This window comes from Culex quinquefasciatus, chromosome 3 (genome assembly GCF_015732765.1).
Source record: "Culex quinquefasciatus strain JHB chromosome 3, VPISU_Cqui_1.0_pri_paternal, whole genome shotgun sequence".
Lineage (NCBI taxonomy): Eukaryota > Metazoa > Arthropoda > Insecta > Diptera > Culicidae > Culex > Culex quinquefasciatus.
Window position 1 is genome coordinate 167955810 of NC_051863.1, and position 257255 is coordinate 168213064.

At 35.3% G+C, this 257255-nt stretch overlaps 4 protein-coding genes across 5 annotated transcripts; 1 reads left to right on the forward strand and 3 right to left on the reverse strand.

Moving 5' to 3' along the window:
* The first annotated feature begins 68866 nt into the window (after window positions 1–68866).
* On the forward strand, window positions 68867–221561 carry LOC6042011. 2 transcript variants are annotated; one of them, XM_038259484.1, is made up of 9 exons: window positions 68867–69544; window positions 90025–91127; window positions 179836–180024; window positions 180093–180841; window positions 180907–181039; window positions 184379–184612; window positions 215034–215161; window positions 219678–219852; window positions 219935–221561. In XM_038259484.1, exons 2-9 carry the CDS (start codon window positions 90512–90514, stop codon window positions 219994–219996), a joined length of 2286 nt encoding a protein of 761 aa, XP_038115412.1. In that variant the 5' UTR covers window positions 68867–69544; window positions 90025–90511; the 3' UTR covers window positions 219997–221561. The 2 variants fall into 2 exon arrangements, with proteins under 2 accessions (XP_038115412.1, XP_038115413.1); XM_038259485.1 differs by having other exon boundaries at window positions 68867–69427.
* On the reverse strand, window positions 221524–231718 carry LOC119769327. The gene is made up of 10 exons (XM_038261338.1): window positions 230776–231718; window positions 230646–230719; window positions 230500–230591; window positions 229809–230445; window positions 229301–229758; window positions 224924–226691; window positions 223139–224144; window positions 223008–223081; window positions 222865–222953; window positions 221524–222810 (listed from the first exon to the last, which is right to left on the reverse strand). Exons 1-10 carry the CDS (start codon window positions 231683–231685, stop codon window positions 221592–221594), a joined length of 6327 nt encoding a protein of 2108 aa, XP_038117266.1. The 5' UTR covers window positions 231686–231718; the 3' UTR covers window positions 221524–221591.
* Window positions 231719–232795: 1077 nt separating this feature from the next.
* On the reverse strand, window positions 232796–240134 carry LOC6040578. The gene is made up of 4 exons (XM_038263220.1): window positions 239812–240134; window positions 234046–234223; window positions 233808–233979; window positions 232796–233748 (listed from the first exon to the last, which is right to left on the reverse strand). Exons 1-4 carry the CDS (start codon window positions 239893–239895, stop codon window positions 232848–232850), a joined length of 1335 nt encoding a protein of 444 aa, XP_038119148.1. The 5' UTR covers window positions 239896–240134; the 3' UTR covers window positions 232796–232847.
* A 6556-nt stretch (window positions 240135–246690) lies between these two features.
* Window positions 246691–247532, reverse strand: LOC6052976 (cuticle protein 8). The gene is made up of 3 exons (XM_001869108.2): window positions 247412–247532; window positions 246908–247259; window positions 246691–246847 (listed from the first exon to the last, which is right to left on the reverse strand). The coding sequence occupies exons 1-3, from the start codon at window positions 247415–247417 to the stop codon at window positions 246771–246773; spliced, it is 435 nt and encodes a 144-aa protein (XP_001869143.1). The 5' UTR covers window positions 247418–247532; the 3' UTR covers window positions 246691–246770.
* Between the last annotated feature and the right edge of the window lie 9723 nt (window positions 247533–257255).

Consider the following 257255-nt stretch of genomic DNA (forward strand, 5'->3'; position numbering starts at 1 on the left):
TCTGCTCCCAACGAGAAAGTTGTAAAATGTAAAAAATAGCCTGGGTGACATGGAGAATTCGTCCAATAAGAGAAAAGAAGAATTTAAAGTGTCGTTAAAACTCGCCTAGGGTGGCATCTTAGACCATCCACCTTCCCAAAAAACTGTTCAACTCCATGCGAAACCTACTTGAGGATACCGTGGAGATTTTCCCTTATTCTGTATAAAAAGTCGAACATCAATTTCCGTCTTCTATATCCCCTCTCCTTGTGGTGGTGTGCGGTGGAGATGGTAGAGGCTGGTTGTCATGGTGTTGAGAATCTAGACCAGGTGGAGTTGGTTCTTTTCCCAATTATCATCTCCAAACCGAACATGGATAACTATCGCATATACATGACGAAATCCAGTATGCAATCTGCTAAAATCACCGTCTTCAAGCGATGCTAGTGAATGTTGAAGGTGGTTGAAGGCATAGTTATAAATAACAAAATGAAAATAAAGGAAGCAAAATATAAATTAAAATACATACAAAGTGAAGTTTTCGATAATTTTGGTTTTTCTGAAAGAGCACACGATTTTGAACCAAGGTTATAAACGGTAAAATTATCGAGGCTCGATAACGATCCAGTATAATAGTTCTATCGTTATCGTCAGGACGATAACGATAATCTATCGTTATCGTTATTTCGATAATTTTATTGCCGATAATGGGCGATAATTCATTTTTTAAATCTTTCTAAATCGACTTAATTTAACCATATCATGTTAAATTTTCAATTCTAACCAAATATATTTTATGAAAATCTAGGGAGTTTCAAAGTAAAATATGGATTCAAAATTGTGCACAAAATACCGTATTTTTTCGAAATTACTAAAATTTTCATAAATTGCAATATGGGTATCAAACGAAGTGAAATTTGGATTGCTTTTTCACATTAATATAGTTTTTTTTTTGTAAAATACTAAAATTTTCACAAAATACTGTATTTTTTTTTAGAAAATACTTAAATTTTCATAATTTGCAATATCCCGGGCAGACGGTAATAACAGAATTCATGCCATTTCAATAACAAATACTGTTAAAATAACAGAAAGTGTTATGGAATCTTCTTGAAAATCCAATTTTTGCATAAGAGTTTAATAACAGTTTATGTTATCATAACAAAATTTGTTATTGGTCTGATATTGGTTGAAATCCAAAACAACTTGGAAATAACATTTTTTGTTATGGAAGAATACCGCCAATTGTTATTGTGATGATCGGATTAGTTGTTAAAATAACAAAAAATAATAACAGAGATTTTTTCGAAGAATAACTAAAAATTACAATAATTACAAATTACAAATTACAATAACAATCCAATAACAAAAAAATCATAACGACGAATAACAAATCTTGTTATAAATAACAAAATATGTTATTGACCTAGTATTTTCAAACATCAAAAAATGTTATTCCCAAGTTATTTCCGTCTGCTCGGGATGGGTATCAAACGAAGCGATGTTTTATTTACTTTTTCACTTTATATAAGATTTTTTTTAAATAAAAAAATTACAACTACCGTATTTTACGAAAAAACTCAAATTGTCAACATAAGCAATATGGGTAGCAAACGAATCGTTTTTTGCTGTTTAAAATTATCAAAGCTTTTTTTGTAAAATGCTTACATTTTCTTAAAATACCGTATTTTTTTTTGAAAATACTGTTTTTAAATTTGCGATATGTGTATCAAACTACGCAATAATGGTATGGAGCATACAAAATTTTTATGTTTGCATGAAGCATGCAATTTTTTTCTATTTAATACCCATATAGCATTATTTTTTTTTATTTGAGTACTTTCGAAAAAATATGGTAAATTGTAAAAATTTTAGTATTTTCCTTCCATAAAACTGTAATTCATTGAAAAAGCATACAAAATTTCACTTCGTTTGATACCCACATTGCAAGTTTTAAAAATATGAGTATTTTCGAAAAAATAAGGTAATTTGTGAAAATTTTAGTATCTTCAAAAAAAAAAAAACTCTAATAAATTGAAAAAAATACGAAATTTCATTTAGATTGATACACATATTGCAAATTATGAAAATTTGAGTATTTTCGAAAAAATACGGGATTTTGAGAAAATTTTAGTATTTAGTCTTATACCCTGTTGCAAATTATTTTTTTTGCATTTTGTAAATTTTTGAGTACTCTAATAAATTTAAAAAGATGCAAAATTTCAACTCGTTTGATACCCATACCACACATTTTGAAAATTTTAGTATTTTAGAAAAAATACGGTATTTTGAGAATGTTTTTTAAGGAGCGGCCGTGGCTGACTGGTTACGGTGTTCGCTTTGTAAGCGAATAGTTCTGGGTTCGATGCCCATCTGCTCCCAACGAGAAAGTTAAGAACACATGAATTTGAAATGATAAATATGAACGAAAAATCAAAGTCGCTCGAGGCGGGGTTCGATCCCCCGTCCTTTGGATTGGTAAGCAAAAATGCTAACCACTAGGCCATGACGACTTGGTGAGCTTTGTTTGGAATTAGGAATACTGTTACAGAGAGCGAGTTGTGGCGCTATAACCACGGCAAATAGAGTGTCCAGGGCATTCGTGGAAATACAATGTCCCATCCCAGAGGGTCCCGGAGTACCACCAAACCTTCTTAGCATGGTGCTCCCAACGAATACAACCAAAATCTCGGAGCGTATGGTGGTGTGTCCCCACGCTTCTTCCTCCCCTGTCGATTCAGAATTGTGTTGTTGTTCGAACACTCTGTGCTCAAACTCAACCCAATTACGAGTCATCTCTGCGATACGACTTTACGTAGTAGACCTGGCCACTTTAACGCTTGTGATGTCTCAATGCATTTCAATGCAATGGCGCACTACAAATGTTAATAAATGACAAGAAGAGTGCTAGGCGTCATCTAACCTAAGGCACTCTCCAGGATCCCTTCGAAAGATTGGCTGCGCTAGGGTCTGATTAGATTAGATTAGATTAGAAATACGGTATTTTGAGAATGTTTTAGTATTTTACAAAAATACTTTAATAAAGTGAAGAAACAGTCAAAGTTTCACTTCGTTCAGTACCCATTTTGCATATTATAAAAAATTGAGTATTTTACAAAAATACGGTAGTTTGTGAAAATTTAAGTATTTTACAAAAAAATCTTCTAATGTGAAAAAGCTTTCAACATTTTACTTCGTGTGATACTCATATTACAAATTATGAAATTTTGAGTACTTTCGAAAAATAAGGTATTTTGTGAACAATTTTGAGCACATATTTCTACTTGAAAACCATATTTAAAAAAAAGTCTCATGAAAGTATTGAATATTTAACATGAATTATTTGATTTTAGAAAGATTAAAAATATAGTTATTGTCCACTATCCCTCTACTGCCCAAATTTTTTTTTCGAATATTTTTATTTTTCCCGTGACCTCCTAACATGTTGAGCAACTTCTTTTCAACGAAAAACTTTACTTCTCTTGTTTTATGTTTTTCTTGTTTAATTTTTAATATTTTAATTTGCATTTATCTTGTTTCATTTATGTTTGTTTTTGGTAGTATTTGGCATATTCTACCACCTCCTATCATTACATTTTGCCTATCTAATTTCACTTTTTTCAAATTTTTGGTTGTTTTTCATATATTCTACTATAAAATGGCATCATTATCATTTAAATTGTAAAAAAATGCGTAGAAGCATAGCCTGGGACACTACAAAAATCACTGCATACTTCTTTTTACTTAAAATATAGGAAATGTTAGCAAAAAACACAGCGAAAGTTGACCCCTTAAAAAATAACATTTTTAAAATCATTGGCAAAGTCACATAAAACAAGTAAAACTTCCAACTCATATATTTTCTAAAGTTTTAAGAGTTCTTCTTTCCAATTTCTTAAGAGATCAAAAATTGGTTAAAAATGGATTTTTGACGATTTTTTTTTAATTGTAGCCCGTCTAAAGGCGGGGTTGGATTGTAAAGGGTTAAGATTATCGCCGATAAAATTATCGAAATAACGACAACCATTATCTTTTTAGTCAGACGATAATATTATCGATGATAATTTTATCGATTAACAACCTTGCGAAACTGAAGAAAATGCATATGGAACATTTGTGCGAACAAGAACAGTAAAGGGATTTGGAATTTGCCTCTTGTAATTTAAAAGGCAATTCCACCCAAACCATTCCAATTTGTCTCACAGAACTTTAATTTGATGTTAAAAGAAGAAAATAAAGAAATGCAAAAAACTGAGCGCTAAATAAAGAATGGTTAAATTTTATCAAATATTCTAAATTTTACCGAAAAAAAAGTTTTAAAGAAGAAGTCTGGATTTTTTCAAAGGTCTATGAACAAAATTTAATTTAATCTTTTGATAGTCTTTTAATACCTGACTCAAGGCTGTTAACAAAAAACCTCTCCAGAAGTATAGTAAATTTCTTACTGATTTTTTGTTAAATTTTCCTGAAATCTTGAATGAAAGAAAGAAAAACATGGGGAAATGTGTTGGCCCTGATTTTGCATATAGTTTGTATTTTCTGAGTGCAGTTTGAATGAGTAAGATATGTAAAATGTGTACAGCTATTTATGGTCACACTTAGCTACTGGATTAGACTCGGATTGTTTCATGAACAAAAATAGGAAAAGCAGCATATGATATAAAAAAAATGCCGGGTTGAAGCATTTTAAATAATTCATAAACAACGAAACTATTGGCACTACGCCCCCCGGGGCATGGCCTTCCTCTAACGTGGGATTTCTGCTCCAGCGCCTCTGACGAGACAGGAGAAACCGGGACCGACGTTTTACTTCACCATCCGATAGAAGCTAAGTGGATAAGGCGGGAATCGAACCCGCGTCTCATAGCATCATCGGGATCGGCAGCCGAAGCCGCTACCCCTGCGCCACGAGACCCACATTCATAAACAAATATCTTCCTAATACGCCTTAACTCATATGAATATCATCCCCCAACTAAGGACAACCTGTTGCAGCCGTCCACCCGACCGGATCATCGGAACAGGTCCTCACCGTAGAGTCCCCCTCGAAAAAATCTCAACAAGAGGGGGCTAACGACCCTTCGTTCCAGCAGAAGCACCAAGGATCCATGAACTCTCTCCCTGGCAGCCCATCAGTGCCATTTCTTGAGACAGCCTTCGGTATCATGGTCCCCCTCCTGGGCCGTCCTGCGAGAGGATTGGAGTGGCCACTCCGTTTCTCCGGCAGAGATTATCATTAACATAAGTTTATATACTTCATTGGAGCTCTAAAAAAACGAAACAACATCAACCAAAAAAAAAGAAGTAAGTTGAACTTAAAACCGCACATTCGTCGTCGTCAACGTTGAGTTCAACAAGTTTTCGGTCATCTGTCTGAGCTGTGGTGTGGGTGGAATTACATGTACCCCAGGTTCATGGTATTTTTTGTTGCTGCTGCTTTCTCGGGTGCATTCTTATTACTTTTTGAAGGGAACGTGAGCTTGGGCAAAAACTTGAAAGATGAGCAGCTTTTGAGCATCCCCGAGCCAGCCCTACCCCGAAATTCCCTCTGGTTTGACAAACATTTCGTTCCCTCAAACGAGTTTTGACGTTATTCCTGCAGGACGACTGCCGGCGAAAAAAAAAGGGATTCTCCCTGTTGAAAAAGTTTACGCGCTTAAGTTTTCTGCTGGAGAGCTGTCTGTCTGGCGGTTGCCAGTGGATACACGGTGTCTTCCCAAAGTTGTGGTTCAAGAGATTCCTGCCAAGCCAAGCCAAGAAGAGGTTCACGACGAAACAACATATTCGGGGGTTGCTCATCATCGTAAGTATAGGAATACCATCAGGGCTCGCGAGACGACTTAACTAACCGACAAAGCAGCGCAACCTCTTTGGCAGAAGTAGCAGCGAGGAGGTTCTCTGAAAAATTTGAGATTTGTTTTACTAAAATATATATTTTTTTGAAAAAGTGATTATTAGAAGACATCGAAATGAATAAATACAATAAGGGCAGATAAAAATGAGTTTTGCAACTAGTTTAAGGGTTTACGTACTTTTTAGTCGAAAAAAATGTCAGAAGTTTGTATGAGCACACACATATTTTGTAAATCTGTTTTCAGGACAAAAAAAATACATTTTCATCTGTTAAAAAGATAATTTGAAGACATTTGGTTATAAAATTGCCGAGTTTTATATTTTTGAAGTTAGCAGTTTAAAAAAACGGGTGCCATGATATCTTAACACTGCTTTGAACAAATCGCCTCAAAATTTTGATGAAAACTCATTAAACCGGGTATGTGTGCATGACGAAGGCCAAATTTTAAAAAGCTTATCAATTTCATATTATCATAAAATATTCTTTAGTTTTTGATTTTTCATTAAAAAAAGCATAATTTAAAAAACGGACTTTGTCTTACCCACGGAATATGTCTTGAGAGTCTTCACCTCAAATTTCAGACAATTTGGTCTAAAACATTCCATTACTATTTAGTTTTCTAATATCCAACTAAACATACTAAAATCTGATTTCAGTTCTAAGCAATATAACTAAGCTTATATCTGAGCAATTCCATGCCAAATAGGGAATCGGTTGTACCCGACCCTCTCCGATTTCAATGAAACTTTGTAGACATGTTATCCTACGCTTATATAAGCCATTTTTATGTATTTGGAGCCAGTTCCACACGATAATGACATTTGAGAAGGGCGTAAGTGTTTTAAATATTTTTGTAATTCGGAATATAAATATTTCTGTATCTCGAAGCCGTTGCATCGTATCAAAAAGTGGTCAAAGACAAACTTTTTGGAAATTTTACGGGCTTTTCGATAAAAATACACTGAAAGAAAAAAACACTAAACTTTAATGAGATTTTTTGATTTTTAGGCTAATTACATTGCTCATAACTGAAAACATCATATTTTTTCAGTGTAGTATAGTAACCTGGATAGTAAATTAGCTTCTATCTGTAAGCCCCATCCAATTGAAATGTGGTCAAAGACAAACTTATGGGAAATTGGACGAGCTTTCCGGTAAAAATATTTACGAGACTGAAAAATCAAGTATGTCATATAGAAATTGCCAAAAACCATCAAAAAACCTATTTTTTCAACATTTTTATTTTTTAAAACCGCTATAACTTCAAAAGGATAGGACTTAGGACAGTAGTCAATATGGAGACTTTTATGTAAAATTGTCTGGAGAATCAATTCCCGTATTCGGTTTTTGAAAATTTTGACGTTTTGAACACTTTTCAAAAAAACAGTTTCAGTAAATGATTTTTGTATTTTTTTAGGTGAGATGCTCCATCCTGCATTTTTCGTGAGTCTTTTTGTTATATCTTAGGCTATCTTCACAAAAATTTTGAACGAAAAAAAATCGTGGGCTCTTCCTCAAATTTGACTTTTAAACTTAAAAATCAAAAAAATCTCATTAAAGTTCAGTGTTTTTTTTCTTTCAGTGTATTTTTATCGAAAAGCCCGTAAAATTTCCTATAAGTTTGTCTTTGACCACTTTTTGATACGATGCAACGGCTTCGAGATACAGAAATATTTATATTCCGAATTACAAAAATATTTAAAACACTTACGCCCTTCTCAAGTGTCATTATCGTGTGGAACTGGATCCATATACATAAAAATGGCTTATATAAGCGTAGGATAACATGTCTACAAAGTTTCATTGAAATCGGAGAGGGTCGAGAAAAAAGTACCAGAAAAATTCCTGTTTTGGGCTGGAATTGCTCATCTGTAATACTTTACTTCCGAGGAAATGCTGTCAAAGGCAAATTAATTGGAAATTGGACGATGAAATTGTTCTCTAGACTGAAAAATCAAATGGCCAAAATCGACAAAAAATGGCGAAAATCCATTTTTCCAACATTTTTATTTTTTCAACCACAGACTTTAATGAAAAATTTTCTGGAGAATTGATTCTCGCTATCGTTTTTTTCAATTTTTACGTTTAGACCGCTTTTCAAAAATACAGTTTCAATAATTGATGCTCCGGCATTTTTCATGAGACTTTTTGCAACATGAAGTTTTTTGCAACATCAGGCTTTCTCCACAAAAAATGAACGAAAAAAAATCGTGGGCTCACCTTCCAATTTGAGCCATAAACTGAAAAATCGAAAAATCTCGTAGAAGTGGTGTGTATTTTTGGTTCAGTGTATTATTTTTTTCAGAAAGCTCGTAAAATTTCCTTCAAGTTTGTATTTGACCAGTCATTGATCCGCAACGGCTTCGAGATACTAAAACCAAGAAATTAAGAAATACAAAAAAAAAACTTACGCCCTTCTGGAATATCATTCTTGAGTGAAACAGGCTTCATGTATATAAAAATGGCTTGCATAAACACAGGATAACTAAAAAATTTCATTGATATCGGGGAGGGTTGAGTAAAATAGTACCTAAAAATGTCCTGTTTTGGGCTGGAATTTCTAGATGTTTCAATGAGCAAACAATTTCTCGATTTTGACAAATTTTGATCAGCTGACCTCGAATTTGATCTTAATAATTCAATTTTTCGAAGTTTCTTAGAAGACAATCGGAATGTCGAATCATAGTCACTGGATTGTATAGATTAATAGTTGATTTTGTTGGGGTTCCTCAGCAAAATAAGAAGTTTCCTAATGGAATCCACTAAAAATGCGAAAAAATCAGGAATTTGTTCTGACAATTTGATAAAGATTTTTGTAAAAATCAGTTAAAAGGGCAATTTTATCCGACATTATTATTCTTGTATAAGTTGTTTTGTATCCAGATCTTAAGGTAAGATGGCGTTCGAAGCAGGCCTGCAAAATGTTTCCAACCCAGCGTACACATGAAGCAAACCAAAATGTCAGTTTACTGCTAGCATGTGACTGTAAGCCTACTGTGTCCGTTCAACCACTGCCGCCTGACTCGTGACGGTCGGCTGCTGGAGAATGAGAGACGTGAAAAAATGAGCTACACTCACTCAATTCGTGTCGTATGACTGACTCGCAAAATCTTTTCTTAACACTATTTTGACTATTTTTAACAATTGAATGGTTCTAGACTATGCAAAACACTTAAAACAACCATAACTTATATTCAAAATTACATTTCCACGCATAAATACCAACTTTTTGTGTAAAAACTTGGTTCTTTATGTGTGTGCGTGCAACGTCGAATGAGCGTTGGTCGACTACTACTTCGCATTGCAGCTGCTCAGTGAGCTAGGGCACTCACGACTGAGTCGGGTTTGTTTATGTCACGGTTTTGCGGTTCAGTGAATGGATCTGAAAAAATCGTGTATGCGTCGCCGATTTTCGCGTCAGGACGCCTGACATTTTCAGCTCTGGTTCGAAGTGTTAACGCCCGAAATGTCAAAATCTCCAGCACCAACATTAGACATTAAAAAAAATGTGGCTGTCATGCCATGGCACAGTTTTTTCGCAATGTTGTTACCACTGCGTGATTTTGACATTTCGGGCGTTCACCATTCGATCGCCATTTAGCTTAAAAATCTGGATAAAACTTAATTCATGTTTTTTTTATGTCATCATGTTTTATTTTTGCATTATTAGTAGGTCTTCCATACAAGTCTCCATACAATTTTGCGGGTGATGGGTATATTCGAAAATATATATCTGGCTAATCATATCATTTTCAGAAAAAAACATGTTCATGAAAAGAATGCGATTTTTATCTTAATCTTTTAGCACTAAAGGATACATTTTCACGAAAAGGGCTCATTATTTTTATTTGTTCATACTTTACTGCCGTTCTACGCATAATTTTTGGTTTAGTTTGTCGTATTCTTTAAGAAAAAACACATAAAATCTGGTACTTTGTTCGGAAACGCATTAAAAAGAACATCAAGTCTGTTTGTCCCACCAAGTATTTTCTTAAACGGAATCATTAGTTTTATGTAGCATTCTGTCGTGTTTACCTGTTGTTTAGCAAGAGGATCGCAAATAAGAGTGATACACTGCTAACTGGGGCTATTAGAGACACATAAGGCGAATAGGAACCCACGGGACAATTATGCGTAGAAACACAGAAATCGATCGAAATATTTCAATCGCTTTTTTCTCAGTTGCACTTTTTCGAACATGGGGCAGTTATGCGTAGAACGGCAGTTTAGGTGACAAAAAAAGCTTAAAAAATAAAATTTGTTTACAAATTTTCAAAATAGCATGCAGTCGAATTATTTTTACATTAAAAAAATTAAAGTTAAAAAAATGCTGGTAACTTTTAAACGGTGTCTTTGTTGAAAATATATAATGTCGTTTTAGAGTACATATGAAATTTTAATTTTATAGTTTTGTTTTACCCTTTGTTTGGTATTTTCCTAAAGTTTTATTTGTTAAAAATAAATGCTTAACTCATAAATTTAAAATTTAAAAGTCTAAGAGACTTCTCTAATGTTAAACAATAATATTAATTGAAAATTTTAACTAAGCCATTTAGCTAAGCCGTTTTGTACGTTTTGCCGTTTTTATTTTGAACGCCAAAGATTAGGGGTTCAATCCCAAGGTTGTACTCAAATTCGATTCACCTGATAATGGAAAGAAATGTAGGGGAGAGTGGGGAGACTTGATCCCCTTTTTTTGTATCGCACATAACTCTGTCAATTTCTCACAAAACTATGAACTTTTTGCATGAATTGAAAGCTTACACATTCAAGTATGTTTGGCTGATAAGGATATTTCATCAGATAAACTCTTCGAATCATGCCAAGCGTTTTAAAAAAATATTTTAAACCGGCATTTTCAAAATGTTGGGGGTAATTTGATCCCCCTTTCAACATTTTGAAGAAATCTTAAGCAAAATGTTTCTTATTCATCCAAACTTTTAATTTTCTATAAGTTACAGCAATTTTACATTAAACCTGTACGTTTGTATTCAAAATATAACAAGTTTAGCATGCAAAATATTCAAAAACATAAAATTTTCTTTTTAAGACCAAAATTGAGCATGTTTGCAAAAGCTGGTAATTTTTGTTTACAAAACTTTTGAAATATGGTTCAAACTGCAGTAAGTTATTTACAACTATACTAAAGGAAACTATGTACGAAAACCCAGCTCAATTATATAATCTTGAGGCTGATTCCAGTGACTGTAAAAATGCAGGGATCAAGTCTCCCTAAACGCAATTTTTAAACAATTGATTGTAAAAATAGTATGACGATAAATTTAATGTCAAATGCGTAAGGGTTTTGGAGTTGATATGTTTATCAAACAATTCATGTATAAAAAATATTTTTTTGAATAATTTTTGAGTGTTTTCTATACTTATCAAAATAAAGAAAAAAGATCTCTAGGATGTTTTTTGCAGCACTGCTTAGAAAAATGTGTGTAACTCAATCTAAACATTTTTTAATTTTTTTCTTTGTTTTCTACAATGAGTTTTAGTCAATTTCGCACAACTTTCTAGAACAAAGATAATTGTTTTACCCACATGCTGACGAGATACAGGCTTGGGATCAAGTGTCCCCGGGGATCAAGTCTCCCCACTCTCCCCTACTTAACCAAGCTGGACCTTATTTGAACTAATTAGGGAAAATGTTTAAATGAGATGTAATTAATGAAAAATACGTCGAAATTTTAATAAATAATTCTTTTAAAACAAAATCATTGATTAAACATTCTAAAAAATGTGAACATTATTTGAAAAATAGGTTTTAAATATGTGTATTTAATAAAATTGAATGAGTATTTTATTGCATAGTTTCCAGAGAACTGCTCCACCAAACTTCGTTTGGTTGTGGGATGTTTATTGCTGGAGATTCATAGAAAAAAGGAATCAACTTTCGAGACTTGTTAATGAAGCTCTATATATGAGATTAAGATTTACCTTTTTGACCTATTACCGGTCAACATTTGAAGGAAACGGGTATTTATGATCTAATCAAATCTTTCAAATCAATCAAAATGAAGGCCTGAAGTAAATGTTTTTGGAGTGATTTATAGCTCTCCCAAGATTTTGAATCTAACTTGCAACAATGTAGATTGAAAAGAAGCAACTCTTTAGAATAGGAGAGTAACATTTTGTTAAATGGGTTGCAAATTTCAGTCTTCTCACCCAGTTCTTAATCTCATCATAAGAAGCATACAGAGTTGGAAAACAACTATCACTAATGGAATTTGTTTGTAAATACAACTGAACATGACTCCCTGTCCCGTGTACAAATTGGCGGTGCTAAATTACGCCACCGAAGGAACTTATAAATCTAAACACACGTTACCAATCAAAGCCTCCAGCCCGTCACCTTCCTCTCATAAATCACCACTCGAGCCTATGGTTTCCCATAAACATTTAGCTTTATTATAACTGAACCTCGTTAAATCTATTTTCCAGCCTGCGGCGCCACCGTGCACCATGTGTTCCTTTCGAGATGCGAAAAAAGGGTTTTCGGAACGGTGCGGTACCGTAGGGTGGCGCTAGAGACTACAAAACCTCGAAATTCATAAAAACTTATGATGAATCTTTCAAAATCAAATTCATATTTGGTTAAAATGCAAAACAATAAATTCTGAATTTAAAATAAAAAACAGCTTTTAATAGTAGAAAATTCCAACCTTTTAACGACATTAAAGTTCTGACCAGTGCTCGCTGGGTTGGCAAAGATAGCCGAAACAAGAAAACTTTGCTTTCGGGTAGTCGCACGTGGTATGAAGAATTATTAAGATTTATCTTTCATCGCCAGCCGGCCTGAAGCAACCCGGGCAGCGTTGAGTGCATAGTTGCATTGATGTTTATTGGATTTTTATGTTTTCGATTAAAGATTGGCGATTCGATAGAGTAATCGTTATGGACGGAGTTGTTCTATGGCGTACTATTATACGTTGGTGTAACATTAGTTGGATTATAGGTTGTTCTGATTACAGGCTGCTAGAATTTCAGCACGATTTATTAAAGTAAAGTAGTTGAGTATGGCGAGCCTTATAAGTTAAATGATTAAAATATGAAATTATAACGAACGATTAACTCTGTCAAGGGCACAATCTCACTTTTCCCTGATAAAACATGATGCAACCAAGCCACACGATAAAAAAAACCCCAAAATAACAGGAAGAACCTGTCAAAGCGTGAACCAGTTTCAGAACCCCAGAACACCTGCCGGTCCGGGAGTTGCGTGGCATGTCCACATGCGGATACATATACATAATTTCGTTAAATTTTTGCGAGCTCCATTCATGAGACCGGCCAAGAATGTTTCCTTTTGCAGTGCCCCTCCACAACCTTCTACCAGACCGCGGGTGCTATGTCCCATAACCGAAAAACCAACAACCGGCTCGGCTGCATTTTGCAGCAGCAATTGCGCTGCAGCTATTGCAATTGGTCCAGCTCAACAACCCTCAGAAGGCACACACTGAACCAACTCAATGAAGGTGAGATGTACTTTTTGTCTTATTTTTTTGGGTCATAATTTGGTCTCCAGTTCTGACCCATACGTCTTATGTTCTAGGTCAAAATCGGTAATGTAGAGTTATTGGTTACACAGTAAAAAATTGTGTAAATTTTGAGCTGTAATTTCGGAAGGTTGAATATTACCTCTTTTATTATGTAATTTTACCTCAATTCAGACTGAAAAACTGACATTATACCAGAAAAGTGGTGAAATTACACATTTTCATAGGTGGGTAATTCTCTACCAACTCACACGAAATCGGGAAAAGTTGCCCAAACCCCTCTTCGATTTGCGTGAAACTTTGTCCTAAGGGGTAACTTTTGTCCCTGATCACGAATCCGAGGTTCGTTTTTTGATATCTCGTGACGGAGGGGCAGTACGACCCCTTCCATTTTTGAACATGCGAAAAAAGAGGTGTTTTTCAACAATTTGCAGCCTGAAACGGTGATGAGATAGAAATTTGGTGTCAAAGGGACTTTTATGTAAAATTAGACGTCCGATTCGATGGCGTACTCAGAATTCCGAAAAAACGTTATTTTTCATCGAAAAAACACTATTTTTTTTTTAAATCTCCCATTTTCCTTTACTCGACTGTAAAAATTTTTGGAACAAGTCATTTTATGAGAAATTTAATGTACTTTTGGAATCTACATTGACCCAGAAGGGTCATTTTTTCATTTAGAACAAAATTTTTCATTTTAAAATTTCGTGATAACTCGTGATGTTTATAAGCAAACCCCTTATGTCTATATATCAAAATTTTTGTAATTGTCTGCTCTACAACTTTGTAGAACATTGTTACACTCTAAAAAATAACCCTGCAAAGTTAGAAAAAACACGAAATTTAAAAATGAAAAATTTTGTTCTAAATGAAAAAATGACCCTTCTGGGTCAATGTAGATTCGAAAAGAACATTGAATTTCCCATAAAATGACATGTTCCAAAATTTTATACAGTCGAGTAACGGAAAATGGGAGAATTTTTAAAACTTGTTTAATGTTTTTCTCGATGAAAAATACGTTTTTTTAGGAATTCTGAGTACGCCATCAAATCGGGCGTCTAATTTTACATAAAAGTCCCTTTGACACCATATTTCTATCTCATACCCGTTTCAGGCTGCAAATTATTGAAAAACACATCTTTTTTCGCATGTTCAAAAATGGAAGGGGTCGTACTGCCCCTCCGTCATGAGATATCAAAAAACGGACCCCGGATTCGTGATCAGGGACAAAAGTTACCCCTTAGGACAAAGTTTCACGCAAATTGAAGAGGGGTCGGGGCAACTGCTGTGTGAGTTGGTAGAGAATGACCCAGGTAAGATTACACATTTTTTGTGACATAAAAAATATGTTACAGATTACAGATTTTTTTGTAAACTGGGAATGTGTAATTTTGGACGATTGAATATTACCTCTTTTATGATGTAATTTTACCTCAATTTAGACTGAAAAAGCGACATTACTACAGAAAACCCGATTTAATATCACCAGAGGTGAAATAGAGCCTTTCTTACAAAATGATGAAACTCCGAGAAATATATTGGTGCCATTAATTTTTCAGAAACATAATGATACCACCCAGTGAGAATTTAACCTAAAGCTTCGAATCTTTTAAGGCTAAATCTCGAATGCCATTTTTTTAATTTCTGTGGGACATTATTTGTCGCAAAATAATTAAATTTAATTAAGAAAAACATATTCGATTGACATTATTAGAAAAAAAACAAAGGGTACTCAGTCTTTAATGATAGTCTATGATTAACTTAAAAAAATATGTTTCGCTATTGCACTTTGTCGATCAATTATGAGAAGCCAGAAAGAACACTTTCACGCGCAGCGTAAAACGCGCAAGCGTAAAAGCGCTTGCGTTGAAGCTTCGACTTGACGACTTGCCGAGCTTTCGAGCGAGAACGAGCCGGGACTTTGAATGTGATGTACAGTTTATGATTTTGTATAGAACCAAAAATTTAAAAGGAAAAAAATAGGGTTAAAGTAAGACAAAAAACACTAATATGGCTATATCTCTGGAAATACATTTTGGAAAAGCTTCAAATTTTGGGCCCAAGCAGTTTATGGCGCATGTTTTCGAATGGCTTTTTGTTTGAAACTGAATTCGTTTAATTTGACAGTGTTATCTGTAAAATAGTCCAAAAAATACCTCTAAAATGGCTTTGACCACATTTTCTGGTCGAAAATTGTGAATCGAAAAATAAAATGTTCGTCTCCGACCTCACGGCTATAGATCTGAAATATAAAAATTGTGGGTTTTACGAGCGGTCTTCCAGTGATGGAAGACACAAATTTTAAAGAGCGGATACAGACATCGCTCATGTATTTCAGTAAAAGAGTTCTCAATAATTAGACTTTGAGTTCCGGGTTTCGGGCCAAAATTCAATCGAAAGAGCGCATCTAAACCTTCAATTTAGTAATAGGATTTTTTCCTGGGACGAATCCCCGCCGTGTACGATTTTTTAAAGATTTCTGAGAAAACCGTTTTTCCAAAAGCAAACCTTAAACCTTTCTTTTGTAAGAAAGGCGAAAGTGGTACAATTACACATTTTCAAAGGTAAAATTACACATTTTTTCCGACATAAAAGACCTTTCCAGAAGTAATATTACCATGACTTTTTTTCTGTGTACATAGAAACATCATATAACTTGAAATCAATGTTCTTGCCAACAATGAAATTTGCAAAAAATAAATAAACACTTTTTCCCATTTTTTCTTTATGTGGCTGTATTTTGGCTCTTTTTGTTTCATTGACAAACATGGGTACTATTTAAAAAGTTCGAAAAATTCCAAAAATAGATCGAAAATGTCAAACTTAAGTATAAGTACACAGTAAAAAAATGTGTAAGTTTGGAAGGTTGAATATTACCTCTTTTATGATGTAATTTTACCTCAATTGAGATTGAAAACGTTACTTAATCCACCTTTTTGCAATTCCACTGTGAAACTGTCAACTTTTCTTGCCCTTCTGGAGAAACGAAACGGCCTACTTTTCCCTACCAAAAATAACAGAATGGAAAATTAATACCTTTCAATAACAGTGCTGAAAAGTTCTACTTTTCAGCACTGAAATGGGGGCTGAAAAGTTGAACTTTTCAGCACTAGTGTCGAAAAGTAACATTTGTCAATACTGTTTTGTTTTGAACGATGAATTTACTAAACACATGAATGTTTGACATAAAATTCCATTAAATAAGCGTTTTTCGGAATTGCAAAAAAATGTTGTAAGCAACTCGTTGGAAAACTTGATTTTTTCAGCACTCGTCGTATTTATCCAACTCGGTAAACCTCGTTGGATAAATGTACAACTCGTGCTGAAAAAATCTTCTTTTTGCAACTTGTTGCATAAACTACTATTAGGTGGTTGGTGCCCATGGCTTTCTACCTAAGGTACTCGCGATTGATTGTGTAGTAGTGCGGTTGTCAAAATCGTTATCTCTGACTCTCTCACTCCACTGACACTGACATTGTTTATGTTTTGGTTTTCCTGGCACGGTCCATTGTTCGTTTGTTATTGTTTTGGTTTTAGTGGCACGGAGTCATGCACTCACACTAATGCAAAGCAAGATCGCGAGTACTTATGATACACACTAAAAAAATATGAAAATTACACTAGACGTAATTGAAATATTGACAGAAAATCAAAGAACGTATCATAAAAATCTACTGAATTTTACATCTTACCAGACGTAATCACCAAACAAAATAGCAAAAATCAAATCCGTGATCATATGGTCGAAGTTACTGAATATTAGCATTCGTTAAATGTAATTTTAAGTCTCGTATGATGCACATAAATGGAGCATATAATTTGTCTGAATATTCAATCACGTTACATAATTTTACATCAGCTCGCATAGAATTTCACCCATTTTGGCTGCTCCGCATCGCTGCGTGTACGACTGTCAAAGTCAGCCATCTTACACTGTGCGATCACAACAGTCGAGTGGAAGTTCTATTTTGCTGCTAAGGTGGAACTCTTCACAATCTTTTGGCAGTTTTGTGTTTCTTAGAACCGTGCAAATTTGTCAAAAGGTGGAGACTTTGATGTCCGGTTCCCGAAGGCCATTTGCCAGTTCCGGTGCTCAAGCAGAATCCGGAGTCTGTTTGCTAGTTTCAAGGTGATTGAGATTGATCTGAATTTCGTTCATAAGTAAGCATATTATTTTTTTCCTGTCCCCAGAATGCTGCAGTACATTGCGGAAATCCTTAGAAAGCTTGGTCCGGAACCGCCTTCCGAAACTTCGCTACAAGCATCGACCAGCCACCTTTCTCAAGTGGCTGTCCATTCAAGCACGCCACGGAAAATGAATCCGACGAAGATGTTTCGGTGGCCGCATCTGGAGCAAAAACGGCACAGATTCAAGTGTGTGCGACTCGTAGTGTGGTGAATTGAAAAGTTTTCCAAGAAGAAAAGTGAGTGCTATCGGAATCCGCCAAAATATTGAGTTCCGGACCAAAATATTGAAAAATGTTCGCCGTTGATTTCGGACTCCCGACAGAACCGAACCAGCACACTCACACAACGGCTGTTCGTGCCCAAGGTGGAACCTGTTCTAGACGATAACTCGAAGTCACATGATGTCGGAAAATAATGTGGTATATGTGCAAGTGAAAAGTAATCAAATAAACATAATATGTAATTGAGCTGAATAAATATGTTTATTTAAACGTCGAAGATATTTTTTTATTTCCTAACCTAGAAACACCAGCCAAAACTCTCCAAAAGCCACGAGCATCCAGTGATATTAAGTGAATTTGAATTTTACATCAACGTAAGTTCTCTCGTGTAAAATTCAATGCGCATAAATTGCCTAGAAAAGGGTCGTGTAATTTTCTAATCTGATGTAATTTTGCGTCAAAGATGACGCTCCAGTTATGTGCATCGTTTAGACAGAAAATTACACGATTATTTTTTGGTGTGTATACAGCCTTGGTTGGTGCCTTCCTCACATTCATCAAGTTAATACACTACATAGCCTCAAAAAAGTGTATAAATAACGCTAAAGTTCTCATAACTTTTGATAGGATTGTCATATCTTTGAATTTTCGATCCACGTTTTTTCGTCTTCCGAGGATTTCCATCGGAGTCTTATCGGCTAGTTCTGGAGGATCTTGTGAGTGCCAGTGAAAAAGGTGAAGATGATGGATATATTCGGGTTTCGATTCCTTGTGTGGTTTTGACAGAACCAGGTGCCGTTGTCAATCGCGCAAATGGCAAGAAAATCTTCGTTGCAGACGTTGATAAGTACAGTGTATTTACCCAAATCCCGGTGAGAGAATTCCATTTTGAGAATAAAATCATGGCTATCTTGGTTTTTTTCAAACTATCATTTTTGACAAAAATGGTGGTAAAATTTGGCTGCTTTTTAAACATTCGCTTTCATGAACTTTATTTTTGATATATCCAGAGTTTTTTTTTAAAAGGTCCTGTAAACATAGGGAAGATTATAGCAAAAGGAACATTTCCACGTCTTTCAACCTAGGAGCTGACGATTGGGACACCAACCGGTTGTGTCTTTTAAAGATTTGCTGTTTCTTGGTGAGAGCATTCCATCATTATTTACTAGATGATTCCCCTATATTATCATACTATAAATTAAATAACCCTCCTTCCCCTCCCTCACTTTCCCATTCCACAATTCCCGTTTACCAAGTTCCACTTCCTCCCTAAAATTATAATTCTCTGCAAAAATTTACACTAACACACCACACCTAACTGATTCGGAGCGTTTGGTACGGTATGTCCACGCATTCTTCCTCCCCTGTAGATTCTGTTAAATGTGATCCGTTCTCAGAATCCTCTCTGCAGTAAACACTACGCAGTAGGGCTGGCCGTTTTAATTTTTGAAATACATTTTCGGGTGTTCTCAGATGTACTGCAATTATTAATATTGACAAGAAAAGTGCTTGGGGCGTAATCTAATCACAAGACTTTCCAGCATGCTTTCATCGAACTGGCTGCGTTAGTGTTAGATTAGATTAGATTAGATTGATAGGGTTGTCAGATCTTCAACGTTTTGGGCTCGTTTGATAGGTTTTTTTGAATGCCTTTCTGAATATGTTTAGCATGACAGGTTTTCTTACAAAAAACACTCTTTTTACAATCGTTTTTTTAGCATAACTTTTAAAGCACTTTTCTAAACTTCATAACATTAACTAGGGTTTTGTGGGACCCCAAGACGAATCGAATGAGACCAAAACGGTCCAAATCGGTTCAGCCAGTCCGGAGATAATCGTGTGCACATTTTTCGGTGCACGGACCTTTTTTTAGCACCTATTACCAAAACTGTGCAAACTAATTTATTGTTTTTAATAAGGCTGGTACAAATACTTTTAAGTTTAGTTTGAGAGCTATTCTGATACTACGTGGGCTTTTTTGAATCAAAAATGTGAAAAATCCATTCATCAGACCAGGGTTACGCAAGAGGGGTTGTTTTTGTTTTTAAGGTTCAGTGCGTTGCACACACACATTTCTCATTTTCAGAAGAACAAAAAATTTCACGATCAAGATCAGGGACATGGCATGTCCGGTAACAGCGAGAATTTGCGCAATAAGTGGCCATCAGGGCTGCGTCCGGGGAACATGAAAAACAACATCCGAGAGAGAGAGAAAGAGAGATAGAGGCTTCACCGGCTAGGGCAGAGGGGAAGATTTAGCCCAGGAAGACCCCATCGTGACAGTGACACACGCGCGCGCATCTCCTGCCCGTCGAGAAATGCACTCTTTTCCAGCAGGAGTGCCAACGTTGTTGTTTGGATGGATAAGAGCTCTAATTACATGCCTCATGAAGGCGCAAACATGCGCAATGAACTTTCAGTGGTGAGATTGCAATTGCGCACTTGATGCTATGGATTTACGCAGAAAGAGAGCAGGGTTTGAGCATTTTGCAAAACCAAAGCTCTAGGAAAAAGGAAATATGTGAAAATTTATGTTGTATTAAAAAACATTAATATACGTAAATATAATACGATTTCTTTTCATCGAAATGCTTGGTAAAAAATTAATTTGAATTAAATTGTTCGTTCTACAGAATTCAAACTTGCTGTCCGAAGATTTGATACGGTGAGACAATACACACCTCTTTTTACACCTCACCCAAAGTTAAAGAGCGAGGGAATAGTCCTCACGAAAAGAAACGTGAGGAAAGTGCTATTTTGCGAGAGTATAGTCCTCTCGCGTGTTCATTCGTTCATTGGAACAGTTCATCCTATTGAGTGGCTTATATGGACAAATGACCGCCTCTTAGTTATCGAACCATGGTGGTCCATACGGCAAAGGCACGGTTCAATATGCCGAAGGTCTTGGGTTCGAATCTCGGTACCGGTACTTTTTTTTTGATAGATGAACTTTTTTTGAAGATGAACCATGAGTAAAGAACTCTCGGTAATTTCGGGATTTATCCTCTCCGTCCGCACACAGTATCATTTTACTACCGAATCGTGCTCTTTATCCTCTCGTATGCCGATACCCAGTTCTGGGTGTAAGTTCCCATCCACCCCGGGATTCGAACTGAATATCTTTGGATTGTAAGTCCAACTGCCGACCAGTGACTCCACCGATAGAGGACTCAGAGAGACGACTCCTACACCTGGACTGAACTAACGACCTAACCTCTAGGTAAGACATTTACTTCCCCGTCCAACGGAAGGCGTGATCAGACAAATCTCGCCTCGAGAAATGCCACCGGGACCGTCTGGGATCGAACCCAGGCCAACTTATGTCAATTTTGTGCTGTTATATGCCCAAATACAAATAAAAATGCTTCAAAATCCTATTGATTACTAAGCATTCAACTGTTCCACTATTTGTTCATCCAAATCTGAGTTATGATATGATTTTTCTGTGACCAAGATAGGTCTTTTTTTCAATTTTGGGAAATTCCGTTGTCGAGAAATTCCCGGAAACTCGGGATATACGCACTAAAAAAAGTTTGTAATCAGTGTAAAATTTAGATAACTCCGACTCCAACGCCTACTTCAGCTCTTAAATTTTTGAGTTTTGACAACTCTGACCCCGACTTTAGGTCCCCCAAAAATCTCGACTCCTGCTACAAACGCGTTTTCATGTTTGACCTTGAACAAACAAAAACAATACCACGCAAGTAAACAATAACTAACACGTTTTGTTTGGCTGATCGTTCAGAATTTGTTTGTCGAAGTGCCAAGTTGTAATTTCAAATGTTTACGGTAGTCGGACTGGAAGGTACGTCAAACGCGTTCTGACCGGAAATCCCTTTGACCAGTTGTCGCACATACATCAATTTTTAGGCTGTGTCAAGATTGCACGTCAAGATTGAAACTTCTTTCATATGAAAAGTGACAAAAATGCAAGGAGTTTTTTTTCGGATTATATTGAATATTTCAGGTTTGAAATCTAATTGTGGGGATCTGTGACGGTTAAAATTTGAGGCATTGTGAGCTGCACAAAATTGTGTTCTCAACTCCACTAATATTGAATATTTGACCCATTTTGAATGTTAGTCTTGATTCAAAAATTTTGAAAATTTTTTTTCGAAAAGATCGGAAAATTTCACGATTGTTTCATACTTTAACATTGTAATTTTTTTTTACTTTAATATTGTGATTTCTTAGAGACCTGCTCATATGCTGTATTTAGCATTAATTTTTCTCTAATATTTTACTGCAATAAAGTAAGATTTTTGATAGCGGTAATAAACTGCACGCGAAATTTAATTCTAATTTTAATCGACGATTGCATCAACTGCAATAAGCCATAAATTCAATGTTCCTAGCATGAAACGATCTCATGACGCGTCCATAATTAGAATAATTACAAATAGATTTGAAGGGCAAATTCATGAATAATTCAAATGTCGGTTGCATTTTTGTTATCGCTTATCGTTCCCCCTTCAAAAAATAGTACTTGTTGCTCAAGTACATGTTAGCCCTACTTCCAGAAGTTTCCCATTGCCAAAACTCATAATTTTGGCATGCATTAGAGCGCATATCCCGTGCCGAAATTGCACCTCATTTTTATTTTTATTTTTTGTTTGGTTCAGCTGCCCGCCACAACTCAACCGCAAATTATAAATGTCCTAAGCCAGAGTCTGGTACTGAGAGCCCAAGTAACTACCCCGGAAAGCAACACTCCGAAAGTGGGTCCTAAGTTGCACCTTTCGTTTTATTAGCATGATAAGCGCTAATAAATTACCATCACGCAAGGAACCATCCCAAATTAGCAGCAGACCCCCACCAAACAAAAAAAAAAGCTGCAGAAAGCAAAAGTTTCTAATTTCAATTTGAAGCTAATAACCATTGGAATTACCCAAAACGGCCTGCCCTTAACCGCACCGAGTAAACCGCCGAAAAATTGCACATTTCGCGTGACATCATTGGCTCGGAGACCCACAAAAAGAACGCAAAACGGGGCCGGAGTCGTCGCCGGGAACATAAAACTTAATTTTTACTGGAAGATAACCATCAGCGTGTGCAGGCCGCGGGGTCTCTCAATGGTTGGTCGCGAGCTGTTTCGAAAACGAAAGTGACTGCGTGGCAGGGATGCCACATGATTTTTTAAAATGTCTGTGAAAAAGTCTGTGTATGTCTGTGCCTTTGTCTAAAATTCAATTATATCAATTTACAGTCATAGAAATCCATCAAAAAATGTGTTTTTAAGCATTTGAAGACTAACGAAGTAATTTTCGATTGATATTTTTACAAAATAACAATTTAATGAAGTTTTTAAAAAGTCTGTGCACCTCAAAAAATGTCTGACACGAGCTCAAATGTCTGTGAAACACAGACAAATCTGTGTATCTGGCATCCCTGCTGCGTGGAAGGGGGACCGGGATGAGACGGGAAAAGCCAAAAAGTCGATCGGTATCTCCGGGGAGTTGTCTGCAAGGTACCTACCTAGCTGGCAGGACGAAGGACGCATGGGGTGGTGGGGGGTGGGCAATATTTTGGACACTCGGTGAAGTAATGGCTCAAGTCTCCTCGTTTTTCGTGGTCAAATGCAATGGTAGGGCAGTGTTGGCAGAAATTTCAGAAAATATTCAAACTGTAAAACACCAGAAAATGGTAGTTTATGCAACACGTTGTAGAAAGAGGATTTTTTCAGCACGAGTCGTACATTTATCCAACGAGGTTCACCGAGATAAATACGAGGAGTGATGAAAAAATCAAGTTTTGCAAAGAGTTCCATAACATCATGATTAGAAATCCGGACACTTAGTCGCATATCATTTTTGTTATAGCTGACAAAAAATCATGTAACAAGTTTGAAATGTAGAAATATCATCAGGATGTAGAGTAGAGTAAAAATATGTCTTTTCTAACATTTTTTCATCATAACTTTAAAATTAAAATGACGTGTTGTGCTTCGAATCCCGGACACTGATAAAAGCTGATTCAAATTCCGGACACTTTTGCTTCGAATTCCGGACACTCGATTTTGCTTATGAACCGGACAAATTTGGACTGAAATGATAGTGAATGGCATTCTTTAGGTCTCAAATAAGCTGTCAACATCAAACCAATCGATATTTTATATAAAAATTTGCTTGATTTTAAAGAAATCAAAACCATAAATTTTTGCTTTGCCTTCCCGGTGCATCGGACGCCTATGAAATATTTCAGTGAAATGTTTCACATTTTTAATAAACTTATAATTTTATTTTATATAATTTTTTAGGCATAAACTACACCGTTCAAACAAACTTTAATTGAAAGTTGTTGTTAGAATTCATCAAATAACACAGTTTTGACATCCATAATGCGAACTTATAGCCAAATAATCGATAAAACACAATGAGGTGTCCGGGTTTCGAAACGTCCGGGAATTCGAATCATGACGTTACAACGTTTTTTGCAACTTCGAAAACACAGAATTAATAGAATTATAAGACAAATGTCCAAGCATTGAGTCAATGAATCGTTTTAAAAAAAAATATTGAAAAGAACAACTTTTTCAAACAAGTACTGAAAAGTTCAACTTTTCAGCATCCATTTCAGTGCTGAAAAGTAGCACTTTTCAATATTTGTTTTAAAAGGGGTTACTATTTGATTCCGTTATTTTTGGCACAGAAAAGTAGGCTCTTTTGTCGTTCGAGAATGACAGGAAAAGTTTTTTCCCGACAAAATGTGTGACAAAAATAAAAAAAATCAAATTACAGTCATGCCTCGGTTTTGAACGCCTCGGTTTTGCACTGCCCCGGTTTTACACCGTTCAGCTGCCTCGGTTAAGCACGGCCCAGTGCTTAACTGAATCACAGAGCTTATGGGATTTTGGCTATATGGGAGACATTGGCTTTAATCGTATGAAAAATCATGCAAACATCACAATATTATAGTGTTTTGGAATCGGGATGATGTCAGCTATCCATTGAAATTATAATTTCATGAAAATTTTCACAAATATACGTATTTTTCCTGTATTTTGAAAATACAATGTTTCTTGAAAAAATACTCAAAATTATTGTTATTGTAATATGGGTATCAAACGATTGGATTTTTTCATACATTTCGAATGTAAAATATTTTTTTTAGACACTCAAAATTTTCACAAAATTACGTATTTTCGAAAAAAAAATACTCAAAATTTCAGTTTTCATAATATGGGTATCAAAAGATTGGGGTTTTTTATACATTCCGAATGTATAAACAACATATTTTGAAAACACGCAAAATTTTCACAAAACTACGTATTTTTGAAAAAAAATACTCAAAATTTCAGTGTTTACAATTTGAATATCAAACGATCAGGATTTTTTCATTCATTTCGAATGTAATTACAATATTTTTTGAAAATACTCAAAATTTTCACAAAACTACGTATTTTTGTACAACTTTTCCAAATTTCAGTTTTTACAATATGGGTATCAAATAATCAAATCATGTTTTCAAAAACACGTAGTTTTGTGAAAATTTTGAGCATTTTAATTTTTTTCATAACTTTTGAAATGTATGAAAAAATCCCGATCGTTTGATACCCACATTGTAAAAAGGGAAATTTTGAGTATTTTATTCGAAAATACGTAGTTTTGTGAAAATTTGTTATGACATTTGAAATGTATGAAAAAATCCCGATCGTTTGAGTATTTTTTTCGAAAAGACGTAGTTTTCTGAAATTTTTTAGTATTTTCAAAAAATATTGTTATTAAATTCGAAATGTATGAAAAAATCCCGATCGTTTGATACCCACATTGTAAAATGGAAATTTTGAGTATTTTATTCGAGAATACGTAGTTTTGTAAAAATTTGGAGTATTTTCAAAAAAAAATTGTTATTACATTCGAAATGTATGAAAAAATCCCGATCGTTTGATACCAACATTGTAAAAACGGAAATTTTGAGTATTCTTTTTCGGAAATACGTAGTTTTGTGAAAATTTGGAGCATTTTCAAAAATATTGTTATTACATTCGAAATGTATGAAAAAATCCCGATCGTTCGATACCCACATTGTAAAAACGGATATTTTGAGTATTTTATTCGAAAATACGTAGTTTTGTGAAAATTTTGAGTATTTTTTAAAAATGTTGTTATTACATTCGAAATGTATGAAAAAATCCCGATCGTTTGATACCCATATTGTTAAAAATGAAATTTGGAGTTTTTTTTTCAAAAAGACGTAGTTTTGTGAAAATTTTGAGTATTTTCTAAAAATGTTGTTATTACATCCGAAATGTAGGAAAAAAACCTGATCATTTGATACCCATATTCCAATAACAATATATTTTTGGTTTATTTAGAGAAAAAAATGCATTTTCAAAATACAGGAAAAATACGTATTTTTGTGAAAATTTTCATGAAATAATAATTTTAATGGATAGCTGACATCATCCCGATTTCAAAACACTATAATTTTTTGATGTTTGCATGATTTTTTGTACGATTAAAGCCAATGTCTCCCATATAGCCAAAATCCCATAAGCTCTGTGCCTCGGTTATGCACGCCTCGGTTTTGCATCCCCCATATGCGGTGCTAAACCGAGGCATGACTGTATTTACACTTAGAATTTTTTTGCGCCTGCCTCGGGATTCGAACCGGCGACCTCTGGATTGTAAGTCCAGTGCGCGGTCCGATTGATCCACATAGGCAGACATAGACACTTTTTCAACAAACTAAATTTTTGTTAAGGCTGGTACAAATATTTTTAAAAAAATTTCTGCAAAGTTTTTTATTTATTTTTATGCTTCTTCCTGATGTAAGAACAACAGAACAAAATTATACTTTCTGTCATGAAAACTTGATTTTTATTTTTGATTTGTGCAAAACTAATATCATGACATTATTTTTTAACACTTTCTGACATCACCTTTTCACCACAAATGAAAACTGCCATTACCACAAGAAGTCAAACGCAACAGTGCAATGAAACGAGAAAGAAAGAGACACAAAAAAAACAAACAAAAACAAATTGCACTGCCAAAAATTATTCCCGCGTGGTCTGACCAAATAACTGGAAAAAATGTGACCATCAAATATCACGAAGGCAATAAAAATGCCCCGAACCGAAAAACCGCAAGCTTGCGACTGCAAAAGTCAAAAAGAGAGGCTGCTGGTGCATTTTTCTGCCGGCCCCAAAACTGGCCATTGCAATTTTTTTCAACGGATAACGAAGGCTAGGGGAAGTTGGCCGGCTGACTGACTGGCCGGTCGGGAGCCTAGGGGGGAGCGGGCAAAAATGTGGCCTGGCCACAATTCGCGTACGAAGGCAACCTTTTTACTTGGGGTTTTATCATCTCTATACCATCGAAAGATGTCAGCTGCGGGCAAAACTCTTGTTTTTTTTTTAGTTTTTTGTTTTACTCTTCTTTTTTCGTTCCAGTGTTATTTTGGTTTTGTTCTGCGGGGTCTGAGAATGTGCGTGTACTTGTACTTTGAGGTACAAAAAGGCTTACCATTTTCTTCGATGCCGGGGTCCCGGGAGAGGAACGCGAGGGGGGCCAAGTGCGGGCAATTGCATTAAAAATTCAAATTACATACTATTGCACAACCCAGCCTTGCACACACCAACCAACATCCGCAAGGTAATCGGTGCAGATGATCAAATTTCTCGCAGGGCATGTTGCAAAAATACAGCGAGGTGAGTTTGGGGGGAGAAGGCGGGGACGACGGCGTCGAGACCCCGGTGATGGCCAAGGTCCCGGCATAATTTTGGCGAAATTTTGTAACGTTCGTTGAATGCCAGAGGTCGTGGGAAGGATTGCAGTTGCAGTCATCAGAAAACCATAAGATTTACAAAAATACCATTAACATCATTTCATTACTGGAGAAGCAATCAAACAAATTTTTTTTTTATAATTTTCCAATTTAAAAATAAATTTTAGAAAATATATGAAATTAATCGCAAATCCATTAGGCAGCTCAAAATTAAAAATTCGTCAGGGTCAACCATTTTCAAAATCTGGCCAACTGCCAATAAAAATCTGAAAAAAGTTTTGGCATCCTGGATGGGAGAGAGATGGATAGTGTTTATTTTGTTTGAAAAGAATGAGGAATTCGTCTAGTGCAATTTTTAAAAATGGCTTAATCTGGAATTAAACTATATTAAACTAAAAAACTAACTTAATCCACCTATGTGGTTGATGCCTTCCTCACTTTTTACCAACAATGGGTAATATGAGTGGTTTGGACACATATTTCAGCTATTTTTTTTAGATCCAGAAAAATAAGTACACAGATATAACATAAGTTGTCATAACTCGAGACAGGGTTGCCAGATTTTCAATTATGTGGACTCGTTGGAAAGATCTCTTGATAACCTAACCAATGATGGGTCGGATGATGGATCCGGACATCGTTTACATGCATTTAAGTGAGATCCGGCTTCAAAAAAGTACATAAATATCACTTATGTGGTCATAACTCGAGGCAGGGTTGCCAGATCTTCGATGTTGTAGACTCGTTGGAAAGGTCTCTTGATTACCTAACCAACGATGGGTCGGATGATGGATCTGGACATCGTTTACATACATTTAAGTAAGATCCAAAAAAGTACATAAATATCACTTAAGTGGTCATAACTCGAGACAGGGTTGTCAGATCTTCAATTATGTGAACTCGTTGGAAAGGTCTCTCGATAACCTAACCAACGATGGGTCGGATGATGGATCCGGACATCGTTTACATGCATTTAAGTGAGATCCGGCTTCAAAAAAGTACATTTATATCACTTAGGTGGTCATAACTCGCGACAGGGTTGTCAGATTTTCAATTATGTGGACTCGTTGGAAAGGTCTCTCGATTACCTAACTAATGATGGGTCGGATGATGGATCCGGACATCGTTTACATGCATTTAAGTGAGATCCGGCTTCAAAAAAGTACATAAATATCACTTAAGTGGTCATAACTCGAGACAGGGTTGCCAGATCTTCGATGTTGTGGACTTGTTGGAAAGGTCTCTTGATCACCTAACCAACGATGGGTCGGATAATGGTTCCGGACATCGTTTACATACATTTAAGTGAGATCCGGCTTCAAAAAAGCACATAAATATCACTTAAGTGGTCATAACTCGAGATAGGGTTGCCAGATCTTCAATTATGTGGACTCGTTGGAAAGGTCTCTTGATTACCTAACCAATGATGTATCGGATGATGGATCCGGACATCGTTCACATGCATTTTAGTGAGATCCGGCTTCAAAAAAGTACATTAATATCACTTGGGTGGTCATAACTCGCGACAGGGTTGCCAGATTTTCAATTATGTGGACTCGTTGGAAAGGTCTATTGATTACCAAACCAATGATGGGTCGGATGATGGATCTGGACATCGTTTACATGCATTTAAGTGAGATTCGGCTTCAAAAAAGAAAATAAATATCACTTAAGTGGTCATAACTCGAGACAGGGTTGCCAGATCTTCGATGTTGTGGACTCATTGGAAAGGTCTCTCGATAACCTAACCAACGATGGGTCGGATGATGGATCCGGACAAAGTTTACATGCATATAATTGTGATCCGGATATATGTGAAAACACATTTTTATACATAACTTTTGAACTACTTATCGAAACTTCAAACAATTCAATAGCGATGTATGGGACCCTAAACCAAGTCGAATGCAATTGGTTCGATCAAAATCGGTTCAGCCAGTGCTGAGAAAACTTGGCAAGATTTTTGAACACATACATACATACACACACACACACACATACACACACACACACACAGACATTTGTTCAGTTTTCGATTCTGAGTCGATATGTATATTTGAAGGTGGGTCTTCGAGCTTTTAATAAAAAGTTCATTTTTAGAGCAGGATTATAGCCTTACCTCAGTGAGGAAGGCAAAAACAATACTAAAATGAAGGAATATTGTGATTGAAACGCTTGAATATAGCCCAATGCCGCTGTCAGAAATTCGGACACGGCTCAAGAAACTGCAAACCCTGGTGCGTAAAGTGCGGTGAGACCCACTTCACCGAAAGGTGCAGTCTTCCGCGGAAAGACCAACTGGGGGAAAACGCCCAGCAGCACAAAGCACGTGTCAAGTGCGACAATTGTGGTGGAAACCACACGGCGAATTTCCGTGGCTGTGCCGCGCGGAAAAAGTACATCGAGGAGCAGGACAAGAAGAAGAAAGCGCCAGCGTCCCGCCAACCTCCGAAGACTTCGAGCTCGATCGCTGCAGCAGCTGGCGGCGGAGCGGCTCCATCGACCAACCCAGCGTTCCCTCCCGGTTGGGGAGGTTCGTACGCTAGAGTAGCCGCTTCTGGGGGCGGTTCCCCCCCGGGACAAGCTGATGTTACCGGTGATGATCTCTTCACGCTTCCTGAGTTTTTCGCCCTTGCTGGAGATATGCTCACGCGCTTTCGTGCCTGCCGAAACAAGGCAGAACAATTCCAAGCTCTCAGTGAGCTGATGATGAAGTACATCTACAACGGATAAGCTGCCTTGTGCAGCGAAGTTTTTCGACGTCAATAGACAAAATAACTGTGATTTAGTTTTAAGCTTTTCTATTTCTATCCTTTGCCTTAGCAAATCTATAAGGTTTTTTTTCGTTTTTTAATTTTTTTCTTTTCTTGCCATTGTTAGAATATCCAATTACATCAAAATGAATTATAGTTCAAATCATAGTTGAAAGGAACTCCAAAACTCTATTAGGTTATAAGAAATACGGAATTGTAAATTGATTATTTACTAACAAAATAAATTGAATTGAATTGAATTGAACGCTTAGATATTTTGTTGAGATTTGAAAACCTGGCAACCCTGCTGTTCAGGGGCACCGAATCTGGGGGCACGGTATTTTTGGTCCCCCTCTGGAGAAACAAAACGGCCTACTTTTCCCTATCAGAAATAACAGAATGGAAAATTAATACCTTTCCATAACAGTTCTGTTTTTCAGCACTGAAATGGGTGCTGAAAAGTAGAGCTTTTCACTGAAATGGGTGCTGAAAGTAGAACTTTTCAACACTGGTATTTGATAACATTTTTGATTTTTTTTTTTGTTTCGAACGGTGAATTTACTAAACACATGAATGTTTGACATAAAATTCCATTCAAGACGCGTTTGTCAGTTTGTTTCAGCACTCGTTTCAGCGTTTGTCGTTAATTGTTTCAGCACTCGTCGTATTTATCCAACTCGGTAAACCTCGTCAGATAAATGTACGACTCGTGCTGAAAACATCTTTTATTGCAACTTGTTACATAAACTACTATTAAAATATAACTCTAACATAGTTTGTTCATAAACACACAAAAAACTGTAAAAATTGAAGAATCCATGTTTCAGAATCGATGACATTTTTTGAACAAAATCGTTAGCAATTTTCTGGATTTCGATACAAAAGTTATCAAAATCGATAACGTTGTACAGATACATCGGCATTAATTTCAGAGATGACATCAATAGGTCATGATAGGATTTGAAAATATAAATATGAGGGAAAATAATTATACTAAACATAGAAAATTTGCAGGATAAAACTTTTTTTTCATTAGTAGCATTTTTGCGTGCATTTTTAATTGATTTGTTGAATTTTGCATCGTTTTTATTTTTTTCCTAAATTTCTTGATATTTTAAAATTTCTTGAATTTCAGTGGTTTTTAAATTTTATATTTTTTGAGTTTCTTGATTATTTATGTTTCTTTATTTTCTTGACATTTTTTAATTTGAAGAATTTCAATGGTTTTTGAATTCCTTTTTTTTTGAATTTCTTGATTTCCTCAAGCTACTTAAACTTAATTGAATCATTTATTCATTATCTATATTAGCTTTCTTAAATTCTTGGATTTCATTCAAATCCTCATTTTTCATTCATTTTCTATTTCTCAATATCAATAAGTACGCTTGAATTACTTTTTTTATTTATCAAATATTCAAGTTATTTTCACAAATTTCTTGAATTGTGTTGAGTTTGAGCAGTTCTTCGATTTATTTTAGTAAAGTTCTTATTTTGACTTAAATAATCCGTCAAAAAATGATTGGATAGTAAATTCAATCATAAAATATAAATGCAGTATTGTTGTGAAAATGCTAGTGGCCATGGCTGATTTCAGATGTCGAAGTCAAAACACTTATTTTGGTGAAAAGGACAATTATTTAATGTCAGTCAACATTGTTTTAAATGATGCTGAACATGCCAAATAAAAGATTTGCAGACAACAACACGCTTGAAATTGTGATTTTATTGAATTTTTCATCAAAAACCCTTCAGAGAGTCCACTATAGGAAAGGTGTCCATTAATGGATAACGTACCCTATTTGTATTTTATTAAAATATTTAAATTTTACAAATTTCAAATTTCATTAAATTATTTAAATTTCTTTTTTTTAATTTCTTCAATTTAAAAGTTTTTTATGTTCTGTGCCACTGCAAAAATTGATCATTTGGACAAAGTACGCTGGGAATTCTTATTTTTATTAATTTTAATTTCACGGGTTTCTTAAATTTTTAATAATTGCATTATTAATTTCATTAATGTTATTATCTAATTTAAAATTTTCGAATTTTACTAAATCATTCGAATTTCTTATATTTTTTTAACTTAAACTATTTTTAAATTCCATCAATTTGTCATTAATTTTGCATGCATGTCAATTCCTTGATTTTTAAATATTCTTAAATTTTAGAGGGTGTTTGGGCGGGCAGAACTTTTTTTTTAATTTCATATGTTTGATGGAATTTTAAGTGCAATCAAATGAAATCAATTTAAAATGCATTATGTTTGGATAAATAAACATCTTTTGAATTTTGTTTAAGTTTCAATGTACAAAAAGCTTTTTTTAACAATTTTTCTTCTTGGGAAATCTAACATTTTTGAAGACTGATCATTGTATATAAACTGTAAAAGTGTATAATGCATTTTCATTGCATTTTTTTTGCTATAATGTTTAAATTATCTCTTGTATTTTAAATTTTTTTTTCCTTTTTTTTATGAATGCATTTTTAAGCAATATCAGGTAATAAATAGCTTATGGGAAGTGACCAAGCATGTTTTTGGACTAGTTGGCGCCACTGCACTATGGGCCATCTCCATACAAACAGGCGGCCAAATTATTTTTTTGCTTTTTAAATGTTTTTTCATACAAATTTGGGTAATTATATGGTATTGAAATGATATACGTCAATTTTTATGACTTTTCATGTTTTTCAATAGTGGATTGTTTATAATAAATAGTCTTTTCAAACATTTGCAAGTGCAAAAGTATTGCGTATATATTTTATTGCAAGTTTATATTATTAAATTATGGATAAGCTAATACATCCCCACTTTAAGGACACAACCCCTCCCTCCACTTTCTTTCACCCCCTCCCCCTCCCCTATTCCCTACCAACAATATTTTGTTAAGCGTAATAAATCCATTTTAAGTCAAATATTTATTATTTACTGCTGTGTGTTTCTTTTTGTGAGTCCATGCCATATAACTTGAGACCCACCGCCCCCACCCTTACGGACATAAATTGCGAAAATTTTAATTGTTAAATCAAATAACAGAAAAATTAATTTCATTCAAAATATTAATTATGAATTAAAACGATAAAATACAAAACATATTTTTACTAATCCTAATGTTCTTGTTCATGAAAATTCATTTGATTATAGAGGTTCTGACGGCTTCAGGATATGTTAAAGGTACTTTTTATGATGTTTTGTGCTAACCAACATAGAACTTAAATGTGGATCAGTTTCATGGATTGATCGCAGAAATTCATCATGCTGAGTCAATATTTTGCTGAATACTGTTTTCGGTATCAAACCAGTTTCGCTTGAGAAACTTCGGTACGAATACCTTATTTTGACTAAGGTACTTAATTTTAAATGTAGGCAACAGAAAATTCCAATAAAGTCATTTCGAACTTCTTGAAACCAGGTATTGATTTTTGAAGCAACGATGCTTACGAAGTAGGTAGCAAAGCAAGGGAAATAAACGGGCGCATATGTAGATTGCAGCAAATTTTGATAAAACGTAAATGTTCAAAATGGCATATCTCCGAAAACGCAAAAAATCGCAGGCTGGAAATTTCAGCAATGTTAGATTATGATCCAATCTTTCAACTGATCTTAGTTTCATGTTAGCAAAAAAAGTACTCGATTAACAAACACAAAAAAATAAGTTTTGTCAAAAAAATGCTCCAGTTATTCGATGAAAACTTCAGTTTTTGGTTTGGAAACAACATTTTATCTATTAATAGTTTCAAAGCTTATCTCATTACCTTTCCAACGATGTATAATTGTCCTAATAAAATATTTAAAATGGCTGAGCTATGTTAAAATTAAACAATCAGCCTTTTTACGAAAAACGCTAGTTTTTACTCCATTTTGACTTTCAGCTTTCGTATCTCCGTAATGAACAAACTTAGAGCTTTGAAAATTTGGATTTTTCTTAGTTGGAATGTTTACTTTCGAGAAAAAAATACCAAAAAATATTTGGAGAAGGTCACTTTTTTGAAACTTGGCCACCCAATGTACCATAGTGCACTGAAGTGTTGTTTTTTTTTTCAAACGGGCTTCCTGTTCAATGTGGAACTTCTTTTTAATGAATTTGGCAATTTAAAACTTTTAAATTTCGCACTAAATTTATCTCATGTTTCACGTGTGGCCAAATTGCTTATGGTCGCATCACCTACCACAGTGAATCCTGACCTCATACCCATCTTACTAACCCCTCAAAACTCATGTGATACTTTGTCGGAGACGCAGTCGATTTGGCGGTCCCATCACTCAAGTATCGGACTAACATTCCCATCCACTTCCCCGTGTCTTACCACTGGTCGTGGCCGGCGTCGGTATTGATCAGCACGATAGGGACCTTTGAAAATTGCGAAGGTGTGATGATTTGTTCCTACTTTTCATCTGTGGTCCACGGAGCAATGATTGGGGGTCCTGGTCAATAACGAAGTAGCAGCTACGGGTAGACACCAATGCTATGCTATGCTATGTTTCACGTGTGGCCTGTTATGCTAGGGAAACTCTATGAAATGACCTGCAATTTTCATTGGCCTGTTGATCATTTTCTTAAAACCATGAGAACCAAAATTTCAATCGAGTAATTACGTGAATAAATGAAATAGAACTAGTTTTTTTTTTTATTAAAGTGTTCATGTAATCTGCACGTAAAATTGCATTGACCAGTACCAACTTCAAGTCACTCGGGAAAATTCCGCTGCGCACTGAAAAAGAATAGTAGCCTCCAGGCCGACATCCTCCGCCAATGATGATGATGATTCCGATGGTGGCCCTTTCTTTATGGGCCCCCATGACACACAGTAGCTAGGCTAGGCCCGGCCTTATTCCGCAATCCCGGCGCGGTGGTGCAATTATTAGTCTAAATTAGTTTCAATTTCTGCAGTCGCGCGCGGCCTGGCGCACAAATGATTGGCAATTTTATGCGATGTCACGTTTCGTACATAAAAAGCAACGATCGGACTCTTGGGACATGTACCGCATCGCGTCAACCATCACCGGCACGATAGGTCCATATGGGCCTTCAGCGGCAGCCATCTCAGCGGATTAAACTGGCTGTGCCACGCGAGCCCAACGGCGAGACGAAGGGACAGGTTTTTCACTGAGACCTTGAATCTCTAGCATACGCGTGATCTGTTCACTCGCCGAGGTGCCTTCCGAGCTACAATGCTAAGAAGTTTTTTGTCCAGGTGGACTGTTTGCCCAATTTTCAAATTATTAAGAAAAAATCATCCCAAAGGGACACCGTTCCAAGATTAGAGCTACCTCGACTAATCACCCCGGCATCCCCGCTTATGGACAGGCGGAGATAACTCTCTGCCTCTGATGGGTTGTAATTTTCGCGACCCTTCTTCGGAAAAAGGGAAACAAGTGCACAAATCGCCTTGATGCAATCGGGGCTGATAGCAGGTTCCATTGATGACGTTCGATTAGCAATCTTTTCTGCTGCGATTGCCATTTCGTGCCTCCATCCATGGGCGAGATTAGCCCTGCCGTGCTTGCTTGCTGACTTGCTGGATGGTACAGGTAATAATTGAAAATTGAAGTCTAATCCATTTTCTTGCAGCGCATCCACTAGTAAGAGATGCACCACAGGTTTATCTGAGGAACTATGGTCATCACTTGCTTTCTAGATAAGGTATGATGAAAACCCTTGCAATTCAAACAATTTTGCTCGCTTTGCTTTTCTCTGAGTACAACTCAATTGAAGTTGATTTTCTCTCAGGGGTTCTAAAGTGATCTCTTGCAATGTTTCGTAATCATGTTTTATTTTTTTTTTATTTTTTTTTTATTTTATTTTTTTTTTTAAGGACCCTCCATCACACCCCCACACCAAAAAGCTCATAATTGAGCCCCCTGGTAGTGGTCTCCTTAAATGCTCAGCTAACAAAAGTTAATGTAAAGGACGAAAGCAAACTAAATTTATGCTGAGAACATTGTTATACAAAGAAATGCTAATATTGGTGGGCAATGAAGAATAACTACTGCTAATACTAAGGTGAAATCCCAGTGGAAAAAAGATTTCCTTTTAAGGGATCCACGAAACTAAAATAAATGAAAATAGCTCGACTAATAAAGAGAAATATAACCTATTTTATGTAATCGGTGTTAAGTGTATTCTATTGGAACAGTTCGTGTAACTTATGTTTTAAATGCTGTTTTAATCTGATTTTGAAAATGGAGGTGCTAGTGGTTTGTTTCAAATCAATGGGAAGTGTGTTGTATTTAGTAGGACCAATGAATGATATGCGTCTTTGACCAAGGTTGGTTGAAGCTTGCTCACGTCGCAGGTGGTCATTTTGTCTAGTTGAATGAAAATGTGGTGCACTTGGTAAGGTTATGTTATGGTGCATTACAGGATTATTTAGAAGATTGTGCACAAATACTAATGTTTGATAATCCCTTAGGTAATTCAAGGGAAGTATTGTATGAGATAATTCGGAATACAGTTGTAAAGTTGGGTACAGTAATGGTTTGTAAAAAATTGTTTTGAGACAGCGATTTTGGAGTGTACGAATTTTCTTTAATGAAGTACTGGAGGCATAGCCCCATGTTGACACAAGGTGATTCAGTTGGGAATGAAAATACGCAAAATAAAATTTTAATAGAACATGCCGAGGAACAAAATTTCGCACTCGCCAAAGCATGCCACATAAAGGGGCCAATTTCTTTTCAACGTGATTAATTTGGTATGCCCAGGAAAGTGTCGGGTCTAAGTGTATTCTCAAATATTTAAAGCAATTAACTTTTTCAATTTCTTGATTCCCTAGTCTTGGATGTTCGTGTTCTGTTATGACTTTACGAAATGAATGAAATATCATGTACTTGGTTTTACTAAGGTTTAACGACAAAAGATTAGCATCAAAGAAATTTTTGAGTACTCCCAGATCAGCCTCAATTGATTCAATTATTGTGTTAATATTTTTATTTGGATAAAATAGAGCTGTATCGTCGGCAAATAACCTAGGAGTACCGCATAACTGTAGTTTCCCTAAATCATTAATATAAAGAAGAAATAGCAAAGGGCCAATGTTGCTGCCTTGAGGCACACCAACTCCAATTATTTGATTAGAACTGCGGGCGTCATTTATTGCAACAAATTGCTTACGATTTGACAAATAACTTTTAATTAAATCATTGGCAAGGCCTCGGATGCCATACATTTCAAGTTTTTTTTTAAAAGAATGCTGTGATCTAACGTATCGAACGCTTTCTTGAGATCCAAAAATAATGCGCCTACAGATTTTTTTAGAGTCAACTTCTTTAATTATATCATCAACCAATTCAAGTATCGCTGTTTGTGTGCTTGATCCCTGCCTAAATCCGTACTGAAATTTATACAATATTTTTCTTTTTGACAAGTATTTAACTAACCTATTGACAAGAAGTTTTTCAAATATTTTATTAAAAACTGATAAAGTAGAAATTGGACGATAGTTATTACAGTCGTCTGGATCACCAGCTTTAAAAACCGGTATAACTTTGGCAATTTTCAAACATTCTGGATATTCTCCAGTAACCAACATCAATTTAAAACATTGTGAGAGAATTTGAGCGAAAATACCACAATTTCTCTTAAGAATATTCACAGGAAAATTATCAGGCCAGGGGTATTTTAAATTGTTTTATGTCTTTGATTTTGAATTTTCCGTGAAACGGGATCAATATTTTTGGAATCCCGGAAATTCCCGGGATCTCGGGAAATTTTTGAAACAGTACTAAAATCTATGCTTTCTTGATATTTGTTATCTTTTCCATGCTTAAAATCGTATAATTATCTCAATTGATTGATTGTTGATTATCTACACTCCAATCTTAACTAGGAAGACTGTTTTTAAACAGCTGAAAAGATATTGAAAATTTGTTTTTGTATTCTTTTTTGTGCTTTGAATTTTAAATGAAATACATTTATTTATACAATGTGATTAAAATTAAATAAGTCTTTTATTTCTTTTATTTATTTTTTTATATGGCATGACTCAAAAAGTTTGAAACAAATCTTGGATTTTTTTTTTTTGCAAAAAAATAACAAGATGCGACAACAAATAAAATGATACCAGTCAATGACAAATTGTAGAAGAATTTCATGTTTTACATAAAACATTTCCAACAAATTGTTTTAAGGTTACTACCGCCAACCTGGGAAAATCGGGACTACAATCTGTATAGGTACACGAGATGTTCAAGAAATATATTTCGAAATCAGTGTACTAATTGTTTTGTTCTGTTCCTTTTTTTAACTGAAATCATTCAAAACATCATGCGAAAAATTTGGCTAAAAATGCTCTTAATTAATTGTATTTGTCCTGATTTGCCCCAAATTCCGGTGTATAGTAAAAAATAATTTAATGTATTTATTTAAAAAAAAAATCATTATTAAACGTAAATGTAATCCCAATTTTTTTAATATATAAAATACAATAGAAAACATTAAAAGCGCTGGACATTTAACGGATCTGCAAACTCAAATTTAAAAAAATCCTGAAGAAGCCTTATTATTGCAGATATATGCAGAGTACAAATTTTAAATTAATACTGATTACTAAGGCTACCAACTGTACGGATTTTTTCCTTGCCATACGGATTTTCGACGCTCTTCGTGGATTTTTAACAGGTCGGAATTTTTGTAGGGAATTTCACGCATAATACGGATTTGTATGGAATTTCAATAATTTTTGAACATTGAATTGCTTTTTTTGATTTGGTCAAAGCATTTGTTAATTAGACATTTTAATTTACTTTTTAATAATAGGACCTTTAAAAAAACACTGTTGTTCTTTTAGACATTCCTTACAAAATATATTTATGCATTAAAAGATCCAAAGGCTTTCTAAAACTTGTGAAAACCTTTGAACTTTTGAATTAACAAATCTAGAGTTTTTTTAAAGGTCCTATAAACTGTTGTGTTTCACATGTCCATGTTTCACATGTTCTATTTCAATAAAAAAAAACTCTGGAAAAGTGTTCGTGAAAACACTGAGAACGATATCATTCGTTAAAGGAAAATGTACATTTCGTAAAATTTTGAAAGTTTTACAAAAAAAATTAAGACCATAATGATTTGATTCAAATCACGGTTTATTTTATGAATACTTTTAAACGTGCAAGTCACAAGCTCTGATAGCTTTTTGTGAAATTTGTTAGCTATAAAAACGACACGGTTTAATATCTGTAATTCCCCTCGTTATTTTTTGTTCAGCCCAGTTACCGAACAACTACTGTACCATGGTGTCATATCGGCAAAGTGTACGGATTTTTGCTCAGCAAGAGTTGGTAGCCTTATTGATTACTGAGCAATTCTCTACCATAATCGGAAATGGATTTTATTTGTATTTTTTTATTTGGCTCAAACTTTGTGGGGGCCTTCCCTATGACCAAATAAACTATTTTGTGTGATTGGTTCATCCATACAAGTCTCCCTACAATTTTGGCTGCTGCCCATACATAAATGGTTTGTAAATATTCAAACAGCTGTAACTTTTGAGTGAATTTTCTGATCATTTGGTGTCTTCGGAAAAGTTGTAGGTATTGTTGAGGACTTTTGAGAAAAAAAAATAGGTACACGGAAAAAAATTGCTGATTTTTTTATCAACTTTTTTTTTACTATAACTCAATTTCCCAAAAAACGTATTTTTTGATTTTCGAGATATTTTGATATGTTTTAGGAGACAAAAATCCGCATCATTTGAGCCATAGAGAAACATGGTCAAAAAATCTGCCGCCGAGTTATGATTTTTTGAAAAATAGTGATTTTTGAAAAAAAGTCGAAGTTTCATGCAAAAACAAGTTTGACATTTTTTTTAATGCAAAATTGAATTTGCAATCGAAAAGTACTATACAGATTTTTTGATAAAGGGCTCCGTTTTCAAGACATAGCCACCGAAAGTTTGATATTAGCGAAATATTTGCAGTTTTTCAATTTTTAAAAATAGTGACCACGAGTGACCGTTTCTTAAAAATATATTTTTTGAAAAGTTCAGAAAATTTGCTATAAAACTGTCAAAGAGACATTGAAGATTGGACCTCGGGTTGCTGAGATAGAGCCTCTTTAAGAAAAAGAAACACGAAAATTGAAGTTTTCCTAATCTCATCAAAACAACTCACCATTTTCTAATGACCATATCTCAGCAAATAATGGTCCGAATTCAATTTTAATACATAAAAAAATCGTGAAATTTTTCGATCTCTTCGAAAAAAATATTTTGAATTTTTTTAAATCAAGACTAGTGTTAACACGGAGAAAAAAGAGTTGCCAAAAACGTGAACAAGCGTTCATGAAAATGGGAACCCCGAACAAAGTGTTCAAATCCCACGGTACGATTTTGAAAAACGTACTATGGCATTTGAACACTTTGTTCGTGGTTCCCATTTTCATGAACGTTTGTTCACAATTTTGGCAAATATTTTTTCTTCGTGGAAAAAACAACATTTTTTGCATTTCCGAAAAACGAATTTTATGTCAAACAATGATGTGTTAAAATTAACCGTTCAAAACAAAAAAAAGAAATGTTGAAATATGTGACTTTTCGATACTAGTGTTGAAAAGTTCAACTTTTCAGCACCCATTACAGTGCTCAAAAGTAGAGCTTTTCAGCTTTTATTTTGAAAAGTGTCGCTATTCAATTCTGTTATTTTTGGTACAGAACAGAAGGCTATTTCATCGTTCAAGAATGACAGTAAAAGTAAGTAGTTTTTTTTGTTATTTCTGTATGGAATTCAACTCTTATTTTGTGGTTGATGGATTTTTATTTTTGTATGCTCAGTATTTACAAGTATTAAAATTCCCGGGAGTTTCGACCAAATTTCCCGGGATTCGAAAATCTAATAAATGGCAAATTTCTCGGGAATTCTCGCTCGTCACCCTCTAGTTGTATGAAATAGATGACCACATAACTGATATAACAGGAGAAAAGGGCGGATAAGCACTTTGATAGCTGGAATTATTTTGCGAATTCCGAGCCAACAGATGATTTTTTCACAAAACTCAAAATGTAAAACAATTGCTGGCTTTCTCAGCTACCATTTACCACTGCGGGTTTTGATCAGTAGTTACTTGTTTGCTCGAATTTTGCAAAATAGTTCTAGGAGTCAAATGCTTATGCGCCCTTTCCAAATGTTGCTTCAGATAACGTAAGTTTTTTTTCTGGAACTCTGATTTCTATTGTTATTTTTAATTTGAAACCTCTGAACTAAGCTTGTAACTTACAAACGGATTCTTAGATTGAAAACATAGAGCAGGAAAAATCAATTGATCTTTTTGCTGTAACACAAAATTTGTATAGTAGCAAACTCATGGTACCTGTGGTCGATTCCGTTGTACCAAGAAAAGGGTACATCATTATAATAAATGGACCATGTTGGACTCCATGGAGCCTGTCATTGAAGAAAAGCTACGGAGATCTTCGTACCCTCGCCCATATAAACAAGGTAAAAGCCAAGCTGCAGGATGATGAATATGTCTAGTAATTACTAAAATGAGGATAGTTTTTCTCTTCCTTTGTGTCATCAGGAAAATCAATGCAATTCCAGCACTTTTTGCGTGCTGTTTACAAGAAAGAGCAAAAAAGAGGGTGGCTGTGAAATTGTCTTCCCATCCCGCCCCGTCCCTACACGTTGATTGAAGGAGTAAGCGTTCCAAGAAAAGCTCCGGCTCCGCTCACGGAGTGTGGTCATCTACGTTGTACTCATTAAGGGAGGTGATGCGAGTGATTATTTTATGGGCTAATTACGTAATGGCAAATTATGGATTCATTTTGTCACGCTTGTCTTGATTATGGTGCCAGCTCGTTACAGCGCGGGATGTTGCGGTGAGAAATTGATAATTACACGTCTCGGATCCACAAATCTTGGCGGCAGAGTTCCTCTACACAGGTTTCAACCCTGGTCTCGAAGTTAACGACCGATAAATCCATTGTACAAATCATTGGCCCAAGCGGTGGTGGACATTGGTGCTTAACGAAGGACGCTATTGCACGCGACTGCACCTAAGCTCAACTCCATCCTCTTCGAAAGACATGAACTAAGAAGAAGACAGCACACATCCGTGGACTCTGGCTGGAGGTCATAAACCAGACGCCGCGATCGACGCTGGAATGCAAGCCTGAATCTAGCCTAGCCAATCTCGCGACGACGACGTCTGGGGCCGACCATTCTTTGGGATGTTGCAATTTTAACGAGCTGACTCGCGCACGAGAGCTCCAGCCCCAGCTCCAACTCCAGCAGGTATTGTGCCCGGGGTTTTTCGCCAGCATAGATTAGAGTTTATTTTCGTACGGTGCGCTTTACGGTGGAAATTCGTCGGTGACCTGGTGATCACGGTCGTTCGGGATCCAATAGTTGACTGCTGGATTGTTGGTTCTCAGATGTAACAGGGATCAACTTTGAAGGTCTTTGCCGTCTTGTCGCATTTTGCTTCAAGAGGGTTGCAGAAATAGGTTTCCACAAATTTTACCACAGAGCAATTCTGTGTGTGTGTTTTTTTTTAATTTGGCCAAACTTAATGCTCCCACAACCTATGACTCTATGATCAAAGAGGATATTTGGTGTGTTGCCGTTTTCAATTTTATAAATAGTTTTAAAACCCTCAGATTTTTTTTTGAAATTTTGTCTAAAAAACATTGTATACAGCGATTAAAAGAAGATTGAACAGGAAAATTTAAGTTTTTTTTCAAGCCTAAGCCAAATAGCTCCCTCTTTTTTAATGCAAATATCAGCAATCAATGGTTCATTTTTCAATGTTGATAAATGGAACATTTATGAAATTTTCTGATTTTTCAGCAAAAATAAATTGAGAATTTCGAGTCAGATTTTTCTTTTGGGAACTATTTTTGCCGTTGCAAATATTTTTCAATGTTTATGGGGGCGACAAAATGGGTCCGAAAAATCAGGGGGCAATTTTTGTTTTGTTTTTAATCTTCAAAACTTTAATGAAATTAGAAGTTAAATCAACTTAAAACAATCTAAAACGCATTTTTTGCATTTATAATCATATTTAGCATGTTTGGGCTGGATTAAAAGTATTTTGAATTTTTATGAAATTCCAATGTACAGCACCGCAAAAACATTTTTTTGCAAAAAAAAAATCTCGTCAATACTTTGGTATTTTGGAAACTAATGATTGCAAAACAACTGGGCAGGTGTAAAATGTATTTTTAAACACTTTGTTTATTCCAATGTTGAAACCATTGCTCGTTAATTTAATGTTTAACTTTTTTTATTTTTTAACTTTGTAAAATATTTGCAACGGCCTAAACAGCACTCAAAGTTTCTGTCTCGATAAAAAAAAACGGCAAACATTTAGAAAACTAATGACTGCAAATCAACTGATCAGGTGTGTAATGCATTTTAAAACTTTTTCATTGAAATGTTAATACTATGGCTTGTTATTTTTTTTAGTTTCTCATTTTTTTTAAACGGTTGGTTTATGTGTTTTATAGACCAAATAAGGATTTGTTCATCATTAGTTTTTGCCTTAAGCCACGATTATCCGAAGCCTTGAATATGCGAAGTTCTATTTTCCGAAGGACTTTGGATAATCGAATCATAAACAAAAAAAAACACAACCATTTTTGCTGCCATCTTGGATTTAAAAAAAAAACTTTTTTTTGCAATTCCGTCGTGAAACTACATACTTTTCCTGTCATTCTTGAACGACGAAATAGCCTACTTTTCTGTATAAAAAAAAAACAGAATCGAATAGCCACACTTTTAAATACAAATGCCAAAAGTTCTACTTTTCAGCACTGAAACGGATGTTGAAAAGTTGAGCTTTTCAACACTTGTTTGGAAAGGTTATACCTTTTAACATTGTTTTGATTAAAACGGTTCATTGACTAAATATTTGGACATTTGACTTATAATTCTGTTCAAATGGTGTTTTTCGGAATTTCAAAAAAATATTGTATCGAACTCGTTGAATAAATGTACGACTTATGCTGAAAAAATCTCCTCTTTGCAACTTGTTGCATAAACTACTATTAGAGTAGTATTAGGGTCATACATAAGGCTACCAACTGTACGGATTTGTTTCCTTACCATACGGATTTTTGACCCTCTTCGCAGATTTTTAACAGGCCAGAATTTTTGTAGGGAGTTTTCGCATAATACGGATATGTACGGAATTTTAACAACTTTTTAAACATTGAATTGCTTTTTTATTTGGTCAAAGCTTCTGTTAACTAGACATTTTTATTTTTATTTTACTGTGAGTTTGATTTAAAAATGGAGCATTTCCGAGTTTCCTCAATTCAAACTTGATTATCAATAAGTCTAGAGTTTTTTTAAAAGGTCCTATAAACTATTGTCTTTCATATGTTGATAGGACCTTTTAAAAAAAATCGAACTTCTCTTAGAAATTTCTTACTAAATATATTTATCCAATAAAAAATCCAAAGGCCATCTAAAACTTGTGAAAACCTTTGAACATTTGAATTACCAAATCTAGAGTTTTTTTAAAGGTCCTATAAACTGTTGTGTTTCACATGTTATAGAACCTTTATTTATGAATACTTTTAAACGTGCAAGTCATAAACACTCTGATAGCATTTTGTGAATTTTTTTAGCTGTAAAAACGACACAATTTCTCATATTTCTCAAATTTATTTAATTTCATTTATATAAATAATTCCTTGACAGCTTTTGTTATACCATGCTGTCGTACGGATTTTTGCTCAGCAAGAGTTGGTAGTCTTAGTCATACATAAGCTAGACAATCAAAAATTAAAAAAATACGGATAAATAAAAATTTCGTGATTCCATTGTCCGGAATAATTTTTTTCAAGCCTAATAGAGTCAGGACTGTATTCTATAATCTGTATTTGGGAAGTAAATTGCTTAATCGATTTGGTGACTCCAAAAAAATATAGATAATAGTCCGTATTTCAAACTAAAATCTTAACTATAATTTTTTTTTCAAAATTTTCTGATATGTTTGAAGGTAAAATAATTTATACATTTCTAGAGAAATAAATGAATTTTTCCGTCGAGTAATTATTTTTTCAATAAATTTCATTTTTTTAAAACTAAATATGAAAAAATGAATCAGCATAGTATGCTAGTTGTACCCTTCTTGAAGGTGCTGAAGAATTTTTTGTTCTTAACCAAATGTGTCTCAAAATTCATATAATTTTGTGATGCAATAGGGGTCGTGCATAAACCACGTGGCCTTTTTTTGGAGAATTTTTGACCCCCTCCCCTCATGGTTTTCGTGGTTTCACGCCAACCCCTCTATATGACCACGTGGCTTTTTCCTCCCAGGTCAAAAATCTTAAAAAAAAACAAAATAAGTATAGATTTCAAAAATGTTTATCCACAAATCATGTACCGTCAGTGGTGGTGACTTTTGGTCAAAAAACGATATTACTGTTGTTATTTTAACACAATAAAAACATTTCAAATTATATCGAAATAAATATTGTTGGGGAATGCTCCAGAATTAACCAACATTTTCCCAGAATATGGCTAGTATAATCACACCGTTCAAAAATGCCAATCGTTTTAAAATTAACTCAAACTCACCCTTTAGAGGGGGTGACATTGGGTCAAACAGAAAACATTTTAATTTGTGTAGGTGCTGTAACACCATTAAAACCAATTTAATAATATATAAAAAAAAACAGAAATTCACTTAAAAGTGTGAAAAAAGTATGATATCACAATGTTTAAGGTAAATAATAACAGTATAACAATTTATTGAAATGGTACAGAAAGTAAAACATACTCTCAACAAAACAAGCAACTTAGTAAAACATATGTATTCAAAATTATGGAATTGCAGTGCAATAAATTGCATCCAGAATAAATATGCTTTAAGAATTAAAGCTATTTTGATTTATAAACAGCATTCATGATTTAATTTAAATGCGCTTTAAAATATTTTCTTAAATTTGAAATTAATTAAATAGAAAAGTTTTGTTTCAGGAAAAAAATATTTCCATTTTATTTTAAGGAAAATATCTAGTTATGAAAGCTCCTAGTTAATATTAATTTTATTCCTAACATTCATGAAAATCCAAACTAAAGCAACTTTTCTTTTTATTAAGCATGATTGATTCCAATGATTCAGTGTGTCCAAAAAAGTCGAGCTGTTTAATTTTTTCTCCATACAAGAATCAGAGACAGGGACAAACATTAAATATTACGACCTTTTGAAATGCTAGTCTTAATTTTTTTTTGAAAATATTGATTTTGAAAAGATCGGAAAATTTCACTAAAGTTTTATTTATAAACATTGAAAATCGCACCATTAGTTGCTGAGATATCGACATAAGAAAATTATGGGTTGTTTGGGTAGTAAACATCCATTTTTCTGTTTTAAAATCTTTGCATGGCAATATCTTAGAAACAAAGCAACAAAGAATTTTCTCAGCATTTCAATTTTTTTTTTCAAAATTAGGCAAACTTGGGCACTAATTTTTTTAAAATTAATAACTGCAACTAATTTTAAAAAAGTTACCTAAAAATAGCTATAACTTGAAAACGGTGCACTTTATGAAAATTTCACTAATGTACTTTTAGATTGCAAATTTGATTTTACATCGAAAAATAAAATTGAAATTAAGTTGCGGTCAATATTTCGATTTTTTTTAATCAGTATTGATTCAAAAATTCATAACTCAAACAACGATTTTTTGCCCGTTCTGAAAATTTCTGAAAAGTTGGCAAAATTAAAAAAAAAATAAAAATTGTGTTTTTTTGCAAATCATGTTTTAGTGACAAAAAGTGAAATTAAAAATCAGCAAAGTAAATTACCATTTATCATTTTTTCAGTGTAGTTTTTATCCATAACTATAACTTTGCCGAAGACACCAAATCGACCAAAAATTTCTTCAAAAGATACAGATTTTTTAATTTTCATTGCTGCCAAATTTGTATGGAAAACTATATGGACAAACTAATGATGCAAAATGGCTTGGGCACCAAAAAAGGTTTCAGACGGATTAAAAAAATCAAAAAATAAAATTTAAGAATAAAGACCGATTTTGTATAGAATTGCTCGAAAATCGATTTCGTGTCTTTGGAAAAGTTGTAGACAACGCGCTAAAAATCATTATTTTAGTCATGGACATTCAAATTGTTTAAGTCTTACTCTTACTTTAAATTGATTTTGCTATCGACTACGTGTTTTGATAAATTTAAAAAAGATTGAACTGAAATTTGGAATTTATTTTACATTTTTTCAGTTGTTTAAATAGGCAATTATCTACGATTTAAGATTTTTGATCCAACTTTTGGTTGGAGATATTTCCTCAAAATAAATACAAAAAAATATTAAATAAGTTAATTTTTCAATCTTTTCAATATCTTTTAAATTATTAACACTGGGACACCCAACGCATGTCCAATATACACGGATGCCAAAGCCTCCCTGAAACGTTGGAACGGTAACTTCAACTCACAGGCAGAGCTGAAAATGTCAGGGGTCCTGACGCGAAAATCGGCGACGCATACACGATTTTTTCAGATCCATTCACTGAACCGCAAAACCGTGACATAAACAAACCCGACTCAGTCGTGAGTGCCCTAGCTCACTGAGCAGCTGCAATGCGAGGCAATAGTCGACCAACGCTCATTCGACGTTGCATGCACACACATAAAGAAACAAGTTTTTACACAAAAAGTTGGTATTTATGCGTAGAAATGTAATTTTGAATATAAGTTATGGTTGTTTTAAGTGTTTTGCACAGTCTAGAACCATTCAATTGTTTAAAAATAGTTAAAATAGTGTTTAGAGAGGATTTTACGAGTCAGTCATACGACACGAATTGAATGAGTGTAGCTCATTTTTTCACGTCTCCCATTCTCCAGCAGCCGACCGGCACGAGTCAAGCGGCAGTGGTTGAACGGACACAGTAGGCTTACAGTCAGATGCTAGCAGTGAACTGACATTTTGGTTTGCTTCATGTGTACGCTGGGTTGGAAACATTTTGCATGCCTGCTCACAGGTTTTCGGGCTTGTCTCCGCGGATTTTCAGGCGATTTTTTTTACTAGAGCAAACAAAAGTTGGATCGACGTTTTTGATCGCATAAATTACAGATTTGATCATATCGAGTTCTGCAAAGTTTAAGGATCATCTAGACATCCTTATAATTCACTCAAAAAAAATGTCCCGGTTGGTTGAGTTATGCCCGAGAACCAGCGAGTTGAAAGTACCGGTCCATCATTTTAAATAAATTTTATTTATGTTGATCTTGACGGCATTGAATTGAAATTTATTTCACAAATTTATATCGGCATTTGAAAATTAAGTGACTCTTTTAAACTTAAATTATTTTAATTTGTGTTTATATTTGAGTGGTTTTATCTCAAATATGAAGTTGAGGGTATATTATATTTTCTCAGCTTAAAGAAAAACTAATATTTTCAGGAAAGGGCCCCTATTTTTTTAATCTTTAAATTAATTGAGAAACAAAAACAATGTTTGCTTGAAGCTCGTTTTTTTTTCTCTCAAAATCTAAAATGTTTGCCCATGTTTCTCTTTGGCTCAAGAGATGGTCCCTATTAACATAAAAAAAAACTAAAAAAATACCTACAACTTTGACGATGGATAGTAATCGTGTATTTTATGTAATGTTATGTATAACAATCCGAATTGTGTAACCTACGAAATAAGGAATATATTTTAGACCAAAATGTTCATCAAATTTTTTGGTGAATCTTAAAGTATGTATCGTTTGTTTTTTCGTTACTGGTTATTTTTTAATGTTTGACGTTTCTCTTGCAAATGAGGTAGTGAAACTGAAATTTTGCGCAATAATCCTGAAATTGGGGTTTTTAGTTTCTTTGTACTTAAAAAATATTGCATGAGAGAGGAGATACAAGATATCTTGAGTTTGTTTTAAGTGTCAAAAGGAAATCTTTCGATTAAGATTCTTCGATCACTTATAGGACCAGCTACGGTAGTTAGCTAAGATCTGAGATTTTGAAAAAAAAAAATTCGCAGAGAATCATTTTTAGACACTTCATTTATAATACATATTTAGCTTTTTGCCTTGTTACGAAAATCTTATAAAATTGTCAGCAATATTTATTTTTTAAGTTGTTCCAAAATAGAACTATCGAAGACTACATCTACTTTCAATGCAAATTTGCAAGCACATTTTTAGCTACTTGATACCATCAACAAAAAAATGAAATTGTGTTTGCATTTTGGTACGCATTTTTTAGGGTATATTAACTTTGGATACTGTCACTTTATTTTTTAACAGCTTTTAAACTTTTGCAAAACGTAGTTACATGAGTATTAAAAAGTGTACATTCAACTACAGGCTCAAAGTAAAAAAAAAAAAAAAAAAAAAGTATTGATGTGAATCTGCCGAAATATATAATTCAATATTGAATTGGAAAATATTATGACATTGAAATATAAGTAATAATTATATGGTTCAAGTGTAACAAAAAATGTATGCATATAAATAAATTTAAAGCGCGTATTTTTTTGTTTTTTTTTTTATGAAAAGATTTTTTTTAAAGGCCACGTGGTCAGCCGTCGACCCCCCCCTCCCCCCCATGGCTTTTCATGGTTTTTTTCGGTCGGATTTCGGACCCCTCCCCCTAAGGAGACCACGTGGTTTATGCACGACCCCATAATTAAACTTCTGATTGACAATCATTGATTGATGATGATTTTCATAACTTTACAAGGAATGAGAAAATCGTTACCAAAAAGTATCAGCATATCAGCATGTGCAGCGCACTATTTCAAACAAATTGTAGAAGGAGTTTTGTCAAAATATTGTCAGGGAAGCGAAATTTATATCATCGAACGAAAACACATGTCCGTGATGAAAGTCATCACCTTAACATTGTATAATATAATAAAAGTAATGAGTCTGCAGCAAAAGAACATAACTTTGCAAATAAAAACTATACCTTAAAAAAATGTGTAAATTTGAAAGATGTATTTTTGGATGGTTGAATATTACCTCTTTGATGATGTAATTTTTTTTCTCAATTTAGACTAAAAAAATTTAATTGCACCATAAAAATGGTACAATTACATATTTTCAACGGTAAAGTTACACATTTCTTCTGACTTAAAAGATGTACCTCTACCCGGATGTAATTTCACCATGATTTTTTTTACTGTGTACGACATTCATACCGATTTCTTAACGGAAATGAAATGTTCATCTTTGGCAACTAAATTCAAACTGCTGACTTTTTCTAAACAAAATCGTTCCAGTTTGCCCCAAAGAACATCTAGATTCTAGAAGGAAGTGATAACTTTTTGGATTCTTGCTTTCAACTGCTAAAACCGTGAACGTTCTAAGTCCAAGGTAATCTCGGGATAAATTTGTTCGCACAAAAAGCTTCTCGCAGTTGTGTACGGTTGTGTGCGGAGCTTCCGGTTCTGTTCGGAAAAGTTGCTCGCCAGAATGCAACTCTCCTTGCAGAGAAAACATTAAATTTTATTGCACAAGACAATGCAATTGCTGGCGTCGAAGTTATTGTACTAGTTTTTTTTCTTCTTCATGGCAAACATTAGCGAAACTATCATAATGAATCTTTTTTGTTTGGAAAAAGGTTTTAGTTTTGGTTGTTGGAAATCTACCAACAATTGCTGTGCCAGCAAAGTTAAAAGTTGAAATAAATGGGTTTTAAGAAACTGATTTAGTTTAAATCAAAAATATCGAGCAGGACAGAAATTGATCCAATTAAAACATGACCATAAAAGAGCATTACGATGGCGCTTATGGAAAGTTCGCGTTGCAGTTGCATCTTACTTTCCTGGGCCGATAAGCCGTTTTATAGATCCATCAATTCCAATCGAAAATGACAGTTTTGCACACGCACTGAGCAACAGGCTTTCGAAATTGCTCTGCTGTTGCAGCGAAGAAGCTGAAGCTGAACGAGCGTCGTCCACATTCAGTCTGGATTCCTCCAACCAAACCAAAACGGAGATAAATTGCCCCTGCCCGTCTGACTTTCTGAGGTTGCATTCCCCACATCGGCAACTCTGGGCTGGCTGGCTTGGCTGCCTTCCTTCCTACCTGCCAATAATAAAATCAAACGACAGTAATTATCTGCATTTTCACCGCCAGTAATTAACTGCCCCCAGGAGATATGATTATTGCGGGCAACCTGCAACGTTGACTTGGACTTGGGGGGACCTGGACTGTGAAAAGATGACGACGAAGACACCCGTGTGGGGCCACGTGCTACTTTGGACGGGTGATGCTGGTGGTTTGACACGCCAGCCTCTCAGCCCTGTTTTTTTTTTCGCTCCAACATCCCTTCAAATTGGCGACACTTTTGCACCTTGGCTGCAGTTGAGCGGGAGAGTATAGTGATTGCGTCCGTTAAGCACCCTTGTGACGGTGACGGATTCTGGCGGATTCTGAACTGACAGTTTGAGTTCAGCGACTTTGAGTGGAGCTTTCAAAGTGAGTCAATTGGAGTATAAGATTATAATTTGTGGATCAAGTCAAATATTCGCAGTTGTTTGATTTTTGGTTAGCTTCTATAAAAGCATAAATGATAAAAATACTTATATCCGATTAAAAACAAATCTTCATCGTCCTATAATAAACAACAACAAATCTCTGCAAGATTTTTTTTAAGTTTCCCATTACCACAATATTATTGCAAATTGTCACCTATTAACTGTGTTTTACTGAAATAAACCCTCTACAACTAGAGGGTAACGATTCTCGAGATTTTCAATTTCCCGGGAGTCGAGAGTTGAATTTGATAATTTCCCGGGAATTCCCGGGACCCGGGAGTTTTTTATTCTATTCCAATAGTGGCAATAATTTAAAAGGAAATGTAATAATATTGTTTCTTTTCAATCAATTAAGTTACATTTAATTCATACTTATTCTATGAAACGTTAACTTCAGTATCCTTTTTATCCTAGGAACGATATCTACTAGAGTGTTACAAAAATGACTTTTTGGTGGGCATTCAAGGGTTTGTTCCGGTGGGCATACTAAGCCCAAATCCAAAATATGAGCTTGATTGGACGTAACAGGAGCTGGCGCTCCGCCCTTCAATTTTAAATGGGATTTAACCCGTAATAAAAGATTTTTTCAAAAATGTCACTTTTTGAGGCAATTTGACCACCAATGCGTTTACCAAAAACATCACTGGCGTGTAGGCCAGATCCTTGCGCATCTTTTGGTATATATAACATTGACATTTGGAGCACTCTGGAGCTCGGTACAGGCCTTCAAAGTTTGGCATTTTTTCGAAAAATCGGCCCTGGCAAAATCAAATGGCGTCTAGGGCGTCGCGAGGCGCGACGCATATCTTTTTTGCCGGGACCGATTTTTCGAAAAAAATGCCAAACTTTGAAGGCCTGTACCGAGCTCCAGGGTGCTCCAAATGTCAATGTTATATATACCAAAAGATGCGCAAGGATCTGGCCGACACGCCAGTGATGTTTTTGGTAAACGCTTCAGTGGCCAAAATGCCTCAAAAAGTGACATTTTTGAAAAAATCTTTTATTACGGGTTAAATCCCATTTAAAATTGAAGGGCGGAGCGCCAGCTCCTGTTACGTCCAATCAAGCTCATATTTTGGATATGGGCTTAGTATGCCCACCGGAACAAACCCTTGAATGCCCGCCATCCTAATATCTACCTTTTGTTTTTTTTTTTCTGAATCTGCAAATACACGATCATTCCTTGCGCTATTTGGGACTCATAGTTGTAGTTTAAAATGTTAACGAACCTTTATTCGCACTGAGTGATTTTTCAAAAGTTTCACAAGATGATTGCATTAACTACTAATTAGATTTTTGTGAAGTAAAAAAATAGCTAATATATAATTTCCCAGTATTGGGATATTTGCAATATGATAGACAACTACTTAAAACAACAATTTAAACTTTTTTTTTCTTTCAAAGGTCAACTGTAAATATTAATTGAAGCAATATTTACAGTTATCAAGAAAACCCGAATGTTCACAATTAGTGGACCTTAACTTTACTAAGATCGATAGAGTGTTTTTTTTTCCAAAATATTATTGAATATTGAGGTCACGTGAAACATAAAATGACTTATTGACATCATAAAAGGATACAGCGAAATTACCCTAGGGAATTAAAAAAACAGATTATGAGGACTGCTATGCTCGAGAGAGGATATGGAAATTGAAATTATTTTAAAAAAGCTTTTCCGCCAAAAATCCATTTTCAACCAATTTTGGATCTTTAAAATGCATTGGAAAGAAGAACTATTAAAATTTTAGAAAATATATGGGTTGGATGTTTAACTTGTTTTATGTGACTTTGCCAATGTTTTAAAAAATGTCAGTATTTTAGGGGTCAACTTTGGCTGTGTTTTTAACTAACATTTCTTATATTTCAAGTAAAAAGCAGTATGCAGTAATTGCAGACTCCCAGACTATGCCCCTACGCATTTTCAAACAATTTTAATGATAATGGTGCCATTTTATAGCAGAAAATGTGAAAACAAGCAAAAATTGAAAAAGTGACTGTAAAAACATGAAAAAATTAGATAGGCAAAATGTAATGATAAGAAGTGGTAGAACAGGCCAAATACTACCAAAAACAAACATAAACTAAACAAGATAAATGCAAATTAAAAAACTAAAAATTAAACAAGAAAAACATAAAACAAGACAAGACGTAGAACAAAAATTTATTTTACAATTATAGTTATTTAGAATTATCTAAAAATCAATACCTACATTGCAAATTCCAAGCTATTTCAAGTTCAAGAATCTTTGTACATTTGGTTCTTTCAAGTTTAATGTCTATTTATTGGGTAATTCTCCGCCAACTCACACAGCAGTTGCCCCGACCCCTCTTCGATTTGCGTGAAACTTTGTCCTAAGGGGTAACTTTTGTCCCTGATCACGAATCCGAGGTCCGTTTTTTGATATCTCGTGACGGAGGGGTGGTACGACCCCTTCCATTTTTGAACATGCGAAAAAAGAGGTATTTGTCTATAATTTGCAGCCTGAAACGGTGATGAGATAGAAATTTGGTGTCAAAGGGACTTTTATGTAAAATTAGACGCCCGATTTGATGGCGTACTCAGAATTCCGAAAAAAACGTATTTTTCAACGAAAAAAAAAAACACTAAAAACGTTTTAAAAATTCTCCCATTTTCCGTTACTCGACTGTAAAATTTTTTGGAACATGTCATTTTATGGGAAATTTAATGTTCTTTTCGAATCTACATTGACCCAGAAGGGTCATTTTTTCATTTAGAACAAAATTTTTCATTTTAAAATTTCGTGTTTTTTCTAACTTTGCAGGGTTATTTTTTAGAGTGTAACAATGTTCTACAAAGTTGTAAAGCAGACAATAACAAAAATGTTGATATATAGACATAAGGGGTTTGCTTACAAACATCACGAGTTATCGTGATTTTACGAAAAAAAGTTTTCAGCATTTTTACATTTCAATGTCTTGAATAATATAAAACTGATATTTTTCATGGACAAAAGTATGAAAATAAAAAATAAATCAAAAATTGCAGTTTTTATTTTAATTTCATACTTTATTTACACCCAACTGGCAGTCGCATGATTGTGATGCATGGCGGCATGAAAGTATATCAGAATCTGCATGAAATCTGTCCTCATGCATTTTTTGCGATATAGGAGTATGACATTTTTGCCCGTTACCGACAATTATCGACATTACCGACGGCTTTTTGGTTGTATTTCACCAAAAAAACACTTAGCAGAACGAGGATTGAACCACCAACTTCTTGGTTATTGATCCGACACGCTACCACCGCGCCATGGACGCTTGATGAAAAGTGAGTGAAAGAGCACCAACATATGCTTCTCTTTGGAGTGTTGCTCGGGGACGCTTTATATGTGTTGGTGAAAACTGCAGATCGCTGAAATTTTTACACGCGGGCAAAAATGATCTACGGGCTTGCTGCAAAAAATGTTATAAAATATGACATTTTCTGCAGCAAATCCAATGTTGCAGATTTTGAGATATATTTTTCCTTTGGGTGTATAAATGAACACGACTTGTAACGTGTTAAAAATTAGTATTGATTTTTTTTTAAAGATTTTGAGCATCCTCATTTTTTAGTGTTCTTTGCCACTTTATATATTGAAAATAAAAATTGAGAAAGCTCAAAAATGTAACAGATGAGGCCTTTACACTTCTTACCGCATTTTAAAAGTTTCCATGTATTTTTTTTTTTGTATTTTCGTTACGAAAAATTATAATTCAAAATGATCCGGCCCGCCATTGCTTCCGGTAAATAAAATTTTGCCCGCAGGGCCAAAAGGTTGGGCACCCCTGGGTTAAACCATCGAATTTTTTACCTTTTTATTTTTTGTTTCTTTATAACGCTTATTTTAATGATATGATTAATATTCGGATTAATTCAGAATTTCTCAAATTAAGATGTTCTATTTCAAGTAAGGATACTGACTGAAAATTCATTTGAAGCAAAATTGATCAGAGCTGTGTCAAATTACTTTTCGATCCCGTATACCATGAGCAGGTCAGTCAACATTTCACCCAAAAGTCGTGACAGTCTCGAGGCGTCACCAGCCCGGGTAGAGTCCCCGGACAACCACTAACTAAGTGCAACTGTTTGATTTATGCAAATCTGTGCAGCGCACGCAGCCCCCCTGTCTAGGGTCTACGAGATCCATCAGGCCTGTCCAACAGCACACGGCTTCGGACGTTCGTACCAGAACGTTCTTCCTCCCTGGATGCACTTTTTGTTTTCCCTTCTCCATCCACAGTTAAAAGGTACCAATTTTATTTGCAGTTAGAGTCCGGAACGAAGAAAAAGGTGACGAGCGCGCACTGATTGTGGAAACCGTTAGAAAAGTAAGAAAAGAAGGTAAAAAACCGAGGACCGTCCCTTGCCCCGTGGCCAAAGTGGGAAGGGAAAAAGGAAAATTTGGTTCTGCTTTGTTTTGATTTTTCTTTTTTTTTCCATCCACCGGTTCGGTTCGTCTGATGCGACCTGTGACGACGTCGTGGATTAGAGGGGGAGGGGTGGAAATTACGTATTTCTTTAATTTTAGTCGTTTTTTAATATTTAGAGGGATATATTTCTATATATTTGAACGAAGTTTTGTAAATAAAATCACCAATATTTCAATAATTTCGATAATTAGAACTAAACCAACACAGCAAAACATCCGATGGTAAAATCGCCTGTAAGAGCACATCACCATTGTGAAAAAAGTCACTTAATATTACACATTGCATGTACAATTTTTGTAAACACAAAAAAAAAGTTTCAACCGACGGCATTCAAACCCAGCACCAAAAATAAGAACTGGCGCCTCAGCCCGCTCGGTCATCAAACCGATAGAGAATGTTAAGGATAAACGCATATATGAGAATGACATTTCAATCAGGTAGGTTTTTCATACTAATGAGCTACATAATTCAGGGTGTAATATTATATAAAATTTAATAAAATAATGCATATTTATATAAACCTAGACCTTTTAAACGCAGCTAGATAACAACTTTTTTTTGCTGTTAAGCTTGTGTCAAATTATGAAGTCATTTGAGCGCAAAACAATGTTGACAAAAAAATTAGCCGATGTGCGATTTCATGATATCATTTCGACCAGGGCTGCGGAGTCGGGTCATATTTTAAGCGACTCCGACTCCAACTCCGACTCCGGCTTTCTGCGATTAGACGACTCCGACTCCGACTCTGGCTCCAGCTTTCAGATCCAACCGACTCCGACTCCGACTCCAACTCCGGCCCATCAACTCTAGCCGACTCCGACTCCGACTCCGGCTCCGGCTTTCAAAAAATGGTTGGCTCCGACTCCGATTCCGACTCTACATATTTTCAAATATTTCAAAAGTTAGTTTACAATTTTTTCGAAAACATTGATAAAAAGGATTATTTAAAAACTCTTTAAGTGGAAAAAATCCGGAAAAAAGTTTCGAGTTTCACAAGTTTTAGACGTTATTGAAACAGAAATAAAAAACGCCAGTTTTGAAGGCATTTTAAGAAGAACAGTTTGGTAAGTAAATTTGGATTTATTTACTTAACCTCAAATTTTCATCAAATTGATTAAAAGCTGAAATATTAAATTGTTATTTTTTCAATGATCATAAAAAGAAAGCTTTAATTTGACATTTATAAGAAGCACAGTGACTATCATAGTCACCTTGTATTTTTAAATAACAATTTGAAACGAAACAATTTTCTAAATCAGTCGTTGCGAACCCGGATTTTCTAAAGCTTCATTGAAATTTTTAAGACGTACATGGACATCACGCCAAGGCTGAAGAAGTTTATTATTACAAATCAATGTATCTAAGAAAATCTTCGTGGTAAGAAAATATTTTTCCTCAAAATTTTGGATTTATTTGAACTTTTATTTTTTTTTTATATATTTGAAAGGAGGTGCGCGATACTTCTTGCATCTTCTCCTAAAACGAAGCTTTATGAATGGTCATGCGTCTCCATGAAAATATATGAAAAAACTTAGAATTGAATTAAAACAAAAATCCACAGGATGAATAATTTTTAATTAATCTGTATTATAACAAATACTAAAAAATTAAAAATAAACATATTTTTTGTTGAATTTTAAGATAACACCGACTCCGACTCCAACTCCGGGTAATCAGAAATTTTCGGCTCCGACTCTAGCTCATAAAATTTAGCCGACTCCGGCTCCGACTCCGACTCCAGCTGTTCGAGTTTTTACGACTCCGACTCCGACTCCACAGCCCTGATTTCAACAATATCTTACCTAGAAGAACATGAAAGGAAAAATGTTTTATCATCTTTTTATATAATTTGAATCAAGCAATAATATATTATTAAATTATAAGAACATGAACACAGCAAATTAAAGGATTTTTTAAATGAAACATTTTAATCATAAATTTACAATCAGATCATTAACAGTATTTAAAAAAAAACGTCACTGAATTGAAAATTAGTAAGATTTTAGTTACAAAAATTTAATATTCATTAAAAAATCTTTTTTACGCTATTTCATAGTACAACTGCTATAAATTTATTACACACACACACACTGCAAAAACAAAAGGCTTGAAAAAAGTTACGTTGTTTGCTAAAGACATGTCAGGCCGTTGCAAATATTTTTCGAAGTTTGTGCCACCCCTGCTTTAAATTAGGTCCTAAAATCAAGGGCAAAAAAAAAACTTTTTCACGCAGATGTGTTCCAAATTTATTAGACCGTTGTAAACATATTTAAAAGTGTCTGTTGCCCTCACACTTATCTTCAAAATTTACCCAAAAAAATATTTTCACGAAAAACTTCAAAATTTTAATGAAAATTACGTCAAATGTACCTAATGTACTAAGGCTGCTGTTATAGCTTTTTAGAAAAACACTCAATGTTTATATTTAATTAACTAAGTATATAAACTTTCAAATTAAATTTATAAGAAAAATTAGGTAAAATTGTTCAAAAGTCAGAATTTTTCCTAAATTCGTTTAAAATTAGTTTGGTTTGTAAAATTATCGTTTTATATTGCATTTTAAATTCAATTCGAAGGACGAATCAAAAGTTTTCACTTTTAGATGAAATATTCAAAAACACAAATTATTTTTTAATAACAAACTTATTTTACTTTCTCCTAGTGGAAAATTGACCAAAGAATACGATTTCGTTTTCCGATTCAAAACCATGTTCATTGAAAAAATCATGACACTTTTAGAAGATTAAAATAATGCTATTCATCAACATTTTCTTAATTATAGTTAACTAATGTTTTAAACTTTTCAAAATTGTATAAAAAATTCTTATTGAGGTACTTTGCTTTGAACACTTCTCTACCACGGTCAATATGATTCCATACCATTCCGTACGAATTTAATTTGTACTCTTCATTTTGCGGAAAAATCTTTGTCAGGCTATCTAAGTCACCCCTTTTCACGGTACAACGTTCACAAAAATCGTTTAGAACTCGTTATATCATATTTTGTTCTAAAATGCGTTTCATTGATTTGACTTTGTGAATTTTAAGTTAACCGCTTTTAGTACATCAAAATCTCATTTTTTTCAAGATTTTGTTGAAAATTGATTTAGGCCGATGCAAATATTTAAAAAAGGTTTTGTCCCTCGGCCCTGGCCGAGGTCAAGGGGGGGGGGCAAAAAAATAAAAAAATATAAAAATTTAAATAACAAGCCATAGTCTTCACATTTAAATGAAAAAAGTGTTTTAAAATACATTTTACACTAGTTCAGTTGTTTTGCAATCTCTAGTTTTCAAAAAATCTAAGATGTGTGTGTGTGTGCGTGTGTGCAACCAACCAAACGGGACCACGCGGTCGCTTCTTACAAATTGAGTTGTTTCCATGTATTTTTAGATCTTCATTCTATACATACAAATAACTCGCATAGGCATTTGGAAGGTGTTAGCTCTGCCGAGCTTCGGTGACCCATTTCTACGCTGGCTAGCCGAGCGCGAGGTCCCTCAGCTTTATCGACAAGCCCCGCCCTGAAGAACGTTTGCACCAATCGGGTTCAAACGTTATTTAGAACTTCCGAACCCTTGTCAAATGGACAAGGACCCAGCGCGTATATAGTTTGATAGTAACAGTATTCCTAATTCCAGGCGTCGCTCACCAAGCCGTGATGGCCTAGTGGTTAGCATTTTTGCTTACCAATCCAGCGGACGGGGGATTGAACCCCGACTCGGGCGACTTTAATTTTTCGTTCATGTTCAGTGTTTCAAGATTAATATTTCCTATACTTTCTCGTTGGGAGCAGATGGGAATCGAACCCAGGACCATTCGCTTAGAAAGCGAACACCGTAACCAGTCAGCCACGGCCGCTCCTTCAAAAAATCTAAGATCTGACAAAAATAAAAATTGTATCGAAAAAAAAGATTTTGCATCGAAAATTTTCAAAAAAATTTAATATTTTTTAATAAACCCAAACATGCTAAAAATGATTTTAAACGCAGAAGAATGTATTTTAATTTGATTTCAGCTGGTTGCACTTGAATTTTCATTGAAATTTTGAAGTTTATTGTAAAAATATTTTTTTTGCCCCCTGATTTTTCGGGCCAATTTTGAAGGAGGGGGGGGGGGGGGGGTGACAAAAACTTTTAAAAATATTTGTACCAGCCTTATAATGAAAAAAAAAACTTAATACTCGTAGGCTCGTAATTTAAATTTTTATACTTTATTTTATATTGTTCAAAAACTAAATGGTTGTACCACCTTTCCATCACATGATATCGATAAGTGGACCTCGTATTATTGATCAGTTTAATGACATTACACCTCAAGGGGTTTCCAGCATCGTGTCAGACTGGTCACTAATCCGGAATTACTTGGAATTTGAGCAAGTAATTCTGTAATTCCAGATTTACTGAGTAATTCCAGAGTAATCCTGGTAATTCTTAATAATCCCAGTAATCCTGGTAATTCCATCATTCTTTTTTTGGGAAAACATACTTCGGAAAATGAAAAAAAAGAAAACAACTGTTGAAAAATAATTTCGATAAACCTATTGCCTATTAATTTTCATCTAAGAAACCAGCTAGTACGGGATCATTCGGATTTTGAGTAAGTAATTCATTAATTCCAGAATTATTTCGCAATTCTGCAGTAATTCCTGTAATTCTGGAATTACCTAGTAATTCCGTAGTAATTCGTTTAATTCCATAGTTACTCAGTAATTCGTGCATTTCCCATCAATTCAACACAGAAAAAAAGTTGAATTTTGGAATGTTGTAAATTTGGTAGGTTGAATATTACCTCTTTTTTGAGTAATATTACATTAAAAATGTGTAAAAATGTGAACCTGATGAGTATTTCTCAAAACCGATGAAAATTCATCATTTTCTGAGGTAAAATTAATCATTTTTTTATGACACAAGATTTGTCACCATTTCCTGATGAATGTTACAATATTTTTTTTCTGTGAAGTAACTACTAGTAATTCTTTGAAGGTAAATCGGCAGAATGCATTTTGCTTTTCCTTGATGCCTTTTATGGTTGTAAGAAGTACAGAGCGGATTGGGAATGTCCGCAAATTCGGATGTTCTCTAATTCAAATGTATTCGGATGAAAAAGCACTCAAACGTCAAAATAAGTTGTCAAATTAGATAACTTAAACAAATTTTTGTTGTTCTTTGTTGTGCTTTGAATTTTAAATGCACCACATTTCTAATTCAAATTAAATAAGTATCTTATTTTTTTTTATTTATTTATAAATGACATGACTAAAACAGCTTAAAAATTGGTTTAAGATGGCTAAAAAACAAAAATAAAATGAATACCAATTAATGAAAAATTTGAGAAAAGTTTAAACTTTTAAATTGTAATAATAATGTAATTCCCAGATCAAATAATGTTTTTTGTTTGATTATGGTAATTCCCCGCACAACATATAAAAATCCCGGGAATTTTGTGCTGGGAATTCTCGGGTTGGACGCACTATTGCCAAGCACATGGTTTTGTGCGTTTGACAGCTGACATTCGATCCAATTCCAAAGATTTTTCTCAATATGCTGGAAGCTAGGCAATAATTCCAAGTTATTTTTATAAATTTGAGCAATTCTGCGTGGTTTCTGGAAACCCGAAGTAATTCTCGGAAATCATAGTAATTCGTGACATATTGCCAGTAATCCTGGTAATTCCATTTAGACTGGTCAGTAATCCTTGATGCTGGAAACCTCTTGTTACACCTTAGACGAAAATCACGAAAATCGCAGGGGCGCAGTTGGTGCCATTATTTATTTTAAAAGAATAGTTGTAACATGAAGAAAGTACATGCATCGATACGCAGTATGGTAGCTCAAACAAATTCTAAAAAATACAGACCAACTACGTTGAGTACGGCCGACCCCCTGTTTTGTCCAGCCCCACCGCCTCAAGAACATCCAAGTGCTAATCAAATAGACAAATAAATAAAGCCTTGCTAGTCGATTACTCTATGGGCCGACGTCCAACGAGCGAAGGGTGGTGCCCAGAGGACAATCCCTGCAAAACGAGAGGAAGCCAGGGGAGCCAGGGGTGGCCTTTGGAATGGCGTGAAGTCACGAGCTTACCGCGGTCTGTCGGCTCTTCTTCCCGAGGGCCAAGGGCTGCGTCGTGTCTGCGGTGCGGCTCCGGAGGGCTTCGCGGAACTATGACGGTGGCCACCACGCCCCCCCCCCTCCCCTTGTCCAAGTAAGACCTGCCACGGAACGCATGTTTATCCAAATCGCAACGTGAGCGCAACAGGCGTGAAATTACCATTCTTTGGGTGGCTTCCGGGTGTTTAGGGTTGGTGGTGAAAGGAGGGAGGGGGACACAGTGGGGAAGTGGGCCAGTGCGTTACCAGACAGATTGTAGTGCTGGTGTGCGTGTTGATCAAACCAATATTGGTAGGTGAATCGTTTGAAACCATGGAGCAATTCTCTACGAAATCGGTCTTTTTTCTTCAATTTTAATTTTTGTATTTTTTAATCCGACTGAAACTTTTTTGGTGCCTTCGGTATGCCCAAAGAAGCCATTTTGCATCATTAGTTTGTCCATATAATTTTCCATACAAATTTGGCAGCTGTCCATACAAAAATGATGTATGAAAATTCAAAAATCTGTATCTTTTGAAGGAATTTTTTGATCGATTTGGTGTCTTCGGCAAAGTTGTAGGTATGGATACGGACTACACTGGAAAAAAATAATACACGGTAAAAAAAATTTGGTGATTTTTTTATTTAACTTTTTATCACTAAAACTTGATTTACAAAAACACTATTTTTAATTTTTTATTTTTGATATGTTTTAGAGGACATAAAATGCCAACTTTTCAGAAATTTCCAGGTTGTGCAAAAATCATTGACCGAGTTATGAATTTTTAATCAATACTGATTTTTCAAAAATCGAAATTTTGGTCGTAAAATTTTCAACTTCATTTTTCGATGTAAAATCAAATTTGCAATCAAAAAGTACTTTAGTGAAATTTTGATAAAGTGCACCGTTTTCAAGTTATAGCCATATTTAAGTGACTTTTTGAAAATAGTCGCAGTTTTTATTTTTAAAATTAGTGCACATGTTTGCCCAGTTTTGAAAAAATATTTTTGAAAAGCTGAGAAAATTCTCTATATTTTGCTTATTCGGACTTTGTTGATACGACCTTTAGTTGCTGAGATATTGCAATGCAAAGGTTTAAAAACAGGAAAATTGATGTTTTCTAAGTTTCACCCAAACAACCCACCATTTTCTATCGTCAATATCTCAGCAACTAATGGTCCAATTTTCAATGTTAATATATGAAACATTTGTGAAATTTTCCGATCTTTTCGAAAAAAATATTTTCAAAATTTTCAAATCAAGACTAACATTTTAAAAGGGCGTAATATTGAATGTTTGGCCTTTGTGAAATGTTAGTCTTGATTTGAAAATTTTGAAAATATTTTTCGAAAAGATCGGAAAATTTCACAAATGTTTCATATATTAACATTGAAAATCGGACCATTAGTTGCTAAGATATTGACGATAGAAAATGGTGGGTTGTTTGGGTGAGACTTAGAAATCATCAATTTTCCTGTTTTTAAACCTTTGCATTGCAATATCTCAGCAACTAAAGGTCGTATCAACAAAGTCCGAATAAGCAAAATATAGAGAATTTTCTCAGCTTTTCAAAAATATTGTTTTCAAAACTGGGCAAACATGTGCACTAATTTTAAAAAATGAAAAACTGCGACTATTTTCAAAAAAGTCACTTAAATATGGCTATAACTTGAAAACGGTGCACTTTATCAAAATTTCACTAAAGTACTTTTTGATTGCAAATTTAATTTTACATCGAAAAATGAAGTTAAAAATTTTACGACCAAAATTTCGATTTTTGAAAAATCAGTATTGATTAAAAATTCATAACTCGGTCAATGATTTTTGCACAACCTGAAATTTCTGAAAAGTTGGCATTTATGTCTCTAAAACATATCAAAAATAAAAAAATTAAAAATAGTGTTTTTGTAAATCAAGTTTTAGTGATAAAAGTTAAATAAAAAATCACCAAATTTTACCGTGTATTATTTTTTCTAGTGTAGTCCGTATCCATACCTACAACTTTGCCGAAGACACCAAATCGATCAAAAATTCCTTCAAAAGATACAGATTTTGAATTTTCATACATCATTTTTGTATGGACAGCTGCCAAATTTGTATGGAAAATTATATGGACAAACTAATGATGCAAAATGGCTTCTTTGGGCATACCGAAGGCACCAAAAAAGTTTCAGTCGGATTAAAAAATACAAAAAAAATCGAATGACCGAAATCCTAGAGAACTGCTCCATGACGAAAATAGAACAAAGCAATTTCAATATTTTTTTTTGTTAATCGCAATAAAATATGATTCAAAGTTCAGTGTTTTAGTTGTTTACAAATCTAAAGAAACAAACAATACTATGGTGCATCCGACAAACCATGTGCTTTTGAGTTCTGTGTGAGAGTGAGTTACAATTTTGTGGCTCTCATTCTCTTAGTTTTAGGCTTGTCGTAAATATATGATAAATTGATTCGTTAAGATTTTTACAACTGATTTATAAAAAATCGAGTAAAAAAATCTTAATACTTCAAACAGTTCACAAAAAATTAATGAAAAAAAAACCTTTGTCTGTATAAAAACGAGACACTAAGACATTTACAAATTAAAACACTTTAGTTTTAGATCAGTTAACAAGTTGCATAGAATTTCAGCATATTTTTAAAGTGCATTCATATAGTATTACATGTTAATTTTAATGATAAATAAATGAAAGGTTTTTTACATCTGAAGAGTTGTTATCCTATACCTCAATTAGTTTTAGTATTTATTTTTATTTTTTTGAAAATGTATAGAAGCAATTTTAAGTTAAATCTAAATGTACTATTTCTTACGTCTGTTCACTATTTCATAATGTGTTTATTACCGCTCGACTAAACAAAATAAAGTGAGTGACTAAACCTAAACAAAACACAACATCCAACCACTCAGAGAACACCACAACCATGCTTCTCTCACCCTTCAGCTCTCCGTAAAAATATCGCAAAATTACCTCCCGGAGAGTTGTTGCGAATTCTCTCATGTGCCACACTCACAAAAAAACAAAAGAAACAGCAAGATCCCATCGCCGAGACGATGACGATGATAGTGCCGATGATGACGATACCACACGTAAAGCGTATGTTTTCATAATCTGTGACCCCCGCTGGCACCCCCACCTCGTCGTTGGTTCCCTCTCTTCAACCCTTCGGAGGTATGATCAGTGTCTGGTAGCATAAGAAGAGTGTTTGAGCATAGCGCGCGATATGACTTAGATTTTTTTTTGTTTTGACTAACGCTGAGTTTCGACGTTATTTTTCGCTTTTATAGAATTATGGAGTGATTTAAAAAAATCGCAATTGATTCGTTTATTTTCTTATCAATATTGTGTTTGAAAGTTAATAAATAAAATCTCGTTGAAAATAAACGAATAGTACATAACATTTTTGAAAATTTCATAAATTTGATTATTTAATAAATTCAAAATTCATAATTCTTTAAGCAATGACAATATCACTCAGAAAATACGGTGCACGTGAGTGAAAAGTAAGTCAGAAGTTTAAACGATCATTATTGGCATTGTGATGAAATGTTTTGTGAAATCATCAGCAATTTAACTATATTAATATGATGTCATTTATACCAAATGCATATTCTCAATATTCTATCACCATCATTTTGCCATCATCTTGGATTTAAAGCAGGGGTGCCCAACCTTATGGCCCTGCGGGCCAGATCTGATTTTTCTGTGGCGGGCCAGATCTAATGTTTGATAAAAGTGGAAAAAGTAAAACTATATTTTTTTTCATAAAATTAATAAATAAATCATAAAATAAACAAATAAATTAACAAGTGTTGCAAATATGATTAATATATCTTGATTTTAAGAAAGATAAATCCAGTTAATTAAATTTATTTTCAATTTGATTTGTTTTGTATTGTATTGAAATTGTTTTTTTTCGATTGCAATCAAACATCCTCGTATCATTTAGTTGAAAAAGTTCAGATTTTATTGGTCGTGGCAAGTTTTTTAAGCTTAATTTCCTTCACACAAATATTTATTAAATAACACAACTCAACATTTTTGAAGTTTATGTCAGTTTACGCCTCAGTTTCGTCAAGTTATGATAGATTTGGGATCCCTGAACACGCTCCAATCAACAGAATTGAATTTTTGTGAATTTTCTGCAAATAAATAAAATTGTAAATTTGAGTATAAATGCTATGGAATCATTTTGAACACCCATGCGTTCTCTCATATAAGCAACCATGTGCACCCCCTTATTTTTGCTATCCCCATAGATAAACAAGACTAACATTTTAAAAGGGCGTAATATTGAATGTGGTGCCACCAAATCGGCTCAAAATTTTGGTGAAGCCTCGTTAAACCGGTCCTGTGTGCATGACGAAGCCCGATTTTCAAAAAAAAAAATATTTGAAAAAAAGATAACAATATTTCTGTATTTTTCATATAAATAAATCGTCAGTTTTTGATTTTTGTATTTTTTAAAAATGCAAAATTTCAAAATCGGGCTTCGTCATGCACATGAAATATGTCTTGCAAGTCTTCACCTCAAATTTCAGCCAGTTTGGTCCATCCCATCTCGAGATATCATGGCACCCGTAAATCAACTCGGCGTTTAGAGAAAAACGCTCACAAAGTTTGAAAGTTCGCTTTGCGCATGGCAAAATTTTGAGCGTAAATCATCTCTTACTCAGTTTAATCATGAATATCTTCATGAAACTTTTAGGAGTGATTGAAAATCATATTTTAAGTGGATTGAATAAATTTTCTGAAACATGAAATTTTGTGATTTTCTACATACAACCCTTAATCAAAATTTCACTGAAGTACTTTTTGATTGAAAATTTGATTTTACATCGAAAAATGAAGTTGAAAAATTTTTGCGAACAATTTTTCGAGTTTTTGAAAAAAAAATCAGTTTTGATTCAAATATTCATAACTCGCTCAAAGATTTTTGCACAACCTGGAAATTTCTGATAAGTTGGCATTTGATGTCCTCTAAAACATAAAAAAAAAATTAAAAATAGTGTTTTTTGCAAATCAAGTTTTAGTGACAAAAAGTTAAATAAAAAATCACCAAAATTTTTTTTACCGTGTATCATTTGTTTTTCAGTGTAGTCCATATCCATACCTACAACTTTGCCGAAGACACCAAATCATTGAAAAAAAAACTTCAAAAGATACAGATTTTTTAATTTTCATACATCATTTTTGTATGGCCAGCTGCCAAATTTGTATGGAAAATTATATGGACAAACTAATGATGCAAAATGGCTTCTTTGGGCATACTGAAGGCACCAAAAAAATTTCAGTCGGATTAAAAATTACAAAAATTAAAATTTAAGAAAAAATACCGATTTCGTAGAGAATTGCTCAATGGGAATTGAAAAATGATGCTCAACATTTAAATGCGATTTTCTTAAAACGCATGATTTGTACATGATGCTATTTGAAATGTTGGCGTCGAACTGTTCACGTCTTCTTCAAAATAACTCGTCCTCTAAAATTTCGAATAAAAAATGGGTAGAGCACACAAACTTTAACTTAGGATTTTGGTGAAATTAGCATGTAATTTTATGAAATTGCGTTAATTTTCTGCTGAAAATACTCTTTTTTACATTCTGATTTAATTGATAAAATTTATAAATGCCAAAATTGTTTAAATCTAGTGGGCTTTTGAATGGTTTTTTTTTGTGAAATTTTCCAAGTTAAGCATTTTGATATGCTGAAATTTGTAATTTATCTTTACGGTCTGTTTTTTTTAAATTGAGTCAGAAGGGCAAAGAAAGATTTTTCAAATATTTACTTATTGGGTAAATTTAATCATTCCAAAATATCATTCGATTATAACTTCTTATGATGTGGACAGATTAATTGTTGAATAAGTGTGTTTTTTGTACGATTTTGCTTGTTTCACTTTTATATAATTTTTCCATATAAGAAGCAAATTTTCACCTAACAATTCAATATTAATTATTTTCTGCTGTGCATGTACTTCCTAGATTTATTTATAACAAAAATATTCACTTCAATTTGAAAATTTCTGAACCATTCTTTCCCGGCTCACTTGCCACCACAACCGTCATCGTCATCGACGGTAGTCGTCGTCGTAATACTCCTCCCTCCACCCTTCTTCAATCAACCTGCCAGCATCGTCGATCCTTCCGTCCCCAGTGACTCGATCCTTCCGTTTATCCGGCATGTGGCCGCCGTAGTAGTATTTCCAGAGAGAACGAAGAGCGAGAGCGGGAGAAAAAGAGCTAGCACACACGTTAGCGTGAGTATCATCGTCATCGTCATCACCGCCAACCATGTGTACGCCGTCGTCGTCGTCTTCGTAGTAGGGTGGGTGACCCTATTGTTAACTTGGTTGTTTTGTTTGGTCGATGTTTGATTTGTTAGATTTGTGTTTGTATTGACGAAGCTTTGATGACAACGCGAAGAATTCTAGTTTTTCTTTAACATTTTGGACTTTTATGTTGAAAAAAGTCTTGTGTATTCGTATTTTGAACATTTCTTCAAAAATCCAACAATAGAGCCGCTCTCCCGAGGGAATAAACGCCGATTTTCGCACACCGCACTCACTCGCCGCGGCTGAGTCTGAGCTTGAGCCCTGAGACCCCGTCGTCGTCGTCGTCGTCGCGCGCCGGGAGACTTTGCGACTGTTGATTCTTTTTAGCGTGCTGCCAGCCAGTAATCGCACAGTTTTCCTCCGGCCGTTCCGTGGAGCAGAAGCACTTTTTCGTTCGTCGTCGAGCAGAGCGGAATTTGTGTCGATTTCTTGTCTCGTCTGTGTACTGGGGAAGTTCGTCGTGGCGCGAGATTTTTTTTTTGCGGGGAAAAGATTGTGGAAAAACGTTAAACTTTTGAAAGGAAAAGTATAAATAAAACAATTTTAAAATTAAATTGGAAGAAACATATTTTTAAAAAAGCTGAAAACTACAGGAGAAGAAATACTTAACAACAAGTGAAATATTCAAACAGAAGAAACAAAATCAGTGATCGTCTCGCAAAAGAGAGAAGAAGTAAACAAGTGAAGAAGATTAAAAGAAAATAGTGGAAAGAGAAGAAAATACGCTTGGAAAAGATCGCGTGTGGTGAATTTTCCACTCTCGTATTTTTTTTTGTTTTTTTCTGCTTTCGATTTTGGGAAGAAGAAAAACAAACACGTTCGAAAATGTGTGTCTGTAGGATCGTGTGCGTAACGTGAAAAAAAAAAAATACTGATCATCGTCTGTAAAAGTAAGTGAGAACCATCAGATCAAGTGCAGCAGCAGAACGTCAGTAGGGGTGACGGAAAACAAAAAAAAAAAGAAGGTGGCACGAAGGGCCAGGGGTCGGTTGCAAATGTTTACTCAAGTGAGTTGTTTTCGCTGAGAGGCGACAAAAATTTATATATCTGTTTAATATTGAAATGTGTGCACTTTTTGTTTACCTGTTTTGTTTTCTGGGCCGATTTGTGTGTAAGCGTGTGTATGTGTGTATATTCCACGCGTGTTGATAGTAAATTTTGTTACTGTTTTGCTTACGCGAGGATGGTCAATTTCTGTTTGTTTTGTTGTTATGGGGTTGGCAAAAAATAGTAAATGTTTTCACAAGGCGTGATATTTTTCTAGGACGCGTACACGCAACTTGTACTATGTTGTAATAACAAATCGATGCAATTGTAAGCGGAATTCGCTGTTTAAACATCGATCCGATTAGCTACAAATGTGAACAAGTAAATATTGTCTGTTAGCATTTTTTGAACTTGCATTTTGGACCTGCTGTTTGGCTTTAATTATGGCAGCAACGTTTGCAAATAGACTTAAAAGTTAAGGAATTTGTATTTTTTGTAGGTGGTCATTTGGTTAGAATTTCACAAAATTCTGAAGATTTGTGGAAAACCCCAAACATGCTCAAAAGATTCTAAACGCACGGGAAACCATTTTAAATTTATTTCAATTATCGATATGAAAATGATTTCGAATCGGAAAATTTCGGATTCTTGCGACAATTTTCCATTAGAAGATGGTATAATAGGTTTGTTAATAATAAATTTTATGTGTTTTTGAAACATATTTGAAAAAACCCAAATTTATTGGCATTTTCAGAAGAACAAATTTCACATAAAATATAAAAACTTTTGATCCGTACTGGGTAATTCTCTACCAACTCACACGAAATCGGGAAAAGTTGCCCCGACCCCTCTTCGATTTGCGTGAAACTTTGTCCTAAGGGGTAACTTTTGTCCCTGATCACGAATCCGAGGTCCGTTTTTTGATATCTCGTGATGGAGGGCGGTACGACCCTTCCATTTTGAACATGCGAAAAAGAGGTGTTTTTCAATAATTTGCAGCCTGAAACGGTGATGAGATAGAAATTTGGCATCAAAGGGACTTTTATGTAAAATTAGACGCCCGATTTGATGACGTACTCAGAATTCCGAAAAAACGTATTTTTCATCGAAAAAAACAATAAAAAAGTTTTAAAAATTCTCCCATTTTCCGTTACTCGACTGTAAAAAATTTTGGAACATGTCATTTAATGGGAAATTTAATGTACTTTTCGAATCTTTATTGTCCCAGAAGGGTCATTTTTTCATTTAGAACAAAATTTTTCATTTTAAAATTTCGTGTTTTTTCTAACTTTGCAGGGTTATTTTTTAGAGTGTAACAATGTTCTACAAAGTTGTAGAGCAGACAATTACAAAAATTTTGATATATAGACATTAGGGGTTTGCTTATAAACATCACAAGTTATCGCGATTTTACGAAAAAAAGTTTTGAAAAAGTTACTTTTTGCGTTTCTCTTTGTTTCGTCGTCCGTGTCTGTCGCGGGTGACCATGAACGGCCATGATCGATGACGACAAACTTTTTTAAAACTTTTTTTCGTAAAATCGCGATAACTCGTGATGTTTATAAGCAAACCCCTTATGTATATATATCAAAATTTTTGTAATTGTCTGCTCTACAACTTTGTAGAACATTGTTACACTCTAAAAAATAACCCTGCAAAGTTAGAAAAACACGAAATTTTAAAATGAAAAATTTTGTTCTAAATGAAAAATGACCCTTCTGGGACAATGTAGATTCGAAAAGTACATTAAATTTCCCATAAAATGACATGTTCCAAAATTTTTACAGTCGAGTAACGGAAAATGGGAGAATTTTTAAAACTTTTTAGTGTTTTTTCGATGAAAATACGTTTTTCGGAATTCTGATTACGCCATCAAATCGGGCGTCTAATTTTACATAAAAGTCCCTTTGACACCAAATTTCTATCTCATCACCGTTTCAGGCTGCAAATTATTGAAAAACACCTCTTTTTCGCATGTTCAAAAATGGAAGGGTCGTACTGCCCTCCGTCACGAGATATCAAAAAACGGACCTCGGATTCGTGATCAGGGACAAAAGTTACCCCTTAGGACAAAGTTTCACGCAAATCGAAGAGGGGTCGGGGCAACTGCTGTGTGAGTTGGCGGAGAATTACCCTACTTCGAAATCAGTTCAAAATGCATTATGAATAGATAATTTTATAAACAAAACTAGTTTCAACAAATTTCGCGGCAAATTCTGACTGTTTAACCATTTTACCTAAAATTTAAATGTATATTGTCAAAACTTACTCAAATAAGTATAAACATATTTTTTGTATCATCAACCTTATTGCTGGTACATTTGACGTAAAAATAGAATGTGAACGCATCAAATCTGATTTTAACAAAAAAAAAAAAAACTTTTACTGTCAAAGTCACCCCGCGATTCAAAATATGCATTTTCAACGCAACTATTTTTTTAAATACAATTAAACAACTTTTTCTCAAAATTAGTGAATGCTCCTTGTGTGGAGTCAAAAAAAAAACTTGAGAAAACCCTTACTAGTTGGAAAATATTCCAAAAATAAATTGAAACCTATCAATGTCTCCCCGGTTTACGGTACTTGAAATTCAAATAAAAAAAAACTGACAACAACTTTGGAACTTTTATCAAATTGCATTTTTTTTTCAATTTTGAAATTTAAAAAAAAATTAAAATATATAAATAATAAAATATCAAGCCATAGTTTAAGCATTTTTAAAGAAAAAAATTAAATGTATATATATTGTCAAAAACTTACTTAACTAAGTATAAACATATTTTTTGTATCATCAACCTTATTGCTGGTACATTTGACGTAAAACGCATCAAATCTGATTTTAACAAAAAAACTTTCACTGTCAAAGTCACCACGCGATTCAAAATATGCATTTTCAACGCAACTATTTTTTTAAACACTATTGAAAAAGCTTTTTCTCAAAATTAGTGAATGGTCCATGTGTGGAATAAAAAAAACTTGAGAAAACCCTTACTAGATGGAAAATATTCCAAAAATAAATTGAATCCTATCAATGTCTCCCCGGTTTACGGTACATGAAATTCAAATAAAAACAAAATTGCCAACAACTTTGCAACTTTTATAAAATTGTATTTTTTTTTTCATTTTTGAGATAGGTTTTGCTTCAAGGTTCATAAAATTTTCGCATTATTGTGGAGTTGATGACTATCCCTTTTCAAATTTCATTATGGTGAAGGTTTTTTTAGGTTAAACTTTTTTTTTTTATTCAGAAAATTCGGACATCTTGAGAAAAAAAAAATCATTTAGGAGAATTATTAAGCTTACTGGGCCCATTTTTACTATCGGATAACCAGAATTTTGCTCAGAAATTAAATGTTTTCTGAAGCGATTTTTTCCATTAAGGCTGTTGCAAATATTTTTCAAACTTTTTTGTCCCTTGGCTCTAGCTGTGGTCGAGGGGGGAGGGGAGGGGGCTAAGAAAAATTAAAATATATAAATAATAAAATATCAAGCCATAGTTTAAGCATTTTTAAGGAAAAGGTGTTTTTAAATGCATTTTACACTAGTTCAGTTGTTTTGCAAAAATTAATTTTCAAAAAATGTAAAATTTGACGAAAACAAAATATTAGCAAAAAAAACTTTTAGCGATAATAAACATCGAAAATATTAAAAAAAAAATCAACATATTTTTAAATCAACCCATACATGTTAAAAATGATTCTAAACGCGACTTCAGCTGATTGCATTTAAATTTATATTAAAATTTTGAAGTTTTTTGAATAAATATTTTGATTTTTTAAAATCGAATCCACATTTGAATGAAAAAGTGTTTAAAAATGCATTTTACACCTATGGGACCATCCATAAACCACGTGGACACTTTAGGGGGAGGGGGGGGTTTGGCGATTGTCCACGATCCATACAAAACAGTTTTTTTTGTATGGACAATTGTCCACGAAGGGGGGGGGGGTAAGAGATTCCCAAAAAAGTGTCCACGTGGTTTATGGATGGTCCCTATCCAGTTGTTTTAAAATCATTAGTATCCTAAATATCTAAGTTTTGACTTTTTTTTGCAGAAAAAAGGAGTTTTGCTGTGCTGTACGTTAGAATTTCATAAAAATTCAAAATATTTTAAATCCAGCTCAAATATGCTTAATTTGATCATCAATGCAGAAAAATGCGTTTAAGATGATTTTCAGTTGATTTGATTTTATTTTCATTTAAGAGCGAGTCCACGAACAAGGCATACCCCTTTGTATGGGACGTCGTTTGGACCTCACCAATCTGCCTGAAATTTTCAGGGGTTGTTTGAACATATAAAACTAGCATCTGGCCAAAATATGAGCACTCTAGGTCAACGGGAAGTGAGGCAAATCGGGACACAATGTTTGGTGGTTCAAAAACGTCAATTTTTCACCCCATGATTTTTCGTAACCAATTTCGAAAAATATTTGGAACGGCTTAAATGCAAAATTAAAAATGCAAAAAAAAAACCATTAGACTTTTTATCGCAAAAGAACAAAATTCTTAAAGCGAATTCCCTTAAAAATTTGAAGTAATGCAATTTTTTGGTTTTCTTTTTTTGGAAATTTGCTTCAAAACAAAAAATAACAAAATTCAAGTTTGGAAGGTTGAAATTTTGATCGGTTCAATATTACCTCTTTTTGAGTAATATTACTTAGAAAATGTAGAATTCATCAGAAACGGATGAATATTCATCAGTTCCTGATGTAATAATACACATTTTTTGATACAAAATCTGTCACCATTTCCAGATGAATGTTACCATTTTTTCTGTGAAGTTAATTTGAATAACATTTGAAAGATTTTTTACCATCCTAAACTTTGACGCAAAATATACTGTTGAGACGAATTTCGGGCTCTTTTTGAAGAGAGGTTATCCGATTCCCCGCAATAATATACCCTATTGGAAAATCTCTTAAATAAAAAAATATAATAAATAGACGTAAAAATAAGTGTTAATTATAGAATCTAACTTTATTTTTCAAATATTACTTAACCGGTAAGACTCGTCTCAAGATATATATTTTTGAAACATGAACTGGGACAGCTGCCACAAAAAGTTTTTTGTTTTGTTTATAAATGTTACCATGGTGACTTTGCTACAAATTTCAATCAAAACCATTAAAAGGTTATTTTTCAATATTTCACTTGAAAAAATACTAAATTAAAAATAATTATATGCTCTTGCAACAAGGTAAATTTATTAACTTTTAGAAAGATAGCACCCACTCATCTTCCACGGCTCGTGGATGTAACTTCTGGAGGTCCTGGTCAATAACGGAGTAGCAACTGCGGGTGGGCACCTATGCTTATGCTTATGCTTATGCTTAATATTTATATGCTTTTGCAACAATGTATAAAAAATTGTAAAATGTTTCAAACGTGCCAAATTCCAAGCATGAAAAAAATAAATATTGTTTTTTACGAACAAATAATTTTATTTTGCAGCAGGATGCATAAATTTTCCAACTTAACTAGGAAACTTGTACACTGAAAATGCCTGGAAAACGATAATTGGTGTAGAGTAAGCCAAATATTTGGCCAAATACTATCAGAAACAAAAATAAACTTAACAAGATGAAGCAAATTAAAACACTTAAAATGAAACAAGAGCAGTAAAGTTTTTCATAAAACTAAAGTTGCTCAAAATGACCTTTTGAACATAAAAAATCGATTAAAAATTTAGGAGGTGGAGGGTTCATTTTTAATTTTGTAACCATAGATTGTTAACATACTTAATAAAGAAATATTTAATTGAAAAAGCATTTTGTGACATGATTTCTGATTCAAAATGTTGAAAAACTAATCCTGTATTTTTTTTAATAAATTGTTTTTAAATATTGTTGCCCTCCCTCATGATTATGACCACGAATATAGTTCGTAATAGCCTGAACCCATGAGAATAAAATAAAAATATATTTGAGGCAATCTTATGACAAATGTTTATACCACCGGAAAATTATATAAGCAATTCTCGTAATCCCCACTTAAGATTCCTGGAATCTGCCTAGCATCCCATGGAGTGTGGCGAGTGTTGGCCATAACTTTATTTTGCTCCCTCCCATCTGGTGGTGATGGTGGTTGTTTACAAATTTTTCATAACAGCTAATTATACATTCTTAGAGTCGTTCGAATAATCCCTACGACGACAGCGGTAATTATCACACACACACACACACATCACACATGTTCCCGACGGTGGCAAAACCGTGTCAACCCACACACGCATTCTCAGGGAGCGAAGCAGAAAAAAAAATGAAAAAAAAATAATGAAAAGATTTTTCCTATTCTAGTGTTGGTTCCGTCGCCGCCGGTGTCAGACCTGGCCTGGCGCGCGCTACTCAACTATTTAGTCAGCGCAACGAAACGCGCGCGCCACTCGCGCAAAATATTTAGCATTCTTTTCGAATTTATTTATTTAATTTTTGTGCTGATCCGCCCGCGATATATCCTCTGGCTCTTTTACTTCTATAAATACTTCCTTCTTCCACGTTGTCGTCGTCATCGATGTCACGAATGATTTTTTTAGTAATTTTTTTTTAATTTCTGTTAATTCCAGAAAAAATGTTTCTTTTAAAAGTTCATCAATTGTCATTTCACCCATCCTATGTTGTGGTCAAATGTTAATCTAGTGTGTCAGAATCGCTCGTTTTCTCTCTTTTTTAAAATTCTTTATAAGATGAGCAACTATCCGTGACCGCGGCTACATTTCTTCCACCTTCTCTGAGTGATTCATTCTGAATGTTGGCCAAGATCGGTCGGCGGCTCAGACGTTTACTAGGCACATGAAGTAGGAAGCAAGTATAGAATCGAGCGAAACGAAAACGACGACGAAGACGATTCGCGTTTGGCGCGTGGTTCGTTGCTCGTGTGCCAATGGATCTTTCTCTCTTTTTGTTACTTCTGCTGCAGACTAGTAACCGAGGTCAGAACTTGTTTTGGTTGGAATGACCGAGCTGGCAGAACGGCTGTGAAAACGATGGTAATAGGATAGATCTTGACTGCGAAGAAATTGGCAGTTTTTTTTGAGAAAAATAGCAAAAAAAAAAAAAAATCATTATACAGCATTTCCATTTAAAACGAGCCTAAACAAAAAAAAAGTTTTGCGATCGTGCTAAAAGTTTTTGTGAAGGTTGCTTATCCGAAATAATTAGTCCCATATTTTATTGTTTGGCCATTACGGAGCCGGGAACCGTGGTGTAGGGGTAAGCGTGATTGCCTCTCACCCAGTCGGCCTGGGTTCGATCCCAGACGGTCCCGGTGGCATTTTTCGAGACGAGATTTGTCTGATCACGCCTTCCGTCGGACAGGGAAGTAAATGTTGGCCCCGGTCTAACCTAGAGGGTTAGGTCGTTAGCTCAATCCAGGTGTAGGAGTCGTCTCCCTGGGTCCTGCCTCGGTGGAGTCGCTGGTAGGCAGTTGGACTAACAATCCAATGGTCGACAGTTCGAATCCCGGGGTGGATGGAAACTTAGGTGTAAAAAGAGGTTTGCAATTGCCTCAACAACCAAACCTTCGGACACCTAGTTTCGAGTAGGAATCTCGCCATCGAGAACGCCAAGGCAATGCTGTAGAGCGAATAATTTGATTTGATTTTTTCATTACGGTGACCTATACCGTACTAGGGTAGTACCAAAAATGGCAATTTTCGCAAATTTTAGCAAAATTCACTTTCAAAGGTGGTTAGTTTGCCTATCAAGGAAAAATAATGTACCAAATATTCTTAGCATGGAGCTCCCAACGAATACAACCAAATCTCGGAGCGTATTGTAGTGTGTCCCCACGTTTCTTCCTCCCCTGTCGATTCCGAATTGTGTTGTTGTTCGAACACTCAGTGCTCAAACTCAACCCACTTCAAACGAATCATGTCTCTGCGATACGACTTTACGTAGTAGGCCTGGCCGCTTTAACGCTTAAGATGTTTCAATGCATTCTGATGCAATGGCACACTACAAATGTTAATAAATGACAAGATAAGTGCTAGGCGTTATCTAACCTGAGGCACTCTTCAGGATCCCTTCGAAAGATTGGCTGCGCTAGGGTCTGATTAGATTAGATTAAAATGGCGTTTTGACCGTGTCTGACCAAAAAGTCTGTGCCTGGAAATGGATTCATCGATTCACATGACATTTAAAAATATTGCGATGTTGACCCGTACATTTCCGAAATATGATTTTTTTGAAAATGCGATAAATTTAAAATATAAACGATGACCAATACATGTTTGGGTACTCAATTGTTTGCAATTGAAAGATGCAACCTTTTGGTTTAGGCTCTTTTCAGATGAAATTGCTGTATATAGAGCAGATAATTTTCACTACTCTAACAACTATTTTTGCAAAAAAAATTGGTAGAAACTTACTTGCTCACTTCTCATTGAGCTATTTATCACTCGATTTCAGTTGAAAACGTTTTAAATTAGCTGTAATTGAATGTCAAAGTGCTGATATGGTAACATTAGATGCATGCTGGAAGATGCTGTTCCCCTAGTTCTCTACAATTTCGAAAACAAATATCGCGATTATCTATTTGTATTTATTTTTTATTTGGATAAAAATTTGTCAAATCATTCCCAATGTTGCAATTTTGCGTCACTAGTTCTTCCGTACAAATATCCATGCAATTTAATTAAGGTTGCTATACATTTAACGTTTAAAATTAGGTTTTATTAAACAAATGTTACTACCTGCATATTAGCAAAATATGCCATAGAAACCGATTTTGACATTTTTCGAACCACTCACCAATGTTAAATCTTGAAAAATCTTCACAATTTATTTTATTTTAATTTTTAAGTTTTTCCTTAACTTTAAACATATGCTCTTACTTACAATATTTGAGTGAGCTCAAACATGGTTCGAAGAACTGTGCACGAAAAAGTGTAAATTTGAAAATTACCCTCTCCGATCCTGCTTAAATTTGGCAGAGCTGTTGATACTATCAAAACATGCAAGAATCCCGAATTTCATCCAAATCGGACCACCCCCGCCATTTTTGTACCTCCCCAGAAAAATCGACTTTTTGGCAATTTTTGACCAAACCTCCTAGTTTCAAACGGCGATAGCTCAGGAACCACAAATCTTAGAAGGTCTTAGACTCAATTTTGAAGGAAATTGGCATAGAATCCATTTCCGTGATCAAAATGTTGATTAATTTATTTATTCTACCTGTATTGCGCAATTGAAAACTTTAAACGGCCGTATCTCAAAACACCCCAACTTATTTTTTTTTATTTGACCTCACCATCGTGTTCCCCGGCCAATTTTACATAAGAATCACTTATCGACAGAAAGGAATATGTTTCGTTCCAGAGATATCGAATTTTAAAGTTTAGCGTTTTCGAGATTACCTACATCAGCTTCATTTGCCGCATCACAGGCGGGCTGATCAATAACTGCTACCTGTTGTTCTGGGAGATGATTAATTTAATTTATATTTTTTATAATTTTACGCAAATATTTATTCAAATGGCTAATAGGGGAAATTCTCGTATGTTTGGCAGATTAAGTCCTTGCTCCTAGTTTCGTCCAATTTGCTCATTTTCACTATTCAAACAACAAATTTTTGCAAAACTTTTGATAGAAACTTGCTTGTTCACTTCTTATTGAGCTGTTTCTCTCGATTTCAGTTGAAAACGCTTTTAATCAGCTGTAATTGAATGCCAAATCAGCTGTAATTGAATGCTAAAGTTGCTTCGTCGGAATCCAATTCTGCCCTTTACTGTGTGTCGTTAAAGCCTTAAAAAAAACTTAATTAATTTTTTTTGAGCAAATAAACATTCGCGATTAAATTCAAGTTTCCTACAGTGTTATACAGTTATTTTTTACCCAATTTGATGAAGATTATTTATGATGAAATATTATTTCAATAAATGACCAGGTAGCAGTTATTGATCAGCCCGCCTGTGTGCTTCTATCAGATGCGGCGAATGAAGCTGATGTAGATAATCTCGAAAACACTAAACTTTAAAATTCGATATCTCTGGAACGAAACATATGCATTTCTGTCGATAAGTGATTCTAATGTAAAATTGGCCGGGGAACACGATGGAGAGGTCAAATAAAAAAAAATAAGTTGGGGTGTTTTGAGATACGTCCGTTTAAAGTTTTCAATTGCGCAATACAGGTAGAAAAAATAAACTAATCAACATTTCGATCACGGAAATGGATTCTACGTCCAATTTCCTTCAAAATTGAGTCTAAGACCGACCCTCTAAGATTTGTGGTTCCTGAGTTATCGCCGTTTGAAGATAGGAGTTTTGCTCAAAAATCGGCAAAAAGTCGATTTTGGGAGGGTTAAAAAATGGAGAGGGTGGTCCGATTTGGATGAAATTCGGGATTCTTGCATGTTTTGATAGTATCAACAGCCCCGCCAAATTTGAGCAGGATCGGAAAGGGTAATTTTCAAATGCTGTTCCGCTTCAGATGGAATGACCCATATTATAAAAAAAATTTGGCTCTAAAATATTTTTGTTTGGTTTTGAAGTTTATGTAAGTTTTCCATTCGTTCAAACATAAATTATCAATCAATCAATCAGTTGTTTAAAAAAACCTGGAAAAAGCTAGAAACCGAACAAAATGAAAAAAAATCCATATTTTTTTTTAAAAACTTTTTTTGTAGCTTTAATATTTACAAAAAAATATGTAGAATTTTTTTAAATCAAGACTAACATTTTTAAAAGGGCCAAACATTGAATATTACGCCTATTTAAAGTGTAAGTCTTGATTTAAAAAAATCAAAGTATTTTTTTTTTCGAAAATATCGGTAAATTTCACGAATGTTTCATGTTTGAACATTGAAAATCGGACCATTAGTTGCTGAGATATCGTCATGAGAAAATGGTGGGTTATTTTGGTGAGATTCAGAAAACTTCAATTTTCATGTTTCTTTTTCTTAAAGCGGCTCTATCTCAGCAACCAGAGGTCCAATCTTAAATGTCTCTCAGACAATTTTATAGCAAATTTTATGAACTTTTCAAAAAAAAAAAAAAAATATTTCTAGAAATGGTCACTCATGGTCACTATTTTTAAAATTCGAAAAACTGCAAATATTTCGCTAAAATCAATCTTTCGGTGGCTATATCTTGAAAACGGAGCTCTTTATCAAAAAATCTGTAAAGTAGTTTTCGATTGCAAATTCAATTTTGCATTAAAAAATAACGTCAAATTTGTTTTAGCTTGAAATTTCGATTTTTTCCAAAAATCACCAAAATTCATAACTCGGCTGCAGATTTTTTGACCATGTTTCTCTATGGCTCAAAAGTTGCGGTTTTTTGTTCCCTAAAACATATAAAAAAATCTCGACAATCAAAAAATACGTATTTTGGGAAATTGAGTTGTTGTAAAAAAAAAAGTTGATAAAAAAATCTGCAATTTTTTTCCTTGTACCTATTTTTTCTCAATAGTCCTCAACAATACCTACAACTTGGCTGAAGACACCAAATTGATCAGAAAATTCACTCAAAAGTTACAGCTGTTTGAATATTTACATACCATTTTTGTATGGACAGCAGCCAAAATTGTATGGAGACTTGCAAGGGTGAACAAATGATGCAAAATAGCTTATTTGGTCATAGGGAAGGCCCCCACAAAGTTTGAGCCAAATCAAAAAATACAAATAAAATCCATTTCCGGTTTATGTATAGAATTGCTCAACGGCCTTATAAGGCCGATGCAAATATTTAAAAAAGTTTTTGTCCCTCGGCCCTGGCCGAGGTCAAGGGGGCAAAAATAAAAAAAATATAAAAATTTAAATAACAAGCCATAGTCTTCACATTTAAATGAAAAAAGTGTTTTAAAATGCATTTTACACTAGTTCAGTTGTTTTGCAATCATTAGTTTTCAAAAAATTTTAGATAAGCATAAGCATAAGCATAAGCATAAGCATAAGAATAGGTGCCCACCCGCAGTTGCTACTAGTTTTCAAAAAATTTGAGATCTGACAAAAACAAAAATTGTTTCTAAAAAAAAAGATTTTGCATCGAAAATTTTCAAAAAATCTTAAGACTTTTTCATAAACCCAAACATGCTAAAAATGATTTTAAACGCAGGAGAATGTATTTTAATTTGATTTCAGCTGGTTGCACTTGAATTTTCATTAAAATTTTGAAGTTTATTGTAAAAATATTTTTTTTGCCCCCTGATTTTTTGGGCCAATTTTGAAGGGGGTGACAAAAACTTTTAAAAATATTTGTACCAGCCTAAAATTTATGAAAAAATTTCAACACATGTTTCAAGAGATCAGGGAGTATTTCATTTGAACTTTGATAATTATCATCGATTAAATTTCGAGTTCTGAGATATCGAAAATAAAGTGCTGTTTGTTTGACATTGTTAAACCTTCAAAAACTTCTTCTTCTTGCTGGCTTTTTCTAGAAAACAGAAAAATAATCTTGAATGCTTTAAGACAAATTTAGAGGCAATTTGAATTTTTTTTTCAGAAATGGTCTGTTGGAAAATTCGGAAAGAGAGAAGAATTAAAATGTTGATGAGCTTTAAATGTTTTTTTTTCTAATTCGGATATTGGATGATAGCTTAATGTAATATATAATTACAAAAAAACTCTAGAAATCGGAAAAAGATTTGCTCCCCTTATTTCAATAAAACATTTTCTTCGAAGAACGGCCTAACCAAGAAATAATTTTCTCAATCAGAACGGCATTACATTGTATGCAATTCAAGTACCCATTTACGTAGGTCTAAATAATATCTGATTTTGCTACGATTGCAGAATTTATAAAGTGCAGAAAGTGCAATAAAATTGCACCCGCTATAAAAGTGGCACCCCCTTGCTGAATTACGAACTGAGAAAAAATCCAATTTGTGTACGCAAGTCGCGGGGGTTTGCGGGCAGCCATACTCTCGACCTACCCAAACGGTCCAATGGTCGTCAAAGATTGGTTGGTTTTTAACTGCAGTTCATGTGAAATTCAATCCACCACCACCACCAGGAATGCTAATGAGAATCGTGCCCCAGCCGCGAAGCGGTTTTTCGTGTGCTGGGACTTGAGCTAATTAATAAATCTGCGAGACCGACTTTCGAAAGTGCATTTTGCCAAAACATAACGCTTTTTATTTTAATCGCCCCCTACCCTCTGGAAACTAGAGCAAGGGGTCAATGAAAGTCCTGGGGTTATAAATAACGAATTTAGCGTGCTCGACCGATGCACCTGATGCACACCTCCTCCTCCTTCACGTAATCTAACTTTATCTCGGTACAGTTCCATTAATCTTATCACAAGCATCCAGGACCAGGAGAGAACGACTTTTTGCGCGCTGGCAGCACTGCACTCTGGTGGAGATGCAACTTTTCGTTGCACAAAGCTGTGGGCTCATATTTCACCAGACACTGCACTTTTGGGTTGCACGCCGTGCTCTACACAGGTCGGTGAAGCTGGCTGGCTCGTTTTTTTTTTGGTCGGCGTGTAATACGACAGTCAGAATAAATGAATTCACAAATTCCACAACTTACACGAGAAAACTGGCGCTCGCTCGCTTGTTTTTGGTCGGAACGATTTGACCACGGAGTTGTGATGGCAGGGACGTGGAAAATATCTCAAAAACTCAGCAATATTTTTTATTATTAAATAACGCAGAATTTGGCTGAAAACCAACTCAATTATTTTTGTTATAATTTGAAGTATTCTTTTTTAGCATTGAAAAACGCACTAATAATTTCTGAGATATTGCGAGTTGGACTATTTCCACTCTCTTCTTCGTAATATCCTGAAAATACCCCCTTTTTAAGGGCGTCTCTGCCAAACTAGATTCCCTGGCAGCTCGCGCCAGAAGACAATCGTTCGCCGCGGGACCACGACCATGGTCCCATGCTGGACTTTACTGCTGCTCAACCCTCAGTCTTCCGAAGCCCTCTGGTTGGTCATTGCACGTCTAGTCTTGCCCCTGTCCACTGCACCAGTGTGTGGTGATTGTTTTTTTTCCCCCTTTCGTCATTTAAAAATGCATTCAGTTTATAAAGGTTTTTAATTGAATTGCAAGTTGGTCAACGTTACAGTCACCACCACCGTCTGTAGGTCGTCGTCGTCGTCGTCGGGCATTTGGGCCGAACTTGAGCCCCAAATGGAACAAGTTGCAGTTTGGTCTACATTTGTGCAGTTGCAGTTGAATGTTTGGGTTTGTACTCTCACAGTCGGCGGGGATTGTGTGACTTTGTGTAACACTAGAATCGTAATGGAATAGCAAATGTGGGTTTTTGGGATGCAGCTTTTGATTCTAGGACAGTGTTGCCGACTGTGAGGATTGTACCTTGCTTTTTGAAGCGTAAAATGACTATTTTTTGGAACAAAGATATTACAATAATCATATTTTAAAAATCAATTCCTGGAAAGAATAACGTTTTTTCCCAAGTTTAGGAATTTCTACTATATACGAGATCAGAACGCGTCAAACGTCATTCCTTTGTGGACCATCATTCAGTGAGGTACTCCTGGATTTTAGCTCCTGAAAAGTGCTTAAAAAGTGCAAAAATGCCTCAGGGCAAGAAAAAGAGGCGGTCCTCACCAGCAGGATCGGCAGATTTGAAGAAGCTAAAGAATGCCGAAGCGCTACCTGCCAAGCCAGGCAGTTTGAGCAAGGACGCTCAAAATTCGTCTGGAAACCAGTTCGCTACCCTCCCTGTGGACGTGAGCGAGAAGGAAGAATTTGAACGACGGGAAAAGTTGCCACCCATTTTTGTGAAAACATCGTCATCGGATTCGGTGCGAAAGTGGCTGACCGGATTTATCAAATCTGGTGCTTTACGAGCTTCCATTCGCTTGTGTGCTGATGGACTCAAAATTCTGCTACCTACCAGAAAGGATTACAACTACGTTCGGGATTTCCTGAACAACACAAAGATTGAATACTACAGCCATGATGATCCAGGTAAACGCCCCATGAAACAGGTCCTCCGTGGCCTGTATGACATGGATGTGAGTGTGCTGAAAGAAGAGCTCAAAACTCTTAAGTTGAACGTGATCGAAGTCTTCAAGATGACGAGACACAACAAGGACATCAAGTATCGTGATCAACTGTACCTGGTTCATCTCGAGAAAAGATCGACAACGCCGTCTGAGCTGAATGCAGTTCGGGCTATTTTCAACATCATCGTGACTTGGGAACGTTATCGTCCAGTGCACCGTGACGTGACACAATGTTCGAATTGCTTGCAGTTTGGACATGGTGGAAGAAACTGTTTCATCAAGAGTCGTTGTGCAACCTGTGGAGGCGAGCACAAAACTCAAGCTTGCGAAACAATCAACGAGAACATCGAAGCGAAATGCTTCAATTGCGGTGGCGACCATTCTACCAAGAATCGAAGCTGCCCAAAACGTGCTGAGTTTGTAAAAATTCGGCAGCAAGCGACGACGAGGCACCAACCAAATCGTCGCAAAACACCACCAGCATACACGGACGTGGATTTTCCTGCTTTGGCGTCACCTGGAGCAGGATCTACTCGAGTGGTTCCAAATCTGCAGCCATTGCGGTTGAATCAGCGGCAAAGAGTTGCAGAGAACACAACACCTCCTGGCTTCAGTCAGCAACCGAGGGAAAACCAACCAACATCAACGGGTGAAGGCAGTAGTGACCTGTTTTCTCCACAAGAACTTCTGAACATTTTCATCGAGATGACAACAACACTGCGTGGTTGCAAAACTCGTGCGGAACAAGTAAGAATGCTTGGAGGATTTATCTTAAAATACAGTTCGTAGTTTACTCGTTCTAATAATTTTTAATACTTCAATGATTTTTTTTTTCAGTTTTAAGTTAGGATTAGTTGCTAAAGATATTTTTTTTCTTTTTTACCCAAATGTATTCGATTCAATGCAAAAATGTAAAACAATTTGAAGCAAATAAATAAATGTGATCAGTTAATAATAAAACGAAAAAAAAAAACAACAAAGATGAAGAGCATTAGGCCATACCACTTATCATGTAAAAGAAATGTAATTATTATAAGAATGTTCAATAAAGACATATTTAATTTCAAAAAAAAAACGCGTCAAACGTAAACCATGCCGGTTTGCACATCATGCCATGTTGCGGTCCAACGCTGCGGCCTCCTCCACATGTGGTTCCCCCACTTTGGTGACATGTGTGTCAAATTCTTGGCCTATCGGGTTTCATGCCGGCCCCTCTTCGGGGGCCTGCTTACTACGTAGGTCCTACTCGATAGGGATAGGGTTGACAATCCTTTTGAAAAGAGTTTTGCAATTAAAAAAAAATGTAAGCAGTTTTTTATTCAGATTTTTCCAATATTTTAGAAATTTTATACCAAACATTAGTTGCATGAATCCAACCCTTTAAATTATTTGGAAACGGAAAGTTTGTCGCAACAAGTGATTGACACTTGAAGAGACGGGCGAGAAACGGTGAAGTGTGCCGTGGGAGCAGAGGGACATTCCACAAAAACGGATCATATTGCCTAATCGAAGGCATGCGCTCCCGGATCTTCCAGAATGATGAGTAAGGAATGCAGACGCAAGGACCAAGAAGTTTTATTTTACAGGCATGTTAACGCGCAAATCAGGCGTTATGGCAAAATGTTTTTGTATTGTTTGATGGTTGATATTTTTTTTTTTCATTTTATATTTAATGAAAGATTACAAAATCATGGTTTGCAACAAGTTGTTTACACCTTTTTTTTGCAATTCTGAAAACGATCTTTGAATGGAATTTTATGTCAATCATCTATGTGGTAGGTAAATTCACCGTTCGAAACGAGAAAAATGTTACTTTTCGACACAAGTGTTGAAAAGTTCAACTTTTCCATTCTATTATTTTTGGAAGCAAAAAGTAGGCCGTTCTGTTTCTCCAAAAGGACAGGAAAATTTGTCAGTTTCACAGCGGAATTGCAATAAAGGTTGTTTTTTGTATTTTTGATGGTTTATTGTCTTTTGCATTTAATACAAAAGGGTTAAAAAATAGTTATACTGCTTTATAGCAATTCCTTTTTAAATAGCTTAACCCAATAAATACGTGCTCGTAATTTTTGGTTGGCCTAACATTTGAAAATTTCGTATGAAAATTTCAAATGGCGTTTCGACCGTGGCTGGACCAAATAGCCTATATCTGAAGAATGTTTAATCGGATTTCTTGAAAAATTTACATAAAATATCTTTTGTCAAGGAGTCCCCAGTATTTGCATTAGCATTTATCTTGTTTGATTTATGTTTGTGTTTGGCTTACACAGTAAAAAATTGTGTAAATTTGGAATGTGTAATTTTGGAAGATTGAGTATTACCTCGTTTATGATGCAATTTTACCTCAATTTATAATGAAAAAGCGACATTACAACAGAATATTGGTAAAATTACACATTTTTAGAGGTAAAGTTACACATTTTTTCTAACATAAAAGATGTATCCCTTCCCAGATGTAATATTACCATGATTTTTTTTTTCTGTGTATCTTACCACCATATTTTGCCGTATTTTTTTCAATTATTTCCTCGTTTTTCACGTGTCCTGCTTAATCTAATTTGTCTTAATTCTCTTTTAACATTCCAACGCCCAAGGCTCCAAAAAAGTTGGAACGGTAACTTCAACTCAATGGTTCTCGGGCATAACTCAACCAATCAAGATTATTCTTCTTTTCAGTGATTTGTTCGGATGTCTAGATGATCCTAAAACTTTGCAGAACTTAATTTGATCAAATCTGTAATTTTGCGATCAAAAACATCGTTCCAACTTTTTTTTTCGCGTGTAAAAAAAAAATTCGCCAGAAATTCCGCGGAGGCAGTCGTTTTAAAAAAAGGTGGAACGATGTTTTCGATCGCAGAAATTACAGATTTGATCAAATCAAGTTCTGAAAAATTGTAGGATCATCTAGACATTCTTACAAATCACTGGAAACAAGAATCGTTCCGATTGGTTGAGTAAAACTCACCTTTTTGGGAGGCTTGGGCGTCCGTGTAAGTTGGACATGCGTTGGGCGTTCAAGTGTTAAATGTGTCTGAGACATGACATAAATTATTGCCTACACAGAAAAAAAAATCATGGTAATATTACATCTGAGAAGGGGTAAATCTTTTATGTCAGAAAAAAGTGTAATTTTATCTCTGAAAATGTGTAATTTTACCACTTTTCTGTTTTAATGTCATTTTTTCAGTCTAAACTGAGGTAAAATTACTTTGTAAAAGAGATAATATTGAACCTTTCAAAATTACACCTTCAAAATTTACAAAATTTTTACTGTGTACTTATTTTTTTTCTTAAAATATAGGAATGACACAATCTAAGTTTATCTCGTTTCGTAAGGGTCATCTATAAACCACGTGGGCACTTTTTTAATTCTCAGACCCCCCTCCCCACTTGTGGCCAATTGTTGATACAAGAAAGATCTTTTTGTATGGAACGTGGACAATCACCAAATCCTTTAATATGTCACCGTGTAAATTGTAAAGGGTTAACAATCCGTTGCAAATATTTCAGAATTGTTGCAAAAAATCATTGTTCCGAACCATTTTTTTTTCGAAAAACATCAAAATTTTAATGAAAATAGAAGTATAATCAACTTAAAACAAAAAAAGTCTGTTCAGTTGTTTAACAATTATTAGTTTCCAATATATTTAAGCATTAATGATTTTTCTGCGCAAATAGCGAGCACTTTGATCATTTTTAAAAATATTTAAATTTTCCCAAGGCAGTTTGGCAAAACGCAATAGTGTGATCGATAGCAATAATTTAGTGCGAAGTCCAAGTTAGTGGATATTGTTTGATTTTTTTTCTGCGCAAAAAAATCATTAATGCTAAAATATTTTGGAAACTAATAATTGTTAAACAACTGGACAAACTTTTTTTTGTTCAAATGATGATACCATGGCTTATACGCCATCAACCGAAAACTTTAATTCAATAATTTGTGATAATTGTTTCATTTTTCTCAAAGCAAGTCGGACCCTCCCCCTCTCGACTTTGACCAAAACTGAGGATACATACTCAAAATAGAATTTATACTAGCCTGAACAAAATAAATAGCTTAAAAATCTACTGGATTCTTGAATTCTTAACTTTCAAAAATTTTCAAAAATCGATTCTATTGGGCAAGCAAAGTTATTAGTCTTAAAAATTGATATTTTTCTGAGTCAACTTTGATTATGTTTTTCACTTCTTTTTTTTTTTTGTATGTAAAAATTAGTATGTAGTAATTTTTTATTGTCTCAGAATATGATATGAAACATGCAAAAAAACGGCTGTAAAAACATGAAAAACATAAACAAACATAAACTAAATAAGATGTATTAAAATACAAATACTTAAAATGAAACAAGAAATACATAAAACAAAAGAAAGCATGATTTTCGTAGAACAAAAGTTGCTAAAAATTACCTCCTGAAAACGAGAAAAACAACAATTTTCGAGCAACATTTGAAAAGGGCGCATAAGCATTTTGACAGCTGAGCAGTTCTCTAGGATTTCGGTCATTCGATTTTTTTTTTGTATTTTTTAATCCGACTGAAACTTTTTTGGTGCCTTCGGTATGCCCAAAGAAGCCATTTTGCATCATAAGTTTGTCCATATAATTTTCCATACAAATTTGGCAGCTGTCCATACAAAAATGATGTATGAAAATTCAAAAATCTGTACCTTTTGAAGGATTTTTTTGATCAATTTGGTGTCTTCGGCAAAGTTGTAGGTATGGATACGGACTACACTGTAAAAAAATAATACACGGTAAAAAATTTTTGGTGATTTTTTTTATTGAACTTTTTATTACTAAAACTTGATTTGCAAAAAAACACTTTTTTTTTTAATCAATACTGATAAATCAATACAGATTTTTTTCAAAAAATCAAAATTTTGGTTGCAAAAATTTTTCAACTTCATTTTTCGATGTAAAATCAAATTTGCAATAAAAAATTACTAGGGTGAAATTTTGATAAAGTGCACCGTTTTCAAGTTAAATCCATATTTCAGTGACTTTTTTGAAAACAGTCGCAGTTTTTCATTTTTTAAAATTAGTGCACATGTTTGCCCACTTTTGAAAAAAATATTTTTGAAAAGCTGAGAAAATTCTCTATATTTTGCTTCCTCGGACTTTGTTGATACGACCTTTAGTTGCTGAGATATTGCAATGCAAAGGTTTAAAAACAGGAAAATTGATGTTTTCTAAGTCTCACCCAAACAGCCCACCATTTTTCAATGTCGATATCTCAGCAACTAATGATCCGATTTTCATTGTTAAAATATGAAACATTTGTGAAATTTTCCGATCTTTTCGAAAACAATATTTTAATAATTTTTAAATCAAGACTAACATTTTAAAAGGGCGTAATATTGAAATTTGTTAAAAAATTGATTATATGGCGAATTTTTAGAAGCCTCTAGAGGAGGAGTTTGGTTATTATTTAAAGAAATCAAAGCCTTAAGATAATATTTTTGAATTTTTATTTTCTCAAAAATAATTAATATGTTATTGTGTATAATTAATAGTCGTTCATTTCATATAAGTTTTAAACATCGATTCATTTTTTTATATTTTTCTTCTTTTACTTTCAGAATCTGTACTCCAAGCATAACATCGTCTGATTTCGGTTCGAGGTCATCGACCTTATTTTGAGCCACCCCCTTGCAAAACCCGGCACTCATCGTTCATCACCGCGTACCAGCGAAACCAATCCATCTCGAAACCACGCCGCACCATCCCCATCATCACACAAAGTGATGATCAACGAAAGTTGCCACCTTCCAAAATAAACCTTAGACATAGATCTTACGCGCGGTTGGAAAAGCCACTTTTCCGACTGAAGTTGTTGTTGTTGTTGTGATTGCGCTGTTTTGAGAGCAAATTATGATTCGCGAACGTGGCTACCGTTACTCGGCCCATGTGGCGTTCCCGGGACCCCGAGACTGCGACGAAGAGTCGGTTTGTTTTTGTTTGTGAATGAACGCCTGAACTGGAGCGGCTGGGATAGACGGAACGGAAGCGGGTGGATCAGGCGGAAGATGTGGCCCCGGAACCGCCAATCTACCGAGACCTGTGAAAATGAGCGTTCCATCACCGCCACCGACATCGTCGTCAGTTGGGCTAAATTTAGACAACGGCATAAATTATGTAAAGTGTGCTACGGCCGACAGCGGCACCGGTGCCACAAATAACCCGTCTGCTGTTCCGTGGCCAGAACCCAGAACCGGTAGCAGAAGCAGTATTAGCATAAGTGGTCCCACCAGTGTTGAGGATCCGCAGCAACAAGCCCCCGCCGGGAGTCCCCAAAGTGGACCGAGGCGGCCAAAGTCCGGCGGCTGGATGTGGCAGCGGTGGGTCAACCCGTTGCCGTCCTTGGTGTCCTCCCTTGCCCTCGCAGCGTCCCCTTTTCAGCGGCGAACCAACGATGGCGGCGGCACCAGTGTTGCCAGCAGTGCAAATCCGTTTAATAGTGGTGCGGAAGAGGATGGCGTCCGAAAGGGCGTCCGCCACCGAAGAAGTAATCGTGAGGTGACACCCTGTGAGTGTGACGCCGGCGGTGGCGTGAAGAAACAAGATGAAGAAGAAAGGCAAGATTGGCCACCGGTTTCGCGGTGGCGCCACCGAAGTGGCGGAATCGACGTGAAGCTGGTGCTGGCCATTACGGTGCTAATTGGCGTTATTGATTACTCGGAAGGTAATTTTCTCTCTCGTATACTGTTCTCGATGAAGTCGCTGTCATGATCTCTTGTTTGAATTGTTTATATTTAAATCAAAACTCTTGACGGTATCGACAATGTCGTCACCTGGAAGATGGCAATCTAGTACAAACCCGTCAAAACACCCATAACGTCCGACAAGAGAGCATGACGGCGACGGCGATGTACTCGTGCTCATATCTTGTTTCTGTGGCGCGAACAATTACTACCACTCATCACCCCGACCTCGCTCCCCTGGGTCTGTAAATGGGATCAGAGTTGGGTGTACTTGCGTAGGGAGCGAGAAGTTGACGCGATGGTTTAATGGAACCCTCCGCTCCGATTCGTGCACTGCCTGATGGTGTCACCTGAGTGGGTGACCGAATCTTGCCGCTTGATGAAGGTCGAGAGCATTGTTTCATCTTGGCGCGCGATATTTTTAGCAGGCCTATTGTGTAGGTAGTTTTTGCGATTTCCGTAATTTTCCTGGGAAAGGACATACTTGTTATGTCCAAGTTTGCCCACAATTTGTTCTTTTTTTTTCTTTTATCAACCGCACGCGTGCATATATTTCTAACTGAAGTATTGTTATTTCGAATATTTTTTAAAATACCGCTATGAGTTACCTAAGGCAACAGTACTTTTTGTAAAAAGTATTCTTCTATAAGGAGAATTAGTCTTTTGTTGAAACTTTTTCGAGATTTTTTTTTTATTATTCTATTTATATTCTAAAGTGTTCCAAACAGATATCAACTCGGTTCGACCTACAGCTTGTAGGGGACATCGGGGACTACCATCTGAGTTTGAGAACGCTTTGGGTAAGGCAGTATAACATATTAAATAGACACTTTTACTTTAAGTGAATTTTTTAGTTGTAAATTTTTGCTCGGGGGACCCCTTAGATCCAATTTTCTGGTGAAAATTTTAACTTCCATTAGATTTAATGTGAAGACTTCCATCATTGTCATGGTTTTTCGTTCAAAGATATGAATTTTGCGTCGCATTCAATATTTTGACAAAATTCTTTCAACAAAAGCATTATAAAAAAAAGCAAAACAAACTAATGTCAAACACCCTTCAAGGCTTCGTTTTGCCATGTCTAAATGTCTATGCAAACCATGAGAAAGTGAAATTATTGACAACCGGAAGAGATTTTTTAAGCAAATAGAATCCAAGGGACCGTCGAGGAAGAGATCCGTCAAGCAAGGGAAAATATCGAGGAATGTAGATAAATGAAGTATGCAGATTGAAGGGACTGAAGAATTCATCGATAGATGGAGAATTATTGATATCGAGAAGATCGACAGCCAGAGAGTCGACTGTATTTTTTCGAAGAGATCGACAAATTTCACGAATGTTTCATGTATTTACATTGAAAATCGGACCATTAATTGCTGAGATATCGTCATTAGAAAAAGGTGGGCTGTTTGGGTGAGACTTAGAAAACTTCAATTTTCGTGTTTCTTTTTCTTTAAGCCGCTGTATCTCAGCAACCAGAGGTCCAATCTTCGATGTCTCTTAGACAATTTTATAGTAAATTTTCTGAGCTTTTCAAAAAAATATTTTTAGAAATGGTCACTCATGGTCACTATTTTTAAAAATTGAAAAACTGCAAATATTTCGCTAAAATCAAACTTTCGGTGACTATATCTTGAAAACGGAGCCCTTTATCAAAAAATCTGTAAAGTACTTTTCGATTGCAAATTCAATTTTGCATTAAAAAATATATTTTTTCGCAGCGACTGTCAAATTTCAGTTTTCTTCATATTTGGCTTTTCAGTCCGTCGAATAAAAGTAACAACCGTTTCCCTTCGTTCGACGGACTGAAAAGCCAAAAGAAGAAAACCTAAAAAATAATGTAAAACTTGTTTTTGCATGAAACTTAGATTTTTTCCAAAAATCACTATTTTTCAAAAATTCATAACTCGGCGGCAGATTTTTCGACCATGTTTCTCTATGGCTCAAAAGTTGCGAATTTTTGTCCCCTAAAACATATCAAAAAATCTCGAAAATCAAAAAAATACGTATTTTGGGAAATTAAGTTTTAGTGCTAAAAAAGTTGAGAAAAAATATGCAAATTTTTTTCCGTGTACCAATTTTTTTCTCAAAAGTCCTCAACAATACCTACAACTTTGCCGAAGACAACAAATTGATTAGGAAATTCACTCAAAAGTTACAGCTGTTTGAATATTTACATACCATTTTTGTATAGACAGCTGCCAAAATTGTATGGAGACTTTTATGGGTAAACCAATGACACAAAATAGCTTATTTGGTCATAGGGAAGGCCCCCACAAAGTTTGAGTCAAATAAAAAAATATAAATAAAATCCATTTCCGGTTTTGGTTAAGAAACGCTCAAAAAACTTTTCATTAACTTCGGTACCTTAAACCGGTGTGACATTGATAGGAATTCAATTTATTCCTTGAAGGTTTTCTTACTGGAAAAGTTTGTCTCACGATTATTATGTTTTAAACAGGTGCTGGGTTAGGCCACACAAAGTCCATGCATCTTTTTGGAGTTTTTTTTAATTTAGTCTGGGGTGACTTTGGTAGTAATAACATTTCTTGTTATAATTAGAATTAAGGTGTTAATTTGTTTGCGTCAAATGTACCATCACTAAGGTTCCTGATATTTTTTCTTAGAATAATAATCTGTGTTTACATTTTTTTGACTACGTTTATTAACTTTTTGAAAAAATACATACACATATTGGGATTTTTTTTTTTAAAGTCAGAATTTTGCCTAAAATTTGTTAAAACTGGTTTTGTTTGCAAAATTATTGATTTATAACAAATTTTTGAATTAAACTCGGTGAACGAATCAAAAATTTTCTCATTTAATACGAATTTTGTGAATGATGAACACCGCCTACTTGGGTGGATTTCATGGAAATCGGAAATTTCTTTGTCTATATTGAACCAAAACTGATACTTTTTGTAGTGAACTTGTTCAGAAAATTGTTCTCTACAATGTGTAATATGACAGAGGATTGAAAAATTAATTTTCTAGAGTCTATTAAGAAAAAAAAAAATGCGTTTTCAATGAAATAATCTATGCTATGCATTGTTAAATGCTCAAATTTGTATCCGTTGCTGTAATTGTACGACACATTATGCAAAGAATAGATTTTTATTCAGTTTTATATCAACTTGAATTCATCGATTTTCAGTGACATTTCTGTAGAAATATTCTATGAAATCTTCAAAGAAATCTTTAAAAAATCTTCAAAAAAAACCCCCCGGCGAAATATTTCAGAATTCCCCGCAAAATGTCGGGAAAGATCCTTCCTTTCATGGTGCCAAATATCAGACCTGCAGAATATTTTGTCCTCAGTTTGTTCTAACTTTTTAAGCTTTTCAAAATTTTATGAAAACTTCTTCTTGAAGTTTTGAACACGGTCAGTTTGGTTCCATGTACCATTCCGTACTTATTTAATTTTTACTCTTCATTTTGCGGAAAAATCTAAATCCTGTCAAAGTCACCCCGGTTTACGGTAGCTGTTTTTGCACCATCCTAAAAATGAGCGTAAAAAAAGTTATATTTTGCAAATAATCCTAACGTGGGATTTCGTTTAACCTACAACTTCATGCTTCAGCCAAGCCAAGGTTCAGTTTTTTGCACCACTGTAAAAGAGGGGAAAAAATAAAGATTTCGCGAGCTTAACAGTAAAAAAACCTTAATACAAAAAGTATCATTAATCCTTGTTATATTGTTACAGTTATGAAACATTCAAAAAATCAAAAAAATCTTTTAATTCTTGGCAAAATTAATTCCAAAGGATTCACGTTATTTTCCAATATGTTGTCTCGTCCCATTTGATATCAAATGCTGGAAAAGCATTAATTTGAAATATTTGAAATATTTTACGAACGAACTTCAAATTTATATTCCATTGGCCCAATTTGTAATTTATTTGAAAGGTGAAATTATAAGTAAAACAATTTGTAAAAGGTTGTGGTCCTCATCCTAAAAAAGGACAGTAACAACTGAAGTCATCAATTCTACGTCAAACCAGCAGGATCCAGATCAAAAGTGCTCCGATTTGGCTCAAATTTGGCTGGGACCTTGCCCAAAATAATTAGACCCGTTGGTTTTGTTTGGTGATTAGGATGGTTCTATCCAATATGATAGTGAAAAAAAAATTCAACGATTTTCGCAAATAAAACTTTTTTTTGAATGTTTATCTCCAGTTAGACGTTAGATACGTTAAAACTTCTAAGACATTTTAAAAGAATAGCTGATTACACTAACAGATAAAATGAGAACTTTGTTTGCTGATTTGAAGGTTTTGGGACCTAAGAGCTTACAGCTGAACATATTTTTTTTTGTGATTTTCAGGATGGTTCACTTCCAAAAATTGTAAATATCCGTCAATTTTATCTGACATACCGGGTTTTCAACACGTCAAATTATAAGTAAAATTGAAGAAACCTGGATCAAAAATTACCAAGCGTTGAAAATTATCCTAGACTTAGAGATAGAGTTCTTTATCAAAAAAGTAAGATGAAGTAACAAAATCCAATAAATTTTAATTAAATTTTTGTTTAAATATTACGCTATCATTCCCAACTAATGAGCAGCTATAATGAAATCATTACCAAACGGGCCACAGAAGTCAGGCTAACTTCACATTTGAGAAAGTGCAAATTGCAGCGGAGGCGCTTTCGTGTCGCCAATGCAATGCTGAGCTGGAAAAAACAAGTGCATAAATCAATGTTCTTCTGATGATCGAGCGATGCTGAATGAACTCTCGCGCTAGTGTTAGCTGGACTTTGCTTCAGTTGGAAACGGGAGGAGGAGAGGAGGTGGCGAATGTGACAGCGTATTACTAATGATGTTTACAGTTGCTTGGGAAATTTTTTGAAAAATGATGGTCACGGGACGAAATCCTTGAAATGTGTGGGAAGTTGATCGCACTGATCGAGTTACACTTCTGGAGTTTGCTTTTCAAGCTATGAAATTGAGTTATGATTGATTAAGGCTGGTTTGTTGAGCATGCTTAGAATTGCTTAATTTGTGAGTGATATTTTTGCTTAGATTCAATTAACTCGTAGACTTTTCACAGCTCAACCTATTTCGAGATAAAATAAAACCATAAATAAATTACACTATCTAGTTTCCACGACTGCAAAGCCATCTAGCAAACAAAATTGCTTGAAAACAGTCACAATTTGCCATTCACCGGACAGGGACTGGTTTTAGTACATGATCTTCGACGTTTGCTGTGAATAAATTTGTAGTAATTAAAAAAGTCATGTTTTACCAAGAGGTTGCCACTGGGGAGCTGTTTCAATTTGCTCTCAGTCGGTGTCAACTTTCTCAAACGCGCTCTATTAGGGTGATACTGGGTAGTCACATTCGTTCCGCTCCGTTGTAGATGTTGACACAAGTTTAATTCCACAGGGCAGACAATGAACTTTAATTGGTGTTCAAACATCGTATTTCAACCCCGTCATCGTCGTAATAGTCGTACGGTAACGGTCGGACAAGTGATCCCGCGGGGGTCTATAAAGATCTCACCTCACTTAAGAAGACGGGAGAGAGAGGAAGAAAAAAAAACAAATACAAATATCAAGAAGAAGCTGCAGTCGCGACACCTAGCGGGGCAATACAGGCAGTAAATAATAAGTTGTTTTCCTGGGCAATAACAATCTGGCACGGAATCTGTTGAAAGTCGGTGAACGTCGACCGGGGGTCGTAGGGGGACGTCCTCATCGTCAACCGGTACCACCCCCTTGGTCCTCTGCCGCTGGTCTCGCGTTTGTCATAAACTAGGTAAATAAACTGGTGAATATTACGGCAACGGATCGCGTAATCTCTTCTGCCAAGTCTCGTCCCCTGCGTGTATGGTTTGGCGGTCAAATTAACCCTCAGCCTGCTCATCTTATCTATCTCTAAGCAAATTTGTAACAATTTTGTTAACAATGACTGGTATCAGAGATTTTTGTGAATATAATTTCAGTTAGTTTATGTCTGAGCAATTCCTCTCGAAATCAGTCGATTCATGAATTTCGGCATAATCACAAAAAGTTGATGCAAATTTAGTGTACGTTTTTTTTGTGATTCAAACTTTATTTAAATATTTTAAACGAAAAAAAAACAGCTGAGGGTTACCCGAAACCACTCACGCCTAATTCTGCACAATAATGCGTCGCGCGCGCCGCCGCCACTGCTGTCAGTCGTTGCACTTTGCAGCGCAGGGAATGCCCCCTGTTCCAGCACAGCCAACTGGATGCACTTTACCGGAATGCCGGCGAAATATCGGCCGTACCACCTCCAGAAGGAGGTTGGGTCTTCAAGAAATTGAAAGGCCTAAAGGAATAGCGCGTAAAGGGGGGGAAAAATGAAGAAAAAAAACCAAGCAGGCAGGTCGCCAGGCCGCGTCAAGCAAAATAATTAAAATCATAAAAAAGTGTAAACCACGAATTCCCCTTCCCTTCCCGGTCGTCGTCGTCGCGGCTTGGTTTGGCGAGTCGGCACACATACAGTACGGGAGTAACAAAAACTGTTATTAAACTCTTATGCAAAAATGGATTTTTCAAGAAGATTCCATAACATTTTTTGTTATTTTAACAGTATTTGTTATTGAAACGGCATGAATTTTGTTATTACCGTCTGCCCGGGCAAGCCATTTTGCACCACGAGTTCTTTTATTTTTTGAACGTTTATAAAAAATTTCTAATCTTTGTGATGCCTTCGGGATGGTTGTTGGTTTGTTACAACAGCTCGGGAAAATGGTAATATTTAAAAACAACCCAATTGATTTTAAAAACGAACAATTTGGGAAAAAGTTACTATAATAAATTTGCATTACCGAAGTCTGGATAAATTTAGAAATATTGAAAACTTTTTGAGAAGAAATTTGTCAACAAATAAGACATACATTATTACACAAATCGAGAGTTTTTTTTAAGGTCCTATAAGCTATTGTGCTTCATATTTTTATAGGACCTATACAACAAAAAAAAAACTCTAGAAATAGTACCTACTTTCTTCAAGAAAAAAAGAGGCGAAGCTCCTCAAATTTCCAACTAAACTTTTTTATTCAATGTCGGCGTGCACTTATTGTTCTTCATCGTCACTTCTCAAAGCCTACTAACTAGTTCCTGCATTCGATTCGAAGTCATAGCTACTTTTAGGTTAAAAAAAACTTTTAAAAAACACTAGATTATTCAGTTTATTTTCGTGTTTGTTTATGCATTTTAAGAATACTTCTTGAAATACTTTGAAAATCGTAGATTTAGTTTCTGAGATGCAGCCTCACAAAAAATTCGAATCGATGAAAATATCTTTTTCGAAGTGTCACCTAATGAGCCCGTAATTTTTAACTGATCGTTACTCGGAAAGTTTCAGATCGACTTCCAATGTAAAAAAAAGAAAATATTGCGAAATTTTGATATCTTTTCAATATTTATATTTAATATTTTTTTTAAATATTTCAAAAACTGAAGAATTGTGGTCTTAACTCTGAAATTACTAAAATTATCTATTTGGAGTAGAGCGTCCAATTTCCCGGGAATACCCAGGATAACCTAACAAAAAATATTACCTGTTTCCCGGGAATTCCCGAAATTCAAAGCGCAAGTATATATTTTCCAAACTTTTTTGCGTTAATGTTTTCAAAAATAAAAAATAATAATGGGAGAACTAATTAGTTATTTTTTAAAGAGAGAAAATTGCAGGATTTTTTTTCAGCCTTTTAAAAAATATATTTTTAGTGGTGCTTTTCTTTCATGGAGTAATTTGTAAATGCAAAAGCTAAAAGAAATCGAAAATGTATACTTAAAAGTAGCTTTTACATAAAATCTGTACACTTCATAAAAAAATCAATAAATAAATATAAAGTACTTTTCGATTGCAAATTCAATTTTGCCTAAATATTTATTTGTCCGGGTTAACGATATTTTTCAAATAACACGATTAAAAAATAAATGAATTGAAATGCAAATACAACAAGATTTGGCACCATCACGCACTATAACTCAGAAGAGGTCTAGAGTTTTTTTTTTTAAAGGTTCAATAAACCAAATTTCCAGTTTTTGCTTTTTGGGTGTTTTTGAAACCGCCTTGAGACAGGGGTATTAAAAAACACACAAAAAGCAAAAACTTAAAATTTGGTTTATTGGACTTTTTCAAAAAAACACTCCAGAAGTCTTTTTGAACATAAAAAAAAATAAAAAAATTGTTGTTTTTTGGGAACTAAACTATAAACGATAAAAAGTAAAATTAAAAAATCTTTTTCTTGTTCCGGTTTACCGTTTACAAACTGGGCGAAGACACTAAATGCCTTCTTTTAACATAGGAAATGCATGGACAAAGTTCCATCCAAATAAAAAAAAAATACAAAGAAAAGTCGATTTGCGAAATCGTAGAGACAAATTTGGAAATAAAATGGTTTATGAAAAATAGTAATAATTTTTTTTGTCCGATGCTGTATTTTAGTTACCGTAAGTTTATTCTTAAAAATAAAATAATAGATAAACGTTTTTCAGGTATACTGAGGCATATGAAAGTTTTATTTTTGTACAAAAATAACACGTCCTGTTTGATGTTACTCAGAATTGGTTTTTGATTCAAACTTTGTTTTGAATTTTAATTGTTAAAACTTTGGCTTTCATCTGAAATTCATTGAAATTATGTTTATAAACATTAAAAATAAAAACAGATTCAGAAAAGTACTCTTGCTCTTGCTAATTGTAGGTTAATAAAGGGAGATTGTTGAAAAAAAAAAACAAGTTTGGATTTAAAATATTAGTTAGGCTATTGAAAATATTTTTAAATTTTATGTCGCCCCTCTTCAAAATTGGTTTGTAAATTTGGGGGACAATTTTTTTCATAAAACTGGAAAATTTCAAATGAAAGTTGGAGTCTCATCAACTGAAAACAATCTTAAATGTCTTTTTTTGCATTGATAATGATATTTAGCTTGTTTGGGCTTGTATAAAAATATGTTGAACTTTTATGAAATTACAATGTTCAGCACTTTTTGGTGTTTTATTTTTAAATGTCTGTGCATTTCTGTGCATTTGCCTAAAATTCAAATGTATTAATTTACAATCATGAAAATCTAGCAAAAAATGTGAAAACTAACGAAATAAGTTTCGGTTGGAGTTTTTAAAATATTATTTTAATGAAGTTTTTTGGAAATGTTTGTAACAAGCTCAAATGTCTGTGAAACACAAATAAATCTGCGCACCTCGTTTCTCACAAAAATAAAATTTTCGTCAATACTTACAAATTTTTGAAACTTATATTTGCAAAACAACTGATGTATATTGCATTTTACAACATTTTTTTCATTCAAATGTTGAAACCATGACCATGGCTTTTGATATAAGAACTACTAATCCAGATTTACCCGTGTCCCAAGAGGGCATTTTGCATCATTAGATCGTCCAACAAGTCTCCATAAAATTAGCAAAGTTGTGGGTTATGAAGAGGATAATTTATATAATTATAATTACACGCTTGGTAAATTATCTTTTTTCAACTCCTAGGTGAAATTCCAAAAAACTTGTATGACCTTGTCATTTAATTGTTTAAATTATAATGTGTTGAAGTATTTGTTATTCACAAAACTTTTGTCACGGAGATATCTTTTTTTTAAATTCATTATTATGAAAAAATACAACCCGAGCAGTCGGAAATAACTTGGGAATAACATTTTTTGATATTTGAAAATACTAGGTCAATAACATATTTTGTTATCTATACCAAGATTTGTTATTCGTCGTTATGATTTTTTTGTTATTGGATTGTTATTGTTATAACAGACCAATCACATTTTTAGTTATTCTTCGAACAAATCTCTGTTATTATTTTTTGTTATTTTAACAACTAATCCGATCATCACAATAACAATTGGCGGTATTTTTCCATAACAAAAAAATGTTATTTCCAAGTTGTTTTGGATTTCAACCAATATCAGACCAATAACAAATTTTGTTATGATAACATAAACTGTTATTAAACTCTTATGCAAAAATTGGATTTTCAAGAAGATTCCATAACACTTTCTGTTATTTTAACAGTATTTGTTATTGAAATGGCATGAATTCTGTTATTACCGTCTGCCCGGGAATTTGCAGACTTAAATTTTACAAGCAAAATCACATGCTTTTAAAATCCTAGTGTAATGATTGCCAATTTGTGATAATATTGTTTTCAAATAGTAGTGAAAATTTTGTACAATTTTTCTTCAAAAACCTATCATTTAGTAAATATTTCAAAATTCTTTTAGTCTTACAACTGAATGGTCAAATTTTAAATAAAACCTCTATTATTGAACATTTGAGCAAAATATGACTTTTTCTCGTAAGTGTCAGTTTGGCCATTACTTTGCCTTTTTATCCATTTGTACAAGCCAACCTGACTTGAAACGTGGCAATAAAAAGACTTCTTATGACGTGCACCAAACTTCCAACGGATCTCTCCCTCTCGATTGGACAGAGTTGCCGGCCATCCAGATGAGGGGGCGGACTTGGTGTCTTCTCATCGTCGTCGTCGTCGTCGTATTACATCACCGGATCAACAGCGCCACGGTCAGTGGCCAAGGGTTCCCCTGGACGTTGCTTCACGGTGGCGTAGGGTTTCGAATGTTTGGCTTTCGCGGGCGCGGGATTCTTGTGATTTATACCCTTAAACGCATTATTTATAGCGTGTTTTTCGTAAGTAATAAGTAAATAAAGTGTGGTGGCTGTGTGCAAGCGGTGATTCATTACTTTGTTGCCAGAATAATGAAGCAGCGCCTCTTCTGTGCAGAACGCAGAACCTGCTGCAACTTTGTGGGCCATTATACAAATTGCAGAGAGAGAAAAAAAAAAATCACTCTGGCAAGTAATTTGCGCAAACGATGCCAGTACCTTGGTCGTCCTTGTCACCAGGATTACTATTATCCCTTCCCCGGGGGCCTACACAAGAACTCTCACTTGAACACGAAACCGAACCTGCCTCAACACTCTCGCACACTGCTCGGAAGCCCTGCAGGGCCTGAATATTGCCCTAATTTCTGATTCTCACACAGAGGCTGACTTTTTCCAACCCTTTTTTTTTCGCTTCGCACAAGAGATGCAGAAGGGCAGCAAGGGCTCGAAACTGAAGAGAGAAAAAAAAAACACCAGAAATATCTGGTTCAGTGGGGAAAAACGACGAAAAACCTAGATTCCCGGCCGGCCCTGGGAGGACGGACGGGCGGGGAAGCGGGCGCACTTCCGGGCAAAGTCATCACCGCGCCACACCGTCTTGGGCTGTTTGAAAAATGAAAATGAGAATTTCTTCCTTTTCTGCTTCAAAGAACTTGTGTGTGTGTGTGTGTGTTGTGTCCTAGGAGGCCATGCTAGGATAGAATGCACTTTCGCCGCAAGGATGTTCCACACAACCGGGGAGAGGAAATCTTGGCCCTTGCCAAGAAACCGCCCATCAGAATTAATGTCAGTGGTGTTGGGTTGGGTTCAAAGGAAAACCGGAAAAGCGCCAGTGGCGTGCTTTGGAAAAAAGTTAAGAAGGATAAAATTGTGTTGAAAAAAATAAACAGGAACGTTGGTTGACAAATTATAACCAATGAAAGTGAAAAAAAAATATTTTAGTTAGGAAAAAGCATTTCCCAAAAATAATATTTTATTAGCTTTTATTAGATAACATTGTAAACGATTATTTTGATATTCTAAATCAAACTGGGCACATAAAATAATGTTTTTAATTTATATTACACAGATCAAAGAAGAAGAATTTACAGTTGTACAACCATAGTTTTAGCTTTCATTTAAAATTTAAAGTCAAAGGTTAAAGTTGGAATAATTTTATTCATTTATTTTTTGCTCTTTTTGCCTTCGACATTAGCAGATGGACAAAGGCTTCATGTAAAATTTGTACCTCCCTAAATGGTTTGTAAAACAAAATAACAACAAAAAAAAAAACAAAAACCACTTAATCCACAGATACAATCAAATGGAACATAAAACACAAGTATGTATTAAGAACAGAAAACAGTAAAAAAACAAATTTTAAAAGTGGATTGCTCTAAATCAACGATTGGACAAAGAATAAAGTACACAAGATAAATAGGATAAAATTACTTAATCTTGAGAATATTTTATCATTCAAATTTGATAGTTATAAAAAATCTAAAAAGCCGCTTTGTGATATTTTTGGAATCGTTTTTAAAGAGCCCAACATTTTTTATGATTTTGTATAGGATTTGTGCAGCAATGTTTTCAAGTCCAAGGCTTAAAAAAATTATTTAAATTTACGGATTAAATCATTAAACGACATAATTATTTCATATTGTAATACGATTTAAACTTTTAAACGATATATTTAATTTGTTTAATTTAATTCAACTTGTAAACGATATAATAATTTGCTAATAATTTATCAAAATGAATCCCAATGAATTTAAATATAAAAAATTGCAAGAATATGTCTTTGATTATTCCTTCAAACCTTGTTGAATTGCAATTTTTGTAAAAAATAATCATTCGTATCATAATTCAAAAATCTTTTTTTTAGAAAGTTTCTCTGTTTGGAAAAAGTTTTAAAAACATGGTTTAATATTTTATTATTGTTTTACGTTACAAAAAAAACAGGTAAAAAATAAAAAAAGAAATTTTAAATAAATTGAGATTGTCTCATCAAGATGTGAGCAAACACTTTGTTTAATATTTTGAAAAAAAAAGTTTTTAAAAAAGCTTTCAAGGCCATACCACAAAAATAAGGACTGAAACATATTTATACATCTAGAAGTTGATATTGTTATAAAGACGATTGATTTGTATGGTACTTTCCAAATATTACACGGAGAAAAAAGAGTTCCTAAAATCGTGAACAAGCGTTCATGAATTTGGGAACCACGAACAAAGTGTTCAAATTTCATGGTACGTTTTTCAAAATCGTACCATGAGAGCAATTCTCTACGAAATCGGTCTTTTTTCTTCAATTTTAATTTTTGTATTTTTTAATCCGGCTGAAACTTTTTTGGTGCCTTCGGTATGCCCAAAGAAGCCATTTTGCATCATTAGTTTGTCCATATAATTTTCCATACAAATTTGGCAGCTGTCCATACAAAAATGATGTATGAAAATTCAAAAATCTGTATCTTTTGAAGGAATTTTTTGATCGATTTGGTGTCTTCGGCAAAGTTGTAGGTATGGATACGGACTACACTGGAAAAAATAATACACGGTAAAAAAAAATTTGGTGATATTTTTATTTAACTTTTTATCACTAAAACTTGATTTACAAAAAAACACTATTTTTAATTTTTTTTATTTTTTGATATGTTTTAGAAGACATAAAATGCCAACTTTTCAGAAATTTCCAGGTTGTGCAAAAAATCACTGACCGAGTTATGAATTTTTTAATCAATACTGATTTTTTCAAAAAATCGAAATTTTGGTCGTAAAAATTTTTCAACTTCATTTTTCGATGTAAAATCAAATTTGCAATCAAAAAGTACTTTACTAAAATTATGATAAAGTGCACCGTTTTCAAGTTATAGCCATATTTAAGTGACTTTTTTGAAAATAGTCGCAGTTTTTCATTTTTTTAAATTAGTGCACATGTTTGCCCAGTTTTGAAAAAAAATATTTTTGAAAAGCTGAGAAAATTCTCTATATTTTGCTTATTCGGACTATGTTGATACGACCTTTAGTTGCTGAGATATTGCAATGCAAAGGTTTAAAAACAGGAAAATTGATGTTTTCTAAGTTTCACCCAAACAACCCACCATTTTCTATCGTCAATATATCAGCAACAAATGGTCCGATTTTCAATGTTAATATATGAAACAATTGTGAAATTTTCCGATCTTTTCGAAAAAAATATTTTTGGAATTTTCAAATCAAGACAAACATTTTAAAAGGGCGTAATATTGAATGTTTGGCCTTTGTGAAATGTTAGTCTTGATTTGAAAATTCCAAAATATTTTTCGAAGAGATCGGAAAATTTCACAAATGTTTCATATATTAACATTGAAAATCGGACCATTAGTTGCTGAGATATTGACGATAGAAAATGGTGGGTTGTTTGGGTGAAACTTAGAAAACATCAATTTTCCTGTTTTAAACCTTTGCATTGCAATATCTCAGCAACTAAAGGTCGTATCAACAAAGTCCAAATAAGCAAAATATAGAGAATTTTCTCAGCTTTTCAAAATATTTTTCAAAACTGGGCAAACATGTGCACTAATTTAAAAATGAAAACTGCGACTATTTTCAAAAAGTCACTTAAATATGGCTATAACTTGAAAACGGTGCACTTTATCAAAATTTCAGTAAAGTACTTTTTGATTGCAAATTTGATTTTACATCGAAAATGAAGTTGAAAAATTTTACGACCAAAATTTCGATTTTTGAAAAATCAGTATTGATTAAAATTCATAACTCGGTCAGTGATTTTTGCACAACCTGAAATTTCTGAAAAGTTGGCATTTTATGCCTTCTAAAACATATCAAAAATAAAAAATTAAAAATAGTGTTTTTGTAAATCAAGTTTTAGTGATAAAAGTTAAATAAAAAATCACCAAATTTTACCGTGTATTATTTTTTCCAGTGTAGTCCGTATCCATACCTACAACTTTGCCGAAGAATCGATCAAATTCCTTCAAAAGATACAGATTTTTGAATTTTCATACATCATTTTTGTATGGACAGCTGCCGAATTTGTATGGAAAATTATATGGACAAACTAATGATGCAAAATGGCTTCTTTGGGCATACCGAAGGCACCAAAAAAGTTTCAGTCGGATTAAAAAATACAAAAAAAATCGAATGACCGAAATCCTAGAGAACTGCTCATGAGATTTGAACACTTTGTTCGAGGTTCTCATTTTCATGAACGCTTGTTCACGATTTTGGGAACTCTTTTTTCTCCGTGTACATTAAACATGCAAAATAACTTAATTTGAATTGTCCCTATAACAACCTACAACTTTATCGAAGCAAGTTGAACGTTTGAAATTGTCCTTAAACTTTGCCGAAGACACTAAATCGATCAGAAAGTCTCTTCTCAAGATAAAGAATTTAATGAGCAGTTCTCTACGAAATCGATCATTCTTTTTTAATTTTTGTATTTTTTAATTTTTTAATCAGGCTGAAACCTTTTTGGTGCCTTCGGTATACTCAAAGAAGGCATTTTGCATCATTAGTTTGTCCATATAATTTTCCATACAAATTTGGCAGCTGTCCATACAAAATTGATGTATGAAAATTCAAAAATTTGTACCTTTTGAAGGAAATTTTTGATCGATCGATTTGGTGTCTTCAGCAAAGTTGTAGGAATGGATAAGGACTACACTAAAAAAGATGGTACACGGTAAAAAAATTGGGTGATTTTTATTTTCACTTTTTGTCACTTGAACTTGATTTGCAAAAAAAAAACTATTTTTGTTTGTTTTTTTTTTTTTTGATATGTTTTAGAGGACATCAAATGCCAACTTTTCAGAAATTTCCAGGTTGTGCAAAAAATTATTGACCGAGTTATAATTTTTTAAATGAATACAGATTTTTTCAAAAAATTGAAATATTGGTCGCAACAATTTTTCAACTTCATTTTTCGATTTAAAATCAAATTTTAAATCAAAAAGTACTTCAATGAAATTTTGATAAAGGCCACTGTTTTCAAGTTATAGCCATCTTTGGGTAACTTTTTTGAAAAAAGTCTCAGTATTTTTTTTTAATTAGTGCACATGTTTGCCTACTTTTGAAAAAAAATATTTTTGAAGAGCTGAGAAAATTCTCTATATTTTGCATTTTTGAACTTTGTTGATACGACCTTTAGTTGCTGAGATATTTCCATGCAAAGGTTTAAAAACCGGAAAATTGATGTTTTCTAGGTCTCATCCAAACAACTCACCATTTTCTAATGTCGATATTTCAGCAACTAATGGTCCGATTTGCAATGTTAAAATATGAAACATTCGTGAAATTTTTCGATCTTTTCAAAAACTATATTTTCAAAAATTTTAAAACAAGACTAACATTTCAAAAGAGCGTAATTAATTTGTTTGATGTTTTTGTAACTTGGTCCATTAGTTGCTGAGATATCGACGTTATAAAATGGTGGGTTCTTGGGTGAGACTTAGAAAACATCAATTTTCCTGTTTTTTAAACCTTTGCATGGCAATATCTCAGCAACTAAAGGTCCTATTAAAAGAAAGGTCGTATCGACAAAGTCCAAAAAGCCAAGTATACAGAAATTTCTCAGCTTTTCAAAAATATTTTTCCAAATGAAAAACTGCGACTATTTTCAAAAAAGTTACCTAACGCTGGCTTTAACTTGAAAACGGTGCACTTTTTCAAAATTTCACAAAAGTACTTTTTGATTGCAAATTTGATTTTACATTGAAAAATGTAGTTGAAAATGTTTGCGACCAATATTTCGATTTTTTGAAAGAAATCTGTATTCATTTTATCGTTCTTAACTCGGCCAATGATTTTTTTAACAACCAGGAAATTTCTGAAAAGTTGGCATTTGATGTCCCCTACAACACATAAAAAAAACAAAAATAAAAATAGTGTTTTTTTGCAAATCATGTTTTAGTGACAAAAAGTGAATTAAAAAATCACACATTTTTTTCCGTAAATATTTTTTTTAATGTAGCCCTTATCCATACCTACAACTTTGCCGAAGACACCAAATCGATCAAAAAATTCCTTCAAAAGATCAGATTTTTGAATTTTCATACATCATTTTTGTATGGACAGCTGCCAAATTTGTATGGAAAATTATATGAACGAACCAATGATGCAAAATGGCTTCTCTTGGTATACCGAAGGCACGAAAAAAGTTTCAGCCTGATTAAAAAATACAAATGAAATCGAATTACCGAAATCTGAGAGAATTGCTCTAATGCATTTGCTCCCAAAATTGTATGGAGACTTGTATGGAAAACAAATGATGCAAAATTGCCCCTTTTGCAAAGGGAATGCATGAACAAAGTTTCATCCAAATAAAAAAAAAAAGAAAATTTAAAACCACGAAAAAATTGCGAAATCGTAGAGAGCTACTCTTTGTCTCTATTAACGAGGTTAAAATATTTGAAAATGTACTGGATGACTTGAACATTTAAGATTTTTCAAGCGAGTTTTGAGATTGCAAAAGCCAGAAGAGAAAAAAATCTTGTTTAATTTTTCCCCTTTTAGTTTTGGAGGTACAAAGGTAAAAAATACTGAATCAGATTTACTTTCAACAGATTAGTTCAACGTTCAATTGTTTTTACTTTGATATTATTTTCCCAATTCTTATATTTTCAAACTACGTCCTTTTTTTCTCAAACTTTCCCCACGTGGATTACAACACATGTTCTACTAGCTGTTTCCAACCCCCTTTTTGGCCTTTCATGGCTGCACATGAAAGACATTCTCGTTCCGGTGAGCCCAACCCAACTTCTTCCGAGTTGCGGCTGTCGTGGTTCAGCATAGTAAATCAGCGGTTGAAAAGAAAAGTGTCATGATCTAACCACTTTCCGTTCCTCCACTAGTGCCCTGTTAGTTGCAACAAAAAAAAAGTCCTAGGTTAGCTCTGTTGGGAAATTCCCAACGCTAGGGAAAATCCCCCACCAGTGAAAGCAGCCAGATAAAATCTCAATCTAAATTCTCATTATCCCTGCCAGCAGCTACATCGGTGCAAGAAATCACTCGCCGGAACGACGTGTGAAATGTTATCAAATCTCTTTTGCAAACTGGCGTGTGTGTGTGTGTGAATTGTAAGGGTAGTTTTTATTGCCCTACCGCCCCACGGTTGGGACTTTTCCCCCGCGAGACGATTGATTTGAATTCGTCCTGACTGGGACGAGAGTGTAAAGTGGAGTGGTATTTATAGAGCTTCGGTGAAATTCATTCATCCTTTCTACCCCAGTGGAACACGTTTCTGCACTTTTCGATATTCCGAGACTTTACACTACAACTGAAGTCGGTGCTTGAAGAGGGGAATGCAGGAGTACGGCAACTGCAGACTTTCGATTCATGTGTGTTATGCATTTCACACTTACTGTTTTTTTTTTTCACGTTGTGTGTCTCACGTGGATTTCCTAATAAAAAGGGTGGGAAAAATGGGAATTATTTGAAATAGTAAAAACTTTTTAAACCACCCCTTATACATTAAAAAATAATTCGAACTATAAGAATTGAAACTGAAAGCTTCATAATGCTCATTTTACCCCACTCTCCGAAATACCCAACCAATCAACCCCTCGATGGCATATCGTCGTAATCGAGGAAGCAATTTGCAGCGATGTGCAATTTCCGAGATGTTTGATTCTCGATTTTTTGTGTGTGCTGTTCTGCTGTGCACATCAAGCGCAACTAGAAGCTTAAAAGTTGCATCGTATCGACGAACGCTACAGGGCAGAAGTCGCCGGTGACGGTGGCGGATGATGATTTGGATGGCAGATTTGTGTAGTTGTCGGTGACCCGGTTGCGGATTGCTGTAAAATGCATTCGACTGTTGCGCTAGTCAGTTAAACTAACTTTTGGTTGGTGTGGAAGATTGGCAGTTTTGAATTTGCCTATTTTGAGCTGGAATTGATTTGTGGAAATGGGATGTGTGTCACTGAAGCGCGGATTTTCGTAGGTAGATGACCTAGTTTGAAAACGAAATTGTGTTGAAGCCGAGTCAGAATCGGACATAAAACAATAAATAGATTTGATATTTTTAAATTTTAACAAGTATTTTGTAAACAATTTTTCAATGGTTTTTTATGTAAGTTGACAGCAGCAATGGAAGAATCATCATCAAAAGAAAATCATTGAACGTTCATCATGAGACAAAATCCGATGGGAACATGGCTTTTCGCTCTCGCGCACGAATGATCGATAAAAGGAATCTAAAAAAATCGCCTCCTCTCTTTTTCGCGGGTGAAGAAAGTTCGCAAGCGAAATTGTTTGTTTTGCGATTATTCCATCACTGGTTGACGGATAAAGACTTATAGAGGACTTTTAAAAAACATTTTTCACAAAATAATTTTAAATACAATTTTTTGAAAAAATACATACATACAATACATACATTTTTGAAAACCTTGGCTTTGAGGATTTTACTTGATTTGCCAAAGCTTAAAAAATTGTGTAAATTTTGTAAAATACTGAAAGAGAAGATTTAAAAACTAACGAAAAACGTCAATTATTAAAAGTGTCAATCGTTATTAGAGTCTATATAACAGGCTTGATTCTACAAAAAACCTAGATAACGTATATGAAAATATCATGAACTAATGAAGAAAATTGAATAAATTTAAAAAAGTTTTTCGTTGAGGAAAGTTGCATAAAATAACCTCCAAAAATGATCCCGAGAAATATTTAAAAAAATGATATTACCTAAAAAGTGCCTTAAACATTTAATTTTTTTTCAAAAAATTTGAGGAATCCTTAAGGGATTACATACATGTAAATCGGCAAAATTTTCAGAGGTTGGTATTTATGAGCACACACTTAAACTTTTTTTTTAATTCTGTTTTCAGGGCATGTTCATCAATAAGCAAAACAAATTTGAAGACATTTGATTGTATCATTGCAGAGATATAGCTATTTGAGGTTAGCAGTTTCAAAAAACGGGTGCTACGATATCTCAACACTGCTTGGACCAAATCGGCTCAAAATTTTGGTGAAGACTCGTTAGAGTGGTTCTGTGTGCATGACGAAGGCCGATTTTTAAAAAAGCTTATTTAAAAAAAGATAGAAATATTTTTTCTATTTTTATTTAAAAATTTTTAAGTTTTTGATTTTTGCATTTTGAAAAAAAGAAAAATTCAAAAAATGGACTTCATCACGCACACGGAATATGTCTTGAGAGTCTTCACCCCAAATTTTAGACAAATTGGTCATCTCGAGATATCGTGGCACCCGTAAATCAACTCGTTGTTTAGAGAAAAATGCTCACAAAGTTTGACAGTTCGTTTTGCGCATGGCAAACTTTTAAGCTTAAAGCGCCTGTAACTTACTTGAATCATGAAATATCTTCATGAATTTTTCAGGAATGATTGGAAATCATCAATGGATTTAATAAATATTCTGTAATATGAAATTATGTAATTTTCTACATGTATGTAACACCTTAACAATCGGACGGTCGATTACGATTATATATATTTTTTGTATTTTTTAATTTAGCTCAACCTTTATAGAGGGCCTTTCCGATGACCAAAGAAGCTATGTTGTGTCATTAGTTCACCCATAAAAGTGTCAATTTTGGCAGCTGTTTATCCAAAAACCGTTACTTTCGATTGGATTCGAAAACCTAAAACAAATGTTTCTAAGAAAAAGTATGGACAAAAATTTTGTCACTCAGTTTTTTTTTTTGAAAAATTGCGACAAAAAAATTTCAGTAAATTTTTTTTATTGCAGTTTTTTTTATCTTTAATCGCATTTACAATTGAAAAGTTATTTATAGATTTTTCAAAAGTATTTTTTGCCACTTAAAATATTATTCTAACTGAAAAATTCCCGTTTTTCGATTCTTGAATAGTGTACATGATTGTCCATTTATGAAAAAAAATACAAAGGTTAAGAAAACTTCCAATACAATTGTCTAAGTGCAATTGAAGATTGGACCTTTGGTTCCTGAAATAAATAAAGCGAATAAAAGGAAAATAAACTAGAAAATTTAAGTTTTTTAAGTCTCATCCAAACACTTTTAGATTTGTTTAATAGGTCTTATAAATATATAAAACACAATAGTTTATAGAAATTAAAAAAAAAACTCTTGGTTTCCACAATTAATATTGCCAATATATCAGCTACTAATGGTCCAATTTCAAATGCTAAAAAATTAAACATTTGTGAAATTTATATTTTTTCGAAAAAAAAAATTTGGGAAAATTTGGAATCAAACCTGTTATATTGAATGTTTGGCCCTTTTAAAATGTAAGTCCATTGATTTTTTCAAAAATCATAACTCGGAGGCAAATTTTTTGACCATACTATGACTCGAAAATTTTCAAAAATCAAAACATGCAAATTCTGAAAAATTGATTTTTTGTGGAAAAATGTTTTTTTTTTCAAATCGGTAAAATCTTTCTCGTATTCTGTTTTTTTCTGAATATTCCTAATTATTACCTACAACTTTACCGATGACACCACATAGATTTGAAAATTTCTTCAAAGGTAATAGATTTTTGAACATTTACGTACCATTTTTGTATGGACAGCTGACAAAAATTGGGTGGAGCTTTGTAAGGGTGAACCAACGACACAGAAAGGCTTCTTTGGTCACCGAAAAGGAAAACCATTTACGGTTTTGTTGAAAAATGGCTCAATTGTAAATTTATGTTGGGTATCTAATAATGGAACAGTTTATAAAACCAACCATGGAACCAAGAATAATCAAATTTTAGATACGTTTTTGGGAACTTTGCTGTGTAAAAAAGTAAAAAAATGGTTTATTTTCAAAAGTTTAAGATATTTTTTTCTACATAATAATTCTGTTACTTCGACGAAGACATGTTTTCTTATGAAACATAATTTTATATATTTACAAATCCATTATACATGGCCGGCATAAAAAACTTTGTAGAGCAATTAACCCCTGGATTTTTGGATTTTTGATGAGTTTTACAACAAGTGCCAAAAGGATATGATAGACTTTTTTGGTTTAGTGTTGAATATTTAAAAAGAATTGAAAATATACACAGAAAATAATGCAAAATGCATTATTAGATTAGAGAGATTAGAGAGATTAGATGTATAATTATGTATAACTTAAATCAAAAACTCTTTTTTAAGTATTTTGATAGGATAAGATTCATCTTTGAAACAATATTTATTCAAAAAGTTGAGAAAATTGTCTGCTGGTTGCTTTTTTGGACATTGCTGTTCCGACCTTTGATGGCTAAGGCTGCAAGGGTTTACAAAGAATACATATTTCCAAAACAAAGTTTTTCTATTTTCTACCCGTTTGACCCTCCAGTTGCATTCGATGATCAGATTTTCAATGTTAAAAAGTGAATTCTGCGTGACATTTTCCAAACTTTTTGAAAAAATATATTTTTAGACTTTGGTTTCACGACATACATTGCTATAGGGTCAAATTATATGATTTAAGGACTTTTGAAATGTAAGTCGCAATCCATTGCATTTAAAATTAATAAACTTGGTCAATCAAACATCAAATTGTGAATTTTTTGAATGAAGTTTTGAAAACTATCAAAAACCGTTTCAAAACAATGAATTTCAGGAACTTTTTTTTCATTTTTATCAATTTTAAAAAAGACGATTTTTTTTCAAATTTCACCCCGATTTGCGATTCTTATTAATTTTAATAGTTCTGAATATTTGGTTATACTTTCAAATTCATTTGTTGACCGTGGCTATGCTGTTTTTCGTTGAATACATCATTTTAATAGAAAAGTTTTGAAAAAAAAACATGAATTACATATAAAGCAAATATCGAATCATTGAAGACTGCCAAAAGAACGTTAATTCCAGTCTAAAATCATCCACCCAAAACCAAATAAATATTTAGATTGACACCGCGTTCAAGTTGAACGTTCCCGCCGAAAGCCAGCTGCAAAATTGCATTTTCTAGCACTATTTTCGCCACACTTTGAATCTGTTTACACTGCACTTGAACTGCGCCGATTGCGCGGCACCAGGCTAAATTTTACACCCCAACAAAAAAAAAAAGTCGCACAAAACTGCAGCAGAGAAAAAAAACATTTAATAAATTGGCACAAGCTCAAGGTCTCGTCCACCGTCATCGCTCCCTCGCTGTCAATTTCCATTTATATAAACAAAGTTACTTGACTTTACTCCAACCCAGGCGGCGCACGCGGCACACAGTTGGCAAAGTTGGCGCAAATCCACACGAGCCGATGCACAGTGGTCGGAAACGCAAATTTAGCAGGAATAATTTATTTCCGCTTCAGGAATGCATTTTCGAGCTTCGGTGTCTAAGAAGCATTTGTTAAAAATGAAATTCTACATCTTTTGGTCAAAACGATATTAGGGTGGTCCAACAATTTCTAATATTTTCAAAAACTATCTTCGCTTCTAGATGAGATGGAGGTATACTTTCTTCGACAGTATTGTAGCACTAGCCATTTCAAACAACTTTGTCGAATACCTCAAATCTCTATCTCTTAATCTGATCATTCTACAGCATTTTATATGAAAAGCAGTAGGGTGGCCCATCAAAAAAGTGTTTTTATTGCGTATCTTTTTTGTATTATTTTTGGCAATTTTGGTGTCTTCGGGACATATTTAGAGCATAAAAATACGCGTCTTTTGCAATGTCAACGAAGTCCCTAGGTCATTTTGGTAAAAAGTTACAGCATTTTTAAAGTTTTTAATATGCCTTTTTCAAATGTTTGTATCTTTTCGAGGGGGACACAAAAAAAACGCTCTGTAGTGCATCTGAAAGCTCTAAACTTCTTCTTTAATATGAATATAACATCTCAAAAAGGTTTTTCTTAAACCCATGTTACAGCGATTTAAAAATGGTCATTTTATGAGATTTTGTACCATGCTCTATGAGGTAATTTACATGAATATCGCATTAATCAGTACCAAAACTACTCTTAGTGAGCTCAAATGCAGGTAAAATTGGTTTGTGGACAAACCTGGTCGAACCAGGTTTTTATGGCAACTAGGGTGGTCTTAGATGACCTAGGTTGGTTCATATTCGTTCACTCTTATAAGATATGATTTTTTTCAAATTCGCATAGAAAGAAAAATAAAAATAAACATTTAAACAAATTAAAATATATAACCTGTTTTAAATAGTAAAGCAGCTGAGGATATGATATCTGATTAGGGTGGCCCAAATTAATTAGAAAACAAAAAGATTAAAGATTTAAGATTTTATTCGTTAGAAAATGTATTTTAACATATTTTTATTTCCCTACGTTTTCGTAAATCGACTTTTATCTGTATTTTTTTGATTGGATAAAACTTTCCATGCATTTACTGTGTTAAAGGGTGCCATTTTGCATCATTAGTTGTTCCATACAAAGCTTCATACAATTTTGCCCATACAAAATGGGAATGTGAATATTCGTAAACATGATACATTTTCTTATCGATTTAGCGTCTTGAAAAAGTTGTAGGTTATGATTTGAACCCTTAAAAATAGTTTCAGGGGAAAATGCACACTTTACAAATTGATATTAGAAGTTGATTTCCCAAAACTCTTATTTTATTTCTGAAAATTTGTTATATTTGTTAGGAAATATCTTTTAGGCTAGTGTTCAGGTTTTGTTGATGCCTTTTGTCAAAGAAAATGCATGGAAAGTTTTATCCCATAAAAAATACAAAAAAAGTCGATTTACGAAAACGTAGAGGAATAATGAAATCTTTAATCTTTATTTCTAATAAATATGAGCCACCCTAATCAGATATCATATCCTCAGCAGCTTTACTATTTAAAACAGGTTATGTTTTTAATTTTAAATGTTTTTTTTTTATTTTTCTTTCAATGCGAATTAAAAAAAATCATATCTTATAAGAGTGAACGAATATGAACCACCCTAGGTCATCTAAGACCACCCTAGTTGCAATAAAAACCTGGTTCGACCAGGTTTGTCCACAAACCAATTTTACCTGCATTTGAGCTCACTAAGAGTAGTTTTGATACTGATTAATGCGATATTCATGTAAATTACCTCATAGAGCATGGTACAAAATCTCATAAAATGACCATTTTTAAATCGCTGTAACTTGGGTTTAAGAAAAACCCTTTTGAGATGTTATATTCGTATTAAAGAAGAAGTTTAGAGCTTTCAGATGCACCATAGAGCGTATTTTTTTGTGTCCCCCTCGAAAAGATACAAACATTTGAAAAAGGCATATTAAAAACTTTAAAAATGCTGTAACTTTTTACCAAAATGACCTAGCGACTTCGTTGACATTGCAAAAGACGCGTATTTTTATGCTCTAAATATGTCCCGAAGACACCAAAATTGCCAAAAATAATACAAAAAAGATACGCAATAAAAACACTTTTTTGATGGGCCACCCTACTGCTTTTCATATAAAATGCTGTAGAATGATCAGATTAAGAGATAGAGATTTGAGGTATTCGACAAAGTTGTTTGAAATGGCTAGTGCTACAATACTGTCGAAGAAAGTATACCTCCATCTCATCTAGAAGCGAAGATAGTTTTTGAAAACATTAGAAATTGTTGGACCACCCTAATATCGTTTTGACCAAAAGATGTAGAATTTCATTTTTAACAAATGCTTCTTAGACACCGAAGCTCGAAAATGTATCCCTGAAGCGGAAATAAATTATTCCTGCTAAATTTACGTTTCCGACCACTGTGCGATGGGGTTTATTTAATTTTAAGTTTGCGCTTTTTTTGCCTTGGGAATTGACGCCATGCTCTGCTAGTTTGTCCATTTCCGTCAATTGATTGCGGTTTGATGCACTTGTAGTGGACGGATTGCAACAGATGCTGAGGTAATCGATAAAGTTAAACCTTAAAGTTTTCCCGGCAAGTAGGCAACCGTCCAATTTGGGTTTTCCAGAAACCTCTCCGTAACTCATGCATAATAAAATAGTACACGTGGATTGACCGATTTGGGTCACACTGCTTGAAAGCTTCCAAGTGCTTTGAAAGTGCCAGGGGTTGACAGTTCTGGGTTAGAACTTTACACCTTCTTTAGTGAGAGAGTTTCCTGGAGGGAATATCGCAAGTGTGCTAGACGCCATCTGATTTAATATGTCTGTGGCAGGTTTGTCAGGAGAACCACGTGGATTGACACGCGTCAATACGGTGTTTTAATACATGGAGACAACATGAAATCGTTTTCAAAGCGATGGGACCTAATAATTTGATATTAGTAATGTTAAACTTCTGTTAAAAAATTACTGTTAAATTTAAAAAAATATAAACAATCGTATTTTAAATTTATTTTTCACCTCTGTTGAAAAAAAAAACCCGGATTAAAACAACATTTCACATGGGTAATTCGGAGCCGTTCACATATAATTATATGTCTCACGATTATTTTTATCACTTGAATTATGCGACTTTTTTTTAATTTTTGGCTTCTCACTTCAGTGAGGTAAGGCATTTTTATTTTGAAAATACTCATATTTTAAAAATTTAAAAAATGGAGACCAAGCAAATTTAAATTTTATATTTATTTTCCAACAAAAAAAAAAGATTCATGTGAAAAAGCAAACCAAATTTCGCATCGTTTGATACTCATATTGCATATTATGAAAATTTGAATATTTTTGAAAAGACAGTAATTTGTGATTTTTTTATATTTTAGCTCTAGTTTTATTTCTGATTAAACTTTATTTAACACTTTCAATTGCTCAAAAGTGAATTTGGATGCAATACACAGCTAAAATGAACTCAAAAACTCTGTAATGTACTAAAAACTAGCATATTGTAATTTGATTATTCACCAATAAAACTGAATTGAATTGAATTTATATTTTAAAAAACTGTATTCATGTGAAAAAGCAAACCGAACTTCGCTTTGTTTGATACCCATATTGCAAATTTTAAAAATATGAGTATTTTCGAAAAAATACGGTAATTTGTGAAAACATAAATATTTAAAAAGAACACTAATAAAGAGAAAAAACATGCAAAGTTTCGGTTCGTTTGATACCAATATTGCAAATTATGCAAATTTTAGTATTTTCGAAAAAATACGCTATTTTGTGAACAATGTTTAGAACATATTTTACATTGAAACTAATTAGATTTTGTTTTATATTGTTTTTTTGAAAGCATTGAAAATTTAACATGAAATGGTTCAATTATTCCATTTTAGAATGATTTAAAAAAATGAGTTAGTATCCTTAATCGGCGATAAGATTATCGCCGATAGAATTATCGAAATAACGTTAACGATAACGATAATTTTATCGTTAACAACCGATGATCATTACAGTTATGCTACCCTTAAACATTTGCAAAATATAAAGAAATTCTTCAATAATATATTTTATTTATGAATTTTACGTCTGTGATCTATAACAGACCCAAAACCCAAAAATCCCAAAAATTAAAGTTTGTTAAAATAAAAAAAGCCTTTCTATGTTTTGAAATGGATTTATAAGCGTTATTCTATAACAAAAAAAAATGAAAGTGATTAACCATCCTTTTTATTTTTTTTTAAGATTTCAAGAAGATGGCAAATTTTCAATAGAAATTTATTTTGATTAAACATTTTATTTAGATTTGAAAATGTCAGTTTTTTTTTAACACGAATGGAAGATTTTTTTAACTTTTATAGATTCTCGTGGCGCAGGGGTATCGGCTTCGGCTGCCGATCCCGATGATGCTATGAGACGCGGGTTCGATTCCCGCCTTATCCACTGAGCTTCTATCGGATGGTGAAGTAAAACGTCGGTCCTGGTTTCTCCTGTCTCGTCAGAGGCGCTGGAGCAGAAATCCCACGTTAGAGGAAGGCCATGCCCCGGGGGGCGTAGTGCCAATAGTTTCGTTTCGTAGATTCACCCAAGATTCTCCAATCTTTTTATATCATTTAAAGCTATCTTAGAGAAGGGTATTTATTTATAAATATTATATCATTTAAAGAGATTTATGTTCATATGAAGACACAGAAAAAATGCGTCTATTATTATGAAAATTATGAAATTCATCAGGACTTTTTTATTGATTTGATGATTCTAAGATTCCAAAATTTAATTTAACTAAGGAAAACTTTTTCTAGAATAATGATTTGAATAATGGATTTATAATAAGCAGTGATCAAAATAATATCTTTTCATGCACATCAAGAGGAAAGAATCGGAAGGGACTCTCTCGCACACGAAAGATCAGTAAAATGAAGCTAAAAAATCATCAGTTGGATTATTCGGCAAAACACCGATATCACTATTACAACATCGAAAATAACCTGTTACTTTGCGTAGATTAACTTAGGATATAAACAAAACGAAAACAATAGTTAAAGTGGTACTGATAATGAGATTCACTAAAAATCTTAGACTGATTGGTTTTCTTTGGATAGTTTTACGATTTTCTTTTGCATATTTCGCATTTTCTTTCGTTCGCGGTTGAAGAAATCTTTAGCCAAGAAGATTTTGTTGCGATTATTCCATCATTAACTACATGATTTGCTGGTTTGAATGAATGATTTATTTATTTTTAAATAGCAGAACAAAGGGTAAACCTCTAATATAAATTTTTTGAGTAATTTTTGAAATAACACCAACCTTGAACATTTGTGGGAAATGCTTTATTTTGGGGAAATTTTGCATTTCTTGTATTAGTTGTTGAATAAAGTAGTAAAAAAACGAAACAATAATTGGAAGGAATACATTTTCATGTTAGGTATTCCTAAAAAAAACATTCAAAACATTTTAGCACACTCCCTAAAAATAACTTACATCTAAACATTCAAGTCCATAACATTTGACGGTCAAGTGTGTCCCCAAGGGGCAAGGGTTGGTGCAAGAGGTGGGGCGAGGTCAAACACTTGCTCCGACACCACATCAGGCCGCCAGCAAAAGCCATCTCCAGCGCTAAACATGCTCAAATTATGCATGCAAACGTGTGTCCTCTGTCCACATACACCAGCGTCGTCATCATCATCATCATCATCATCGTGAGCTTCGTTTGCCGTTGAGGTTGGCCTAGTGCCGCCAAAAAGGTACCGTGCCCGACGACTCCAACCTCTGCCCGCGGACTATCTCAGCTGTTGGCCGTCCGGACAAATTGGCCCGACTCTAGAGACGACTGCAAATGGTCAGCAAATCTCCACCACATCTTTTGGTCTTTTCGGTCCAGGGGACTCGTCAAATATTTAAAAAGATCTGTCTGAGCCAATGGACAGTGGGCCGAGTGTTGGGCAAAATTCGGTAATATATTGTGAGTGAAATAATATGTTGACCATTTCTTGTCAATCCGCGATACAACCGTCGTAGTCCAAAGCTGAGACAAGTGCCGCCGGCCGTGGCGTTTCCAGCAACAAATTCATTCTAATTTCCCCTCCCACTCCAACCCCGGAACGTGCCTCACGCCCCCAAGCCCACCGAAGCCCCGCCATCATTCACCAAGTCACATGCAGCTGGTTGTGAGTATTTCTTTTTTTGCTATGCTTGGCTTTTATTCCTCCCTCACTTTAGCCACTTTTTGGTCAAATCCCATAAAATCGGCTGGCGGCCACGAAGTTTGCGCGCGGAGGCGGCGCGGCATGGCCAAGGAGTGGCTGCCAGACGGACCTAAATACCCAAAAAACGGCAGAATCTCGGCAAAAAAAGCGAAGATCCGGATAATGTAATACTATAGCCGTTGCGTAATATTACTTGGGACGCGACGCCGACGCCGACGAGCGCCCGTGGGCACGGATAAAATTAGACTGACCGGTGAGTAAAATTGGGATGATTTTTTTTTTGTGTGTGGACAAATTTGAGTGAAATTGACATTTTTTATCGTCTTTTATGAGCATGATATTTAAAAAAGGGACACAACAGAAAAAGTAAAAAAATGTTTTCAGTTAATTGCATCAATATTAAAAAAATAATCGTAATCTGGTGCAAATTAAACAAATCGTCGCCGTCATGCTAACTTGTCGTACGTGTATTTTGGGCCAAATTGGGTTAAGAACACCATTTTGTGAAGCTCAGAATTAGGGCGTCCAATTTTCCCGGGTTTTGATTTTCCCGGGAAACGGGAAAAATATTTTTGAAATCCCGGGAATTCCCGGGATCCATTTCTATATTTTCATTATATTTGTTTTGTTTTCAAGCTTAAAATTAACTGATTAGGGCGTCCAATTTTCCCGGGTTTTTAATTCAATTATATTAATTGGTGATAATCTACACTTTAATCTGAACATATACGACAGCTTTAAGGAGTTACATAAATGTAAATCAGCATAAATATCAGAGGTTGGTATGAGAACACATTTAAACTTTTTCAAACCTATTTTCAAGACATTAAAATACAAATTTTCATCTCTCAACAAAATAAATTTGAAAATTTTTGGTGCAGAGTATAACAATTTGAAGTTGGCAGTTTAAAAAATAGGTGCCACGATATCTCAACACTGTTTTGACCAAATCGGTTCATCATTTTGGTAACCACTCGTTAAACTGGTTCCGTATGCCTGAATAATGCCGATATTCAAAAAAGTTTATTTTTAAATAAGATAAAAATATTTTTATGTTTTTCATATAAAAGCTAGAAGGCTTTTGATTCTTGCATTTTTCAAATATGTAAAATTCAAAAATCGGGCATCGATACTATCAGGAGTGATCATCTTTCAAGTGGATTTAATAAATTTTTTGTAAAATGTTTTTTTTTGTATTTGCATGTAACCCCTAAAAACAAATTAATTTTTTTTTGTTTTTCATTCTTCCTTTGCCAACTGGGGAAAACCGGGACTAAAGTCTGAATAGTATAATATATTTTTCCAATTTTTAAAATTATTAATATTCATAAATGTAATATCCAGTCTTTTAAAAATATAGAGAGATAAATAAAAAATATTTAAAACACTTGGAATTTTGTGAATCTGTAAACTCAAATTTAACAATTTTCACTAATAAGCCCAATTATTGCTGATATATCGACGTCGTCGTGCTATCTTGTCGCACCCGCCATTTTGACGTTCCGAGAAAAACGCGTTTTAATGTTTGACCTTGAATATTCAAAAACGAGAGCACGCAATGTAAACAATAACAAACACGTTTTGTTTGGCTCACCATTCTGTGCATTGTCCCAAAGTTTGGTTGAAGTTTGTTGCTGGAGTCCCGAGTTATAATTACAAATGTTTACGGTAGTCTAGCTTGTACGTGCGACAAACGCATCCTGACTTTCCTGGCCTGAAATCTCTTTGGCCTTTTGTCGCACTTACATCAATTTTCATGGAGTGACAAGATAGCACGACAAGATTGAAACTACTTTCATATGTAAAGTGACAAAAATGCACGGAGTTTTTTCGGTTTTTGTTGAATATCTCAGGATTGAAATCGAATTTTGGGGATCTGTGAAGGTCAAAAGGTGAGGCATTGTGAGCTGCACAAAATGGCGTTCTTAACTCAATTTGGCCCAAAATGCACGTACGACAAGTTAGCACGATGGCGACGATATGCCGGATACAAATTTTAATACTTTTAAATTCTTATCGATTGCTATGTATTCAACTATTAATGTATTTCTACAAAAAAAAATATATTTCCGAGCCAAAATTTGATTTTTTTTTTTCAATTTAGGGAATTCCCGGGACAAATTATAAAAAAATCCCGGGATTAGGGAATTCCCGGTTTTGGAAAAATCCCGGGATTTTTGTCCCGGGAATTCTCAGAATGCCTCACCTTTTAAGATTCACAGATCCCCAAAATTCGATTTCAATCCTGAGATATTACACTAAATCCGAAAAAACATTGTGCTTTTTTGTCACTTTACATATGAAAGTAGTTTCAATCTTGTCGTGCTATCTTGTCACTCCCTGAAAATTGATGTAAGTGCGACAACTGGCCAAAGGGATTTCAGGTCACGTACAAGTTAGACACAACTCGGGACTCCAGCAACCAACTTCAACGAAATTTCGGGACAATGCACGTAATGGTCAGCCTAACAAAACGTATTTTGTATGCTTATTCACTTTATTAGAGTTATTTTTGTAAAATTAAAAAAAATCACAAAATACCGTATTTTTTTCAAAAATACTCAAATTTTAAAAATATGCAACATGGGTTTCAAACGAAGTGGAATTTTGCAGCTTCATATGTACATTCAAATTGAGTATGCTTCATAACAAACCAAATTTTGCGTTGTTTGATACCCATATTGCATGTTTTGATAATTTGAGTGTTCTCGAAAAAATAAGGTAATTTGTATCAAAAATTGTATAACCAAAAAAACTCTAATAAAATGAAAAAGCATACAAAATTTCGCTTCGTTAGATACCCATATTGCATAATTTAAAAATTTGAGAATTTTCGAAAAAATACAGTAATTTCAGATATTTTTTTTCATTTTCCAAAAAAAAAAACTCTAATTTAGTAAAAACAAGCAAAACGCATGTTGCAAATTATGAAAATATGAGTACTTTCGAAAAAATATGGTATTTAGTGAAAATTTTAGTAATTTTCAAAATAAAAAAAACTCACTTAATGTGAAAAAGCTAACTAATTTTTTTCTTCGTTTGATACCCATATTGCAAATTTTGAATATCTGAGTTTTTTTTAAATACGGTATTTTTTGAAAGATTTTGTTTTAAACAAAAAAATATCCCTAATAAACTAAAAAAGCAAACAAAATTTCGCTTCGTTTGATACTCATATTGCAAATTATGAAAATTTGTGTACCCTCGAAACAATACGGTATTTTGTGAATAATTTTGAGCACGTGAAATATCACTAACCCTAGTTATTATTATCGAGCTTCGATAATTTTATCCTTAACAACCATGGTACAGAGTTTCGAAAAAAAAATCCAAGTTTTTACAAAAAAAAGCAGCCTAATTGTTTTTTTTTGTTTTAACGCATTTATGCATTGAAACATGATTAAAAATGATCAACAATGCAGAAAAATAAAATTTAAATTCCTTTGCCTTTCTTACAAAAGAATGGTTTAAGGTTTGCTTTTAGAAAAACTCTTTTCTCAAAAATCGTGCGTGGCGAGGAATCTTCCCACAAAAAATTCTATTACTAAATTTAAGGTTTAAATGCGCTCTTTCGATTGAATTTTTTCCCGAAACCCGGAACTCAAAGTCTGATTTTTGAGAGCTCTTTTTTTTAATACTTGAGCGATGTCTGTATCCGCTCTTGAAATTTTGTGTCTTCCATCATTGGAAAATTGCTCGAAAACCCACAATTTTTATGTTTCAGATTTGTAGCCATGGGGTTGAAGACGAACATTTTATTTTTTGATTTACAATTTTCGACCAATAGGGGGACAGGGGGTAATATGCACCCCCTAAGGGAAAACTGTGATTTCTCATCCATAACAGCATTTCTGTGAAAGAATTTCGTTAGATGTTCATAAACAACTATTATTTAACGTCATCCAAGTGAAAAAAGTCTTTGAAAACCTCAAAATTGTTTAAAAATAGCAGTTTTCTAAAAATATTTTTGATTCATTTCAAACAACCATGCGGGGCAATATGCACCGCAACATTGGGGCAAAATGCACTACAACAACGGGGCAAAATGCACCACAACATGGGGCAAAATGCACCGGGTAAAAGCAGTTTTCACTAGTCACCACTAGATGACACCGCTGTTTTTACAAAGGAGCTTCACAGCGGTGCATTTTGCCCCGACCACGCTTTTTGCAGAAAATTTAATTAAAAATGTATTTTTGATGTTTTTGGACTCATCTGTCTACAGAATAATGAAGATTATTGCAAAATAAATATGTCTCAACACTTACAATAACAATAAATGCTTTTTATATTGTTCAAAAATCATAATGAATGATCAATGAAAATTAGATGAAAACACAACAATTTAAAGTTTTGCAAATAACTTAAGCTGTTTTTAAACCACGATGCTCAAATTTTTCTAGCATGGTTTAGCAGTGTTAAGCTTACAATTTCTATGATTTTTTCCCCGGAAAATTCTTCCAAATACCGAGAAAAGCAGGGGGTGCATTTTGCCCCGGGGGTGCATATTACCCCCTCTCCCCCTAAATGTGGTCAAAGCCATTTTAGAGGTATTTTTTGGACAATTTTACAGATAACACTATCAAATTAAAAGAATTAAGTTTCAAACAAAAATCCATTCGAAAACATGCGCCATAAACTGCTTGGGCCCAAAATTTGAAGCTTTTCCAAAATGTATTTCCAGAGATATAGCCATATAAGTGTTTTTCTTCTTATTTTTACCTAATTTTCCTATTAAATTGTTGGTTTTATACAGAATCATATACTGAACATCAAATTCGAAGTGCCGGCTCGTTCTCGCTTGAAAGATCGACAAGTCGTCAAGTCGAAGCATAAACGCCAGCACATTTACGCTTGCGCGTTTTACGCTGCGCGTGAAAGTGTTCTTTCTGGCTTCTCATAATAAATCGACAAAGTGCAATAGCGATACATAATTTTTAAAGATAATCGTAGACTTAATTTAAAGACTGAGTACCCTTTATTTTTTTCTAATAACGAAAAACGAAACTATTGGCACTACGCCCCCCGGGGCATGGCCTTCCTCTAACGTGGGATTTCTGCTCCAGCGCCTCTGACGAGACAGGAGAAACCGGGACCGACGTTTTACTTCACCATCCGATAGAAGCTCAGTGGATAAGGCGGGAATCGAACCCGCGTCTCATAGCATCATCGGGATCGGCAGCCGAAGCCGCTACCCCTGCGCCACGAGACCCAATAATGTCTAATAATGTCAATCCAATATGATTTTCTAAGTTAAATTTAAATATCTTGCGTCCCATAATGTATCTCTGAAATTAAAAAAAAAAAATTGCATTTGAGGTTTAGCCTAAAAATATTTGAAGCTTTAGGTCAAATTCTCACTGGGTGGTATCATTTTGTTTCTGAAAAATTAATTGCACCAATATATTTGTCGGAGTTTCATCATTTTGTAAGATAGGCTCTATTTCACCTCTGGTGATATTAAATCTGTTTTTTTATTTGCAGTGCACATCTATTTACATTAATATCACGTTATTTTTAAAAATATATTTTACCTTATAACTTTTAGAGCCAATGATTGGCCGTCAAGAACTTTGAAAAATATTTGCAGCGGCCTTACATGAAAAAAATTCTTTTGTTTCCTGATATTTAAATATGATTACCGAAATTTATGTTAAAGCAATTTGCAATCGATATTTCCTATTTTGTTTGATTTTATCTTATTTGATACTCAAAGATCATGTTTTCAATTGAACAAATTTCGATTTTGAAAATGTATTTTGCTTAAAAAAAATGAATCAAATATGTTTAAAATGCATTTAAATCAACAATATGTTCAATGAAATAGTCAAATTGCTAGAATTGCTTATTTAGATCTGTTAAATTTAATCATTGAATTCGAATCAATCATTCAAAACTTTAAAAAACAATTTCAGAAAATTTAAAAATTAAAAAGTTTCCGATTTATTAAAATTGCATAAACAAGCGTCACACAATGCGTTGTTTTAAGAAACATGTTTCGCAAGTGAAAATAAAAAAAGATTAGGGAACGATAGCAGTCTACAAAAACTTTAAATTAAATTTGCGTTGGTTTTAAATTTAAGATAACTGATTATTTTGGATCTTGAGATTACTACTATCTTTTATCAATTAAAACTAATAATCTTGAGATTATCCACTATCTACAGAATCGTCAACCTTTAATTCAATCTCCCGTCCAAGTAGATCCAGAGCAAGCAATATATTTATCAGCCTGGGCAGCTTTCTGAATGGCATCTAATCGTAATAGTACATCACTTCCAACACCCCATCAACCCTGTTCAACCCCCTGCCCAAGTACAAACAGCAAACCACACCAAACGTGTTGGCTTCCATGACACCAGATCAGACGAAGCAAACAAAAAAAAAAAAGAACTGAATATTAGCCACAAAAAATGGTTAATAATTTAAATATTTACACTGCTGTCTGGCCACGCTGGAATCTCTAAATGGGGAAGGATTATAAATAACACACACTTTTTTTTTTGGTTGCGTCGTTCCCCTCCTCCTTCTGGTGAATCCTAAGCAACTGATGAAAGAGGAGGAAACGGTTGGGGGGTGGGTGTCAGGGCGAATATTTAAATTTTTATTTCATCACCACTAAACAAGCCAAACCTTCCTCTCCCATACGAAAAAAAAACGGTCAGTCCAAACTTCTAGAGGTCGTTCCGAAACCGACCCACCCTCGCGTACAAACTCTTGCTTTAGGCACAATGACGATGATTGTTTTGGCGCGAACTTTTTTGCCGTCCGAATATTTTTTTTTGTCGAGAATTCACAATTTTGGGGATGCTCGAGTGGAGTGACTGATTCACACCTAGTCGTTTTTTTTTGGTTTGGCTGATCATCAGACTGCAGACGATTTCCTTCAATCAGACGGGTTTATTAAAAGTTTTTTTTTTCGCGACGGGAACTGACCACGATCGGGACGCCCCCGCAATTTTTGAAGAGAGCTGGTGTTGGATAATCAATTGAACTTGACTGTGAGCGGCTGCGGGATTTTTGGGCGGTGATGTGCTGAGCTGTCTGGTCTGTCAAATTCTACGTTGATCGGGATAGCGTCTGATGATTTCAACGGCTTTATAAGGAGTTGATTTGTGTTACTAAGTGTCATGTTTTGCAAACATTTAAAGCATGATATCAATGGGCTAATCGTTAGTGACAACAACCATAAACCCCGTCCAGATTCGGTTCAAGGGCATTTCCACCGTCAACCCCACAATGTCATTGACCACCGGAGGTGGTGACTGTTTGCCCTTCCAGCCCCTCCACATCAGACGATCTCGATCGTGTGTAACGTGTAATGTGTTTTGACATTGGTTTGCCAATTTCCCGACCCCGTCGGCCGTCTGGCGCCAGCTGTTTCAAAACTACTACAAAATTGGCCCCAGCTCGATCCTCGACGCGGTATAAATTTATAGCCGCGGCAGCTGATTAAAAGGAGATAAATTGTACAAGAGATTCCACAGCGTGCACGCTCAACGCCCTCTGGGGAGAGTTCCGCAGATCATGTTCTGTACACTTGGGAAGCTGTGTGTACTGCAGCACACAGTTTCGCAGGGAGGTATTTCCTTCGAGCGTTCTCTTCGCTGGTAGATAATCCGCCAAAGTACACGAGATGGGAGGGGTTCTTTGGGCCCCTACCTGCAAGATTTGTACACAATTACCATTATCAACAACCGTACCGGCGGCCGGGAAAATAGAAGAATGCAATCTGACGGTGGCCCTGTTTCAGCCCATTTTCGGACTACTGGGACTGTAGTCCCGAGGGATCAACGGAACCTCGGCCCGCAGATTACCGAGCCGATAGTCTAGGCTTAACGAGCAGCGGAGCATTGCACGATCAGATTTTCTAAATTCCAGTACTTGCAATCGGTTGTCGGAAAACATGGTTTATTTATTGCGAACGTTCTTTTTTACTTGGGGGGGCAGATGCAGCGAAGAATCGATACCTGATAACGTAGACTAGACTGCAAATTGCTGGGTATGGGATCTTCCCCTTCGTCAGCGATAGTTCGCAGGTTGAGTTTGCCTCTTTTTTTAAAGTTAAGTTCAAACCCTCCGGCGTCGCTTCCAAAAAGTTGCATAACAAAACCGCAAATCCACACCCGCACATTCTCGCGATTGTGCAACTGCCCGGCGGGTTTGTTTTATTTCGATCTTGACTGCAAGCAGATCCGACATGTCTCTGGAAGTTTATTCGCTATGGGTCTTTTATTGCTTAACTGGGCGGCGCGCACTTGCAGCTGTTTTCGCTCGATGTCGGTGTAAATATTTGCATCAAAATTGTGTGGGAATGTAATTAAGTATTTCATTGAATCTAAATTGTTGTAATTACATTTTGTCGATAGTTTTTTTAATATATAATAAGTTTCAAAATAAATAATTTAAACATAAACTTTGAAAATCATTTACCACCAAAATTCTATTGAGACGCAATAATTTATTTTAAGTTTAGCAATGTTGCAAAAGGAACGTTTTCTTTAGATTTTCCTTTGGTTTATTTAATTTTTTGCTTTTTTTTTTCATTGCAAATCATCGAATATGATTGAATTTCATTCTTTTCTTATTTAAATATTATTTTTGAAATCAATTATTTGAATAACCCTCTACTGCCCAATTTTTTTTCCATGGGGGAGGTCAGTGAGCAATTTTTTGTTCTACGAAAAACTTAACTTCCCGAGCAGACGGAAATAACTTGAGAAGGTCAGTTTTTGATATTGTGAGAAGATCGAAATATGTTATTGGGATGATCGGATTAGTTGTTAAAATAACAAAAATCAAAAGCAAAGATTTGTTCGAAGAATAACTTAAACTGTTATTATGTTATGTACTGTTATGTTTCAATAACAAACCAATAACACAGAAAGAATCATGAAGGAATAACAAAATTTGTTATTTTGTGCGGAGAGATGGAGCAGCATAATAACAAAAAATGTTGTTGAACTGGTTTGTCTCCATAACAAAAAAAAATTATTGTTTTGGTTTATTAGTAATTTGCAAATAAACCTGCAGTTGCCATAACTCCTCTGTACTAGTCAAAGCTGCAGAGTCGGGTACCTCCAAGCGACTTTGAATCCATACTTTGAAAACAACTCGGACTCTTGATGCAGGATACCCGAGCAGGGGTAAATAACACGGTAATACCAAATTTTGGTATTACTTGGGCAAATAACAGCGACCAAAATGTGCCCTTGGTTGCCCAGTAATAGATGGTAAAATACCATGAAATCATACCAAAAGCTTGTATGTGGAAGGGCACAACAATACCATACCAAGTTATTCCAAAGGTAAAATAATACCACAAAATAAAATCATTTCAATACCAAGTTGAGGTCTTCTGGATTTTTGAACATTGCTTGAATACCAAAACTTGGTATTGTCATGGTTTTAATTTTAGGTATTCCCGCGCCCTTGGAAAATCATATTTTGGTATTCCTGTGGTCTTCCACAAACATGATATTGGTTTGATTTCATGGTTTTTACCATCTATTACTGGGCAACCAAGAGCACATTTTGGTCGCTGGTATTTGCACAAGTAATACCAAAATTTGCTATTTTCATACCATTTTTAGTGCAGCAGTTGCAGTTAGTGAAAAAACGTAAATGATCCTTATGCAACAACCAAATCTACTCACCTGATGATTCCGTGTTGTTTTTAGTGATATTCTTCACCACACCGAATGCATTTGTCATTGATGAACGGCTGTACTTGAAGTTCTTGAAGCTTCTGAAAAATAACAAGATTGAAGAATAAGTATTATTAAAATGAAACTGGATTGAAATTCACCAAAATTCAATAATCTGTTGATTGACTCGTTTTTCAAAGTATTTGGTTATCCCAACTTAGAAAAATTTCAACGTTTTTGAAAAAAATATTAGTGGGTATATCACAAAAAAAATTTAAATCAGCTTTAACATTTTTGGGTTTCAAGTCAAGTTAGCGCAAAATTAATTATCTCGTCAAAAATTTAAAAAAATCCATAGTTTCAGAGAAAATTGATGAAACCTTTCAATACCAAAATAATACCAAAATGTGCCATCCTGACTTAGAAAATTTTCCACAATTTCAAGTCATTTCTGTAGGGGGTATATCAAAAATGTTAAAATCAAGTTTGAAATTTCCGGTTTTCAATGAAAGCATTCGCTTTGAGACCTCGTTTTAGCGCAAAATTAATTATTTTGTCAAAATTGGTCAAAATTTTCCCATAGTTTCAGAGGAATTTGGTAAAACACTTTAATACCAAAATAATACCAAAATGTGGTGTTCGACCATTGACAAATTCTGCAATTTTGCAATATCAAAACAATACCTTAAATTGGCATGATACCACATTTTGCTCTTGCATAATCCTTAAGACAAATTTTTAAGGGTCCAGGAATACCAAAATTTGGTATTGATACCAGAGAAAGGTATTATTACGCATTTCCCTTGTTATTTACCCATGCTCGGGTATGACGTCAACGTCGACTTCAGCTCTCCAAAAATACCCGACTTCACAGATTCCGACCCCAAGTGAATGTTGCTGAAAACTAGCTGAATCCGATGCCGTCTCCGAGGTCTCACTCCAGTTCGAACTTCAACGTCAGCTCCGACTTCCTGGCTCTGCGAAAATAATAACAGTTTTTGTTTTTCACATTTCATAAATTCTCAATAAATAAATCAATTGCCTTAGGGAATGTAAAAAAATAAAAAAAATCAACTTTCAAAAGTTAATTTTATCGGGTTAATTTTGGCTTAAGGACCCCATTTCATGCTCAAATAAATGACCCCGATGAAATTGGTCAAAATTATTCCATAGTTCTAGCCAATTTCAGCAAAGTACACAGAAAAAATCAATTCTCGAAACCGTGAAGTCAGTTCACGATTATGAGAACCACGAAGGAATATATTCACGTTTATGGTGCAAATGCACCATACTCATGAATAAATTCCTTCGTGGATCTCACATTCGTGAACTTAATTCACGATTACGGGAATTGATTTTTTTCTGTGTACCCAATGGGGTATATCAAATAATTTAAAAAATCAACTTTCCAAATTTCAACTTTTTAGGCTAATTTTAGCTTGAAGACTACATTTCATGGTCAAACTAATGACTCTGACGAAATTGGTCAAAATTATCCCGTAGTTCTAGCCATTATAAACAAAGTCCCTTAGGGGGTATATCAAATAATTAAAAAAATCAACTCTCAAAATTTCAATATTTCAGAATAATTTTAGCTTAAGGACCCCATTTGATGGCTAAAATAATGATCCCGACGAAATTGGACAAAATTATCCCAAAGATATAGATATATTTAACAAAAGAAAAAAATTATAACAGATTGTGATATGGACACTTAAAAACTTTTCTATTTGTGCGATTTATGGTAATTTTATTTCTTAGTCAGAATACCAAACGAATAACAAATTTGGTTATTAGGAGGGTTTTTGAAATGTATAACATTTCCTCTTATCAGCATGTTATTAAAACATTTTCAATATAATATCGCTTCAATACCAAATCTTTTTATTTTATCAGAAACTGTTATTATTTTTTCTTCTTGGAGTTGATGTTCAGGATAAAATAATAACACTTTTTGATATTTTAACAGGATTTGTTATTGAATTATTATTAATTTTGTTATTACCGTCTGCCCGGGTTCTCTTGTTTTATGTTATTCTTATTTTACTTATTTATTTAGTTTTTTGTTAAGTTTATGTTTGTTTTTGGAAGTATTTGGCATATTCTACCGAAAAAAAAAAACGAAACTATTGGCACTACGCCCCCCGGGGCATGGCCTTCCTCTAACGTGGGATTTCTGCTCCAGCGCCTCTGACGAGACAGGAGAAAAAGAGAAACCGGGACCGACGTTTTACTTCACCATCCGATAGAAGCTCAGTGGATAAGGCGGGAATCGAACCCGCGTCTCATAGCATCATCGGGATCGGCAGCCGAAGCCGCTACCCCTGCGCCACGAGACCCGACATATTCTACCACCAACATTAAATTTTTCCTTTCTATTTTTTTCATTTTTTGAGAATCACTTTTTCAATTTTCTAGTTGTTTTTCACATTTCCTGCTATAATGACATCTGAAGCACTTTTTATTTATATTTCGTTGAAATGTGAATCAAATGAATAAAATAAAATGCAATTTTAGGCTTCAAATCTAGAGTGTTTTTAAAGGACCATTAAACTATTGTGTTTCATATGTTTATAGGACCTCATAAAAAAAACTCTAGTCCTTTGGCTCTGGCCCATTTAAATAAAAAAAAATATATTGAAATAACAAGTCATAGTCTTAAAATGAGCATGAAAACAAAATCATTTTACACTACCTAGTTCAGATGTTTTGCAATTATTTGTTTTCAAAAAATGTAATGCATTTTCAATCGATTTCAGCTTATTAAATCTTAATTTCCATTGACATTTTTAAGTTTTTTTTTTGATAAAAAAAAACTTTCCCACAGATTTTTCAGACCGACATTGAAGGGGTGTGGGGGAGTCTGCAAGAAAAACATTTTTAAGACGATGATTTTGGGCAGAGTTGTAATATCAAATTTTCAATGCTCAGTGAATAAAATTTTCATCTGACAGCTTTCACTGCCCTTCTTTCCCTCGCGAATTTCTCTAAAAAAAGAATTGCCGGTGTTTATCTCGTGTTTACACAATCCCGTGTGACAATCTTCTTCTTCTTTCTACATTACTCATTCGTAATCATGAACAATTAACCTTAATAGAATGTAGCCACAAAAGGCGCCACTAAACAAAATTTTCCAAAATTTGTTTCTGAGCAAATGCCTCGGAATTCAGGACGATGATATATTTTTCATAGTTTATGTTAGCATAGTCAATATTTTTTCAAAAAACTTCAATTGGAAAAAGAAGTCTTAACAACTGAAAATAATTTGAAATGCATTTTCCTGCATTGAAAAACGAATTTTGCATGTATAAAAATAAGATGAAATTCAGATGTATAGTAACGCAGGAATACCTATCGTTAGGGTTAGTGAAATTTCACGATTTCGCGGACAGCGTGAAATCCGCGAAATTTGGCTTTTTCCGCGAAATCCCGTGAAATGTTATGTTTGTGTGAAAATGTAACAATTTTTCTCAAAATAATTAATCAAACTCAAAAAGGAATAAAAATAATCTTATGAACTACTGTAGAATTAAGCGAGGTAATATCTTGGTTTAATAGAGCACCGGATTCGAGTGATAGAAATGACAGTTCTCCCATAAGTAGAGTTAGTGAAATTTTACGATTTCGCGGACAGCGTGAAATTCGCGAAATTTGGCTTTTTCCGCAAAATCCCGTGAAATTTTATGTTCAATTACCATATTATATATATAGGGTTAGTGAATTTTGACGATTCCGCGATTCCGAATTCTTGAAATTTATTAATTTTCTCAAATCACTTTTTTGCCAAATGACTTCATAATAAATATTTCAACCATAAAGACTATTTAAGTAAATTTTATTAGTCTTCGTTTGATAAGCTTGATATGAACCATTTAAAGAATTATTAAAATTTTCAGTTTCTATAGAAACTAACTAAATTTACTAATATTTTAATTCGCTGTAGTACAAATTTTACTGCTATTTTATTTAAAATGTATGATTTCAAAAGAAATTAAAAAAATCAAGCTTTGTTTTATTTAAAATAAAATGAAGAGTATTTTTAATCTTTGAAATCCCCTTTTTAAAACATTTCAGATTTTCTTCTGAGTCCTGTTTTACTACAAAAATATTTTATTATTTGTGTGAATAATTCCCTTGAAAGTTAAAAAATACATTTTTTTGTTTTCTGTTCTTAACGGTACACATCAACCATAGCTTTTGCACCCAGATTTCTGTTACAGACATTTTAGTATCTTCAAAACTACGGGAACTATTGATATATTTTTATTCATCCCTGAATTACTGTCTTCGTAGTTATTTACAACAAGGTTTGACTATTTTTACAGTCAGATTCTTGCAGGATTGGGTCCGTAAGTTTGACAAATTTGGAATAAGAAGACAACAGCTTCCTTGGATGCTGTGCACCCTTAAAATATAATATAATAAAAATTTCGATTTCGTAACAATTTATAATATTTCTGCCTATGGATTTTAAATTTAGTTTTTTTAAAAAAAGAGATGAAAACCTTAAAAATTATTTTGAATTGTCTAAATGTTGAAGAAAATTTAAAATATTTTACATATTTTGGATGGTCAAGATTGTTGAATCTTGCTTTGATATGAAATTCAATAAAATTTAAACTGATAAAACAGAAGCAAATCAGCGAAAACTTTTAAACCTTTTGTAGTTGGAAATTAAAAATGCAATCCAATAAATGAGAATACGCATGCCTTACATTTAGTTTTTTTTATATAATTAGGAGACTTTTTTGTCACGTTCACGTCAGTTTATTGAAGAATAATATATAGTAAAGCATAAAAAGTAGTTTCTGTGATTTAAACATAAGATTTTCAGATTTATTTTAACATTTTTCACGTTCCACGAAATTTGCGTGAAATTGGGTGTTTTGAAATTGAGGTCCCCGTGAAATTTGCTCTTTTCGAGCGTGAAAAATCACTAAGCCTACCTATCGTTTACATTCACTTGGTTGAAGGTAAACTTATTGAGACGAATTAGAAAATTTCAAAGTAATGTATACAAAAAAGTTTTCAATGATTTTCATCTCTTGTTTTTAAGACTTACAGTATGTAAAAAAAGTATGTACACCCCTTGGGCACAATACATTTTTTGTGATGAAACATGTTAACAATTTAAAGTTTGACAGAAACCTAGTACTACACTGAAATAAAAAAAAGTACCTCATTCCTAAATTCCTTATTAAGTAATCCAAAAAACCCGATTTCTAAATAAGGAAAAGTGGCAAAATTCCTAGAATTTAGGAATTGGGTACTTTTTTTTTATTTCAGTGTACGTTTTGTTCAGAAACTCATTCCGAACATTTTGCTACAAAAAGCTCATGAAAAGATGATTTTAACAAATACTATTATAAAAATCAAAAAAGGTGCAACAAAAGTTTGTACAGCTTTCGAAAAATTAAAATAAATAAAGTTATTTGTTAACAAATCACCATGAATCCAGTATCCCAACTCCACATAGGCATCTTTGATTGATTAAAAAAAATAATTTGGATTGAATATAAAGTTTACTAACTATTTAGTATAAAAGTTTATATAACTCTGTAAATTCTTTATAAAACTTATCCAAACTGAATTTTGCAAACTTTTAATTTAACTAAATGTCAATATATTACCATAGAAGTGCTAAATAAACATTTTGGAGTGGGTATAACGCCGTTTTGGGGGTCTTTGTATCGATAGAATAGATTTTTCGTTGGAATTTCGTACCAACCCGGAATTACGTCGTTGGAAAATCCGCCGGCATTTGAACCGGTCCACGATTCACAAGTCAACCTATGTGGCATCGGAAAGGGCATAACATTTCCGATCTTTTGATACCCATACATCTAGGTTTTCTATAAAACCCACGTTTTTAAATACTTTTATACTAAGTAGTTAATAAACTTCATATTCAATCCAAATTATTTTTTTAATCAGTCAAGGATGCTTATTTGGAGTTGAGAGACTGGATTTATGGTGATTTGTCTACAAATAACTTTATTTATGTTAATTTTTCGAAAGGTGTACAAACTTTTTTTGCACCCTTTTTGATTTCTGTAACAGTATTTGTTATATAACTTTTTATAGAAATCATCTTTTCATGAGATTTTTGTAGCAAAATGTTCGGCATGAGTTTCTGAACAAAACGTAGTACTAGGTTTCTGTCAAACTTTAAATTGTTAACATGTTTTATCACAAAAAGTTTATTCTGCCCAAGGTGTGTAAATACTTTTTTTTACATACTGTATATTTGAAGAAACTGATTTGTCATAAACTCTTCTTTATTCATATAGCAAGGTTGAATAAAAGAAGTAGAAAAGAAATTGATTTTTTCCTTTTTCTTGATTCTCTTTGAAATATAATTGAATTTCACGCTATATTTAAAATAAAACCTGAAGCAAATTGAAAAATGCTTCAAAATACCTTGTTTTTTTTTTAACAAAACTTGAGTGAAAAACTAATTTCTGAAATCCTCTGACTTATTTTTCCAAAATTGATGTTTTTTGTGTTTACCAAGTCTCCAATTTTTTGTAACTTTCTTCCAATAAAAAAGACGACGGATTTATTTTATGATAATTGTGCACGAAAATTAATTTAAAAAACCATTTGTACCATAGAAATCAAGTTCCAATAAATAAATCACCCCTCATAATACGTGATTTTCCCTTCCTCCCATGAGAACCAGACCAATATAAACCACCCCCCAGCCAGCCACCCACCGTCCCACCATCTGCTTCCTGTTTTTCCTTTCTCCTTGCTGGCTTTCACGCGCTGTCGAATGCATCACACGCTTTCGTTCATTTTCAAGGTCGTCTCGAGCGGCTGCCACCACATTTTACTCTGCCTCCCATCTCTCTCCCACTCTCTCTCTCTCTCTCTCTCTTACGTTATACAACGCCGGTCGTGTTTATACTCTGATACAGCAGCGCCCCTTCTCCCCCCTCCCCCTCCGTGACAGGGGAGACACCTTCCGGTTGGTGCGCTCCTTCGTTCACGCGCGCCCGATCTGTCTGTCTGCGGTGTGTGTGTGTGTCGGTGTGTGGTCCGTCGGAATTCGATTGTAGTGGTTTGTGGGGATTATGTGGAGCAAACAAAAAAAAGGCAAATAAAAGGTTGGCTCCCTAAACCAGAGTGGCACTGTTCAAAATTTGCCTTTTTTGCATTATAATTTTTTCTTTCAAATTTTCTTCGATGTCTCAAGACAATTAATTAAGGATCAATTTTAATTTCACAGCTTCAATATTTTTTTTTAACTGTGATATCTGCATGCATTCTGGTGCCTGTTTTGGTTTGTTTGAGGATTGTTTCGGGGATTCTTTTGGGGGAAATGTTTGGCGTGGTGGTTGGTAGGTCGCAAGGTAGGGTGCAAGCAGTAGCCAAATTTCTCTTTGAAAATTTTATGCTTGCGTGGCATCTTTTATCAGTAGTAGCGGTAGTCCAAATATTCCTAGTCTGAGATAACAATGTAAAAATGGTTAACACGAATAGCTTCACTGTTTCACTGTACCAGAATATAAATCTGGATTTTATTTTTTTTTTTGAAAAGGTCCAATAAACCAAATTTCCAGTTTTTGCTTTTTGGGTGTGTTTGAAACCGCCTTGAGTCAGGGGTATTGAAAAACACCCAAAAAGCAAAAACTGAAAATTCGGTTTATTGAATCTTAAAAAAAAAACTCCAGAAATAATGCTGCCAGAATAACTACGATCCTCTATAACATTGACATGTGAGATTTTGAATTAAATCATAGCAAATGATTGAATTTGTATTACGAAATCATCATCAATCATCGAAAAACCTCGTAATAAAAAAAAGATTCGGGGGTTTATTCAAAAATATGAATTTAGATTTGTTAAAGTTCTTTTTCTGCGTAGAAAAATGCACGCAGGAAAAACGTTTAATTATTGTAAATTGTATTCTCTCATTTCATTGTACTATTTTGAATGGGTTCTAGATTCGTATTACAGTCCGGAGTCGATTATCTGAAGCCGCATGTTTTTTAATTGTTTCATTTTGTCCAATATTTACTAAGATTTGGCAGAAAAACATGACTAATCTTCAAATTATTCACATTTTCTTAAAACTAAATGTAGTGCAATTCTCCTAGCTGCATTTGAGAAGTTATTTATTAATCCTTGAAAAATTGTGTATTATTAATTGTTTTTGGACCTCAAATTACAATGTCCACTTTTCCATAATATAATATTTTCAAATTACAAAAAAAGAACGAACAGTTTTCGAAAATTTTGCAACTTGAAAAATGTGCACGTAGTAAAAAAAATGCGTTAAGTCATTTTCTATAGTAAATTTTATTTTGTATCTTAATTGATTTTTAAAATTTAGATATTTTTTCAAGCATCACATTAAAAAAATCATTTCTACGATATTCAGTTTATTCATTCTGAACTCTAGTATTATCAAAAATTGAAAAAAGGATTATGCTCCTAAAAAAAACTCTTTTCATAACCTACAACTTTGTCGCAGATACCAAAGCGATCAGAAAAGACTGCAAAATTGTATATAGCCTATGTAAGCTTTTATGGTCATCACTTTTTATGACCATAAAAGCAAGAGTTTTATTTCATAAAAAATGTAGAGAATTAGATTATACGAAAGTTAGAATTAAACCAAAGATTGTTAGTGCTTGGGAAAATGTGTTTCTTGTGGACACGTTTCGAATAAATTTTATTGTATAGTAAGCAATGTGTTTTAACAATCAGAAACAAAGATAAACAATTTAAATAAAAAAAAAAAACGAATTTGCAATCATTATGGGATTATACGATATTTTTTGATATAGCTCAATTTTAGAGTTTTTAGATTTGCTTATTATGTTTTGTTTAAAATTTGTTTAAAAGCTTGGTAACAGTTTCAGGCTTTTCCTATTTTGAACAATGTTCATCTGACCTTTCGTTGCATAAATATCCATTTTGCACAAGAAGAAATTTACGATCATGATTTTTTTGAAGTGTTACTCATTTTGCCCATTTTTTTTTTTTAATTTTTGATATCTAGGAAAATGTTGATCCCTTTTTGAGTGTTACATAAATATAAATCATTTCAATAATTAGAAATAAAATATTTCACTGAAATAAATCTAAAAATACAATTAATTAGGTCGTGGCCTGTACTTTAGCAATGACAGATTTTTTTCCAAAAATTGAAAAAAAAGAAGAATCATTTTTCAACTAACCTTTTGTTTAGGGTGAAAAAGGTTAGACTTTTTCTATTTATAAAATTATTGATAATAATTATATGTAACTTGAAAACGGTGCACATAATTTAAAAAAAAAAATTACTTGATGAGGGCAATTTTAAATTAATAATCAAATCCCTTGGAAATCTTTAAGTATGTATTTGGACAGTTTAAAAAAAAATGTTCAATTGGTTGAAACCTTTGAATTTATTGCCATTTTCAGTAGATGAAACATCTTATTAAGTTGGTTTAAAGGGAATTTTAAATGGAACTTTTATGAAAAATCTTTTACTTATGAATGTTTTACCGAAACTTTATTTTTAAACATCAAACAAAGTAATTGTGGATTTTCAAATGAAATTTTAAACGCATTTTTGCTAAAAGTGGGTCGACGTTATAATATTAAATTCGCACATTTTCAATCTGAAATTTTGTAAGAATCACATTGCCAGCCAGTTTTTATTAGCAACAAATTTTAACGCAACTTTTTATAAAGATCCATTTGAAGAAAAAACTGATTCGAAAAAAATATTTTCAAAAATTTTAAGAAGCAAGCCTTACCGGTTCAACCATTTTTTAAATTCTATCAATGTCAACCCAGTTTACGGTAACAGAGCATTGAAATAAAAATTACCAACATTTTTCTCTAATTTAACATTTCTGACAAGAAATATTTTGAAATTCAGAATAATGAAACTCTTTAGACGAAAAATGTTTATGTATGAATACTAAGGGGTACCAGCAGCTTTAGTAAAACGAAAAGGGGTATCTGGCCAAGAAAAGGTTGAGAACCGCTGCATCCGGCATATGCTTATTCATTTTGGTGCAAAAATACGTAAAATTGAACTAAATACAGAGCATTTTAGAGTAATGTTCAATTTTGTTTGAAAATTTATAACGGCTTTACGCCAGTAAGATTTGCGAAAAACATGTTTTCAAATTCCTTTTATTTGTCTTCAAATGAACAGAATAAAATACACTCCCATAAAATTTAAGTTCCATTGAAATTTCACAATTCAATTATTTGTTCATAAACTATTTTTAAGCCCATTCTGCTTTTTTCACTCTGCTACATCTATATTTTTAGGCAGTGTTTTTGTTTTTGTTTTGAACGCTTCTTTTTGTGTTTGGAAATAAAGTTGGAATGAATTTGATTGTGTATGCTCAGGTACAGTTACATACTAAGAAGAAAAATGTTCATTTTAAAAAATCATTGGATGAATATGTACTTTCTTCTGTAAATTAATCATAAAATATATATTGACACATTTTTAGAGGAAATAGGTAATAATCATCTTTACCGTTTTTTTTGCTTATATCCCCAATTAAAATATTTATTGTTTTTGCGTTTTTTAAGAACCTATAAACCAAGTGTGGATATTGCCATAAAGCGTGATTAAGATAAACTTAATTTTTAAATTTGTTTTGAAAGACGATTTAAAAAAAACAGGCTAGTTTTTTTTATTGAACACATTTAAATCCGTAGTATTTTTTTTAAGTGGCGAAACCTTCGATGTGAATTAGGAGTAGAGCGTCCAATTTCCCGTCTCGGGAAAAAAATTCCCGGGAATTCCCGGGATTTCCCGAAAAAAAATATTTCCCGTTTCCCGGGAAATTTGTAAATTTCCCGGGAATTCCCGAAATTTAAGCGGAAGTATACATTTTCTTAATTTTTTGGAACTATTATTTGAAAATGCTCTGAAAAAATAATAAATGAACAAACTCAATATGATTTTGTTCAATTAAATGTATTGTTTGGTTTATATATAATTAATGAGATTATCAAAATTATGATATCAGAATTATTTCTGATAATATTAATTTTTGAAGCAACTGGGAATAGATCTTGCTTAATGAGTATTAAATTATTACAATTAGGTAAGCTTTTAACAGATTGATGTTACAGTAGTTGTTCGGTAACTGGGCTGAGAACGTAGCCCAGTCACCAAATGCTGCTCGCTAACTGGGCTGAACGTAAAATAACGAGGGGACCACCGATGCATAGTATTATCCTGATGTAATATAAACATAAAAATTTCTCAAATATATTTACAATGCTTACTTTTCATATTTCTTTAATTATGACTTGAAATTAAATAAATGTTTGAAAACAGTTTTTTTATTTGTTGAACAGGCTCTTGGCATCCATTAACCCCTCGGTCATTTCGGTTTGTTTTGGTTTTTTGACGTTTGTCTGCTTTTTAAGTGGGCTACAGCCCAGTTATCGAGCGCCCAGTTAAAAAGCAGCCCAGTTAAACAACGTCCAGTTACCGAACAACTACTGTATTTCATCAAAACAATATTAACTCCTTACCTCTAAATTAAAATTGATATTTTTTTACGTTTCTATTTACCATAATCAAATGAGATGAAAATCGAATTTGTGCAAAAAGTATTAATTTAGTGCAAGTACAGGTGTTAGAGGGTTAAATGTGAAAAAATAGAAGACTTTTTGTGAAATGATGTTAATTTATAACATAAACCTTCACACATCTTTAATGATGTTAATTTATAACATAATTTAAATCATGTTGCATAACAATACAAAAATTCATTGGAAAATTACTTCTATTGTTCGTTCTCAAAAAAATGCAAAAATATATTCAAAGCTTGCTTCAAATATTTGAAAACATTGGGTTGTTTGGAGTAAAACCAACACTAAAAAGCTACCATTTGTTCAAAAGCTGAAACCAGTATTTGTCATGAAAAACATAATTTCTACATGTTTTTATTTTCTTGTTTCAATAAACTGGTTACAGAGGCAAGTTTGAAATTTCTCATCAAAAAATACCAAAATACATTTTCTTGATTTGACCTTCAGACTTATTTTAACCATTTTTAACATTGTCCTTTACAATTTTGATGCATAATATCAATTATAACCAAAATCATAGCAATTTTCATAAAAAAAATAATTTCCCGGGAATTTCCGGGATTTCCCGGGAAATTGGCTGAAAATTTCCCGTTTCCCGGGAAATTTGTAACCCCGGGAAATTGGACGCTCTAATTAGGAGCCTATTTCACTCTTAGACTGTGATTTTATATCACTTTTTGAAAATTTTCTTCGAAAATAATGAATTCAAAACTTTTTATTGTGTTGTAATTCTATGATTATTCTTTCACAAAGTACTTTGTTTTTCGCAAGTTTGCTAAAATTTTCTAATCTCTGAAAATGTCCCAAAACCAGTTACAACTACCGTGAGATCGTTTCATGCTGTACACCGTAGCAAACATCCCACATTATTTTCCTCCCCTCCCAGAAAAGTGCATTACACCCCCCCCCAAACCCCCCGCCCCTTTTTCGAACGAGAATGCACTTTGCTAGTTCTGTTGTATTTTTCAATTATGCTGTCCGTAATAGTGATGATAATGAAAATGATGATGACGGGGGCAATATGACTGCGCTCTGGAACACTCCGCTCCACAGGTTCGTTGGACGAGGGGGGGTTCCAGGGATGAGGACCGAGAACTGCTGCCGTCTGATGCTTCTGGCTGATTGCACTGATTGTTGTCTGTGCTGCTGCTGCTGGTCTGGTCTGGACCTCGACTATTCTCCTCAGCTATGCAACCCGTTCCTCAACCGAGAGCAAGCAAAAGCAGCTCATGTCAGCATTCCGACAGTTTGCTTGTTTGAACTTAATTAAAGAAATTTGTTGAAATGGATATCTTATTTCACGCAGTGATTCTATGCTTTTGCTGCTGGTCGACTTTTCTTCTGCTGGGAAGTTGTTTTTGCTTGCACTGGAGATGCTGAAGGGAGAGAAAGCGCAGCGAAATTTATGGGAAAGATTCTGTAAAAAAGTGCACTGGTACAAATTGTGAAATTATTTCGAAGCTATCCATTGTGTGAGGAAGGGGAAGGATTTTTATTACAGTGCAGTGCAGCAGTTTGAAGTGGAGTGCATCATCGTCAGTGATGGCATAAACAGGACGGGATGCAATTTCCAGTGCTGCAATTTGGAGTGCATTCTTCGAAGTTGCTGGTGGCGATGCCACTTGCTGCTGCTGTTGCAGCCTGGAGTGACAGCTTGATTTGGAGCAAAATAAGATGTTGATCACCTCTCCGACAGCTAGACAAAATGTTATCAGAGGAGTTGTAAATATGAATTGGTTAACTTGCTTGGTGATACAATTTTCTGGTCAATCTTTTCCGAAGAGATTTTTTTTCCAAATTTAGTGTAAAAATGCTTGATTTTTTAGCTAGAACATTAAAAATACACTTTGATCAGAATAATCATTCTGAATAATACTTCAATTTAGACAACATTTGATCAAACCAACAGCAAATTATCATGACTTAATATTCAAAACAAATATAGTTTTCTTCTGATAAAGTTTTTGAAAACCGCAAAATTAAAAAAAAATATCGGAATTGTGTCTTTTATTCTGCCATCGTTAGCATAATTGTCCCAAATGCATTTTCAGAACTTTTGAATAAATTACGCAGTCAAATTCTCAAACAATAAAAAAAATAGTTTTATGTTGATAAGAAAGTCATTCAACCAAATGGACATTTTGCCAAATAAAAAGAAAGACAGAAAACAATAATAAAAAAAAAATAAAAATAAATCAAAAGCTTAAAAACAAATATTTGCGTGAGTTTTTTACATTTCAGAAATTCTCTGAGATTTCGGTAATTCGTTTTGTTTTGTATTTTTTTTTATCCGGCTGAAACTTTTTTGGTGCATTCGGTATGCCCGAAGAAGCCGTTTTGCATCATTAGTTTGTCCAAATAACTTTCCATACAAATTTTGCAGAACTACACTGAAAAATAATTATACCCGGTAATTTTTTTTGTGATTTTCAATCTCACTTTTTGTCACTAAAACTTTTTTGAATTATGCTGTATTTGTGGAGAATTGCTGCATGAAAAATAAATTGGTCTTTTAAAAAAATCTTGTAGTTATGACATTCTTTGAATAATGATCACTTTAAAATATGTTTTTTTACCTTTTGAAAGTTTAAGAATTGTTTTCAAAATAACCAGTTCATATAAAATATTTCGTTTTAAACAAATTCGTTGGTTTTTTAAACCGATTATCAGATCTTTGAAAATTCATTAGTTTTTTTTAAATAAGTCCGCTTCAAAAACACAGGTGTTACAAAAATCTATGATTTTTTGCATATTTTTAACAAGGTCTGCCCAGTTCTTTGATACAAAATGGTTTTCCAATACAAGCAGTTCTTTGAAAACAAGTAGGAAATCTTTTTAACATGAAAAGTTCCGTAACAGAGCAATTCCAGCCCAAAACATGAATTTTTTAGGTACTTTTTTCTCGACCCTCTCCGATTTCAATGAAACTTTGTAGACATGTTATCCTAGGCATACATAAGCCATTTTTGTGTATATGGAGCCAGTAACACTCGATAATGACATTTGAGAAGGGCGTACGTGTTTTCAATATTTTTGTTTTTCGTAATTTAAATATTGCTGTATCTCGAAGCCGTTGCATCGTATCGAAAAGTGGTCAAAGACTAACTTGTAGGAAATTTGATGGGCTTTCAAAAAAAATACACTGAAAGAAAAAAAAACACTCCACTTTTACGAGATTTTTTTATTTTTAAGTTTGAGTTTTAAGGTGAGCCTATGATTTTTTTTTCGCTCAATTTTTTTGTGAAAATAGTCCAAGATGTTACAAAAAGACTCACGAAAAAAGTTACAGCGATTTTAAAAATAAAAATGTTGAAAAAATAGGGTTTTTGATGGTTTTTGGCAATTTCTATATGACGGAATTGATTTTTCAGTTTCGAAAATATTTTTACCGAAAAGCTCGTTCAATTTCCCATAAGTTTGTCTTTGACCACATTTCAATTGGATGTATGGGCTTACAGAAATAAGCTAATTACATTGCTCATAATTCAAACATAACATTTTTTCAGTGTAGTATAGTAACCTGGATAATAAATAAGCTAAGCAATTGAACGAGCTACAGCAATATTTAAATTACGAAATACAAAAATATTGAAAACACGTACGCCCTTCTCAAATGTCATTATCGAGTGTTACTGGCTCCATATACACAAAAATGGCTTATATATGCCTAGGATAACATGTCTACAAAGTTTCCTTGAAATCGGAGAGGGTTGGGTACAACCGATTCCCTATTTGACATGGAATTGCTCAATAATTTAAGGAGAAGGTTTATTTTTGAATGTTTCGTTTTTTTTTTTGCATGAATTGTTCCACAGTTTTTTTTTTAATTTTGTTTTACTTTTTACCGGTACAAATTTTATTTAAAGTTTTTGTCTCGCCCCCTTATAGTTGTCCCGAAAATCAGGGGAGAAAAAAATATTTTTGTAAAAAACTTCAAAATTTCTACGAAATTTAAGTCCTACAATCACTTGAAATCAATTTAAAATGCGTTTCCCTGCGTTTAGAATCACTTTAAGCATTTTTGAGTTGATTTAAAAAACTTTAGAATTTTTGAAAATTTTCGTTCAAGTTCTTTTTTGCTTAAATTTTTGTTTTTGTCAAACCTTTCATTTTTTGAAAAATAATGATTGCAAAACAACTGAACTAGTGTAAAATGCATTTTAAAACACTTTTTCCAAGCAAATTTTCCGATATATTGTTACGAAGGGGCGGTACGACCCCTTGCATTTTTGAACATTCGAAAAAAGAGGTATTTTTCCATAATTTGCAGCCTGCAATGGTAATGTGTTGGCCATTTGGTGTCAAAGGGACTTTATGTAAAATTGGATGCCCGATGAGAAAGCGTACTCAGAATTCCGAAAAAAAACATTAAAAAAACTCAATTTGTATAAAAAATTGGGAAACAAACACATTTACATTTTTGAATTTACAATAAGTATGTTTTATTATTTTATGAAACTAACATCGAAGAAGTATGGTGCTAAAGTGCGTCACAAAAAGATACAGAAATTTCAAAAGTATTGTATGGAAATTCACATTTTCTGCCAACATTGCCAAAGGAACCATGAAACACAAAACAATCATGATTATTCTTATATGTTCATGAACTTTACATAAAATCGTTGTGAAGAAATGTTCAGAAGACATTGATAAGTTGAGTTGCATCCCCAATTTCTAACATATATTAAAATTTTCGAAAGTTTCTGCTTGACTTGGGAGTGTTGGCAAATAGAATGATTATTACCAAGCATTTCGAAATGTTTCTCTTTAACGCTCTGTCACTTTTGTTAGAAGCAATTTACTGTCTTCGGGAGAGTTGTTCAGGACAGTACGGTGTTAGTATCATAAAATATAAAAAAATGAATTTTGTAAATTCGCCAATCGTGGGCTTAACCAATCGCTTCCAAATTTTGGGAGGTTGTTCAGGACTCTAAATGGGATTTAAAGATATGTTGCTGAAGAAATCAATTTTCAATTCCACACTAATGGCCAAACATGAGTTTGGATGGAATGGATTGACAAACTCTGTGTCTGATAATTTCTTCCTTTCTTTGAACTGCAAGTGTCGGTATATCTATGTGCTTCCACAACTTCTAGCAAAAAAATTAAAATGAAAAATCATGCAAATGATTAATTTTATTACTCATAATCACTTTCGACATCTTGTCAAAATATTGACGACGAAACGAGGTATCTCCAAGTTGACAGCTTAGAGGCTTAGTCTATTTTTCAAGCTGCTACCTCCTTTGGCGCACCAAATGCACCCAATTAGCATACGAGAGCTACCAGCAATAGTGCTGTGCTGTCCCAGCCCCAGTATTTTTCTATTATACTTACAGCTTCCACATGTAAATCGATACTTAAATCGGCTGCCGCACGTCAACATCACCGTCTAGTAGTGGCCTGCCTGGCTGCCATTAATCAAGCTTTTGAAAAGTCCATCAAACTCAATTCGAGCTTCATTTACCTCCCTCTCTCCTGCCCTGTTCCGTGCGATCACTTCTGGATGCAATTTTACATGGAATGTTCTGTAAGTTTAGTGCCAAGAGGCGGCGGCACTCGACACAAATCAACTGCACCAGTTAGAGCGATAGACTCCCTGGCAGAGTAGCTCGACGACGACTAGCGGTAATTGAATGACTGTACAAAAGAATCTATTATGAAGCCAATCTTGCACCGTTCATCTGGCAGCCCGGGTCTCGGGCTTGGTTCAGCTTGAATGACGGTGATTTTGCGCCCGAAATGCGATCCCGTTGCAATTTGCTGCCAACGAAAATTGCACTCCTTGGAGATAGATCTCCGACCGCTTCCCCGAGCAGGGGGAGGTGGTTGGTCTTTTTCGTTAGGCCGGGCACGAGTCACTCTCAACATGTGTGGATGCACGGTGCAGTTTGCTGGGAAAATAAATTAAAAACCAGCTGGTTAGATGATGATGGGCGGTATCGAGTTGATCTTGTTGCTGGGAGCGTGCTGGGTGAACAGTAGCGTGGTTCACGTTTCTATGAAAAAGACAAAAGTTGATATTTTGTCTTGCATCAACCGGAATTTCGTTCTATTATGTCCCAAGAAGCACTCCTGAAAATTTGAGCCCATTTGGTAAGGTCTAGGAGCTCCAGTTTTAATTTGAAATTTATATGGGATTTTGATTTATTTTCCATGGGAAACTATCTTTTTTTACATTGTATTAGGATTTTTTTTTATAAATCGATGAAATGACTTGATTCTTATAGTAGGAGATAGGTTTTGAACTGGGGAACAACTTTGTAGAACATACCAACATGCTAGGAAGTGACCCTTTAAAGATACAGATACTTTTAGATGGTGGCTTTTGAAGGGGCCAGCCATCTAAAAGTATCAAGTCGTCGCCATCGTGCTAACTTGTCGTACGTGCATTTTGGGCCAAATTGAGTTAAGAACGCCATTTTGTGCAGCTCACAATGCCTCACCTTTTGACCTTCACAGATCCCCAAAATTCGATTTCAATCCTTAGATATTCAACAAAAACCGAAAAAACTCCGTGCATTTTTGTCACTTTACATATGAAAGTAGTTTCAATCTTGTCGTGCTAACTTGTCACTCCATGAAAATTGATGTAAGTGCGACAAAAGGCCAAAGGGATTTCAGGCCAGGAAAGTCAGGATGCGTTTGTCGCACGTACAAGCTAGACTACCGTAAACATTTGTAATTATAACTCGGGACTCCAGCAACAAACTTCAACCAAACTTTGGGACAATGCACAGAATGGTGAGCCAAACAAAACGTTATTGTTATTGTTTACATTGCGTGCTCTCGTTTTTGAATATTCAAGGTCAAACATTAAATCGCGTTTTTCTCGGAACGTCAAAATGGCGGGTGCGACAAGATAGCACGACGACGTCGAAGTATCAGAATCAAGTCATTTTATCGATTTATAAAAAAAAATCTAATACAATGTAAAAAAAGATAGTTTCCCATGGAAAATAAATCAAAATCCCATATAAATTTCAAATTAAAACTGGAGCTCCTAGACCTTACCAAATGGGCTCAAATTTTCAGGAGTGCTTCTGGGGACATAAAAGAACGAAATTCCGGTTGATGCAAGATAAAGTATTAACTTTTGTCTTTTTCATAGAAACGTGAACCACGCTAGTGAACAGTTGAGTGGGGAATAGTTTGAATCTTAGAGAAAAAGTTGAAATAAAAAGTTTTTATGTTTGACAAAAATTACAACCTCTTTCACGTAAATCGAAGAGGCTAATAGAAAAAAATAAAATGAAAGAAATGTCAAGTCTTTAAAAAACTAGCTTAACCCTCTACTGCCCAAATTTTTTTTCGAAATTTTTTATTTCTCCCGTGGTCATGTTAAGCAACTTTTGTTCTACAAAAAACTTTACTTCTCTTGTTTCATGTTTTTGTTGATTCATTTTAAGTATTTTAATTTGCATTTATCTTGTTTATTTCGTGTTTGTTCTTGGTAGTATTTGGCCTATTCTACCACCTCCTATCATTACATTATGCCTTTCTAATTTTTCATGTTTTTACAGTCACTTTTTCAAGTTTTTGCTTGTTTTTCACATTTTCTGCTATGAAATGTCACCATTATCATTTAAATTGTAAATAAATACGTTGAGGCATAGTCTGGGGCACTAGCAAAATTACTGCATACTAACGTCATGATTCGAATTCCCGGACGCTTCGAAACCCGGACACTTCAACTTGTTTTATCAATTATTTGGATATAAGTTCGCATTATGAATGTCAAAACTGTGTAATTTGATGAATTATAACATCAACTATCATTTAAAGTTTGTTTGAACGCTGTAGTAATGCCAAAACAATAAAATTAAATTAAATTATGAGTTTACCAAAAATGCGAAACATTTCAACGGAAATATTTCATAGGCGTCCGAGCCACCGGGACGGCAAAGCAGAAATTTTTGTTTTTGATTTACTTAAATTTTAGCAATTTTTTACATAAACTATCGATTGTTTTGATGTTAACAGCATATTTGAGACCTAAAGAATGCCATTCGCTAACATTTCAGTCCAAATTTGTGCGATTCATAAGCAAAATCGAGTGTCCGGAATTCGAAGCAAAAGTGTCCGGATTTCGAATCAGCTTTTAACAGTGTCCGGGATTCGAAGCACAACAAGTCATTTTAATTTTCAAATTCTGATGAAAAATTGTTAGAAAAGACATATTTTGCATGCATTTTCTTAAAACTGACTGTCTATACTAAATCCTGATGATATTTCTACATTTCCAACTTATCACATGATTTTTTGCCAGCTATAACACAAATAATATGGTACTAAGTGTCCGGATTTCGAATCATGACGTTACTTTTTACTTAAAAACATAAGAAATGTTAGCAGAAAACACTGCCAAAGCTGACCTCTAAAAATATGATATTTTTAAAAACATTGCAAAGTCACATAAAACAAAAATAACTTCCAACCCATAAATTTTCTAAAATCCAATGCTTTATAAAGATTAAAAATTGGTTTCAAAAATGATTTCTGGCGATTTTTTAAATCGAAGCCCGTTTAAAGGCAAGTTTGGGTTGTAGAGGGTAATCCACCTATGTGGTTGGTGCCTTCTTTACTCCTTACTAAAAGATATTTGCAAAGGTCTATCGATTGTCTAACCAACGATGGGTCGGATGATTGATACTGATGCGTGAGATCCGGCTTCAAAAAAGTACATACGAGCTTTATGTGAAAAGTTCATTTTTAGAGTAGGATTTTGGCCTTACCTTAGTGATAAACGCAAAACAGCATGTAAATTAAGAGAGAAACAGAAGTTGTTGAAAAGTTATCAAAATTCTAGTAAAAAATCAATACTTTGGAAACTAAATTAAGTTTGTAATCGAAAAGTACTTTAGAGCAACTCTCCGCCAAAAACTGAAATGGATTTAATTTATTATTTATAATTTGGCTTAAACTTTGTGTGCCCTATAACCAATGAAGCCATTTTGTGTCATTGGTTCACCCATACAAGGTTCCATTCAATTTTGGCATGCCTCCATACAAAAGAATGGTTTAAAAATATTCGAAAATCTATAACTTTTAAAGGAATTATCTGATCGATTAGGTGTCTTGGGCAAAGTTGCAGGTATTGGTGAGGATTATTTAGAAACAAATAGGCATATTTAAATCAATTTTTGCCGACTTTTAATTATTTTTTTTAAACAAAAATGAATTTCCCAAAAAAGAATTTTTTAAGGACATAAACTGTAATTTTTGAAAAATATCGAAATTTTCGTATTTTTTTTTATCTCAATTTTCAACATAATATCTAATATTTTTGATAATGAAGTTCACCGTTTTCAAGTTTAAAGTATATTTCCAGAGTTTTTTTATATGTTTATAGAACCAAATAAGAAAAAGTAAAGAATTATAATAGAAAATCCCGTTTTTCGATTTTTTAAATAAGTGTCCATGGTTTTTCATTCGTAAACATATTTTTTTCGAAAAATTCAGAAAATTTTGCTGTAAAGTTGGATAAAAGGAAATAAAGTTTGGACCTCTGGTTGCTGAAATAACGTCATGCCTCGAATTCCCGGGCATCTCATTGTTTTTTCAATGATTTGGATATAAATTCGCATAATAACAGTCAAAACTGTGTTATTTGATGAATTTCCACATCAATTTTCATTTCCAAATAGTTTGGAGGCTGTAGTCAATGTCGAAACAATTATATAAAACTAAAATCTGAATTTACCAAAAATATGAAATATTTCACTGAAACATTTCATCGGCGTTCTTATCAACGGGAGAGCAAAGCAGTAATTTATGATTTTGATTTCCTAATATGCTAGCTTAAACAAAATATGTTTTTTTTTGTCAAATTTAAAAATTTAAAATATATTGATTTTGCGAAAAAGTGTTTTTATGTGAAAAAGAAACAATTTTTAATCGGTAAAAAAACTCGTGCACCTATTTTTTCAGAATAGTCCTCATTAATACCAACAACTTTGCCGAAGACACCAAATCAATTATCCAAATTTTGTTCAAAAGTTACAGATTTTCGAATATTATCGTACCATTTTTCTTTACCAAATTTTTGATGAAGTGCTCCGTTTTTGAGTCATTTTAAAAGTTATAATTTTCGGAAATTTCAGCATTTTTTGGTAAAAAAATTGTTTAGTGAAAACTTGATAGAACGTCTTACAAATTTCTCTCTGAGAATTTGAAAACCAGACAAGAAGTTTCTGAGATATAACCTTAGGAATAATCTGAAACGATGAAAATTAGTTTTTTGAAGTCTTTACCTAATTTTTATTTTTTCATAAAATTTTATCTTAACATATCAAAAATGATCGAAAATAAAAAAAATACTTAATTTTTTAGTCAATTTTTAGTAAACAAAGTGCAATAAATAAACGTGCTTCTTTTTAAAATATTTTTATGGCTTTAATTTTTTGTTGATTTGGCGGAGAATTTGTTTACAAAATTTATTAGAAACAACTCCAAATTATGTTCCTTGCCAATCCTGGAATACCGCAAATCTTCGATTTACCTCTGGTACCTCTCGAACCCCCTCTCGACCACAAACGTGTGTACAGTCCACATCTCAAAGTGATAATAATAAACAACAGACGACGAAGGATGAATAAATAAAGCAAATAGGTCTGCGACGACGTGGCACGTCCCGGTCGCGGGAACCTGCTCCAGACGGCCCGGGGAGCACGTCACGAGAAACCACCACCAGCGGACCTCGCAGAGATTTGCGCAGGACGTGTCCGAGATTTCGCAGGATTAAGTCAATTAAAATGAAGAGCAGACCAAACAACGTAAAGGCAACAAATCATGAACAGGAGGACGACACCAAGCGACAGACGGACAGACAGTCGGACAGCCACGAGTGACAGCGCGAATTGGCACGATTAAACTGCGAAAAAAATATTGTCCTGAAAAAAAGACGGTTCGCGATAATTGAGAAACTTTGGGAAGTTGATTCAAAATGAGCGGGCAGACAAGATTAATGGCGGCTTAAATTGGTAGCCGAGATACAGCACAGAATGGAAATTGGTCAGAAAAGTCAAAATTTGGTGCAAAAAAGACGACTCGTAAAAAAGTACAAACATTTCTAGTTTGTTTGGACAGCGGGGTAAACTAGATACAGATAGATTATAGTAAAAAATCTGAAAATTGCTTTTGTTCAATAACATGGTTTTGCGATTATTAAATTTCCCCTTAAACATCCCATTTTACCCCCCTTACCTCCGGGATGGTGGCTTTGCCGAAAAGTCAGCCGGCCTGACCACACCATGTATGCAAAACACTAACCAACTTAATGACACAAAAGAAAATACCAGAAGCTAATCGCGAAAACCGCGGAACCGTTTTGAAGTCACCGCGGCGGTGTTTGGAACAGGCCCGCAGAAAGGCCTGCCTGTGTGTCTATGATTTATAGCTGCCACTGGGGAAGGGGTTAACCCACTGCCAGAAGTCATGTGCATTTTGCGAAATGAGATAATGAGCCAGATGAAGATGTTTATCATCGCACAGTGGCTGACAGAGTTGGCGAACAAGCAGCGCGAACAGTCCGACAGAGTTGGAGCGGGACCAACAATAATGAAGTTGAGCCGATTAGGGTGACCAGATTTGAACTTCTACAAAAATCTCAAATATTTTTCAAACTTGTGCTTAAATTAATTATCAGCGTAAGGAAAGGAATTTCAAATTGTTTGTGTTGATTTCTCATCTATTTCTACTAAAATTTAAAAGTTCATGGAAACCTTTTTTTATCTTCGATTTTTCGGGTGTTATTAGGATGATTGGATTTGTTGTTAAAATAACAAAAAATAATAACAAAAATTTGTTGGAAGAATAACTAAACATGTTATTAATCTGTTACTATAATAACAATCCAATAACAAAAAAATCATAACGACGAATAACAAATCTTGTTATAAATAACATATAATGTTAGTGGCCTAGTATTTTCAAATAACAAAAAATGTTATTCCCAAGTTATTTCTGCCTGCTCGGGAATTCAGCGTATTTGTAATTTTCATTCATATTCAAAATTTAAATATTATTGTTTCAAATAAAATTATTATGCTGTTATATTTTTTATAATTTAAAACTTATTTTTTAATACTCATTTTTTTATTAAAATATAACACCAGAATAGTAGTTTATGCAACACGTTGCAAAAAGAAGATTTTTTCAGCACGAGTTGTACATTTATCCAACGAGGTTTACCGAGTTGGATAATTACGACGAGTGCTGAAAAATCAAGTTTTGCAACGAGTTGCTTACAACATTTTTTGCAATTTCGAAAAACGCAGAATTATATGTCAAACATTCATGTGTTGATTAAATTCAACGTTCAAAACAAAAAAATATTGAAAAATGTTACTTTTCAATACTAGTGTTGAAAAGTACAACTTTTCAGCACCCATTTCAGTGCTGAAAAGTAGAACTTTTCAGCACTGTTATTGAAAGGTATTAATTTTCCATTCTGTTATTTTTGGTAGGGAAAAGTAGGCCGTTTCGGTTTTCCAGAAGGACAGGAAAAGTTGACAGTTTCACAGTGGAATTGCAAAAACTTTTTTTTTAACTGCTTAGAAATGTAAAACATATGGAAAAAAAGAATTTTTGGCTTCGAGTTACAAAAAAAAATCTGCGAGTTTGTATGGTTTGTAGATAATCATTTTTAAGTCTCAGAGTTGACACCCTGAAAAAATGTTAAATAAAAACCCTTGCAATTAATTTTCAGGGAAAAGAAACGTCTAAAAATTTCGGGAGCAAAACCATATTTAATCAATGATATTTTAAAAAAATTACAAAATTTAAATTGAAAGCTACCTAAAATTTCTTTATTTTTTAATGCGTTTTTAATATGAAAATGATCATAATCCTTACTAAGATTTCTGTGAACTTGAGAAAAATCACCTTTTATCGTTTTTTCACTCAGATCCACAAAAAAAAACTAAATTAATCCACCTATGTGGTTGGAGCCTTCCTCACCTATTACCAACAATGGCTGATATGAAATTTCATCTCTTTCAGATACAAAAATTTCATCTCTTTTTTAGATCATCAATATCACTTAAGTGTACATATCTCAAGACAGGGTTGCCAGATCTCCAATTATTTGAACTCGTTGGAAAGGTCTTTTCATAACCTAACCAATGATGGGTCAGATGGTGGATCCGGACATTGTTTACATACATTTAAGTGAGATCCGGTTTCCAAAAAGTACATAAATGTCACTTTAGTGGCCATATCTCGAGACAGGGTTGCCAGATCTCCAATTATTTGAACTCGTTGGAAAGGTCTTGTGATAACCTAACCAAAGATGGGTCGGATGGTGGATCTGGACATAGTTTACATATATTTAAGTGAGATCCGGTTTCCAAAAAGTACATAAATGTCACTTAAGTGGCCATATCTCGAGACAGGGTTGCCAGATCTCCAATTATTTGAACTCGTTGGAAAGGTCTTTTCATAACCTAACCAACGATGGGTCGGATGGTGGATCTGGACATAGTTTACACACATTTAAGTGAGATCCGGTTTCCAAAAAGTACATAAATGTCACTTTAGTGGCCATATCTCGAGACAGGGTTGCCAGATCTCCAATTATTTGAACTCGTTGGAAAGGTCTTGTGATAACCTAACCAACGATGGGTCGGATGGTGGATCCGGACATAGTTTACATACATTTAAGTGAGATCCGGTTTCCAAAAAGTACATAAATGTCACTTTAGTGGCCATATCTCGAGACAGGGTTGCCAGATCTCCAATTATTTGAACTCATTGGAAAGGTCTTTTCATAACCTAACCAACGATAGGTCGGATGGTGGATCTGGACATTGTTTACATACATTTAAGTGAGATCCGGTTTCCAAAAAGTACATAAATGTCACTTAAGTGGCCATATCTCGAGACAGGGTTGCCAGATCTCCAATTATTTGAACTCGTTGGAAAGGTCTTTTCATAACCTAACCAACGATGGGTCGGATGATGCACCCGGACATAGTTTACATACATTTAAGTGAGATCCGGTTTCCAAAAAGTACATAAATGTCACTTAAGTGGCCATATCTCGAGACAGGGTTGCCAGATCTCCAATTATTTGAACTCGTTGGAAAGGTCTTTTCATAACCTAACCAACGATGGGTCGGATGGTGGATCTGGACATAGTTTACATACATTTAAGTGAGATCCGGTTTCCAAAAAGTACATAAATGTCACTTAAGTGGCCATATCTCGAGACAGGGTTGCCAGATCTCCAATTATTTGAACTCGTTGGAAAGGTCTTTTCATAACCTAACCAACGATGGGTCAGATGGTGGATCCGGACATTGTTTACATACATTTAAGTGAGATCCGGCATCAAAAAGCACATCAATATCACTTAAGTGTGCATATCTCGAGACAGGGTTGCCAAATCTTCAATGTTTTAGGCTCGTTGGATAGGTCTTTTGATAAACTAAGCAACGATGGGTCGGATGGTGGATCCGGATATAGTTTACATACATTTAAGTGAGATCCGGCTTCCAAAAAGTAAATCAATATTACTTAAGTGACCATATCTCGAGACAGGGTTGCCAGATCTTCAATGTTTTGGACTCGTTGGAAAGGTCTTTTGATAACATAACCAACGATGGGTCGGATGATGGACCCGGACATAGTTTACATACATTTAAGTGAGATCCGGTTTCCAAAAAGTACATAAATGTCACTTTAGTGGCCATATCTCGAGACAGGGTTGCCAGATCTTCAATGTTTTGGACTCGATGGAAAGGTCTTTTGATAAGATAACCAACGATGGTCGGATGGTGGACCCGGACATAGTTTACATACATTTAAGTGAGATCCGGCTTCCAAAAAGTACATCAATATCACTTAAGTGGCCATATCTCGAGACAGGGTTGCCAGATCTTCAATGTTTTAGACTCGTTGGAAAGGTCTTGTGATAACCTAACCAACGATGGGTCGGATGATGGACCCGGACATAGTTTACATACATTTTAGTGAGATCCGGATATATGTGAAAACACATTTTTATACATAACTTTTGAACTACTTATCAAAACTTCAATCCATATAAAACTCGATCTATGGGACCCTAAACCAAGTCGAATGCAACAAATTCGGGTCAAATCGGTTCAGCCAGTGCCGAGAAACATGAGCTAGTTTGTTGGAGACATTTGTTCAGTTTTCGATTCTGAGTCGATATGTATACATTGTCTACGACGGTTCATTTTTAGAGCAGGATTATAGTTACACACACCACATACACATACACACACAGAGGTGTAGCTTCGTGTTGGAGATTCACTCAAGGCAATCAGTGAGGAAGGCAAATCAGAAAAAAACTAAATATTAAAAAGGCTGATGCAAATAATGTTCAGGTAGTGGCTGAAACAGAGCAACTCAAAAATTTAAAAGAGATTATTGATTTTTTCTCTTAATGTTTTCCTATCAGTCTCAATTTTCAACAAATGATATCTTAACAATTATAAGTCTGATTTACAACGTAAAAAATGAAATAATAGAAAATTCAAAATTTCAAAATCATTCCTAATATTTCAAATGGGCCAGAATTAATATTTGGAACCATAATATTTTGACGAAGACTGCAAAACGATAAAAATTAAAAAAAAAATGACAAGCCGTAGTCAATACATTTAAATGAAAAAAAGTATTTTAAAATGCATTAAACGCAGTGGAATGCAGATTATAGCTTGAACTTAAATTTTCATTGAAATTTTGAAGCTTTCTGAACAAAAAAAAATGCCCCTGATTTTGAAGGAGGTTGCTGGCAAATACACTACTCTTTAAAATATTTGTACCAGCCTAACACAAAATAGGCAAAAGATTACCAAATTGGGCTTCGGTCTGAAAAAAACATTTTCTAATCTTTAGAGAGCATTTAGAAAATTTTAGGGTTGAAAGTTTGACTTATTTTGTGTAAACTTGCCAATTGTTTTTAAATATATTTTTTCCGGGAATAATTTTTGACCGTGTTTTTTAACCCCTTCCCGCCCAGAGCATAATCGAGATTTTTTACGTTTTTCCTTGCCATTTTTTACAGACTTTACCAAATTGGATGAAATTTGAATTGGATGCAGTGAAGATCCTTATAAACACTGTCCAGGAAGAATGAGTTCATTTCACTCAAAAGTTTTCGAGAAATGTCAATTTGAATTGAAAAATTAATAGTGCTCTGGTGCAACCATGGGCGTTTGAGGGTTAGCTAAAACTTTTTTATATTTTGAATATTCATCATTTAGGATTTTTTGTTATTTACCAGAATACGCCTCTAAGCATTTGTTTAAATTTAAATGATAATTGTATTATTCTAAAGCAAAAAAAAAATGTGAAAAAGGAATACTACTTATACTTTAAGAAACAAGTATAAACTACACAAGATAAATGCAAATTCAAATACTGTAAATGAAAAAAGAAAAACATGAAATTGTTTCGAAAAAAATGGCACAAGAGGGTTAAATTTAATGATCTCATAATTTTAATAGATGTACGAAATGATGTAGACGAAAATGTCCTCAAAAAATATAAGAACTTTGATTTTAATTTGCAGTGCTTTTTTAACTTACCTGATATTCTTATAAGTTCGTCTCGTGTTTCAATTTAGTTAATCTCTGGGTCTGAAGCTTTAGAAATTGCGAATAGAGTTTGCTTTCTGCGTCTTTCAACTAAACAAAATACTAGAAGTTAGATTTTTTAGGGTGAAATTTACCTTTTAATATTCCAACTTAAAGCTAAATCCAGTTACACTTGTTCTTAAAATGTTATTGGTCCTCAAAATATGATACCTACTATTTTTTATTAATTTCGTATCATTTTTTTTTAATTTAGACTTGATGTTGTCAATGGTAATTGTGCTTATATTCACAAAAAACACAGGTACACAGGTATAATCACTTTGATACAAATAAAAAAGAACTTCTCAAAAATAGTCATGATCATTTTTGAATTTATTATACGATTCGAAGTAATTCAACGAAAAATACAACAAATCTGTAATTTCTTCAAGTCTTATGATGTTTTTTTACATGCAGTCAAGCCATAAAATGATCCTGAAACTTATTTTTTACTGTTAAAACTGTTTTTCTTTACCATTTGGTTGCAAAATATTAATCATAACCTGAATCTGAACAATTTCCAATAGTTTCCAAATTTCCTGGGAAATTCGATGAAAAAATCCTGTTTCCTTGGTTTTTTTTTATTCCCGGGATTTAAGAATTGTTAAACTTGTTTAAATTCGAATTATAAATAATTTGGTAAACTATCTTCTTCTCAATTCAACTAATAGATAAGTCTATTATTTTCCTGCGTCCTTAGAGTATCTCCAGATCACACCTCCTGCTTTAGCGCTTTTAACTCACGTGCTCTCGGGTCTTCCCTCCAACCTCTCTCCTTCACCTCTTTGCTTTTCTTACCAAAGTGTTTTTCTCCTTCTTTTCCCTTCCCCCTCCCCTTTCCCCACACACCAACCGTGTTAATGTTTTGTCGCTTGCAAAACGAACGAACCGGGGCACACTCACCAGAGAGTGATAAAAAAAATAATACAAGATTTATGTATTTCATGTGCAGTGAATTAAATAACGTTTTGTGTGGAGTCCTCTTCGTCTTCTTGGTTGGACGGGGGGAAGAGGCTCAACAGGTTGCAGTCGATCGGGTGTTGCAGAGAGGATGGAATGTGGAAGCAGGAGGTCGTAGTAACGTTTACTACGAACGAATGAACGAACGAAAGCCCTGGCGAAGAAAAGGATGGAATGCCCCAGCAGTGTGCACTGTTCGCGTGAGGTGTCTGGTCTTTTGGACTGGCAGGTTACACTGAGAGAAAAAGAAGTTGAATTTGTCACAAAATTTACTTTTGAAAATCATTCAATACAGCAATGTTTTCAATCAAAAGCATCGAAGCTCGACCTATTCACCGACTTTTTTTTTCAACTGTGTTTGTTTTGGCTGAGTTGGGATTGTTTGGAAAACCGCAGCATAAAAAAGAAGAAGCACCTCGTAGTTGTTTTTTTCTGTATTTGTCGTTCGATGGAAATGAGGTGTGAGGATGTGCCGGCAGGCGAGGACGCGGTGGTTCATTATTATTTGCGAGAAGAAGTTCAGTAAGTTCAGTAGCATGTCGTCGTCAACCGTTCGGGTCGGGTTGGGTTGCGGTTTAGTGTGTGTGTGTGTGTTTATAGTGCAAAGTCTCGGCTCATGGCTGGCGTGCTTTATCAATGAATGACGATTTGTAGTTTCGGGGTCAGAAGGGTAAATTGCTGGTGGCGTGCCGTGCCATTGATTGACGCACAAAACTGCACTCGGTGTATCGGTTTACGTAAACTGAGGCGTTTGTTTGTGGGCTGATTAGTTTCCAGAAGACTGTGCCATGATATAATATTACAGTTTGTACTGATACATACGGGTTCATTGACAGTTTAACGCTATATATAATTAACCATTTATTACTTATGGGAAGTTTAACTGCAAAAAAATCAAAATTAAATTGATAATTCTAAAAGAACTCACACGAAATCAGAAAAAGTCTTCGATTTCCTTGAAACTTTGCTATAATTGGTAAATTTGGTCCATTATCACGAAACCGAGGTGAATCTTTCGATATCTCATGAAGAAATAGAAATTTGGTGACAAAGGAACTTTTGTGTGAAATTGAATGCCTGATTTGATGGCGTACTCAAAATACTCAACTTTTTTCCCAAATAAAGATAAAAAATAATACCGTAAACCGTGGTGACATTGTTGATATTTCATTTTATTTTGGGAATACTTTCCAGCTGGTAAAGTTTTTCTTAAGATTACTTTATTTCAAACGTGTACTGGGAAAGCCTCACAAGTTACATGCTCTATTTTTGAAAAAGGGTAATTCTCCGCCAACTCACACAGCAGTTGCCCCGACCCCTCTTCGATTTGCGTGAAACTTTGTCCTAAGGGGTAACTTTTGTCCCTGATCACGAAACCGAGGTCCGTTTTTTTTGATATCTCGTGACGGAGGGGCGGTACGACCCCTTCCGTTTTTGAACATGCGAAAAAAGAGGTGTTTTTCAATAATTTGCAGCCTGAAACGGTGATGAGATAGAAATTTGGTGTCCCTGCAAGGTTAGAAAAAACACTCCGTTTTACGGTATCCGTTATTGAACTGTCAAAACTCAAGAGACATGATTCTTTTCGAATCTGCCAGAATCCAGAAGGAACCTAAATTTTCTTTTTTAAATTAAGTGTTTTTTTGTAAGGCCACACCTTAAGATTTTAAGTTTTGGTGACTTCGGGACAACTGATCAGGGTTAATAAGGGGTTTTGGTTTGGTAGACATTAGGGTTGTCCATATTTTAGTCAGAGGAAAACACAATTCTGAGCATCTTTGCTGAACAGCACAGAGCTCTATCTTCAATTTATCAATTCAGGCTTACGTCATAGCGAGTTGCTGTCTTCTAGACATTTGTAGAACTCATAAAAAATAACATTTCTGTTCCCCACAAAAGTGGTAAAATGTCTATAATAAAAAAAAAAAAAAATCTGTTCCAAAAGAATGGAAATAGGTCTTTGTTAACAAAAGATATTGCCAAAATACGAAGAAAAAGATGCCATTTTGAAATGTGAATAACTATTCGAAGCATCTGGAAGTACACATTCTAGGGTACAATTGCTAAAAAATGTATGGGCATTTTAATTAGAACAAGTTTAATAACAAAATAAGAAATATGTTGATTCTTTCTGCAAATTTGAGTTAATTAACAACAAAACTTGTCAATTTTATGAAAAATTAATTCCTAAACAATTTTGATCCAATTTGAAACTTTTTATTTACCGAACCCTGAAATTTATATGGCTTATTCTCCACCAATGACCACGGGGTAATTTTGGTACCTGATAACAAATCCGAGGTCCATGCAGGGTTGCCAGGAACGCCTTATTTTTCAAGTGTCAGCCAGAATAAAGATTTATCTGTATTTGTGTCAGATTTTGACAGGTTTCACATTTTCTGCCAATCTTAAACATATTTTTGAGCGAGTTGATTAAAAAATATAAAAATAATAATCGAATAATAATTTAAATAAAATAAATTACTTCATATTCTCCCTCCCCTTACCCATTCATAATGGTAAGATTTTCGTATGCGAGATTTTTCAAGATTTTTTTTCAATACTTGGCCCGATTTTCTTGGCAACCCCAAATCGCGAGTTCTAAACAATTTTTGGAAATTTTTCGTTGTATGAAAACATTGTTCCTGAGGCAAAAACCTATCGAAATTCGCGTGAACCCGACTGTTTCTGCCGCACTGTAGAGGGATGCATTTTTCTTAGCATAGTTTTATTCGAAATCGGATTTTTTTAGACAGGATTACTTTTTAAATGAGTGGAAGGCACCAACTAACCAAAGGTGGATTGAGTAGCGTTTTTCATATGATAAACCATAAAATTATTTTTAAAACAAAAAACTCTCATGCCGTAAAACCCAGCACCAGTTGCTCCATAAAAGTCTCAATTAAAAGCACATTGCCATAAATTGTCCACAGTCAGTTCCAGAACGGTCTAAATTTTTCTCCCCCGGTTCGATTCTCGGCCTGTCGTCGTCCGGCGGTAACCGTAGAACACTTCAAACGAAACCGGAGTTTAACCACCTACGGCCTCTTTTTTTGTACAGAGAGCATACTACCGACTGTCGGCGGCATGCAACCACGTGTGCGTGGGAAACTTAATAAATTGGCACCATCTCTCGCTCTCGACCCTTACTGCATTGAAATACGAGAAACTAAGGCATATTAACAGTTCGGCGAGTCAACAGCCATTAGTCACCTTTGAGGTGTATCGATATCGGTTTAGATTTAAATCTCATTTGAGTGAAATTTATTGTTTTTTTTTATGGAGGTTTACTTCATATATTTTTGATCTGAATTAATTATGTTTTTGTCTGATTTAAATACTTAATAAAATCAAACTGAAAATTAACCCAAATCCATCCAGAAATTCACAATCTTTAGAAAACTGCATCCCTGCACGATATCCCGCACCTCGCGCTACTTTGTCACCACGCTACTAAGTGCACTAGCTGCAAACTGTCAGCCACGACGGTCGTTGTGGTGTGTCAGAATCGATTAAAACTGCCCACCTTCCAGCGTTCAATTAGACTCGCGTCGAATCGCATCGGAAAGACGACGACACGACGCGCTGCCCTGTCTGTCTCCGGGAGGTTGTTGTAACTGGAGCGCAGTACCGACAAACAACCTCCACCCAGGCTCTCCTCCACTTTGGCCAACAGCAGCAGCCAGCAAACCCAGTTTCCATTAAATTAAACCGATCACTTCACTTCCCTAGTGGCTGTTTGATGAGTTTTGCGAATTAAATTGTAATAAGGTTTTTTAGTTTTCTTGATCACGTTTATCAAAAATTTAATTAACAAAGCTATCAAAGTTTTATCCAAATATTCAAGAATTTCTAAAAATATCATGTGTTCCGATTCCTTTATCATAGGATGATGGACATGTTTACTACACCAGCATAGTGCACTTCCTTCCCTAGAGCATCCAGGTGTGATATTAACAAACAACTCTTAAGTGGGCAAAGTAGTGAAAATATATAATATTTTACTTTCTCAACTAACTATAAAACTTATAAACAAAATATTTTAACTTAATTTAAATCATTTTTTAAGGAATCTGATTGGAAATTGATCTTTCATTCATTCATTCAATTTTCAAGAATAAAACAAAAACAGGAGAGCTTCTAACTTATTTGCTCAATGTTGTCCTGAAAAGCCACAAAGTGTCCATATAATTTTACATGCAAATTTGGAAGCTGTCTATACAAATACACGGCGTGTTTTCTAGAACAAACATTTCAAGAAAAAATAGTTATCATTACTGTCAAATGTGTCTTATAGGAAAATTTCTCATCTTTCCAATGCTTCTAAGAGCGAAGGAAATTTCTGAGATATCGATTTTTTAAGTTTTTTGTTTTAAATTTCTGTATTATTTATTGTAAACTTTGTAATAACTAATCTGGAAACTTGTCAAATGATGTTTTTCATGTGTCATTTACTCATCAAAATGTGCAAAATAAGGCAAGAAACAACTTTGGAGGAGGTTGTTAATCGCTAAATATTTTAAAAATTAAGTTCAACCGAGTTTTTGAATAAATGAGATTTATTCAGAAATGAAAATCATAAAACCGTAGAAAAAATATTTTTTTTACAATAATTAAAAGATAATAACATCATTTTTATAATTTTTATTTTGTATGAAATGATCAAGGAATCAGCAATATTATAGAAGTCTTATCTTATCTTTTTAAAACGTTTAAAAATTCTTTGATTTTTGTTTAAATAGTTTGCAATGGAAGCCTCTGTTTGATTTTTTCTGTTAAATAATATTTTATTTATGTTTAAACCAAAAAATGTATGTGGCAGTGTTTTCAACATTCAGAGTTCTGCTACATTTAAATGCATTTACAACAGTATTTTTTTCGTTATTTCATACACATGAGAATATGACTATTGAATCTTGCAACAGTAATTGGTAGTACATTTTCGATTTTAAATCATCTTTTGGATCCATGTTCCCGGTTCATGTATGCTTTAAGAAGTATCATATTTATTCATAAAAATCCATTAATAAACTTAACAATCTCAAACCTGCAAAAAAATCGATTGTATCAGCTCAATAAGAGCAGACACGTGATATTTGTACACAATTTTTTTGTAATTATCTTTTAATTCTTGTAAATAATATTTTTAAGAAGGTTTTATGATTTTTATTTTTGAATAAATCCCATATATTCAAAAACTCGGTTAAACTCAATTTTAAAAATGTTTAGCTATTTGCAACCTTCTCCAAAGTTGTTTCTTGCCTTATTTTGCACATTTTGATGAGTAAATGACACATGAAAAACATAATTTGACAAGTTTCCAGAATATTTATTACAAAGTTTACAATAAATAATAAAGGAATTTAGAACAAAAAACTTAAAAAATAGATATCTCAGAAATTTCCCGATGAAACATTTCGCTCTTAGAAGCATTGGAAAGCTGAGAAAATTTCCTATAAGACACATTTGACAGTAGCGATGACTATTTTTTCTCCTTAAGGTTGCCCAGAAAACACGCCGTGAAATATGATATATGAAAATTAAAAATCTGTATCTTTTGAAGGTTTTGATCAAGACACCAATTGGGCAAAGTTGTAGGTATGGATAAGAACTACACTGAAAAAAATTATACACGGTGATTTTTAATTTTACTTTTTGTCCTAAAACTTGATTTGCACAAAAAAAACACTATTTAATTTTTTTCTCATATGCCTTAGGGGTCATCAAATGCTAACTTTTCAGAAATTTTCACAATGTGCAAAAAATCTATGGCTGAGTTATGAATTGTTGAATCAATACTGATTAAAAAAAAACATCGAAATATTGGTCGCACAATTTTTTAACTTCATTTTTCGATGTAAAATCGAATTTGGAATCAAAAAGCACTTTAGTGAAATTTTGATAAAGTGCACCGTTTTCAAGTTATAGCCATTTTCAGGTATTTTTTGAAAATAGTCGCAGTTATTCATTTTTTTAAATAAGTGCCCATGTTCGCCCATTTTAAAAAATTATATTTTTGAAGAGCTGGAAAAATTCTCTATGGGTAATTCTCTACCAACTCACACGAAATCGGGAAAAGTTGCCCCGACCCCTCTTCGATTTGCGTGAAACTTTGTCCTAAGGGGTAACTTTTGTCCCTGATCACGAATCCGAGGTCCGTTTTTTGATATCTCGTGACGGAGGGGCGGTACGACCCCTTCCATTTTTGAACATGCGAAAAAAGAGGTGTTTTTCAAAAATTTGCAGCCTGAAACGGTGATGAGATAGAAATCTGGTGTCAAAGGGACTTTTATGTAAAATTAGACGCCCGATTTGATGGCGTACTCAGAATTCCGAAAAACGTATTTTCATCGAAAAAACACTAAAAAGTTTTAAAATTCTCCCATTTTCCGTTACTCGACTGTAAAAATTTTGGAACATGTCATTTTATGGGAAATTTAATGTACTTTTCGAATCTACATTGTCCCAGAAGGGTCATTTTTCATTTAGAACAAAATTTTTCATTTTAAAATTTCGTGTTTTTTCTAACTTTGCAGGGTTATTTTTAGAGTGTAACAATGTTCTACAAAGTTGTAGAGCAGACAATTACAAAAATTTTGATATATAGACATAAGGGGTTTGCTTATAAACATCACAAGTTATCGTGATTTTACGAAAAAAAGTTTTGAAAAAGTTACTTTTTGCGTTTCTCTTTGTTTCGTCGTCCGTGTCTGTCGCGAGTGACCATGAACGGCCATGATCGATGACGACCAACTTTTTCAAAACTTTTTTTCGTAAAATCGCGATAACTCGTGATGTTTATAAGCAAACCCCTTATGTCTATATATCAAAATTTTTGTAATTGTCTGCTCTACAACTTTGTAGAACATTGTTACACTCTAAAAAATAACCCTGCAAAGTTAGAAAAACACGAAATTTTAAAATGAAAAATTTTGTTCTAAATGAAAAATGACCCTTCTGGGACAATGTAGATTCGAAAAGTACATTAAATTTCCCATAAAATGACATGTTCCAAAATTTTTACAGTCGAGTAACGGAAAATGGGAGAATTTTTAAAACTTTTTAGTGTTTTTTCGATGAAAATACGTTTTTCGGAATTCTGAGTACGCCATCAAATTGGGCGTCTAATTTTACATAAAAGTCCCTTTGACACCAGATTTCTATCTCATCACCGTTTCAGGCTGCAAATTTTGAAAAACACCTCTTTTTTCGCATGTTCAAAAATGGAAGGGGTCGTACCGCCCCTCCGTCACGAGATATCAAAAAACGGACCTCGGATTCGTGATCAGGGACAAAAGTTACCCCTTAGGACAAAGTTTCACGCAAATCGAAGAGGGGTCGGGGCAACTGCTGTGTGAGTTGGCGGAGAATTACCCCTATATTTTGCTTTTTGGAACTTTGCTGATACAACCCTTAGTTGCTGAGATATTGCCATGCAAATGTTTAAAAACAGGAAAATTGATGTATCACCCAAACAACCCACAATTTTCTAATGTCGATATCTTAGCAACTAATAATCCGATTTTCAATTGCAAAATGTGAAATATTCGTCAAATTTTCCGATCTTTTCGAAAACAATTCTAACACTAACATTTCAAAAAGGCGTAATATTGAATGTTTGGATCTTTATATGGAAAATTATATGAACAAACTAATGATGTAAAATGGCTTCTTTTGGCATTCCAAAGGCACTAAAAAAGTTTCAGTCAGATAAAAAAATACAAAAATTAAAATAAAAAAATAACCGCTTTTGTAGAGGGATGATTCTCCGCCAACTCACACAGCAGTTGCCCAGACCCCTCTTCGATTTACGTGAAACTTTGTCCTAAGGGGTAACTTTTGTCCCTGATCATGATTTGGAGGAGCGGTACGACCCCTTTCATTTTTGAGCATGCGAAAAAAGAGGTGTTTTTCAATAATCGGCAGCCTGAAACGGTGATGAGATAGAAAATTGGTGTCTAAGAGACTTTTATTTAAAATTAGACGCCCAATTTGATGGTGAATTTTTTGAATTGCATTTGAATTTGAAAAGTTTTAAAAACTCTGCCATTTCCCGTTTCTCGACTGTAAAAATTTTTGAGACAGGTAATTTTAAGGGAAGTTTAACGATAAATATGAATTTGAACTTTTTGAATTTTGCTTATTTTCTGAAGGTTTTGTAATTTTCCCACATAAATGTAAATATTAAAGGTGATAGTTTTGAAGAAATGATCTTTTGCCCTGCAATTTAAAAAAAAACAGTTATAATCGTTATTAAAATTGATCAAAATTTATCCGAGCTATAATTTATTTATTAATCATTTTTCAGTATGAACATGTTTTTTACTCATTTCAGTTTTTTTTATTGCGTGACTTTCATTTGTCCCAAAAAAGAAAATAAAATGATTCAAAAAGACGTTAGCCATCCGAGTTGGATAAATATGAAGAGTGCTGATAAACCAAATTTTGCAACAAGTTACTTGAAACAAACAGCTTTGGTGTCTTCAGAAGAGTTGTGCAAATGAGAAGGGGCAACAATAAGGGTGATTTAAAAAATCTAACTTTTCAGGATTTTTTAAAAATGGCTGTGATTTTTGGCCTCTATGTGCAAATTGACTTGTCAAAAATTAAAAATGTGTGTTTTTTATAGCTCTAAAAGTGCTCTGTATGTCACTTTTCTTTGAAACTTAACCCTGAATTTCCACGTTTAAAAACTAATTTTTCAAAGTTTGCTCAGAAAAAAACGAAGTTGACTTTATAGCTGTCGGCCACCATTGCTAGTACCAATCACTAGTGTCTTCCTTTTATCTACAAGGACTTCGCCGCCCTGGGCTCTTAAGTGTATGAAAGTATGGCACGGAGCGACGGCGCCGAATACCCATATTTACACAAAGAATTTTTAGAGTGCCCGCCGCGGGATTCGAACCGGCACCTCTGGATTGTGAGTCCAGTGCGCGGTCCGATTGATCCACACGGGCGGGACACGGGCGGGTTTGCTCAGATGCTTTCTTTAAATTTGATCGTAGAGGGCGTAGATACACTCTTTAAGTCTTCAACTAAATTGTGTGTATTGGCAAGCCCAACATTTTTCTAGAAGACAAAAAATCCTTTTAAATATTGCTAAAATTAAGATTATCAAAGTCACTCTAATCGTGAACCACCCTATTTTTCAACCAAACCAATAGTTTTGGAATGGAATTTTAAGTCAAATGTCTATGTGTTAAGTCAATTCAAAATTATATATAAAATTGAATCTTTTCGTTACAATTTTTAAATGTTCAATTTTACCGTACCGATATCAGAGCTAAAAATTTGAGGTTAATTTATTTTTGGTAGAAATAAGTAGGCTATTTTGTCATTCAAAGATGACAGGAAAAGTATGTTATTCCATGATGGAATTATAAAAACATTTTTTTCAATTTATGAATTAAATCAACTGCAACTTAATTTACAGAAAACGATGAAAAAAGTTTCAGCTCAAGAAAAAAACCCAGAAAAACTTACTTCCACTGTTCAAGGGTGACACCCATTTTGCGGTTTGCGGGACTTGTCAACACGGTGCACAGTGGGCGAAATGGAACCCAAAATCGGACTTAATTGAACGCGGCGGGTTCCCTGGTATGAAAAATAGTGTTTCTCATGTAAAAAAATCCGGGGAATCGAATGGTGATGGTTTCATCCACCGCACGAAACGGCAAAGGGTCCATTTTGCCCCAATTCCCCATTTATAACATTTTTCTTGAAAATTGGTCTGTATTTAGAGCGGAGGCTTTATGCGGCCATCAAAATGCACTTAACTTATGTGAAAATGTCCCAGGAATCTAGTAAAATAACCACTTGCACCGCAAAATCATCTAGGGTCCATTTAACCCAATTCCGCTATAAAAGCATTTTGGCCATTTTCAAATGTTAGGTCAGATTTTAAAATCTGAAAATATTTTTATCGTAAAGATCAGACAATTTTACATAAGAATGACGATTTGCATTTGATAGTTTGACACATTTATGCTGATAAAAATAAAAAAAATTGCAAAAGGCAGTTTATTCTGCGTTTGGGAAAATTGGCTTGAAACTGATTCTTCAATCTTTTTATTTAATTTAATTTCTATATCAACATAAATGTATCAAACTAACAAGTGCAAATCGTCATCCTTATGTAAGTAATTGTCTGATCTTTACGATAAAATATTTTCAGATTTTTAAAATCTGACCTAACATTTGAAAAGGGCCAAAAATGCTTTTACAGCGGAATTGGGGTTAAATGGACCCTAGATGATTTTTGCGGTGCAAGTGGTTATTTTTACTGGATTCCTGGAACATTTTCACATAAGTTAAGTGCATTTTGGATGGCCGCATAAAGCCTCCGCTCTAAATACAGACCAATTTTCAAGAAAAAATGTTAAAAAATAGGGAATTGGGGCAAAATGGACCCTTTGCCGTTTTGTGCGGTGGATTAAACCATCATCAATCGGTTCCTTGGATTTTTTTACATAAGAAACACTATTTTTCATACCAGGGAACCAGCCGCGTTCAATTAAGTCCGATTTTGGGTTCCATTTCGCCCACTGTGCGGTGGCGGTGCAACACCAATCGACCGCCTGACTGACACACTGAGCGCTGGCCTGGCAACGACGACAAGGAGACGCGCGGTCTGCCAAGGTTAATTGTTTGAAAAATGAGATGAACGCTGTCAATTTGCTCCCCTCTCCGCTGAACGCCTTGAACGTGACTCGGCTGACTGTTCCAGCGAAGAGTATACTCTTCCCAAGCTTGGCTTCCTAATGAGAATAATTTTAAATTGGTCGCTTGAACTTGAACGTGGTGAGGGTGAACGCATTTTCAAGTACCAATTTAGCAGCTGGGACTAAATTTTAAAAGTGAACATTTTAAATTCGATTTCTCGAAAAAGGGGTGTGGCCACAAACATCAATCAAAAATCGGTTCCCGCCAGGGCGCACTCTGGCAGACTCCGAAAAATCTGGCCGAAAAAAAAACAAAGAAAATTCTTTCCTCCCTCGCGATAAAGTTCCATCTTAATGATTACTAAGAACGGTGCACCACACTGTAAGAGTAGAATTTGGTATTCCAGCCGCGGTGGCGGAGCCACCTGAAGCACACAGTCAGCGTTCGATCGCGCCGAGCGGGCCACTTTGCGAGTGATTTGTCGGCGTTGCCCAATAAATCTTCCATTTCGATTGTTCGTCACTGTCAGGCTTTATGACTTCTCCTGTCGGCCGCACAGCAGTGTTCGTCCCTTTTCGATGGTCACAGTGAGATTTGCTTGATTTTTTTGAGGATTGTAATGAAAAATACACCAGTCTCATTTTGAAGATTTTTTTGAGTTTTTGAAAGCAGTTTAGAGAAAAGACCTAACACCACAGAAGTTATCCGTGTTGAAGAAGATTATTGGGACGAAAGCAAGCAATTTTTCGAGATCAGAATCATCTTCTCTTCTTTCTTTTTCTTTAGAAGGATATTCGAAGCAACCTTACTTCGTCTGTTTCTCTTTGTTCGTTTTTAGTACACTGCCCATAATTGAAAATTCGGCTAATATGCCAAATCAAGTATTCCGAGAAAAACGCGTTTTAGTGTTTGTCACCAAATCTCGGTCAAGGCAATTTCCCATAAGAGTGGCATATTAGCCGTTTGGTTTTTCGCATCGGCAGCCAAATCTAAACACTATTTTAGTGAAATTCAAGTTTCAGAAGATTCGTTGGAACATCCTCTAACACCTGGTGCTAATAACTCGTTTATGCCAAAAGTGGATATTAGCCGGTTTTTCAATGGTGGGCGGTACACATATTTGCAAAAGTCTATTGATGTTTTTTATTATGAAAATTAAAGTTGTATTTCTTGTTTTTCGCATATTTTGTGACTTTTCATGTTTCAAAACATCATCGATTTTTGAAATAATACATAATGTTAGGATAATTATTTTTGAAACAGGCCATTGCAAATAAATTTCACAACATTAAATAATCTTGAAAAAAAAACCGTATAAACTGTTGTTTTTCATGTCATGAATTTCATTATTTTTTAAAAGGCTTAGGCCGATGCAAATATTTAAAAAAGTTTTTGTCCCTCGGCCCAGGCCGTGGTCAAGGGGGGGGGGGCAAAAAAATAAAAAAAAATATAAAAATTTAAATAACAAGCCATAGTCTTCACATTTAAATGAAAAAAGTGTTTTAAAATGCATGTTACAATAGTTCAGTTGTTTTGAAATCATTAGTTTTCAAAAAATCTAAGATCTGACAAAAACAAAAATTGAATCGAAAAAAAAGATTTTGCATCGAAAATTTTCAAAACATCTTTAGATTTTTTAATAAACCCAAGCATGCTAAAAATTATTTTTAACGCAGGAGAATTTATTTTGATTTGTTTTCAGCTGGTTGCACTTGAATTTTCATTGAAATTTTGAAGTTTATTGTAAAAATATTTTTTTTGCCCCCTGATTTTTTGGGCCAATTTTGAAGGAGGGGGGGGGGGGTGACAAAAACTTTTAAAAATATTTGTACCAGCCTTAAGATTAAAAAATCGACAAAAATATTTTTTTTGCTATTATTGCCTTTCTCAGCTCATTTCTATTATCGGCCTATCAGCACGCTGTTGATCATAAATTATTGTCTTCATAAAGTGTGTTTGACTATTTCAAAGTAAAAAATAGCTCAAACAAATGTGAGCAAGCAACTCTCTATTGTTGATGTATCTGTTGTTTGTTGTTTGAATAGCGGTACTGCAAAAGTGACGAGAATAGGCCGCAAAGCTTAGTTTGACGAAGATGAGTATCTTTCCCGTATTTTGATTTTAATTAAAAAAAATGAGAAAACAGTAAAAAAATATATTGAATGCATAAAATATACACGCAACTGTATTTTGTACACAATTTGTAAGAACACTTGTAAGAAAAGCCAAAACAGGCAACAACCGAATAGGATAATGAGGGAAACCTTGAAACTATCATTGTTTACTAAGCTAACCCGGGCAGACGGTAATAACAAAATTTATGCCTTTTCAATAACAAATATTGTTAAAATAACAGTAAGTGTTATGGAATCTTCTTGAAAAATCCATTTTTGTATAAGGGTTTCATAACAGTTTGTTATTACAAAATTTGTTATTAGTCTGATATTGGTTGTAAGCCAAAACAACTTTGGAATAACATTTTTTGTTATGGAAGAATACCTGAAACTGTTATTGGGATGATCGGATTAGTTGTTAAAATAACAAAAAATAATAATAAAGTTTTGTTCGAAGAATAGCTAAAAATGTTATTAGTCGGTTATTATCATAACAATCCAATAACAAAAAAAATCATAACGTCGAATAACAAATCTTGTTATGAATAACATAAAATGTTATTGGCCTAGCATTTTCAAATATCAAAAAATGTTATTCCCAAGTTATTTCCGTCTGCTCGGGAAACATGATAAATGCATAAAAATACTAAAAAAGATCCAAGAAAAACAAAAAGCAAGAAATGAATAGTTATTAAAATATATAAATTTAAATAACAAGCCATAGTCTCAACATTTGAATGCAAAACGTGTTTTAAAATGCATTTTACACTAGTTCAGTTGTTTTGCAATCATAAGTCGTCAGAAAATGTAAGATTTTACGAAACAAAATTTCCAACAAAAAACACTTTTAGCGATACTAGAGATCAAAAATTTCAAAAATTCGCATTTTTTTTAATTCACCCAAAATATACTAAAAATGGTTCAAAACGCAAGGGAATGCATTTTTAATTGATTTCAGCCGATTGCACTCAAATTTACATTGAAGTTTTAATATTTTTTGAAAAAAATATTTTATTGCCCTTCGATTTTTAGGGCTTACTTTGAAAGGAGGAGAGGGAAAAAAACTAAAAAAAAATACCAGTTTAATTCTACGTTAAAAAAAACAATGGTTTCCATGTTTGTAATGTTTTAGGAAGCTGAGAAAATGCATTTCAATTTATTCTTTGAGAGTGGACAAATTATTGCTTAGAGCAATGCAAAAAAATATGAGAAAATTTAAAGTGTTTTCAATTTGCCTTGGTTCTTTACCGATTTTTAAGGCTAAAGTCCAAATTTCAAAGTCTAGCCCTCCATTTCAAAATTTAAATAATGTATTTTATTAAAATTATGTATTTATTAGAAGTTGCATCCATTGCATATGCTTTAACCAAGATTTTTTTTTATTGAAAAAAACTATTTAGAAAATTTAAATTAATTGTATTGGCCAAGTTGAAATATATTGAATGCTTATGAAAATTTAAAGTAAATTGAAAGATGCAAGTTTCACAATTTTATATAAATTCAAAAATCCTTTTTACGTTTTACTTTTTTTTTGCTTATTTTGAGAATAGTTTTATATACTTGCAAAGCATGGAACACAAATATTTAGCAACTATCTATTAAAACATACAGAAAATCTCACATACTTTTTCAAAAGGTCCTATGTACATAGGAAACCCATGGCGCATTGGTGGTTTTGAAAAACTAATGTAGAAATCATCGCCTTATATTGAGAACTTTTGCATTTTTTTGTATTGTATTTTTAATGAAATTTTTTTTACAAAAATTTATAAATGGTAAATTCTCCGCCAAATCACACAGCAGTTTCCCCGACTTTTCTTCGATTTACGTGAAACTTTGTTCTAAGGGGTAATTTTGGTCCCTGATCTCGAATCAAATGCCCATTTTTCGATATCTCGTGACGGAGGGCAGTACGACCACTTCCATTTTGGAACTATCGAAAAAATGTGTATTTCAATAATTTTCGGCCTCAAATGGTGATGATTTGGAAATTTGGACGCCCAATTTGATGGCGTAGCTAGAATTCCAAAAAAAAGTTTTATTTCGAGAAAATTCTGTCTTTTTATAATTATACTTTTTGAATCTGCATAATTTTTTCATTCAAAACTATATTTTTCATTTAAAATTACGTGTTTTTGTTCCTTAGCATGGTTATTTTTCAGAGTGTAATAACGATCTACAATGTTGTAAAGCAGACAGTTAAAATTACAAATTTGGTTAAGGATACGTTTTTTTTCGGAATTCTGAGTACGATTTCGCGTGAGTTGGTGGAGAATTACCCAAATCTTGATGTTTTTAATAATTTCTCTTTATTTTACATTACGTTCATAAGAAAAGCTGTTCGGAAAAGAAATAAATACTTTTTAAATGTAATCTTCCAATAATGGATCTATATTTATGTGAAACATTTTTTCTTGCTATTAATGATATCATTTCAAACTGTTTAAAACTGCTAAGAAAAACGACCCAAATTGATTTTGCTCAAATTTCCCACTCATTTCCTCCACTATCTGAACCTCAGCAGGGTAAAATTTTTGCTGCCCCGCCACAATCAGGTAAGACCATCTTTCTTTCAGCTGTGGTCGAGCCCGCGAAAACGCAAATATTCCGCCCCATCACTCACCCACCATCACTGCAAGCACATCGACAGGGGCAAAATGCATGGGGATTTTTTTTTTGTAGCCAGAGTTTCGCTTTCAAATTGGCATAATAAGTAGCGAGGTGCATGCGGACATCGTCAATCAACCGCCAAAATGGCCCCCTGAATGGCCGATTCATGTTATTATTAGCCAGCATAAAACATATTGGTTTTATTCTCAATTAATTTATGGCCCCGCGCTGCCGATGATGAATTTCAATTTGGATTTGATTTTTTTCTTAGTGAGGCGTGGTTTGGTTTTTCGTCGTATTTTTCAAATGTTCAAAGTACAGTTGGGTTCTTTTAATATGGCTAAATGTCGACTTCTTAAATTTTCTCCCAACAATCACTTTATCACTCCAGCTATGCGTACCATATTTCCATGATAAATGGTTTGCATTACATTGGCCTCGATGAGAAGCTTCCTTGCCAACGCAACAAAAAAAAAAAAACACGACGCTTGACGACAAACACCAAATTTATGAATCACTTAGGCCTTCATCCGAGCCCAAAACCCGTTGCACTGAACCTCCATCACGACAACAACAAAAAAGTGATATCTATTAAGGGTGTGTTGCAAAGGGAGAAGCTCCAGAAAAAAAAAACTTTGCAGACTCTATTGAAACCGACAGCCAACATCTTGGCCGAACGAAGTTTCCCACCCCACTGTTCGGCGGTCGGATTTTCCCAGGGACTCCCTCTCGGGCCAACTTTTGGCACCCAGTCGAGACGACGATGACGAAGACATTTCTTCCCAAAAAACTTTTCCAAGACGACGACGACGACGTCGCCGTCGACTGTGGTTAATAGATTTGAGAATTTTAATTTATTCCCTTTGGGAAAAAACTTTCACCCCCATCAAAAGAAGAAGAAAAGAAAAGTTGTCTGACTTTGGCTCGAAACTTTTGGCCGTGTCTGGGATTGTGTCACGTGGTGCGGGAGGCTGAAAAAAAGGAGGATGAAGGTTAGCTTCCACAAACCCCCGCAGAAAAAAGCAGGTAACTGGGTGAGTGAGTTTCTGGAATAACGACGATATAATATTGCCTTAATTTCGACGGCCGGCACTAGGCTAATGGAGGAGGCGCCTGGCGTCTCACGACGTGCCATTAGACCCCAACGCGAGGTGATAACGAGACACACAAGAGTCGAGCGACCGACAGACAGACTGACTGACTGAGGAAGTGATTACTCAAATTATTGTCAAAAGCAATTTATTCTGGCGCGACGCGACGCGCGGAGATTTCATTTTGCATAATTTTTGCCGACACTCGAGCGGGGGGGCGGGGACGAGTTGGATTGAAAAGTTGGAAGGAAGTCGGCTCGGCGCTGGGTTTAAGAAACATAATTCATTTCTTGGTTATTTAAGCAGCTTTTGGCGAGATTCGCGTCACGTTTAAACGATTGTCGCACTTTGGCTATACGTTGATTTTTGAACTACCTGGTTATTAAATATTATATGGTCAGTAAAATATTGATTAATACAGCAGTCCTCTCCATTTTCAAAAGTTTTCTTTATATTATTTTTTATTAGGATGCAACTAAGTCTTTGTATTTTCTTTGTCAAAAAAGTTATTTTGTATCGACATTTTTTTTCTGTTCCAAGTCTGGTTGAACCAAATAAATTTATGAAATTCGGTACCTGGAGACGAAAATTTCTGGTCGATTTTTGTGTCTTCGGCAAATTTGTGAGATATGATCAGGACTTTTCGAAAAAATAGATGCCGTCTTTGCCTTCCTCACTCAGGAAAAGCTATAAAACCACTCGAAAATTGAACTTCTTATACATACGCAAATGTCTGTGGGGATGTGTGTAGACAAGATTTTCTTTTCACACGCATGTCTCAAAACTGGCTGAACCAATTTTGGCCGGGTTTGCCTTTTTATGACCGCTTAGGAGGAGTGACCGAGGCACGTAGACCAGTGGTAACGCTTCCGCCTCGTAAGCGGTAGATCGGGGTTCAAATCCCGGCTCGGACCAACACAACTGGTGATCTTTTCCCTTCTGGAATCGATTGCTTAGTAAAGGGAAGGTAGTGTATCGTCACAAACTGTACCTTATCACGACACCTTAGGGAGACGACCTATGGAATGTTAACATTAAGTCCAAGACCCAATTCAAAATCATAAAGTTTAGTAAAGTATTTTAAAAGTGATGCTATGAAAAATTTTCTTGTAGATACAAAAAAGGATGATTTTTTGCATAACCTCAAAAGGCCGGGTCTTTTTGTTTACGTGAGAGAGCCGCGCCAGATTCGAAATTCCCGGTGGCCACATTGCCTCAATTGAGAGTCTGTATGTTTTCTGAAAAAGTCTGTATCAGGTGTATATTTTTTTTGTTCATAAACATATTTTCATCAGGTCCTTTTCGGAGCTGGAACCTGGTTTGGACCGAGTTGGCTCGATAAGCCATAAGACCGTAAACAATGAAAATTTGGATTGGGACAACTTAGGAATTGAGTAGCATTGTAAATATGAGGAAGGCACCAACCATCTAATGGTGGATTAAGAAACATTTTATTTAACTTGATATCAATAGATGTTGAATCCTTCAAAATACGATTATTTTTATTTTCGAAATTTTTCGATATGTTTTAGGGGACAAAGATATTTTTTAGCCATGTTGAAAATGACGAAAAAGAGATTTTTTTAGCCGAATCAAATTAGTAAATGATAAAAAAAATTAGACTTTTTGATATAAAATGTAGCGTTTCCAAGTTATAGACACTTTTATGTATACAGCAATTCCCAACGAAAACAGCATGGAAAAAAAACAAAAGTCCTCGGATTGGAATCAGTATTTTTTTTTGTTTGGCCATTAGGGTGACCTACGGTGTGTTAGGGTGGTCTAAAAAAAGGCAATTTTCGTCGATTTTCGCAAAAACCACTTTTTTCGAAAAATCATAACTCCTCGCCATTTTAACCGATTTCAATTGTCTTATACGCAAATGAAATGTGATAAGTTGGCCTTTCAAAGAAAAATAGTAAGAAGTTTCAAAAATCTAGCCTAACATATGAAAAGGGCGTATGAAACTTTCAAATGCCGTTTTGACGGTGTCTGGACCAAAAGCCTATGTCTGCAAATATTTTTAATCGGATTCCCCGGACATTTTTACATAACATACTAAAAAATGGGAGGAGTTCATTAACAGGATTCCAAGATATGATTTTTTGAAAATAAAATCCATGTTTTTTGACGCGCCGCGCGCAAAAACCGGAGAATGACGAAATTAGCAAAAAATCAACTTTTTTCACTAAAACTGCGATAACTTTAAAATTTCAGCAAGGACCTATAGATGTTTGGGTACCAAAATGTTCGTAATTAAAAGACGCAACTTTTGGTACCCAGACATGACATGGCCAAATTATCACATTTCATTTGCGTATAAGACAATTGAAATCGGTTAAAATGGCGAGGAATTATGATTTTTCGAAAAAAGTGGTTTTTGCGAAAATCGACGAAAATTGCCAATTTTTAGACCACCCTAACACGCCGTAGGTCACCCTAATGGCCAAACAAAAAAATACTGGTCTAATTATTTTGGCCAGGGAACCCAAGAAAAATTTTTAGCCCGATCCGAGGACTTTTGTTTTTTCCATGCTGTTTTCGTGGGGAATTGCTGTATATATTTTCGATTTATTCGTTTTTTTATTTTGAAAATACTTCTTGAAAGAAAAGAACATTCAAAAAAAAAAGACGTAGAAAATTTTCTATTATTTTATCTTTGAGACTATTAAAATTAGACGATAAGTATCTAAGATACAGCCGAACAAAGGATTCGAATCGATAAATATAGTCTAGGTGACATTAGCTTGGAGTTTTCTACTGACGATATTTTGCCACAATAAAAAAAGTTTAGTGAAATTTTCTCATATTAAAAATTAAAATTCACATTAAAAATTATTTCAAAATTCATAACTCATGCAAATCTATTGAAAAGGTAAACTAATCGAAATTTTTCCTTTTAGATTTATTATCAAATTGAAAATAATAAATTATTGATTTTCAAACCAACAGTGATATATCGCTAGTGGAAAACTACAGGCTAACTAGTTGCCACTCAAAAAAGCTCATTTCCGTGGATTCGATTTTTTTTTTTGATCTCAGAAATTATCTGTCTGATTGTCAAAATCTCAGAGAAAAAATTGTAGGAAATTTTCACAACCTATTATTTTTTTCAAATGGTTGGCTATAAATCTTCCAAAAACGGAAAATGTTAAAAATTTCCGAATTCTATAACCTGAAAGTGATAGTTAGTTCAAAACGGTTCAATTTATTTAACAAAAATCGTTTAATTAATTTTTTTACCAGGTTTTCGTTTTTTCAGAAATAACTTTTATTCAAAAATTTATATCTTTTGAACCAGGCTTAGCACCCATCATGCACTTTTGCTCAGAAGATATATTTAAGAGTCCCATAAACATATCCAACTTTTTTCAAAATGATAAAATATTTATTTGGAATTGTTTTAGAAAATGTTAATAAAAGGAATGGCATTTTTCCGATTAATTATTTTTTTTTCTTATTAGTTCTTAATTTGATCTACAATTTTGCCAAAGACACATATTTTATATCCTGAACTTGAACATTTTATTGCATTTATATTAGACAGACTTTCGAGATCCGTGAAATTATTGACTTGCCACGAGATTTTATGTTTTTTTTCGTAGAGCAATTTTCTATAAAATTGGCCAAAATTACGCCCATTTGAAATGTTAGTCTTGATTCTTAAATTTTGAAAATATTTTGTCGAAAATATCATAAAATTTCCCAAATGTGTCATTTTTAACATTGAAAATTGGACCATTAGTTGCTGAGATATTGGCATTCGAAAGTTTGAGATTTTTTAATGAGACTAAAAAACTTATTTTTTCTTTTATCCCATGTATTATAGCAACCAAACCTTCAATGTCTATCAGGCAATATTATTATAAAAAATCTGAACTTTTCGAAAAATATATATTTGGAATGGACAATATTGAAAAAAAAAATCGAAATAGGGCATTTAACTTTATGTGGCTTTATCTTGAAAATGGTGAACTTTATCAAAAAGTCTTAAAAAAATTTTTTCGATGGAAAATTTGTTGATTCATTAAAAATTGGGTTAAAAAAAATCGAGTAGAATTTACAACTTTTCTAAATTAGTAGTTTCATAACTCTACGACTAAAGTTTTCTTCAAGCTTCTCTATGGCCCAAAGTTGCGTTTTTTGTCCCTCATGTAAAAGAAACTAAAATTCTATAATACATAATTTGGGAAATTGTTCTTTTTGTGTGAACAAATCAATTTAACAATCTGCCAAAAAACGCTATAAGGTACTATTCTTTACAACTTATTGAAGGAATTTTGTTAAAATATTGATAGAGACGCAAAATTTTTATCTTTGTGCTTAGTATAACTTGGTTCTATGTCCAATATAAATAAAATTATGGTTTCAAATGTATAACCACATTTAAAAAAATATTTCTGTTTTCTTTTTTCCAGCCGGAACCTGCTGGCTGCGGCGGATGGAGAGCACCGGCAAGTGCAACAAGTTGTTCGCGCGGAACGTCACTCGGGACAGCTGCTGCCACGCAGGGGCCGGGCTCGGGTTCAGCGAGCGCGACATCACCGACGTGCAGATCTTCTTCGTGAACGCGTTCAACGACGCCATGGACTGTGGGTCCTGTATCGGTAAGTACAGGACGTTTAAAGCTGGACTCTGTAGTAGCGTGGCGTCTTCTTGCTCTTCTTCCACACAGATAGCTGTGACCGGGCCAAGTGCGGTCCCAACAAGCGCTGCGTCATGAAGAAGGGCCGCCCCAAGTGCATCTGCGCCCCGAACTGCAAGGCTCCGAAGCAGATGAAGCATCATCATCCGCAGCATCAGCAGCACTTTCCGGACCAGAAGATCAAGGTGATCAACTTGAGTGAGAGCCAACGAAACCGCGGACAGTATTTTACCCCCTCGATCCAGCTGGCTGGAGGTTCCCGATCGAGCAATAGCAACAACAAGCGCAGCATCCGGCTGCTGGACGAAGATCCGACCAGGTCAGCGTCGCGGACTGTAAAAACTAGCCTAAGTGAGAAACCGTCAAGCCAAAGAAGTAGTACCAGTAAGCAACAAGCCACAACCACCTCTAGGCGTAAGGATAATTTATTGGAATCTGTGACATTAGTTGATAGCAGCAGCAGTCGGAGTTCAACTCCGCGGCCAACGGACCGGACGGTCCCGACAACGGCCTCCGCCAACGTACGGCACCGGAATCGGAAGACTGCCGTGAACCGGACACTGGCGGCGGTTACAGAAGTTCACCGAGGAACGCACAGCCGAGACTTTGGCAGGCCAAGGTTGCTCCGGCTGACGAAGGAGAACGGGACGAAACCCGCCGGATCGAGGGTTCCCCGGGAGCCCCAGTATAGGGAGGACATGTTCTACGTGGGAGCTGTACCGCAGGTTCGACGAAGCCGGATGCGTGGCGTCGAGCCGGACTTTGGGAACGAAATTGTGGTGAGTTGGTGAAGTTACAGCTCAAAGGAAAGGTCTTCAAACCCCATTTCCGACCTTTTTTACAGCCCCACACCGGGTTCTACAATCCGGTCTGCGGCACCGACGGTAAAACGTACAAAACCGAGTGCCAGCTGAAGAAGAGGGCTTGCCGGCAGGAGAGCACCACCTTGGCGGTGGCGTACAAGGGACACTGTCAGAGTGAGTATCACGCCCCGGTCAATGAGCCGTAAAATTGTCACGTTTCTTTGGCGGGACTTTCATAGGAATAATTACGATAGTGCATGCCAATAAAAACACTCGCAGAAATTTCTTTGGCACCTCCAAACGTGCCGCGCTGTCGTCTTTAACTTTGCGCTGAAAAATAAGTTCTGTTCGAGTACATTTACCCGGGGGGGCATGTCGCAATCGCACCAAGAGCAGGGAATTTGGCGCCCTCCTGTAACCAGGCATATTTTGCACGTCGTGGCCGCGCGTGTGTGGCGTGGATTAAGTGTTAAACTACTTAATGAACCGTTGAAAGAGCTAGGTAGGAGGGGACATTCTAGAACCTTGATGGGAGAGAACATGTGTTTTACCGAGGATTTGGCAGTGGTTTGGATTGTGATAATTCATTTAAGTGGTTGGCATGATCTTAAAAGATCATAAAATTAAAAATAAATAAATATTAAATTGAAATTTGTGATATAATTCAATTTGAATTTGATTCAATTTAAAGAGGGTTTTCCAATTAACATACATTTTAGTCAAACTTGGCAATGTATGGATTATTCCTTCCAAGTGACCACGCGACATCGACCTTCACCAAATCAGCTAATATTTGTCACAAGGTTTGTTTTCCCATTAAAAACAAAGAATCCCAGGTTTGGTAGCGTTTGGTCAACCCCCGCGCCTATCGCATTTCCCTCTTCTTCTTATATTTTTTATAAACCTCATTTTTGAAACGAATTTTCCTAAGAGAAAACTTAACAAAAAGTCAACTTTTGGGTAAGCGAGTTTTAAGATTTTTTGACGTAGAATCCAAAGGGGTACTCAAAATTTACAGTGTTTTTTAATACCCCTGAGTTAAGGCGGTTATAAAAACACCCAAAAAGCAAAATTTGGAAATTGGGTTTATTGGACATTTAAAAAAAACTCCAGAGATATCTTTAACTTAAAACCATTTTTTTTTGTAACAATGTTAAATAATGAATCTTTTTTATTTTTTTCCTTTTTTAAATTTTTTTGAATTGAAGGTTTTTTTTTAATGGCATGAACTGCTCATTTTCGTATAAATGTCCCATATGCAAAAACAGCAAGCTGAAAAAAACGTATTTGAACGCATAAGGTTACGTGTTAAGTTTTCGTAAAAAAAACTGGATTTCCTCCTGACTAATAGCACATCCAGTACTTTGGATGTTGCAGGCTTTTCTGAAAGACCACACGATTTTGAACCAAACTGCATTAATAACTCAAAAGCGATGAAACACCATATGCGACATTTATGCGATCATTGGCAGTGAATACACTTGCTTTGTACATTTTAAAATGATATGCCAGATTTAAAAATTTTATATATTTTTTTTTCATTGAAAAAATACATGTTAATGTTTATTTAGGAAAACTTAAATTTTCAAATAACGCATTATTTTCAATCGATTTTTTTATGGGACTTATAAGACTAATGGAAATCTTTTGGTTCTAGGGTTAAAAAATCTGGTAACGTAAACCGGAGTGACATTAATAGGATTTTGATTTATTTCGGAATATTTTCCAACTGATAAGGTTTTTCTCAAAATTATTGTTTTTAAAACATGTACTGAGATTGGCCACAAAAGGTCAATGCACCATATTTAAAAAAAAAGCTTTTTCAGTAGAATTTAAAAACACAGTTACGTTAAAAATCATTAGTTGGATATCCAGGCACAGAGAACAGATGTGCATCTTGGCTCGAACTTGTGTGTAAACACTGCAGCACTAACATAATGTGTTGCATACAATCTTGCATCAAAAAAATTAGGGTGTAAAGGATACGCTTGGTGGCGCCACCGTCGCAGCTGAGATTACTTGACTAAACTATGTAGAATGCCTCAATAATTTCCTCAAAAAAAATAATATTTTCCTCGTTTATAAACTAAATTTACTTGAGTACAATTTCAATTGACTGCAAAAAATGCAAAAATGCATTAACAAAAACATAGCAAAAACTTGTTTAAAAATTATTTTTTTGAACGATAGCTTAAAAAAGTACCTTTCCACATGTTAACTCTGATTTCGTTTTGTTTACCTTCACAGCTGATTTTGTTGCTTTTTGTTCAGTGATGTATATCTGTTCTCTGTGATCCAGGGGGACTCTGATAGTCATAGTTTTTCTTGTTAAAGTCAGATTTTAGGTATTCAAATTTTAATTTTACGTCAAATATACCATCAAATATAAAAAATCATATTTAGTTTACTAGTTCTATAAGCTTTTAAGCAAAATACATTTAAATTTTAGATAAAACGTTAAAAGTCAGAATGTTGCCTGAAATTCGTTAAAACTTGTTTTGTTTCTAAAATTATCTATTATTGTTGCATTCTGAATGAAATTTTAAGCAAAAATCAAAGATTTTCACAATTTATATGACATTTTTTCAACTGAATATGCCTAAAATCTTCAGATTTCAGAAGTCAATCTAAAGTTTTTTTTTGGAGATAAAAAATACTGTATGAAAGAGAAGAAACCAAGCATATCATATTTTTGAATAACTGAGAAACTATCCTAAAATTTTATATTATTACATGTTTAATCGGACTGCTGTTGTTTAGACTCAATCTCTTTTTAGGTTTAAATTTTGTTATTATATAAGTGTTTTCCAGTGTCATTTGACAACCCCTAATATTTCAACTTGAGATGTCTCTGAAACTTTTGGTTCGATCACAGAGAACAGAAGTACATCTAGGCTCTAACTTGTGTGTAAACACTGTTACATTAAAAAAATGCTTTGCATAAAATCTTGCATCAAAGATATTAAAGTGTGCAAGATACGCTTGGCGGCGCCACCGTCGCGGCTGAGAATACTTGACTTATCAATGAAAAAGGCTCAATAATTTCGAAAGAAAATAAATGTTAACCTCGTTTAAATATAAAATTCACTTCTGTATAATTCCAGTTGCCTAAAAATCATGTAAAAATGCATTAACATTACAGAAAATTCATTCAAAAATGATTTTTCAAGCGACCACTTAAAATAGTCCCTTGACACATGTTATGTCCGGTTTCGTTTTGTTTACCTTCTTTGGCACGTAAAATTGCAACCCTCTGATAAAGGACAGTCAGACTTTGGTCTGGTGTCGTTCGTACAGAATGTTTTATGCAGTGATTAGATGGTCCAACGTTCTGCTACTGTAGCCCATCATGATTTTGGAAGTGGCGCTATCTACGCGGATGGTGCACACCCTAGCTCTTTTCTACGTATTTTGGTTTGAATTTTTACACACGTTTTTCAATGCTGTTTGTTCAATCAGTTACATCTGTTTTCTGTGATTCAACATTAAATGAGGAAATTGTCCACCTTCCAGCATCCTGCCGCTTCGTCCAGTGCCCGGACGGGAAGCACTGCGTCGAGGACCAGAACGCGACGCCCCACTGCGTGACCTGCGCCCGGGACTGTCCCGCCGTGGATCCGTGGGTATCGCCCAAGTCGCTGATCTGCGGCACCGACGGCGTCACCTACCGGAGCGTTTGCGAGCTAAAGCGAAAGGCCTGCCTCACCGGGCGGGCCATCCCGGTGGCGTACCGGGGCCGGTGCATCGGTAAGTGGGCTTCATTTTTTTTTTTTTTTTGGGGAGATCATAATTAATTGCCAGACTGACTGATGTGAAAACCGGGTGTCAAAATAAAAGGGGGCTAAAATTGACTGCTGTGGCTACCCATCACAAGAGATCACCTTCGCCCATGCGCGCGGTCACATCCCGGAGGGTCCGAGGACTCACGTGGAGTGATACTTTAATGAACCCATGTCCGTTCCCACCTACCTTGGGTCGGGAACTGCAAGAGTGAAGTATGTTCTGGGTGGATCTTTTTTTTGTTGAAGGGAAGCTGCAAGAGCACAGTAGGGGAGGGCGACTCCCTGCCTGCCCTTGCACAAGTCCATGCTACTGGTTTTATTTTTCCGTTTTATGACGAATCTGCGAGCATAAACATAATCATAATAAATGGTCAGGCCTCTGGCAACATCAGTAGTCGGTGGGGATTAAGGGGTTACGTGAATGTTTCATGAAGTTAAAATAGCCAATAAGTAATGGAAGCTAGAAAATAATAGGAATATTTAGCACTCTTCATCGGTAAATCTCGTTGGATCAATGAACAACTGTTGCTGAAAAAAATCTTCTTTCTACAACTTGTTGCATAAATTTTCATATTGAAAAGACTCACAATTATTATTTTATTTTTCAAAATTGATCATATTGAGTAACGCTATCGATCTGACCCCTTAATCTGTCACCCATTCATTCCTTCGTGCACCGAGACCAAAGGGGCAGGACCCAGCAGCAACAGGCTGCAACAGTTAATGTCTGCTCTCGGTTCGATCAGCAGCTCCAACATCGTTTTTTTTTCTCTCTACATTGTAGCACTTTGCCGAGGCACATCTTTCAGGCGTGTTTCCGCTGGGCCGGTTGCAAACGAATGGTGTTGGAGGTTATTAAAAAGTAATTTGGAACAAATTAGTACGCTACCTAATTGTATGCGTCGTATGGGCCAGGACTGAACTGTAAGACAAGAAAACAGGGACAGGCATACCGGTTGGTCTCCATAAGGTGGCAGAAGTGGTACCGAGAGATTGAGGAGATTGATCGGTTTGTTCCATGCGGATAAGTGTCGGGTACACCTGGGCAAGGGGAAGTTGTCGGGGGTCAATTAGCCGTCCGCAGGTTGAAGAAAGTTGTAAACATCGTTAACGCGCAACATTTTATCAATTTGTACAAGGTGTTGAATTGTAATACAATTAATGGACTTCAAGCAGAAATTAAATTTAAATTTATCAAAATCTACATTGTAACTTCAAAATAATCTTAAGCTGTAATCGTTCATCGAGTTGAATTCATTCCAAAAAATGACCAAAATGCAAACTGGCCTTTCACTTAAAAAAACACTGTGGCCACAAAACCCATATCCAGAGGCCAAGTCCAAGAATCTCACTGCGTTGACTGCAATCCTCCTCCAGCCAATAATAAAATAAAATAAAAACTGCAGAACGTCTAGACTTATTAATGATTTGACTGTTTTCCCCTCGCCACCCCATCATCCCCCCCCCCCCTCGAAATGCATGTGCTGGTGCATTTTTATTGTTATTATCTTATGCAATTTGTTTATGCCAGACTGATCGAAGAATGAAAGCGAAGAGCATCAACCACCTTCTGCTTCCCCTTCTTCTTTCTCTCCCGGGGATCAGCCCAGCCAGTGTGCAACAGAAACTGTGCTGACTTCATCGCGCACAGGGGCTTGGCCGACCCCGAGAATTGGAACATTTAGGAACCATTTGCCTCCGCGAGTGTCAGGTGCAGGTGTGTCGTGGAAAGGGGGAGGGGAAGAATCGAATATCATATCAAAAACCTGAGCAAAACGTGGTGCAAAAGTGCATATACGAGCGTCCTCAGCTTGCCCCTCCTTCGCCGGAATCCAGAATGTGACGACCTCCGCATGCTTCTTTTTGGCGTGTGTTCGTCAAGAACGACCTGGGAACGCCACTGAGGGAAACAGTTCTTTTGTTAGGATTAGCTTTGATTTAAAACATTTAAAAAATAAGGTTCTGCGAAAAATATCGTTTTTGCAATTCCGCTATGAAACTGTCAACTTTTCCTGTCCTTCTGGAGAAACGAAACGGCCTACTTTTCCCTACAAAAAATAACTGTATGGAAAATTAATACCTTTCAATACCAGTGCTGAAAAGTTCTACATTTGAGCACTGAAATGGGTGCTGAAAAGTTGAACTTTTTAACACTAGAATCGAAAAGTATCATTTTTCAATATTTTTTTGTTTTGGGTGGTTAATTTACTAAACACTGTACAACTCGTGCTGAAAAAATCTTCTTTTTGTAACTTGTTGCTTAAACTACTTTTAAAATGATTTCATCTTATGTAATCTAGTCTAATCTAGTCTAATCAGACCCTAGCGCAGACAATCTTTCGAAGGGATCCTGGAGAGTGCCTTAGATTAGATGACGCCTAGCACTCTTCTTGTCATTTATTAACATTTGTAGTGCGCCATTGCATTAGAATGCATTGAAACATCACAAGCTTTAAAGCGGCCAGGCCTACTACGTAAAGTCGTATCGCAAAGACATGATTCGTTTGAAGTGGGTTGAGTTTGAGCACAAAGTGTTCGAACAACAACACAATTCGGAATCGACAGGGGAGGAAAAAGCATGGGGACACACCACCATACGCTCCGAGATTTGGTTGTATTCATTGGGAGCACCATGCCAAGAAGGTTTGATACTCCGGGACCCTCTGGGATGGGACATTGTATTTCCACGAATGCCCTGGACACTATTTGCCGTGGTTATAGCACCACAACTCGCTCGAAAAATATCGTTTAAAATGGATCAAAAATTCTTTTTTGATAAAATATTATTTTTTAGTCGTAAACATAAACAATACAATCCAATATTTCATCTTGAAAAATAGAAAATCATTTATTTAAAAAAAAAAAACAATCAATAAAACTCATGAAATTCAAATGCATTACATAAAAAACACTTGTCTTTCAAATTTTAAGATCATATTGCCGAATTCGGTAGTTGAAAAATCCTTAAAGTCTAAATCGGTAAACCATTTGTCAAAATAAGCAAAATTTTAATGAAATATCGAACGTACGAAGACCAATAATGAACTACATTTACAAATTCTGTAACTTTTTACCAAATTCTATAATTTTCAGTTTACTAAACTATTAACTGTTGGAAATACAGTAAAAAAAACTAAGTATGTAGTTTTTAAAATAAAATTGATACTTCTCTAACGGCTAAATTATAGATTGCATCATTGCAACCATGAATATCTATTTTAAATTTTGCAACTATTATTAGATTTTTAATTTTTACTCTTTACTTATGTAAAGTTTTATTCGTTAAATACTTCCTACAATTTTGCAGGCTGGTCATTAGAGTGTAACAAAAATGACTTTTTGGCGGGCATTCAAGGGTTTGTTCCGGTGGCCATACTAAGCCCAAATCCAAAACATGAGCTTGATTGGACGTAACAGGAGCTGGCGCTCCGCCCTTCAATTTTAAATGGGATTTAACCCGTAAAAAAAGTTTTTTTCAAAAATGTCACTTTTTGAGGCATTTTGGCCACTGAAGCGTTTATTTTCAATATCATTGGCGTGTTGGTCAGATCCTTGCGCATCTTTTGGTATATATAACATTGAAATTTGGAGCAATGTAGAGCTCGGTACAGGCCTTCAAACTTTGGCATTTTTTCGAAAAATCGGCCCCGGCAAAATCAAATAGCGTCTAGGGCGTCGCGAGGCGCGACGCATATCTTTTTTGCCGGGGCCGATTTTTCGAAAAAATGCCAAAGTTTGAAGGCCTGTACCGAGCTCTAGATTGCTCCAAATTTCAATGTTATATATACCAAAAGATGCGCAAGGATCTGGCCAACACGCCAATGATATTGAAAATAAACGCTTCAGTGGCCAAAATGCCTCAAAAAGTGACATTTTTGAAAAAAACTTTTTTTACGGGTTAAATCCCATTTAAAATTGAAGGGCGGACCGCCAGCTCCTGTTACGTCCAATCAAGCTTATATTTGGGATTTGGGCTTAGTATGGTCACCGGAACAAACCCTTGAATGCCCGCCAAAAAGTCATTTTTGTTACATCCTACTGGTCATACAACATAAATGAACTTGAACATTCAAAAATCGGTGTCTAGAAGGGATTATTTTATCGATGTGATGTCTTTGGCAATGTTTTAGATTTTAATGAAGACTTTTTCTGAAAAAAACTTTTAAAATTTAAATTCTGAAAAACCGTTTTTCCAAATATTTATTAGAAGGCCAGGAAAAGCAGCATTTGAGCAACAGAGTTTAGGAGGCAGTATTTATAAATTTTGCTCAGTTTGTTCCAGAGGTCGTATCGAAATGCTCCGATTAAGATGAGACTTTCAGCGTTTGTTTGTCTATACATGAGATGAACTCAGGCCAGATATGATCCCACTACCTCAAAGGTAAGTGGGTTAAAAAAGGCATTGAAATTTGAGGTCCAAAAACATAAAAAAAACTTCAAATTGCCTGGTTCACATTGGCAAAAAACTCGCTCTTAAGATCGTGCAAAATCTGGTTCCGGAATGGTAAATTTTCAAATTTGTCTAATTTTTCATAATGTTCAACTTTACATAAATTGTGATTTATAACATTTGATTTTTCAAGTCATGTTGTCTTTCAAATATTTAAATTAATTTGTTGATGCAAAATTACACTAATTTTAATTTATTTGTTTATTTAGGCTAGTCAATGAGATAGCTTGCAAACTGGTTCAATTATTTTGATTTTTGAAAGTTAAAAAAAAAGTCTATCATTTTGCCTTTCTCACCTCACTGAGGCAAGGCTATAAAATCACTCGAAAAATGAACTTCTTAAATACACCTCCTAGATATACCTTCACGTATACCTATCGACTCAGAATCAAATTCTGAACAAATGTCTGTGGGGATGTGTGTAGACATGATTTTTTCCACACGATTATCTCAGAACTGGCTGAACCGATTTTGGCCGGATCCGCCTTATCCTGTTCGTTTTGGGGTCCCCTAAGACCCTATTAAAATTTATTCTGTTTAGTTAAGTATTTAAAAAGTTATGCCAAGAAAAAGATTTTTGTAGATACAAAAAAGGGTTATTTTTTGCCTAACCTCAAAAGGCCGGGTCTTTTTGTTTACGTGCGAGAGTCGCGCCAGATGCGAAACACCCGGTTGACGCATTGCTTCAATTGAGAGTCTGCATGTTTTCTGGAAAAGTCTGTAGCAGGTGTATATTTTTTCATAAACTTATTTCCATTATTACTTTGTAAATGTGAGGAAGGCATCCACCTAATGGTGGATTAAGAAACGTTTTTTTTAAGGTAAATAACTGCATTTAACCACATTTTACAAGTTAGGTTTGATTGTAAAATCAACAAAAATATTTTTATTAAAATAACAGTAATAAAATTCTCATAATCCGCGGATTAAATATAGAAAAGCTCCGTCATCTTTAATCGATAGGGGATTGAATATCAATCGTCCATGAATTTTTTTATGATTTTGCGATGAGTTTTCTTCGATAAAATATTCGGATTAGGAAGAATGATGTACTGTCAAAGGCAAAAAGGCAAATGCTTTTCCTTTCTTTAGTAAGAATGGCAAATAAAGTCGAAAGTAAAAAAAAAATGAGGAAAATGAGCATCTTTTTGTATTGTATTCTAAAATATTTTGAACCGTCCCTCGGTCCTAACGTGGTCACAACACCTAAACGGACCTAATAAAAATAAGTTCAGAATAAAAAAAAATGTTTATCCAGCTTGGCATCCCGGAATTCTCAGAATTTATCCAAAACCGGGAATTTATTTTCCCGGGATTTATTTTTATAATTTATCCCGGGAACTCCCAAAACTGAATAAAAATAATCAAATATTGGTCTTAAAATTCAGTGGTTGAGGAAATAGACGAACAGATGAATGCTAAGTAACCGATAATAATTTTAAAGTATATAATTTGTATTCAGCATAACGTCGGTTGTGTGCTGTCTTGTGACACATCCTATCTTTTTACAGCAGACGTGGCACAAGATAGCACACAAGTGACGATATATCAACATTTATGTGGCTTATTAGAGAAATTGTTAAACGTCTTGTTTACAGATCCGCTAAAAATATTTTCTATTTTATATTATGAATTTTAAAAGACTGGGCCTATTCAGACTGTAGTCTCGATTTTCTCCAGTTGGCGGTAGTAACTTAAAGATAATTTATAAAATATGTTTTATATAAAACAAGAAATTCAGAACATATCTATAATAACTGGTATAATTATATTTGTAGTCGCATCTTGTTTTTGTTTTCGACATTTTCAAAGAAATTGCTCAAGCTTTTCTAGTCATGCATTGAAGAAATATATTTATAAAGGACTTATTTAATTTGATTAACATTGGAATTAGAAATTGTAGTTCATTTAAAATCCATAGCACAACAAAGATCAAAAGCATGTTTAAGTTCCTTTTAGCGATTTAGAAACTGTCATCCGTGTTTAGATTGAAATGTAAATTATCACAAATAATTATTATTAAGCTAATTGATTTTTTTAACCTTGAAAACATAACAAATATAATAATAACATAGATTTTATGACTGTTTCAAAAATTTCCCGGGTATTCCCGGTTCAATATATTGAACAATTGATTAAACTCTGGAAACATAAAGCTTAAATATTAACTGAATAATTTTGACCATTTTTCGAAACATCGTGTTCCTTCATTCCCCCCTAGGACATCCCAAAAACTGCAGTCCGAAGAGTAAAGCAGAGTAAGGTTCTTGCTTGATCCGCCCGAGCTCTGTTTGCTGATGATGATGGCTTGGCAGCAGACGAATTCTCCTCGAAGCTGTACCAGAACCTGACTGACTGGGGCTGACTGACTGGTTGGCCAGATTGCAGTCGAACATGCATTTCATGACCGGTGGAGGTTTTCCGAGCATGTTTTACCTCCCCCTCTTCCCCCCTGGGGGGCACATTGTTTTCCCTCTCCCCCCTTTTCCACCAACTGTAATAAAACCAGTGCTCTGTTTATTTGTTGTTTTTTTTTTCGGAATGGAAGATTCGGTCAAATTTGAGCAACAGCAATTGCATCGAAGGAAGGAGGTATTCTTTGGCAAATGCGCTGTTTAAACGCTACTTTTCTTCTTCTGCTCCAGTCGTGCTGGGGGTTGATTGATGTTTATCATGCTTGCACCTCGCACGAGTGCCCCCGGGGGAATGATGGAATCAGCAGCAGCAGCTCCAGGAATCAAAATAAAGAAAGCAAATAAAAGTGAAAATACCTTAATTAAAAATTAATTTCGAGCAGGAAGTGGTTCGCAATAACAAACCATAGCAGAACCAGACAGCAATCGGGGAAAACGGAGAAACAATTACATGCATTGCTTTGGGGTAATTTTTTAGAAAAAGTGGTTTCACAATCAGCCAATTTGCTTCTTTGAGGAGAATAATCGGGTAAGAAGCTGTTACAAATTTTTGATGAGTTTATGCCAATACTAAATAATGTATTTCAAGTACAAGAAATAATCAACTTTGAGATGGCAGTCAGTAATTTCATCTTCGCTGTTGCTTTTTATTGACCCTATAATGCTCAACACTTTTTAACGATAATTTTTCTATTTCCCGTGTTACGGTCATTTTGAGAATTTTTTTTTACGAAAATCTTGACTTTTTTTGATTAATTTTTTCTTATTTCATTTTAAATATTTTATATTTGTGCTCGTCTTGATATTTGAGCGAAAAAAGTGTTTTGAAATGCTTACACTTTTAATTTAAATTTAAACAGTTGCTTTGTAATAATTAGTTTTCAAAAAATGTAGGAAAAAAAAACTTTTTGCTGTACTGTACATCGAAAATTTTCAAAAACTCAAGAGATTTTAGAATAAATCTAAACATGCTTAAACTGATTCTTAATGCATTTTAAATTTATTTCAGCTAATTGCACTTAAATTTCCTTTGAATATCATTGAAAAAAAAAACAATTCAGCACCACGTTTTATCGAACCGTTTTTGAAGAAGGGGTGACGAAAACTTTTCAAAAATATTTGTACCAGCCTTATCATGTTTGGTTTATGTTTGATTCTGATAGTATTTGGCTCATTCTACCACATCCAATCATTGCCTGTTGCCTTGTTTGTTTTTGTTTTCATGTTTTCACAGCCAATTTGTAACATGTTTGCTTGAAACATTTTCTTCTAAAGAATAATTTCGTTATCGCTTAAATTGAAAAAAAAAATGCGTAGAGGCATAGTCAGGAACCTTACACAAATTACTCCATACCGTAAAACAGGGGGACTTAGATAGCCGGGGTGACTTTAATAAATTTGCGATTTTTCCGCAAAATGAAGAGTACAATTAAAATACGTACGGAATTGTTTAGAATCATACTGACCGTGGTAGAGAAGTGTTCAAAGTACCTCAAAAAGAACTTTTCATATAATTTTGAAAAGTTTGAATAGTTAGTTAACTATAGTTGAGAAAATGTTGATGAAAGTCATTATTTTAAACTTCTCAAAGTGTCAAAATTTTCTCAATAAACATGATTTTGAATCGGAAAACGTAATTCATTTTCTGATTATTTGGACAATTTTCCACTACGAGAAGGGTAAATAAGTTTTTAAATAATAAATAAAATGTGTTTTTGAAACACAATTTAAAAAAAAATAACCAAATTTATAGGCAATTTTAGTTGAACAAATTTCATGTAAAATGTGTAAACTTTTGATTCGTGCTTCGAATTCAGTATAAAATACAATATGAATTAATAATTTTATAATCAGAACTAGTTTTAACAAATTTCACGCCAAATTCCGTCTTTTTAACGATTTTACCTAACATTTATATGTATTTTGTTGAAAAGCTTATAAACTTAGTTAACTAAATAAAAACATTGATTTTTTTCTTAAAAAATATATCAGCTACTTCAGTGATGGTACATTTAAAGTACAAATAAAGTTTGAACATCTTAAATATGGTTTTAACAAGAAAAACTATGACTATCAAAGTCACCCCGGAATTTAAACTAAGAAATTTTAACGTAACTATTTTCTAAACACTATCGAAAAAAAAAAAGTCAAAATGGTGCTTGGACTATGTGTGGCTTACCCCAGTACATGTTTTAAAAATAATAATCTCGAGAAAAACCTTACCCGTTGGAAAATATTCCAAAAACAAATTGAAATCCTATCAATGTCATCCCTGTTTACGGTACGTATTTTCGCATAAACTACAGAAAATAATGTTTTGCCTTCCTCACTGAGGTAAGGCTATAATCCTGCTCGAAAAATGAACTTTTGAAATACAGCTCGTAGACCTATATTCATGTATACTTATCGACACAGAATCGAAAACTGAACAAATGTCTGTGTGTGTGTGTATGTGTGTGTGTGTGTGTGTGTGTGTGTGTGTGTGTGTGTGTGTGTATGTGTGTGTGTGTGTATGTATGTATGTGTTCAAAATTCTTGCCAAGTTTTCTCAGCACTGGCTGGACCGATTTTGATCAAACCGGTTGCATTCGACTTGGTTTAGGGTCCCATACATCGCTATTGAATTGTTTGAAGTTTCGATAAGTAGTTCAAAAGTTATATATAAAAATGTGTTTTCACATTTATCCGGATCTCACATATATGCATGAAAACTATGTCTGGATCCATCATCCAACCCATCGTTGGTTAGGTAATCAAAAGACCTTTCCAACGAGTCCAAAACATTGAAGATCTGGCAACCCTGTCTCGAGTTACGACCACTTAAGTGATATTTATGTACTTTTTTGAAGCCGAATCTCACTTAAATGTATGTAAACGAAGTCCGGATCCATTATTCGACCCATCGTTGGTTAGGTAATCGAGAGACCTTTCCAACGAGTCCAAAACATTGAAGATCTGGCAACCATGCCTCGAGTTATGAGTACTTAAGTTATATGTGTGTACGTTTTTTTTCTGGATTCAAAAAAAAAAATAGCTGAAATATGTGTCCAAACCACTCATTGTTGGTAAAAAGTGAGGAAGGCATCAACCACATAGGTGGATTAAGTTAGTTTTCTATCAAATTTCAGCACAAAATTGAGCATAATATTCACATAATCTAAATAGTATATGTTTAGAAAATAACAGTGAAGATAAAACATTAAAATAAAGTAAAAAATTACTTTTTGACGTAGTGTTGAATTTGCTATAAATTTATTGTTGGTTCCATAACATCCTTTACTTACGTTCAATTCGTATTTTTCACTATTCCATTAAAAATTCAACCTACCAATGTCACCCCTGTTAACGTTAATGCTTCATCAGTATAAGGGAAATATGCGAAATTGATCATGAACTTTTATTTTATTTAGACGAAATATTCCACGTTTGCTGATTCACAAAATCTGTCATCATTCCCAGATTTTATATTACCATATTTGATCTTCTGCGATGTATAATTAATAACAATTTTCAAAAAAATGACTTTTTTATAAACAATTGATTACACCTGAATTTAACATAAAAAAAATTATGGAGTTCGATTTGTAAAATAATAACAATCAAAGCATCAAAAATTTATTCTATATATAAATTCATAACTTTGAATTTTGATCTACGCAAATCGGAACAAAAAAAAATTGTTGAATTTTTTTTTGATGTGAATAATCAAAAATCAAATGTATTTCTTTTGTCCGTTTTGTTTTGATTTTGTTGTAGTGAACGGTGTTATAAAGATAGGTCTGCACAACTTTCCAGAACACAATTTATTTGTTTTATCTAAACGCAGTCGAGCTTGCTGCTTGGATTCAAGTCTTTCAATACTCTACTTTTAAATGTTTGTTGTAGGTATGTGTATATTATTATTTTTTTATTATTATGTACTGATTTCACTAGTTAGCAATTCAAATAGGCATATTTCTAGGGAGAAATATATGGAATAAATGTATATGTGCTTAATTAAACCAGCTTCAAAAACTCACGTTTACTTTGGAAGCAAAAATTGATTTTTTTTTTAAATTAGACTGACATTATGTGGAAAGAATCTGTTGATAACATTTTGCACAAGTTTTTATAAAGATGCATTCTTAAAGGTGATGCAAGTAGTTGTAAAATTTGACCCACCCGAAAACAATAATCCCTCCAATAACTTCAATACTTTAATTTTCAAAATTTTCACGATAAATTGCCAAAATAAAGACGAATCCGGAAATATTATACGAGAACTCTACTTTTTTAATTAGCCATCTCGCCACTCTTTACATATCAATCTATCGACTTGAATGGCCACCTTTCGCCTATCGCATTTGCACAACCACTCCGAGACATCAAAGGTGCGAAAACGGTTGATTTCCCATCAAACCCAACCGCAGTCAACGCCGGCCACCGCCAACGAGAGCTCATTATTCTAATGAGACAATATAAGCCAATAAACAATTACCGCGACGACGATGACCATTTTGCATACATTTCCCGTTTAATAGGGTCGGCCGCTAGCCGCAACTTGATAGAACGCACTGCAGCAGTCTCTAAACGTGGTGAAGTTGATGATGTGAAAATTGCACACCTAACGCAAACCAACTGACAGCTTCCCGCGGTGTTGAGATTCCCAGATGACACCTTGGAGTAGACTACTTTTCAAGCGAACTGCCGAGTCGACGGGTCTGATGCCGGTGGAGCTAATTAATTATTCAGTGATGATCACGTGCGTGATCATCTTGATAGTCCCCCAGTTCTATGGGGAGCTCCAGGTTGAGGCTGAGAATGTGTTGGTAATCACCGCAAAATGATTGATCGACGGATACGGAGCTCGGTCGTCGCGCGCGCCCGGTAAAGGTCTCACGTTACACAGACTTGAACCTATTAATTACATTACAGACCGCGCGTTGTGTAACGACTCGTCTCATCTGCCGTGCCAGCATGGCATGATGTCCCGGAGGGCCGGTTTTTTTTTTAATAATTGTTATGAGGGTTCCACCCCTCGCCTAAGATAGCCGTAATTCGTCTCAGAATTGCAATCAATTTGAATTTCCTCCCTCGAAATGACTCACAACCCGCACAACATTCTCCGGTGCAATTTGTATCAGTTTGTAGCCGAGAGTCGAGTCGACCCATTTCGTGTTACCATACTGCATTACAGGTATCATTTGCAGTGTTGTTGCGTTTTTATCCGAGGTTTACTAGGGTGCAGCCTTAGACCACGCCGCGGCCGGACTGAGTGGACCTCAGGTTGCAATCACAATTACTGTTATTACCGGTCCTCGGGTGTGTAGATGTCTACAAATTGCAACTATGATTGCACCCAGCATCAGCTTCGGGGGCCGTCCATAAACCACGAGGTAATTCATTGCCAACATTAAGCTCAGTTTTGTCCTGCATTTTGCAAAATGATTTGTGAACGTCCCCTACGGTGGGCTCGGGCCCAAGAATTCCAGCTCCAACGTAGTCTTTGCAAATGATAATTCAGCCGGAATAGAGTGGAGTTGCATTCACCGATTCGGGAAGGTTGCACGTTGCATTACACATTTTTTTACGAGGACCTACCACCAGATTAAGCCCCGAGCAAAGTGTAGCGAGGCCTAGTCACTCTGCAAATTCAATTAAGTTCGCGGTGCGCGTTGTAACTGGTTGGGCTTGTCATAACATAGGATCGTCGCCCAGACCAGATCGGGCGGAACGGATTAAGATCTTCGGCACAGATACGAGATGAATGGGGCCGTTTTAGATTGGGACGGGAAGATTATTTCTAGTGTTATCTCAATCTGTTGGTGACCGGGTTTTGATGTTAACGAGAAAAAAACATTGTGCTGAATAACGTCACTCAAAGTGCAAGAAATATTTATTTCTGATAATCACTGACCTGATGTAGCAAGCGCATTCTAAAGCACTTGTGCAAAAAAAAATGCACCTTATCTTATATAGATTAACTTAAAATTTATTTAGAGCTAAAGCGTCACGAATTGCTGTTGAACACTTTAAAGTTTGCCTGGATGAATGTTCATATGGAAAAGAAAATTTTACTACAGAAATATATCGTCATCAGGGGTGACATTGGATTTGGGGGGTGAAATTTAAGCTTTTTCGTAAGACCTAATCTCACCCCACAAACCCAATGTCAATAAATAGAGTTGAGGATCGAGTTTCCTACGTTTTTGAAGCATTTTGAACACTACCGCAAAGCTGCAGCTTATTTTGTCAAATGCAACTACAATGGGTGATAAGGCCAAAGCAAATTTCAATTTCAATTTTTGTCCCCCTCATTGGAAAAAATCGAACAAAAATCAGAGGGGTTCAGGGGTAAATTACTAAGAATTGTAATATTCATCTTAAACTACTCATTCAATTGATTGTTATCTATTTTAAAAACATTGTTTTAAGTTTATTTTAGCAATTTAAAAAAAAATCTGCTAAATTTGAAACAAATTTTTAGTAGTAGCATATTTGTAATTATGTATAAAACACAACTTTCAATATTTTTTTTTGCTTTAAAAATTTGAAAATATTGGACTTTAAATTTAGTTTTCAAGTGTCAAACTACAGTAATGAAAATAAGAATTTTTCGATAAAAATGCAGAAAAGTTGAACTTTTTTGCACTCAAATGTTAATAGAAGTTAATGCAATGAGTTGCGAAGATTTATTCAACGATGTTCACCGAGTTGGATAAATACGACGAGTACTGAAAAACTCATGTTTTGCAACGAGCTCCATTCAACATTTTTTGCAATTCCGATAAATACCCTTTGAACGGAATCGTAAGTCAAATGTCCATGTATTTTGTCATTCCAACATTTAAATCGAAACAATGTTAAAAAGTATTACTTTTCGGGACAAGTGTTTAAAGGTCAACTTTTTGCCACTTCGCTAGGAAACTTTTTCTATTCTTCTGAAGAAACGAATCGGCCTACTTTTCCCTACCAAAAATAACAGAATGGAAAATTAGTACCAAAAAACAAACAAAAAAAAAACAAAGATGTAACGCCTTTTAAAATGTTAGTCTTAGTAAAAATTTTTTGAAAATATTGTTTTCGAAAAGATCGGAAAATTTTACGAATGTTTCATATTTTAACATTGAAAATTGGACCATTAGTTGCTGATATATCGACATTAGAAAATGGTGTGTTGTTTCCTGTTTTTAAACCTTTGCATGGCAATATCTCAGCAACTTAGGGTCGTATCAACAATGTTCAAAAGTGCAAAATATAGAGAATTTTCTCAGCTTTTCAAAAATATTTTTTTCAAAAGTGGGCAAACATGTGCACTTATTTTAATAAATGAAAAACTGCGACTATTTTCAAAAAAGTCACCTTAAAAAGGATTTAATTTGAAAACGGTGCACTTTATGAAAATTTCACAAAAGTACTTTTTGATTGCAAATTTGATTTTACACCATGAAGTTGAAAAATTTTTGCGAACAATTTTTCGATTTTTTGAAAAAAAATCAGTATTGATTCAAAAATTCATAACTCGCTCAAAGATTTTTTGCACAACCTGGAAATTTCTGAAAAGTTGGCATTTGATGTCCTCTAAAACATATCAAAAAATGAAAAAAAAAATAAAATAAAAATAGTGTTTTTTGCAAATCAAGTTTTTCCTTCAAAAGATACAGATTTTTGAATTTTCATACATAATTTTTGTATGGCCAGCTGCCAAATTTGTATGGAAAATTATATGGACAAACTAATGATGCAAAATGGCTTCTTCGGGCATACCGAAGGGACCAAAAAAGTTTCAATCGGATTAAAAAATACAAAAATTAAAATTTAAGAAAAAAGACCGATTTCGTAGAGAATTGCATATGTACGACTCGCGCTGAAAAAACTGCTTTTTGCAACTTGTTACATAATCTACTATTTCAGCATCAATTTCAGTGCCGAAAAGTAGAACTTTTCAGTATATATTTTGAAAAGTGCAATTTTGCTATTTTTTGTAGCGAAAAGTAGGCTGTTTCGTCGTTCCAGAATGACAGGAAAAGTAAGTAGTTTCACGACGGAATTAAACAAAAAAGTCCTTTTTGGTATTCTGTTGTGGAACAACTTATTTTGCTGTCTTTCTCGAAGGACAAAATTGCCTGCTTTTTATCGCCATTACGTCATTCGAGCATCCATTTAAAAGGCAATTTCTATAGATTTTCTCGGTTTGTTCTGGACGTCGTATCGAGATGCTCTGGTTTCGATGAAACTTTCAGAGTTTGTTTGTCTATACATGAGATGAACTAATGCCAAATATGATCCCTCTACGACAAAAAAATGGGATAAACGGGCATTGAAGTTTGAGGTAGAAAAAACATTAGTTATCTTAAAATTTCTCGCATTTTGGCACATCTTGATAAAAATAAATTCTCTTTGCGTATAAAAGGTCTGGTGCAGCACTTCAAAGTATGCCATTCAGATCAAGGAATGGTTTGACTTTTGTAAATCAATGATAAAAATTTAATTGAATATATTTTTGCAACAGCTTCCAACACCCCTACTCCGTTATCTCAAATAATAGGAAATTTCGTGGGCTATGAGTCTACGGTATTAACTTTTTTTTTTTGCTAATCGAAGTTTTTCTCTTAGCATTGCGTTTTTTCTAAAGCAAACTTTTTACACCGGTTACTTTTTCCCTGTACCCCAACCAGACACCTTTTTTTTGGGCAAAACTTTGACATATTCGGAATCCTTGGGTGATTTTACACTAGTGTGAGGTGAAGATTAGGAGGCTCATATTGTTCATGAGTTCATCTTATGTATAGGCAATCAAATGCTGAAAGTTTCCTCCAAATCGAAGCACCTCAAAACAATTTTCATAATTTGACTTTTTCCTAATGATCATACAATCACACGTCATATAAGTTGGTAATCGTATCGTAAGCGTCTTTACCGCCAAATTCCCGGCTAATTCGCGCCACATTCTCAAGTCACTCCCCCATAATCTCCCTCTTTAGCGGCGACACCACCGGGGTAATTTTGCATAATTGATTATTCAATCGATCCGGTTTATTTTTTCACGCGCCAAGCCTTGCTCTCGGTCGTCTGTCTGCCTTCTGTCTGTCTGAGCAGACTACCGACTGATATCTGTTGCTGCTGGTGCTGGCTGGCTGGATTCTGGTGTTGCATCGATCGCGCGCGCGACGCTCAGTTTCAATAAAATTTATGCGACAATCGATTATCTCCCAAGTAGCTGGGCCTCCATATAAGACGCCCCCGTCGTCGTCACCGCCTCGTGTTGGCATATTTTGCCGCGGCGTTTAATAAAATAAGTGCTTTGTTTAATTTACGCGGCTTTTTTTTTGCAGTATCTTATTTTACCCCCAACCTCCCTCTGCTTCTCATTTTTCTCCTTATCGTTAAGACCTCACTCACTCTCGCACACTTGTGTTGAGGTGTTAATTGCTTATTTTCCGCACATTACAAGGCTTCTTGGGCGTGAAAAAGCAACACGCCGCCAAGTAAGTCGCTTCCGATCGATTATTAATAAGTAATCATTTATATAATGGTTATAATTAACTTAATGTCATTCGCGCGGTGTCGCGCTGTTGTCGCTTCGCCTTTTGTCGATATATAATCAAGTGCGACAAGTGGCTCCCGGGGAAGGAAAATACGTCTTTTGAGCTTTTTTCTCTGGAAATTCGCTGTACAGCTGAGCCGATGTAAACACGCAGAAACAAAATTTCACGGGAATTTACATCGAAAGCCAAGCACATAAAAGGAGCACTTGGAGAGATGTAAGTTTACATTTTATTTTATATTTAAACTTAGCTATTTGCTTAGCTTATTTGAAATTCTGGAGCGATGAAGCTTGTTTGGTTCCTGGGTCCTTCATCGATTGCAAACTGTGCGGTTGATACCAGTCAAACACAATATCGTCACTTGTGTGCTATCTTGTGACACATATGCTGTAAAAAGGTATGACATGTCACAAGATAGCACGCAAGCAACGATATGCAAATACACATTAAAAAAATATGTGTAAAATCGCAAGCACATCACCTTTTTGGGCAAATTTATGAAACATTGTATGAGAAACGATTTTGCACATCCCAAAAATATCACCAATCCGGTGAGAGTCATATTCAGATTACTAATTCCGCGCCCCAATCCTCCTGGCTCACAAAGGTGATGTTCATGTCGAAAAATCTACTCCAAATCCTTCGCAATCCAAAACCCAATCCGCACCATATTTAAGATAACAAAACAATACAGAAAGTATTGTATTGATGAACTCGGTTGATGTAAACATAAGATTCGATGTGATCATCAGTATCATATGTAAAATTACGTTTTTACGTATGATTTGTGGCAAATTTACATCACATCGCATTTAAGTTTAAATGATAAATAGCGGGCAAAACTGTTGCATCAATATTGATGTAGCAATTAGAATTATTTTTTTATGTGTAGGTTAATCAAAAATTTTTAAATCAAAAAATTGAATTCAAAAATAAAAACTAACATAAAAAAAAACAAAACAAAATATCCAACTAAACAAAATAAATTAAGAACATTCAGAAATGTTTGGTTTTGAAAAAAATTAAAACAGTTCGAAATTAATTATCCCAAATTTTCGAAAACGTTTCACTCCAGAAAATTGAAACTCGAAATTTATTTTATGTTTTCTCAGCATTTCTCTAATCTTAAACATGACTCCAAAAATGCTTAAAAATTATCAGAATTATCAGAATGAAAAAAACAATAAATTCAAAAATATCTTAATTAACGCGAATCTACAGCTTTTAAATAAAAAATAACATAACATAAAAATTCAAAAAAAAAAAAATATATAAAAACTTGTAAAAATTATAAATGAAAATTTTATTTGCAAATTTAAAAACAACTCGTATATAATTATCCAAAATTTTCGCCAATGTTTTACTCAAGAAAGTTTAAACACGAAATTTATCCTATTTTTTTTTCAAGATTTCTCTACCCTAAAATATGACAAAATATGATTAAAAACTATCAGAATCATCAAATAATTCTAAAAAGTAAATAAAAAACGAATCTTATGTTTTTACATAACAAATAAAAATCAAATATAAAAAAAAAACAAATAAATTTAAAAAAAACCCAAAAATAATGAAATTCATAAAATTTTGAATTAAGTGTCTGGAATTTCGGGATTTGAAAAATTTAAATACAGTTCGTACTGGATAATCCGAAATTTTCGTCATTTTTTCAGTCAAGAAAATTGAAACACGAAATTTGTCTTGTTTTTTTTTAAATTTTTCAAACTATCACTTTTTTTCTATGTAGGTGAAGAAACGCCAAACAAATAATTCATAAATTTAAAATTTAAACACAATTCTAAAGTTTTTAAATTAAAAAAAATTGAGCTCAAAAATTAAAAAATCTTGGAAATAAAAAAAATATCAAATTTGAAAATCTAAAAAATGTATTTTCAAAAAAAAATATTCGAGAAAATATAATACAGTTCAAAATTAACTATCCGAAATTTTCGTCAATGTCCATTAAATTAAAATACGAAATTAATTTTATTTTTTCTCAGAATTTCTTTAACCTGAAACATGACTCCAAAAAAGCTTCAAAATTAATAGAATTATAAGAACAAAAAACAAATGATTCAAAAATTTCTAATTTCAACGCGAATCTACACTTTTGAAAAAGAAAAAAAAACTAAATAAATAAAACTAATTAAAATGGAAATTCAAAAGTTATGAGGCATGAAATTTAAATACAGGTCGTACTTAATTATCCGAAATTTTCGTCAATGTTTCACTCCATAAAGTTTAAACACGAAATTTATCCTACTTTCCTTAACATTTCTCTTACCTAAAATATGACTCCAAAAATGCTTTTAAATTATCAGAATTATCAAATAACTCAATAAAAAAAAATAAACACAAATCTCATAGTTTTAAATAAGAAAATAAAACTCAAGTTTAAAAAATGGCATCAACATTTTAAATAAAACAAAAAGTTACAAAATTCATAAAATTACAAAATTTTAAACATGGAATTTCGGGATTTGAAAAAAAATACAGTTCAGCGAAAAGAAACACGAAATTTTTCTCATTTTTTATTAAAATTTCTCAGATTATCAGATAGTTATTTGATTTTCTGTAAAGATGGCGGCAAAATGGTTGCATTGAAGAATTTAAGAACAACAAAAAAAAATCAATTTTATTATTTTGAAATTTTTGTTTTTTTTTTTTATTTTCTTAAATCATTATTAGAATCACTAATGTTTTCGGGCTTCGAATCCCAGAATTTCTGAATTTAAATTTTTTTCATTTCTATTTTCATGAATTTTTAATTTTTCAATTTTTTTACCCCTCAAGAATCCCTAGTGCAAATAGTAGCTTAATTAAAATTGGGACTGAATATATATTTCATCAGGGCCTCGTGGCGCGGTGGTTAGCGGCTTCGGCTGCTGATCCCTAAGTTGCTGTGGGCGCGGGTTCGTTTCCCGCATTATCCTCCTGGCCTTCTATCGGATGGGGAAGTAAAACGTCGGTCCATTTGCGTAAAAGAGGTTTTGGATGACTCACCACACATAACCTTCGGACGCCTAGAAAGGAGCAGAAACTTGCAACATAGCCCACAAAAGATCCGGGGGTCGTTGAAGTGGATTGCTTTGCTTTTCATATATTTCATCAAGATTTTCATTTTTAATGATTTCGTTTGGCCGGAATTAAAAAAAAGTGCATAGAACTTATACCAAAGGGATTTGGACTCAGTACGCCCACCAAAACATGTCCCAAAAATCGAGAAAAAAAAGTATGATTTAAAACATGGAAATAATTTTTTTCCAGTGAAAAATAAATGATATAAAAATTAAAAAAAAAACATCATAAGAAAATAAATATTTAAAGCTTGTATTCTGCTACTTCAATAATACTTAAAAACAGTCTTCTTGAAGATTATTTTGACGTTTCTAATAAGGAAAAACAAACACACATTTTTGGAAGGACAATAAAAAAAGTATCAGTAATTCATCATGCATCTTTAAATTTTCCAAAGAACTGTCATCCCTTTCATCCGCACCGCCACTGTCGTGATGGCGCGGCTTGTCGCGTTTTTCACTGGAAGTAATGAAAATGTCACACGAGTTATCCTTCACGTGGCCGCGTTGCATGAACTGTTTTTTTTTTTCTTCGTTTGCTGGTGCATACTTCAATTTCCAATTCCAACGCGATCAGGCCACATCAGGCCCCATATATTTACTGGCAGGCTGGTGTCCCGGACCGAGCTGCATGCAAAATGTATGTGACGGAATGAAGTTGTCACACGCGCGGCTGTCAATACTGTGGAGTACTTACACCTGGCATATATGTTGGGCTTTTCGGACTTTTCTGTGGAACCGCCGAAGGATGCAGAGGATTGATTTGGCAGGTTGTGGCACATGCGGTGAACATCAACATGAACCCATAAAGTAGTCGAAAGGACGGAGCCGTGCCGGGGACATGGCAGTAAGGGATATTTATTGGTATTGCGGGTCGTTTTGTTGGGAAATCGTGAAAGGTGGGACAGTTTGCTGGGCATAATCTTGATTAAACGTAAATAGAATAAAGATTGTCAAAGGAAAAATAACTACAGCCACGATTAAATCCAAGTCCTTTAAAACCTTCCCAAATTATGATCGATCGCTTGTAGAAGCCACGAAGAGAAACATTTGAAAAAAAAACCACTTCGTATCTGCCTTATTAACGCCCACTGTCAGAGCACAAATCGACTCCCATTTGTTTGGGTCCTTAAGCCGCAAACACACACCAACACGTATTTGTTCAAGCCTTCATCCAGCTAATAATACCCCACCTCGCGAAACACAACAATGTTGCAAAACGACCCGTTACCGAATTTTGAAGAGTGATACCTGATTATTAAGTGATTTCGTGAAGCTCGAAAAAAAAACTTGGGGTTCGTCTCTTCTGCCCGGCGGGTGACATGCTCGGCCAAAACGATCTTGGCGGACGAGGTCAAATCACCGCAGCTGTACCCTCCCCCTCTACGTCAAGGTAGTCTCCTACGATTTCTGGGCCAACCGTTAGATGCTTTCAAGGAGTAATTTATTCCATGAATAGAGCGCGAAACTATCAATTGTGTAGCGCTCGAGCCGTCACAAAAGGCCGGCGTGGAAAGCTGTTAAGGAGAGCTTTTTCTTAAGGATAAATTATCCATTCAAGCTATGCTGCAGTACCCTTCCAACGGAGCAGAGAGCAAAAACCGTCTCGACTCCATCAGAAAGCACTTCTGTGTACAATCAATTCAAGTCCGGATGCAATTTTTATTACATTCTCTTCTTGCAAATGTGCAGCCAAGAGCTGCCTCAAAACATGAGGCAAGGAGCTTGGAGACCGGGAGGGGGTTACCTTTTGCCAACCTGTCTCATTTGTGTTTCTATGTTATTTTCCAGAAGGAAATTATGGCTCACCAAGAACAATGGTTTTTAGACCGTCGTCGTCGTTGCCGCAAGATCTCAACGTGTAGCAAGAGTTTGCAGGAAATTGTTGCAATTGCGACTGAATGAAATGTGGCGGTACACAGATGGTAGAACTGGAATGCCTACCTGTGAATTGTTACAATGTTTTAAATTTGTTGTTTGCGCCGCCGTTTGAGGAAAAGGTCACACACATTACGAGCGGCAATTGTACAAAATTGTCCATGGTGGCATTTGCTAATCGTCAACTGAAGGCGACTTTTGTAAAGCTGACATATGGAAGGTGTTTCTTTCACATTGTCGAGTAGGACTTGGTATATAGGGTTCCTAAATTTGTTCACTATTTTCCTCTGAATGTTCTAAAAATACAAAAATACAAAAATACAAAAATACAAAAATACAAAAATACAAAAATACAAAAATACAAAAATACAAAAATACAAAAATACAAAATACAAAAATACAAAAATACAAAAATACAAAAATACAAAAATACAAAAATACAAAAATACAAAAATACAAAAATACAAAATACAAAAATACAAAAATACAAAAATACAAAAATACAAAAATACAAAAATACAAAAATACAAAAATACAAAAATACAAAAATACAAAAATACAAAAATACAAAAATACAAAAATACAAAAATACAAAAATACAAAAATACAAAAATACAAAAATTTTTACAAACAGCTTCCGTGTCCTGTCGTCAACTTCCGATGCCCAGAAAGCACCTTCCTGAGGGAGTCATCTTCAGCACCAGACATAACAACTGATTAGGGGTTCCAAACTAAACTGTTAATTAACGGATATTTACAGCATGTGATCGACTTCTCGTGGTTGATCAGAGAAATAATGACTGGTTGAACAATCGAAATTGATCGTTAAGGTCTAATCGATGATCATGATGACAGGGTGAATTGGATCATTATGATTTAGAACGTTGAGTAGGATTACAGTGATCAAAACGAACAGTCTAAGCAACGTATACAAAAAAACACCAACACTTCGATCGATAAAGATGTCCAGACGCTCAGACAATATCGACGCGCGTACTTCCTTCCACGCTAAACATGAGGAATTTCGCGCGATCGTTATCTGCCGCAGACGATAGTGATCTCGTGTTCACAAGATGCAGTCTCACATTTCGGCCCACGGTTGTTGAAGGTTGGTTGCTGCGGGCTTCAAAGTGTCACTGACGCTTTGGGAACCACCCGCCGCGGCAACTTCCCGTTCTTCGGCGTTGCAGAACAAGTGTTTCTCTATAGCGACAACCTTCAGGACATCGGGATTTTTGGAGTTTTGTTATTTCTTGAAGTCTGCCTTGAACTCGCATTGAGTAGGATAGATCAGCAGAGTCAAAATTTTGAACAGTGTAGTCTACATCAAGTTTTGGATCTCTTCTCTAATCTCTTTCATAAGATTCTATAATGATCTGCTTTTTACTCAATACGGACATCGTTTGACATTACCCTTAAAACTCTTAAAATTCAACCCTGGCCTAAAGAGACATCAACGACTTTTAGAAACCCACTGCGATCGCATGTTCGCGCAAACTTCTGCCTTCAGTGATCGAAAAGAAGCACAACCGTCAAAAGTCGATTCTTGACCAGTGTTCACCGTGATCCGTTCCCTTTCTGCTCATTAAGATTGCAATTCTTAAAGGGGTAACATATGTTGTTCGTTGGCTTTGTACCAAATTCGGATAAATTCTAGAGTTTTTTTTTTTTTTAAATCGATCTAATTTTCTTTCATTACGCTGCCCTGGAAAATAAATTTCTTAAAAAATAAATAATTGAAAAATAATTATAAACCATTTATGTAACCCCACAAATCTCCCTTCAAAAGAAACCATATTACGTAAAAATAATTATCACTTTTTGAACAGTTATGAGTGCAGCCCACTGATACACACACACACAAACGCCCCCTCGAGTCTTCTTCTTTTCTCGCACCAGCAGCGCAGCGCCAACTGCGACTCGACTGAGACGGTTGGTGGTGATGATTTGACAGTTTTGATTGGTGGTGCCTGCCAAACCAATGCAAAGCATAACAGGAAAAGGGGCAGAGGGGGAGGGACGCATATGTGAACTGCATAATAAAATAACGAATTGCATTAGCAACATGCATTGACACATGCAACGGGCGCTGCAAGCCATACAAGATGAGATGCCGGGGCTCTGACTGACCGGCCGGAGAAGGTGCGTTTGTGTGAGTGTGTGCGGTTATGGACATGTCCGGCCGGATTAGTGCACCCATACATCTGCCGCCGAGTTTTGATTTTTTTTAAAACAGTTATTTTTGGAAAAAAATCGAAATTTCATACAAAACAATTTTGATTTTGATTGCAAGCGAAATGTACTTTACACATTTATTGATAAAGAGCTCCGTTTTCAAGATAAAGCATACAGTCATGCCTCGGTCTAGCACCGCATATGGTGGATGCAAAACCGAGGCGTGCATTACTGAAGCACAGAGCTTATGGGATTTTGGCTATATGGGAGACATTGGCTACAATCCTACGAAAAATCATCCAAACTTTGAAAAAATATAGTGACTTAGAATCGAGATGATGTCAGCTATCCATTGCAATTACAATTACATGAAATTATTCACAAAAATACGTATTTTTCCTGTATTTTTAAACGCAATTTTTACTAAAACAAAATTCAAGATCATTGTTTTTGCAAAATAGGTTGATACCCATATGGTAATGTTTTTTTCATACATTTCGAATGTCATAAAACATTTTTTTGAAAATATTCAAAATTTTCTCAAAACTCCGTATTTTCGAAAAGTGCTCAAAATTTCATTTTTTTTTGCAGTGTGGGTATCAAATGATAGGAATTTTTTCATACATTTCAAGTTATAACACAAATTGTTGAAAAAACTAATTTTTTTCACAAAACTGCGTATTTTCGAAAAAAATACTGAAAATATCAGTTTTTACAAAATGGGGATGACATTATCGAATTTTTTCATAAATTTTGAAAATATTAAAACAAATTTTTAAAATACTTTAAAAAATCGTAGAACTACGTATTTTCGCAAAACAATCTCAAAATTTCAGTATTTTACATACTATATATTTTCGAAAAAAAAAATCTCAAAATTTTAGTTTTAAACTGAACTGATTGAAATTTTGAGTATTTTTTTTTTGAGGATACGTAGTTTTGTGAAAATTTTGGGTATATTAAAAAAAATAGTTGTAACATTCGAAATGTATGAAAAAATCCCTATCAAAAACTTAAATTTTGAGTACTTTTTTCGAAAATACGCAGTTTGTGAACATGTTGAGTACAGTTAAACCTTGCATAGTTCGCAGGCGTTACGTTTTGTATTTATTCTGAAATTTTGAAGACTTTTCCAAAAATACGGAGTTTTTAAAATTTTTGAGTATTCTCAAAAAAAATATTACTTCCAGAATGTATGAAAAAAATCCGATTATTTGTTACTTATATTGCAATAACAATAATTTTGAGTATTTTTTTGAGAAACATTTTATTTTCGAAATACTGGAAAAAATACGTATTTTATGAAAATAATAACTGCAATGGATAGCTGACATCATCCCGATTCTAAAACACTATTATTTTTTAAAGTGTGGATGATTTTTCATAGGATTATTATAGCCAATTTCTCCCATTTAGCCAAAATCCCTTAAGCTCTGTGCTTCAGTTATGCACTGGGCCGTGCTTAACCGAGGTTAGCTGTACGAATCAAAACCGAGGCGTGCAAAACCGGGGCATGACTGTATATGATTTTAGCAAAATATTTGCAGTTTTTAGATATTTAAAAATAGTGACCAAGAGTGACCATTTATAAAAATATTTTTTTGAAAAGATAAAGATAAGACATTGAAAAAAAAGAATAAAATGATTCAAGGCTAACTTTTTAAAAGGGCCAAACATTCAATATTACGCTCTTTTGAAATGTTAGTCCTGGCTAAAAAAAAATTCAAAAAATTATGATTAAAATTAGAAGTTCCTATGTTCTTTGGTATGCTATCGGTTTCAAACCAACCACATTTTTTGGTCAAATCTGATTTAGATTGAATAAGAATTAAAAAAAATCAGCACTAAATTTAAAATTAGTTTAAAATTCGCTATTTTGCTTGTAAACATTTTTCAAATAATCGTTTAACCCATTTAAGTAAAATTGTGACAATAGTCTGCATATTTTATAGCATTCAATTTGAAATCTCTGTACTTATTTTGTTGTTATATTCCTGTCTCAACCAAAGTCAATCAAAAATATGAGAAAAGTAGCTACATCAGCTAACATAGGATTAGTTCAGTAAATTTTCTTTGATAGCCCAATGAATTCTAATAAAATATATCATAATACTCAATAAGGATTAAATATAACTAAATTTAAATAATTTAAATTTAATACATAAATTTATAAAAAAATCAATCTCCCCAAAAGAATATTGAAAAAAAAATCCTTTATTTTGGTGGTCACAAAAACTCACTCTTCATAAGAATTGTCACCAAAAATAAAACTATGTCTATGATCCATTAATCACCCATCGATTGAGTTCAAAGTCACCATCTCAATAACGTCTCCTTCATTTTGATCACCTCTCAGACAAGACTTAGCTAATATTCGCCAAAAATCTGCGTCTTTCGCCACCTTAACATGCTAAACCTGTTGACTTGTGGCGCCGCCACTCGGTGGTCATTCACCGATGTTCCGAGGCCATCCGGACGCTGACTGCCCTGAACTCTTGAGCGGTATTACAGGGCACGAGGACTGGCAAGTGCAGTCACACACGTCTGAATCGACATCATTATCCTTTACGACCAAGCTGGGGAGAAAAACTTGGCCACTTGAAGTTTTCTTTTAAAGTTGACTTGTTACAGGTTCGACGGTAAAGAGGTTACTGCGGGGCAAGATCCGGTGAACATCCACAATTGCCAAGTGAATGACCACAAGCGAGCATAATCGCCACTTGGCAGAGAAAAAGGGGGAGGTAAATCGTAAAAATCCCAAGCAAAACTAGACCAATGCGGGCAGCACAACAAAAAAAAACACTCCACTTTTTCTTCGTTGACCAGTTCTGAAAGGGAAATGAGCGTAAACACGTTTAAGAGCAGAGTAGAAAAAAAATGTCCTCACCCTACCCCACCTCGGTCCAAGCCCTTCCACAGTCACAGTCTCGTGGATTCTTCATCCGGTGGTGCGCTTATGATTTGCGCTATTTTTATATTTCCGGCTTGGCCAAGACCGCGCATCATGGCCAAGGGTCGTAAAAAATGCCGGCAAGAGGGGGGGATGATGGCAACGCAAGACGAACATGTGACAAGTGGCTCGCGTGCCGGTGTGAGGGGGTCGTAGGGGTTGTTATTGCCGGCCACCGGAACCGGTTGTGAGGTTTTAGTAGAATGGTGGGGGCAAAAAAAGACGACTGGGGATTTTGATGACGACTAAAAAACTCACGGAATATTTGCATCGTTTTCAAATTCTGTAATTTTTGACAAAGAACTTTGTCCTAAGGGCACTGTCTACGGGTGTCAATCCAAAATTTCGCGAAGCGAAAGTATAACGAAATTGTGTAGTCTTTAAGATGCTTATATCTTCCACCCCTTTCACCCCCCCTTCCACCCCAATCTGTCTGCTCTACCCACCAAACGAAAGAGGAAGTTTTAAAGTACAAGTGGACTACCTCATAAAGTTGATAAAACTTTGTTAAAGTACTCAAAAGTTAAAAGATGAAAAATAAAAATTCAGACCGGGAAAATCTAGGTCGCTGATTGGTATCTAGCACTTCTGTCTTCTGCTTTCGTGGAACTGTCAAACGAGAATGTTGAACCATGGTTGCAACAGGTTGCAACAAGCTGGCGAAACTATAAAAGCTAGCACTTCGCCTCAGAAATGTTCAGTGCCTACCGAGGTTTCGTCAAAGATGGATCTCACGGTGGTAATTTTATTGCTCACACACACACACACGCACACGTTTATAGAAACTGACTGTTTTGGCACCAACACGAATAGAATTCCTCTATTAAGCAGATTTTCAGGTGGCTTACCGGTATCCAGCTATTGCTTGGTGGAACCGACAAACTGAAAAGATTTCGGGCAGTGGGGTTGGTTAGGATATTGGCCACAGTATAGAACGGCCAGTGCCCTCTAGTAGGTTCCCCGGGGGACCCTCTGGCAGGTTCCCCCGGGGGACATTTACTGAACCATAAATTTTTTGGCAATATGGATATCAAAATTCATGGTTTTTAATACTAGACATGAAAATGGCCATTTCGATAGTGGGGGTCACAACCTGGAGTGGCCGGTGCCCTCTGGGAGGATCCTCCGGGGGATATTTACCGAATCATCGAGAAATTAAAAGTGAGAGTGTGAGGGTGCAACATGGAGATAAACTTTTCGAAGTGCCTTGGAAAACTTCCCAGCAACTTCACAGAAAGTTTAACTCCATGTTGCCGATTTGACAGCTCGATACGATGTTTGGCGAAATGGGAATATGATTTAAAAAGAATTAAATGAAAATTTTATTTCCACAGTGGTGGCGATGTTTGAAAAAATTATAAATATTATAAATTATTATTAAATCAACAAATCAGCAATGATTCAAAGAGTAATCATCGAATAAATTTTCTAGAGTTTTGTGCAAAGTTCTTTGACATGTTGGTCATGTGTAACATAACAACCTGCACCTTTTTGTTCATAAATTAAGAATTTTGTTTTGATATGTTGAAATATGTATGGGAAACACGCTCATAAACACTAATACTTTGGAACCATTTACAGTCTGACATTTTTTTAAGCATGCTTTATTTTGAAAAAAAAAAAACTCTTACTCTAAAAGACTCTGTCCAATTGTAACCAAGTTATAGAATTCTGTGCGATAAAGCATTTCTTTGAATATTTTTTTCAATTATTCCATAGAATTTATCTTTCAGAGATTTTGTTTACAGAAATGAAATATTTTCGAAAAATTAAAATAAGTCTCCCTTATCTTTTTGACTCGATTATTACATTATTTAATAAAAAATGATCAATTTCAATTTTACCATTATTAAATATGTGAAATCGAAAATGAACATAACTTTAGCATACATATTCGTTCAACTTTGTTGTAAGTCGGTTCAATCAGAGTTGTAAAATTAAATACTGGTACAGCTCTCAGGCTGGATTGATTTTCAACATTTTGGATTTTATCAATTTTTACTTGAATATATGTATTTTTTAGAAGTTTAATGTTTTTGGACAATTAACCACACTCCCTTTGTCGTAGATATAAATATGGTCAATATTTGGCATGAGTTATTTCATGTATAGACCAACAAACGCAGAATGTTTCAAATAAATCTGGGTAAAAACCTGTGAAATACTCTAAAAAAAAATTGCTCTTAATTCAATAATATTTCAGGGGATTTTCGATGTGGCCATCGTCCTAACTTCCAATCTGATTTTTTTGTCTCATTTTTTTTTTTTTTGCTAAGAGATAAGTATTTTTCAGAACAAAAGAGAATTGCTTCCTAAGAACCTGTCTCTTCACAACGCAAGCTTGATTTATTTTAAACTCAAATATATGGTTTTAAAATTGCTTAGGTACAGTCAATTCACTGATCATATTTTTTGCAGAGCAACATACATTAGAGTTTTGTGTAGGAAAACTGTTACGTAGAAAAATATTAAACTCTATAAAACATAAAGTGTTTGATACAGCTGAAAATGTCAGAAAATTTCTCAAGTTTATAACATTTAAGAAATTGTTCAATTATTTTATGTTAAGTTAAAGGTTCTCAAACATTCCTCAATGTTTGTTTGTTTTTATTCAAATTACCAATTATTAAAATTATTTGTCAATTTAATCTCTTAAAATTAGATAAGAGTTAATATTATTTGACATGTGACATTTCTTGCAGATTCCTGAAACCAGATGTAAAGGTAAAAGTTTCTTAAATTGCGTTTTTTATTTCCTCAATATATTTTGAAAAGGTGGAACAATTTGTGAGGATGAAGCAGATTCCCTCGCTTTTTATGGAAAATAGTCTTATTGTTTATTGTTTTATTGTCTTTTCTGTTTTTCAGATGGTTTCAAAAACCAAAAAAGACATTCAACGACATTTTGAATGATACCATCCTAATGACCTCGTCTGATCGTGATGAAACCTTCAATGCTGCACACACTCGCGCTATCAATCGGCTTGATCTGCTTATGGGCATGAATTATACTCGTCCGCCGGCCATCAACGACCATAACCAGGCTGGCACCCACGTGATAAAGACTCCTTTTTTTTTAAAGTGGAGAAAAAACCGCCAAACCAAAAAACCTCCGAAGAATAATACGATCAATTTAAAAGCCATAAATTGACCGCAAAGGTTTGACCACAAACAATTTTTTTTCTCCCTCTCTCGATCGACGATGATGTTCCAGAACTTTGACCAAAATAATGCACTTTGAAGAGCGCATCCAGACACTATCAAAATCGCATAAAAAAAGGTTTTAATCCGCCGTCGTAACAAGCGTGAATTGTGAAAAATGACGGCGATCGCGGAGGAAGGATATCAAACTGTCAAACCGTTCTCGCCGAAGAGGGATTCCAACGGAAATGAGGGGTTTGATTTCTAAAATTGATCAAGTGGTGCTTAAATCGTCTCACAACTTCACGCAAAACAATTTTCTCAAGCGATTCAAAAAAAAAAGCCGACCAGGGCAATTCACACCGAGGTTCAAACAGTTCCAAAGGGAAAAAAATCCCCAATTAAAAGGAAATGCCATTAAAGTGCGCTTTGATGGCTGAGCGCGAGCAGCGCGAGATTTCGCAGTAAAATTAATTCGATCGTAAAAACGCACTGCCAGCCGATGGGTCCCAAAATTATGTCCACCGTCGTTGAGTTTGGCATAAATTCGGCTCGACCGTCCTAACAGGGCCGCACCCCTGTCCAAGCCCCAGTCAGTTCGTCTCAAGGTGGAGGGTAAAAAAAGAGACAAAATTTTTAGTTTATTGATCAGTCTGGCAAATTTTTGATTGCGTGTCTTCTTCACTCCGTTCTACCCACCCTTTTTATCCAAATTTGATTTGTTTTTCCTCTCTTTTTTTTTCTTTCTGCCCCACCAACGAATAAATTTATTTGCAGAGGCCGCCACATGCGAAACCATCAAGTGCAAGGACCGGCAGCACTGCCTGACCGACCTCAGCACCCACAAGCCGCGCTGTGTGAGCTGCAGCTACAAGTGTCCCCGGGCCAAGCGGCAGCAGCAACAGGTGAGTTGGCGGGTTCAAAGGTCCCGAAAATAAAAGCTGTTAAAAATGGGAGAAATGTGCTTTGTTTAGAAGATCATGGTAAATTAAATCAAACTTTGAAAATTTCGATTTCCAAATAATCTTTGAAGTGGATGGAACAAACCCCGAAAAATTTCGTTCGAGAAGTTCCTAAATAATCGAGTAGTTTTTTATTTAATAACTTTGGCTCACACATTTCCGTAGTAACTTTTCAAAAGGGCGAAACCTTGGATGTAAACAAACAGTTTATCTCACTTGCTCTAATGACAGTTCACGTTGAGGAAGAGTTCGATAGGCTTCTTGTTTACATTCAAGGATTCGCCCTATTGAAAATTTAATACGGAATTGCTTAGAATTTGATTCTTAGTCGTTGCGTGAATGTGTAGGTTTGTAAATGATATTAGGTACTTATAACAAAACTCAGCATTTTTTAACTTCCTTAAATGACAAGCTTAACACACTCGAAATTTGTTATAAGACATTTGAATATAATATTAATGTTTAGGGACTATTCATAAACCACGTGGACACTTGGGTGGGTCTCGTGGCGCAGGGGTAGCGGCTTCGGCTGCCGATCCCGATGATGCTATGAGACGCGGGTTCGATTCCCGCCTTATCCACTGAGCTTCTATCGGATGGTGAAGTAAAACGTCGGTCCCGGTTTCTCCTGTCTCGTTAGAGGCGCTGGAGCAGAAATCCCACGTTAGAGGAAGGCCATGCCCCGGGGGGCGTAGTGCCAATAGTTTCGTTTTCGTTTCGTGGACACTTTTTTGGGAATCTCAACCCCCCCCCCCCCCTTCGTGGACAATTGCCTATACACAAAAAATCTTTTTTGTATGGAGCGTGGACAATCGCATACCCCCCCCCCCCTAAAGTGTCCACGTGGTTTATGGATGGTCCCTTATAAAAAAACAGCAATTTTTCACAGAGTTCATTGTGTTCCCGGGCAGACGATAATAACAAAATTCATGCCATTTCAATAACAAATACTGTTAAAGAGCAGTTCCAGCTCAAATCAGGAATTTTTCTGGTACTTTTGTACCCGACCCTCTCCGATTTCAATGAAACTTTGTAGACATGTTATCTTAGACCTATATAAGCCATTTTTGTGTATATGGAGCCAATTGTACTCGAAAATGACATTTGAGAAGGGCGTAAGTGTTTCAAATATTTTTGTATTTCGTAATTTAAAAATTACCGTATCTCGAAGCCGTTGCATCGTACCAAAAAGTGGTCAAAGACAAACTTATAGGAAATTGGACGAGCTTTCTGAAAAAAACACACTGAAAGAAAAATACACGATTTTTCAATTTTTATGTTAAAAAGTTCAATTTTAAGGTGAAGTCACGATTTTTTTCGTTCAAAATTTTTTAGGAAATAGCCTTAAATGTTACAAAAAGACTCACGAAAAATGCAGGATGGTATGTCTCTCCTAAAAAAATACAAAAATCATTTACTAAAACTGTTTTTTTGAAAAGTGGTCTAAACGTCAAAATATTCAAACCGATAGTGGGAATCGATTTTCCAGACAATTTTACACAAAAGTCTCCATATTGACCATTGTCCTAAGTCCAATCCTTGCGAAGTTACAGCGGTTTAAAAATAAAAATGATGAAAAAACAGCTTTTTTGGTGGTTTTTTGGCATTTTCTATATGACAGACTTGATTTTTCAGTCTCGAAAATATTTTTACCGAAAAGCTCGTTCTATTTCCAATAAGTGTGCCTCTGACAGCTTTTCAATTTGACTCGTTTTAATATTTACGTAAGATGATTTACTATCCAGACTCCTACCACACTGAAAAAAATATTCTGTTTTCAGTTATGAGCAATGTAATTAAGCTAATATCTGTAAGCCCATGCATCCAATTGAAAAGCTGTCAAAGGCACACTTATGGGAAATTGGACGAGCTTTCCGATAAAAATATTTTCGAGACACATTTTGGTACGATGCAACGGCTTCGAGATACAGTCATTTTTAAATTACAGAATACAAAAATATCTAAATAACTTACGCCCTATTCAAATGTCATTTTCAAGTACAATTGGCTCCATATAAACAAAAATGGCTTATATAGGCCTAGGATAACATGTTTACAAAGTTTCATTGAAATCGGAGAGGGTCGGGTACAAAAGTACCAGAAAAATTCCTGATTTGAGCTGGAATTGCTCAAATCAAATTTTGCAAATTTCGATTTCCAAGTAATGTTTGAAGTGGATGGAACAAACCCGGACAAATTGCGTTCGAGCAGGGCCCTGTGATTTTACACCCTTTTCTATGAAAGGAAGGCAAATGCAAGTAAAGGCCTAACATATTTAGCTCAATGTTTCGATATATCGTCACGAAGGGGCAGTAATTACGTGTTTTTCAATAAATTGTAACCCGAATGTTTGGAAATTTGGAGTCAAAGGCACTTTTTGTAAAATTGGACGCTCAATTGATGGCGTACTCAGGATTGCCACAAAAAAACGTATTTCTATTCAAAAAATGCAACAATAGTTTCAAAATTCTGTCATTTTTTGTTACTCGACTGTAAAAAAAGGGAACATATAATTTTATGTGCAATTTGATGTGTTTTTTCGAATCTGCAATAACCCAGAAGGGTTATTTTCTAGTTAGAACATTTTTTTTATTTTTCTATAAGCATGTTTTTTGTAACTTTGTAGGGTTTTTTTAATAGAGTGTAACAATGTTCTACACAGTTGTTTACAATTTAAATTAAAAGTGAAAAAAGGTGATCCCACGATTTTTTTTCGTTCATAATGTTTGTGGAAATTGCCAAAGGGATCATCCATAAACCACGTGGACACTTTGGGGGGGGGGGGTCGGTATGGCGATTGTCCACGCTCCATTACAAATTGTTTTATTTTGTATGGAAAATTTTCCGGGGGTGGGCTGGGGGGTAATAGATTTCCAAAAAAGTGTCCACGTGGTTTGTGGATGGTCCCAAAGATGTTACAAAAAGACCCACGGTAAATGCCGGATGAAGAAATTCTCCTAAATAAATGCAAAAATCATACACTAAAACTGTTTTTTTTAGTGGAGCAACATGTTTTATAAACCAAACGCGGGAATCGATTATTCAGACAATTCAACATAAAAGTACATATTGACCATTGCTTTTAGTCAATTCCTTGTGAAGATAAACCCACTTTGCAAAAAAAAAACAGTTTTAATAAATGACTTTTGCATCTTCTTAGGAGAGTTGCTCGTGAAATCACCTTTAAATTAAACTTCTAATCTTAGAAATTAAAAAAATATCGTGGAATTGGCATGTTTTTTTTCTATATTGTTGTATTTTTTTCATAAAGTCCATCAAATTCCCTACAAGTTTGTCTTTGACCACTTTTTGATACGAAGCAACGTTACAGCAATATTTAAATTACGATATACAATAGTAGTTTATGCAACAAGTTGCAAAAAGAGGAATTTTCCAGCACGAGTCATACATTTATCCAACGAGGTTCACCGAGTTGGATAAATACAAAGAGTGCTGAAAAAATCAAGTTTTGCAACGAGTTCCAATCAACATTTTTTTTTCAATTCCACTGTGAAACTGTCAACTTTTCCTGCCCTTCTGGAGCACTGAAATGGGTGCTGAAAAGTTGAACTTAGTATCAAAAGTAACATTTTTCTATATTGTTTTGTTTTGAACGATGAATTTACTAAACACATGAATGTTTGATATAAAATTCCATTAAATAAGCGTTTTTCGGAATTGCAAAAAATTTTGTAAGTAACTCGTTGCAAAACTTGATTTTTTCAGCACTCGTCGTATTTATCCAACTCGGTAAACCTCGTTGGATAAATGTACAACTCGTGCTCTTCTTTTTGCAACTTGTTGCATAAACTACTATTTTGCAATTCCGAAGTGAAATTTTAAGTCAAATTTTCATATATTTTGGCAATAAATCATTTAAATAAAAAAATGTTGACAAGTGTTACTTTTCAGCATTTATTTTGAAAAGTGTTGCTATTCGATTCTGTTAATTTTGGTACAGAAAAGTAGGCTATTTCGACGTTCAAGAATGACAGGAAAAGTAAGTAGTTTCACTACGGAATTGCAAAAAATTAGTTAAAACACTTACGCTTTTCTCAAAAGTCATTGCAACTGGCATCATATATACAAAAATGGCTTATATAAACGTTATATAATATGTTTACAAAGTTTCATTGAAATCGGAGAGGGTCGGGTACAAGCATGGAATTGCTCAAATGCTGAATATTCTTGAGTTACAAACACTTCTTTACTTTACTGCCAATGAGTTTACCACGAATCTCTGAGAACCAAATATTCTTCCAGTGGCTCCCACTAATAAGCTGGAATGAATCGACCTAAATTCACGCCACATCTGCATATCTCAAGCATCCAATTCGGAACGCCAACTTAGATCTCGCGACTGACAAATCGCTTCCTATTAAAAATTATCTTATTTTATTTGGCTCAGCAAATTATTCCTGATCTTTTTTTTGCGTGTGTGTGTTTTTTTTCCTTGCAGCCCCGACAGTTTGACGGTAGCCACCAGCACCGGAACCAGCAGCAGCCGCTGCCCCCAAATGTCAAACTGTGCGGCACCAACAATCACACCTACCACTCGTGGTGTCACATGCAGCGAGATTCCTGCAACACTGGCTTCTACATCGACGTGCAGCACAGCGGTGTTTGCAGTTTCGGTGAGTGTGAAGTCCTAGGAGTTTTTTGTAGTAGGCTTCGGATTGGAATTTTCTGATCTTGATTGTATTTTTTTTTTTCTAGAGAGAAGCCACTCGACGCCTGCTATTCTGAGCCATTCTCCGGCGATCAACGTCAAACCGTAGCACAGAAGGACGCAGCCAAAGCTAGGATATTTAGGAAAATTCAACAGCATGGTTTGGCAAATGTTGTCCTAGATTTGGTTTTTCGATGAGCAAAAAATAACGTTAAACTTATACCAAAAATTTGACCGTAGTGCACATTTCAAAGACTCTGTAAAAAAGAAACGCAACCATAGCAGTTTTATATGGGACGCGTAGCATGATAACAGTTTATTCACATTGTTGTAAAATATTGCAGTTTAAGCACTTGTAGAAATGATTTGTAAAAATTTGAACTATCGAAAATTAATTTATTTATTTGTACCACATAGAGCACAATCTATTTATAAACAAACAACACTCACACACTCAGTCACGTTTACCCACCCCGCAGACATTCATATTTCCATCGAATTATTTATTGCCTTGTAAATTAGAACATTGCTATATTGTAGTGAAAGTGTTGTGTTTACTTCGTAAACTATTTATTCGTTATTTTTTGTACTGGAAAACACTATTTATTCATCTGTAAGATTTCTAAACGAACCAAAAACTAACTTTTAGTAATTTAAGACAAATGTTGCATCTATGTGAGAAAATATCCAAATTTAGAAATCGTCAAACAAACGAAAAACACTTAATAAAAGTGGTGCTGTCCTTTTATCTAATCACTAGTAAAAGTTTAGAGAAATAACGAAACAAATCCATCAAAATCTGATACAAAATTGTGGCAACATATGGATACCAGACAAATAATATGCACTGAACAGAAATACAAGTTTCAATCTGTAGCCTGAATACCTTCTTCAAAAGAAACCACTTATAATAAATCAATCGGTTATTCGTTTACACGCGTTAAGAAGATGTATAAAGTATGAGTAGTGAATCGAGGTAAAACAAACAAATAATTTAATCAAGCAAAGTAATGTATTAAAAATTGACTGATTTTAACAACAACAAAAACAAACACAAATAACACAAACAAGTATGCGATGCAAGTACCACAGGCAAAGCATGTCGAGTTGGAAACAAGTTTTAGAATGTAAATTTAACTTTTTAATAGTGAAATTGTATTTACTTTCCCTACAAAGTAAACTGTGAAGGATGCAACTTGACTAGTAACGATTACAACAAAAATAAATCTATGACATAAAAAATACAATCAATTCAAGCAGGAATGTAATTCAAACATCCACTAAATACACACAAACAAAACCAACCAACCAAACTGTTTCTCAATGGTTCTCAAAAAGTACGTTTTTCGATGTTTACAAAATTTCATCAAACCAAAATAAACACAAAAAGTTACAAAATTACCCTACTTGCGAACAAGAAAAAAAATCAATGTATACACAATAAACCAACATCCGTTTAGCGGATTCGTTCGGAGTAGTTCAAAAGTTATAAACAGAAAAAAAATACAAATTAACAAAATTTTAGCAGCTCGCAAATGTCCCGTTCTAGGAAATTGTTCCACAGAACCCCACTCTGTGTCGTGGCAGAGACAACGATTGGAAAAAGGTCGAAGTAAAAGTAATGAAACAAACGAACGAAAAGTAGTGAAAATAAATGTTTATTCATGTTGATTCAAATAGTGCAATAGTTTTTCACTGAGGGTTCTACAAAAGATGTGGTAACTGTCCCTGGTACGAAACCGAGCCAACTTCTCCGTTGATCAAAACCCACTGTGGAATGTGATAGGAAAGCTTCATCTGAACGTTCCGTTTGCCATTGGTAATACCTGCCAGTTGTCCACCCCAGACTTCATCCTTTATTGCCACCACTTCTCCAAAGTTTGCCAAAAACTCCACGATGCAGTCGTTGGACATCCGGGGCGCAAGATTGGTCACTCTAACGATTGTAGTCCCTTCACCGTCCATATATACCGGAATCTGAATCGTTTGATTTTTGACCATCACGGTGTGTTTCATGTTGTGGTTTCTTGCTAAATCTTCCGCATGCTCCGCGGTAATCATCTCAATCAGTACAACGTTACGCAACGTGTGCGGCTGAATGGATTTCACCGTTGAAAGGTTGAGTTGCAGTTCCTCGAAAAGTTTCCGCACGTCGGCTTGTGAGTTGTCCATGAATTTGCTGATGTCTACCACGACGGTGTTCTTCCTGATCGGACCCGTAGGAGTTAGCTGGTTTGGGTCGAACTTGTACGTGCAAGTATCTTCCGTGGACGAACCTAGCGAGAGTTCGTTTCCTTCGTACTCTGGCGGTGTACCGTCCTCATCCTCGGACTCGGTTGGGTCGCCAACAGCCCACACGATTGGTTCGATCCAGTCAATAAATCGCGCTATTCGCGAGTAGATCGTCACCGATTGCGCGGTGTAAGAGTCTGCACATATTCCCAAAATCGAGTACATGCAAGTGCGGGAATTGTACGTCTGGAGTGCGCCCCCGGCTAAACCATTGGAGCCATATGCATGAAGGATCTCGTGACCAGGACTGTAAACACACAACTGGGAATCGGTGATTCTCTCGGTTCTACCTGTATCCTGAGTCCTGTTCCGGCACTCTTCTTTGGTGATGATCAGATTGTCTACCGATTCTACAACCTCGGTGATTTTCGGTCGTTCTCCGAATCCTGGAATATCTTCGTAGACGCGGAAGTCCTCCTTGAACCCAGTGAGAAGCAGAGTGTCGTACAGATTCTCGGTCCAATCGTTGGCCAAACAGGCTGGTATGACCGATGCTGCAAACTCTACCTTTGACTTGAGTTTGATCAGTGCAACGTCGTTAACAAAGTCTTCGTGTTGTGGGTGACAAACAATTTTCGCTATTTTGATGTTCAGAAATTGTCCGATACGTGCACTGACGGGTTTCATTCTTCTACAAAAAGAACATTCAAGATACGGATTATTTTTATGGATTTGTCTAACTTACTTCATACAACTGCACGCTGTCAAGATATATTCATCGCTAATGAGTGCTCCGGAGCAAACTCCCCAGGAATTCTCGTAGATGAGAGCAACCTAAAAAAGAGTTTTACATTTTTGCAATTGAGATCATAACTCGTCAATACGTACATTATGCGGCTGTCTGGAGTTCAAGCAAATACCATTGCTTCGTTTAGCAGCCAGTTCTTTATACCTTTTACACTCTGAAATTACAAGATACCTTCTAATTTGTTCTCAAATGTGATCACTATCTAACTAACCAATTTCACTTCTTCTCCTTGGAATATCAAGCTTATCAGCGGCACCACCTCTGGACCCCGTTACATCCTTTATCCAACCCAAATAGTTATGCACATTCGCGAACCCAGCGTATTGCGCCGTATCACACTGCCGATTTTCGTCAACCCCGGAAAACGATACCACTCCCCTCAAGACCCAGCGATCACCCTCGCTAATGTAGAATCCACCTCCGCTATCACCGTTGCAAACGCTAGTGCCGTTCCGCTCTCCTGCACAGAACATCCCGCGGTCCAAATATCGACCAAACAGTGTTGGATCCGCCTGAACGCACTCCACGTGACTAACGACGGGCATCTGTGCCGTCCGCAACAACTGCGCCACTGTATGATTCTCCGTTAGTCCCCATCCGGCGACGGATCCTCGTTGACCGACGAGCTTGGTAAGATCCGGGTCAACGCGATTATCCAGGCAGATTGGTATCACAAAGTCCGAGTACTCAACGTCCGAGCTCAGCACGAGCACCGCGATATCATTTCGGTTCGTCGAGTACTCTTCGTGAATGTGTACTTCGCTGACATTGCGCAGCTGAACTTCCGTTATCTCCCGCAGATCGTACTGCCCGAGATGAATCACGAGCTTCGAACCACTTATCGGGACGATGTTCTTCCTCCGTTTGGTTGTGACACAGTGCGCCGATGTCAGGACGTGGCGTTGATCCAACAGAGTTCCACCGCAGGCATAGCTGCTAGACCCGTTGCTGGACACGTGAAACAGGGCTGCGTGCCACGGCCATTGGCCCAGCTCGGCTACCCATCCTCGTTCAATAAGCTGGACACCAATGCGGCGACGAACTCCACACTGGTACAGGGCGTTATTGGAGGTCGGGTCCAGAGCGGAGGTCAGTGACAGAAATAGTAGCACGAGCAACATTCCGAAATCACGATTGAAATGCAACTGTGGGGAGAGCTGAGCTGAGACGAAGAAGAACTCCAAGCATAAATGTGATAACAAATCGTCAGTTATGTGCTATTCTGTGATAACGACCATTTTGGTCGAAATGAGTTAATGATGACGTTTTGTTAAACTCAACATTCCCTACAAGGCACATCCATAAAGTATGTCACACTCTGGGACGGGACGGCTGGATAGTTTTCTTTTTGAGTGTTTACGTTTGTATTCTTCTTCTGTTTTTTTTGCAAGAAAATTCGTGTTCGAATACAAATATCAAGCAATCTGTGATTCAGATAGCTTGACAATTAAAATTTTCTTGATGATGTTTTTCAACTCAGTGCTCAAGCACGCGGATGACTTTTTCTTTGGCTGAAATGTTGTTTAGTTTTTCCTCTCAGATTTTTTTGAATTTGGCTGTTAAAATGTGTGGTTAGACATGGGTGGAGAATCCTGAGTTTATGTTTCATCATTTTACGGTGGATCTGTTCATAAGTGTCGTATACGCGCGCTGGACGTTGGATTACCCGCGACGGGCAAATAGACTAGCGAACGTACGCAAATAAAATAGACTTAGTACAAGTTAAAACGTTTATTCTTGTCCGCAGACGGAAGTAGAATGGCACGATGGCACAACACAAAACGGGACAGCTTATAAAACATCGAACGCGCTGTGCTGCGTCACACAGTGGCAGACTGGCAGCCACTTGTGAGCCAGCGGCGCGCGGAAGGTGGGGGCACTCCGCGCACTTTCTCTGTCCTCAACATCTCCCCTCTTAATACAGCTGGTAGTAGTCGATCGGAGTGATGATGTTGAGCTGCTGCAACCTGTCCAGTTCGCGGTCGACGGCCTCAACCATCGCGTAGGCCACCGGACGTTTGGGACAGAAAACCGGTCGGCAGTTTTCTTTCAGCTCCAACTTCACCTTTGTTTTGGTGCACAAGCCGAGGTTTTTGCTGAACACCTTGGGGAAGGCCGACTTGAGTGCCGGCGCCGGGTCGGGAACGCTGGATACGTTGCAGCAGTAGCTGTCCATCGGGATGGATGCTAGCCCAAAGCTGTCCACAAGATCCGAGCCAAGCAGCTGGAGTGGTTTCTCGGTTACGCGGATCAGCTCGTTGCGGGTGCTTCCGGCGATGGTGATGTCGCAGCGGAACTCGCCGTTCAGCGACAATTCCGTCCCAGAAGCTGTTTTAGCGCGAACGGAGGGTGATAACCTTGGGCAGCCAACTTCGTTCCACAGTTCCTTGCTGATCACGGTGATGTCGGATGCTGTGTCCAGTTGAAGCCGGATCGGTGTCCCGCCGAAATCAACCGAAACGAATCTCCGTCGCTTCTGTACCGTGCACTCGTTGATAACCACCACGTTACTGCTGACCGAGTCCCTCGGGCCTCCTCGTTTGAAGGGTTTCAGCGGCTTGGCAGAACTGCAATAGCCCTCGCGATGTCCGGTGACTCCGCAATCGGCGCACTTGTGGTTTCGGAAGGTGCAGTCGCGGACGTAGTGGTCCGCTCCACAAAACCAACACGGACGCGGCGGCTTGCTTTTGGACTTGCCGGCAGCGTAAGGTTGTTGATCTCGGTCGCGCCTGTTGCTTTTGTTGCGTTCGAATCGTTGCTCGACTTTGTTTACGTCGGAGGTTGACGGCGTCTCGATCATGGCGTTGTCATGCTGTAGGTTTAGTAGACGCTGACACTCGTCTGACAGCTGCTGCAGTGTGACGTTAGTGTTCTCCTCGATCTTGGAAAGAAGTCGCGTACGGATTTCGGCGTCGCTCCCCGACTTCAATCCGCAAACGTAAACAAGGCATTTGAACTCATCTTGGGTGAGTTTGCCTAGGTCGAATTCGACGCAAAGCTTGTTCACTCTGCAGGCGTACGAGACGTGATCCTCGGTTGGCTGCTTCGAGATTTGGAGGCACCGATAGCGCCTGCTCACGACCGATTCCTTCGCACCGAAGAGGCTCTTGAGCGTGTCAACGGTGTCGGCGAAGCTGAAGTCCTTGGGGACGGCGGGGAGTATGAAACTCACGTATCGTTCGTGCTCGGGAAGGCCGAGCTTTCGCAGCAATAGCCGGACCTTGGCGTCATCCTGCAGACGGGCAGCGTCTTGGGCGAACAGATCGTCGTACCGGGAGTACCACGCCGCGAAGGTTACGCTGTTGTCGGCGTCGTACCGGAAGTCCTTGATGTTCCCAGCAAGCGAGTCGATGATCTGTTCCGGGTTTGGAGGTGGCTGGGTTGCGCTTCTTGAAAACCGCTCCATGAACTGTTGCTGCTGCTGGACAGTCTGCTGCACCGAAGCTACCAGCTGCTCGAACATCCCCATCATCCGGATCATCGGATCAGGATTCTGCAGCTGCTGCTGGCGGAGTTGTTCTTGACGGAGTTGTTCCTGCTGGAGTTGTTCCTGCCGGCGCTGTTCCTGCAGCTGTTCCTGCCGGCGCTGTTCCTGCAGCTGTTCTTGGCGCAGCTGTTCCTGCCGGAGCTGTTCTTGCCGGAGCTGCTCTTGGCGTAGTTGTTCCTGCTGGAGCTGCTCCTGCCGCAGTCGTTCCTGGCGAAGCTGCTCCTGGTAGAGGAGCTGGGCATCCGAGTCGCTCATTTCGGATCCGCTGGAGCTCCTCCTTCGTTTGCACGCGGGTGCCGAAAATTTTTTTTGTTGTTTTAGGTTAGGACGATTCCCACCTTCGAAAAACGAATAAAATCCCGGCGATTCGACGAATTTTCGTCGCCACTGTCGTATACGCGCGCTGGACGTTGGATTACCCGCGACGGGCAAATAGACTAGCGAACGTACGCAAATAAAATAGACTTAGTACAAGTTAAAACGTTTATTCTTGTCCGCAGACGGAAGTAGAATGGCACGATGGCACAACACAAAACGGGACAGCTTATAAAACATCGAACGCGCTGTGCTGCGTCACACAGTGGCAGACTGGCAGCCACTTGTGAGCCAGCGGCGCGCGGAAGGTGGGGGCACTCCGCGCACTTTCTCTGTCCTCAACAATAAGGAGCTGCCGGATACAAATCACTAGAAATGGTTGGCAAATCAATGATGACTCGAGGTAAATGATACGATACGATCACGACCAGTAAAAAAATGTTCACTTCTTAAACTTTTAATGTGTTTTTATATGAATGATTTTTAATTTTCATTTGGATTTGAAAAATGCAATATGATTTAAATGCGTTTTCTTACTTCAATCTTAAAAAATCCTAAAAAGCCTGCAAGTCATTAAATGGGAGGGGAGATTATTTCTTAGATCTGCTCCTGTCGTTGTTCCGTTACGCATAGAAAGTAAATAAATCTTTCCCAGTTCTCCAAAGACGAGCACACTTGAAGAGCATCGGGGCCGGCATTTTCAAAGCGAATTCAGCGACAATTTTTACTCAACTAATGTTGTTAGTGCGAAAGTTAACAATCCATAGGTCGCACGACCTAAGGCGTCAGAATCGAAAGAAATGGCTGGCAAAAATTCAAATTTGTACCAATTCGTTCACTTCAAAGAGCAAAAGTTTGTTTTTCAATTTGTGGAAACGTATCGAAATGAAAAGGTGCGAAAAAATCAAATAGACTAAACTGTGGCCATTTTTTTTGTTTGCTTTTTAAATCCAGTTCTACGGTGTTGTTCCGTCACGCCACATTTTAATTTCATGGGAAGCACGGGTTTAATATTGTTCAATCTAGATGACATTTTTATGTAACGCGCAAAACAAATAAAAATAGTTTAAAATGGGCAAAAGAATCGTCAGTTCATGAAATGTATTGTTTTTTTCAATAAAAATTCGGTGTACGATACAAATAAATGCCTTTCAATTGAAAATATTTCAATTAATCTATTAATGCAATTTATAATTATTTGTGAAATTGATTCGAAATTGTTTTATTTTTTTCAACTCAAATTACAATACTTCTCATTTTCTCCTCATAAGAAAGGACTGGTTAAGGTTGACAGAAGCGGCCATGTCGAAAGTGGTTTATGGTACGTTCGTTTGAACAGCCGGTGCGGCACTGAGTGCCGCACTCGTTGGTGCCAGTTTTGGTTCAATCGAACGTCATTTGTCAGTGTGCGTGGAACTCGTATGAAACTGAAAAAATATCGAGTGCGGCACTAGAGTTTCAGTTCCAAGATGGCGGTGAAACTCGTGCGGAACTAGCACGGTTTTCTTCAAACAAACACTTTGACAGCTCTGAGTGCGGCACTCAGTGCGGAACTAGCCATCAAACGAACGTACCATTAGTTTGACAATAGATTTTATTCTCTTTGTTTATCCCATCCCAGGTCACACTCTAGAGAGGGGAAGCGGCCTGTGTAAGTGTGACATTCAGCCCGGGAGCATGTTGACAGCTCCCATACAAACTGAGCGTACCCCTTTATGTGGGCCCAGTGGGCCTAAGATGGCGGCCTTCGATATTATCTAGCAAAACTTTTAAAAAAGGCAAATAGTTTAGATAAATATAGTTTTTGGCTTGTTTCGGTTTAAAACGACAAAATAAGCAGTCTGGAATCATTTTCTTCAAAAACTTGTTTAGAGATACGCCGCGTTCAAATATTAGTCTAGAAAAGTTGAAGTGAGCGTGCCGCGAAAGCCGTCACGAAAAAAAAGTTTCCCATGCAAATTTTGAGTTGCGTGTTCAATGGGCGGACTCCGACGAGGCCCACTAGCCATCTGTCAGTGAATAAGCGCAACTCACGAAAGCTGTCAGCTTAGGGCCCGGCTGGTGAAAACTTCAAAACGATCGAAACTTTATTTTTTCCCGACCAGAGATTTTCGTTCACCCTGCAAATGAAAAAAGTTGTTCCCAACATTCATACGTACTTAAAAGTTTTCTTACTATTTGATTGAAGTAGTTCAATAAACATACAATAATTATTTAAAAATTAACACAATTTTCGCAACTCGAAAATATGTTGTTCTAGGAATATGTTCCATCCTGAGCACAGAACCCTACTCTGTGTCGTGGCAGGGATAACGTTTGGAAAAAGGTCGAAGTAATACGATGTCCATGTGCTCTCTTGTACTATCTAGATACGAATCCCAGCAAGCTTATTACAAGAGAGCACACCGGCATCGAATAGTAATGAAACAAACGAACGAAAAGTAATAAAAATAAATGTTTATTCATGTTGATTCAAATAGTGCAATGGTGTATCACTGAGGGTTCTACAAAAGATATGGCAACTGTCCCTGGTACGAAACCGAGCCAACTTCTCCGTTGATCAAAACCCACTGTGGAATGTGATAGGAAAGCTTCATCTGAACGTTCCGTTTGCCATTGGTAATACCTGCCAGTTGTCCACCCCAGACTTCATCCTTTATTGCCACCACTTCTCCAAAGTTTGCTAAAAACTCCACGATGCAGTCGTTGGACATCCGGGGCGCGAGATTGGTCACTCTTACGATTGTAGCCCCTTCACCGTCCAAATACACGGGAATCTGAATCGTTTGATTGTTGACCATCACGGTGTGTTTCATGTTGTGGTTTCTTGCTAAATCTTCCGCATGCTCCGAGGTAATCATCTCAATCAGCACAACGTTACGCAACGTGTGCGGCTGAACGGATTTTACCGCTGAAAGATTGAGTCGCAGTTCCTCGAAAAGTTTTCGAAATTCGGCTATTGAGATGTCCTTGAATTCACTAGTGTCTACCACGACGGTGTTCTTCCTGATCGGACCCGTAGGAGTAAGCTGGTTTGGGTCGAACTTGTACGTGCAAGCATCTTCCGTGGACGAACCTAGCGAGAGTTCGTTTCTTTCGTACTCTGGCGGAGTACCGTCCTCATCCTCGGACTCAGTTGGGTCGCCCAAACAATTGGTTCGATCCAATCAAGGAATCGCGCTACTCGTGAGTAGATCGTCACCGATTGCGCGGTGTAAGAATCTGCACATATTCCCAAAATTGAGTAGATGCAAGTACGAGAATTGTATGTCTGGAGTGCGCCCCCAGCCAAACCATTAGAGTCATAAGCGTGAAGGATCTCTTGACCAGGACTGTAAACGCACAGCTGGGAATCGGTGATTCTCTCGGTTCTACCTGTATCCTGAGTCCTGTTCCGGCACTCTTCCTTGGTGATGATCAGATTGTCTACCGATTCTACAAGCTCGGTGATTTTCGGTCGTTTTCCGAATCCTGAAACATCTTCGTAGACGCGGAAATCCTCCTTGAACCCAGTGAGAAGCAAAGTGTCGTACAGATTCTCGGTCCAATCGTTGGCCAAACAGGCTGGAATGACCGATGCTGCAAACTCTACCTTTGACTCCAGTTTGATCAGAGCTACGTCATTAACGAAGTCTCCTTTTTGTGGGTGACAAACAATTTTCGCTATTTTGATGTTCAGAAATTGTCCGATACGTGCACTGACGGGTTTCATATTTCTACAAAAAGAACATTCAAGATACGGATTATTTTTATGGATTTGTCTAACTTACTTCATACAACTGCACGCTGTCAAGATAAATTGATCGCTGATTAGGGCACCGGAGCAAACTCCCCAAATCTCTTCTTCGTAGATTAAAGCAACCTTGAATAGAGTTTTACGTTATTTCAATCAAGATCACAACTCATCAATACGTACATTATGCGGCTGTCTGGAGTTCAAACAAATCCCATTGCCTCGTTTACCAGCCAGTTCTTTATACTTGTCACACTCTGAAATTACAAGATCCTTTCTAATCGGTTCTCAACTACCATGATCTTTTACTAACCAATTTCACTTATTCGCCTTGGAACATTCAGCTTATCAGCTGCACCACCTCTAGAACCCGTTACGTTTCGAATCCATTCAAGATAGTTATGCACATTCGCGAACCCAGCGTATTGCGCCGTATCACACTGCCGATTTTCGTCAACCCCGGAAAACGATACAACTCCCCTCAAGACCCAGCGATCACCCTCGCTAATGTAGAATCCACCTCCGCTATCACCGTTGCAAACGCTAGTGCCGTTCCGCTCTCCTGCACAGAACATCCCGCGGTCCAAATATCGACCAAACAGTGTTGGATCTGCCTGAACGCACTCCACGTGGCTAACGACGGGCATCTGTGCCGTCCTCAACAATTGCGACACTGTTTGATTCTCCGTTAGTCCCCATCCGGCGACGGATCCTCGTTGACCGACGAGCTTGGTAAGATCCGGATCAACGCGATTATCCAGGCAGATTGGTATCACAAAATCCGAGTACTCAACGTCCGAGCTCAGCACGAGCACCGCGATATCATTTCGGTTCGTCGAGTACTCTTCGTGAATGTGTACTTCGCTGACATTGCGCAGCTGAACTCCCGTTATCTCCCGAAGATCGTACTGCCCGAGATGAATCACGAGCTTCGAACCACTTATCGGGACGATGTTCTTCCTCCGTTTGGTTGTGACACAGTGGGCCGATGTCAGGACGTGGCGTTGATCCAACAGAGTTCCACCGCAGGCATAGCTGCTAGACCCGTTGCTGGACACGTGAAACAGGGCTGCGTGCCACGGCCACTGGCCCAGCTCGGCTACCCATCCTCGTTCAATAAGCTGGACACCGATGCGGCGACGAACTCCACACTGGTACAGGGCGTTATTGGAGGTCGGGTCCAGAGCGGAAGTTAGTGACAGAAATAGAAGCAAAAGCAACATTACGGAACCACGACTGAAATACAACTGAGCTGAGATGATAGGTAATCCCAAGCAAGTTTATAATCCTGAGATATTCATCAAAACCGGAAAAACTCCGTGCACTTTTCACATTAAAGAAGTATTGATCTGATCGTGCTATCTTGACACACCCTGAAAATTTCTGTAAGTGCGACAACTAGTTAAAGGGATGTTAGTCAAAACTTGATTGACCCACGTACATACCCGACTACTGTAAACATTTTTGTTTATAAGTCGGAACTCGGGCGTTTAAATTCAACCAAACTTCGGGACAATACCCAGAACGGTCGGGGCAACAACATTTGTTTGTTATTGATTGCATTGTGTGCACCAATGTTTGTTTATTCAATGCCAAACATTAAAACGCGTTTATCTCGGAACGTCAAAAAGAGCGTCGTACGACAAGATAGCACGATCACGTCGATGTGATAACAAATACTGAAAACGGGTTTTATTTTGCAAACTAGAGGGTTGGAATGTTGCTCGGCTTCGAGTACATAGTATGTACCAGGTGGTTTTGTGCTGAGGCGAGTTGTACTAATAAAGATGAGGCGAGTAATACTAATAGAATGAATGTTAGAGACGCTGCTCGCATCACGATTTCAGGCGGCCTACCTCGAGCCCCAAGAGAATCTTTCAACTTGATTCTGTGGTTATGATGATCCGGACGGGATGGTCAATGTCCTGAGAACTCTGCCTACAGTCGCATAAGATTACAACGCTCAAGACTGTTCCACTCCAAATCGATATTATCTTTGAGGCTGAATAGTTTTGGAAACCGATCAAGACAAGTAAAATCACGCTGACGGAGCAACTACCCTCGCTCAGAGAAACTTAGTTGGTATGTTTGAAGCATGTGGCAGAAGTGCGGAGTGAATCTACAGAAGCAAGGAAGGAGATTTGGAATGTAGGCATTTATAGCTTGGGAATATTTTTGACAAGATGACAGCTGTTAATGTTTCAAATCCTTTTAGATTCGTTTAGTCTAGTGTTTCCCAAAGTAAGGCCTCGACCCCAGTAGTGGGGCTTGTCAAATTCAGTGAACTGTAGAAGGTGGGTCCTGAGCAATAATAGTTATGGATTCACTTGTTTAGTCGTTTATTAATATCTAGAATAAATTAAAATGCATGTTTCGAGACTCCAATCAAACCTTCGCCGTACTCTCGGTAGCCTGAGGAGCAACAGTGGTCATCCCATACACCACCTCCCGCTTGCGATTCTCCAAAAAGTCGTCCAACCAATCGCTGCCATCGCGCGTCTTGTACCCGTTCTTCCTGCGGGTCGTGGTAACTCCACGACGCTTGGTAGTGGGCACTCTGTTACCGTTCATACCCATCGGCATGTCGCTGTAGACCCCCGCTGGAACAGTGCCGGTGTCGCCGTACACCATCGAGCCGGGTCGGTTGAACAGTTGCGGTGACTGCTGCAGGTACAGCTGAGGTTGTGGGTTGTTGTTGTTCGGGTTGAACCACCCGGCGAAGGGGTTGTTCTGAGGGATCAGCTGTTGGAACGAGGACTGGGCGTTGGTGACGAAACTGTTGAATGGGTTGTTCTGGGCAAACTGTTGGTAGCCGTTTTGTAGGTTGGTTGCGAAGTTGTTCAGTGGGTTCTGCTGCGGGATGAAGTTTGGGAAGCTCGTCTGCAGGTTGTTGTAGATGTTGGATGGAGCCAGGTTAGATGGAAACTGACTGAAGAAATTGCTGAAGACGTTGCCGTTGGAAGAAGTGTCGTAGAACATTGGAGCTTGAGGAATTGGGGGTCGCATCATGGGCATTTGGGACATTCCGTAGGGATTCTGGACGTAACCCTGCGTTTGAAGGTACTGTTGATCCTTGATGTGGTTCAAGATCGCTTGAGTGTACGACGGATCTATGTAGCTGGGGTTCAACGCTGGACTGTAAGTTGGTGGCATGCTATAGGTAGGGTATTGATTCGCTGGTTCAGCGACCACGTTATCCTGATTGCTGGCCTGTGTCTCCATCGTCTCGTGGGTAGGTATTGATGCGATGACCTGTCCGTTGGCCTGTCGGATCTCAGTGTTTGCTCTGAAACAAAAAAAAAACATGATCATAGTAGGAGATCGTAACAGTAAATTTCAACTCACCGATAGCCATACAAGTCGGCGATAAACCTCGTCCGAATCACGTTACCATCAGGTTGTAGATATCCGTACGATCCTCGAACAGTCCCATTTTGCAGTTTCTCCTCATCACGGAACTGAACGTTTCCCGTTGCCGGATCTTCGATTTCATACCCAAACGCGTACGTGCCAGGACCTTCGAAAAAAAAAACAATTTAATTTTAACGAAAAATTCTTAAATGATCATCGAAAAAGTTCAAACCGTAAGGATTGGGGATGTTGTAGGAGGGGAACTCGATCGTCTGCAGGCGCGGATCCAAGTTGCGTGGCAGATCGCGTACAAGTTTCGCCGTGCGATGTTTCTGCGGAGACTTCAACGCCGCTTCGTCGCCACCAATGGAGGCTGCATAACTTTGGGAGATTGCTAGCGCGAGGAGGATCTGTTGAACAAAAGGCGTTGCGTGATGAAAATTGATTTATTATTTCTGGCGCCTGGGCGTGATGGGAGTTGAGAGATTTGAGTTTTGGGGAGCCATTCCGTTTAAGGAGCACCAATTAAACATTTAAGATTGGGACGGGAATCAGATTTGGAAGTTGAAGTGTATAATTATTATGTCAGTATTTTAAAAACCTTCAGATCCTGATTCAGATTTGAAATAATTTAAGTTTTGGCAATAAAATAAGCACTGAAACGAAATTAAGATTGAAACTTGACAACTTTAATTAATAAAGAAGATTAAAAGACGGAAACTGTTTTTAGAATAAAATTGCTTGTTAAATTTAACATAATTTTCATAACTAGAATGATTATAATCCACGAAGAAACGTAATTTTTTCAGCAAAATTAGTTTAGAATTTGTTTACAGTGTGATTTTTTTGAGGAGCTCTAATTTGAATAAAACTTTCAGCGTTTGACAAATTCTTTAAAAATATTTTTATTCATTCTAAATAGCATTTTTTCCAATCAAATTTACAACTTCGATACCTTAAACTGATGTAAAATTTTCAAAAAAAAAGCCGAGCCCAAAAATTGCCTACAGGACAAAAGATTACGGTGATTAGAGCTTATTCTATAAAAAAAATATGAAAAACTGCGATTTGCCAAAAAGTTACTGCCTCAGGCTTATAGCCTACGAAATACACTAACATTTAACTCTATGTATGTTGGAGATGCTGTTGCAAAATGATATTGGGGTTTTGAAAACATCAATTAACACTTTTTTGAAAAAGCTACAAGGTAAATTAAAACTAATGTTTTGGTTTCGTTTTTAGAGTTTCATTTTTGAAAATGTAATAATTTGGGGAAAATCATGAAATAAGATTCCACAAAAGGAATCCCAATATCAGGTTCCAAAATCAACAACCCAACTGACTTATTTCACTCGGTCAATATTGACACAGTATTAATTCTCACTCATAACAACGACCGGGCGGCGGTTCAATTTCATCAACCGCTTCAAGTCTCTCAAGATGATGTCAAGAGGCAGATGATTACAAACAATCGTACACCAATTGCAATACAAATCCCGTCGGATCGGGCGGGTGGGCGTCTACCCCATATATATTCTTGGAGTTCCATTCACTTTGCACCTTCCGCAAATATTGCCGGTCCCGATTGACGAGCTTGTGATGGTGACACCTACTCAATCTACCTGCCGGACTAAAGTGTACCAAATTTTTTGGTAGCCGGCCATATCCCAACGGGGGGGGGGGGATCGGTGCCCCCCGAAGTGGCCGCCGTTGACTCAGCTGGAAGGCTCGTTAATAAGCGGGAATATTAAGAGCTACCTTAGCTTCTTAATCGTGGTGACCGCAAGTCGTATTGTGGTCTTGCCGGAAATGGAAGAGAGCAGTTTGGGGTTAATGGCCCCCCGGGGGAGAGAGATAAAATGGGTTTATTGACAGGTTTGTTGGGGAAGGTAGAAGATCAGATGGCCCGGGGATGATTGATGAGAAGTCATAGAAATTGGGACCAATTCGTGTGTGCGGAGAGAAAGTGTTCTACGCGATGGTGGTCCCACCGAAACCTGTTCTGCAAAAAGAGAAAGGTTAGTTTTTGGGTCAATTCATCTTGGTATTCTGGTTTTTGCAGAGAGAACATACTATCAATCTATTGAATTGTTAAGTTCAGGGAGTGAAGAAAAACTAAAAAAAAGTTAAAATTCAATTTATTTTTTTTAGATATCAGGATAAGTTCATTTGCTAAACAAATAAGAGGTTTCAATTTCCATTTATCTGAAATAATTCAATTTAATATTTTGTAGCAATTTTGTAATTTGCGGAATGCGGAATCCACGTGTGGCTATGTTTAATCATAAAAATATCAAAAAATATCAAACCATCCACATTAACGACCCCCGGGTCTTTTGTGGTCTCTATTGCAAGTTTCTGCTAGAACCTAGGAGCCCGAAGGCTTGAATGGGGAGAGCACCCAAACCACTTTCTACTCCAAGGAACCTTCCACCCCAGTGTTTGAACTGACGACCTTTGGATTGCGAGTCCAATCGCCGTCAGCGATTCCACCGGAGAAGGCTTGGTTTGGTGTGTTGTTTGTACTTATGGCATGGAGACAACTCCTACACCTGGAATGACTTAACGGCCTAACAACCAAGGCCGGGACCGACATTTTACTTCCTCATCCGATGGAAGGTTGCAGCAGATGGGAATCGAACCCAGAATCATCCGCTTACAAAGCGGACAGCGTAACCATTCGGCCACGCACTGCCACTAAACTGCTTAAAATTGATATGTTTTAAATTTGCATCTTTTTTACATTAAAATGGCTTTAACTTTTGACCCTTAAGTTCAAATTGACATGTCAAAAAATGAAAATGTTCGTTTTTTAGAGTTCTAAAAGTGCTCCGAATATCACTTTTCTCTAAAAGTTAACCCTGAATTACCACGTTCAAAAAACTGATTTTTGAAGGTTTGCTCAGATGCTTTCTATAAATTTGGTCATAGAAGGCATAGATTACGAGATAAAATTTTGGTGTCTTGGACAAAGTTGCTTGAATTGGCCAGCCCAACAACTTTTTAGAAGACATAAAAATTCCCAAAAATATTCCTGTAAAGTTAGATTTTCAAAATCACCCTAATCGTGAACCACCCTAATTTTGAAACAAACCAAATGTTGTCCCTTTCCATTTGCAACAACTCTTCTCAAGACACCAAAGCTCCAAAACGTCACCATTTTTCAGAAAATCCATTTTCCACTTAACCCTCTACAACCTAACCCCGCCTTTAGACGGGCTTCGATCTAAAAAATCGCCAAAAATCAATTTTCCAACCGATTTTTGATCTTTAAAAAGCATTGGAAAGAAGAACTCTTCAAATTTTAGAAAATTTCAGGGTTGGAAGTTAAACTTGTTTTATGTGACTTTACCAATGTTTTTAAAAATGTCATTTTTTTAGGGGTCAACTTTGGCAGTGTTTTTTACTAACATTTCCTATATTTTCAATAAAAAGAAGTATGCAGTATTTTTTGTAGTGTCCCAGACTATGCCTCTACGCATTTTTTTGCAATTTAAATGATGATGATACTATAGCAGAAAATGTGAAAAACATACAAAAAATTGAAAAAGTGACTGTAAAAACTTGAAAAAATTAGATAGGCGAAATGTAATTATATTAGGTGGTAGAGTAGGCCAAATACTACCAAATACAAACATAAACTAAATAAGATAAATGCAAATTAAAATACTATAAATGAAACAAGAAAAACATAAAACAAGAAAAGTAAAGTTTTTCGTAGAACAAAAGCTGCTCAAAATGACCTTCTGAACACGGGAAAAATAAATATTTTCGAAAAAAAAAATTGGGCAGTAGAGGGTTAATTTTGCGATCTAGACCACTGTGCACTGTGCATCGTGGAAAAAAAAGTTGGTCGAATATTACCTCGTTTTCGATGTGGTTTAACATAAATTTATGTGGAATAAGTTAAATTACACATTGAAAGAATAAACATTTTAGAAGTTATAGTACACTTTTTATCTGACACTAGTTCTGTCAACATTCGCAGATGTAACACAGGTGATTTTTTAACTGTGTTGACCTGACTATTTTGTTTTTAAATCAGTTGTGTCATAAATTTCATATTTCATAAAAAATCATCTAAACATAATTTACTGTAGACCGGGGTGACTTCGATGATTTTTCGCAAAATGTAGAGTTCAAATTAAACACGTACGGAATGATATGGAATCATACTGACCGTTGCAGTTCAGTATGGTTAAATATCACCCCGGTTTACGGTTATTATAGTAGTTGAGCTAATCTGTAGAATTTCGCAAATCGACTTTTCATTGTATTTTTTTTTTTAAAGAAACTTTGTCCATCGATTCCTTTACATGTACAAAATTTTGCATCATTGCTGTCCATAGAAAAAGTTTTATGAAAACATTCTGTATCTCGAGAAGAGACTTTCTGATCGATTTGGTGTCTTTGGCAAATTTGTTAGTTAGTTAGTAGATGTTGGTTATGATAGGACTATTCCAAACAAAAATACTTTCTTTAAAAAACACCCTTTTTTAAGTAAACTTATACCCCTATCATTTTTGATAAGTCGATATATGATATGATGGAAATTTTGTTTTTGACCAAGTTATATTTTTTAATAATGGTTTATGTTAACTATCGAAAATACATAAACAAAATAAAAAAAATATTTTTGGATGTAAAATTGATTTCTAAATCGGTAGAAACTTTTGTATTTAAAAAAAGAGCAGCGTTAAACCCATTTTCAATTATTCATATTTGAAAAAAAAATATATATTGAAAAAGCTGAGAATATTATCTACAATTTGCTTCTATGGACAAAATTAATCCGAAATTTGGTTGCTGAGATGGCCTTGCAAAGAATAAAAATTGCAAAAAAAAGTTTTTTGATCAGATTTCAATTTTAAATGTTATACAAACTAGTGTTAAATTTTAAACTGAAAACTAATTTAATCCACCTATAGATGTGGTTGGTGCCTTCCTCACATATTACCAACAATGGGTGATATGATAAGTTTGGACACAAATTCATCTATTTTTATTAGGTCATGGTGCATCTGAGCTCTCTTGTACTACACAGTAAAAAATAATGTAAATTTGGAAGCTTTAATTTCGGAAGGTTGAATATTACTTCTTTTATGATGTAATTTTACTTCAATTTAGACTGAAAAAGTGGCATTACACCAGAAAAGTGTTAAAATTACACATTTCTAGAGGTAAAATTACACCTTTTTTCTGACATAAAAGATGTACCCCTTCCCAGATGTAATATTACCATGATTTTTTTTTTCTGTGTAAGCTTGCTTGTTTTCCTATCTAGTTTACATAAGAAAGCACAGAGGCATCGAAGTATCACTTAAGTGGTCATAACTTGAGACAGGGTTGCCAGATCTTCAATGTTTTGGACTCGTTAGAAAGATCTTTTGATTACTTAACTAATAATGTTTAACATGCTAGAACTTGAGTTGTGTTTTGGTCAGTTTTCTAACATTCGGAGACCGGTTTGATCAAAATCGGTTCAGCCAGTGCAATCAAGAGAAATAAATAAAGAAACATGAAAAATGTCCACAGTTTCCAAATTCCATGTTATTTTCATCAGCAAAATGTATTTTTTTTTTTAAACTTATACAATCTTATACCTACTCTACCTTTTGATAAAAAAATAAGAACCTGAATTACAAAATAGAACACGCTTCTGCGTTTCTCATAATTCAAATATTGTGCGTCTCCTTTGTAATGTATAAGCGTCGGATAGCACGCAAGAATTACGCTCTGAATTTGTCGATTTCTCTACATCGTTGCAATATTTTAAAAGTTATTTTTTGATTATCACTCAACAAATCAATTTTTATACTGTTAGCTTCACACAAGATATACAAAACGTACACAATCCCCGATTCGGTAAAACAAATCGTTTTGTACTTAAAATCTTCACATATTTTTAATTATTTATTTAAAAAAAATTCATCATGCCAGCAACAACTTCATTTCCGCTTAAACTCTCACAAAAGTGAAAAAATAACACTTCACTTACAATAATCACTGACAGCTTCATCCTGCTTCCCACCGCGGCACAATTGATCTTCATCTTTCTTTTCACGACGTTCAACAAGTCCATTCAAGAGGGCATTAACTCAATTACCGAGTCACGATCCGTTCCCGAACAAAAAAAAAATCAACCAATTTGCCAAACAAGACAAATGTCCACACGCGTATGTGTGTGTATCACTGTTTTTTTTAACCACGCGCCACACTCATTTATTCACTCCCGGCTGAGTCGAGTCCCGAATCCCGAATGAGATGAGGAGTGAAGATCTTGAGTTTCTGTTTTTGAGATGTTTGCGGAAGTTGACCGCCGCCGCCAATGTCAGACTGGTTTGATTCGGCGCTTTGACAATTGTATTTATAACACGCGCACATTTCAGATGCGAAATTTCTTTTCGCACATTTTGCGGGCTTTTGTTTGTTCCGTTCGCTGTTTGTATTTGACGCGAAACGAAAAAAAAATCGTCTAAAAGCTTCGTTTAAAGGAAAGGAAGAAAGAAAGCATTCTTTCGCCAGAAACGGAACATCACGATGACTAAGGCAATAAAGAAGAAAAGAGAAAGATGGCTAAACTCAAAATGAGTAGAATGAAGGAGGGACGAATTTAAGATTTGGAAGAATCGTTCGACTAGAGACAAACCCAAAATGATCGTGATTTGATTACATTTGATTTTACTTTCTTACCAAAACAACAATAAATCGCGATTATGGCAAACATCTTAACTTTCATTCGACAAACTGGTCCAAAACAATGCCACTCTTTGATGACAACTCCATCAACATACTCTTTCAAGTGCCGTGGGAACTTCCTCCCCCACCAAGCACCGTTACTTTACAACCCCGAGAGGGGGGCAATAAATCAACCACTCTCAGATGTGGTCACTCGCCAGGGACTTGACTTTCTCGAGTGGTCGTTCCTGTAGCAGCTCCGATGACAGGTGGGGATGATTCACGGTTTTGCGCTAATTGAAGTTTGGCCAGCACAGTTTGGGACAGGTAGATAAAGTACCCCACACCCCCTTCGCTTGAGTAGGAAGCACGCGATACGTCCAATTAATGGTGCTTTAACGGCGTTTAACTACTGAAGAATCAAATTTATTTGGCAGATCGTGACTTGGAGGGACTTCTGTTTTGGGTGGAGTTTATGGGGAGTACATTTAAATAAGAGAAAAGGAACTTCTTCCAGGAATGATCGTAAATTAATGAAAGGCCGGTAATAATGCATCGTTTTAGTGAGCAAACTTTCTAAAAAAACGTTACTTAATCCACCCTTAGGTGGTTGGCGCCTTCCTCACATTTAAAGGGTGCTATCCAAAATGCAAAAAGCGCGTAAATAACACATAAGTGCTTATAACTTTTGATTGGGTTGTCAGATCTTCAATGTTTTGGACGCGTTGGAAAGTTCTTTTGAATACCTATCCAACGATAGGTCACATGAGAGATCCGGACAGCATTTTCATCAAAATATCTGAGATCCGGCCTCGAAAAAGTGCTTAAATAACACTTAAGGCTTATAACTTTTGATAGGGTTGTCAGATCATTAATGTTTTGGACGCATTAGAAAGCTCTTTTGAATACCTATACAACGATAGGTCGCATGAGAGATCCGGACAACGTTTTCATCAACATATCTGAGATCCGGCCTCCAAAAAGCGTATAAATTACACTTAAGTGCTTATAACTTTTGATAGGATGGCCAGATCTTCAATGTCTTGGACGCGTTGGAAAGGTCTTTTAAATACCTTTCTGAAAATATATAGCATGGCGGGTTTTCTTACAAAAACCACCCTTTTTACAATCTTCCGGACTTTTGCTAAACTCGTTTTTTTAGCATAACTTTTGAAGTACTTTACTAAACTGCATAATTTTTAATAGCGACTTATGGGACCTCAAGACGGATCGAATGACGCCAAAACGGTCAAAATCAGTTCAGCCAATGTCGAGATAATCGAGTGACAATTTTTTCATCAACATCCCACCACACACACAGACATTTGCTCAGAATTTGATTCTGAGTCGATAGGTATACGTGAAGGTGGGTCTAGGAGGTCTAATTGAGAAGTTCAATTTTCGAGTGATTTTATAGCCTTTCCTCAGTAAGGTGAGGAAGGCAAAAACGTTACTTAATCCACCCTTTGGTGGTTGCTGGTTGGTGCCTTCCTCACATTTTAAGCGTAATTCTTGATAGGGTTGTCAGCGCATTCCTAAACTTTATACTTTTCGATAGCGACTTTTGGGCCCCAAGACGGATCAAATAAAATTTTCATTTTTCGAGTGATTTAAAGACTTTCCTCAGTAAGGTGAGGAAGGCAAAACTGTGAAAATCAGTACAGTGGATTCTCCGGTTGTCGATTTCTGATTTTCCGATAATTCTTCTTTATTTGATGGATTTTCCTTTTCCTTAAATAACAAGACACGTTACTAAATTTATGTTGTTCATTGACCTGAATGTTCCTTTCGATACCAAAACAGAGTTAGGCCATTGCAAATATTTTTCAAAAAAATATCTATATAAATTGAAATTACAAGCCATGGTATTAACATTTGAATGAAAAAAAGTGTTTTAAATGCAGTAAAATGCATTTAAAATAGTGTTCAGTTGATTAGATATCTGTTTCCTTTAAAATTTTGAAGTTTTTTGAAAATATATTTTTTGCCCCCTGATTTTTCGGAGCGATTTTGAAGGGAAGGCGACATTAACTTTGAAAAATATTTGCAACGGTCTCATTCGATTGTACTTTGCTCTGTTAAAAAGAATGGAAACAAGCAATCAGTCGATTTCTGAAATTGTTAAAAGTTGACAGAGGTTTTGGTAGAAACTAAAGTATTGAAAAGGTCCTGTCTGTTAGCTTATTTATGTTTGTATTCATACTTTCTCACATATTCTTTTAGAGCAAATTTCTCAAAAATTGGTTAACATTTTGAAAATGCATGTTTTTACAATAACCGACATTATGTTTGGCCCACCCGTGTGGATCAATCGAACCGCGCGCTATACTCACAATCCAGAGTTTGCTGGTTTGAATCCCGCCGCGGGTGCTCTTAAATTCTAAGTAGTACATATGGGTATCCGGCACCGTCGCTCCATGTCGTACTCAATCACTTAGGAGCCCAAGACGGCGAAATTCTTGTAGTTAAAATAGGAAGACACTTTTTAGATCAGCCATAACTCAGCTTTTTTTAAATTATTTTATTTGTGAGGATATTTTTTTGAATGCAATGATTTAAATAAGTATGGGATTTTACCTGTAATCATCACGAGGTATCGAGTTTTTACAAATTTAATGTCTTGAAAATGTTAATTTTGCGTTTTTTTTTTGTTTCTTTATTTGTGACAAAGGCGATTTCTGGATTTTGAATTTCCCGGGAAATGTTTTTGAAGTTTTAAAAGCCTGCAATAAATTAATTGATCCCTATTAACTGGTGATAATATAGACTAAAATCCGAACGGAGACATAAAAAAATCGATAAGTCTGATATTTGGCACCGTGAAAGGGCTTTTTCCCAACATTTTGCGGGGTATACCGAAATATTTCGTCGGGGGGGATTTTATGGGATATTTGTTCAAAAAAGTCTCAGAATATCGGTGCATTCATGTTGTTATCACTCAAACTTTTTATGAATATGCCTTGGGGAACCTAACCAACTATATTTGACCTCCACAAAAAAAATTGAACCAAATTTACCAGATTTCTAGCATTCTTTGAAATTACTCCAAAATCCAAACTGGAAACCCCGATACGACCGAAAATAAATCTTTTTTTGTACAATTTGTCATGAAAATACAGCAACACATTGCCCGGATACAAATTTGAGCACTAAATAATGCAAAACATAGATTATTTATTTAATAAGCTGTTTATTACCCAATAGGTTCCGACAATTATTTTTTCAATCCTCTGCCACATCACACTATTACATTTTAAAACATTTTAGAATCAATCACATTGTAGAGAACAGTTTACTGAACAAGTTCCATAAAAAAAGTATCAGTTTTGGTTCAATATAAGCAGAGATATGTCCAATTTCCTGAAATAAATAGTGCCTCTCTCCAAAATTTCTTAATTTAATTACCTTTCACACGATGGGCACTGCCTGCTTAGATATTTTTTATGATGATAATATTTTAATGAAACATAAAATTTTTTAACAAGTTTTGACGAAATTCATGAAAATTATTCAATAGCATCCATTACAAAACTCAGTAGGCAGTGTCCATCATGTGAAAGGTAATTAAAATTAGAAATTTTGGAGTAAGGCCATATTTATTTCAGCAAACTGGGCATATCTATGCTTATATTGAGCATGAGCAAATTGTGGCCTAAGAGACAATTGCACTCGATAATAACATTTGAGAAGGGTGTTTTTTTAGGCCGCGGGTAATCGGCTCCCCTCCCACTAACATTTACACACAAGATCCTCTGTAATTATTAAGTCAAATGTAATTACAAAAGCCGACTCGGTCCTAACCAGGTCCCAGTACCGAAAGGACCTAATAAAAATAATTTTATGAAAAAAAAGTGTGTTCTTTTTAATATTGTAATTTAGACATTTGAATTGCGATCAAAGACAAACTTATAGAAAATTGGAGACCTTCCCATGAAAAAAATGCAAGACTGAAAAATCTTTTTTTTTTCATCTAGAAAAAGTAAACGCACAAAAAAAATCAACGTCTAGACCACTTAAAAATCATTTTTTATAAATGATTTTTGTATGTTTAAGGAGATTTGCTCCATCCTGCATTTTTGTAATTTTTCAAATGTAAGGCTTTCTCCACAAAAAGTGTATATAAAAAAATCGTTTTAAACTTTTAAACTTAAAATCCATAAAATTTCATGAAAGTGACGTGTATTTTTATTTCAGTGATTTTTTTTCAGAAAGTCTATAAAATTTCCTACAAGATTGTCTCTATTGAAAACTTCTTCTTACTCTTGTCTATTCCATAGTTATAAGTAATAATTTTTCGATTGAACTACGATGTAAAATTATTCACAAATAAAACCGAATTGAAATTGAAATTGAAGATTGTCTCTGACCACTTTTCGATACGATGCAACGATGCATATATCTTTTATCTCTATTCCAGTCACCTGAGCCCACTGGACCATAGGAGGACTACAGTTTGAATGGTTTACTTATTTTCTTTTAACCGAAATCAATAAAATAAACTATCCTTATTCGTTACATTTGTTCTATCTTTAATCGTTTAAAATCGGAAAAATGATAAAATATGACATTTTTTTTGAATAAAAAACCATACACGTTTAAAAATGCATCATGTTCGCATAAATGTCCCATATGCATTTTCATCGTTTTAAGTTATTGATGCAGTTTTGTTCAAAATCGTGTGATCTTTCAGAAAAGCCTATAACATCCAGTACTTTGAACTAGATATCAGGAGAAAATCTAGTTTTTTTTCGTTAAAACTTAACACGTAGCCTTATGTGTGGGACAAACTTCAAATGCGTTTTTCTCAGCATGCTGTTTTTGCATATGGGACATTTATGCGAACATGGGCAGCGTACTACATGTAAAATTTGGTTCCTTGGACATGGAGAAAGTTCACAAAGTTTTAACCAATTAAAAAAAAAACACAAAAATCGTTGATCGAAAACTCACAAAAAACTAACAATTTCGAACATTACATTTTCCCATACGCTCCACAAACCATTGCTGCCGCTGTGTGCCCCACTTGACCGTGGCTCACTTCTTGGCGTTCGCGCCATATGTCGAGCAGCACGTGGCTATACCTCACGCACCATACGGAGAGTGCACTTGACAATCACGATGTTTTCGAAACACACTGACTCGTCGTCGTCGTGGCCATAAGTGGTGGCTCGCAGGCAGGCCGACCTTGCCCACCGTCCAACGGTTGGGCGCCGTGCACGGGAATGTTGGCTGTGAACCAGTTGCGCAAGGTTGCTTTACTTGTAAGGGGGTGGTAGATGGGACATTTCTCAATGGATTTTTTTTTTGCAATGATAAGTTTTGTGATTTTTTTTGTATAAAATATTTTTTTATTTCTGTATTTACAGTTTGTTCTTTTTTTGGTTTTGCTCACCCACATTCGCTGGCATGCTGGAATGCGGTGACAATTTTCTAATGTTTATTAAAAATACACATTTTTTATATAAAACAATTCACGCTTTTGTTGATCTTTTTTGTGTTTATCTCATGTTTTGTTGTTTAAAGCAGATGACTAAGGGGAAGAAAAGACTTCTAAAGGCAAGAGATAAATAGTAGTGGAAGTTCGATAGTAACAATGAAAATGTGTAACAGTGAGATAGAGAGGTAATAAGAGATAACAATTATCACATTTAAGAGAGGGGTGCTAGCACTCAAACATCACTGGTAAGGTAGGACCTCTTTCCTTCGAAAGAAGGAGGGTGGACATTTGAAGACTTGAAAATAAGTCTGTGGAAAGCCACCACTTTGAATAGATTAGTATAGGTCTGGCAGGTGGCAAAACTGTGTTTGACTTGCTTGCGTTAAATCGTCTCGATTTGATCTTTTTGGCACGTTTTGTGGGGGTGTGAAACTCACCGCTTGAAATGTTTCAAGCGCGATGGAATGTTTCAGGCGCGGCGCTCTCTCTTCGCTCGCTCATGAGTGACCTGCAGGGGCCAGACTTCGGGAGAGAGGAGAAAGCGACGCTGCCGTCGCGACGTCGAGCACGTGTTTGAGTTTGAAAGATAGATTGATAGTTGTAGAAGAATTCGATAATTACTTAACAAACAAAAAATATAATCGATTACATTCGATGATAGCGGGCTTCATGTGTGTGTGTGTGTTTTTGTTTTTTGTTTATGATCCTTAACGATTTATACGAGTGAGTAGTGTTGCTTTGAAGTATTCGAAGCTTCTTGGCGGAGACATAGTGGCAAGTGAGAGAGTGACTTAAACGGCCCGGTTAAGCGTGGCTCAGCCGGTCCAGCTGCTAGCGGACACTTAGTGGACGTAGTGGCTCAGGACTGGAGCTGGGGCGTAGTGGGCAACTGGGGCAACAACCTTGTGGACAGCTGGGGCTGTAAAATGAAGCTGTTATTCCCTGAACTTCTCAGGAGCCAGGCTGTGTCGTTACTTACCAGACTTGTGCACGACGGCGTTGAATCCGTTGTGGTCATCGGCGGTGTAGTCAACGGTGCGCACCGAACCGTCAGGTTCGACCAGGGAGTACTGTCCCTTGACAACATCTCCGTCGCGCTCCTCAGCCTGGGACTTGATGTCTCCGGTATGGGGGTCCTTGATTCCGTAGTTGAACGAGTACTTGGGGTAGGCAACTGGCTCAGCAACGACGTGCTTCACCAACGGAGCGTGGACAACTGGAGCGGCATAATGAGGGGCGGCGTGCACCAGAGCTGGGGCAGCATAGTGGCCATAGGGATCGATGGGCGATGCGCTAACGGCAACGGCTAGCAGGGCAATGGCAACAAAGCACTGTGGAAAGTAAAACACATACAGTACACTCATTAGGAAACCACACTTCACTGTCAGGAACCACAATCTTCCACAAAGTCCATCTATTTCAAGCTATTCAACTCAAACACACTCTAGAATGCTCAACTTCTAAACACTCAGCTCAACCGTACCTTCATGGTAACTATTTGGGGTTGCTTCTTAAACACAACTTAGAACAAACTTCTCAATGTGCTGCTCTGAGACACTGTATTCCAAAGAACCAAACTGAACTGATGACTATTGCAATGGCCATAACGTCTTTTATACCGATTGGAAACTCGGATTTTTTTTTTGTGTGGCTGCAGCAGCCAACTTTTGCCTAGAATCGTCGATCGGCCCAGGACCAGCCTCTCCGCCTCGTTTTTCACTTCTTGCCGTACCAACAACCAACCAGCCCAGAGGAGGGGGATGCTGAGAGCTGTTGCCGCCGCTACTACTACCCAAAGCTCTTAGTACCCAGCACAGGGCTGTGTGGAAGAACCAACCGATACGGTCTTACAAGTCGCGAACTCTACCGTCGCCACCGCCGACGTCACCGCGCCACTGCATTTCATTCATTTGGAAGGCCCCCCAAAAAAGAAACGCGAGAGACTTGAACGCGCGCACGCTAGCGAGAGAGCGACGAACCCCGCACTCGTACAGGCCGACCCAGTCCAGGGGGAGAGTCCACACGGCGGCGGTGAGAGAATCTCATAATTTCCCAACTACCGTCGTCGTTGTACTCTGATCTCGAAACAGAACGAGCGAGCTTTCGGCGGCAGAAAGGTTGAAGTTCTGTCTGCTGCCTGCGAGTTTAGAGGACTGGCGGACGGACACCCCCTCGTGGAACATATCACACACAAAGTGCCTTGTACTACAACCGCTATTAAACGGGACGTGTCGTTGAAATTGGAAATCGAGCTGCTGCAGCAGAGGTGGCCCATTTTGGGCTGCAGCTGCTTTGACAGCACCAGGATTATGTGAGAAAATTGCAGTCTTCCAGAAGTTGTGCAAAGAAACAGTGCGGTGCAGTTCTGTGTAGTTTGGCAGCTGGGTCGAAGTTGCTCCAGGGGACACTCTGTTTCGAAAGAAGTGTAGTTTACTCGTGTAAAGGGGTTAGTTTTGAAAATTTATTTGCACCAGCCAAAGTGAAGATTGAAACTTCGCCTTCCATTGCACTGCCTCTGTTCGCATAAATGTGCCACATGCTCTTTCATCACTTTTAGTTAGTAGTTTTCTTCAAAATTGTGTGCTTTCAAGAAGGTCATAAAACTGAGTTTAAGATGCTCAAAATTTGAGATTTATGCTCAGTACACTTCTGCTCTGTAATAGAAGGCAAAACGTATAAATTTACCCATTCAAGTGATAAAATTGTTCAATGAACGATACTAAAAATCTTTGTTCGCCTCCGTGTTTAGCCTGGAATCAATAAAATATCGCAATTACATGGCATCCATATCCTCAGTCCAAATAAACATCAATCAGGGCTGAAGAGTGACCCTCAAAAATCCATTCTACAAGCTGCTGGTCGTTAAACACATTTAGCAGCTGGTCGATTTTCTGCGAACGATATGACAATTAAAATATCGGAGGCAATAAAATCATCAGCAAGGTGATAGTGTAAAACAAGTTCATAAATTAAAAGAGCTCTTGATGTGAAGCCAGTGTCGTGTTGTTTTTTATGTGGTTTAACTTTGGTCGAATGCGACAACCTTACAATGTTTGTTTTTTTTTTTTTTTGTAAAATTTTTTGTCGTGTTGTTACAACAATATCAATGCAATAATAATTTTTGCCCAACCTCAGAACCAATTCTGGCATATTTATCCAAATCAAAAGTGCTCTGATCTGGCTCAAATTTGGCACAGGAGTTCTTTGACCAAAATGACGTTTCTCGATTATTGTACTCCTATCCGAAATAGGGTGGTCCATAAAATGGCGTTTTCTTTCGATTTTCGAAAAAGTCATTTTTTTCAAAAAATCATAACTCCAAAACGACGGAACTATTTGTGGACCTCCACATTTTCAAAGAATGTTTACTAACTGGATTTTTAAGGAAAATATGTTAACGTAAAAAAAACTAGCAAAACATTTTAAAAGATTTTACGAAAATTTTATTTGCTGATTTGAAGGTCGCGGAACCGAAGAGCTTTTGTTTGAAAATATTTTTTTCTGATTCCTTGTAATATTTTACGTAACTGCAAAATGTTGAAAATTTGTAAAAAAAACTTTTTTCACAAAAAACTGCGATAATTTTTATGTTCAAAAAATTCAATCTCTTCAATTAATTAAGCTTTTCTAGTTTTAAAACAAACCATTTAATGGCTACATATTCACTTTTAAACTTATGTTTTGCTTGAATTACACTCGTGTCTATCAAAACTAAATTCTTAAACTGTTAGCTACAAATTTACAAATATAAAATAGGATACAAGACACAAGCGAGGAGTATGTTTGAATTTTTTTTTAAGTTTTGAAATAATTATGCAAGTACACAAACAGAATTATTTTTGTAAACTTTTTTAAATCCAAACTTTTTTATGATTCCATGATCTCAAGACAACTGTAATCATACCTTATTTAAATTTTAAATTTAGACCAGAATCAAGAGGTTTAACATTAGAAATATTATGAATGACCAGAGAAGTTTAAATATTTTCGCAAACAGGGTACTGTATTTCATTAACACAAATAGAAGCAATTGCAATTTTGTTCGTTCTTGGCCAACTCATACAATATCGAAAAAAAGAAGCTTTTTTTGTAAAATCGCGATAATTCGTGATTGTCACAGGCAAACCCCTCATGTATCATTGTTTATAATTGTCTGTTTGACAACTTTCTTGAACATTACTACACTCTATTTTTCAGAACCTGTTTCCCAAAATTCCCAAAAACCACTGCCAATTTTTTTCGAGATTTTTAATTTTCCCTTGCTCAGGACGTCATTTTTGAGCAACATTTGTCCTACGAAAAACTTTACTTCTCTTGTTTTATGTTTTTCTTGTTAAATTTTTAGTATTTTAATTTGCATTTATCTTGTTTAGGGAGCGGCCGTAGCTGACTGGTTACGGTGTTCGCTTTGTAAGCGAATGATTCTGGGTTCGATGCCCATCTGCTCCCAACGAGAATGTTAAGTACACAGAATTTGAAATGATGAATATGAACGAAAAATCTAAGTCGCTCGAGGAGGGGTTCGATCCTCCGTCCTTTGGGTTGGTAAGCAAAAATGCTAACCACTAGGCCATGACGACTTGGTAAGCTTGGACTGGAATTAGGACTACTGTTACAGAGAGCGAGTTGTGGCGCTATAACCACGGCAAATAGTGTCCAGGGCATTCGTGGAAATACAATGTCCCATCCCAGAGGGTCCCGGAGTACCAAACCTTCTTAGCATGGTGCTCCCAACGAATACAACCAAATCTCGGAGCGTATGGTGGTGTGTCCCCACGCTTCTTCCTCCCCTGTCGATTCAGAATTGCCGGGCCGGGCCGCTTTAACGCTTGTGATGTTTCAATGCATTCCGATGCAATGGCGCACTACAAATGTTAATAAATGACAAGAAGAGTGCTAGGCGTCATCTAACCTAAGGCACTCTCCAGGATCCCTTCGAAAGATTGGCTGCGCTAGGGTCTGATTAGATTAGATTAGATTAGATTTAATTTGCATTTATCTTGTTTAGGTTTTGTTTGTTTTTGGTAGTATTTGGCCTATTCTACCACCTCCTATCATTACATTTTGCCTATCTTATTTTTATTATGTTTTTACAGTCACTTTTTCATTTTTTGCTTGTTTTTAAAATATTTGCCATAAAATGGCAACATTATCATTTAAATTGTCAAAAAATGCGTAGAGGCAAAGTCTGGGACATTAAAAAATTACTGCATACTTCTTTTTACTAAAAATATGGGAAATGTGAGTAAAAAACACAGCCAAACTTGACCCCTAAAATAATGACACTAAAAAAACATCGGCAATGTCACATATAACAAGCAAAGCTTCCAACCCTAAAATTTTCTAAAATTTCAAGAGTTCTTCTTTCCAATGCTTTCTTAAGATCAAAAATTGGTTGAAAAATGGAATTTTTGTGATTTTTTTTAATCGATGCCCGCCTAGAGGCGAGGTTGGGTTTTAGAGGATTGAAAAAAAAATGTTCTAAATAAAAAAAATGACTCTTCGCAAAGATTTTCACATTCTATAAGGACACTAAATTTCCCTTCTATTGACATGTTCCACAATTTTTTGTAAATTTAACAAAAAATGGAAGCGGGTTTGATTTTTTTTTAATAATTCTAATTTAATTTAAAAATCCCTGACAATCAAATTCCCAAATTATTTCCATTTTAGGCTGAAAACCATTATTAAATAAAACATGTAAAGCAACACAAATAAAAAAAAATACCTCAGATTCGTTATCACGGACAAAAATGATCCTATTGAACAAAGTTTTACGCAAATTGAATAGGGGTCAGGGCAACTTCCGATTTCGTGAGCGTTGAGTCAGAATCACTTATGCAATGAAAAAAAAAGCATGTAAGTCTGTTTTTTTTTTAAATAGAAATAGTTCCGAAAATCCGTAACTTCTAATCATAATTTGTGTTGTAGTGAGAAACATTTGCAACGAAATTTATTTCCAATTTTCAAGCCTTGCTGCGCACTCAACTCAGCACGTTTTTCAATCACTCACATCTCAACTGCACGAGAGGGTTTTTTGTCTTACGTATAGGTAATTGAAGTCTCTTTACTATTTTTTTATTGCTTCTCTAGAACCAGAAAAATCACAGAAGCCGGACATTTATTTTGATTGTGTCCAACCGCTATCAATTCAGAAGTGAATGCTCTACGAATTTTGAAGAGGATATTTTAGTTTCTGTCAAGGCCAGCGTTCATTTGACATCTCGAAAGAAAAGACAAAAAATTAGTTTAAGTTTGATTTCAAAAGCAAAAATACAACACATAATCAAACCAAAGTTTTAGTATACAATTTCGATTTATGACTTGATAATTTTTTAAATGACACCACTAAATTTCTTTCGGCTATAGCCTGAACATCAAGGGCCCGAAATAGCAAATCCTTCATCCAACCAATCTTAAATGTATACAGCCTCTTAAAAAAAGTCAATTAATAACGTGTTTCTGCCTGGCGGTCATAAAACCGCACGTTTTCCTCCCCTAAATCAATCGACCTTCGATCCGTTGAACAAGACTAATTCACAACCCATAGACACGATCAATTTCCGGCAATTCTTCGAGCAAGAAACGTTGTCCCCCATATATTGAAGATTTGCAACAGCAGTCCCTCTGGCCTTGGGCGGCGTTTATGGAACTTGAGCCGAGCGGTGGAGAAGACAAAGATCCGACCCATGTTCAGCCTCTTCACTTCCGTTGGCCCTGAAGGCACCTCCACCGCACCAATGGCCATGATCGGCATCGGTTTGATAACGACACTTGGCGCAGAACAACGCGCAGAGATTGATGGCTCGATTGGGCCGATCTTGAACGTGGCCGCCTGACAAGATCACTCTTGTCAATGGGATTCGCTGCGAGGAGAAGGAGGGACTTGAGCTGAGCAAGCCCGAGGAACTGTACTTTGCCAGCAGATAATTAACATTCTAACCGCATCGAGATATCTTCGCGAAGAAAAAAAAAACGTGACTTCGAACAGCTGAGCGATCTGGGTAGATCTTGGAGGTGCGCGATCGTCGCTGAAGTTTGCGGGGTCTCTTGAGACCCGCTTGATGGGTTTCTGCTACCGAGCTTGCAGATTCAAAAATGTCACAAACGTGGTTGAGCAGCTTCACCAGTTCAAGATTGTTGAGGTTTAGAGTGAACTACATGGGAACATTTCTGTTCGATTCTAAGAATTATAATTATTGATCTTTTCGTGACGTGTCTTGAACAGTTCTAAAGCAAATATCGACCAGTTTAGGTGAGTCGCGTGCATCGAATTTCCCTTAAGAAAACCATCAACTATCAAACTCGTTCAAATTATCTTGAATTATGGGATCGTTCTTCATTATCTTATCCGCACCTTTTGCGCTGAATTGGTGCAGTAAAAAATGGCAATACAAAATTATTACAGGCGATAAAGATTGCCGGACGAAATATGGCAGCTGCTGCACTATTTTATTTGCTCGTTAAGTGTGTGTGGAGAGATTTCTCAACCGTTTTTTTTTTTCAGGGACTCATTGGCGAGATCTATAATTTTCGATTTTATTATATCGCATGTCGTGCCAAAAGGATTACTTATGGTGTGACATGTAGCACTTAGCTTCAGTGGCGACGTTGGTGATCTTGGGTTCAGGTGGATTTTTCCTTTTTCATTGACCACAGGCAACATGAACTAGTTTTGAGCATATTAGTAAGTTAATTTACAAGGACAGGTTTCCAAGGAGTTGAAATTAATTAAACTCCTATTCCTGCACGGATAGAAATCCTGTAAACTAATCCGGTAACTTTAGTTTTTGAATTCGTAAACATTGAAATGTTTCCAAAAAATGTTGTCGATTTTGATTTTGTATGCTATGTCATTTATATTTTTAAAAGCAGCTTAACTTATAGCGATTAAAAATTAAAGGGAAAATCGTGATAACAAAAACCAAAAAAGGAATTTGATTGGTTGAATATTTGACCATCATTATACCAGTTAATAGCCGTATTGTTTAACTGATTTCGATAGATCGTGATAGATTTTCCTTGAAATAATTCTAAATGTCAAAAATCCACCAAAGCCTCTACCACATTGATCACACAAAAAACTATGGTAGACAAATATTCACGGGATCTACCGCGATCATTTTTTGACAGTTTGACGCCAACGATTTTTTTCACGGAAATCTACCGCTGTGGATCAAAATCCGTTTAACAGTACAACTCATATTTCACACGATTTTATAATGAAAATGCCATCACAAGTAGGTTATAATTTACCATGAATTTTCATAAAATGGGTTCAGTAGACTATTAAAGAATATAAAACAGTTTTTAAAAAGTTTCAGCTAGATTTGTCACGATTTTTTGAATGGAACGCCTTGAGAGGCTTTGGAATGAAATGCAAAAAACTCTTAACATTTTGGATATAATCACGATAACACCAATAAATTCCAAACATTGTACAGTGAGTCAAATATTTGTCCGTACCCCCCCGTACGGAAAATGTTTGTGATATAAAAGTACATAAAATTCGACTAAAGTGCCATGTTTTGTACATCAATCGACGCGGCAGAATGTCCTCTTTAAGACACTGTCATTGGATTTGCAAAAAACTTTTTCTTAAAAAATACAAAAATAGTTTACTGAAAAAAGTCAAAAAAAGAGGTCAAATAATTGTCCGTACCCCTTGTAAAAGTACAAAATCTGATCGATTTAAGTGAATTTATTTATGAAATGTTGTTTCTGTGTCAAATACTAGTACCTCTAGCCAGTTTGTGACAACTTTGAACTTCTGATAACTTTATTAAGTTAGTTTATATTAAAAATTGGATTAAATTTAGTTTTTTAATGTAAAACTTATCAAAATATTAGTTTATAAACAACTATTTTTATAAAATTGCTATTTTATGTTGTAAGAGTCTCTATTGAACTAGTTTTAACAATATTTGTTCGAAATATACATTGTTTTCATCTTTTTTATTGACATTTTTCGACCAAAAATACTGTTTCGGAACAATACCGTTAAACAATCCGGATTGTCCCGGAACCGGTTTAACCCCTCGGAGGAATTTTGTGGTGGTCAGATAGAGGACAAAACCCACCTCTTGCAATTTAAAGCATCCAATTTCGTCCACTACAGCCCGATTACGAGTCCCTAGTCTGAAATTTGAAATTTTCACTTTCCGTACTGAGAATTTTTGTACCGTCCTGGGACAGAATGTTTTGCTTGGGGAATTTGAAAATTTCAAATTTCAGACTAGGGACTCGTAATCGGGCTGTAGTGGACGAAATTGGATGCTTTAAATTGCAAGAGGTGGGTTTTTGTCCTCTATCTGACCACCACAAAATTCCCTCCGAGGGTTAAACCGGTTCCGGGACAATCCGGATTGTTTAACGGTATTGTTCCGAAACAGTATTTTTGGTCGAAAAATGTCAATAAAAAAGATAAAAACAATTTATATTTCGAACAAATATTGTTAAAACTTGTTAAATAGAGACTCTTACAACATAAAATAGCAATTTTATAAAAATAGTTGTTTATAAACTTATGTTTTGATAAGTTTTACTTTAAAAAACTAAATTTAAACCAATTCTTAATATAAACTAACTAAACAAAGTTATCAGAAGTTCAAAGTTGTCACAAACTGGCTAGAGGTACTAGTATTTGACACAGAAACAACATTTCATAAATAAATTCACTTAAATCGATCAGATTTTGTACTTTTACAAGGTACGGACAATTATTTGACCTCTTTTTGACTTTTTCAGTAAACTATTTTTGTATTTTTAAGAAAAGTTTTTGCAAATCCAATGACAGTGTCTTAAAGAGGACATTCTGCCGCGTCGATTGATGTACAAAACATGGCACTTTAGTCGAATTTTATGTACTTTTATATCACAAACATTTTCCGTACGGGGGGGTACGGACAAATATTTGACTCACTGTACTTCAACCATTTGGCGCTCAACGCGATAAGTGGTGACTCATGATGAGCATAATCCAAATACCAAACGGCACCAAGCACGGGGTGGCTAAAATTCTAGCTATCCACCACAGCTATGCCATTAATTCCCACAACCAACCCGGCAATTGAAGTTCAGCTCAAAACAGCTCTAAACAACCGACTAGAAGCCCGGGGAAGCCTGCAGTCGGTCTGCAAGCCAGCGAGCGAGCGAGGTATTAATTAATGGTCATTGATTTTTAATGTTTTGTGGTTTGGAGTGCACCTTTGGCATCCGCCACCATCGCCATCGCTGCATGTTGAATCCATTCTCAAATCGGTATTTTCTCACGGTTTTTTGCATGGTTCACAGCTAGAGTTAGGCCCGGTAGAACTTGCAGTGCGCGGTGGTGGCGATTCCCGCAGCCTGATCTTGAACGAAATGTAAATGTTGTGATGTTGATCGAATCGTGGAGATATGGTCGTAAAAAACACTTTATGGTTTTTTTGGAGACGATTAAGTTGTTCTACCTGCTGTTTGCGGAACAAACCAGCGAGAAATATGGTTTCCTCGGCTATAAAATCGCAAAATTTCAATTTATCAAGTATCCTTTGGATTCTCCACGCTGTTCGGATACGATTCGTCGTGCAATCAATCCCAGCGCAGCTTCCTCGACTCGCCTGTGATGGCCAAGTCAAAATGTCAACCGTAACGAGCCTGAGTAACGTGTGTACTGAACAGGTTACTCATGTGGCAAACTGGTGGCGCGGTAAAGAACATGAAAGAAATCCCTTGTGGTGGTTAGAGTTTCGTTCAGGCTCCCAATTAGTGTAAAATTCTATTTTTAATGGTTACCCAAGAGAGAAGGAGTATTCTTCAGCAGTTCTGATCGGTAAAAAAGTAAGAAGAAACATTCGAAATAGTCTGCAATTTGTTTCATTTTTAAATTGTTTGTGGAAATCCGGACTTTGTTCATATTCTTGGCAAAGTTGAACATAATAGCACTCTGTTGTATTGCTTTTTGTACAATGCTTTTAGTCTTAATGCGACACAGAAAGTCTTGATTTGAGTACTTGCAAAAGTATAAAACTCTTAGCTGTGTCAAATTAAGTCACATAAGTAGCTTTTAAGTTCAATACAATAGAATAGTTGTATAGAAAACAATTCAATCTGTAAAGCCAGCATATAATGCCCAATTACTTAAATAAGTAAGACTGTTGCATGTCCATTCTCCAGAATAAATTGAGAAGATTATGTAGTAAACAAATTTTGGGTCATTGAGCGGACACATTAGTACAAAATAAAAATCTTTTTCTGATCGAGCTCAAACTTGGTGAGGCTGTTGGTATTATCAAAACATGGAAGAATCCGAATTTTGATCCGAATTGGCACCATCCCAGAGTTTC

Bases quoted from the DNA above. Each gene is read 5' to 3' on its own strand.
- LOC6052976 (XM_001869108.2), bottom strand. The intron at 246,848-246,907 runs GTAAGTAACGAC...TTCATTTTACAG, and splicing joins CGCCGTCGTGCACAAGTCTG to CCCCAGCTGTCCACAAGGTT.
- LOC6042011 (XM_038259484.1), top strand. From the start codon at position 90,512: ATGAGCGTTCCATCACCGCCACCGACATCGTCGTCAGTTGGGCTAAAT. The intron at 91,128-179,835 runs GTAATTTTCTCT...TCTTTTTTCCAG, and splicing joins CGTTATTGATTACTCGGAAG to CCGGAACCTGCTGGCTGCGG. The intron at 184,613-215,033 runs GTAAGTGGGCTT...ATTTATTTGCAG, and splicing joins GTACCGGGGCCGGTGCATCG to AGGCCGCCACATGCGAAACC.
- LOC119769327 (XM_038261338.1), bottom strand. From the start codon at position 231,685: ATGTTGCTTTTGCTTCTATTTCTGTCACTAACTTCCGCTCTGGACCCG. The intron at 229,759-229,808 runs TAGGTTCGTCCA...GACCCAAACCAG, and splicing joins CGAAAGAAACGAACTCTCGC to CTTACTCCTACGGGTCCGAT. The intron at 223,082-223,138 runs GTTAGTTAGATA...TTGTAATTTCAG, and splicing joins AAGGAGAAGAAGTGAAATTG to AGTGTAAAAGGTATAAAGAA.
- LOC6040578 (XM_038263220.1), bottom strand. From the start codon at position 239,895: ATGGACTTGTTGAACGTCGTGAAAAGAAAGATGAAGATCAATTGTGCC. The intron at 234,224-239,811 runs GTAAGTGAAGTG...TTTGTTCAACAG, and splicing joins TGAAGCTGTCAGTGATTATT to ATCCTCCTCGCGCTAGCAAT. The intron at 233,980-234,045 runs GTTTGAACTTTT...TTTTTTTCGAAG, and splicing joins CAACATCCCCAATCCTTACG to GTCCTGGCACGTACGCGTTT.